The sequence below is a fragment of the Spermophilus citellus genome (assembly GCF_964194105.1).
Source record: "Spermophilus citellus genome assembly, chromosome: 9".
NCBI classification, from domain to species: domain Eukaryota; kingdom Metazoa; phylum Chordata; class Mammalia; order Rodentia; family Sciuridae; genus Spermophilus; species Spermophilus citellus.
In genome coordinates, this window is record NC_138191.1 from 82,651,942 (window position 1) to 82,940,299 (window position 288,358).

Below are 288,358 nucleotides of genomic sequence, written 5' to 3' on the forward strand. Positions count from 1 at the left end.
TATTGAAGGGCATCTAGGTTGGTTCCACAGTCTTGCTATTGTGAATTGTGCTGCTATGAACATCGATGTAGCAGTGTCCCTGTAGCATGCTCCTTTAGGTCTTTAGGGAATAGACCGAGAAGGGGAATAGCTGGGTCAAATGGTGGTTCCATTCCCAGCTTTCCAAGAAATCTCCATACTGTTTTCCAAATTGGCTGCACCAATTTGCAGTCCCACCAACAATGAACAAGTGTACCCTTTTCCCCACATCCTCGCCAGCACTTGTTGTTGTTTGACTTCGTAATGGCTGCCAATCTTACTGGAGTGAGATGGTATCTTAGGGTGGTTTTGATTTGCATTTCTCTGACTGCTAGAGATGTTGAGCATTTTTTCATGTACTTGTTGATTGATTGTATGTCCTCCTCTGAGAAGTGTCTGTTCAGGTCCTTGGCCCATTTGTTGATTGGGTTATTTGTTATCTTATTGTCTAATTTTTTGAGTTCTTTGTATATTCTGGATATTAGGGCTCTATCTGAAGTGTAAGGAGTAAAGATTTGTTCCCAGGATCTAGGATCCCTATTTACCTCTCTTATTGTTTCTTTTGCTGAGAAAAAACTTTTTAGTTTGAGTAAGTCCCATTTGTTGATTCTAGTTATTAACTCTTGCGCTATGGGTGTCCTATTGAGGAATTTGGAGCCTGACCCCACAGTATGTAGATCATAGCCAACTTTTTCTTCTATCAGATGCCGTGTCTCTGATTTGATATCAAGCTCCTTCATCCATTTTGAGTTAACTTTTGTGCATGGCGAGAGAAAGGGATTCAGTTTCATTTTGATGCAAATGGATTTCCAGTTTTCCCAGCACCATTTGTTGAAGATGCTATCCTTCCTCCATTGCATGCTTTTAGCCCCTTTATCAAATATAAGATAGTTGTAGTTTTGTGGATTGGTTTCTGTGTCCTCTATTCTATACCATTGGTCCACCCGCCTGTTTTGGTACCAGTACCATGCTGTTTTTGTTACTATTGCTCTAGTATAGTTTGAAGTCTGGTATCGCTATACCGCCTGATTCACACTTCCTGCTTAGCATTGTTTTTGCTATTCTGGGTCTTTCATTTTTCCATATGAATTTCATGATTGCTTTATCTATTTCCACAAGAAATGCTGTTGGGATTTTGATTGGCATTGCATTGAACTTAGAGAGAACTTTTGGTAATATCGCCATTTTGATGATGTTAGTTCTGCCTATCCATGAACAGGGTATATTTTTCCATCTTCTAAGATCTTCTTCTATATCTCTCTTTAGGGTTCTGTAGTTTTCATTGTATAAGTCTTTCACCTCTTTTGTTAGGTTGATTCCCAAGTATTTTATTTTTTTTGAGGATATTGTGAATGGAGTAGTTGTCCTCATTTCCATTTCAGAGGATTTGTCGCTGATATACAGGAATGCCTTTGATTTATGCGTGTTGATTTTATATCCTGCCACTTTGCTGAATTCATTTATTAGCTCTAATAGTTTCTTTGTAGACCCTTTTGGTTCTGTTAGGTATAGAATCATGTCATCTGCAAATAGTGATAATTTAAGTTCTTCTTTTTGTTCATAGTTTATTAACATCTTCTCTTCATTGTCAAATCTAATTTTCAAGATTATATATTTTATCTTAAATGCCTGAGGTTCTGTCTTCCAAGTGATCTAGTCTGTTGGTGATGCTTTCTATTGAATTTTTAATTTGGCTTATTATTTCCTTTATTTTGAGGATTTTTCCTTGTTTGTTTTGTTGTTGTTGTTGTTTTTCAGAATCTCTTCTTCTTTATCAAAGTAATCTTTCACTTCCTGTATTTTCTCTCTGATTTCACTGCTGTACTGTCCTTTACACTTTGCAGATAAGTTTAACTATGTACATTCTAAACTCTTTCTCTGACATTTATTCCACTGTGTTGTCAATAGATTCTGTTACTGGAGTATCTTGGTTTGTTTGGGGCAAATTGTTCCCTTGCTTTCTCATGTTTTTTGTGTATCTACCCATTTAGCAGTATGAATATGATCAGTAGAGTTTCTATCCTGTGAACTTATACTGTTCCTGAAGGTTTTCAGTACCTCACTGTTTAGGGGGAGACAAATAATAAAAACAACCAATGCAAACAATATACAGCATTAAACCAAAGAGTTCCTACTATGAGTTCTACAACATTAATTATCACAATACTCAGAATTGATATAATCATTTATTGCCTACAATAAAAGTAGCAAGTTTGCAAAAGGATTAATAATTTCAAATGGTGTACAGGGAGAGAACAGACATGATACAGGATGGGATGACTATGAGGGAGGAGGAGAGAAGAAGTAAAATATTAAAGGAAGAGTAAAAGAGAGAAAAATAGAGATTGGCTGTTAGCAGAAGAAAAGAGAATCCAGGGAAACAGGTATGAGAAAAAATGTGTATATACAGAAAAAAATTTAAAAATTAAAAACAAAAATAAAAGAATATAAAACAAAACTAAAATACACTAATCAAACATCCTAGTTGACAAAAAAATCTATGAAAAATAACTGTCTTCAAAAATGCTAGAAACGAGAAAAAAACCCAAATATAATTATGCATAAATGCCCATGTACCATTAAGGTCACAATTAAACAGAAAAAAATAAATTAAAAAAAATCTTGTTGAAAGTTAAAGAATTCTTTCCATTGGAGTTCAAAAGATTCTCAGTTTCTTTTCTGAGCACTTTTGGCTGGGGTTATCTGGAGTGTGATACTCCACCCTCTGGACTGCTGGAGCGAGAGAGGTAAGCCTGTAGGTGGAATTACTGGAGGGAGGTTTAGGCTTAGGTGGGCTCCAGGCACCTCACTGAATGCAATTGGGCTGGAGATTTTAAAACAACATATCTCCAGCACCTAGTACTTGCTAGTCCACACTGGAAGACTATCCAGGGATCTCCCTTGGGTTCCATTCTTGTGGTTGGGGACCCAATTTTTGGTCCCTTACATCTATACCTTCATACCCCACATTTTCTGGTCTCTGGTTCAGTCTCCATACAATCTCTCTAGCTGCCACCTTTCCAAGTTCCCAGCCAGATATGTCTCTCCTAGCAGGTTCTGCAAGCAGTTGGATTGGAGGGGGAGGAATAGAGCCTACAGGGTTTCCATGATCAGTTGTCCCTTGTGTAAACGTCTCTCCACACTTGATTTTCTCCTGGTCACTTAAACACACTCTGTGTTGTGGAGAATGTTTACTGGAACTGTACTCCAGGCCAGACTCATATTTGTCAGGAATCATCCCCCTTAGCTGCTGAACCGTCCTTTGTCCCCTGCATGCTGCATGGAGAGACGGCAGCTTCTTTCCCTGCACAGAGATATTGTGCAGCATGCCTTTCAGGTTGTCCTTGATCTCTAAATGCTCCATACCCAGACAAGCTTCGGGCCTCCCAAAAATGCAGGTTCCTTTAATTCCACTATGTTCACAGAGGGACTGCTCTGGCTAGTGCTCCTGGCCAAGCCCAGGCAGTGGCTGTGCGGCTGGGGATTTCTTTCTTATTTTATTATTCCCAACTGCTTGAGTCCCTGATCTGCTTTGGATGCCCAGTATTAAATTCCAGTTAAGTTCCCCTGCCTTTTGTTTGTTTGTTTGTTCACCCACCTTGCTGAGAAGCTGCCTGTCTGCTTTGTTGGTGTCACTCCACAGAGCAGCCAAGAGTGAGACTTCCTCTATTCTGCCATCTTGAAAACCTTCTGCTATGCTCTTAAGACAGCTTTTATCCTGAGCCTTAGTACCCCTTTCTTTATTGATTAACCTAACCTTTGCCACATTTCAAAGGCTCTGCTTTAACCAGTTCTTGAATCAATGGACCTTACAGTGTGGTCCCCAGAGCAGTAGCATCCACATCATATGCCAATTCTCAGGCTCCACCCCAGATCTGCCGTGTCAGAAGCTCTAGAGATGGGCTCAGAACTCTGTGGCTGGAAGTACTACTCTGAATCCTTCTCAACATTTGTTTGTCATATCTCACATAGAAGAGATACTCCCTCAGTTGACCTTGTTGCTGTGCTTAGCAGAACAGATTCAAGTTTACTGTTCAAATGTTTTTCTTCCTTCCTGTACTGCTAGATCCTTGAGGACAGGACAGTAGTGACCAATTCATTTTCATCGTCATATTCCCAGATGCTAGTTGGGAATATGTCACGTATTGCTGTTGTCAACAATATGTGACAACAATATTGTCACATATTGTTGTTCAACAAATATGTTGGAATACATTTAAAAACTCAGTTATGGTCAGTAAACATCACTATTCTCAGGTCTATCTCCTCTACTATGATAAGGAAGTCAATCAGTAATTGACCTTTCTACTACTTTTCAAGACTGTAGTAACAGTCAAAGTCAGTAATAAAAAGAATATTTAAAATATTCTGATAAGTTAAAATTACCACATAAGTAGAACTGTCATTATTCTTCTCTACCATACTCTGAAAAGAAATACAAAACACCGTTTTTTTTTAGAATTGAAAAAGCAACTGAATAAAATTCAGTGTCATTTAGATTGGACTTCTACCCTTTTTTGTTTTTGAAGTACTATTTTCAGTCCCCTAATCATTTGAGAAATATGTGACCTAAGAAAGAAAGAAAGAAAGAAAGAAAGAAAGAAAGAAAGAAAGAAAGAAAGAAAGAAAGAAAGAGAGAGAGAAGAAAGCTTGAAGTACAATATTTTATCTTCACAGTGAATCATCATGTAAATGCTTGGTGAAAATTGGGCAACAATCTAGTCTTCCAGATCAATTTGAGCCTGAGGGTAAGAAAGGGCGAGGATACTTAGTAGACAGAGAGAGACTCTGGAATTTTCTGCCTGATTGCAGGGAGAGAGAGGACTTCCACAATATGACCCACTGCTGTTTCCAGAGCAGGGATATCAAAGTGTTGCTCGGGCAGTTCTCCACAAATCTCCTCTCAATAGTACTGCTGTTGGTAGCACCTCTGGTGAAATGAGAGGATGTGCTGCCTTCTCTTTTTCAATTCGGTTCTCTAAGTATTGATTGAGCTCCTAAGATGTGCTCAGTCAAGTTTGACCTGACTTGAAGCAAGAGAAGCTGATTGCTTACATACTGTGCTTCAAATAGAAAAAGGAAGATTTCTGGGCCGTAAACCGCTATCTCCCCGTTCCCCTTTCCCACTACACCACCCAAAGCTCTGTTTTGTTTCCCCAGGTGTCATGCAGCATTCTCCAAGGTGTATTTTAGAAACACCCATCCCACAGATGCTTCATGAAAATCCAGTTCTGTGGCCCCCTTGGAAAAATACTGCAGGCCGTATCCCCTCATGGAGATTCTTAATATTTGTTAACAAGAAGACTCTTAAGAGTGCCTACATTAATGGAATCTTTCCAGCTTTTTGTTTGTTTGTTTGTTTAAGAAAAGTTTTACTAATGTGTTAATATTTCAGCAAAGTTATTGCAACTTTAATATAGCTTTTCAGTCTGATTTGGCCATATACCTCTTCTTTTCCCTTTAAGTTTTGGCTGCCCCTTATTTTTTAAGTAATACTCCATTATATGCACTTCAATTAGTTGGGTACAAGAAAGTTCAGTTCTGCACCCAGGCAGAACAGAATCTGCTTCCCAGCTCAGCCATTAATGTGGAACATTGGAAGTTACTCCCCTGTCAAGTCTCAACAGCCTCATCTATAAAAGCAGATAATATCAGCTGGTCCACAGAGCTGTAAAATAGACACAGTAACTGGCAAAGCACTGGCTTCTGAACAGGAATCTGACAAGGAACAGTTCTTTTCCCATTCTTTGTCCCACTGGCAGTGGTTTTACTTATTAGAGATGCATTTGAGTTAAAAGACATCCATTTCAAATATTCAAATAATTCTGTTATGGGCAAAAGGGCACCCTTATTGGAACGACCCCTGCTGCCCCATCCAGTGAGAAATATTTTCCCTTACCTATATGAATACTTTAAGGACAAACTAAAATGCTACTTTTAGGAAGCTTCAGCATCCCAAGTCCAAAGTGATTCTTTTCTTTCTTGAATTCTCTCAGCATTCCACAAATTGGATACTTAATCTGTTTAAATTTTATAGTTCTCACTACAAATGCAGCATCTCCTACATTAAATTGTGAGATTATCAAGTAAGAATTGACACATTATCTGTGTCTTACACATAATCTGCATGGTACTTGGAACAGCAACAAAAAACATTTAATAAATGATTTCAGGCTTACTTAGAACTACTTTAATTGAATTGCTTTTCTCCAATATTAAGTAACAGGGCCTTCAATCAGGGGGAGAAGGAGACTATTAAAACATTAGCCAATATTGGGATCAGGCTAGGTTCAAAACCACTCAGAATAAGTTGTTTGAAGAAAAAGTAGATAATATAACCTACCAGATATCTGAGATGCATGAAGGAGTATATCTGGGATGTGAAAGAAGAACAAAGAAGGTAGCATGTGAGAGCAATAGAGCACAAGTTACCTATTAGAACCCTTGTCCAGAAGGTAATCTTAAGCCCAGTACTCTGTTGGTGACTTTGGACATAAGGCTCAGTCTCAGCCCTTGAAGAGCTTACATTTAGGTAGGAGACAAGATTTCATAAAAACAATAATAAGAGCTGTGAAGGGTTTCAGACAGACATGAACATATGCTCTGGTATCAGACCACCTGGGTTCCAATCCACATTCTGCCATAACCTCACTGTGCAATGCTGAGTAGGTAATTTAGTCTTGCTGTTTCAATTTCCTGAATATAATTATGCTCTCTTATTGCATTCCTGCTGCTATAACAAAATACTTTAGTAACTTATAAATGATAGAAATGTATTTTTCAAAGTTCTAGAGGCTGGAAGGGCCAAGATCAAGATACAAGCAGATTTGGCATCTGGTGAGGGCTTGTTCTCTATTTCATGGCAGGAGGGCAAAACAGAGACAAACACTGCCTCAAGTCCTCCTATGAAGATATTTGTCATATTAGTAAGAGTGAGGCCCTCAAGGCTTGATTGTCTCCAAAAGGCTCTACCTTGTAATATTATCATCTTGTGGTTTAAGTTCCAACATAGGAATTTTGGGAGGACACATATATTTAAATCAGAGTTCATACCTACATTATATCTTTGTTATGAACATTGAATTAGTTGATCCATATACCATGATTAGAAAAATGCTTCCATATGGTAAGGATTCTGTGGACATTAGGTATCACTGTGTTTATATTTCTTTGTAATTGCATATTTACTAGTGTACATATGTCTCACCTGCCAATAAATTTAATTGTGTAAAAAGTATGAAAATAACTTAATCTCAATGATCTGAGACCTATTCTCTGACTAGTTGGAAATGTTAGATTTTCTAGAATCTCTCTTTCCCTAATATCCCTACCAGTAATCCCTAGGTATAAAGAGGGGTGTGATTCTGAACAGTCAAGGTTGGCACTTATGACCCCTCTGCTCACTCCTGACAAGTGGGTGCTGTGGGTGCTGTCCTTTTGCAAATCTTGTCTGTACTGCAAACCTCTGGTCATCTTCTTGACCAGCAAGCAGCACATCTCTTCTGTTTTTGGAGAGTAGCAGCTCCTTTGGCTAAGTTCTCAATGGCAGAACCGTTGAGCACCCAATCATGGTATTTATCTCATACCACCATCTTCTCCTTTACAGAACACCTAGACGCCAAGTGGAGTATTTCAAAGACCATCAACTTTACACAGCTGCCTCTAGATCTTGAAGTTCAGGGGTCATAGGAGAGAGAGATTATGGGGAGTCAAGAGCAACCCCAGTTACTTTTTCCTCATGTTATTTCTCACTATTGTCTCTCCCTCAATATGCCTGAGTCCTACTAAATATTCAGTGAGGTAATCTACAAATCATGCTTAGAAATCATGCTCAACAAGATTCATGTTGTATCTTTCAGGTCGTGGGGCCCAACGTAAGCCTAAAAAATGAATGTCTTTTTCAGTTTCTGCAAATATTCTATGGCTATTGGGAGGCTGGTCTTCCCAGAGTACACCAATGACTCTAAAGGGGAAATGGTCTACTTACAAATCTAGCTATTAAGAATTTAACCTGACCCATATGCTACAGACTTTCTCTGAACCTCTCACTATAAGATGAATTCCTCAAAGCACACTTAATGCCTACTGAGTTTATGACTTAATATCTAGCACCTTCCACAATGCCTTACATGCTGTAGGTAAGTGAATAATAAGTATATGTGAAGGAAGGATGTAAACAAAAAAATGGAAGAAGGAGACAAAATCTGTTTGGTCAGATTTGCCAAGAAATTCTTTTTGGGAGATGCAAGAATTAGGTCTGAAAGAATGATTATTTTTAAACAAACAGATTTTTAAAATTTGTTTGTTTAATTAATTAATTTTGGTGTTTTGTCTATGTCTTTGTATATCCAAAGAGTAAAAAGAATTATGTTCTTGAGATGAACAAATCTTTCATTGACATCTGTGCTTGTAGGCAATTCAGTTCTAGAGTTATCTCCCTGTGGTTTATAGCATATTAAGCTGTTCAACGCTATTTATGTCAACAATTCTTCTATAGCCTCAGATGCAATTGTGAATTCAGACATAGAGCAAAGATTGACTAAGAACCAATTTTAGTTCACAAAATGCAAACTTTGAGGATCCATCCTTTCAAAAGGTTTTATTGAACATTAGTGTAATACAAACACTAAAACAGATACTGAAATACATTAATGAAAAGATAAAAGGTCAGGGGCTAGGGCTGTGGATCAGTGGTGAGGCCCTTGGGTTAGATCTCACGCATTTTACACACACACACACACATGAATATTTGTATTTATATATGTATCTATATATGTATATATATATATATATATATATATATATATATATAAATGAATAATCACATATATAAAAAGGTCTTTAAGAAGCTTTGTTTTGTATGAAACTAGAAAACAAAAATGCTTATTTAAAGGGGGCATGAAATAGTGAAACAGAAACACAGGAAAATGAATTCTAAAATGAATTCTAATGCATTAGGGAGGTTAAAGAATTTGGCCAAAATGTCACATTCAGTAAGCAGTAAAATCAGGTCCCAAGATCTGATCACATTGGCTCCTGTTCCATGTTGGTAACTACCAGGGATTTTGTTCTCAGTGACCTGCAACAAGAGTTGTTACAATCAAATAAGGTCAAAGATGAGAAAACCTGTGAGAACATACCTCAGAACTTGACACTGAAGAGGAGTACTGTTGCAGTATGCCATATTTTAATCTGCAACACCCCCATTCCATATTCTTATGATACTCACAGGATAGTCATTGTTGTATTTATTTTCTGCTACATCAAGCATGGCATCTAGAGCAAAAGAAAAATAAATAGAAAAAAAAAGAAAGAATACATGAGGATTAAAAGTGTGACAATGGAAATAAACCTATGAGACATTTTGTAGATGGGTTGGAAGATGAAGTTGAGAAAATGCTCAATAAAAAAGATCAAAACTTCCCAGTGGCTTGGGAAGCAATTTTCAAGAATTCAGGACACTTATTTCCAGTTCAGCAGTGGTCACCCAAATGACCTATGTATCTTTTAGAATATCTGGCACAAAATGAAGGTTCTAGATGCTTACATAGAGAAAGAAACAGGAATCAGATATATGTATTCAAAAATTATTTAGCAGATTTCTATATAGCAGCACTATGGATTAGAATACAATGTAGCTTTCAAAATTCTGAGAGAAAAAAAAATACTAATCTCCAATCTGCAATTTTAAACAGAATAGGCTTTTCAATTCAGGTTGAGTTACTGAGAGATATATATTAGCTAACTTTTGTTACATAACTAACTGCAAACTTAGTGTCTTAGTACAAACCTATTATCTTTCAGTTTGTGTAAGTTAGAAGTCAGGCCTAGCTTACGTTGGTCCTCTGCTCAGCTGCAGTCAAGGTCTTGTTCAAGACTGGATTCCTGTAAGGAGGCTGGATTTTTGAGGATCCACTTCCAATCTTCCTTTTTTTTTTCAGCAGCATTTTGCTCCCCCTAGGATGTCAGGTTGAGGACCTCAGTTTTAAGTGTGCTATTGGAGAGAGTCTTCCTTCAGTTCATTGTCACATGCTTCTATGAAACAGCTGCTCACAATTTGCATCACTTTTTCTTTAAAGCCAACAAAATAGAAAAGCTTCTACTAAGTCAGATATCATAATTTGATGTAGTGTTATTATAGAAGTGGAAATCTGTCCTTCTTGTTGCATTCTGTTAGATAAGGTGAGAAGGCAGGGATTCCAGGAAGTGGAGATCATGGGGCCATATTTGATTCTATTTTCCATTGTTCACCTTCTGACCCTTAGTGATCTATGTCCCTTCCCTATGCAAAATATATTCACCCTCTCCCAAAGTCTCTAAATGTCTCTTTCTGTTACAGTATTTATTCAATGTTCAGAATTTTATCATATAACTTTAATCCAGGCATGGGTGAGCATCAGATCCAGGCATTAGATCTTCTTTATGCATTGATATGCAAAATTGAAGAGACAAGACACTTCCCTATACATTCAATCTACAACACAAAGCAAGAATAACAACTATAAATATTTCCATTAAAAGGGTGGAAGGGGGCTGGGGAAGTGGCTTAGTGGTAAAGTGCTTGCCTACAAAGCATGAGGCCCTGGGTTTAAATCCCCAAGCACCAAAAAAAAAAAAAGGAGCTGGGGTTGTGGCTCAGTGGTAGTGGGCTTGCCTAGCATGCATTACGCACTGGGTTTGAGTCTCAGAACCACATACAAATAAATAAAATAAAGGTCCATCCACTACTAATATATATATATATATATATATATATATATATATATATATATATATAAAATATACATATATATAAAAGGTGGATATATATATGTGTGTGTGTATATATATATATATATACATATATATATATATATATATTGTGGAGGGAGTCTGAAGCAAATGGGAAGTACACAGGAATCACTGGTGTGCGGCAATTCTAAAATTCAGCTGAGCAAATATTCAGAATTACTAGATTAGTTTTCAAGATATTGGAATAAGGAGAAGAAAGATAAGTAGTGCTGAGAGCCATAGCCGAGTCTGAATGACGCATGGCATTTTTGCCAGAATGGAGTGGTTGAGAGGTGACGCCAGCAAGCCATTGAGATGATAATGGTTATGTTAAGCTGTGTATATTAGACCCTTGCTGTCCACCTCGGCCTGCTACTTTAGAGTTCTCGCGGGGATTCCTGGAGAGTTCCCATTGGTTGGGGAAGTGCCGGAGGAGGGATTTCCAGTTGGTGGTTCATGGAGGAGCGCGCGTGGCGTGGCGTTCGGGAGGGTTCCCGGGGGAGCGTGTGTGGAGTGTGCTGGTGGAGTTCAGAAATAAAGTTTGTTCCTGCTTCAGTGGCTCGTGATTTGTGCCCAGCCCGACTGTGGCAAAGTAGAGTAGAAGAAAAGAGACCAAGGGAAAGGAAGAAGAGAAGGAAAGGGAAAATACTAGGAAATGATATTGGCCAAATAATATTCTTATGTCACAAGCATGTACAAATATGTAACAATGAATCCCACCATTGTGTATAATTAGAATGCACCAATAAAATTATGGGGTTAAAAGGTCTTAGAATTTCTTCACTACCTCTGGGTACATGGTTCTACCCCCTGTCATAAAAAGCAACCTGTGCTTGCTGTTAAGTAGTCATATCAGCCTGATTCCTGCTGGTAGAATTTTGTGGGCTGACAGTCTCCTTGTGCTTTACACTCTGAGTGAAGCTTTCAGTTCAAGCTGGTAGGGATTTTGCTGAAATAACTTTCTCAGAAACTTCGTACATATTCCATGTCTCATTCCTTTAGGCAAAAATCCCCATTTTTTATCTTTTTTAAAAGAGAAGTTCTCCACCTTGTGTTCCTTGTGACATGGCTGAGAGACACTACCCTTAATCATCCTAGAGTCTCTGTGGTTGGCTTGAGAGATTCCAGGAGACATTTTCTTAATCTCTTTCAAGGGCTCCTTCTGTGACTGAACATTACTTTGATCCTTTGATCTTTCTGAAGTTTTAACAAAAGATTGTATAGTCATTCCCTTGGATTTTTCTCTAGGCCATACTTTTCTTACAGTGCTCACAAGTCACCTCCTAATGTTGGTGTCTTTTGCCATCTGGAGAGGCTCTGAGATTTTCCAAAATCTTCCATTTCTGATTTCTTTCTATTTAGCTATTGTCCCTAAATGTAAGTCTTTCCTTTCACATTTTACCATAAGCATCAAGAAGAAACTAGGTCAAAACTTCAGCGCTTTACTAGGAAATCTTCTCAGTTAAGTAAGTTTATCACTTCCATGTTCTGCTTCCCTCGTATCTGCAGGTAACAATTTCCCTAAGCTTTCTTCTATTACATAATAGGGATGCTCCTTTATCCAGTTTCCAATAACATGTTACCATTACCTCTGAGTTCTCACCAGCAGTCTCACCACCAGTAACTTTAAAGTTCAAATTTCTACTAATAGTCTATCAATAGTTCTCTTTAACTCTCAAATTTCTCTCAGCCTTTATTCACTGTTCAATTCCCACAACTTCAAGTATTTTATTTTTTTTTTAAAGAGAGTGAGAGAGGAGAGAGAGAGAGAGAGAGAGAGAGAGAGAGAGAGAGAGAGAGAGAATTTTTAATATTTATTTATTTTTTTAGTTCTCGGCGGACACAACATCTTTGTTGGTATGTGGTGCTGAGGATCGAACCCGGGCCGCATGCATGCCAGGCGAGCGCGCTACCGCTTGAGCCACATCCCCAGCCCAACTTCAAGTATTTTAAAAACACTCTATTTCCAGGTACCAAAACCCATGTACATTTTATATTACTGTGTAATAATATTGCCACAAACTAAGTTGCTTACAACTGCATGCTTGTACTATCTTGTATGATCTTTGGGTCTGGAGTCTGGGTAGGACTGGATTGGTTATCTGAAAGGCAGTGGCCAGAATGACATTTTCATCTGAAGACTTGACTAGGGAAGGATCTGCTTTCAAATTTTCATGTTTGCTGGCAGCATTCAGATCCTACAGAATGTCAGAATAAGGTCCTCAGCCCCTTACCAATGTGATCCTCTCCATTGTATAGCTCATGATAAGGTAGCTTCTTTTCAGTCAGTAAGGAAGAAAGCCTTCCAGCAAGACCAACATTACAAACTTTTTTTTTAATTTTATTTTTTCTTTTTAGCTATACATGGCAGTGGAGAATATATTGACATATATACATACATGGAATATAACTTATTTTAATTAGGATCCCATTCTTGTGGTTGTACATGATGTGGAATACACTGATGGTGCATTCACATATGAACATAGGAAAGTTATGTCCGATTCATTCTACTAGCAACCTATTAGCATTAGGAAAAGCATATCCCCAATTCAATAACTAGTATACTGTAAGACTTGTTATTAGTCTGTTTTTAAATTGCATAACAAAATACCCAAGGATAGAAAATACATAGAGATAAAAAGAGGTTTATTAAGTCCACATTTTTGGAGGTTGAAAATCCAACAGCAGGAGGCCCCATCAATTTGGCTTCTGGTGAGGGGTCCCTCAGCTGCAACACATCATGGCGGATGGCATCCTGGTGGGAACACATGTGAGAAGGAGAGATCACATGGTGAAACAGAAAGCCAGAGAGCAGGGAGAAACCAGCCTTGCTTGTTTCCATGAGAACTAACTCAGAAGCTTCACAAAAACTACCTTGATACAAATGATAGGTGCAGTTAAAATTCCAAAGTCCAAAGTGAGAGACCATATTAGTAGAATTTACAAAAGAAAGCAGCTTAAAGGTGATTTTTTTAAACTTGCCATGTTTTACCCTATTTAAAAAAACCCCAAAACATAAGCAATAGAGTTGGGTAGATCATAGATTTATTTGTGATGATGTCTTGACACCTATTTGTCACAATATATCTAGCTTTCCTAGCCCATACCATTGCAACTTGTCAATTTGAGAAATCAGACAAGGCCCTAATCTCTTTGACATACCAATTGAGCATGAACCAGGAGAGATTATAATGGCCTGGAACAAAGTCAGATCAAACCTATCCAACCAAGCAACAGCAACAGCAGTTCTAATTAAAGGCCATTTGGAGAGAATAGTTATGGCTGTCTGAGAAGCATAGGAGTTATGAGAGTGTAGTGACAGGTCTGTGGGCTACCAGGATCAGCAGAGATTATACCTTAACAGAACCACATGAGTTCCTGCTTCTGACCCAAATCCACATTGGAAGGCTGTGCACTGCAATAACCTGCTGCCTTTAATAATGCTATTTCTTATGCTGCTTTTAACTCACCAGGTACAGTACCATTGCAGAGAAGCAGAGAGAACAAGAAGCTGAAAATATCCTTTTAGAACATCAGCACTGATCAAGACAGATATTTTTAGTAAGCGATTGTCTGTCAAATCTGAATCATGTGGCATGCCACTTTAATGATCTGAGAGAGTTTGCAAGTCCCTGAAAAGTGACAGCTGCAAATGAGAATTTAGGAGGTTCCACCAGGCAAGCAGAACATTGATCAAATCTATTGGCAGGAGCCATAATCAAAGCAAAGTGTCGGTGGAGATGTTGAGCTTAAAATCCTCCTACAGGTGATGAAGTACTTTCTGGCCAGGCATTTTCAGTGTTAATGTTTAAGAGCTGTTGCTATCTGAGTCTGGTTACTGTCTTCAAAAGCTGTCATGCTTTTACTGTTTACTACATTTAAAATATTTTTCTTCCTTATAAATATGTGATGGGATAACATTTCAAAAATAGATAAAATGTGAATCGCGGCACATTATGTTCTCAGTGAAATTTTAAATGGAAGTTCTTGGTTCATCTGTGCTCATCTGTCATCAACAGACTGCAGTAAGAAGAATTAAAGGAGGTGTACATTCTCGCTTGTCCTGCTCCATGCCTCAGGCCACACTGCCCATGTGACTAGTTATCTGTAAATCTGAAACTTTATAACAAGATATTTGGCTTTTCTTCATGTTTTCTATATCTGGAGGAGCATCTACAGAAAATCTGCCCAACACTGGTTCTTTTGGGGAAGAATACAGTTGAATGGATCCTTCAAGAAGGCTGCTTGAAGGAATGAATAGTTTTGAGTATAGAGTTCTGTGCTACATCTCGGTTGCCCCAAAAGGCATTAAAATGAAGCTAGAATCATAACAGCACCTTCAAAGGAATGCTCATCCTTTCATGCATTCTTTTTCAATACAATGACTGTGGGTTTTTTGCTTCGGTTTTTATTATCTTAAATCTGTTCACAACTGTGTCAATTGCTTTCAGATTTCTGACCAGCTTTGTTTTCCTCATGTCAGATAGTCTCTTGCCTTTCAGGGTTACAAACAGTTCTTCCTAGAATTCTGGTTTTCAAGCCACCCTTTTGTAACCCACTTTGCTCACTCCTCTTTGGAATCCAGTTTCCACTGGAACCCCACTACCCTGTAACTCAGATAAATATCTTAGTACTAAATCATGAATACATGCTTATCTGCTCACAACCATATCGATATGGTATATTTGCTTATAATGGAATGAATACCATATAATATTTTAATAATAAAATAATTCATGAATTGAAAGTATGCAATTGTTTTCTTGAACCAATAGGGATGGCAATCCATCTTACCATTTGCCAGAAGATCTGTTCATATATGAAATATTAGGTAAGCACTTTTAAACAAGAACTTACACTAAGAAGTATAGCAGAAAGTCTACAGAGCATGTTTGTCCATGCTCAGTATGCAGACTGCATTTAGACCTTGAGAACTCCTCACCACCCCCAGACTGCAAAGTTAGACACATGACCTGCAAATACACTTTCTAACTTAAAATTTTGAAATCTACTTTCTTGACCAGAGTTCTAGTACAAATGCTATTTTTTTCCATCTGCCAGAGTTCTAAGTAAGAAAATGTTTGCTGGGGTTCTAAATCTACTCCTGTCCTACAAAAGCCCATATACTGACTTTTCTTTGGGGACAGGAAATCCCCTCTGATCTTAACACTTTGCCTTTGTCTCAGCACTGATATTTTCTATCGCAAAGAAGAACGCTCTGATGCAATGTTTGGAGGCAGAAATTTTGCTATGGAATCACAATAGTCATCTTGTAACCAAGACATTAGTGCAACATACATCCCTGATCCTTTTCCCAATCCAGAATGTATCTCTGAGCCTTGAACCAACTTTGAGCCTTACCCCAACCTTAATTTTGTTTGAGGCTCAACATTTCCTTAAATGTTATCCATTACTCCATCCATAGTCCTTCCGTTTTCTCCCTGTAATTGATTCCATGAAAACATGGAACTGCATTTTACTTCATGAATCCATTGACTTCTTGTCCCCGCATATTTTTCTCATCCTATCTCTAAAGTTCCAGCAGCAGAATATTATCATTCCATCAGAAAATAGGAGATCTCAATTTCTTTTCCTAAATTCTCCATGAAAAGGCATCTCTGCCTGCCTCTTAGCTACGCTTTCTCTATACACCCTATTACCATCCTGGGCTTTTCTCATTACAGCCAATCAGAATGACAGGGATGACTTTTCCCTAAAAGCAACTGCCATCTCTACATCCACCTTAGTTCAACTATGGTTTTGAAGATCGACTTGAAAATCAAAATTTGATATGAGACGTTCTAAGAACCTAATGATTATACAAATGATTTGAGAAAGATAATAAGGGGAAGAAGAAAGGAAGAGCCCTTAATTAGAAAGAAACCAGCCCAGCTACTGAAGCAGTAAGGGAAAACTCCACTGCTCTGATACATGTCTATTTAATGCTGTAAATCATCCTATAACTCCTCAACTACTCTTCAACTGGTTACCCAACTATGCCAAGTGATTAAGTTTTTTAAGGATGCATTTCTCCATGGTTGTAAATATGCTATAGCCCTGACCAGAATTCTCTATTTTGCTTTCATTGCATATTTCCTTTGATGCTGACATTTTGATCAGCCACCACATCTTTAAATATTCAGTCACTGATTATTTACTTTTGATGCCAATTTAATTGCTCATTCCCAAACACATGGCATATCCCTTCCCAGTGCCTCTTGGCCTACTCTATGGACATGGCTCACTCACTTACCTCTAGAGTGAGAGCTTCCTGAGGTCACAGATGTTATCATTGCAGCTTCCAGAACAATATAGTGCAGGGAACATGGGCTCAATAAATAGACTCCAGGGAATATTTTCAGTAGCCATCAGTATGTAAACCTCCTTCATTTTTCTTTCCTCTTCTAGCAAGATGCTTGTGAGCATGTTTTAAAGGTATTGTCTTGGTCAGCTTGGGCTGCTAGGACACAATACTATAGCATAGGTGGCTAATCAACAACAGAAACTTATTTTTCATAGTTCTGAGAGCTGGGCATCGGAGATCAAAGTACCATGTGGTCAGGTTCTAGGGAAGCCTCTTTCCAGGTTTCAGATAGCTGACATTTCCTGGAGTCCTCACAAGCAACTCTTTGGTCTCTTTCAATAAGACAACTAATCTCATTCATGAGGTCTCCACCCTCATGAACTAATTACCTCCTAAAGGCCCACCTCCAGACACCATCACATTGGGCGTTGAGATTTTACCATGTGAATTTTGGGAGGGCACAGGTGTCCAATCTGTAACAGGTAGGATTTCTAATTTCATAAAAACTTGGACATTTGAGAAGAGGAATTAATCAGGGCAATAGTAGAAGTCCTGAGTCAAGCATCAGTCCAGTTAGGAAGAAGTAAAAGGAGGATCCTGTGGGTAAGTATGCTTCTTTCCTATCTGGCTATAGGAGATTCTCTTCCTCACTATGTTCTCTCTGATTTCTACTCCCTCTTTCCATTTGTCTCTCTCCTTTAACAGTAGCATTGTCTCTTCAATGCTTCTAGGTCTATCTCTGAAAGCTTTAGGGCTTTATCATGTCAATCATGTTAGCAGAAAAATAAGACAACCAATAGTTTCTTTTAAGATGAGAATATTGACAGACATTTGGATCCCAATCTGTCAGGAGCCTTGATGGTTATGTTGGTGGGTTTTGGGGACTGCTTTTGATTCAACATGTTAATTTTGAAAAGACTAAGATCTTCTAGAAACATGGCATTCAAAAAATTGCTCCAATGGCCAAATAAAGATAGAATAAGCATCAACATAAGTAAAAAGATCTTTGCCCTAGGGGTAAAAATAGGAAAACTGCAGCTGGAAGAGGAAAATGCCCAGTACAAATTCAAATTTGTTCACTCTCTTTTATGGAACAAGACAGCACTATAGGGGACCTTGCTTCTTCTTAGCAGGGCCACAGCTGCCACCTCCAGCAAAGCCTAGGGAGTCTTTGTTCTTTGTTATTAAAAAAAAAAAAGCCCATAAAAACCTAGTGTCCATCTCAAGCAAAAATTGCAATTGGTTCAAACAAAAATCATATGATTTTATTATTTATGAAACTGGTTTTACAAATAAGAATTTTCATATTGCAGAGAGGAGTTCTTTTGTTTGGCAGAGACACAAGAGGCTCAGAGGGAGCTGAAAGGATAATACTGTTCCCTGTAGGTCACAAAGGTACCAATGTCTCAACTGGGGACATTGCCCTCAACTGCTCCCATGGTATTTGCAACCTACCAGTGACAGATTTTAAATGGACTGGGTTATGGATGCAGAATTACTGGACATTCTGCTCATTGTGATAGGTCATGCAGGGTGATTTAAAAGGATGTTTCCATGACGGCAAATTTTTTTCTTGAAAAATAGGTACCTTGTAGTGATTGTTTTTTTTTTTTTACCTCCGGGATGAAAAGGAATCAATGTAGTGAGATGTGGGGAAGAAAAAGCAGCCCACAGAGGCTTGTTTTCTTTAAAGAAACAGGAACAGTTCAAAGTTTCTAAGCAATTTCTAGACTTCAAATTACGTGAAAGAATGTCAGCATATAATACTTGCACCCAATTCATACACCCAATTTATAAAATTACAAAATGAGGTAAAATTTTAGAGCCGAAGACATTTTAAAAAATTAATCCCCAAACCTTAATTTTACATATATAAACTGAGATACCATGAGGTAACATTTCCAAGGAAGTGATAATAACGTTTCAGGCTAAATGACCACATTTTTTTTTTTTTTTTGCACTATGACATTCAGTTGTAGATAATTATGTTACTTCTTAAAACCAGATAAGACAATTAAATGTATTTCAAATATAATAGTTATATTGAGATAAGAATCAAAGCTCTGATTGTAGTTGAAGGAAACAGCACATATAACACACTTGTAAAACAATCCTACACATTTAAATTCTCTATTTAGTGAACTGTGAGTGAAATATTTTGACCTCTGTATTTATTCTTTGTGATTTGTTTTCTGACTTGTTCATAAATAGATTTTTTGTTGTAGTTGATTTTTTTTTACTTGTTCACAAATAGAATGCTGTCCTTGGGGAGCATCCATAAAAAAAAAAAAAAAACCCAACCAAACAAACAAACAACAACAACAACAACAAAAAAAAAAATAATGACCAACACATAGGACCAGGCATTTTGAATTTTTATCTCTTCAGATCACTATCATCAATTATTACTGAGGATGACTGAGCATGCGCTATGGCTGATCCCTCAATTTTCATCCTCGACTTATCTGTCAATGTTTCCATCAGGGGGAGGGTGTTTCAGATGTTGTACTAGACACTGTGTATCAGCTCTGGCTTGTGTTCTCACTCCCTTTTATATACTCAGTCATTACAAGTGGGAAAACAACTTAAACCTGGCTCTCTTGCAAATGAGGTTATGTATGTAGCTGTGTTTCTGTCAACAAGACGCACTTGTTGAAGATTTGGAAGGTGAAAAGGATGTGGGGCCATTTTCCCAAAGTTTCAACAGGTGTTGGTGTTTGAGAAGGCTGGACTCCTTGCTACAGTGTCCCATCACCAGCTCCATGATGTGAGGTGGTTGTGATTGTGACTGTTGTAGCAACAGAACTCTGATGTCTGGTTTGCAGCTATAGAAGTTGGATGTTGAGATCAATAGTCTAATAGGATAACTGACTTCTCCTTCATGGCCCTTCAAATTATTTGTAAGTACCTAATTTCTTGCATCGAATCCTTTATGCACTAACCCCTAATACAGTAACCATTTCAAAGAGAAATCCTCCAGAAAAATCTTCTAAAATCCCTTTCCTCCCTCCCTCCCCACCTCTCTCCCTCCCTCCCTCCCTCCCTCCCTTCCTTTCTTCCTTCCTTCCTTTCTCCTCCTCTTCTTCTTCTTATCCTCCTCCATCTAGTCCTCTTCTTCTTCCTCTCTTTCTCTTTCCCTAAAAATAAAGCAGGAGATGGAAAATGGAGAGAAGGAGGCATTGTTTTAGGAGCCTGGCCTCTGGACAGGGTATGCAGGGTTGGGACTGAGAAAAATAGTCAACTTGTAGCCTGAAGTTAGGAAGTAATTTCTAGTTATTTATTACCTATTGATTTTTAGGATAAAGATTCAGCTCCTTAACATGGCCCATGAGAAAGGCTTTGACCCATGATTTGTGTCTTCTTTCATAGCTCTCTGTTTTGTAGCCACATTGGCGTTGTTTCAGATCTTTGAAACATCCTGCTTTCTCCCACTTCAAGAAATTAGGGAATGCCCTTCTCGTTCATTGAAATACATGCCCTACCTGTTACTCTCCTCTCTCCCACTCCAGCTTCTCTATAAAGGCCCCATTCTCTACACTGGTGCTCTTTGCCAATTTTGTTTCCCTCTTTCTCTCTCTCTTTCCTAATTTCATCGAAATTTTCACTTCCTGAAGGAAATCATTCCCCCATCCCAGGAGACCAGATGAATCTTCAGTTTCACATTTCATAGCACAGTTTGTATATGTCCTTAGAGGAGGTACTTGACTACTCCCTGGGATCCCATCAGAACCAAACCCAATGAGGACAAGAAATAAGTATGTTGAGAGGTGAATTATTAGCAACCACTGAACAGGCTTTGATGCAAAAGACTCTCAGATGCCATTGGTGGGAGTGTAAATTTGTAAATTTTCCTTAGGGAACAATTTAGAAGTATTTGTTAAAAAGCCAAACACTTGTTTATTTTAATCATGCCAGTCTACTTGTAGAAAGATATCCACAAATGGATTCAAATGTGTGCAAAGCACATGCTCCAATAGGTTCACTATATCTTTTTTGATGGTAAAATCTTGGGAAAAAATATATGGCTATCAACAGAAGATTAAATCGATAGTGGGTGATATACCTACTCAATAGATTCAATCAATGCTGAAATTCATGGTTAAATGAGAAAAACAAGTTGCAGAACACTTCCTCTTGTAAAATGTATAACACAAATGTATATGTGGTTTGTGTTTAAGCATGCTATTTCTGGGAAACTGATTAAGAAATTGGTCAGGGCTGGAGATGTGGCTCAAGCGGTAGCGCGTTCGCCTGGCATGCGTGCGGCCCAGGTTCGATCCTCAGCACCACATACAAAACAAAGATGTTGTATCAGCCAATAACTAAAAAATAAATATTAAAATTCTCTCTCTCTCACTCTCTCTTTAAAAAAAAGAAAAGAAAAGAAATTGGTCAGATTGCCAGGTGTCATGACACATACCTATAATTCCAGAGACTTGGGAGGCTGAGGCAAGAGGATTGCAGATTTTGACAATAGCCTCAGCAATTCAGTGAGATCCTGTCTCAAAATTAAAACAAACAAACAAAAAATTAAACACTTGGGGATATAGCTTAGGTAAGTAAGTCTTTTGAAAATTTGCTTTCTTCCTCCTTTCCATTCTTCCTTCTTATCCTTCAATAAATTTTTTAAAAAGTAAGCAGGAGGAAGTGGTTACATTTTTCTTAGCTACTTTGATCCCCTCCACCTGTTATTGTCAGCTTGGTTCAGAAGTGGCCCGCTGAGGAGCATTTCTTGGCTTTCCCCTTTGTAGTGATCCAGCATTAAGAGGTTAACACAAACTCCCCTGTTCTCCACCTCATCCAACCTTCTTCTTTGGCAGCACTTCATAATTTAAAAGAAATGAGGTGGAGAGAGCCTGTACCCAAACTTGCTAGATAGAGGATTATTTTAACACACCAAATCTCCACTGAAAACAGAACACCTAGGGTCCCATGCAAGTAGCATTGTGGCACTGGGTTTGCAGTGTAGTTTTTCCACTTTGACCAGATTTACAACCAGACTGGCTTCTTTTCAAGAGTGTATATTAGTCTCTTGCAGATTTATTGTTAAGTTTTAAAACCTGGCACAGATTTCTTCACAATTTTTAAAATTAGATTACCAGCAAAGCCCTCCTTAGCCATTACCTGTCATTCACTGTCTTTGTAAAAATAATTGGCCTTATAAATAATTCAGATCTGTCTATTATTTTCATGAATGAATGAGAGATCTCCACAAAGCCTATTTGTATTATTTATTTTTCAAAAAGCTAGAATGATTGCTTGGATAAGGCATAAGGGAAAGAAAAACTTCCTCATTGGATTAATTTAATGCAAAGATCCAGAACAGAAAAGAATGATAAAAGCTGTTTCCTGCTTGATTATTTTTCTTTTCATGCTGCTTGTTTCTCAATAATTAAAAAAACAAAGCATTTGAATTTGCTCTTTCCTTTTTAATGACACACAGTCTAAAGATTTTTTTCTCTTTTCTTTCCCTTTATTCTCCCCATTTAGTCATGAAAGAACTCCCAGCCTTAAAACACAAACACATTTTATTTTAATAAGACATGATTTAAATTCACTTTCAGAATTTCTTACTTCTGCAAGAAGTCTTCTTCACATACAAAATTGCCATTGAGTGTATCTTTTGCTGAGTTCTGATCTTCTAACATCCTTTATGATAGAATGATAAAATACAACCCTTAACCTATTATGTCCTGGAGTCCCATATGCAAGATACCTGTAAAACACAGAAGGTAGAGAAATAAATATACTACTTACAGTAACTCTGTTGCTCAATTTAAGTCTGTGTCCATGGAAATATGATATGTCAAGAGCTTTGTAATGTTTTGAACAACTAATAATAATAAAAAAATAAGTGTTTGTCCATGTACTATATAAAGGACACTGAGACATAATGAGCTTAATCATTCCCTGTAGTTTTTTTAATTATTTTGTGTCTAGAGAGGTGGCATATTATTGGCATAACAGATTACCTCAAACTTAGTGACATAAACCATATAAATTTATATTACCTATTAGCCAAATGTTTGACTTGGGTCTTAGAGAGTGTATTAGTCTGGATTTCTACAGAGAAACACATAAAGATTAACAACAGTGTGAGCTGAAATTAAGGTGTCAGTAAGGCTGTGCTTCTTGCAAGAAACTGTTTCCCAGTTTCTACAGACTGTCCACATTCCTTGATTTGTGGCTTTTCCCCAGTTTTAAAGCCAGCAAAAGTGGAGTCCTATATTACTTCATTTTGATCTATATTTCTTTTGGGGGAGGGATTTGGGGAATTGAACTTAGGAGCACTCAACCACTGACCCACATCCCTAACCCTATTTTGTATTTTATTTAGAGATAGTGTCTCACTGAGTTGCTTAGGGCCTCAATTTTGCTGAGGCTGGCTTTGAACTCTCAATCCTCCTGCCTCAGCCTCCCAAGCCACAGGGATTACAGGCATGGGCCACTACACCACACCTGGCATCATTATGATCTATATTTCTTCCCTCATCCACTTTTAAAGGCCTCAGCAATTCCATCTGAAAATTTAATTCCCCTTTGCCAGTAAAGTAACATATCCACAGGTATAGAGAATCAGGGTGTGTACATTTGGGGGAATTTATTCTGTCTCCCACAGGAGGTATTGTATCATGAAAAATGCATGGGATTTAAGCTCAGATGAGTTTACACCAGTATCCCAGTGTAGCCCCTTACTAAATGCATGATTTCAACCAGTTAATTTTTTTCAGTCTTAATTTTCCATTTGAAAAAATGAATTTAATCATTCCTAAATTGTAGTATTTCGTATGAGGATTAGAAGTAACATAAAATGCCTGGATTTTGCTGCAAAGTAAGTCCAGAGTGTCTGTGATCATTCTTATAAAATTTATAATGTGTTATTTTCTTTAAACTTCATCTTTTTTCCAGATTATGTATTAATCAGATGGTAAACATTTATTAAATTAACAGATTGTCAGATGTAGAGAGGAGTAAGACAGAGGTGGTAAAGAAAAATAGAAACCTATGAAATTGCCTTCCATGGGGTCATGGGGTTACATGGTGAGAGTGATGCCAGATGGAAAAAATCACCAAATTAGGAAGTGCTGCTTCCTAGAAATCTAAGCAGAAATAACAAAAACAAAGCCGATTATCAATTTGGGGGAACTCAGTTTAATAAAATGTGCCACTTCTGCCTTCACCCAATACCTCTTTAATTAAAGACATTTGGAAAGAATTCATATACTTTTATGAAATGAATCTATACAAGTTATCTCTCTAAAAAATATAGCCTATGACAAAATAAAAATGATATTTTGATAATCACATTGTATTATGCTGTATGTTCCAAGAGAGTAGGGGCCAAGCATGTCCTGTTCAGCATAAATTTCCTGAGATCTTGAAGCTCAGCACTCACCATACAACAGACACTCAAAAAATATTGGTTGAATGCAATGAAAAGATGTAGGCATGAGTCCTATATATTTTTCTGGGTTTGCCTGGACTAAATGTCTGTGAAGTAAGGTGATATCATTCAGCTGTTCAGTACATTGGCCTCTAAAGGACTTGTGCTAATATCCTGGCTCCAAATTAAGATAAGCTTCATTATCAATAACACCTACTATGTGCTGACACAGTGACATTTACTGATGACCTCTGATTAAATCTTACAGGTTTATGTGGCAGGTATTTCCACACTTGAAAGCTTGGTCACCTGTGGGTCACCTGAGAAGTAATTTAATGTAACCAAGGCCATCCACCCCTTTAATGGCAAAGCTGAGGTTAGCCCCAGCTTTTTTTTTTTTTTTTGATTCAAAAGATCTTGATGTTTGACTCCATTTTCCTGTTTCACATGAAAAATCTTTTTTTGATCACTTGTATAGTATGTCAGTCTTCTCATAAGTGCTAGGAATATAAAAATAAAAATGTAACTATAGCCTGTACTCTCAAAAGCACAAGTATAATATGATGTGATGACAGCTATATTAGCAGAATAAACAAGTACTGTGGGAAGTACAGAGAGACAGCAATTATTTAGCATTCGAGGAGTTAGGGAAATTTCCTCATCCAAATCTCTACATGTACCATTCCCTGTCTCAGAACACTCTTCCTTTTTCCTATTGCAGACCCAGCTTTGGATTTCAGTGTAAACATTAGTCCCCTAGTCATTCCTGGACATGCAAGATTAATCTAAGTATTTGTAATCAATATTCCTAAAGAGTTCTACTTTACCTGTAATTATTGCTCAAATATATTGAGTATGCAGCAGACCTAAATCTACAGACTTGACTGAGATCATTTGATCACCAAAACCATAGTAGAGATAAGAATACTGAAGTTAAAAGTTAGTCATTTCTCATAGGTGCATAGTTGGTGTGGAATGATACTCGCATTTAAACCTAGAGAGCTTTTCATCTATCATACCTGTTTGCAAAATTCATCTAGATTTAAATTGTAGACACAGTTCACACTACTATGTGGTTCATGGTTTAAATGCCTATCTTTTCTTCCAGAATAAAGGAGGGAAAAAGCCCTGAGTACATGAATACATCTTATTTTGATTGTCATTGTATTTTTAGTGCCTAAACATGTGCCAAACAAATGGTTATAAGTCATCTAGGCCTTGAAGGATTGGAAAGAATTTGCTATGGTTTGGATAGGAAGAGATTTTTAACTCTTTGGAATCAATGAAGAATTAACTGGTGTTAGAACACCTAGCAGTAAAGAAACCAATAGGAAGACTATTTACAATCACCCAGGTGATACAAAAACTAGAAGAGAGGTAAGCAAACAATGGTTTTTTTTGTAGAATGTCAGATAGCAAATATCTCAGGCTTTTCAACTACTCAGTTCTGCCACTGTAATATTAGAACAGCCACCAGCAATGGATAAGCAAATGGACATAGCTCCACTCCAATAAGCTTCACTAGGGCTGAAAATGTAGCTCAATGGTAGAGTACTTGCCTGGCAGGTGCAAGACTCTGGGTTCAATCCCCAGTACCACAAAAAGAAAAGAATAATGCATCCAATAAAGCTTTATTAACAAAATCAGTTGGTACATAGGTGACAGGTGCTTATTATCCAAACCCCTAAAATAGCATACACTAGTTAATGCAGTATAATATTAACTCTGTGTGTTGCACATGAAGCATTTCAACTGAAAGTATGGCAGGACTTGTTGACTGACTGACTAAACATATGAGAAAATGGAGTTGAAGATAATTTTGATTTCCCTGTCATTGTGAAAGGAAAGAAGATAAATTTGATTAAAAGTGAAGAACAATGACATAATTCAACACCCAAGAAACAAGTGAGTTTCACACAGAAAACAGCATCCAATAATATAAAGCCCAGAGTAAGAATGAAAACCAATATACAAAGGGATAGCTTTCCAAGGAAGTCTTATAAGTCTGTTACACAACTGTGCTATTACTCATCACGGTCCTTACACTTGGCTACTTAATTCTGCAGTCATTTTTTTTAAATGATTCATAGTTTCCCTCAGTGCTTATCAGAGGGATGCAAGCTGAACTGTTCAAGCAATGATAAGTTAGTTGAGTAGTCCAGTTCACAATTTAATCCTCTGGCAAAAAAAAAAAAATTGTTCAAGGAGCTACCTTTTGAGGTCTTTTGGGAACTTAGTGCTTAGAGGAAAAAACTTCCTTTGAATTTTCAAGTAACTTAAAAATGAAGGAGGCATGTAATGTGTACAGATGAGATCTGGTCTGTGACTGGCATCTTGGAAAAAGGCAATCTATATATTGAAAACTATCCATCAGATGAATGCCTACTGCTGCATTCAAAGGTATCTTTAGAAAGAAAAGGAAAGGTGAGTCTGGGTGAATACTCACTATTTTAAATTTAATAGCTACATCCTTTTCCATTGCATAAAGTGTCTTCAAAAAAAATTTTTTTTGCCATGAAACCTCATTCAACAATAGGAATTGGGTAGACTTTAAGGATAATATTAATGAAAAGTATATGCTACAGTTATTTTCAAGCTAATAGCCTCTATCAACATCCAGGTCCCAGAGAAATGCATTTTCTTCTCTGAATTTTAAAAAGCATTTGAAGGAAACCAGAAATTTGAGAACCTTGATCAAACAACTTCCCTTTTTGCAAGAGATAGTTTCTAAGCAAATAGAAATAGGGCTTATTAAAGTGAAGGAAGAGGCTTTGCCAATAAGTGCATCATCAGAATTTATAAACTGTCTTGGGAAGGAAGAAGTGGAACGTCAGAATCTAGCTGCTTGTCATCAGTTTTCTATCCTTGCAAAAACATGAGTCATCCTTTCACATAACTCACAAGAACTTTGGGTTGCAAGAAATTCTGAAACCCCAGAAATTTCCATAGGTAAGTAGGGGCAGAACATCAAGGCTGCAGGGTCAAACTGGGCTGTAGAGCTGTGTTCTTCTTGGACAGGAGTCCAACTCCTGCCCAAGAGATAGAACAGAGTAGACTTTTGGGAGAACTCGACCAAGATCTAGAAGAAAGGGGATCAGAAAAGAGATTTGGCAAAGTCCAGATCCTGTGTCAATCAGGATGTAGGCAACAGCTAGGTAGGGCTGAAGAAGGCCTAGAGCTCCAATCAGACTGCAAAGTCAACAGTCAATACCACAAGTATGGGCAAAAAGTGACTGGAACCTACTCTAAACACACCAGATTCTGATGCAATGGCAGATAAATTTATAGCCCTGGACACTCACCCTTTACTCAAGTAGCTAGGGCTGATGTTGTGACTAATGTTGGACCAGTTCTGATCTCTGAAGGGGCTCGAAAAGGTAAAAGCTAACACTCTCTTCTTCATTTTCACTCTTGAGTAGAGTGTCCAGTATCTCTCTAGAGTAAGATAATAGCTATCAAATATTGTTCTTACTGTATATTGCTTTGGGCACATTTTATATGCTATATAATCTCATAATTGCAGAATACTGATCATTATATCCATTTTTTTCTTTAGGAGAGTGAAGTTAAGATAAAGTTAAGTGGTTCAAAATCAGTATGTGACTGTGACCCTAGTAAAATGGATCATCCATAATAAACCACTGAATTAGCTCCATAGGGTGAGGGGAAGAAGGAACAAATGTTTTTGGAGAGGTTGAAAGGGCTTATTAAAAGAAGGAGACATTTAGTGTGAAAGGCAGAGTTAACCTCCAGCATTGGTCAGAATAGGATGCAGAACCAGTAGTTGGAGAGGTTACCATTACAGGTGTCTCTAAGAGGAAAAATAATTTAGCTAGGAAGAAAGCTGAGCCTTGGGATTGGGAGAAACTGAACTGAGCACTAAGTAGAAAGATAAAGGAGGGGTAGGAAATGGCCAACAGGTCTTGCATGAATAAATCAAGGAAGAAGAAGTGGAGCAAGAGAATTTGGATGAAACAGGAAACTAAGAGCACTGAATGAAATATCGGGTATTTTCTTTTTTGCAAAGTTGTTATTAGTAGGCTACTTACTTTACATAATGCATCTAATGTTCACTTAAAATGTTACAGTAGGCAGCACTGTTTTGAGGGTACATGTGAATTCACTTGATATGAAAAGGCAATAAGGGTATTCAAGGTACAAAGAATAATGTACAAATGTGTCCAGATAAATGTAATAGAGCATGATTAGGGAACAGTAAGTGTTTTGACACAGCTTGAATAAAGTACATTTGTGGACATGGAACTTCAGAAGGGATTTGAAAGATGGGCGTCAACTACACTATGTCAATAGGCCTTTATGATATACTATGGGACTTAAATATATTGCACATTTGCTTTGACTCACGGAATGCTACTCTGGCTTGTGTTTTAGAAGGGTTGCTGTTACCACATTGTGAGATCAGGGAAAACACAAGAGAAAGGAGAGTTAGGATTGTGTTTCAAAGTCCCATACAAGCTAGGAGTGAGTGAAGAGGAAGAAACAATAGTACTTCACTTACAAAATCTATTTAAATGCAATCATTTTATTTTCTAGAGGTGTTTTTCATTAATCATAACAACTATACTGTTAGGCAGGATTAACATCAGTGCGCAAAGTTGCACCCTTACCATGCCAAGTACCAAATCTTTGGGAGGTAATCAATCATGTTGGTTAAAAGCTTTTAACACTTACAAGTGAGACCTTGAAATGAATCTCCTTATGCCTCAGTTTTCTCAGCTATAAAATTAGAATGCCTTATGTTGTGAAGACTAAATAAGATATTATATACAAAGTATTTGGAATAATTCCTTGCATACAGTAAGCAACCTGTAAATATTATTTATTATCATCATTTTTTAAACTCCATAGTGTCTATTATTACTCTATTTGTGCCATGTTGAAGATGAGGAAATAAAACTCAAAGAGAGCGTATACAGAGCTTGTCAATGATGCAAACCTAGGCTCTTCTGACTGCTGAGCTTGCAAAGGAGAGAAGAGATGTAAGGTTTCCAGCACAACGTCCTATTTCATTATGATATGTGAGGAGCTGTGGTGAGGTGAGTGACATAGTCTAAGACATTCATTAATGGCATCTCTGAAAGGATCTTCTTTAGCCAAACCGAGAGCTTCCTCTTTATCTAATTCATTGCACTGCGACTTGGAAGCCTTTTACGGCAATTCCATCTTCCCTGACATTTAATTTGCAATCCCAGGAAACCAGAAACTTTCACATATGCAGTTGCCTAGGCTTCCAAAGCAAGGAACACTCCCTTAACTAGGCAACGGTTATTTCCGGCAGAAGCTTCAGTTAGGTAGCGTGGCAACATGCAGTGGGAGTTCAGCTCCACTTGCAGTGATTCAACCAGGTTTCTCTGCCCAGAGCTTCTTGGGGTTGATAGGACCATGTGAACAGGAAAATCAAGCATGTAGGTTGACCGCAAGTGTGAAAAAGCGGAGCCCCATACCTCATTAAAACTATTGTTAGCCCAGTGGTATTGTCTACGTGATATTTCTCATAATAAGAAAGCTAGTCTTGTCAGTTAATTTTATTTACTCTGTCATAGAAGTAAGGCTCTGAGAGGTTTGGTAATTTGTCCAAGGTCACAAAGCTATTGTGTGATTTTCCTATGGCTCTGTAACAAATTGCCATAATATTAGTGTCTAAAAAATAACATTAATTATTTTTCTTACAGTTCTCAAAGCCAGAAGTCCAAAATGGGTCTCACTGTGCTAAAAAATCAAGGACTGGGTATGGTTTCATTTCTTTCTGGGAGTTCTAGGGAAATGTCTGTTTCCTTGCCTTATTCCCCTTCTAGAGGCCATCCACATAGTCTGAATCATGGCTCTTTGTTGCATCTTTGAATTCATCAACCTACCCTGCAACTCTGTACTCATGGTTACATCTCCTCTGTCTCTGTCTCTTCTGCCCCCTTCTTCAGCTTATAAGGACCTTATGATTATGCAGATTTTTAGATTTTACCTGGATTATAACACTATAATCACCTTATTTTAATGTCAGCTGATTAGCAATAATTTCATTTGCTAACTCAATTCCCCTTTTCCAAATATTCACAGGTTTTGTTTTTAGGATACAAATATCTTTGAAGGGCCATTATTCTGCCTACCACAGCTAATAAGAGGGCAAAGCTAGTAATGGAAACCAAATACATCTCATACTAAAGGGTGCGCTCTTAATCATTCCATAATAACAAGCTAATACAAAAGTACCAGGTCTTCATTTTTTTTTAAAAGAAATAACTGATAAATGTTTTTTGTGCTTTCAACCAGGTTCAATCTCTAAATAATTTCATAATTAAAACTTTGTCTTATTATCCTGACCCAGGCACCATTGGATTCTACTGAATGCCACAGTAACAGAGTGAAATGGGTAGCATTAAGGCTATGCTTATCCCCATTTTAGGGTTAGGATCAGAGAAAATAAGTGTCCTGACCAGAGTCTCACTTAGCAAAGGACAGAGCTCTCATAAACTCTGGGATTTCTGACCTGGAGTTGTGGATATTCCTATACCAGGTGAAAGAGAATGAACTACAGTTTCAGAAAGTTGTTTATGGCTGGACTGAGTTTGCAGTTCCTCCATATTCTGGATGTGTGCCAGAAAGTCTCTCAACCTCTGAGTCTTTGTTTCTTCATTTGTAAATGGAAAATGAGAACACCCAGCCCAAAATCTTGTTAGGACAAATATCAATAATGATATAAGGAGCACGCCCGGTACTCAACAGCTACATAATAACATTACCTGTTTATTGTATGGGTTACGACTGGTTTCATATCCTCTCTACAGATTGAGTGTGATAGTCCAGGGATTTTTGGTAAATGTATTCCCAGAGCCAGCTTCCTAGGTATTTAAGAGGGACAGGATTCTCATTCAGTGACAAGGCTCTACCCCTGCAGAGATTAACAGCTTCCTTTAAGACTTCCCAGGATTCATATGGAGGTGGAATTTGACTGGGATACAGATAATCAGCAAGAGCCTTCAAAGCTCACCTAGACTGTCCAGGGACTTTCATTTTCTTGGTAGTATCTTTGTTGGGCTTTTGTTTTTGATGGATTTCTGCTTACTTATTTGTTTCTTAGGGAACTCTCCCAAGTCCAGAACTATAGTATATAAATGAAATGGCTTTATCTGGAGAACTTTTGCTTTAGAGCTTGCTCTGGTCCCTGAAGAAAGGACTCTCCAACAGGGCTAATGAGTAATGAGTAATGGAAGCAAAATGAAAGCAGCAAGGCTGTGTGAGTGTATGACCAAAGTCATACAGAGACTGCTTCCCAACTTTCCAGGCCAACAGTTAAACCTCTACCCATCAAAATCCTGTATATCCTTGCTCCCTCAGTCTCAGAAGCTCTCCATACCTTCCTCTGTAACTGATGTTCTTTCCTCTGCCCAGCACATGATTTCTCCACTTTCATTTTAGGCCTTGTATTAAAGATTGATCTATGTCTCTGTCTTTACTTTAGGGTCCTCCATCGATTCATTCATAGTTTCTGAGATCTCAAGAGCTGACACAGAAAACTTCATTAAATGTCCCATGGGGTTAACCCTTAGAAATATCCATCTTAAAGATAGTGATTATGTCAAGAGTCACATGCTAAGAAGCATGCTTTCCATTCAGCATTCATTCAAGAGTGTTTACAGAGTGCTGAGAACAGGGTCCTGTGACAGATGAAGCACACGAGAGCATTCTTTGTATGCAAGGACCAGCACTGTGAGGGAGAAGGAGACAGACAAGCAGGCTGCTACAAAACACTGCCTGAAGTGTATGGGGGTCACAGAGGTACTAGGAAGATCATGTGTCCTGGATAAAGGGATCTCCTAGGGAGAACTTTGTTTGGGTCCTAATTTTGGTTTCTTCATTTGTAAATTATTTTGAATAAGTCAGAGGATGCTATTAAGTTATATCCAGCCCACTGATATGAGATCTACCACATTGGCCCACATAGTGTATTTTATTTATTTTTTTATTTGTTTTTGTTTTCTTGAACAAGCATTAGACATATTGGCAACACAAGCCTTTTTACCTCCTGGCAATGATAGGATGAGCTTAAACATGGACACCCTATATCTGCACATGCTCTCCAGTCACCCAGGGCCCCTTCACTTGCTGTGGTCTCTTACACGGAGGCCAAGTATCAGGTGCTATTTCTCATGAGGCAGTAGGTCACCTCCTTCCCTCACTTTTAGGATTGGCCGGTATTTAATGTACCTCTCAATTTGAATAATGAAGCTTTTGCTTGTTACTTAATTCTGTGAATGACTCACTATACCAACCTCAGTGCTAGGAATTTGGGAATAGGGAGATAACTAAGAGCCAGCTCTTGCCTTTTAGACAACTAAGGAGAGACCAATTATAACAAACCATTGAAATAATGTCTTAAGTGTTAAGAAGCAGAGAGGCATGAGACAAAGAAGAGGCAAAGTTCTTTGAGAAAAAGGTTTTATAGCAGGACCTCACCAGGAAAACCGGGAGGAGGGTAGAGTTTTGTCAGTACCTTGTACATTTTGGGGTACAGGTGTAGGTTCAAAATAGTTGCTGAATAGAATGGAACTAAACTGAATTCTAAGATGATGAAGCTGCATGTGCAAAGACAGAGAGGTGAGCGATAATGATTTTCTATTCTAGGAGCTGAAATTATTTAAGCAGGGTTGTGGCATAGAATTAACATTGAAGAAGAGAGATATGTGGTTGGATAGGCAGAGAAAAAAATTCCAATAATATGGGGCTTGTACATAATGTTGATAAGGTTTAATTTATTTGGAAAATAATAGGTTATCATGGAAGAGGATTAAGCAAAGAGGCACATGAAGATATTTGCAAGAGGTTTTGAAAAAATCATGCTATCTGAGCAGTGAGTGGTCAACTGTAGGGACTCATACCATAGGTATATGAGTTGCAAAAACCATAGTTAGAGAATATGTATACATTAGGGTTTCTGTGTTGCAAACAAGATAAATTTAAAGTCAAATTCAATTAATCAATAAACTTATTGGCCCATCTAATCAAAATCAAGTGGGCTTTGAAGATGGCTTAGCACAATTTTCCCAGATCCTGTTCTTTTCTCTTTCCTAGATTTTAGTTCATCCTCTGTCTGGCTTCTCTTATGATAATCAGTGGATCCAGGTTGTAAGTCATCTCTTCAGTTTCCCCCAAATTATTTCCTCGTATCTCACTGGCAAAATAGATCATGCATCTTGATCTAATATGTCATCCACAAAAATGTGGGAACCTACTTTCACGAAGTAATTTACTGGGATAAGGAGTACCAAGTTGCCAGTAGATCAATCAGACTTACCTACCCCTGACATTGGATATTGCCCATGTCTTCAGAGGAGGAGTGTACTTAAAGAGGAAGTTATCTAGAGTTATTTTGGATAGTCTGTATATTAGCCAGATTTCCATTATTGTGACAAAATATCTTAAGATAATCATTTTAAAAAGAGGAAAGATTTATTTTGGCTTATGATTTTGGAGAGTTCAGTCTATGGTCACTTGCATAATACATCATAGAGTCAATGTGTGATGGGGACAGCCTGATTTCCTCATAGAAGCTAAGAAGCAAAGAGAGAGAGAGAGAGAGAAAAGGCTGGAGTCCCAATATCTCCTCCAAAGTCATGTCTCCAGTGACCTAACTTCCTCCAATGAGGCCCTACCTCTGAAAGGCCCCACTGCTTCTGATAGCACTGCAGTCTAGGAACCATACCTTTAATTACATGAGCCTCCACAGGACATTCTAGATCAAAACTATAGCAGCTGGAAATAACATGAATAAAAGAAATGTCAGAAAAGAAGTAAAGGAGAGGACAGAGAGATGGTAAAGAAATAGGAGAATCAGGACTTGGCCATTGATTGAATGTAGGAGGTGAAGGAAGCAAAGGAATTGAGAGGGTATTCTCAATATTTGAACATGAATAACAGATTCCCTAAAAATGAGCATAATTTGAAAAAAAGAATACGGCTTGTTCTTTGAAAATGCTGAGTCAGTCCTGAGTTTTAGCTCTTCGAGTGATGGATAGGAATCAGTAGGATGGTTGAGTTTGGATCACAAGAAAGAGGTCAGGATTAGGACCATGATGGGGTCATATTGAGAGTCTCTTGGGATAGGACTGTGTGAGAAAAGTCACTTATGTGCCTGTTACAATAAAATTGTTCTTTAGAGACATGATCTTTACAACTGAGGGCAACTCTCACCTCAGGGATTAAAAAAAAAGATTCTACTAATTTCTGAGAGCAACTTCTTCAACCTCAAAACCAAGGAGTTCTAACAGAGTGCCTGAGAGAGTTGATGAACAGCTTCATCACCTCCTCTTAGTGCTCCTTCGAGTGAGCTAAAATGTATTATAGCTGCCACTGGTATCTGCCCTCTGGGAGTTTGCAATGTCAGACAAGTGTTCAGTCTATTTAGGACATGAACTGTGTCTGAAAATAAGCCCCTCATGCAAGAGAAGCAACGCATTCCTAGCATCCAGATATGTAAGAAGGCTGGCTCCAACTTGACTCACACTTGACAATATGTGGCTTGCTCTGTCAGGATATTAAGTACGACAGAGACAGAGGTAACACATCACTGTAGATTAATGAAGTCACAAGAATCATTTAGAAAGCAATTGAGTGTCTAATTTTAATTAGAGGTTTGATTGCTCCTATTGAAATGAAACAAGAGAAATTCACTTCCCTCACCCCCTGGATGTTTTTCCCATTGGAACAACAATTAGAGTGTCAATCTTTAGTTCATTAGAGGGTCTTTTCTAAGTTTATACATCAAATGAATTCCCAAGAAAAGAGTATTTTAGGCAGGAACTATACTTCAGCATGATTTCAATCAGGAAAACTCCTAGAACCAAAAGACAAGAAAATAGATAGAAAATGCCCTATTCTGAAGATGATCCAATGCAATCAAAGGAACGTAGATGACATTAATCCTCCTCCCGGGAAAGATGATAAGATCTTCCAAGAAATAAGGTATGATTATATGGGTGCCACTGACAGTTTGGGATACTTTCATCAGATTGGTGAGGAGACAAGTAAGGGCCTCAAAATGAAAGATACTCATTTTAAAAAAGGCAACTTTAAAATGTATGTCATAAAGAAATGTAAATATATATAAATTGTCTATTAGTACATGTTTTTAGAAAGACCAGAGACCAGAAGGATCAATTGTCTAAACTTATCCTCACATGGAAAGAGAGGAAGAGAGAAAAAGAGGTGGAGTAGGAAGTACAGAAACAGAAAAAAAAAACCAGAAATAAAAAAGGTTATGTGGCAAATGCATGCTTTGCTCAAAGTGGTGTGCACTGGAATAACAGTTGTTCTCTCTGGGCCCCATATGGCCTATATTGTCCATGTCCAGTTAATTCATTTTTCTCTGATTTTATAGTATCATAAAAACATTCATATTTTAAATTTGGTTTCCCAGATATCCCAGAACATGTTAAGTATGAAAAAGTTACACAGCATGGTTTATTGCTTAAATATAAACACACTATTTATACAAATATAAGCATACTGTTCTAACAATTTTCCACAAATTATCATGTTTAAAGGAATCTTGGATAATGGTGATTCTGATCACTAAAATGTATTTTCCATTTTATATTAATAAAAATAAAATGTGTTTAAGCACATGCCTCCTTGAGTTTATTTGCCCTGAGCTACTCTCAATGAGTGGAATGGTAAAACCAAAGATTATAATGATATATTAGTTCTAAATGAATATCAAATGTGTTCTCAGGGACATAAAAACTCAGTTGTCCATCTTACGCTTTGTAACCACTTATTGCCACAAAAAAAGTGCATTATATATTTTAAAATGTCATCACGGGGCAATCCTTCAAATACTAACTGAAATTCTTTGCTGGTATTTTAATGTTTTTTTGCAAAGAAAATAAATGGTTGACTCACTTAATTTATATAATGCAAAAAAATGTAGTATATTTTGCAGACACTACTACTGCCGGTTGCCTAACCAAATTACCCTCTCTCTTCTGTTACTAAAAGAAATTCATCTGTTTGGAACAACAGTGTTCCCAGCTAACAGTAAAACAAAATAAAATACAATCCCAGCCTTCCTTGAAATTAGTTTCTGTGTCACATAGTTCTGGCCAAGGAGAGGAATGAATGAAAATATGCTAGAGTTTTTTTTTTATTTCTTTTTTACTTTTTATTTATTTCTATATTTTTATCAAAATTTTAAGTCAGGTATACACAATGTGACTTTTCATTACAGTCACCAACTGCACAGATTCACAGCAATTCACTCTGAATAGAATTAGAGGGATCGGCTCAGGGCCAGTGCAGCGCACAATCTCCAAGGGCATCAAAATCTACTGAAATAGTATATTCTGACGACTTCAACACTTCAGCTCTGGAACAGAGCTATAACAATCAAAGTCCATGGAACTAAACTGTTGTTTTGCTGTGTGCATAAATCTGCAAAATTTCATGGTTCTTTTGAAGAATTAATTGGGTTGATGTTTAAGAGAGAAGATCTATTGAATTGTCATTGAAGCCACCCTGTCAATATTCTTAAATTCCTCATCAAAGACATGCATTTAAATATTTTTTCTTGAGATGGATGCCCCTTGCTTCACATGGTTTGGCCCCTTCTTTATCTCTAGGGGTGCTGTAAACTTCAAAAATAGCACCAGAGTATATATACACAATAGAATTTTATTCAGCCATAAAGAAAAATGAAATTAGGGCATTTGCAGCTAACTGGATGGAACTAGAGAATATTATGTTAAGTGAAATAAGTCAAACTCTGAAAGTCAAGGGTTGTATGTTTTCTCTCATATACAGAGGCTAGATTCTCGAAAGGACAAAAAGGTAGGAGCAGATCCCATGAAAATCAAAGAGAGGTTTGGAAAGAGGGAGAAAATACTGGGGAGTGATATTGACCAAATTATATTGTTATATTGTATGCATGTATGAATATGTAACAACAAATTCCATCATTCTGTACAACTTTAATGCACCAATAAAAAATGTGTGTGTGGCGGGGGGGATGGCACCAGGGACAGATGGTTTGAAAGTCAATTTAGAGGGAACATTTACAGAAAAGATAAATCCCATAGTGTTATCACAATTCTAGGCCATAGATGAGCATCAAAAGATGTTCAATTCATTTCACATGACTGCATAGCATTAAAACATACTTTCTCTCCTATGGTTTTCCTCGTTGCAGTTGATGCTTATTCCATTTTATTTGCTCAGGTAGGAAATATATGGTAATTTCTGACTCTTCACATTCTATCACACTCCACCTCCAGTACCACCACAAATGATCAACTACCCATTAAAATCTCCATAGGTGTTCTTATGTCATGTTTTGCTTTTTTGGATCTCAGATAACAGCTTAAACCAGGGTTTATAGGATGACCAGAGTAAGATAGCTCTTGAATTTCCTCTCTGAATTTACCTTCTGTTTTGAGTATTCCTCTTTAATAACTTAAAAATGGGACCATGAATCCAAGGTTTGAAAAATGGGTGAAATCAGCATTTAAAGACCAGGTAAATTGCATAATAAGGAACAATTTAGCAACAAATTTAGCAACACATGGAAAAATCCCCAGTTTTATTCATCAGCCTACTATTAATACAGATAGAATCCCATAAACCCCACACCAATGCCCACAGGATTAGTGTGGGTCCTGATGCATGCAGATGGCACACATGTTTCCTGGTACCTCCACCAACCCACCCATGATAGGAGATTGTTTCCTCTGGGAATCAGTGCCAAAGCCTCTGGGAAGTCTTCTGTTGTCTTTACATAAGTTTCTCCTTCCTCTTTCTTTTTCACTTCTTTCCTGGAGCACAGATATGAGGCAATTCACTCAAGGAACACTGATCCTTAATTGGAGTACTTTTATTTTGATTTCACAGTAAAATCTAAGGCCGACATTACTGGGATAGATCATAATACATATACATCAAAAGTTGGGGTTAACACTTGAGCAATTTACTAGCTTGGATAGGTATCAATTCCTTGATTTATAAAAGTTAACTTTGTTACATGATTCAGTGGATTTAACTATTAGTAATTTATCAATCCAAAGTTTAGGATTGTTCTTTTTTATTATTCCTTTTGCATTGTGACATCCTTTTATTTATTGATTTTTCAATTGGTGCATTATAGTTATACTTACAAATAGAATTCATTGTGTAATATTCATACATGAACATATCATAGTTCGGTTAATTTCATTCTGCTGTTTCTCCCCTTTACCATTCCTCTTCTCTCTACCAATCCCCTTCTCTACTTGACTGTTCTCCCTTATATTTTCATGAGATACACACCCCCCACCTTTAAAATGTCTTATTTCTCTCTAGCATCCACATATAAAACATTCAACCCTTTACTTTCTGAGTCTGGCTTATTTCATTCAGCATGATGTTCTCTAACTCCTTCCATTGCTAACGAAAGACAAAATTTCATTCTTCCTTATGGCTTAGTTAAGCTTCGTTGTCAATATATAACACATTTTTTTATCCATTCATCTATTGAAGGCTACTTAGGCTGATTCCATAACTTGGCTATTGTGAATTGTGCTTCTATAAATATGGCATACATTTATTGCTATAGTATGCTGATTTTAGTTCTTTTGGACAAATACCAAGGAGTGGGATATTTGGGTCATATAGTGCGTTCATTCCTAGTCTTTTGGGGAATCTCTATACTCTATACTTTCTAGAGAGGTTGCATTAATTTGCAGTCCCACCAACAATGTATGTGTGTACACTTTCCCCCACATCCTAAACAGAATTTATTTTTATTTGTATTTTTGATGATTGCCATTCTAACTAGAATAATATGAAATCTCAGCATAATTTTTATTCTCCTTTCCCTGATTGCTAAGGATGTTGAATATTTGTCTATGATTCATTCTTGATCAATATAAAACATCTAATTGTGAACAACTTTTCTTTGATCTAGATATCTTCATAATCTTAAATGTGTCCCAAGAACATTCCATGTTTGTATTAAATGCAGGAGTAAGAAATCCCCAAAGTGAGGCCAGAGTTGAAAAACAGATATATATTATGGAACGCTGTCTCTCAGAAACTGATAATCAATTCAGCATCACCATGTATACCTCACTTTGTAGATTTTAAAATGCTGAGACTTTTATAGTTTAGGTTATTTAATCTAAGCTAGAGATGTAAAATGTTCAATTAATTAGAGAGAAACTTAATTATTAGAAATGAGAGTAAATAACAGAAATATTTTATATCCATCCTCATTCATTTTTTTGAAGCATTCAAGGCCAAACAGATTCAAATGTCAATTGTTTGCATACAGATTTTCTTTTTTTTCCTTTTCCTTTTCTCTCTCTTTTTTTTATATCAGTTTCCACTAGCCACAATAAAATACAAAAATGCTCCAGAATCTTGAATGTGTAATTTTAAATTGACATTCTTCCAACCTTAAAATCCGGTCTGTGTGGCACTTAGAATCTCAGCTGACCTCTCCTTCTATCATTTGGTTATAAAGACTATTGTGATGCAAAGATACAGAAAATCTCATTATTGAAACTAATATCATTGTGTAAGTTTCTCAGAACCATACTGGACTGAAAACAATCTACTTCTGTGGTATGTTGAGTGACTGTTCCTTCTTTTATTTTCGAATCTCTGAGAAGCCTAGTTCTAAGAAGGCATCTAAGGACTAAAATCATCAATGCTCACTGGTCTTAGAGTTTAAAGATGAACACATTGTGTAAAGCATCTAGTTCAGAACCTGCCTGGCTAGAAAATTTGTAGCAAGAATTGAAGTACCTTGTACAAATCACAGATTCACATTAATCAGGAACTCCATAAACCTCTTTTAATACAACCAGAGGCATGGTGTGCCATCCTACTGGAGTGAGGTAAAAATCATAGTGTAGTTTTGATTTGCATTTCTATGGTTGCTAGAGATAATAAACATCTTTTTTCATGTATTTGTTGGCCATTTGTATTTTTTCTGTTGAAAGATGCCTGTTTAGTTCATTTATCCATTTATTGATTTGTTTATTTGTGGTGGAGTTTTTTTAGTATTGTTGTGGTTGTTGTTTGATTTTTTTAATGTTGAATTTCTTGAGTTCTTTATATATTCTAGATATTGATCCCCTGTCAGAAAAGAAGCTGACAAAGATTTTCTCCCATTTTCTTAATCATTTCCTTTGATATGCAGGAGCTTTTTAATTTGATGACTTCCTGTGTATTGATTTGGGTTTTTTTTTTTCCTCCAGCTTTTGGGGTTTTGTTGAGGAAGTCAGTGAAGTTTTTTTTCTGGTTGTTTCAAAGTCTCTGGTATAAGTCTTTAATCCATTTGGATTTGACTTTTGTGCAGGGTGAGAGATAGGGATATAATTTCATTCTTCTATGTATGAATATCCAGTTTTCTCAGCACCATTTGTTAAAAAGGTTATTTTTTTCTCCATCATATATTTTTGGAACCTTTGTCAAATATCCGATGGCTGCAAATATGTGGGTTTGTCTCTGTGACTTCTATTCCATTGATCTTCGTGTCTGTTTTGATGCCGATTCCATGCTATTTGGTTATTATAGCTCTGTAGTATAATTTGAGATTGGTATGGTGATGCCTTCTGCACCCTTTTTCTTGTTCAGAATTTCTTTAGCTCTTTTGGATCTCTTATTCTTCCAAATGGGTTTAAGGGCTGTTTTTTCTAGTTCTGTGAAGAATATTATAGATATCTTGACACCAAATCTGTATATTGCTTTTGGTATGACCATTTTGAAAGTATTAATTGGAACATTGGCAGTCTTTCTGTCTTCTAAAGTCTTCTTCAGTGTTCTACAGTTTTCATCATAAAGATCTTTCACCTCCTTGATTAGCTTAATTTCCAGGCATTTTATTTTTTTTTGGGGGGGGGGTATTGTAAAAGGGTTGTTTTCCTGATTTATTCCTCAGCAGAACTGCTGTTGAGGAATAAATAAATATAGAAAAGATATTGATTTATGAGTAATGATCTTGTTTCTTGCTACTTTGCTGAAATCATTTATCAGCTCTGGTAGAGTTTTTAGGTCTTTTTGAATTTAGGATCATGTCATCAGCAGAAATAGTTTGACAATATATTTTTCTAGTTATATCTCTTTAATGTCTTTCACTTGTCTTATAACATTGACTAGTGTTTTGAGAGCTGAACCAAACAGAAGTGGCAAGAAGAGGCATCCTTTTATTTTTCCTAATTTTAGAGGAAATGTTTTAAGTTTTTCTCTGTTCAGTATGATATTGACTTTGTATTTATCATATATAGCATTTTCTTTTTTTTTTTTAATTTTTTTTATTGATTATTTATCGCATTACATAGTTCATGATATATCATCTTTCATACATTAGACTCAAATTGTGCTTTGAAACGGAGAGAGAAGGGAAAGCATATAGCATTTTCAATAGTGAGTTTAAGTTTCTTCTATTCCTAGCTTCTACAGTGTTTTTAACATGAATGGGTGCTAGATTTTATCAAAGGTCTTTTCTGTCTGTATTAAGATGGTATCATGTGATTCTTTTTCTTAATCCTATTTAAGTGGTGAATTACATTTATTGATTCACTTATGTTGGACCAACCTTGCATCCCTAGGAAGAAGCTCACTTTATCTTGATGTATTATCATCTTGGTGTGCTTTTGATTGCAGTTTGCTAATATTTGTTAAGGATTTTTTCATCTATGTTCATCAGGAATAATGGTCTCTAGTTGTCTTTCTTGGTTTTGTTTTTGTCTACTTTTTTTGTATCAAGGTTATACTGGTTTCATAGAATGCATTTCAGATTGCTATTTCAATTTTATTACTTGATATTTGTCTGTTTAGTTTTTTATATTTTTCTGGTTCAATTTGGGTAGTTCATATGTATCTAGAAATTTATCAACATCTTCTAGATTTTCCAGTTTACTGGTGTATCAATTTTCAAAATAGTTTCTAATGATCCTCTGAATTTCATATTGTCTGTGATGATATATTTTTTTCATCTCTAATTTTGTTTATTTGGGTTGCTCTCTCTCTCTCTCTCTCTCTCTCTCTATCTCTATCTCTCTCTCTCTCTCTCTCTCTCTCTCTCTCTCTCTCTCTCTCTCTCTCCCTCTCTCTTATTTTGGTTAAGGGTATATCAACCTTATTTATCTTTTTGAAGAAACAACTCTTTGTTCCATTAATCCTGTGTATTGTTTTGTAGTCTCCATTTCATTAACTTTAGTTCTGATCTTTAAGGTTTCCTGTGTTCTACTTATTTAGGGATTAGTTTGTTTTTTTCTTTCTTAAGGCCTTCAGGTGGAGCATAAGCTAATTTATTTGGGATCTCTCTATGTTTTTAATGTAAGCATTAAATTTAATGTAGGCAATAAGTTTTCCTTGTACAACTGCTTTCAAACTGTCCCATAGATTTTGATTTGTTATATCTCTGTTCCCATTTGCTTCTAAGAATTTCTTGATTTCTTCTTTCATTTCTCCTTTGATCCATTCTTCATTTAAAAGAACATTGTTTGATCTCCATGTGTTTATGTGGTTTCTATTATTATTCTTGCTGTTTATTTCTAGATTCATTCTATTTTGATCTGATAGGATACACAGGAGTATATTAACTTTTTTATATTTTTTAAAACTTACATTGTGATATAGAATATGGTCTATTTTGTAAAAGGTTTCATGAGTGAGAAGAAGGTAAATTCAATTGTTTTGTGGTGAAATATTCTGCAGATATCTATTAGATTCATTTGATTTATACTATTATTTATATTGGATATATCTTTATTGAATTTATGTTTTGATGACCTGTTCATTGGTGATAAGAGAGTAGAAGTCATCCAGTATTATTGTGTTGGAGTGTATGTGATATCTATGTCAAGTAGTATTGTTTTATGTAATTGGATGTGCTGGCATTGAAGCATATATATTTACTGTCATCATAACTTTTTGTTGGGTTGTTCCTTTGCTAGAGTGATTAATTTTTGCTTGAAATCTGCTTTTCAGATATAAAAATAGCTACTCCTGCTTGGTTTTTGATGATTTTTGCATGGAATATTTTTTCCACCCTTTTACCTTTAGCCTGTGGGTGTCTTTGCCTTAAGATCAGTCTCTTACAAACAACATATTGTTGGATCTTATTTTTTGATCCATTCTGCTAACCTATGTCTTTTAATTGGGAAGTTGAGTCCATTTATATTCACTGTTATTATGGATAAGAGTTTGTGGTTTCCTGCCATTTTGATTTTTTTGTTTTATTTAATTCTGTTTGATTTTCACTTAGTTAGTTATTCATTTATTAATCCTTATCTATTTGAAAGATTTGGAATTTGTTTTGGGGTTCCTCTGTTTGCAGTTTTTCTTTGGGTAGTCTTTGTAGTGCTGAATGGTGGTCATGAATTCTTTTAGTTTATCTTTGCCATGGGAAGTTTTCATTTCCCCATTGTATTTGAAAGAGATTTTTTCTGGATATAAGAATCTTGGCTGGCAATTATTTTCTTCTAGAGCTTGGAATATCTCAAGCCAGGCCCTCCTTGATTTTGGGGTCTGTGTTGAGAAGTCAAAGGTGAGCCTTATTGGTTTTCCTCTAAATGTGACCTGATGTTTCTCTCTTGGCGATTTTTAATATCCTTTCCTCATTTTCTGTTAGGTATTTTGATTATGATATTTCTTAGTAACTTCTTTTCATATCTAGTGTATTTGGGGTTCTGTCAATCTTCAGTATTTGGATGTATATTTCATTTCTGACATGGGTAATTTTTTATTAATATCATTAAATATGTTCTTAATGCCTTTAGCCTATATCTCCATGTTCTCTTCAATACCAATGACTCTCAGGTCTGGTCTCTTGATGTTGTCCCAGAGTTTTTGAATATTATGATCATGTTTTAACATTGTACTCCTTTAGTGCATACTGCATTCTCAAATTCATGTACCCTGTCTTCAAGGTCTGAAGTCAGAAAGGGATGTTGTGGGAAATCCTGGAAGAGCATCTCACTGAGTAATAGGTCCAGGAAGGGCTTTCCAGAGGAGGTAATGTCTACACCTTACCCTGAAGAGCAGACAGAAATTTTTAAAAATAGAGATTAAAAATCTTTAACAGGAAGAGAAAATAGAAAGCACTGAACCCCAGAGGAAATATATGGCATGGATTGTGATTGAAGCAGAACATGTGTGCACTTGCACACACATGCACACACACACATGGAGGGAGTAAGGTGGTAAGGGTAGAGGTACAGGATTAATGGGAGATGAACATAAAGGCAATCAGTTCCTAAAGGAAAGAGAGAATCACTAAGGTAAGGGAGAAACCTAAGGTAAGGGAGAATCACTGAATGTATTTTACTTAGAGAAATTATATCTTTTGTATTTGAAGACCATTCTGGTGTGGAAATTGAATTGAGTAGGGTATTAAACCTGGACTGAAGAAATCAAAATTAGGAGACTAACTCAGTTTTCTAAAGCAGATTTGAAAGTCCTAATAATATAATGGAAGGAGGGAATTGGAGATATATAAATGAAATGGGATCTATGATGATAGAGTGATTGAATAAGATTTTCCATATGAATATGATATTTTATCACCTTGTGAATTTTGTAAGGAAGCCTGTTCTTCTCTTTTCATTTTTGTGTGTACAGTTTGTCTCATCACAAAAGATTTGAACTGAGGCTGGCCTTGTTACTCAGAGTATCTGAGTTTTGTATAAAACCATTTTAAGTATTTTCAGGAAGACTCTCTGGCCCAAATAAAATTTTGTCCACTTATTTGAAACTCTGCAGTTGGAGCTCCATCCCTTGTTTAAACTTCATACTCTGCTTATATAACATCACTTATAAATAATTTACATTTCCGAGTGGATAAGTTTAGTATGTGTTTTCCCAAGGAAAAGATGGTTAGAAGGTTATAAAGCACTTTATTAGAGGACTTAGAGAATAGGAGCAGTGGAGTGGAAGTGGAATTGTGGAGGAAGTGCTTCATCACCAAAGGGCATAAAAAGAAGGAGACAGAAGGTGGTTCTCTAACCATCTCCTTTCTCCTGCCCTCACCTTACTGTATCCTATCAACAAACAGAACATACAGATGCCATGTTAGGAGTGTAGAAAAGCTAATATTATTCCTCTGCTCAAAACACCTGGATGATTTTTCATTTCATTTTGTCTGAAAACCAAAGCCCTTAGTGTGGACTCCAAGGTCCTATCTAGTGCTATCCCTGTGTCTGTCCCAATTGATTTCTTCTCTAAATCATCTGCCTCTCATTTACATACTGGCTTCTAGTTTGGGACCATAAATGGTTCCGGTATATTTTCTGCTCCAGGACACTTGCTATTTCTGTTCCTCTGTTAAAATGATGTATCCCCAGGAAGATAATTTCTATTTCCTCATTTTCTTAGAGTCTTTGTCCATATTTGACATGTTCATTGAGGGCTTTATCGGTCATCTTATTTAAAATATGATCCTTCCTCCACAACTACCTACTTCTATAATACAACCACCTAAAGTACTACATCAAATGGAATTGGTAAGAGAGGGCATCCTTGCCTTATTCCTGACCTTGCAAGGAAAAAAAATTCAGTTTTTTTTCTGATTAATTATGATGTTGACTGTGGAGTTTTCATCAATATCTCTTAACAGTCAAGGCCATTTGAATAAGCTCCTTCTGGACCTTCTGGATTCTTTTTACATATTTATACATGCATATAATATGACCTGGTCTATTTCATTCCCCTGATACATCTCCCTTCACATTCCCTCCTCTCTCCTCCTGGTCCTCTTCCTGTACTCTACTCCTATCCATTCTGTTTTCATGAGATTTCCTCCCATTTGTCTTTCCTTTTGTTCTCTCTAGCTTCCACATATGAGAGAAAACAGGACCCTGATTTTCTGAGTCTTTCTTATTTCACTTAATATACAGTTCTCAAGTTCCATCCATTTTCCTGCAAATGACATTTTTTTTCTTCTTTATGGTGGAATATAACTACATTTTGGTTGGGCACAGTGGCACTTACCTCTAATCCCAGTCTCTGAGGAGGCTAAGGCAGGAGAATCACATGATCAAGGACAGCCTTGACAACTTAGCAAGAGCTGTCTCAAAATAAATAAATGACTGAGGATGTAGCTCAGCAGTGGAGCACCCTGGGTTCAATTCCCAGTAACCCCCCACCCTTCACATAACTATCACTCCTTTGTGTGTGTGTGTGTGTGTGTGTGTGTGTGTGTGTGTGTGTGTATATACTACAGTTTCTTTATCCATCCATCTGTTGATGGACATCTAGTCTGGTTCTATAATTTGGCTACAGTGAATTCTGCTGCTATAAATGTGGGTAAGCATGTATCACTATACGATGATGACATTAATTCATTAGGATAAATACCAAGGAATGTATGTATATCTGGGCCATATGGTGGTGCCATTTCTAATCTTTTGAGAAGCCTCCATACTGACTTCCATAATGGTTGTACTATCTTATAATCCTATCAATAGTGTGTAATTGTTCTTTTGCTTATAATTTTCTTGTAATATCTTTGTCTGATTTTGGCAATCAGAATGATATTGACCTCATAAATGAGTTTGAAACTGTTCTTTCTTCTACTATTTTTTGGAAGAGTTTAAGAAGGACCAGTATTCATTTTTTTTTCTTATGAATGTTTCATAGAATTCACCTGTGAAGTCATCTGGTTGATATTGGGCTTGTCTTTATTTGTAGGGAGAATTTGGATTACCACTTAAATCTCTTATTTGTTATTGGTCTATTAAGAATTCCTATTTAGTTCCTGGATGAGAAAGACTTTATATGGTAAAGTAAAAAGTTGTAGAATATCTAAGTTGCAGATGATTTGTGGAGGGTAAATTTCAAAACTTTGGTATATAATTAAATTGGTTTTATGTAATTAGCACAGTTTATTTAATGCTTTTTCCTAAGGTCAAATATTAATGTACTAACATAAACCAAGGTTTAATCCTCTATGTGCTGAAGTAACAAAGATTTCTTAAAACATTAATCTGCTCTTATCTATGGAGATAATCTCTTATGTCTGTAAAGTCTTATTATTTAGAAAAACTAGGCTTAAAGGAATTAGGGTTTTTACAACTCTGGCTAAACAACAACTGTTGTTTTAGAGTATTATACTATACTATAGATTCTGAATTTTTCTTTAAAAGCTAATCTTGGTTAATGTAAGAACTTAAGTGTAATTGTGGTGCTGTTACTGGCTTCTTTGTATACTAGATGTATTTATATCTTCCAAGTATACAAATCTTTAAAATATAAGGTTTAGAAGAATATTTAACCAAGTTGGTGCTCTTCAAACTAAATGTTGAAACTAAGATTTGAGATTATAAAAAAAATAATTCCAAGTTATACTTAATTCAATCTTAGTAGGCTATATATTTCTAGGAATGTATCAATTCAAGATTTTACAATATGTTGGTATGTGAGAATTCATAATAGTCATGTATAATCTTTTTATATCTTAGATAGCTGTTGTATTATTTTCTTTCTATTTTTGGTTTTATTTATTTGAATCTTGTACCTTTTATTATTTTAACAAAGGTTTGTTGATTTTGTTTATATTTTCACATAATCCAACTCAGTTTTGTTTATTAACTTTTGTCCTCTGTTTGATTTTTTTTGCTTTGATATTTATTATTTATTTCCTTCTGCAATTTTTTAGTTTGTTCTCATTTTTCTATTTCCTTGAGGTATAAAATTAAGTTGTTTGAGTTCATCCTTTTTAAAATATAGATATTTATCACTCTGATCTTCAATCTTAATACTTCTTTTGCTTCATCCTATAAGTTTTCTTATGTTGTGTTTTTGTTTTCATTTGTTTCGCCATATTTCTTCAATTATTTTTTAAGCTTCCTCCTTGACCCAATGGTTGTTTAAGAGCATGTAGTTTGGTTTTCACATATTTTTAAAATGTTATTACCGTTACTAATTTCAAATTCATTCTGCTGTGATCATAAAAAATACTTACTATTACTTCAGTCTTCTAAAATTTGCAAAGACCTATTTTGTAATTAACATGTGAGCTAATCTGGAGGATGCACTGTGTATGCTTGAGTAGAATGTGTATTCTTTTAAAAATATTTTTTAGTTGTAGTTGGACATAATACCTTTATTTTATTTATGTTTATTTTTATGTGGTGCTGAGGATTGAACCCAGTGCCTCTCATGTGCAAGGTGAGCACTCTACTGATGAATCACAACCCCAGCCCTGAATGTGTATTTTTTTCTGTGAGGTGCAAAGGTCTGTGTATGTCTCTTCAGTCAATTTGGTCTACAATGTTATTCAAGCCCACTGTTTCTTTGTTGATATGGAGTTTCCATTATTGAAGTTAAAATATTAAGGTCTCCTACTATTATTGTATTACTCTCACTTTCTCTTTTCAGATATGATAAGATAAATTGCTCTATATACTAGGTTGTATGATGTTGTGTGTGCATATATTTGCAATTATTAAATCTTCTTGTTGAATTGGTACTTTTATCATTGCATAATGACTTCCTTTATTTCCAGAAACAGACCTCCATGAAAATTCCAATGACATTTTTCACAGAAATAAGGGAAAAAATTAACTCAAATGGTGCCAAAAAAGGCCTAGAGTAATAAATAAAATCTTGAAGAAGAATGAAATTGTAGGCATCAAACTTCCTCATTTCCAATTATATTTTAAAGTTATGGTAATCAAAATAGTATAGCACCAGGATATTGACTCTAGTTAGCATATTCTCTCTGCTTAATTTTATGCCATTCTTACTGTATATGTTTGCGCACGCGCGCACACACACACACACACACACACACACACACACATATACTACTTGCCTCACCACTATACCTATACATCTTACATGTAGACAAAACACCTAAAATAGTCTGTGATATATATTTTTTCTTCCACTTGATTATATTCAGATTTTAGGGCAATGACTGTTCCTATTGATTTTGGGGTCCTTAATTCTTCCTTTTATGGTTGCAATCTATGGAAGGAGATGGGTCTTTATTTCTTAGTTTATTTCACATAGTAAACAATTCAGTAAGCAACTACATATCCAAATTTATTGAAGACTCCTAACTACTCTATAATTTATCACCATCTTTTTTATTATTAATAAAAATTATACTGATATTTTTATTCCACAAATGCAAAACTTTAAATTTAAAAAGAAATTCTTGTCTAAGATGGTAATAAAGCTAAACTTTACATTCAGATCTCAGATGATGGCCATGTCAGTAATGATTATGATATTACATTTCCTGAGATCTAGTATGTTTCAGACTCTGCTAGACTATAAACACTACCTTATTTAATACTGACAATAACAGTAACCACTTATGCACATATATAATGTTAATTATGTGTAAGGTTCTATTCTAAACAATTTATATTAGTAAGTAATTGAATTCATTTAATCCCCTTGCAAACCTTATAAGATGGTGGCAGAAACTGTTCGCTGATCACCAAAGTAATTTTCTTTTCTACTTTTATATTTACAAAGGTCACATTCCCCAGCTCCTGTACTGTTAGATATGGTCATATAATTGAGTTGAAATCACTGAATTATGAATTAAGGTGATAAAAACCATTTGCAGTTTTAAATGATAAGAATTACCCACAGATCCTTTGACTTTTCTGGTTAGAGGAATGGTGATTACACTACAGATGACCTTGGAAACTGGATTGAAGATATTGAAGATGTCAAAGCTGCCATCAGTTTGAGTCTCTGGATGACCCAGTGAACTAGAAACAGTCCCCACTATGCAAATGTACACACACACACACACACACACACACACACACACCTTCATCCTATGTTGCCTAGATCTTTATTAGACAATTATCACCTACTAGGACAGGATGCTGTACTTGGGTGTATTATTTCTTACAGCAGTGAGCTTACCTTAATTCAGAGGTAGGTACTTTTCTTATGCACATTTTACAAACGATGAAACTGAGCCACTGACAAATTAGGTAACTTGCAAGCAACTATTTTCATACTTACTTTAAAAATCAGTAAAATGACCAGATGCAGTAGTGCCTGCCTATAATCCCAGGGGCTCTGGAAGCTGAGACAGCTTCCAGAGCCCCTGGGATTATAGTTCAAAGCCAGCCTCAGTAACTTAGCAAGGACTTAAACAATTTAGGGAGAACCCTGTCTTTAAATAAAAATATAAAAAGGGCTGAGGATGTGGCTCAGTGGTTGAGCTCCCCTGGGTTCAACCCCCAGTACCAAAAAAAAGACAACTTAAGTTTATTTGGTCATACCACATCAGTTAGTTTCAGTGAGCAAAACAGAAGCCACACTTAAGTTGTTTAGTAAGAATATTTGTTATGGAGAACTATTCTCTAAGGGGTTGAAGGAGATGAACTGGCCTATAAGAGACTGTGAGGCAACTCAGAGCCCTAGTGCTAATGTACAGGGAGTAGGTGGTGTTACCAAAGCCGAAGTGCTGGGTGGGATCTGTGTAAGCTAGAATCATTATTCTGCAGGAAAGGAGATGGAACTACTGCCCATGTTCTGCCTGAAACAGGGGATGCAGGAGAGAATGAATCTTGCTTTCCTCTCCTTCACCTTCAAGCCTCCTGCTTGTTCCCTATATTAGCTGATCCTATTTGAATCCAGTTGGAAAATGAGACTGTGAACTGCAGTTTGCTGAAGTCAATGCACTGTGAGATAGAATAGAGCAGACAAAGCACAAGGAATGAATCAAAGAGCAATAAGCAGTAACCCAAACATCAACCAGGGGCTCATAGCCAATAAGTGACAAACCTGTGATTGGAACTCAGGCCTGTACCTCTCATATAATATACCTGGTCTTTCTAACATGCTATGCTGCCTTTCAAGTGAACATAGCTCTTATATGTTTTTTTTTTAATTTTAAATATTTGCTTTCATTGTACATTTTCAAAACCATTTAGTTCATGGGATAGAGATATTTGCTAGAAAGGAGATGTAAAAGTGATATGGTACCTTGATGTCACTTTTGTAGATAGTTCCAGGTAAACATAAACAATGATATGGATATTGGATACATACTGGATATATATGTGGATATCATATATATGTACATACATATATATTGTCACCACAATAGCAACAAACTGCCTAGAATAATGATGGTGATCCTGACCTTTCTTGTTGAACAAATCTGCCTTGGAATATTTGTCCAATCATTGTACTGACTGCCTAACCACCGGATAAAATTATTATTTAAATTCTTTGAGTCTCAATTCCTTCAGCTATAAAATGGAGATAATAGTATCAACTGCCCATAGTTGGATCTATATTGGGGTTTATGAGGAATAAATTCAATTTTACTCACAGATCATCATCATTATCATTTCATCAAGTTCCTGACTCCCATGGTCAATCAGAAGCAGCTACTTTTCTAGCGGATGGTATAGGTGTCAGATCATTTGATACAGAAAGACAGCTGGAATTTGGATGGAATGTAATACAGTTCAGAGCATCTCACACTTTCTTCAAGGTTTTTGTGCTAGATCAAGTTTCTCAAGTGTCAAGCTACAAATCCTTGGCTTTTTAACAGATCTGAAAATTTTATTTTAGACACTAAAGCGTCAAACATTCATTTTAGTTCTCTATAGTAATAGTACTTAGGAATAATAATTTCATCATTTGTAATAAATCCTCGATAGAAAATGAATTTCAAGTGATTGCATTCTAATGGAATAGTATGGCAATTTGTATAACCATATGGAAGAGGTTGTCAAGAACTTAGGTCAATTTAAATTTATTTTATTATTTTTTCCCTTGGGACTGGAATATAATATTAGCTAAAAATTCTCACTTAAATATGAGTCCACTGCTGTGCGTTGGCAGGGGTTCTCTGATTTTTGCTCTGCATGATTTGCCATGTGTCAAATGGAAGTTTCAGGTTATAAATTTCTTAAGATAGAAAGTAGATACTTGATAATTTGTAGGAATAAATTGGCAGGTACATTTTTATTAGCTTGGTGCTGATATGGATTCAATTTGAATACGGATGAGAAGTAGTTGTTGGAAACCCCATGAAACCTCTGCATTTCAAGTCTGATTTTGAGAGTAGAGGCATCATTATTAACTACCTTCACTTTGAGACGGTTGTAATCTCCCTGTCACAATAAATTATTTTGCCTTTAAGGCATACTGTTGAACACAGTAAATAATTTTTTTTTCACATTCCACCTTTTAGTGGGTTGAGTTAAACCCATACCACTTTTGGCATGTTCACATATTGGCCAAACTATAAACTTTCTTTTTGTTCACCTCTAAACCTTGAACCTCTGCATCTATAACTCTGGGGGCAAGGATATATCATTTCAAACATGAGAAGGACATCAAAGAAGTAGCAAGAATGAGACAGCATTTCCCGACACCCAGAGTAGAGTTAGTTGAGGCTGCACAATAATAGTTTTCAAAGGTGCATCTCAAATACAGTAGGGTAACCTCTGCACCTGTATTCCTCTGTCAAACTGAGAACTTCAAAATCACCTGAGGGATCAGTACATTTGTATTTTTGGATTTTCCTCTAATTAAGCCAAATGGCTTAAAGCTGGGTCTATAGTTAACCAGGGCCATTTCTCTCTTCTCAAGGGAGGACATAAAGATATAATCAGGAAATAATCAAAGTGAATTCTTACATGTACTAATTGTTACAATAACTGGAGTGTACATTTATTTTACTCTAAATTCAGTACACCATGTAACTCTATTAACCAAAAAGAATAGAAGTTGGGTCTTTCATCAGATGCTTACGTATTATTCATTATATTTACTTAGCAACTCCTATAGGTAAGGTGTAGTTTTATATTTCAGAGATCTAGCAGTGAGAAAAACAAACTGCAGTCACTACTCTTGTTATTTATATACTGATGGGGAAAAAAGACCAACAGAAAAGAAATAATATATGAAAATGTTAAATAACAAAAACTGGAGTTAAACAGAAGCTAGTCAAAAGTATTGTAGGTGGGAAGTGTATCTAACATCTTAAGTGCCAGTATCACCTAAATCCCTGAAGTTTAAGTGAGAATTATTCTCATAATATAAGCAGTTACTTAAAAATTAAGTATCAGTGCTAACAGAAAATGTCTCTACTCATTTGAATATTAAGAGTCTGGCAGTTAATTCATAAGTATTTGCAAAAGAATATACTAGGTCATTTAATAATAGAACTCTTATGAAGACAAGGTCTTAGATCATGACCAACATGACTCCTAAGGTCATGTTGCTCCTAACAGTGATGCTGGCTCTGGCTGGACCTGCTTAACTGTGTCATGATGGATGTGATAGAATCCACTTGTGAAGAGTTGTTCTGTTCAAATGGATGCTTCATAGCTCCTGGCAGGGTATAGCTTTATCAGGGCACAGTAGCATGCCACAAGTGGTGTGTTGAATGTGTGTAACTGACAGCAACAGGGCTCTGCTTTAGAACATCTGGACTCTGTGTTGTTATTTTTTACAGCAGTTTACCATAAACATATTTTCCTTATTACAAATATCTATATTCCTAGGAACTACCCAGATATATGGCCCAAATGCTAGGGATATTAACATTATAGCCTATCTACTACAGAGACCTTTGCTGTTCTGGCTTACTAATAGCTGGTTGCTTCTCTAATTATTTGGCAAATGGATCAGAGTCGTATTTGCAAGTATGAAACACGTGCTACAAGAACCTAGATATCTAATCAATGTTTTGCTTCCTTTTTAGTTGTAGAAAACATAAGATCAAATAATTTGTTCTTTAATGTGGAGGAAATATTATGACATTCTCTAGAGCACTGAACTTGGAAAAAATTCACTGATTTTGCAGGACACTGAAACTTTCTAAGATCTACCATCTACCCTCTGGAGGACTACCTCAAATGTAGCTTCGATTTATTTCTTACATGTTAGGTAAACATCATCCATGATTTAGTGAACTAAATTGGTATTCTGTGGAATGTTCAGACAATCCAAATCCCTTTGGATTATACTATGATAGGCACAATAAGTTAGTATTGCTGTCCGGCGAAACCATAAAAGTCAAATGTTGTCCATCCCATCTGACTGCAAATCGTTTCTATTCTTTCTGCCTGATAGAAATGGAAAAGAATATATTAACCAGATCAGTGGACACATATCACATCCTGAGGCAGTGTTAATCTGCTTTAGCAAAGGCACTATATCTGGCACAATGGTTGCAATGGAATCTAGTACTTATTTATAATAGTCCGCTATTATTTTTCGGGACTTGTCTTCTTATTCAGGGAAAGAACAATGATTTACCATCCTTACAAACCTTTAAGGATTTAAGGTAGGCACTATTTGCACCATTCTCACTCAGGATGAGGTGGTTGTTATTATTTTAATTAACTTTTCTGGAGTTTGAGAGTTACAGAGCCTTCTTTCCATTCTAAAACAGTTTTTACTCCATAGGTCAAGGAACTAAAGTAGGAATTCTACAGTTACCAAATGTGTCTATTCCAATTATATATTCAGGGAAAAATGTGCTAATGTGGTAGTGCCAGACCTTGCAATGAACTTCTGTAGTCAATGAACATTATTTTAAAGCAGATTAAAAGCTTGCCTTTAGTCTTTATCTCAAACTGTTCAGAAGAACTTGACTTGTCATGGCCCATGGAACCCAAACTGAAGTTCTCTGTCACTCATTCTTGAGTAAATTCAAGTTTTTCAAAGGCCATATTTCATGGTATTGGTCCTTTGGAATGAATGTCAGCTCAGATGGTATGTTTAATAGTCCTTTGCCTTATGCATACTTACCTGGGTAAATGACTGTGGATCCCTTTGAGGAAGGATTGAGGAAATCATTACTGTATAGATATGCTTGGTATTGCAGGTTCCTTCTTTCTGAGGATTCAGTATCCCCTTTCTGGGTTTAGAAACTCACCCAGATTCAAAAACCATGAAAAGAATTTTGACTTCTATTGAGTAAGTTGCACTTACCTTCCAGATCACTTGCCTTTGATTTCTTTTGTTTGAATAAATTAAGAAATACACTGTGGACAGTCCATTCATTTGCCATTAGAGATGTCATTTTGTATTAAGTATCACTGCAGCACTTTTACATTACTCTGAATATTCATGCCTTACAATATTTTCTCATAGTCTATTTTTTGTGAGAAAGTGTCTGCACTTGGCTTCTATTATTTTGGGGTCCTGTAATCACCAATGCTATTATAGAGGCCAATTCCATAATAGCTTCTTCTGATATCAGTCTTGGCCTACCTCAGCCAGCCACCACTTAGTTTCTAGGGTAATGTTAGGCTGATGCTAGAACCCTTTTACTACACAATTCTTTCTGTTTCAGTAAGTAGGGAGAACTCTAGGACCTCCCATCCACATTGTGTGACTGGTGTGTCTTATGATTTTTATGGAACACTTACATGCATACATCTCTTACACTTCAATATCCTTTTTCTACTTTATTTAATATGATCTATTGTATATTCCAGAATTTGGAGATCCATCATTTATCTGAGTGTCCTTATCTGTAGTAAATCTATATTTTCTATGAATGTTCCTACTTTATTCAACTTAGAAGCTATAGCATTACCACTCATGGCTTCCTAAGTTTCCATGGGTATGTGTCTTTTCAAGGCAATTAGAAGTAGAAATCTCATAGAAATATTTACTAAAAACTTCCATGTTACTTTGGTTGGAATTTAGTCTAAGCACAGCTCACTATAAACAAATCTGAGAAATATAGTCTGGCTCTGTGTCTAGGAGAAAGAAAAGGATACTGAGCTCCATGAGTAGCTTGCATTCTCTGCTATAATAGCAGAGACCAATACTTCAAGATTCCTATGAACTGTACTACCCAGAGGCCAAGGCTAGGTAAATGAATGCATTATAGGATGTTGAGGACTTTGCTTCTGATATAAATATAGTCTTTTAGTGAGAAATGTAGACCTCAGAAAGTAATACTGTTCCTAAGTGATATAGACCTAGGCTTAGAACCAGATAAAAGTAGGCTTTCTAGCTCCTTTCTGTGTGAGCCCAGACTTATCCCAGAATCCATAGAATATATCCATATTCCATATATTCCAACAATGATTGCTAGAATAGGTGAGCACAAAGAAAAGCAAGAAAGGGAGGCAGGGAGGGACAGAGGCAAAAAGAAAGGAGGTTGGGAAGAGAAAGTGAGAACATTTGTGTGCTGATAGGCAACTCATCAGAGTTGTTCTCAAAATAGAGTCTATATTCTCCACCAATGGCATTGATGGAAAGAATGAAGTAAAATAGGCAATTGCTGCCAAAGGTCAAAACCCACTTTTTCAATACTGTAAAAGCATCATCCTCTGGAAATACAATTCAATAAATTATTTTTTACTTTGACACTGATTCAGTCTTCGAAACGAAGAGGGACAAATCATGAGATCTTTCAAAGGGCACAAAAGACAGGCAATATGGTGATCAATAATGGAGAATTTGCCTGCATTGTGTTCTCTTTGCTAAAAAAGAGCCCAGAAAAAATCATAGCAATTCTGGAGCACTTCCATAGCCTGTAAAAAGGAGTTTGCTTTTATGATGATCTGAAAACCCATTGCCTACAATATAAACTGTTATTATGGTTTTAAAACTATGCCCTCAAAGAAACAATTTTCAACAGTGAAAATTCAACTAGTTAATAAACATTCTAAAATGTGGAAATATACTCCCACTAGTGATCATTTAACTAATGATGATAAAATTATGGTAAAAATGCACTGTTCCCATGTTAATCCCTCCGATGATGCTACACCGATACAGAACATTTTAAAATGTATGTCTGGAGTTTCAAAAATGTTCACATTCTTCAAACTAACTTTCCTATTTATAGTCATTTATCATAAGAAAAAATATAATAAATATACTTGAAGATATACAAATTAAAATATTTATTAAAATATTTATGTTTTTATTATTGTATTAGAAGTACAAGATAAGAAGTCCATGATTATGATAATATGTGACTGAAGGAGATATGTAAAGTTATATATGGGAAATAGGATCCTCTAGAAATAATCATTGTTAACATTTACTTTCCTAATCTTCTAGATGTTTTTTAATTAATCAGAAATGTAAATGTTTGCTAAACACAAAAAATCACACATTAATATTTTCCCATTTAATAGATATTAATCATCCACAATTCTAAAATAGTATATGACATACATTTATATCATACTTTTCTATTGCATGATCATGTCAAAATGTTTCTAGACATTTAGATTGCTTACCATTTTTCATGATTACATACAAAACTGAGATGACTATCCATGCATACATATCTATGAACACCTCTTTAATTTCATCTGTAGAATAAATTCCATAAAAAAAATATTTTTTTGAAAGAACTCAATTTTTAGTCTTTCATTTATATATTGTCAAAGAAACTTGTAGGAAAATTGTAGCAATTTATAATTATTATCTGTTTGATGTACCTATTTCACTTTAGTTAAGGCAACATGAGAATTTTACTAGTCTTTAGATGCAACAGTATATGATTATTTTAATTTATATTATCTTTTTTACTAAGGTACATGAAAAGTATGAATAAATTTATAAATACATTTTCTGTGTTTCTCTTTCAGTGAATCATCTATATGCCAATTTTAGATAATTTTATCTATTATACCATTTGTTATTGATTTATAAGTACTCTTTAGATAGTTGGTTATTCTTTTTTCTAACATCTGTATGTACGTGTGTTGTATATATATATATATATATATATATATATATATATATATATATATACATATATATCTTGTATATATATAAGTACTTTTGTTATAATGCAATATTTAAATTCTCATCACCTAAATCTAACAATAATCCTATTTATGGTTTCTGCTTTTATATCTGCTTAGCAATATTTTTGTATGCCAAGATTATATAAATGTCTGCCTTTATATACATTTAGCTATTTCAGGATAGTATTTTAAATATTAAATTATTAACCCAACTATAATTTATTTAGGAATAAGAAGTGGGATTTAACTTATTCCTATTACCTATTTGTGGGGGATGTTGTTTGTAATTCCCTATTACTTTGAAATGTTACCATTATCATGTTCTAAATTAAAACATAAATGGAAATAACTTAAATATCCCACAGTAAAAGATACATAAATCAACCTGCTGAAAAGAATATAGAGTAATAATTGAATATAATGTTTGCAGTGAATTTGAATTTGCAATGTAATTAAAAATGTTTTTTATTATAAGAGAAGGAAACAATTCAATTTTATAAATTATAAGAATGAAACTAGAATTTTGTTTAAAAACTCAAAAACGTATACTTAGGGTATGAAAGACAAAAATATAGATTTTTTTGCAACGACAAATTATTTCTAAGTGTTAAAAACATAGCAGAGTATTCCTTGCTTCTTTTTTGTCTTTCTCTGCTTTCTATATGTTGTAATTTTTAAAATGAGTATATACTTTTCTTGCAATGGAAAAAATTCTTATATCTTCTTTAAAAATATTATCAGCATACCTAGTTATATTCTCTATCTATGGGGGGCGGGGAGAAAATGTGGATTTGAGACTTTGCAGTTTTTAGCAAAAGAAGAAATTCAGACATTTTGGCTGTCTCTTTCACTGCTATTACAGTTTCTGTGCTAACTTGCTATTGGGGAGGATGAATTAGTCAGCATTCTCTAGCACAGGTCAGCACCTCTAAGCCTTCTCCCCCACCCATAACCATTTATCCTAAGGGCTCCCATTTCACTTTATTATGGCAAGCTCCAATGCCTGCCCAAGGTCTAAAGGGGTCAATTTGCTGTGGAAAATCGATTAGGTACTGTTCCTACAGAGTACTTATGTTTCGAGGGAGCCTTAAATGAGACTCATATGGAATTGTTCACAAGGTGGCTTTAAAGGGGTATGTACTTGGAGAAATTGTCAGTAGTGGAACTTGTATTGATCTATGCTGAGCAACAATTCACTGAAATTGCATAAGGTACTTGTACAACTGTGAGTATGGCAAAGAAAAAGAAAAATAGAACCAGAACAGACAGAAAGTACCTCTTGAAGGGGATATAGTGTTCTGCTCTATCCAGACAATGATTATGAGGAAAAGCCCAACGAGTTGTGTGGAAGGTTGCATTGTCTGAAGCGTTCTTATTATCTCTCTTTAACATCTAATGCAGAGTGGACACTTTTTGTGAAGGAGCAGACAAGTGGACATCAAATGCCCACATTTCCTTCCGGTCCTCAAGTTCACTCATTTCTTCATGCCACTTAGAGAAGAGTAATCTCCATTTGCCCCAACCATTGGATATCCCCACCGTCAAGACTCTGACTGTGGAGAAGATGACGCTGTGGTCCCAAAATAGTTCTTTTGCTTTCTACATCAGCCATATTATCTCAATCAGGTAGCGGGGTAGATGTTTGATATATGTCTATATGTTTGATATATATATATATATATATATATATATATATATATATATAGAGAGAGAGAGAGAGAGAGAGAGAGAGAGGTCCATAATGACATAAACCCCAAATCGAATTATAACATTAAATCTATAGGAATTACCAAGAAGTGTTAGTGAAAAGTAACTATCTGTGGCTGTTAAGATTTGTACAAGTACTTATTGACTCCTGATGATGGGCCATGCATAAAGGAAAATAAATTAGACAAATTTAATAAACCCCTTGCACCTGCCATCCTTATAGTCTTGAAATAAAGAAAACAAAAACATGGCAAATCAGGTAGCCAGTGTTCAAGCTGACTACCAAATATTTGTTCAATATTTAAAATATCACCTATTCTTTTAATGCAGCCAAGAACTCTGAAATGGTGATGTACCTTATCATTTGCAATAATAAATTATTATCGCTATGTTATTGCTCAAATATACACGCTACTAAAGTGTAGAGCTGAAAAATGAAACCACAATTTTCAAATACAGATCGCATGTTGAATGTACATATTTATTTTCATCCCTTCCAAAATTCCATGGAACTGACAGTAAAGGATTTTTTATGCATAGACATAAAGAATGAGAAAATCAGGGAGAACATCAGTAACAAAATAAAAATCCAAAAGGCAAAGGGATAGGAAAAAAATAATCTAAGAGAGTCAAGAACCACATCAACTTGGGGCTGCAGATCCCCAATAGGTTCCGGAATTGACAGCATCAGTATTCTGAAACAAGGGATGAATAAGGGCTAAAATTAGGAAGATTGGTCCAATACATATTTAGAAATCACCAATAAAAATAAGACCACTCACAGCACTCCTTGCAGACAAGTGATGACTTCTTCCTTCCCTGACAAGAAACTGAAGATTCATTTCCTGGAAATGTAAAAACAGTCTTTGCAATATTGCTGGCCAAGTAGAAAAGAGTCTTAATATATTTTAAGAAAAGAAGGAAATGAACATGCATTTGGATACCAAGACCCTGAGCTCTCTACCTCTCTCAGCTCCCAAAATGCTGGCAGCCAACCCTTATTCCTGTAGTCAGGCAATTGGTAGCAATCTTCCTGGGAATCGTCTGTGCCCAAGAAGAAAGACTTAACAGTATTAACATTGATATATGATAGCTAAGTGACCCAGCCAGGCCAAGGAAGTGAAACAGTCAATAATGCTTATCAGTTATACTGACAACCTTGGGTCAGGCTTTCTAATCATAGATTATCAGATGTTGGATAGTTCACATAGTCAGAGACAATATTGTTGCATGAATTCTAATTCCCAGTGAAGCATGAATATGTATACTTGTCTGTTGCTTTTTCTCTCCTTGGGTAGGTGTGTGGGTGTGTGATGAACACTGAGAGATAGTTAATACTTTTACTGTATTTATAAAAAAATTGAAAGCCAATTCTCAATGTCCATAGTAACCAGAACAACAAAAGCAAAAATGGATTAAGAGTAACCTGGAAGAACCAGAATCTAGGCAAGTAGAAGAAAATTCAAATTAACTATACTGGCCCACTGCTGCTCCATCTCAGAACACAGCCACCTCTATCTTGGGACACTGCTGTAGCTACCACCATCACTGTCTCAAGATGCAGCAGACTTCATCTTGAGACACACCACCCAGGGCCTGGAAGTCCTGTATCAAGGTGCCTGCGGGTTTGCTGCCACCTCAGCCATTGCCAGGCAGCCACCTCCATCTTGGGATACCAGCTAGGGCCTAGAAGTCTAAAATCAAGCATGGCAGAGCCTACAGAAACTGAAATCCATATCTGTGAGTTTGCAGCTAGGTCTATGTGGGCCTGTCTGAGACTAGAAATACTGTGGAAATTCAGAAACTTGGAGCATTTCTCCCAGGGAAACACAGGTTAGAGAGGCTTGAGAGAGCTGAGCTCTTCCCAGCTCCTTGAGTCCTGAAGCACTTGGGAACAGAAAGGGCTGGCTACAGTAGGTTGGAATGTTGGAAGAGGGTGTGAGGGCATCTCGCTCTCAGCTCTCCCAGCCAGCCATTCTAGCATCCACTGGATTTCCAGGGCCCACTCAAGCCAGCACTTGCAGAGCCCAGGCACAAGTCTGGTCCCCAACTTTCTCCCCAGTCTGGTATCCACCTATCCCCTGGTCCTGCCAGGTCTGGCACCCAACAGAGCCTTTAAACTCCCCAATCTCCAGTCTCCCTGTACTTCCCTAGCCACCAAACCAGTCAAGTACTCAAAGCTATATGATCAGCACCTAGTCTTGATCTGACCTGTACACAACGGCTCTCTGTGTCAGGTACTAAGTCCTCAAGACTGCCTGGGAGAGAGGTGCCAAACTGGGAATTCAAAAGAGCAGGGGTGGGAGAGATCGAGTTTGGAGACCAAATAGAGACCAGGAATTGTGGGGTCCACAGGCAATGTAAGGGTCTAAGACCAGGCTCCTACATCACACAACTAGAACCCAAAGGAGATTCCTGGGGTGCAGCCTTCAAACATGGACTGGAAATTGCTATACCCCACATGCAAGAGTTCCGCCTACAGGACTAACCCTCCCACCTTAGTAACCCTCAACATCCTGAGGGTGGAGCAACCATCAAACTCCAAACAACACTACCTTTGGGCTGAGAAGGGAAGCTGAGAAACTTTTTAATTCTAAAGGAAACAATTGTTCAATTTTCTAACAGGAATATTTTTCTTTTTTTTTCTCTCTCACACATCTCTACCATTTTTTGAAACTAAACATTTTTTATGCATCAGTTTATTGAGGACTGGGATGTCTGAATAGTATATTACAGTTTTGTTGTGTACTTTTTTATTTTTACTTTTCTTACTTTTATTTTTTTTCTTTTCTTACTATATATATTTTCCTCTCACTTATCTGTTCCCTGGTTCTCTTTCTCTCTTTTCTCCTGCTAACAGCAACTTCTATTGATTTCTCTTTCACTCTTCCTATAATCATTTACCTAACAATATGCTGTCTTCAAGAGACTCACTTCATAGGCAAAGACATCCATAGATGGAGGGTGAAAGGATGGGAAAAAACATATCATTTATATGGATCCAGTAAACAAGCAGGAGTTTTCATCCTCATATCAGATAAAGTGGCCTTCAAGCCAAACCTACTCAGAAAGGACAAAGAAGGACATTTCATACTGCTTAAGGGAATCACACATCAATAAGACATAACAATCATGAGTATTTATGCCCTCAACAATGGAGCATCTATGTACTTCAAACAAGCCCTTCCAAATTTCATGAATCAAATAGATCACAACACAGTAATACTAGGTGACTTTAAACACCTCTCTTACTTTTAGATAGATCTTACACACAAAATGTAAACAAACTATAGAGTAATTACTACAATCAATAATTTAGAATTAGCAGACATATATAGAACATTTCATCCATCAATGAGCAAATACACTTTCTTCTCAGCAGCACATGGATCCTTTTCCAAAATAAACCATATCTTATTCCACAAAGTAACTCTTAGCAAATACAAAAAAATAGAGATAATACCCTGCATTCTATCAGATTATAATGAAATAAAATTAGAAATAAATGATAAAATAAAAATATAAGTTTCTTCAATACCTGGAGACTAAATAATACATTATTGAATGATGAATGGATAGCAGGGGAAAAAGGTATAAAATACATATACTTTGTATAATAATGTCCATCACATTCCACCATCCTTGCTAATCCCCTACACCCTCCCTTTCCCTCCCACCTCTCTGCCCTATCTAGAATTCATCTATTCCTCCCATGTTCTCCTGCCCTACCCCACTATGAGTCAACCTCCTTATATCAGATAAAACACTTGGCATTTGTTTATTGGGATTGGCTGACTTCACTTAGCATTATCTTCTCTAATGCCATCCATTTGTCTGCAAATGCCATGGTCTTATTCTTTTGTAATGCTGAGTAAAATTCCATTGTGTATATATGCTGCATTTTTTTTAACCATTCATCCACTGAAGGACATCTAGGTTGGCTCCACAGTCTAGCTATTGTGAATTGTGCTGCTATAAACATTGATGTGGCTGTGTCCCTGTAGTATGCTGTTTTTAAGTCCGAGAAGAGAAATAGCTGGGTAAAATGGTGGTTCCATACCCAGTTTCTCAAGCAATCTCCATATTGCTTTCCAAATGGAATGTGATGGACATCATTATACAAGTACATGTATGAAGACTCCAATTGGGTATTAACATACTTTATATACAAACAGATACAAAAATGGTAGTATAAATGCATATTAAGAATTTTAATGCAAAAAAACCCCCAAAGTACATGTATAAAGGCAAAATCAAAACAAAAAAGAATAGCATTACCTTAGATTAGGTAGAGGAAAAGAGAGGGGGTAGGGGATTAGCAATGGACATCATTATACAAAGTATATGTATTTTATGCCTTTTTCCCCCTGATATCCATTCATCATTCAATAAGGTATTATTTAGTCTCCAGGTATTGCAGCAACTTATATTTTTTATTTTATTATTTATTTCTAAAGGAGGGGAAAGTAGGAGATGTGGGGATAAGAAAGATAGTAGAATGAAACAAATATTCTTACTTTATGTATATATGTGACTATATGACTAATATGATTCTACATATGTATACTCAGAAAATGAGAAATTATATCCCATCTATGATGATATAGCAAAGTAATATAAGTGATTCTACTATCATGTATAACTAATTAAAACAAATAAAAATTAATTTAAAAATCTTATTTCTAAACTACAAAAAAAGGTATGAAATAAGAGGTAAATGAGAATAGTGATACAACATATTAAAACCTTTTAGATATTATGAAGCTAGTGGTAAGGGGAAAGTTCATTACATTGAGCTCTTTCATTAAAAGAATAAAAATCAACACATAAATGATCTAACATTACATCTTAAAGCCCTAGAAAAAGAAGAACAAATCAACACTGAAACAGTAGAAACAGTAAATAATTAAAATCAGGGCTGAAATCAATAAAATTGAAACAGAAGAAATGATTCAAAATATTGACAAAACAAAAAGTTGGGTTATTAAAAAAATAAATGAGGGGTGCACTCTAGCTGGAGAGCCTGATGAGGACCTGACATCCCATCACTTGTGATTGTTTCCTGAGCCTCTGTGTGATCCTCACTGCTCTCAAACTCTACCACCTCACTCTCAAACTTTTTTTTTTATTGGTTGTTCACAACATTACAAAGCTCTTGACATATCATATTTCATACATTAGATTGAAGTGGGTTATGAACCCCCAATTTTACCCCAAATGCAGATTGCAGAATCACGTCGGTTACACTCGCTCTCAAACTTGACCACCTTGTCTGGACCTTGGTGAGAGCTGCAACTTCTCCCTATGACCCTCTCCTCAACCGGTTGTCCACTCCACACCAGGAAAACCTGCCTTGGTTCCAGACCTGATCACCTCGGTCTGAGTGATGTGCATCTGCTGGACTTAAAGCCTAAGGCTTAAGACTTTTGAATTTAGCATGCAGAGGGAATGTCTGTCATTAGCCTGTCATGATTAAGTGTGTTTGCAGTGCTTAGAATTAATCTAGAATTGTTTGCTGTGAATTGATTATGTCTATTGAAGTGACTAGCATTAAGGATTGTCATTTTCTTGACTAAGAACCTATAGAATGAAACTATATTGAGTAATTTGAATGAATAAAGCATTGAAAGGGGAAAAAAATAAATGAAATTGATAAACCCTTAGCCACACTGGCAAAGAGAGAGAGAATACTCAAATTATTAAAATTCATGATGGAAATGAAACAATCAGGATAAACACTGAAATAAAGAAGATAATTAGAAACTATTTTGAAAATTTATACTCCACTGAAATAAAAAATCTTGGAGGACATCAACAAATTTCAAGAGACATATGAACTACCCAAACTGAATCAGGAGGTAATACACCATTTAAATAGAAATCAATGAAATAGAAGATGCCATCAAAAGACTCCCAATTAGGAACAGCCCAGAATCAGACAGATTCTTAGTCAAGTTCTACAACACCTTCAAAGAAGAATTAACACCAATACTCCTCAAATAAGTCATGAAATAGAAAAGGAGGTAAACCATTTCAAACTCATTGCATGAACTGTATGAGGCTAGTATCACTCTGATACCAAAACCAGACAAAGACACATCAAGGGAAGAAAACTTCAGACCAATATCCCTGATGAAAATAGATGCAAAAATTTTCAATAGAATTCTGGCAAATCACATACAAAAACATACTTAAAAAGATAGTGCAAAACCCACATAAATTTGGTTATCTTATACTAGACAAGGGTGCCAAAAACATTCACTGGAGAAAAGATAGCCTATTCAGTAAATGATGCTGGCAAAACTGGAAATTTATATGTAGCAAAATGAAATTAAACTTCTATTTATCACTCTGCACAAAAATCAACTCAAAGTGTATCAAAGACATAGGCACTAGAACAGAGACTCTGTCCTAATAGAAGAAAAAATAGGCCCAAATTTGCACCACGTAGGCCTAGAATCTGACTTCTTCCTTAACAAGACTCCTAAAGTGCAAGAAGTAAAATCAAGAATCAATAAATAGGATAGATTCAAATCAAAAAGTTTCTTCTCAGCAAAGGAAACAATAACATGAGGAGAGAGCCTACAGATATGGGGATAGAAATGATAGTAGAATGAAATAGACATTATTACTGTATGTATGTGACTACATGACCAATATGATTCTGCAACATGTACATGCAGAAAAATGAGCAATTATATCCCATCTATGTATGATATATCAAGGTAATAAATGCATTCTACTCTTATGAATAACTAGTTTAAATAAATAATTTTTTTTACAAAAGATATTGCATCATGTTCAAGTGGGATTCTTCTCAGGGAGGCAAGTTTGCTTCAATGTAAAGAAACAAATAAATTTATCACATCAATAGACTTACAGGTAAGAATTATACAATCACCTCAATAGATTCAGAAAAAGCATATGACAAAATACAGCATGTCTTCATGTTCTAAACACTAGAAAAAATAGGGATAGTAGGAACATAACATTTTAAAAGCTATATCTGCTAAGCCCGAGGCTGGCATCATTCTAAATGGAGAAAAAAATGAAACCATTCCCTTTAAAAACTGAAACAAGGCAAAGATGCTCTTTTTTACCACTTCTATTCAACATCAAGTTTGAAATTCTATCCAAAGCATTTAGACAGACAAAAGAAATTAAAGGGATATGAATAGAAAACAAAGAACTTGAACTATCACTATTTACCAATGACATGATTCTTTAAAATTGTGCTGTGAATGGATAATTATGAATGTAATGCACTCCACTATTGTCATGTATGTAAGAAATAAATTTAAAAAAAGAAAGAAGAAAAAAGATTCAAAAAAACTCCACCAGAAAACTTCCAGAAGTCATAAATGAATGCAGAAAAGTATCAGTATATAAAATCAACACCCATATATCAAAATCATTTCTATACATCAATGATAAATTCACCAAAAGAGAAATTAGGAAAACTACCCCATTCACAATAGTCTAGAGGAAAAAAAAAAAACCTTGGGAATCAATCTAACAAAAGAGGTGAAATATCTCTACAATGAAAACTATAGAACACTAAAAAAAAAAAAAACAAAGAACAAGAGACATGGCAACAAGAAGGGAGTGAGCACCCAGTGCCTTGCATCCATAGATCTCATCTAGTCAGAATGCTCCATCTATGAGAGTATTAGAGGACTCCTATACAGCTGCTCTGTGCAGAAATAACCCAGGGCTCTGGGCCTCAGCGATCAAGTAGGATGCCTGGCTTTGGAGCAAGACCCAAAGCCGGAAGTTCCAGCCCACGAAATACTCAGTGAGCACCTTAGCAGAATCACCTATCAACACATACCCAGATTGCCAAGACTTCGCCTGGCTCCCATGCAGGTCACTCAGCTGCTACCTACCACAGCACAACGCCATTGCCCGGCTCCCCCCACCTCACCAGGCTCCTCTACCTTACCAAACAACCCAGCACTGAAAGCAGACCACCCCCACCTTGGCTTAGCATTCTCGCCATATTAGGTGGGGGCAGTTTCCAGATCGGATCTCCAGGTTTCCAACCTTCCCTCCTTCCCAGTGGCAGTAACCCAATACAGTAGCTGCCCAACACACGTGTGCAATGCAACCAGGGAGCTGCCCATGGGAGCCCCAGGGTGAGAATTTCCTCAATTGGGAACTGCTAGTAGAGGGAGATGGGGCTAAAGTTTGGAGCCCAACAGAGAGACCAGGAACTGGGGAATCTCCAGGCAAGAGAGGGAGATAGTACCGGGTGCTCAAGTCATACGAGTGGTCCCAAAAAGAGACCGTGAGGTGCAGTTTTTCTGCAGGGACTGACGGGTGCCACTCCCAACCCCCAGGCTCCAGGCGCCAGAACCAGTCTCCCGACCCTGGTTACCTCCACCATCTGGAGGGCAGAGACATCAGCCTACAAAAGACAACTGAACCTATTGGATGAGAAGAGAAGCAGGAATACAAATCTCTAAAGCTAGCTACAACCCTGGCTTCTTCCTTCAAGTTTTTGATTGTTTCTTTGTTTGTTTGTTTTTTCTCATCTACCCCTCCATCCTCCAGCCCTCATATCCCCAACATACGTGAAACCAAGAACTTTGCATGAAATAGGACTTTGAGGACTGAGTCATCTGAATAATATAATATAGAGGTGTTGTATATGCCCTTTTTTGGCTTTTCTTTTTATTCTTTCCCCCTCCAAATTTTACTTCTTTAATTCTGTATTTTTCTAAATACATATGTGTGTTTTATGTACTCTACTGTCATCCCATGTACTTGCCTACCCTAAATTACTTCCTGTCTATTCTCTTGCTACTAACTCTATTCACTAGATTTCTCCTTCATACTTCCTAAGATATATTAGCTCTATATCCTCACATCCTACCTCCTCAGTGGATTGTCCTAAGCCCAACCCCCAGTTTATTGTCCACCTTCAGAAATGGTAAACCTTTTTACAAAACTACTGATTATATTTTAGATAATAATTGAATCCAACATTTCTGTACATTGAGACTAAACTGCAAATGTCTTAATAACAACAAATTGTTCACAGGTGGTATATTGTTGATATTGGGATCTGTTAACATTGTTCTTCCCCACAAAGGTGAGGTCTTGGAACCCTACAAGAGCATTACATACCTATAGGGTAAAAACAGTAACAACCTAGACCCACAGAGCTGGAAATACACGAGCAACATGAAAAGACAAAAGAAGAAAGTGCCCCCAAACAAATGAAGACATCACTTCATTAGAATCATTGGCAGCCATAGCAGAAGAAATGACAGAGAAGGAGTTTAGAATGTACATGGTTAAAATGTTCTGTGAACTGAAGGAAGATATAAAAGACCAAACACAGGCAGTGGAAGATCACTTCGACAAGGAGCTACATAAACAAATACAGGAAGCAAAAGATCATCTCAACAGGAAGATAGAGGTTCTAAAAAAAAAAAAACAAACAGAAATCTTTGAAATGAAAGATATAATAATCCAAATTAAAAGCTCAAATGAAAGCATCACAGAGTAGTAGACCACTTGGAAGATAGGACCTCAGACAATGAAGACAAAATATATAATCATGAAAAGAATATAGACCACAGAGTGATAATGGTAAGAAACCACAAGCAGAATATTCAAGAAATATGGGAAAGCATAAAAAGACCAAATTTAAGAGTTATTGTGATAGAGGAAGGCATAAAGGTCCAAACCAAAAGAATGAACAATCTATTAAATGAAATAATATCAGAAAAATTTCCAAACATAGAACCCTAAAACAGAAATAAAAAAAAATTAAAGAAGACTTTATAAGATGGGAAGATCTTCCCTGCTCTTGGATAGGGAGAATTAATATTGTCAAAATGGCCATACTACCAAAGGTATTATACAGACATTACTACCTTATATGCATATATGACTACACTACCAGTGTGATCCTACATCATGCACAACCAGAAGAATGAGAAGTTATACTCAATTTATATAATGTGTCAGAATGCATTCTACTTCCATGTATAACTAATTAGAACAAATAAAAACTAACCATACTTACTATCTTCAGGGAAATTTTAATTGTACTAATGAAGCACATTGATTTAAAAAAAGGAACACTTGTGAAATTAAAATAGCCCTTAGAAATTAAGCAAATGCAATAGTAATTTAAATTCTATAAAAAAATGGAAGATAATTTGAAGAATTTTTCTCTAAAGCAAAGCAAAATGATACATAAACTTTATTGATCACTTATTAACTTTAGATGGATTAGGTTATATAATTCTCACATTAACCTGTATTGTAGACATTTTCAACACTGATACGTGAAGAAATTGAAGTATAGAAAATTTAAATAATTTATAAATGTTCACACAGGTAATAAGTGGTAGACCAATTACTGGAAACAATTTATTTCAATTACTTGTTTGTAAACTAAAATCATATTATGTTTTCTGTTCTGCTTCTGATTTCACATTCTATTATAACATGTGTTAGGTCTTTTATAACTGTTTCAAACCTTTTTTGGATATAGATTTACTATAGAAGAATTCAGTAAGTATACTGAGCCATGCATCATACTAGCTAGACTATGAAGGTAAAAGATAAGCTACCATTATATTTAAGTTACATTCATATCTATGTCTTTTACTGTAACTTATTCTTTTTTATATCATTGTCTGGTGGGGCTTTAATATGTGTAGACATAACAACTCTAACATCACTAGAGGAGAGTAGAAATGGATCAATTTGGTATGTTTCTACATTCACTCAAAATGGTAAAACATTGATTCTAAGTAGATTATAAGAACATATATGTTATGCAGTTTCTAGAGAAATAATTTAAAAATCATTTGACTATAAATAGGTACACTCAAAATCACAGTAAACCAAAATAAAATTCTTTGTGTGTGTGTGTGTGTGTGTGTGTGTGTGTGTGTGTGTCAATAATACATGTACTTGAGGTAATGAGGTCTATCTCATTCCACCATTTTTTCTATGCTCCTACCCCCTCTCTTAGTCTCCCTCCCCTTTGCCTTATCAAAAGTTCCTCCATTTCTCCCTCCTCCCACCTGTCCCCATTATGGATCAGCTTCCACATATCAGAGAAAACATTTGGCATATGTTTTTTTGGGATTGGCTTACTTCACTTAGTATAATATTCTCTAACTCCATTCAAATCATGCAAATGCCATGATTTTATTCTCTTTTAATGCTAAGTAATATTCCATTGTGTATATATACCACAGTTTCTTTATCCATTCATCTACTGAAGGGCATCTAGGTTGGTTCTGCAATTTAGCTATTGTGAATTGTGCTGCTGCAAACATTGATGAGGCTACCCTATTGTAGTATGCTGTTTTTAAGTCCTTTGGGTATAGACTGAGGAGTGGGATAGTTGGGTCAAATGATGGTTCTATCCCAAGTTTTTCAAGGAATAGCCATACTGTTTTCCATAGTGGTTTCACCAATTTGCAGCAATGTATGAGTGTGCCTTTCTCCCCTCATCCTCACCAACACTTATTTTTGTTTGTATTCTTGCTAGCTGCCATTTTGACTGGAGTGAAACGAAATCCTAGGGTAGTTTTGATTTACATTTCTGTAGTTGCTAGAGATGTTGAACATTTTTGCATATATTTGTTGATCAATTGTATATAATCTTCTAAGAAGTGTCTGTTCAGTTCCTTGGCCCATTTATTGATTGAGTCATTTGTTTTCCTGGGGATAAGATTTTTGAGTTCTTTATATAACCTGGACAGATTACTGCTCTGTCAGATCTGCACATGGTAAAAATTTGCTTTCATTCTGTAGGCTCTCTATCCACCTCACTGATTGTTTCTTTTACAGAGAAGGAAGTTTTTTAGTTTGAACCCATCTCATTTATTAATTCTTGATTTTAATTCTTGCACCATAGGAATCTTATTAAGGAAGTCAGGGCCTAATCTGACATGAAAAGATTTGGGCCTACTTTTTCTTCTATTAGGCACAGGGTCTCTGGTTTAATTCCTAGATCCTTGATCCACATTGAGTTGAGTTTTGTGCATGGTGAGAGATAGGGGCTTAATTTCATTTTTAGCATATGAATTTCCAGTTTTCACAGCACCATTTGTTGAAGAAGCTATCCTTTCTTCAATATATGTTTTTGGTGCATTTATCTAGTATGAGATAACTGAATTTATGTGGGTATGTCTCTGTGTCTTCTATTCTCTACCATTGGTCTACCAGTCTATTTTGGTGCCAATACCATGCTGTTTTTTGTTTTGTTTTGTTTTACTATTGCTCTTTAATATAGTTTAAAGTTGGTATAATGATGCCACCAGCTTCATTCTTCTTGCTAAGGATTGCTTTAGCTATTCTGGGCCTCCCAGATGAATTTCATGACTGCTTTTTCTATATCTATGAGAAATATCATTGGGATTTTGATTGGAATTGCATTAAATCAGTATAGTGCTTTTGGTAGTAAGGTAATTTTGACAATTTTAATTCTGCCTATCCAAGAACAAGGTAAATCTTTCCATCTTGTAAGGTCTTCTTTAATTTCCTTATTTAGCATTCGGTAATTTTCATTGTAGAGGTCTTTCACTTCTTTCATTGATTCCCAAGGGTTTTTTTTAATCTTTTTTTTTTAGGCTACTGTAAATGGGTTAGTTTTCCTAGTTTCTCTTTCAGAGGATTTGTCACCACTGATGTACAGAAATGCCTTTGACTTATGAGTGTTGGTCTTATATATCTTACTACTTTGGCAAATTCATTTGTTAGTTCTAGAAGTTTTCTGGTGGAATTTTTTGGTTCTTGTAGGTATGGAATCATATTGTCAGCAAATACTGAGAGTTTGAGTACATCTCTTCCTATCAACATCCATTTAATTTCTTTTGTCTGTCTAGTTGCTCTGGCCAGTGTTTCAAGAACTGTGTTAAATAGTTGTGGTGAAAGACAGCATTCCTGTCTTGTTCCAGTTTTTAATGGGAATGCTTTCAATTTTTCTTCATTTAGAATGATGTTGGGCAGCGGCTTAGCATAGATAGCTTTTACAATGTTGAGATATGTCCTTGTTATCACTAGGTTTTCTAGCGTTTTGAACATGAAGGGGTGCTGTATTTTATCAAATGCTTTTTCTGCATCTATCAAAATGATCATATGATTCTTATCTTTGTCTATTGTTGCGATGAATTGCATTTATTGATTTCCTTATGTTAAGCCAAACTTGCATCCCTGGGATGAACCCCACTTGACTGTGGTACACTCTCTTTGTGATATTTTTTTCTTCAATTTGCCATAATTTTATTGAGAATTTTTGCATCTATATTTATTAGAGATATGTCTGAAATTTTCTTTCTTTGATATGTCTGGTTTCGGAATCAGGGTGATATTGACCTCACAGAATGAGTTTGGAAGTGTTCTCTCTTTTCTATTTCATGAAATGATTTGAGGAGTATTGGTATTAGTTCTTCTCTGAAGGTCTTGTGGTACTCAGCTATGTATCCACCGGGTCCTGAGCTCTTCTTGGTTGGTAGGCTTTTGATGGTGTCTTCTATTTCTTTACTTGAAATTGATCTGTTTAACTTGTATATGTCATCCTGATTCAATTATATTCTGTATTTCTGTAGTTTCTGTTGATACATTTCTTTTTTCATCAAGGATGTTAGTAATTTGAGTTTTTTCTCTCTTTTTCTTTGTTAGGCTAAGGGTTTATCGATTTTATTTGTTTTTTACAAAGAACCAACTTTTTGTTCTGTTAATCTTTTTGGTTTCAATTTCATCTCTGATCTTAATTATTCCCTGTCTTCTACTGCTTTTGGCGTTGATTTGTTCTTCTTTTTTGTGGGCTTTTAGATGTAATGTTAGGTCACTTATTTGTTGACTTTTTCTTCTTTTAAGGAATAAACTCCATGCAATGAACTTTCCTCTTAATAGTGCCTTCATAGTGTCCCAGAGATTTCAATATGTTGTATCAGTGTTCTCATTTACCTCTAAGAATTTGTTAATCTCCACTTTGATGTCTTTTGCAACCTATTGTTAATTCAATATCATGTTATTTAGTCTCCGGATGTTGGAGCAGCTTCTACTTTTTATCATTGATTTCTAATTTTATTCCATTATGATCTGATAGAATGCAGGGTACTATCTCTATTTTTTTTTGTATTTGCTGAGAGATACTTTATGGCATAATATATGTTCTATTTTAGATTAGGATCCATTTGCTACTGAGAAGAAAGTGTTTTCACTCATTGATGGATGAAATATTCTATATATGTCAGTTATTTCCAAGTTATTAATGGTTTTATTGAGTTCCACAGTTTCTTTTTTTAGCTTTTGTTTCGAAGATCTATCCAGCGGTGAAAGAGTTGTGTTAAAGTCACCCAGAATTATTATGTTGTGGTCTATTTGACTCTTGAATTTGAGAACAGTTTATTTGAGAACATAGATGCTCCACTGTTTTGAACATATATATTTATAATTGTTATGTCTTGTTAATGTGTGGTTCCCTTAAGCAGTATGAAATGTTCTTCATTATCCCTTCTGATTAACTTTGGCTTGAAGTCTACTTTATTTTTTATTTTTAATAACATTAGCTTTATTTTGTTACAGCATATTTTTTGCATTATAATTCTTTATACAACATTATACAATAATTTATCATATCTCTGATTATATATAAGGTATGTTGACACCAAATTCACATAAAGTCTACCTTATTTGATATGAGGATGGAAACTCCTGCTTGTTTCCTCAGTCATTGTTAGTGGTATGTTTTTTCCCAACCTTTCACCTTCAGACTGTGGATGTCTTTTCCCATGAGATGAGTCTCTTGAAGGCAGCATATTGTTAGGTCTTTTTTTTTTTTCATCCAATCTGCCAGTCTTATGTCTTTTGATTGGTGAGTTTAGGCCACTAACTTTCAGGATTATTATTGAGACATAATTTGTATTTCCAATCATATTTGTTTATTTTTGGTATTAAACTTGATTTGGTTTCTCCTTTGATTAGTATATCCTTTAGTGTAATACCTCCCTTTGCTGATTTTCATTGTTGTTTTTCATTCCTCCTCATGAAATATTTTGCCAAGGATTTCTCTAGTACAGGCTTTCTAGTTGTAAATTCTCTTAAATTTTGTTTATCATGGAAGATTCTTATTTCATTATCTAAAGCTTAATTTTGCTGATATAAGATTCTTGGTTGGCATCCATTTTCTTTCAGAGCTTGGTATATGTTGTTCTGGGATCTTCTAGCTTTCAGAGTCTGGGTTGAAAAATCTGCAGAGATCATAATTGGTTTTCTCCTATATGTAATCTGATTCCTTTATCTTGTGGCTTTTAAATTTCCTCCTTATTCTGTATAGTAGGCATTTTCATTATAATGTGCCTTAGTGTGGATCTGTTATGATTTTGTATATTTGGCATCCTGTAAGCCACTTGTATTTGATTTTCCCATTCATTCTTCATGTTTGGAAATTTTTCTGATATTATTTCATTGAATAGATTGTTTATTTCTTTGGTTTGGAACTCAATGCCTTTCTCTGCCCCAATAATTTTGAATTTTGGTCTTTTATGTTATCCCATAATTCTTGAATATCCTGCTTATGGTTTCTTACCATCTTCACTGTGTAGCCAACATTCTTTTCAAGATTAAATATTTTGTCATCATTGTCTGAGGTCCTGTCTTCCAAGTATTCTAATCTGTTGGTGATGCTTTTAAGTGAGCTTTTAATTTGGTTTATAGGTTGTTGGGTTTTTTTCATTTCAAGGATTTCTATTTATTTTTTTTTTATTTTCCAGAATGTCTATCTCCTTATTAAAGTAATCTTTTGCTTCCTGTATTTGCTTATATAGCCCTTTATCAAAATGATCTTTTGCTGCATGTATTTGCTTTCTTATATCATCCTTTAATTCACAGAACATTTTAATTATGTACATCCTGGACTCCTTCTCTCTCATTTCTTCAGTTGCGCTGGCCATGGATTCTAATAATGTATTATCCTGGTTTGTCAGGGGCACTTTCTTCCTTGTTTTTTCATGTTGTTCATGTGTCTTCCATTCTAGCACTGCAGATCCAAGGTGTTACAGTTTTTACCCTATAGGCTTATAGTGCCCCTGCACGGTTCCAATATTTCTCCTTAATATTGTTTCTAATCCCCAGCTAGTGTTCCAAGATGAGAGTTGCCCCAACTAAAGATGGTGAAGAAGATGGGACAAGATGGATGCAGCTGCTTTCAGCGATAGGGTGCTGGGTTGGGTGGGGTCGGGTGAGAGAGTTGAACTTCTTGTTCAGAGATGCAGCTCTGTGGTGTGCAGTATTGTGCTATCAGCTGTCACCGGTCCCAGTTCGGGGTTCCTAGGTGCAAGCTACCATGTGTAGGGGACTGTGGCAGTGGTTGCATTGCCCCAAGATGGAGGCGAATGGAGGAGCCCCATGTTGGTAGATGAGGGTGCACACAGGAATGGCGGCTAGAGTTCCTGAAAATGGGCTACTGCTGGGTTTTCTGTGTAGGAGAGGCAGCCAAGATTCCTCTGTGGGAGTCACATCCAGGAGTCCTGAGCAGGTGCTAATACTGGTGGTCCTACTTGAACACCCAGAGGACCTGTGTGGACAAGTTTTCAGAAGTCCTGCACCGATGCTGAGGCCTCTGTAACTTATTTTTGATGGAAATAATAATAAGTTATTTAAGCAAGTATTTCCCTCAAAAATAAAGGATCATGTAAAGCTCACAAAACAATATTTTGGATCTAGTATGTGCTCAGAAAACATGGGAATGATTATAAATCAGTTAAACATTCCACAAGGTTAAAGTCATAGATTTTAACCTAGAAAAGAGCATTCATTACATTTCCCTCCTCTTAAAACTAGGAAGCCCCTCCCCAAAGCCCCATAGTTGCTCTTCAATGCCCTGAAGAGGTCAGCTTTCGTCTCACCTTTCACATGCACTCCCACGTGGCTTTTGGAAAGAGCTGCAGTGGCCCCCTCATCTGAGGATCAGAAACAAATGTGTGCTCATTAAGTTCTGGCTCTAAGATACGCATTTCAGTCCCAGTGGGAGTCAGTACTGCATCTCTACTGGGAGATGTCTACTTTTTGGCTGTGCTCAAGGAATCCACTCATTCAGCCCCATCTCCTGGCCAAATACCACTCCTGCTTTATCAAACTTGGCAGGCAGCTATTCAGTCCCCCAAATGAAAGCTTTTGTATTTTCCCCAAATGGAGGGCCTAGAGTTACATTCTGAGTCTTTTCTTATTTTTATGGAACAATGGATGCAAAAACAAACAGGGAAGGTGGTAATTTGCTCAAAATGTAGGCTTTAAAAGGTTTATCCAACCAAAGCCCTGAGGGAGAAATCAAGAGAATTCTGCTATTCCACCACTAGGACCTAGGCCAAACTATTCACCCTCACCTGACTCAATTTCCCTTTCATTCAATGAGGTGATTGAACAAAAGACATGATTTTAAACTGAGTTCTCCAGAACCTTAGAGGGTCATTAAAGTACCTTTGTGATCAGTTGAAATAGGAGACTGAGGGAGGCTGACCAAGCAAGGCTCAGGAGCTTCCATTCTTATTTCAATGTGAGAAACCAATAGTTTATTAACTATTAGTAGAAGATTTCATTTGTTGAAGGAAAATTCTGTTACAAAAAGAAAACAGAGGTAAATAAATTAAAGGATCCCTAATATTCTTACTAACTTCTTCAGTGACTCTACAATATGTCCATAGACATAGTATTCTTGGCTTATTTTGAAAGAAAAAATTATTTAGCCTATAATGTCTTCACATTGTTCTCTCTCTCTCTCTCTCTCTCTCTCTCTCTCTCTCTCTCTCTCTCCCCCTTTCTTTTTGCATGAGCATGCATTCCCTCTCCCCTGCCCCTTTCTCTCTCTCATTAATTCTTTGTGTATAGGTGATGTATTTTAGCAATAGAATCTGTTTAAATAACATTCTTTGAATGGGTGTTTAGAATACCATTTTTTCAAATTATGATAATTATGTATCATTCCTCGCCAATACCAAAATGTATGTTTCAATTTCAGATTTTATAATGTAAACCAGAGATCATTGCAAATTATTGAACCCACTATAGAGAAGAAAAGTGAAAGGAAAGACAGAGAAGGATGTGAGATAAGTAATGAATAGAGGCATTATTGAGTCTGAATGGAAGGTAGATTTATAATAAACTTTACACAAAAGTAAACTATAGTTCAATGTGATTAAGCAAAATTTTCTAAAGTTCCACTCATATGAAATAGCAGGGCCATGAATTGAATCCAATACAGGAACACTTTTAAACACTTCGACCTTAGTTTTTACATTACCAATAAGCATCAGACTTTCTAAACCAACGTTTGACTGTGAATTTTCTAGTTACCTTACAAGAAGTTTCTAAATGGATATGCATCTGTCAATTTTCAATGCATCTGAAAATTTTCAATTTTCACATGTTCTTCCTATGCAATCATAACCAATCTCATCATTTACATACAATCTATGTTCTCTCCACTCTCATATAACTCTAGCTCAAAAACTTCTTCCAGAGATTTTAAGACATCTCTTCCTGAGGGTCTCAAGGCATATCACACTAAACAATTTCAAAATAAAACTATCTTTCTTTCCCCAAATTTCTACAAATATTCTTCTCTGTTATTTCCCAACTCAATTAACACCATTCACCAAGGTGAAAACCTCAGAATTGGCCTTGACTCTTGACCCTTGGTCTTTCTATCCAGCCTCTCTCTGTTCCTCTCCAAATGGCCTCCTCTCTTCTCTCTTCGCATCCCCACTATTTTTCCTTGACTTCATTCTCTTTCTAATGGAGGAGAACTGTGGCAGCTTCAAGTTGACTTTTCTGCCTCATATTTTTCTTCCATTTAGTTCCGTTTATTTTTAAAATAAATAACAGCAGAGTACATTGCAATTCTTATTACATGTATACAGCACAATTTTTCATATCTCTGGTTGTATATAAAGTATATTGACACCAATTCATGTCTTCATACATGTACTTTGGATGATGCTAATTCCCTGCCCTCTCCTTTTCCTTCCCGCTCCTCTGCCCTATCTAGAATTCATCAATTCCTCCCATATTCCCCCTCCCTACCCCACTATGAATCAGCCTCCTTATATCAGAGAAAACATTCGGTATTTGTTTTTTGGTGACTGGCTAACTTCACTTAGCATTATCTTCTCCAGCTCTATCCATTTACCTGCAAATGCCATGATTTTACTCTCTCTTATTGCTGAGTAAAATTACATTGTGTATATAAAATTATTTGTATCATATCTATTTAGAACTTTTTGAATTGGCCATCTTGTAGTTCTGAAATTCTCTCCTCCTTTAGTTTTCAGGTCCCATGATTTTCCTGGTTCCAACTTCTGTGGGTACCCTTTCTTATTTTATTCATGGGCTTTATTTTCTTTCTCCATTAATAGTTGTTTTCTTTTTTTTCTTTTCCAGAATGTCCCTTCTTGGAATTTTACTCTTGTCATTTCATAATCTATTTTCATGAATGCAACTATCACCAATATGTTGATGACATCTGCATCTTTATTTCTAGCCCTGACATCTCACCAAACTCTAGATCCATATTTCTACCTATTTACTGAGCTCATCATTTTCTCCATAAAACTGACTCTTCTGTATTAACATTCTCTCTGTTACATAGTAGACTTTAATTGTTGAATGAAGGATTGAATGTTCTACCTCTGAGTTCAAACTTCTCTGAAAGTTTCCTCTGATTTCTCCAGATAGAATTAGTGCAGTATTTTATACATGCCAAGTTCTTAACCAGTTGCACAGCATAAATTCATGTATGTATTTATATTATTCCCTTGATTATTAGAATACCAAGAAAAAGTGTAACTCTTGGTCTTCTTTTCTCTCAGAACCAAACACAGAGTTTGGCATGAGAGTGACTTCTGAATACATACTGGATAAAGAATACTTTCTTGAGATAGAAAAAGCTAACATTTATTGATAAGCATTGGACAATTTTCACTGATCCTAATCTTCACAGCAACCTTAAAAGCATGAAAATTATCCCCCCTCTAAAATATCTTGAGGCTTAGTGAGATTATGTAAACCAATTCCTTGCAGTCAGCAGATAGAAGAAACAGAATACAGATACCAACATACTGTATCAGAGAATCCATTCTTGACCACTTCACTACACTGTATTCTAAAAAATCAATAGTCAACAGTATGGGTCACTATATGACTCATTTTCACTGCTGCCAGCAATGATTGCACATCTAGTTAATTGAAGTTTTGATTAACATTTTAGTAACCATTCCCTTGCCTTAGTGGAGAATACAAAACACATCTGAATGCTTACATTAGAATTTACAATCTCTCAGTTTCTCAAAGACATAACATCAAATCTTAGTAATTATCATTCCACATACAGCTTCAGGAAAGCCAGAAAATATATTTGGATATTAGATAAGCAGGAGAAAGAAATAAATGCACTTAGAATAGATAGTCCAAGATGCTGTAATTCACAAGGAGTTGCTTCAAGAGCCCTGCTAACCCTAGAGGTGAGACAACTTGGGATGTTAAGCCAATCATGGCGTATCTCATCATGGATCCACTGAGCATTGCTCCCATAGGCTTCCTTTGCTCACTTGCTCACTCACTGATTCATTTCCTTGCCTTTCCCCTCATCTCCCAGCTCTCATTGCTGTCCTAGCCTGGCAGCATTCTGACATGTCTAACATAGGTTAGTCATTTTTATTTCCTCTTGAAAAATATATAATGGTGTTTTTGCCACACATATTTTAAATTTACATGGAAGTTATTTCATTTAATGGCTTGTTCTTTTGACTTAGCCCTAGGTATTTCAGGCCTATTCATATGTTCTTGTCCTAAGATACTGGTTCTACCTGTTGCATAGTTCTTTATAATGTGTGTCCATCTTATTTTATCCCCCAACTGCCATGTTATAAGCTTATGGGATAAAAATTACTGGAACACCCTTTTTATTCCTTTTCTTACAGAGCTATGTAAAACTTTCTTTGGGGCATAAATGGAAGTGATTGTCTTCAAAAAATGTACTTAGAGAGCCATCATATAGTCAGTTTTTGTTTGTCTCACTAGTGGATCCAACATCTACATAACGCATTCTAGATGATGATGCTCTATTCTGTCTCAAGTTCTCCAATATTTAATATCTAATAAATGGATGAATGAGTGAATGAGCAAATGCCCTGACTCTAAGAGCTAACATGTTAAGAATGGGAGATAGGAATAAACAAACAAATACAGACACACATACAAATAAAAATAAAAGTAATAAAGCTGAGAAGCACAGAATCAGATGATTGACTAGATGTGCCTAACATTCATATCTACAACAAATAAAAGCAAAATAACCAAATAAAATACTATCTTTTGACAAGTGTATTTGAAGGAGAGAGATGGAGTGCAGCAGAAGTGTGATGGGTGCTTTGGAGCAAGTTGAATTGGAATTATTACATAAAGAGAAGGAAAAACCCTGTTCTGTCACACTTTGGGGATTAGCTCAGAACAAGAAAGGATGTCCCCCTGCAAGTAAAAGAAATGCAAAAAGGCCCGGGGAATTCCCATTAATGTTGTGGTACTTTATTGTGGCAACCCTGACAGAGGAATAGGGCTGGCCACTATATTCTGATATGTGGAAGTCACTGGTGACTTGATAAAGACCAATGTCAATAGATGAGTGAGCATAAGATTTGACAGTGATCCATGGAAAAGGCTGAATTAGGTCCATTGGAGAGAAGGTTTCAAAGAGATAGGTTGTACTGAATTCTCAACTGTAGAATGGGCTGCCTGAAGGGAGACAGTGTGTGTATTTCATTATGTTTTCATTTTTCATCCTGAGATTCTGATTTTCTTTTTAGGACTAAAATTGTGAAAGGAAATTTTAAAATAACCCTGTTAATATTATCATTATTTGCTCTTTAATTCAACAGAAGTGACAATTGTAAAAAAGCATGTAAGAGTCTGTTGATTAAAATGTTCAGGTTGGTGGGGTTCTGGTGACTGACTTATCAATTTAATGCAAGAGAGATTTCAAAGGCATCTTATAAACAATTGAGGCAACATTATGCTGGATCAGAGAAGGTTAGTTCCCAACTCGCTTTGCAACCCAGATGCCAAGGATTCATTCTATCAAAAAAGAACCTTGCAGCTATGTAAGTTTTTATTTAAACATAGCTCAAGAGCATAGTCTATGCTGATGTATCATGAAATGATTCAGAATTGGAACAACTTTCAGTTGGTTTGTTCACTGTAATAAGCCACATTTGTCGACACCAAATTCCTTAGAAGGAGAAGAGGGAATCTGAGTTATTCTTTTGTTCTGCAAGGTTCAATTATGTGATATGCCAAGAATGCCTCAGGAGGTCTTAGAGTAATGATATTCTTCTTTCCCACAATTACCCTATTTCAGAGGACTTTTTGAGACAATCAGAGAGAAATGCTCTTTTTCTCTGAGTGGGGTCTGGTTGAAATTCCATCCTACTCTACTTTTAGACAGATATGATGATATTTAAAACAATAAAAACACACAAGAAATTATCACTTTACTTCTGCAGAGCGTTTTCACAAATATTATAAAGGAAAGAATTTAAAAAGATAAGAGTGGGCTGCCTGGGTAACAAGAGTTAAGGAACTGACGTCTGAAATTAGGAAATATTTTGAACTTGCCTAGCCCTGAATCTTCTTCTTTTGAAGCTTAGGAGAGTGCTTTTATAGCTCTCTAATAGACTGTGTCTCTGTACCTATAGATAGTGCCATCCAGTGACATCTCACATTCTCTTTCATCTTAGAGCATTTTGCAAACCTTTTATGATTAAGATATAGTTTGAGAATCTGAGCTGGAACTCTCCAGATTCAAAGTACTCTGGGTGGTGGTGGTTTTCTGGGACAGCATCTATAAATCTAAATATCATCTTTGGTAGGAAGTGTCAGTAGTACCCAGTTCCATGTGAAAATGTTTAAATTGTTCATTGGCCCATGACCTATAGGCTTACAATGTCACCCAAGAGGTTCTGAACGGGGAATGCAAGTTGAAGACCTAAGCAAGTTTCACCGTCTCTGCTACCATACCCTGATGGCAAACTGACTCCAGCATTTTGTTGTGGCATTGGATCTTTGTGGCATAGGTAAAGGCTAATATGAGAGTGGCTGATGAATATTCTTGCAATTTGGAGTGTTTAATAATATCATAAGCCTTGGGCCTGGGCTTAAGACATCACACCACATATGTGAATGATTCATGGCCTCCATAAAAATCTTCTTAATAATATTGAAGATTGCCTAGTCTCTGGAGTCCCATGAAGGTCACTGTTCAGATTGAGATGAGTAGGAGGAAAGATAATCACATGCTATTAAAGCCTCACCTTATTCCTTATTGCTCAAAACAAGAGTTGTCATTGAAACTGTTAAGGATCCTTCTGGGAGTAGCTGTCCACTTGCCCTGAAAGCGACAGAGGTGATGCTAACACAGAGGATGATACACTAAAAGCACTTTGCTTAGGGTTGTCTTGAGGGTGGAGATGCAAGGAGGCTCAATGTAGAGTTTTGGAGGAGAAACCTGAATTCTGATCCGACTCCACAAATCAACTGAATTAATTTATCTCTTCATAAAATTTTTATTTTATAATAAAGATTATAAAAGCCTCAATTTCTCTAGCTACAAAGTGAGGACAATGGTGAGACTAAATGTTTATAGAATATTGTGCAATGATGACTACTACATAATGGATGTTTGACTGCTCTTTTCCTTATTCTTTCTCTATTTAGATAACTTTTTGTGAAAAACCAATAAGAAGGAGAATAGCTACTGCTCCCAGGAGGACTGTTGGGAGCAAAGAAAAATTGGTTATAACAAATTTCATGCTCAGAAAGCCTTTGGTAGGAAGTAACTTTAAGCAGCACCTACAAATTTTTGAGTATGAAATTTGTTATAATGTTTTGTTTATTTATTTTTTGCCCCTCTCAGTCCTGGAATCTGTTGCTGTTCTTCCTTTTGTTTGGGTCTCTACACAACTTATCTAAACAGGCTAACCACAACCCCTACAGCTGATTTTTCCAAGTCTATACATTTGCAAGTATTCTTCTACCCAAAGTCATAACCCAAGCCATCTAAAGGGATTGAAATGGATGTAGCCCAGTGAAAATTGTCTAATTTTCCCTTGCTTTAATCTCATAATCATTTACTCACCTTGTATCTGACATGAGATGACATAATAATGGCAGAATTTGGCTTTTGTAAGCTACACAATAGTTTATAAATTTTTTTACTTCTGTTTTATCACAAAATATTCTTTAAAAGTCTCTGAAGTAGTAGAGACAAGTAGTATTACTATCTAGATGAATAAATGAGTTGAATTATGTCCCTCAAAATGCATGTGTTAGAAGTTCTAGATGAATAAACTCTTACTCTTACAGAGTAAACGTATTCAAACACATATAAATGTTGGAACTAGGATCCCAAACCAGTTCTACCTGTTTATCTAATTTAATCTTTCTCTACTTTGCTTAAAGTCAGTTATGTACTGTAAGTGTTTTTTCTTCACTTGAATTGCTGCTAAATTAGGTTTCCATCATTCAGAATTTGTACTTGACAATTTTAAATCTAAGTTTAACATTTAATGTATGTCCCTTCTAAATTTTATCCTGATAAATTTGAACACCATTGCAGCCTAGGAATACCTTCAATTTTTGTGTGCAAAGTATTTTTCCCATTTCAGCTTATTTTCATCTACAGATTTGACAAGCATGAGTGTTATGCCTTCATTAAAAGTGCTATAGTACAGATGCATGGAAAAAATCCTGCAGCACATATTTAAGAAATGTTTTATGTGTGACACCATCTATTAATCAACATTGTGGTATAGATTAGTTGTCAAGCCATGAACTCTGGAGTCAGACAAACCAGAGTTTATTTCCTGATCTGCCATCTATGGTATGACTTTAAGGGAGTAACTTCACTTGTCTAAATATAACTATTTTTCTAAATATTAAGGTATTTTATCTGTGTAATGGAAATATTAATAAGGTATTCTCATAAAGCTTTATTGTATAATAAATAAAATCATGTTATAGGCTACTGTGACTAGCACATAATCACGAATGTTATGTATTATTGTAACTGTCAACATTTTTATGTGTAACCTAGTTTTGAGTTCCAATGACGATACTACCTTACATGCATTTCACCCTGTATCAGGGAAGGTATGGTTAACTGGAAGATGTGTCACTGGATCCTTTCAAGGAAGGACTTGTTGCCCAGCTTCAGGGCAAACAGTCGGTAGACTACAGGCAGCTCCAACTTTCTGCTCCTCCAGGGTTTGCTTTGACTGCACAGACACTTTGCCCTGGGTCATGCACTTGCAGGCCAGCCTACATGAAACAGCTGCACAAAGGGGTTTATTAAGGCTGTCATTCAGTTTAATGTGGGACAACCTAAACAGGAAACATTTTTTTGGAGCTCCCAAAAAGAGAAGGCACTGTCATCATTGACTTGTACCCCTGCCTAGTCTTGCTTTCTCTCTTTCACATCTGTTAACTCCTTCATCTTGCATCTCAAGCTCTGTTTCACTATCTGTCCTGGAGTACTCTTTCTAAGACAGATGATACTTGATCTGTGCAGCTGGAATTAAGTTATATTGCATCTGCTCCATCGGTTCTATTTTCCCAATTAAGTCAATAAATAGGTAAAAAGAAATTAAGCAAAGAAAAATAATTTTGTTTAAATTGATTCGCATTCAGGAATCACTTTTGTTACCTGGAAGTTGCCACTTTCTAATTTAAGAACTTACAGTGCAATTGTTGAATGCTGCTCATAATCTTTCCCTCCTCTCCATTCCCCCTCTCACTGCTCAAGTTTAAATCTGAATTCATTCTTACAGTAGCGTACCAAGGCTGCCATGACAAAATATCACACACTGGGGGCTTAAATCCATATAAATTTATCTCTTCTAGAGGCCAGAAATTAGGGATCATGGTGTCAGCAAGACTGATACCATTCTGAATCTGAGGGATCTGTCCTTGGGTAGTCAACAGCTATCTTTCCTTTGTGTTCCTCTGTGCACATCTGTGTCCTCCTCTTCTTATAAGCACGCCAGCCATATTGGATAAGGGCCCACCCATATGACCTCATTTTACCTTAATTATCTATTTAGAAACCCTATCTTCAAATATAGTCACATTCTGAGGCACCAGGAATTAGGACTTCTAACACATGTATTTTGAGGGACATAATTCAACTCATAGTGATCCTTTGTGTTAGGAAACCTTTTTTAAAATATTTTTTTAGTTATCAATGGACCCTTATGTTATTTATTTATATGCAGTGCTGAGAATCAAACCCAGTGACTCACACATTCTAGGCAAACACTCTACCACTGAGTTATAACCCCAGCCCATGATAGGCAATTTTAAGATGACTTCAATGATCCCCACCTCCTGGTGCTTGTGCAATTTTCTCTTAAATATGGACTGGACCTAGTAACTTCATTCTAATGAAAATAATATGTCAAAATTGATAAAAGTTCTTTTTTCAGTTTAAGTGATAAAATAAAGCTGTAGTTTATCCTTTGGGTATTCTCAATTGCTCATTTGCTCTCAGGGGAGTTATCAGCCATGTTATGAGTTGTCCTTAAAGAAATTCACATGACAAGAATTGGATATTGTACCCACTGAAGACCTGAGAACTGCAAATAGCCATGCAAATGAACTTGGAAGTGCATTGTCTCTGAGCCAAGCCTTACAATGACTAAAGCCCAGGCCAAAAAAAAAAAAAAAAAAACAACTTGATTTCAACCTCATTAGAAACATAGGACCATGGCCACCTGGCTAAGCAAAACCAGAATTTCTGACCCATGAAAACTATAACATAATAAATGTTTGCTGATTTAGACCACTAAGTTCTATGGTAATCTGTTATCCATCACTGGTTAACTAAGGCTGTCATTCAGTTCAGTGTGGGACAACCTAAACAGGAAACATTTTTTTTTGGAGCTACTGCATAGACTCACCCTAGTACTTCCTTCCATGTAGTGTAAGAATTATTTTTGCACAGGTTATATCATTTTATTTTCCATCATAAAAACTTCAGTAAACCCTAATTGTCTTTTGATTGAAGTCCAGAAACTTAACATGGTTCTTCACAGTCTGATCTCAATATATTTTGCCAGTAATACCTTCCATTATGTCCAGCAAGCATCCTATTGTGCTCCAGCACAAAAACTACTTCTTAGAGTTTCTATTTCATGCTATATTTTAATTTAATTTTTGTTCTCCTAACAAATTTCTTATGTTTCAAGAAAATTTTTTCAATGCCATGTTCTTGACAAATGGTTCCCAATTAACTTCAATGAGAATTAATTTCCTCTTTCTTCTGTTCTTTACCTATGTATTCAATGTATCACAAGTATAACACCTGTTTTCATAGGCCTTGTGCTATAGGATAGGATTTCCCTGTGTGATGACACCCCCTACAGATTAACCCTATGTTAATCATCTTTTTATCTCCATATTCCCAATAGAATATTTTGCTCATGGTAGATGTTCACCGTAAATTAATCCAATTAATTCTAAAATTATCTTGGGAATAGATTTGCCTTCTAATTCTACTCTTTGGTATTTGGAATAAAATGTTATATTTCATAGCTCCCTCTTTTTATACCTAAATTTTAGCTCTTTGTTATCCTACTAAGATTTATTTATTTTTATTCCACCCAGCCTAGAGGATACAGAAGGTTAAATAAGGTCCCAATGGAGAGGAGAGAAATGTGCATTTGTGGGAAACCAACCTTACACATACTGAGTCACACCCCCCTGCTGGGTGCTGAGATGCTCAGTCACAGATATGTGGCAGAGCTTTCCCCACCCTTCTTGGGTTTGAGGGTCGGTGTCTCGTGCATGGATGTGTCTTGCTACAGCCCCATGGGTAAAGCTACGCTCACCTGTTCCTTTGTAATATAATCCCTTGCCCTGTTTAGGATAGAATCTTCCATGGAAGTGCCTTGTGTGTGTCCCCTTCTCTTACTGTGCCCTTGGGTGTGGCCTACCCAGGTGTCAGTCAACCTGCTGATAGCGGACATCATGAAGATACTCAGCCCCCTGAAACCTGATCCCTTGCCTCATTTGAATAGCTTCTCCTCAATAAAAGGGGCCAGCGCTTGCTCTCGCTCTCTCTCTTTCTGCGGACCCTTAAGGTCAGAGGAGCCGTCACAGTGACCCCAAAGAAAAAGGTATTTGTGTCTCTTGTGTGGTTATTTCGTGCAGCCCAGTCAGCCTAGTTTAACTGGAGTGATCCCTGAGCCTTTTAGTTGTGAGAACAGAAACCCGGCATGCATTGAAAAAGGGAAAGCAAGATAACAGAAGATTTTTTTTTTATCCAGTCTCATTTCAGCATGGTAATAGGGAAAAGTCATAAAAACAAAATAAGAGATTTAATGTAAGACAGAACTGGGTATAAATGCCAGGGTCAAACCTTCTAATTTCTGATCCTTTGGCCTCAATTCCTTCAACTTGAAAAATAAAAATATAAATAATAATACCTGCTGCGTAGGTTTTGGAAGGTGAAATGAGATAACCTGGTTAAGGCATTCCATGATGATGGATGTTCTCTTACTATACTTCTGTGAATGCTCCAGGAACTTTATTTCATTTCAGATTTCTTCAAATCCTATTCAATAGTAACCAGAGGAACTTGATAAATAAATAATAAGCAATGCATAAATGAGAAGAAGAAAGGTCATAAGGTAATGAAGGGAAGAGAGGAACCAGAGGCAAGGGGAAAAGAGGATAAAAAGATGAAATAATAAAATTTGCAGATTTGTAGGGTTATTTATTCCCTTTACTTTCTCTCTCATGGCATGGATCCTCTTCATTAATATGAAAAATTAGGGGGCTGGGGATGTGGCTCAAGCGGTAGCGCGCTCGCCTGGTATGCGTGCGGCCCGGGTTGGATCCTCAGCACCACATACCAACAAAGATGTTGTGTCCGCTGAGAACTAAAAAATAAATATTAAAAATTCCCTCTCTCTCTCCTCTCTCACTCTCTCTTTAAAAAAAAAAAAAGAAAAAAAAAGAAAAATTATCGCACATACAATTATTTGTAGAGAAGTTGTGCTAGCAAAGTAAGGAAACCAGAAAAACAAATAAACTTTGTTACAACCTATGGTAGTTTCAGAAAACAAACTGTGACTATTTTTTAAAAATCTGAAGTGGGGGCTGGGGTTGTAACTCAGTGGTAGAGCGCTTGCCTAGCATGCGTGAGGCCCTGGGTTCGATCCTCAGCACCACATATAAATAAATAAATAAAATAAAGGTATGTGTCAGCTACATCTAAAAAATATACTAAAAAAAATCTGAAGTGGTGAGTTCAATCTAACTGCTAATTTTCTTGATTTTATGGCGATATTAAACAAATGCAGAACATGTCACATCACAGCTTTTTTACTGTAATTTTCAAGGAAATGTTCCAAGCTTTTTACTCTAAGGAACCCCCAGAGAAATACTGCAAATGCATCTTCCCCACAAAGACCAATTGAATCTGTGCAGTACTCTAAAAACAAATCCTCCCTGTGTGCTGCCTGGCTTTAGGACCAGGAAGTAAGGATTGACTATAGGTATGGCTTTAGATTCTCCCAACCAGCCTATTCCGCCTTCGCTGGTGCAAGTCATGCTGTAGTATGGAATTATTGCTCTTTTTCACTCTCGCAGAAGATTTTTTTTTCCATCATAAAATAGACTATTCTGTTTAAATGGCACATTCCACTCTATCTAAAAATGGAAAGCTCAGAGAAATATGCTATTTGAGGAATCATAAAATTGACATTTAAAAAAAACCTCATTTCCCTTGCTACAAGCAAAAAAACTTCAAGATGATCATTGGAAAAAATATTCTGTCCCATAAATGAAATAGAATATTTAGTGTTTTTTTTTTAATGGGTGACAAGTGAGATTAAACAACTTATAAACCAGCAATGCATAGCTCATGGATAGCTTCAAAATGAAACTATAATTCCTAATGCTAAACCCATTATATTTCATTAAAAGATATCATAAATTGCCACTATTTTATCTCTTAAAGATGAAAAGCACCTGGCAGTTATCCTGAGCCCCTGCCTCCCAATGATTTCACCTAAACTCCTAACAGCAAGAAGAACAAGCTGAGATGGACCACTTAGAGGAAAGTCAGTGAATTCTGAGGTCCAAGAAGAAACTCCTGTAATTCATGACTTGAACTATCCTGTGACAATGGAAAGCATTAATATGTTACAGGAGGCAGTTTGCCCAGAATGAGCAGGGGTTTTTGTTGTTGTTGTTGTTGTTGTTGTTGTTTGTTTGTTTTTAAGAGAGAGAGAGAGAGAATTTTTTAATATTTCTTTTTTACTTTTCGGCGGACACAACATCTTTGTTTGTATGTGGTGCTGAGGAACAAACCCGGATGCCAGGCGAGCGCGCTACCGCTTGAGCCACATCTCCAGCCCATGAGCAGGTTTTTTTTTTTTTTAATCTATATTCAATCCATAGTCCCAAGGAACTTGGTTATATTTTATGGATTTAGGTTCTCAACAATTTTTAGTCTTAACCTATAGTCTTGATTGTATAAATTCTACAAGACAAATGCAAATTTTACAATAGGATTGATATTCAGAGGTATGTCCAATAGATGAATACCTATTATAAAAAAATGTTGAAATCCTTCTTTACTGCTTGGTGAAGAATCCCTACTCTAATTCCCCAGAGTATCTCCAACGTCACTGGCCACCATGGCCTTATGCCTAAGAACTTTTGAATCTTCCCATGTGCCAGCACCTAAAGAGTCTGGCATCACAGTGAGATGTGCCCCAGTCCTGTTTCAACACCTTTAACTGGTGTTCTTTCTAATTGGTTGGTTCATGGCTTTTATAGATAAGGGTTCTGAATACTGGCCTTGTGTAAAGAATCAGAAGAAAATGAAAATGAACCGAGTGGGTATAGTACAATAGATGGTAATGGGAGAGAGGGGAACCCAGAGAGCTCCTACATTCTAAAGAAGCAGTTGCTGTGTAGTTGTTGCCTTGAAGGCATGTAGGCTGGGGATACTAAATCTTATGATATTTCAAGAGAAGCCAGAAATCATGATTTTTATTTTTAAAAAATCAATTTCTTCCTTTCTTTTTTTATTTAAATTAATTTTTTAAAATTTATATATGACAGCAGAATGCCTTGCAATTCTTATTGCACATATAGAGCACAATTTTTCATCTCTGGTTGTATACAAAGTGTATTCACACTAATTCGTGTCTTTATACATGTACTTTGGATAATAATGTCCACCATTATGTCTAACCCCATGCCCCCTCTCTCCCCCCTCTCACCCCTCTGCCCTATGTAGAGTTTGTCTATTCTTCCCATGCTTCCCCTCCCTACCCCACTATGAATCAGCCTCCTTATATCAAAGAAAACATTCAGCTTTGGTTTTTGGGGATTGACTAACTTCACTTAGCATTATCTTCTCAAACTCTATCCATTTACCTACAAATGCCATCAAAATTAATGCTGTTATTTACACATGTTGTATGGGCCAAACCAAACTAGATATATAGTACAAGGCGCATGAGTTTACAACCTCTGCTTTAGACATCTATAGTTGACAGCCCCTTTTCACTGCCTTTCTTGAAACAAACCGGAGGAAGGAAAAATATGTTAACCTCAACTATATGAATACAAATAATACAAAATTGAAACTTTGAAACAAGTCAAAGTGATAGTTGTGTCAAACTTCTTTATTCTTGTATTCCAGGTTTTGCCAAGTATTATCAAGTATGTTATCCCAGATCTTTCTCATAGGCAGGGTATTATGTATTTTTTATAACCGAAGAAAAGGTATTAAGGAAGAGTATGAAAACAGTGTAATATCATCCAAATTTGTGCAACACTGGGTCAGAAGCTGAATACTAGTGGATTTATGCCTCCGAAACTTTAATGTATTTTACCTTCAACTTCATCAATATCACAAGCATGACTCTAGGCAGTTATAAAAGGATAATAGCCTCTTGGATTTTATTTTTCACATTTACTTGAAATGATTTCTTCATGTATCTAAATCTTGTGTTAAGACACACACACACATAAAAAATGTATTTGGAACATACTGTTATTTTAAATTCCTTAATAAAATTATACTGAAGTCTCTCACTATTTTCCCTTAAATTCTACCAGTTTTTTCTTAATAAGTTTGATAGTCTATTATATGCATAAATGCTTATAACTGTTTCTATCTTATTGCTATAGTAAATATTTCATTTATTATATATTGTCCTTCTATGTCTCCTAGGGACATTTTTAATTGAGAGTCTATTTTGCCTCCTGTCAGGATAGACATCCCTTCTCTGTTTTAGCTACTATTTGAATAGAAGAACTGTTTCCCATTGTTTCATTTAAAATTTATCGGTGTCTTTGGATCTAAAGTAAGTATGCTGTATGTGGCATAAAGTTGGATCATTTTATTCATTCTGTCCACGTCTATCTTTTGATTAGAGAGTTTAACCTATTTAAACTTAAAGTGATTGCTGATAAGTAGGGACTTAATCCCATCATTTTTGCATTTTTTTCCATATCCTTTATAATATTTTTGTCTCTAAGTTCCTGCATTACTTCTCTGCTTTTAGTTGATTTTTGTGGTGAAACATTTAAATTTCCTTTTGTAAATATTCTGTAGTTACTTTCTTTCTAGTTACCATAGAGATTATATTTTATATTCTAAAGTTATAACACTCTAATTTGCATTTATACTAGCTTAACTTTGGTATCATACAAAAACTCTGCTCCTCTTTAAATCTATCCCCACCCATTTAGGTTGTTTATATCATAAAATTACAACTTCATACATTGTATACCTCAAAACATAAATAGTTCTTTTAAATGCATTAGACTCAAATTATGTATAAAAATGCAAAGTGATGAGCAGAAGTTAAATGTTGTTAGCTTTCAGAAGAATAATCTTTTAAATGTATTATTGTCTTAAATCTTGAAAAACAGGAAAGAAGGACTTTAAAAGCACTGTTACAATACTGGCTTTTATAGTTGCCCATGTAATTTGCCTTCTACTTCAGACTATGCTCACTGTCCTTTTCTTTCACTCTCTGGGACCCCCATGAGTATTTCTTGCAGGGTAGAACTAGTGCTAACACACTCTCTCAGATTTTCTTCCTCTGGGTATGTTTTAATTTCTCCCTCAGTTTTTGAAGGACACTTTTTCTATGTATGAGATTCTTGTTGGACACATTTGTTTTCATTCCCATTTGGAGCATATCTGTCCACTGATTTTTGGCCTCCAAACTTTCTAATGAGAAGCCTCTAATATTATTAAATATTCCTAAAACATGATCCATTACTTGTCTCTTGTTTCATTCAAGATATTTTTTTCTTTGACTTTTGAAAAATGTGTCTTAGTGTGAATCTCTTTAAGGTCATCTTGAGTTTGCTGAAATTCTTGGATGTTTATATTTTCGTCTTTCATCAAATTTGTGAGGCTTGAAGCCAGGATTTCAAGTTTTTCTTTGCACCTTTCTCTTTTTTCGTTCTTGGACTGCTAAAATGTATATTTGGCCCATTTGCTGGTGTCCCACAGACACCTTAGTCTCTGTTCTCTTTCTGTCCATTTTTTAAAAATTCATTTCTCAGACTTAATAATTTCCGTTGTCCAATCTTCAAATCCGACAATTCTGTCTTTGGCCTACTAATATCTGTTTTTTAATTCCTCTATTGCATTTTTTTATTTCAGTGATTATCTTCAGAATTCCACTTTGATTTTTATAGGTTTTCTGTCTCCTTGTTATTTACACTTTGTTTATGTAAAGTTTTCTTGACTTTGTCCACATCTTCCTTTTGTTGTTTAAGCATGTTTAAGACAGTTGTTTCAAAGTCTTTGTCCAGCAGGACTGCACTTGGATCTCGTTCATGGACAGTTTCGTGTTGATTTATGTCTTTTTCATTTAACAGGCCGTATGTTTGTTTATGTCATCTTATTTTGTTGAAGAGCTACCTTTGAATCTAACAATTTGGCAATTCTGGAAATCAGATTCTTCTCCATCCCCAGTGCTTGCTGGGTTTTATTCCCATCCTTGTGGAAGGTTTTTGTTGTGGTGGTGGTGGTAGTTTGGTTTTTTTTTTTTTTTTATTTTGTTTTGTTTTTTGTATGTGTCTGTCTGTTTAAATGTTTGTAGGCTGTCTCTGTAACAAGGATCAGCCTCAAGTATAAATTTAAGGCCTTCTCATATATTTTCTCAGTCATCTCCTTTCTCTTATCCTGCCCAGGTACTTTCTAATTTTCCCTGTAAATGCTATTGCTTCTGAATGTCCTACTTTTTAATGCTTGGCTCCCAAAGGGGGAGGGGAAAAAGAAAAATAAAGTGCGGTGCAAAGGGTAGTTCTGGTCCTGTAAGTCCCCTGGAAGTCACTCTTCCTAGAGAAGTGACAGGCAACAACAAGGAGAAGCACAGCAGCCCTTTCCCCTGGGCATCCTTGTTTGTGCTCCTACAATCAGGAGTGAGCAGAAAACAGATTCCCCAATATTTGGAGGACAGGATGCTTTTGCCCACCTTAACTCTTGCAGGCCTCATGCAACCTGTTCCTAGAACACACACAGCTGTCAGCCACAGGGCCCGGGAATGAGTAGCTACTACTGTAGTAGGAGCTGAAATTAACCAAATAAAAAGCAACTCATTGTCCAAGCTTTCCCCTGAAAGTTACTAGCCTTCAGTGACTCCAGAGGTCAAAATAATTACATCAAACAAACGGTGTCAATGCCACTGTTACCTAGGTAGGAGATAGATTACTGGTGCTTCCCACTCTACCACCTTCTCATAATCCTCTCTCCTAAAAGATAACATTCTAAAGAATGCTTTAAATTAAAATAACAGCAACAAGATAAGTCCCTGGCTAATAAAATGAAAAGTGAGTTTTCAATTAATAGCTTCTTTGAAATAAATTACCAAATGAGTGATTAACATATCTCACCTATTCCGACAAGGAGAGAGCTGATCCTGGCAGCTGGAAGGGCAATATCTCTCATATTTCTCATTCTTGATCATTGATTCAAGACATGAAATTGATTTTTTAAAATTTTAAATGTCTCAAGACCCTAATTATCAGTGAACTACATGAAGCTATGGGATTTCAAGTCTAGCTTTGCATATATAGTATATTTTCGGGCTCTTGGAACATGACAGTCATTACCCTTGGTGTTCAAAATATTTATCACCTATTATGAGCTGAGAGTCACCATGGCATTCTTGATCTACCCATTTTTAAAAGGTTCAATGAGTTTAGTTGCATCCCATGATCAGAGCACAGGGAGTTTTGACTCAATATCGGTCACATAATTGAGGCACTTGTCATCAGCTTCCCAAGGAGTGAAATATGCATAATGCTTAACATTTACTGTTTATAATTTAAGTGACATGGAGCTGGAGGGTGGGATGTGCAGGCTGAAAATTAAATGCTATGCTTTTTCTAGAAACCAGTTTTGATCATATATTTCTCCCACAACCTCATTCCCCAAATTCATGCATAAATCCCTGGGATTCTCTTTCTCCCTCTCAGAACTGTCATCGTATGCAGCTTTTCATCTCCATCTCACAGTATTCCTGACACTAGATTGGTTCAGTTCCTCACCATCTCTGAGCCCATTCCAAACTGTTTTCCACATTGCTTCCAGGATTAATTTCATAAAACTTAAATATGATATAGCATTTTCATACATAAAAATATTTTGATACCTTTTATCAAATACTATCAATTCTCTAATCCATAGCTTGGCACCTATCTCCAGGATCACGAGTCTTCCACCTGTGCAGTCTCTGGGGATTCTGTTCTCAGAAGGGTCTTTTACTTGGTTTAATGTTGTGCTATTGCTGTTGTCTTTGAACTTGTGTCCTGGAACCCTAGAGAAGTGCATGAGCAGAGAAGAGGTACTCTGTATTTGTCCACAGGATTTTTGTTTTGTTGTTTGTTTTGTTTTGTTTTGCTGCTGTATCTCAAACAGGATTTGTGATGCCCCAGGAACACAGGATTCCAGTGGACTCACAGTACATAGGAGTTTAGCAAGACTCAAAGCAAGTACATGGCACGTGTGTTACTTCTAAATCTTACTAAGTGTGTTCCATAACAGTAGTGAGAGTCCACTTTTTCTGTTTGAACAAACATTTATATTGAGTATTGAAAATAAGCACTGGAATTCTAAAAGGTACAAATGATCAAGATATCCTATCATAGTTTTCCTTATTCCTGTTACTTCCATATATTAGCAAGCTATTTATACACTATTCTGATATAGAAGGAAGGGAGAGATAGGACCATCTATAGTTCTTTTTTATTTCAGTCTCTTTTACTCATCATAAACTGGAGGGCACAAGTGTTAATGTAATATGCACTTATCAAGATGTGAAATAGACACAGTTGACTTAGGTTTGTGTGGCGTTTCTATTGATAAAGTAAGAACAAATGACATGTGTGTGTTTTTCATGGAAATTCTATAATTTCACTGATTCCACATGAGGCAAATGCTCTTATATCCTCAAATAAAATGTACTTGTACCATATAGAGATAAATGGGAGAACTTGTGATAACTTACATTTTTAGATTTTCTTTACTCAGAAAGATATTAAATATTAAATAAACACAATAGCAAATTAAGACAGAGACTGTGGGAAAAAAATTTAATAGTAATTTTCCTACTTTTTTTAAACAAAGAGCTCTGCATTTGAATTTTTCTGCTAAGCCATGAAAATTATACAACCAACCCTGCATTACACTTGCTCTTTCTTCAAAATGATAAACCACAGCACATGCATTTTTCCACCTGCATTGCTCTTCTCCTTCTAAACCTGAGCACTTCTATGTGGTCTTTACAGCCCAATGCAAATGTCACCTCCTCTGAAGGTTTCCCCAAAACTGCTGGGATAAAGTTGGTCATTGCCTTCTCACTATAGCCAGGGAAGCCTTTGAAGGCAGGGTTTGAGACTATTTCAATGTTTACTACATTAGTAGGTATTCAATTAAAAACAATATTGAATGAGATAATGAGATGATGGTCAAGGAAGCTGGGTTGGAAAGGGCTTTTTTTTTTTTCCTTCTAAGCTTTGACTTAGAAAGCTGTGCTCATCTAGAGAGGACAATGCTTACGTTGGTTGGGCTTACATTGGTTGTCTAATGAAAGCTCTTGTAATTTAAAACAGTTTTCTGCTTACTGAGTCAAGACCCCTTTATCTATTCCTTTGGAGATGAGAGTCTGACTGGTACAGCTAAAGGTGATCTTATTTCCAGCCATTAAACAATGTTAATTTCATGGATTACAGAGAGAAGAAGCTTATGCAAATGAATATGATCTTGCCTGCACACAGCATATTAATATGAATAGGTTAGCAATTCATGGTCCATAGCCTTCCTCAACAGGTATGATTCAGAAGGTCAAGGTTATTTTTTTTTCCTAAAAAGAGAATCATATTAATATGCAGATAACTTCTGCGGGGTAAGCTCAGGACCACTCACATTTTAAGCAGCTTCCTCTATTATATAAAAAGTCAATGAACTGCAGAGCAAATATGAAAAGGAAATCTAAATGTCTCCGTGTAATCCCACAGAATTCAGAGCAGGCACAGGATACTACCTGCTGAACTTGATCCAATACTCTTAACTCATTCAAAAATGTGCCAGACATATCTACTCTAATGTATAACACTTCTGAGAATGGAAATATAATTTTTCACAGTGAAGGATGCTGATGGTATTTCATGTGCTCACAAGAAACCTTAATAGTTTCCATGCATCAATGGTATACATAGGTTATGGATCTTTCACGTTAGTATCTGGGTAGTACATAATATGAAATATATTCATGAAGAACAAAATGAAAGATCACTTAGCTAAAATAGGTATTTGTCATGTCTGAGCTATACTCACCTTCTTTGTTTAAAGCCATTTTATCCTGGAGAAAATACTATTAACTTGGTGGCCCTGAAATGCCAGTTTTATATTGATCTTCCAACAGTGAAGTAGAGAGGATTGTCTGTGGTCTGGTCTGGTGTCCCTTGAAATTAAACTGTAAATATGGAAGATACTAGCTAGGTTAAGGTATATTTTGAAACTATAAAATAATTTTTTAACAGATAAAAGTCTGGATTTCTAAATGGAGATTTACTTTTGATCTCAGCCTGGCCAGAACAGTACCCTGATAAGCCAGTATTGTCACTCCATACCCCAAATATGAAAGTCAGAATTATTAACCTTGGAAAAGGAAGAAAGCATAGGTTATTTAGTGCCTCTTCCCAGCCATGCTGGAAATCTCTCTCAAACAAGCATTAAGAGTATAAGGCAAAGTAAGGAAATGTGAATGAACAAACACACACTCAAGAAGTCCATATATAGCCAGGAGTGGAGCCCTAGATAGTCTCTTCTCAAAATATCTTTTATCCATTGGTCTTCTTTCCATCTGAATCACCAACGGGGTAACGAAAGTCACCTTCTTCAGGTCAAATCTCAGTTCCCTAAACACCCCCTTGACCGTTTGCCTCCAGAAAGCCTCCATTTCGGTTAGTTTCCACAGTACATGAATGATCATTTTAAATTCAGTTTTAAATAATTACTTGAAATTTTCAAATCCTTGCAATGGTTATCCATTACTATTAAAGCACAATATGCTAAACATGGCTTGAAGGGCCCCTCCTGACTCCTAGGACTGTTTCCACATCAAACCTCAGCTTCCTCTACTTTTTCTTAATATCACTTTCACCCTGTAAAGTTCAGTCATTCTGAACTCAGATCCCAACCCATCCTTCTCTTCATTGTTTTCTGGCTAACTCTTACAGAAAAGACGGGGTCTTCCTGAAAAACTCCACCTCCGACTTCCTGACCTCCAAAGTAGTTCCTCAGGATACATGTGGTGTGTCACCCAAATGCCCCTTTCACAATAATCTTCACAATTGGGAACTTTATTCTATGTCTGCATTTTCTACTTTCTTTAGAATTTACGAGGGTTGGAATATACCTGGTCTATATGACAGCACTCTGGAGCTAGTGTCAAGTAGTATCTTGCGAGCAATAAGTATTTGAAGTTTGTTCAGTTAACTGAATGATTGTAAATGCTTCTGTAAATTTACTGGAGGTCCTCGATTGCCAACCTAGAGACACTGGGCTTTATTCTCTAGGGAATAGAAAGCAAGTGAATATGTTTGAGCAAGGAAATAACAACAAAAAATCCACTGTTTGGCAACATTAATCTAACAGCTTTCAGGAAAATGGTTGTAGATAAAAGGCTACTATGATAATGCAGTTATGACTAAGTAACTTATAACATAACCATATTGAATAGTGGATGGGCATTAAGGATAAAAGAAAAATAAAGATGTCACAGTTTATCTATATGACTTTGATGTTGTCCTTATATTTCCCTATATTACTTTCATTTAAATTGTAATAATAAAGGGATCATGTCATCAACCACAGGAGCTTAGTTCTCAACATGTAAATAGTGACCAAAGTTATAGATCTTAGTGAGATCATCCCAGAAACACACATGTTAGAGTTGTTAAAACCAAACATTTCATCTTTCTTCTTGACTGACCTAATTTTTTCTAAATCCCTTATGTCCATCCATAGACATATACCTATATCCTTATGTCATTCTTATGAATATATATATATATATATATATATATATATATATTCATATTCTTCATATTCTTTTCTATCTGTATTATTTCTGGTCAGTCAATAAGCTAGCTGTCATTATACATTGTTTCCACTGGGTATTAGTCAATTTTCAGTGCTGGGTACTTGTAAAGAAAAAAAGTTTAGTTAGCTCACATCTTTGAAAACTGAAACCCCAAAGAGCATGGTGATGACTCTGATTAGCTCTAGTGAAGGCCCTAGTGGCAGATGGCATCACAACAGCACAGTACATGCAAGAGGGAGAGATCACAAGGAAAGATGGAAGCCAGACAGTGGAGAAGAGCTAGTATTTTCTTTCTTTCTTTCTTTCTTTCTTTCTTTCTTTCTTTCTTTCTTTCTTTCTTTCTTTCTTTCTTTCTTTTTATAGTACTGGGGGAATCCATATTGCTTTTTAAAAACAATTTGTTCCCATGAAAACTAACTCCATGTTCTACGAGAACTATCTTAATCCTTTACCAGGACAGTGTCCCCTGTGATCCAATTATCTGACAGTGGACTTCACCTCTTAAAGTTTCCCTCACCTCTTATTGCCATACTAGGGAGTAAGATTCTAACACATGAATTCTCAGGAGACAAACCAGATCCAAACCACAGCATGCCTCTTCTCAGAAATCAGTTATTCTCAAATATTTTCCTACACTTTCTTGACTGTCAGACCAAAATGTTCAGCTGCATACTGAGCATCTCCATGCATATGTTCCACAATCACCCCAACCCCAGAGTGTCCTAAACTGTGCTTATTACCTTTATGAGATGAGGAGAGGGTAGAGTTGTTGAAATATCAAAGTATTTGTGAAAAATAATTTGAGAAAGTTTATGAAAATTGCTTTCCTATTAACATCTAAGTTATTTTTTTTGACTATGTGCACTAATGAGAAAATAAGAAGGCAGAAGGATAACAGGATAACACTTCAAACAAAATCAGTGACAAGCACTCTACCCCCAAGAAGCAGGTTCAATGTTAAGAATATATTTTTGCAGTTGGATAGCTGCAGGAAAAGGATCAGTTTGAAATGACGGGAAATCATCTGTGGCTCCACAGATACCACAAGGCAATATTCATGGGCTGTGTAAGTGTTTGGGATGGACACACTTTCATGCCTTATGGAAATAGGGGATTTAGCTAAATACAATAGAGGTTCAAGCTTGGAATCATTCTGAACCATTTTTTCCCCAAATATCTTTCATGGTGCCCCTTTGAGTTCTCTTTTGCCTATTTTTTTTTTCCTGCAAGACTTACAGCCCTCATTTGCCCTGTCTGTCCTGTGGAACTTTTCTGAGCCTTTCCTGTCAAAACTGTTCTACCGAGAGGGCTCATATCATCACGATGATGGCACTGATGTTTTTCCATCTGAGCTCAAATTCATCATCTTCTCTATGGTTATGGTCAGGTGAGAGAGTTCCAGTGTTAAGTGTCTTCTCCCAGATAACTGTCTTCTTATATTCTGATTTTAATTAATAATACTCTTTTCACTAAATCCAGAAACCTATGAGACATCTTAGGCATGCCCAATCTTCAGTCTTAGCCCATCCATCTGCCTGCAAAATCATGTTAAATCTATTTGCTAAGTAATTTCCCATTGCCTTTATTCCACTCAAAGATACCATTATATCTCAACTGAATAAAGCTTAATAGTCTTCTAAATGTTCTTCCTGCCTTAGGTTTCATTCTCTTTCTAACCCCATCTCTTCTCATTGTATTGTTATTAACTTTGACATCAAAGAGATCTTTATAAAATTCAAACTTACCATATCACTTAATTACTAAAACTCCTTCAGAAACACCATGAGAATATTTTAAATCTTGTTTACAAAAGTGCTTGTAGTCTTACTCCAGTACAGATCCTCTCTAGTCTCATGGTCCAACACTATTTTGTCTATACTCTACATTCCAGGTAAACCAGGGACTGTGTTTTGGAAGCCCTGTATATTTTATTCTTATTAATGAACATTATCAACCAACCATTGAACCTATAGTAAAAGAGCCTTAAAATAAAATGAAATGTTCTATAAGCTAAACTCCAACCAAACATCTATATCAACAGAACCACAGAAGTCAAGAAAGCAAAATGGAATGTGTGTGCACAAGCATGATTTTGTATATTTTTAAGTGGAAAAGTTGAGAAGATTTAAAGTGGGACAGATAAAGATGGCACCAGAAATTTTGACACATTCTATCACCAATTCGATTTCAATTTTTGACTTCAAATGGAAGACAAAAGTTATTACAAAGTAAAAACAGAATTAGTATTGGCTCTAAAACACCAACCGAAAATAAAATGCTAACATTCCTTTTGAACTGAATTTAGAAAAGGTGATAGTTAAAAAGCCTAAAAGCATTCCCTAAAATAAATCCATTTTTTAGTGTAATTTTAAAAGCCTACATTATTCTTAAGTAGAGTGCAAATGGAAGCCTCCATTTTCTTCATTTATTAATGAATTCAAAATACTCAAAGTGGCTTTTTATGCTATTGAAAGGCACTAGATAGTCAGATGCTGATCCGTGGTTAATTAAAATTTTGAAAAAGAAAAAGAAATTGTTTGCTTTTCATAAAAGGGTTGGAACTCTGAAGGAGAAACATTATTTTTCAAGGATTTGGTCACAAGTGACTGCATTTCTCAGAGTTGTTCTACCAAATGGTGGAGTACCTATATCTATGTAGATGTTTTTAAGTGGAAAAGTTGAGAATATTTGTTTCTCCATTTTAGAAAGCCTCATCTCCTTGCATACAATATCCATATCTTTTTGATGCTATATAACTTCCACAAAGCTCATACAATGTAATTAATACCTACGACCACTGCAATCTGGCTTCCACATGGCAATTAGACACTCCATGCATGCTTGTCAACTAGATGAAATACTCCATGTTAACTGCTGCCCTTAAGACATCAGTTGAGTCCTTACAACAAGCCATTAACCTGTGTTTAGTCTTTGAAATATTTACCTTTATTTCTATCTGCCATGTTGCTAGCTACCTGTATGTAGATATGTCTGGAAAAATTCATACTGCATACTCCTTTCTGGTTTTGCATATGGTACTTCTGTTGCCTGGAATTTTCCTGAACAACAGCTCTATAAAAACTAATCCAGCATCAAACTGTCACTCTAAACACTGTCACTTACCTAAAACCCGTTCCTGTTCACTAAAGCTGATGGATGGCATTTTCTCCTTCCTTCAAACATGTTTCATTTGCATCTTTCACATATGGTACTTTTATCCTTCCACCATGCATTCCAAGTTTTTGCAGCTTGTCATTCCTTGTAGAATATACACTCCTTAAAGACATGATCATATCTGAGGCCTTTTTCCTTCATAAGCATCTTGTACAGTGATTTTTATCTAAAGATATATCTTTCACTGGTGCTTTCTAACTATAGAAGAATGTCTTGGATTGTCAATACAGTCTTTCAACTTATAATTTATATGCAACTTTGAAAGCTTGATATGAAGAAACAAGAAATCAGAAAATGTAAAAAAAAAGCAAAGGCAAATCTCCCTAAGCTGCGGCTTACTGGGGTCATCTATCTGGGAAAAATAATCCCCATGTACCTGAGGATGTTACTATGATGCAATTCAGAGGTCTAATTGATGTGCATAAAATAAACTCTGAATCTTCAATAAACACTATAATGTGTTATTTATTATGCAGTTATAATGATTCATTAAATTCACAAGGAAATTTAACTTTTAATTTAATAAATTATTAATAACTATTATAATACCTTATTCACTATTCATTCATAATAATTTAATGAAATTTCAGGGAGACTTAATATTGACAAGTCATATATAAAGCTAGTGTAGCAATCTTCATGCTAATGTTAAAAGATAGATGATAGACAGATGCCAAATCTATCAGATCTTAAAAATAAAAGTCAGTGAGTCAAGGAAGACAGCCCAAGGTTTCACAACTAAATGCAGGAAAATCAGGGTTAACTCTTAGTGTTCTAACTGCATCCTCACTTACTGCCTGATGGGGTACTGAAATGGAGTAAACAAAAATAAACAAAAAAAATAAGATGTATGTGTTTTGATGGAGTGAAGATGAGCACAGAACAGACCCTTTGAGATAAAGTGATTGGGGAAGCTATCATGGAAAGGTTATTTTTAATCTGAGGACTGGAGCATTAAAAAAAAGAAAAAATCCAGACATCAAACAAAAACAGTGAAAGCACATTCTAGTCATAGAAACAGGCTTGTGCCAAGGCCTTAAAATAAGAAATTTCAGGCTCTTTACTCCAGCATAAATTATCCTTCATAAAGGGACCTCTAAGTACTGTGCACAGCCGACTACCCTCACTCCTTCCACCCTTCAAGCTCACACACACCCTGGACATCTGCCCTGCTTATCCCTTAATATGCTGTTTCCTTTCTCTGAAATACTCTTTCCAGACATCTCTCTGTAGAAAGCAGATATTTATGCTAGTAACCATGAGTCTCTCTTGGATTCTTCAACTATATCACCTCAGACATGTCTAGGTAAGTCTCTCCTATATATTTTTAAATCTCTATCATTTAAAAAAAAAGTTTAGTGCATTATAGATGTACATAGTATAGGGCTTTAGTTGCAAAGGAGATAGTACTGAGAATTGAAATGGAGAAAACCATGTTATATGCATTTATTATTCTTATTTATACCTTGAATGAAGAGTAATTTATATCACATAAAATCGCCTGTATTAAGTATACAAGTCAATTTTTTTTAGAATATGTAATTTTACAATCATAATCTAATGTGAGAACATGTCCATAATTCAAGAAAGAAGTGCCCTGTTTACAGTCCCTCCCTGCTTCCTACCTCCAGGTCTAGTCAACTACTGATATACTTTGTTTCCATAATATTTGCCTTTTCTGAACACTTTATATAAATGGAATCATACATACAATATGTATGAGATAGACTCATTAGTGTCTTATTTCAATGAGCAAATGTTTCTGAAGTTTATCTAAGTTATAGTATGTTTTAATACTTCATTCATTTTGTAGAATAGTATCCCATTGCCTAACTATAGCATATTTTGTTTATCTAGTCAGTTGATATGTATTTTGCTCTATCCAATTTTTATCTCTTGAGAATAATGCTGCTATGAACATTCAGGAGCAATTCCTTACGAGGAAATATGCTTTCATTTCCCCTTGATAGATACCTAGGAGTGGAATTGCTGGGTCACTGGATTTTTCACTTTTCTATTCCTTCTGTACCATTTGCACACCTTTCTATTAGCAGATGTCTTAGTCAGCTTTTGTTTGTTTGTTTGTTTTTGTGGCTGAGACCAAAAAATCTGACAAGAACAACTTTAGAGGAGAAAAAGGTTATTTGGGGTTCACGATTTCAGGGGTCTCAGTCCATACACAGCTGAATTCCTTACTCTGAGCCTCAGGTGAGACAGAAAACCACAGTGAAGGATAAAAAACAGTTCAGAGCATGGCACCAGAAAGCAGAGAGAAAGAGCTGCATTCATCAGGAACAAAATATAAACCCCAAGAGCACATCCCCAGAGCCATCTTTTCCAGCCACTTGCTACCAGCCTTCAGCTACCACCTAGCTAGCTAATCCATTCAAGTAGATTAATCCACTAGATTAAGTTAAGGCTCTCATATCCCATCATTTTACCTCTGAACATTCTTGGGTTACACATGACCTATCTAAACACCAAGCACGTGCGCGCACATGCACACACACACACACAAACACACACACACACACACACCACTTTTGGTTGATGCAATTTATTTATTTTTCTTTTTGTTTTTACACATCTGTCTCCCCTGTTGGACTGTGAGCATGGTTGCATGCATAGCATGGCTCAATGTCCTTAGCCTCAAAAATAACTGTTACTGAGTTGGTGCACATACATTTTCGGAACTCTGATCCTGATTCTCCTTTTTTAAGATTCTCATTCCCACAGTAGCAAAAAAACTGCTTGCTAAGGCTCCCAGATGAGTCCTTCCCCAAGAATTCCCTCTTCAGGGATATTGGTTTGCACAAGGTAGGCTCCTTCTTAGAGGCATCCTGAATCTAAGGACTCATCTCTGTGAGCATACCAAGACCTGGGCTCCTGCCTCCACTCAGGGCATCTCTTAAGGATATTCTAGCATCTGTGTATTTAAAATAAATGAATGAATGAATGAATGAATGAATATTCTAGCATCACATCACCCTGTGGGATCCCCTGAGGCCCTGTAACAGCTGCATCCCAGCTCACATTCTCTCTCTATACATCCCCGTTTTCCTTGTCGGTACCTCACTGTGTTATTGCTGACAGCATGACCCAGTAAGCCTTGTACAAACCTCAGTCTCAGCATGTTTTCTGGGGAACCTAGCCTGCTTGTGACATTTAGTAGCATTCTCCCCACCTTATGTGACAAGTTCAAACAAGGTAGCAGTCACAGAGAAGAAATCTGCCATGCCCCTTCTTTCATCACAGTTACTACAGTTCATTGTAATACAGCTATTAACTACCTCAGTTTAACCTCCTTTCTTCCTTCTCTTCCTCTATCACTTCCTTCCTTTCTCTTCCTTTTCTCCCTTTCCTCTTTCTCCTTCCATGCATTCAATCCTTCCTATCTGCTAGTTCTAGAAGTTCTGCAGTTATTTGTTGACCTTTACTATGTCAACATTTTTTTTTTTATCTACTCGTCTGCTGAAGGGCACCTAGGTTGGTTCCAATGTTTAGCTATTATGAGTTGAGCTGCTATAAATATTGATGTGTCTGTGTCACTGTAGTATGCTGATTTTAAGTCCTTTGGGTATAAACGGAGGAGTGGGATAGTTGGGTCAAAGTTGGTTCCATTCCAAGTTTTCTAAGGAATCTCCATACCGCTTTCCATATTGGCTGCACCAATTTGCAGTCCTAACAGCAATGTATCAGTGTACCTTTGTTCCCACTCCTCACCAACATTTATTGTTACTTGTATTATTGATAATTGCCACTCAAACTGCAGGGAGAAAAAAATCTCAGTGTAGTTTTAATTAGTATTTTTCTAATTGCTAGAGATGTTAACCATTTTTTTCTTTTTTTTTCCTTAATAAACTTTTTTTGTAACTCTTCAGTATGTTTTTTTTTAAATTGGTTGTTCAAAACATTACAGAGCTCTTGACATATCTTATTTCATACTTTAGATTCAAGTGGGTTATGAACTCCCATTTTTACACCAAATACAGATTGCAGAATCACATCGGTTACACATCCACATTTTTACATGATGCCATATTAGTGACTGTTGTATTCTGCTACCTTTCCTATCCTCTACTATCCCCCCTCCCCTCCCCTCCCATCTTCTCTCTCTACCCCATCTACTGTAATTCATTTCTCTCCTTGTTTCTTTTCCATTCCCCTCACAACCTCTTATATGTAATTTTGTATAACAATGAGGGTCTCCTTCCATTTCCATGCAATTTCCCTTTTCTCTCCCTTTCCCTCCCACCTCATGTCTCTGTATAATGTTAATCTTTTCCTCCTGCTCTTCCTCCCTGCTCTGTTCTTAGTTGCTCTCCTTATATCAAAGAAGATATTTGGCATTTGTTTTTTTAGGGATTGGCTAGCTTCACTTAGCATAATCTGCTCTAATGCCATCCATTTCCCTGCAAATTCCATGATTTTATCATTTTTTAGTGCTGCGTAATACTCCATTGTGTATAAATGCCACATTTTTTTTATCCATTCATCTATTGAAGGGCATCTGGGTTGGTTCCAAATTTGTTAACCGGTAGTATTTCTTCTTCTGTGAACTGTCTGTTCAGTTCCTTGGCCCATTTATTGATTGGATTATTTGTGGGCTTTTGTATTATTTTTTGAGTTTTTTTCATATATCCTGGAGATTAATGCTCTGAGGTGCAAGTAGCAAAGATTTTCTCCCATTCTATGGGCTCTTTATTCATGTTATTTATAGAAAAAAGCAACCTTATTTGAAAAATAAGAGACCCAGTATAGCCAAAGCAATCCTTAGCAGAAGGATTGAAGCAGGAAGCATCACAATATTAGACCTTAAACTATATTATAAAGCCATAGTAACAAAAACAGCATGGTACTGGAAGCAAAACAGACATGTAAACCAATGATACAGAATAGAAGACACAGAGACAAACCTTTAAAGCACTCTCTCTCTAAAAACTGGAACAAGACAGGAATGCCCTTTTCACCAGTTTTTATAACATAGTTCTTAAAATACTGGCCAGAGCATTTAGACACATGAAAGAAATTAAAGGGATACAGAGAGGAAAATAAGAACTCAAATTAGCACTATTTGCTGACAATATGATTCTATATCTAGAAGACCTGAAAAATTCCACCAGAAAACTACTAGAACTAGTAAATGAATTCAGCAAAGTAGCAGGATACAAAATCAACACCCATAAATCAAAGGCATTTCTGTATATCAGTGACAAATCTTCTGAAAGGGAAATTTCAGTTGGAAAGATCTACCTTTCTCTTGGATAGGCAGAATTAATATTATCAAAATGACCATACTTCCAAATGCACTATACAGATTTAATGCAATTCCAATCAAAATCCCAATGGCATTCCTCATAGAAATAGAAAAAGCAATCATGAAATTCATAAGAGACCCAGAATAGCTAAAGCAATCCTTAGCAGGAAGAGTGAAGCAAGTGGCATCACTACACCAGATCTTAAACTATACTACAGAGCAATCGTAGCAAAAATATCATGTACTAGCACCAAAACAGACTGGTAGACCAATGGTACAGAATAGAGAACCCAGAGACTAACCCACATAATTACAGTTATCTTATAGTAAACAAAGGCACCAAAAACATATATTGGAGAAATCATAGCCTTTTCAATAAATGGTGCTGGGAAAACTGGAAATTCATATGTAACAAAATGAAATTAAACCTCCTATCTCTTACCATACACAAACTCAAGCAAAGAGGATCAAAGACCTAGGAATTAAAAGAATTAATAGAAACTGTGTCTATTTAAGAAAAAGTAGGCCCGAATCTCTATCATGATGGATTAGGCCCCTATTTCCTTAATAAGACACTGATATTGCAAGAATTAAAATAAAGAATCAATAAATGGGATGGATTCAAACTCAAAAGCTTCTTCTCAGCAAAAGAAACGATCAGTGTGGTGAATAGAGAACCTACATAATGAGAGCAATTTTTTTACCACTTGCACATCAAATAGAGCACTAATCTCTATGGTATATAAAGAACTCAAAAAGCTAAACACCAAAACCACAAATAGCCCAATCAATAAATGGGCCAAGGAACTTAACAGCCACCTCTCAGAAGATGATATACAATCAATCAACATATGTATGAAAAAATGTTCAACATCTCCAGCAATTAAATAAATGCAAATCAAAACTACTCCAAGATGTCATCTCACTCCAGACAGAATGGCAGATATTAAGATCACAAACAATAATAAGTGTTGGTGAGGATGTGGCAGAAACACTCATGCATTGCTGGGACTGCAAATTTGTGCAGCCAAAATGGAAACCAATATGGAGATTTCTTGGAAAGCCTGGAATGGAACCAGCATTTGTCCCAGCTATCCTATTCCTTGGTCCATACCCAAAAGGCTGAAAAGCAACATACTATAGGGTCACAGCCACATCAATGATTATAGCAGCACAATTTATAATAGCTAAAGTGTGGAACCAACCTAGATGCCCTTCAGTAGGTGAATGGATAAAGAAAATGTGGTATATATACATAATGCAATATTATTCCACATTGAAAGAGAATAAAATCATGAAAATTGCAGGTAAATGGAAGGAGTTGGAGAATATAATACTAAGTGAAGTTAGCCAATTCCAAAAAACCAAATGCTAAATGTTTTCTGATCTAAGTATGCTGATTCATAATGTGTGGGAGCAGGTATGGGAGGATTAGATGAACTCCAGATAGGGGAAAATAGGAAGAAGGGAAAAGGAGGGGGCATGAGGGTAGGAAAGATGGCGGAATGAGATGGTCATCATTACCCTAAATACATGTATGAAGACCCAAATGATGTAACTCTGTATAACCAGAGATTTGAAAAATTGTGCTCTATATGTGATATGGATTGTAATGCATTCTACTGTCATATGTAACAAATTAAAATTTTTAAAAATAAAAAACAATCAATAAATTGAAAAGATTCCAACTAAAAAGCTTCTTCTCACCAGCAACTCTTAATGCTGAGCATCTCAAGCCACACTAAGTAGCAGCCATACGTTCAGGGCCTCACATACTTACTTTCTTGTTGTGAGCCTGTGTGTTCTGCATCCTCTGATGTCATGCCCTTTAGACTGGACCCTGGCACTTGACCTGGTTATTTCTATTCACCCCTTTGATTTCCTCTTAGCACTAATGCAGGAAAACCTTGCCTGACTGTCCCCCAAGATCAACACTACTTACTTCTTCTGACCCACATCCATATTGGCATGAGAAAGCTGGAGACATAGCAGCGATCATTTCTGGCCTTGTGCCTAAGCCACACATGAAAACCTTTCCTCTGAGGCATTGGACACAACCACAGAAATCTATTCCTTTATGTTCTTCTAGTTGTAGAATACACTTGAGTGATCCCTAAAGCAAACAACTGCTCTCTCAATAATTAGGAAAATGTAAAATGAAGGCCCAATATCTCATACTTGCTACTCTGGAGGAAACAGACACCATCGGGATTTCTCTCCATCTTTTAATCTTTTTTTCCCATTACCCCTTCATTCAGTGCTCAATTATTAGCTCCCCAACCTCCCTACATAAAAATGTTCTCCTTTCAGAGAGTCTCACAGTCTTTCAGTTGGTCATGGTACTGGTTTCCTATGTTGTTAATGTAACAAATTGTCACTTAATAACTGAAACAACATACGCTTTCTCTTATACTCACAGAGGTCAAAATCTATAATGAGCCTCTTTGAGCTAAAATGCAGGGCTGTGTTCATTTTGGAGGCCCTGGGGGAGAATTATTTCTTTATCTTTTGTACTTATAGAGGCTGCCTGCACTCCCTGGCTCATGGCCTCTTCCTCTGTCTGCACAGCCAGCTGCACAGCTCCAAATATCTCTTACTAGGGTCCTTATGCTTATGTTGGGCTGACCACGACAGTTCAAAGTCTGTTTTCATTTTAACCACATCTGATGATTGACTTGCATTATATGAGATATCATATTCATGTTTGCTGGGGATTTGGACACAAACATCTTTGAAGATCATTATTCTGTCTGTCACAGCCATAAATGTTTTTCTCTAGAGCCACTAGAGACCCTCTTTCTATTTTGTACCTCTAAAACTACTCTATTCTGCTTCCCTATTGTATTGGGCAACAATGAAAATGGTCTAGGCATGATCTTAGTGAGTTGGCTTGAGTTTTTTTTTGTTTCTGATTGTTTTTTTCCCCTTGCCTTATTATCCTGGATGCTATTATCATTGGGTATTTCCCACTGCCACCCCCACAAAGAGGACTGGCCTCAGGTCACCATGAGTCTTGCCATAGCTAGTATGGGGGTGAGGGAACCACTCTCTGTCAGTGTCAAGACAGAGATTCCTTGTTCTATCAGCCTCTGACAGCACTACCAGTGTTGCCATGATTTCATTCTCCATTTGCCATCTAAGGGTCAGGCTTCATTTTTAATCCTCGAAATTCCATGAATGTGTTGTGTGACTTCTGGGAAGTAGACTATCTTTTCTGTGCCTTAGTGCTCCTCATCTGTAAACTGGGAATAATAATATCCAACTTGTAGATTTCTTGTAAAAATCAATTGAGATAACAGTTGGAATGTCCTTTGCAGGGTCCATGGTAAAGACTAAAGGAATTATTGTTGCTATACTGATCAACAGAACACATACAGAAGAAAAATGCAAGGGATCATATGGAAAAGTGAAATGAAACAAGATTGGAAAACAATTTGAATAATCAGGTAGAGAGGTAATGAGGAAGACGAAATCCAACTTTGAGCCTTTCTTCAGGGAACCCGCAGCTAATCCCAAGAACATTGTCTTGAAGAACCTTTTTCTTTCTTTGCCTCAAAATGTTTTTAAAATCCCATTTTATATTGGAAGTTCTCAGTGAACATTTGGAAAATCAGCCAATACTGTTAAAAACACAATTCCCATGTGTCTCCATTCTCCTTCTCTCAGTAACATCTCCAGGATCCTCTGAAGTTTTATTCCTTCCCTGAGTAATATCAGTTTGACCAAAGTAGGTCTTTGGTTTTCTGGCCAACTTATAGCTCCTAGCCCTACAGAAGTCCTCTTATCTTGAACAAAAAGACAATAAAATGTACATTCAGGTACTAGCTAAGTATTTACTTAAGTATTTATTCACTGGTGTTGCCAACAAAATGTTAACTACAAAAGAATTGTACAAGCTATACAACGATCCTATCCCTTCCTCGCACAAGCTCCATTTCCAAAGGCTTAAAAATTAGAACAATAAATCCAGGAATTTTCAAAGGACATTGGCTTCTCATATTTGTGCCTCCCTCATAGCTTTGACCTCAAATATAATCAGTTTGCAAGTCAAAACAAGATTTCAGCAACTGCCAACTCATCCTGGCATCTGAAAAATCAAGCTGTGTTCTGATGTTTGCTTCATAAATTAGAACCAACAATAAAGGTTCTGGAATCAGGGCTTAAGTGGCAATTTTGTTGATGATGCATGACGCAGAACAGAATGTATTTTTTTTTTCCGGTCACTCTGTGTTGCCTTGGCAAAGCTGGCAGCAGTAGGGTGTTTTCTATGTGGGATGTTAGCTAAGGTTTGTAAAAGGCCACCAATTATATACCTTCAGAACCAAAGAGATGTTTTTCTTAGCTATTTATACGCTTCAGTCCTAAATGGCCAAAATTCTAGGAGTTATTAAGAACAACATGATCTTAAACAAAAGTAACAATTTCTTTCCACTTCCAAATTACACAGATAACTTTCATAGGACCAAACCAGAGGCAATTACTCACATACACTTTGGTATAAGGACTTAATTTGTCATTGCAGAGGGAGTAATCTCAGAGATTACTTCTGTGAACTTCCTAAAGCCACACAGAACTGAGATTGAGTCTTGACCCATTCCTTCTTTTCCACCTAGTTGGTCCTGCTTCCATAGCTAATCATTCATTTTCTAAGAGCTTTAACTTGAAATTGCATCCATGTTCAAAAAGACCACACTTTGCCAGACTTCCCCTAGGAAAACCATATTCATATCTCTAGTTCTTTATCCCTTTGTCAAGTCTTATAATCTGATTTCCATAGTTTCCACCTTTACTAAAATTAGCCTCTGAAGGCTTCCAAATCACTCCTTTTCTGACAACTAAAACATATGTGTCATCTCTGTAATCCAGAATTAAGAACCAGAGAAATGGGACTTACTGTCAGTTTTTTTTTTTACTCAAAAAATGTGTATTATTCTCTAGAAACCTCTCTTTATTATTATTTTTGATGACTATTACTCTTATCCCTGTTCAAAACAAATAAACAGCAAATAATAGAAAGCCATGGACAAAAGATAGAACTTAATCTAGGATTAACTTGATTTTGGAAGAATTAGGAAATTTGCATGGTCATTCTACTTCCTCTAACCTCAATACTACCACACCCTAATGTACAATTTCCAGTGGCAGAAAACAACCCTTACTACCAGCCCTAATTTGGTAACCCAAAACTGAAATCAGCAGCTACATCAACATCCTTCCAACAATATATTCCCTCCCCACTCTACCACTGAAATTGACTCTTATCCTGTGCTTTCCCCACCCATCATGTTTCTGAGAACACTGTCATCTGTGAATTTGTTAAATGCTTTTAAGACACAGCACTGCCTCTAAATAGAAGACATCATTTCACAAAGTGAGGAGACACTAGATTAATGTCCTTTTGCAATCATTGGAATTACTGGTAGCCTAACATCTAAAAACACAACTGGCTTTACTAAATGGCAGAAAGACTTATTTGAAACTATGCTGATTGCAGCTAGAAAACCAAACCTATGAGTTGCTGTGTAATTTTAAAGGTTCATGTCTTGAACCAGTAACCCATACATGGTACTCTTTTCCTCCATTGCCAAATTAAAGTCTAAGGATTGATCACTATCAAATTATGATTCCCATTCCAGTTAACTTTGAACTGTAGGGTTCTGTTGATTTTGGAACCCAAGAGAATGATGTATCCAATCATGCACATTAATGCTTAGACTAAACTGTGGTTGACCCTTCCATTTGAACACTTTTGGAAATAGTCCCAGTATCAGCCAAACTATTATCACTAATAAAGAGATAATTGGCATTTACTATATTCTGTGGGAAATATAGGGAGACTCCTGAGCTTGGAGGCTTAGGAGCAACTCTGTATCACCGCATATCCAAAAGAGAAGGTTCATGAAAAATGAGATCAATTTTATGTTGGGAAGAATACTAAAGATTCAGACTCAAGAGAATGAAGATAAAAGCACCTGAGAAAATTCTCTGTCAAGTCGAGGTGTTGTCTAAAGGCTGAAGTAATATAGGATATGTGGCAATGAAATACAGTGGCCCCCATTTATTTCATTTTACACACTAGAATAATTATTGTACTCAGTACTAGTTTAATAATCTCTTATTCCAAGCTTCTATACTGGTAGTTATCATTACCACTTAGATTACAAGCTGTGAAACTATGAGGACCAAAAGCTAGATGGGACTACAGTAGGACTAAAAGTTAGCATCCCCTGGAGTTTGTGGATGATGGAGACAAAGACTTTAGAGGCACTTCATGATATCATAATAACTGAGTACAGTGGATTTATATTATTTTTAGTTCCTTAGTATGGGTAAGGTAAATGCTTTAAAGTTACATATAAGTTGATAACATCTCTAGAACTATTAGGAAGTAAGGCAATTCAGAATATTTTTAGCCACCTAATTTGTACACAGTGTATTTCGATTCTCCCTAGGCAGCCTACATGATTCAACCAAATTAAACAACATTTTTTAAAAAATGTGTTACACTGATTATTTATTGAGTATAGTGAGAAAAGGCAAGGGGAATTAAAGGTTGGCTGTTACTCTTTTCTTAATCCCCTGTCCTTGGTTCTGAGATATGGTATTATTGATCAGAGTGCAACCTGCAAAGATTGATGGCAATAACTCCTCTAGAACCAAGCTTTGACTATTGTTTGGACCCTATTATTAGTTTGCTATTCTTACAAAAACAGAAAAGTGAAGAGGTTTTAGTTGGGTCTTAAGCATCCTTTCAAGGTGTGTCTTGCAGCAACCAGAACTTGCTGTGGTTCAGTCTTTGCTGAATATGCTCCTCCCTGCTCAGCTACTGACCATTAAAACAAAGATAACTTCTCATTGCTCTCTTAACCCAGAAGTGGAAGGCTTCCTAAAAATTGGCTCAGGTTCTTTATCTTAATATAACAACATTCCTCAAGTAGACCCTGGACACAGAGGCTAATTGCTTTTACCATTTTTTCCCTCTATCCTAGGTTAGCTGATTTCATGACTTTAAGTAACTTTTCCACATTTCCCTTTTGCTGTGACTGCACTGCCCAACCTTTCTGCTCATCAAAGCAAGTATGGTCTCTGTACTTCAGAGTGGCCAAAGCAAAAGACATGCAATCTGTAGGCAATCTGTAGGCTGATTAGAAAATGCTTTCATAACCCTGCTCTCAGAGATGAGTTGAGGACCCTCAGTGTCCATTTATTGGACATAGAACTGGAAGAGTAAGAATAATTTGCAGAGTGGGAGCAAAGAATCACCAGCAGGTATTTGGAGAATAGCAGAGTCCTAAAACAACTGAACAGTAGGACAAAGAGCCACAGACTTCTGCGGTTAATGTCACACAACTCACACACCAAACAACCCTGATTTAGATTAAAAAAAAAAAAAAAAACAGCACAGTGAGTCCCCTAATCATTAGAATCTGGTTATTTATTTTCCAGATTTTTCATGTTCCTCATCCATGTGTGCCTTTATTTGAGACAATCTTGAACTGATTGACCATCTAGTCTACACAATACATAAGCCTAAGTACCTAGGCATTTAAAAGAATTCAGTCCATCTTAAGCCATATTTATCAAGAAGTTGCTGGGTTCCAGCTATGTCCTAGATTTTGCAGATACAATGATGAATCTGTCAGTGAAAGCTTGTTTCCAAGTATTTCACTATCTAGTACAAAAGAGAGAACATTTCTACATTATATTATATTTTGTTTTCTGGGTACTGTGCTGGATATGTCCAGTACATTTGTTAATTTTATTATCACATACATTCTGTAAACAAATTTTATTCTCACTTAACACATTGGGAAAAGAAGTTCTCAGGGGTTAATTAACTTGACTAAGATCACAAACTATAGCAATCAGAGAGAAAATCTGTGCTTAGTTGTCCTCATTTCAAATTTAAGTCACTACCAGTACTCTGTGCTCCCTCCCTTACAGTACCAAGCATTTAGTATGTACATTTTATATATATGAACTACATATACTAATTGTCTACATACTAGACATTTTATGTATGTGACTTCATTTTATCCTCTTGGAAATCTTGCAAAGTATTGCCATTCACTCCCATTTTGCAGATTAGAAAATAAAACTCAATATTACAGAGGCCACATGAACAACTGTTCAAACTACATCTATTTGAACAGCTGTGAAACCATGGAAGGAAAGGATAAAAAGGCACCACAGTTATCCAGTTTCTCCTCTTGAAATAATTTGCCTGTGTTCTCTGGTACCTAATGTAATTGCAAATTGAAGATGGGCTCTCTGAATCTTCAACATCTTAGGTATCCTCAAGCAGTTATCAAAAAGAGTTGTAACTAAGAATAAACAGAAGCATTATCCTAGAAAGGATATCCTGGCATCCTTATCCTAGGAAGAAGTCTATTTTCCAAGTGTCCTAGGAGAGTACTTCAACTTCTCATTGACTTGATCATAAGTGATTGTTTAGGGAAGAGATGGAAACACAAGCATTTTGATGAGCTTATTTGGTAACCACTTCTTGCTTCATGTATCTTAAAGTGAAGAAGGAGTGAGTAAAACTTGGATTTGAAAGCTAATGAAAAAAAGAAGGTAATCAAAGAAGGCATAAGCAAGACCACCTACAATCTACGTATCTACTTATAAATTCAACCTGTGATTCTTGAGCAATAGCTATTCTTATGATTTGGATGTGAGGTGTTTCCCAAAAGCTCACAGGTGAGATAATGCAAAAAGGCTCAGAGAAGAAATGATTGAGTTACAAGGACCTAAACCCAACCAATGAATTAATCACCTGATGGGACTGAGTGGTAACTAGAGGCTGGTAACTAGAGTATACCTTGAGTGTGGCTTTGGGATATATATTTTGCATCTAGCAGGTGGGGGTCAATATCTCTCTATCTCTCTCTCTCTCTCTCTCTCTCTCTCTCTCTCTCTTTCTCTCTCTCTTCTCTCTTCTCTCTTCTCTCTTCTCTCTCTCTCTCTCTCCTTTCTGATCATCATGTGAGCTGGTTCCCTCTGCCACACTCTTCTGCCATGATGTTCTGCCTCACCTCGAGCCCCAAGGAATGGAGCCTGCTGTCTATGAATTGAGACTTCTGAAACTGTGAGCCCCCAAATAAACTGTTCCTCCTCTCCAGTAGTTCTGCTTGGATCCTATAATCACAGCAATAAAAAAATCTGACTAAAACAAAAAATATAAACCAGCATATCAATGAATTTCCTGCTTCCCCAAAGCATATAAGAGCAATCTAGAACCCATTATTTTAATGACAACTTTCTCCATTTATCCCATAGTTAAAAGAACTTTGTCTACCAAATTATATTTAATAATGTTGTTTCTCACTATTAGAATTGATACCATATATAATTCTCAAATGAAGCTGCTGATTAGCATGAGGTACCCAGAGAGATTAACTTAGTTGATATAATTAAAATTAAAGGCTAAGAAACTTGACATTTTAGTTAGCCTCAGAAGCACTTCAGTGGGAGATCTTGTGATTTTCACTTAAGCCTCTTGAAATATAGAAGATAATTCATGGATTTCCAACTTGTCCTTTCTTAGAAGTTCCAAGGAATCATGGGTAAAACACTGAGCCTGACAGAGCCTAGTGTTTCATCCTTCTCTCCCTTTGCACATGGTACCCTCTCTGTTCAGAAAGTCTTCCTTTTCTTCCTTCTTCCCTTGCTGGTGACTAATTGTGCTCCACAATTCAGTTTCTGCCTCAGCTATTCTGGGGAGAATATACCTACACCCCCATCCACCTATGTCCCATCCCTCCACATATATCAGGCGGAGTACAGTCTTCTGGGATCTTATCATAAAGAATTAACAGAATAATTGTGGAACTTATTGTGCTGTATGGTAATTGTTTTCCCTCCCCTAATTAGACTAGGAACTCTTTAAAGTTATGACTGGTTCTTTTATCTATTTCTCCACATCAGGAAAATGCCTACCACTAGTGAGTACTCAATAACTACTTGTTAATTAAATGAGAGAGGATAAGAATTTCCAAGGTCATGCAGATAGTGACAGACTCAAATTTGAACTTAAAAAGTTTTTGTCATGAATGTGTCATTTCTCACTGTGATGTATTTTTAAGATAAATTAAAATATTCTCATTGTATAAACAAGCATAGTATAGGCTCTGGCAGGTGCATTTCAAGGTGGCATCTTTTTTTTTTTTTTTAAAGAGAGAGTGAAAGAGGAGAGAGAGAGAGAGAGAGAGAGAGAGAGAGAATTTTTAATATTTATTATTTTTTAGTTCTCGGCGGACACAACATCTTTGTTGGTATGTGGTGCTGAGGATCGAACCCGGGCCGCACGCATGCGAGGCGAGCGCGCTACCGCTTGAGCCACATCCCCAGCCCCAAGGTGGCATCTTTCAAAGGTATTCTTTATGCTTTATTTTTTTATTTGTTGTTTTTAGAAATGCATGACAGTAGGATGTATTTTGACATGTATACATGGGATGCATTAATTTTGATCCCATTCTTGTGGTGCAACATTATGTGGAGTTACATTGGTCGTGTATTCATATATAAATTTAGGAAAGTTATGTCTAATTTTTTCTACTGTTTTTCTTATTCCCATCCCCTCCTTTCCCTTCACTCCCATTTGTCTAATCCAATGTACTTCTATGCTTCCCCTCCCTACCGACCCTTGTTATAGGTTAACATCCACTTATCAGAGAGAACATTGAACGTTTGGTTTCTTGGAACTGGCTTATTTCACTTAGCATGATAGTCTGCAGTTCCATCCATTTACCTGCAAATGCCATATTTCATTCTTCTTTAAAGTGGAGTAATATTCCATTGTGTATGTACACCACATTTTCATCTGTTAAAGGGTACTTAGGTTGGTTCCTTTGTTTATCTATTGTGAGTTGAGGTGCTATAAAGGTTTATGTGGCCACATCACTGTAGTATGCTGATTTTAGGTCCTTTAGGTATAAATCTAGGATTGAGATAACTAGGTCATATGATTCATTCCAAGTTTCTTGAGGAATCTCCACACTACTTTCCATAGTGGTTGTACCAATCTGCAGCTCCACCAGCAATATATAAGTGTACCTTTTGCCCCACATCTTTGTCAACATTTATTGTTACTGTATTATTGATAATTGCCACTCTGACTGAAGGGAGATGAAATCAGTGTAGTTTTGATTTGCATTTCTCTAAATGCTAGATATGTTAAACAATTTTTTTATATATTTGTTGACCGGTTGTATTTCTTCTGTGAAGTGTCTGTTCATTTCCTTAGCCCATTTTTTGATTGAGTTATTTATTTTTTTGGTGTTAAGTTTTTTGAGTTGTTTATATATCCTGGAGATTAGTGCTCTATCTGAAGTGCAGGTGGCAAAGATTTTTCTCCCTTTCTGTAGGCTCCTGTTAATATTCTTGATTGTTTTCTTTGCTGTGAATAAGCTTTTTAAAAGAAGAAGCTTTTTTAAATGGGATGATCCCATCCCATTTACCAATTCTTGATTTTACTTCTTGAGCTTTAGGAGTCTCCTTAAGGAAATCAGTTCCTAAGCCGATATGGTGAAAATTTGGGCCTACATTTTCTTCTATTAGGCACAGGGTCTCTGTTCTGTGTTTAAGTCTTTGACCCACTTTAAGTTGATTTTTATGCAGGTTGAGAGATAGGGGTTTAATTTCACTTTGCTACATATCGATTTACAGTTTTTAGCTCCATTTGTTGAAGAGGTTATCTTTTCTCCAATATATGTTTTGGGGGTCTTTGTCTATTATGGGATAACTGTTTTTATGTGGGTTTGTCTCTCTGTCTTCTATTCCGTACCATTGGTCTATGTGTCTGTTATGGTGCCAATACCATGCTGCTTTTGTTATATGGCTCTGTAGTATAATTTAAGGTCTGGTATTGGGATGCCTCCTGCTTTACTTTTCTTGCTAAGGATTGTTTTGGCTATTCTGGTCTCGTACTTCTAATTTGCATTTCTCTATTTGCTAGACATGCTGAACATTTTCTTATATATTTTTTGATCATTTGTTATTCTTCTTCTGTGAAGTGCCTGTTCAGTTCCTTTGCCCATTTATTGATTGGCACAGAAAAAAAATAAAGACCAATGAAGCAGAATAGAAGACGCAGAGACATACTCACACAAATACAGTTATCTCATACTAGTCAAAGACGCCATAAACATATATTGCAGAAAAGATAGCCTCCTCAAAAAAAATGATACCAGGAAAACTGGTAATAGATTGAAATTGAACTTCAATTTCTCACCCTGCAGAAAACTCAACTCAAAGTGGATCAAGGACCTTGGCATTACACCACAGACCCTGCACCTACTAGAAGAAAAAGTAGGCCCAACTGTCTCATATTTATGCAGGAACAGACTTCCTCAATAAGACTCACAAAGTACAAGAAGTAAAATCTAAAAAGCTTCTTTACAGCAAAGGAAATAATCAAGGACATAGAAAGTCTACAGAATAAGAGAAAAATCGTCACCACCTGCACCTCAGATAGAGTATTAATCTCCAGGATATACAAAGAACTCAAAAAAACTTAACACCAAAACTCAAATAATTCAATCAATAAATATACTTTCTTTTAAGCAAAAAAAAAAAAAAAAAAAAAAAAAGAGCCACATAGATATTAGAAGTTCAGTTGGCAGACAAAATGATTCCAAGCAGTAGTCACTAATGTAGTTTTACATGAGGAGTACTTTTTGAGACAAAAAAATTTTGAAAGCTTAGTGCATGAAAATGCTTGTGCTTTTAGTGTACATTGTTTGGGAAACATTCCCCCGCCTCAGCCCCCCACAAACACACACAGATTACTCTTTACAATAATCCCACCTTTTTAAAAGATTTGGAAACCACATGCTGGGAGTCACAAATTTGTTGAAAGATTCTAAACTGAAAGCAGAGAAACTTAGTTTCTGGTTCAATGCTACTACTGCCTTAGTTAGGGACTTGGCTTCTCTGAGCCACACAGTTCTTCAAACTGTAAATGAGACATTGGACTGAAAGCCTGTATGCCAGGCTTTGCACAGCAGGGCTACACCACCCCAGGAGTGACATTCAAATCAATTACAATGCAAATGATGCCCTTTGGAGCTTCACAAGGCAATGACCTTGCTTAAGAAACTTTCAGCTTTAATAGGCCTGACTCTAGATAGGCCCTGTTCTAAGTGGACAACAGGAAAAGATTTCAGTCACTTCATCCTAAAAGTGTCAACCATCCTCATTATCCTCCTATAGTCTTTCATAGCCAGGACAGCCTTCTAGATCTGATCAGACATTGATACCATTTATATGAACTTCACTGACACTTTGCTTATACTCATTTTTATTGCTTCCTTTCTCATCTCTTGTCTTCCAAAACACTCTTCATGGGCAAAATGACACAAACCAGTTCTTTTGGAGGCCCCTGGGAATCTCCCTAAGGTTAATCAGGCAGCATTTTTAAGGGATTGCTAAAAAGCTCTGAGGCCTTTTTCCAAAGCCAAATGCACACTTTCTTTCTGAATCACATCTGGCCCTTGTGTCAGATCAAAAAAAAAAAAAAAAAAGATTGCAAATATTAGAAGCAGTAATGACACATGAGCTCTTCTCTTCCATTCCCCTGGCAGTGCTCTGGAGAAACAATGACATTGGAAAGGAACTCCTGCCCTCTTACTCCTCTTTATGGCTCTACCATTAAACTCTCTGGAACATGTATATCTCATTTCCCTTTAAAAAATATTCCTAAAATATAATGCTGAACTTTTATAAAAGTACTCTTGGAAGGAAAGAGCATGGAAAGAAGGGAAAAGGAAATAATGAGAAGGGAGAGAGGAAATGCAGCATGTGAGGTGTTTTTGTGAGGAACAGTCTCATTTCATTATATTTAATCCTTTTAATTATCTTGCAACTTATATATTGCAATTTCCCCTTGCAATGCAATAAGTAATGCTCAGAAAAGTTGAAATATGTACATAAAGTTTCTCAGGTCTGACATCACATTTCATATTGGTTCCATGCTCTGCTTGCTAAAATGAGGTCTTAATAAAGAGAGAAGGAAGGGAAGTAGCAAGCACACTGATTATAACAATCTTATAGTTTTTGTAAAACATGCATATTTATTTCTTTGTATTTCTCTAACCAAACCCCATCATTTTGCATGACAAAAATGAGGCACAAAAAACTTTAGGCAAGTGCCTAAGATCACAGAGTGATTCATTGACAGGAAAGCAGGAGCATGACAAGAATTGCCTCAAAGTACCAATACCTGATTTTATGCAGAGCAAAGGATAGTCTTTGGAATAAAAAGTAACCAAATTCTTGCATCAGTGTTTAACAAGTGCTTAATCTTGAAAAGTGGTTTGACTTTTCTCTGTGAGTCCTTGTTAACCAGGAACAATAAGAAACCTGGCCACACTTACCAAGTTTGCAGGGATAAATTGAAGACTAGAGACATTATAAGTACTATCTCCAGAATGTAGAATATATTTCAGTTTGAGCTTTTGGGCCACATGAAACAGAAATGACATGAACGGACTGTAAAGATGACATTGTCACGCCCACACACACCAAAGAGTAGGAAACAAAATATTATGGCCTCATCAGCTCTGGGACTGAAGGGTCAGCTACTAAGTATCTCATCTCCATCTGTCAGAGGATTATTGCAAACATCTCATTCTTCACTCTCTGTTAAATAGATTCCTCCATTTATATACTCATATACCTGTTCATACTTGGTTGCTCTATCATGGTTTTTAGTTCCAGTGCCAATCACTAACCCATCACAGTATCTATGTTTTTCTTTATTGGAATTAAAAGATTGACAGTCAACTTAAGTCCAAGCTAGTCGTCCAACTACAGGTGGCCAGTGTGGGAGATCCAAGAGGCAATATATATCATGGTAGGAAAACTCAGATTCCGTGATCAGAACAGTCTGGGCTGGAATCTAGATTCATTTGCTTATTTATTGTGTGAGACCTCAATATCCATGAGCCTCTACTTCACCTTAAAAAGAGAACAACAGTAGTTTCTTCATCAGGTTACTACAAGAAAGATATAACATGAGTATAAATTGCGGAACATTCACTATCTACTCAAAACCACTGACTTAGTATTACTATTAAGAAGAATTGCACTTCCAACCCTGTGAGAAAGAAGCTTATCTCCTTTATCTTCCCCTGTTCACGTAATTCTTATTTATCTTTCACTTCTCAGCTCAACTATTATTCCCTATGGAATACATCACCTAATAACTACAAGGTACTTTTGAATGTCCCTCCTTCCCACTCTGATTCCTTAACTTTATCAAATATATATATCACAATGTTCTAAAAATCACCTGATTATCATCGATCTTCACAATTGATATATGAGTTGCCTTAGATCAGGAAATGTGTCCTTGTCATTATTATAACATCAGAATAGAGGACATTGCTGTATGTATACTCCCTAATAACTAACTTCTTTAATAATGAATGAATAGACACACTTCCTAAAACAGCATCTCATCTCAGAGGAGAGGTATTTTGGGAAATAGAGCTTCGTAAGCAAGACAGAAGCAAACTCCATTTTAATGTCACTAATTGCACGTTGAAATTAAAAGCTCTGTTTTCTGTTCAGGAATGTTTCTGATTAACTGTGACTTGAAGCCAGACATTCTGAAGCAGAAAAGCAACACTAAAAGTAGATTTTGAAACCTGGTCTAAGAGATAACCAAATTATTTTCTTTGTGAAATTATTTCCAAGAGTAGACAAGAGGAACAGATCTTGGGAATCTCTATCTCATTTTTGTAAGCAGCCTCCACACCCCCATCCCCCTACCTCCCACCACCCCCATCAGGGCTCTGTGAGTTCACTGTCAATGCTCTTTCTCTGATGAAGACAGCTGTGCATCTATTATTGCTTCTACTTTGTTGGGTTTGAAGTTAATCAAGCCCCACTCCTGGACTTTGGCTGAACACACAAGAATCCCCAAAGGCAACAGATTCACTTTCCTAAGAACTTTTCCTCCATTTCTAGGAATTCCACTTTTGAAAACCAGAAAAGAATCTACATTTTTGGAGTGGTGGTATCATTTAAATATTCAATACCATATTTTTCCAATGAGAAATCTATGAAATTTTTTTGTTATTGGTGTAGAATGGCATTTATGGCTTCTACTGGACCTCAGGCTTTTCCTCAACAAATTTACCTCAAATTTACCTCAGGCTAAAATAACTTGCAAAATAACCAATAATAAGGGAGAGAATATTAAAACAAAGACCATAAAGAGCTTAGATTTTTCCTAAATCAAACATGCACTAGAGATATAACATGCCATAAAGGTGGACCATAATTAAATGCACCCACCACTGATGTTAATTGTAGAGAAATATCTTCCCTTTAAGGTTAGTGGGTAATGGTAACCTTACCACAAGGTCTGACTTTCTTAAGCATGTGCAAAGTACAGTTTAAACTGAGCTGACTTGTATTTTCATCATTCCTTTTGGAAAATATCATCTCAAAGCAGTTTATTTGACCTTGTCACCCCATAACCTATCAAAAATATTTCCTAGATTGGCTATGCAATTTACCTATACATTAGATTAAGATATATGCAAAGTCCTTCAGAGTTATTTCACCAATATTCACTATTGGTGTTTTTGAAAGTCTTTCCTGCAGAATTCAGACCACATTGCAAGTATTGCCTAATTTCACAACTTGCAGATATGCAGAGACATATCAGGTAAATAACATACCTTTCTGTTTCACTTCAAGAGAAACTGAGGCATGGAATATTGCTTGAAATATACCTGAGTCAGTAGTACAAAAAAAAAAAAAAAAAGAAGAAGGAAAAAAAACCTAAACTATAAAAACCCTGGAACCTATAGAGTTCAATAAGAATTTCTCAGGTAAAATTGTGTTCAGCCTCCTAACTGAACATTATAACATTACAGTACAGAGCTCACATCATGTTCAAACCATAGAAATGCAGCACCATTATTTGGTAAATAGGAAAGGTTCTTATAACTCTTCTAAGTAGGTTGAGAACTCCCTCTTAGGCTAAAGCAGTGCCTCAGGGAACAGTAATGAAGTAAAGCAGTGCTTTTCAGAGTGTGTTCTGACAAAACAAATCTCAAATGATACTCTATGAGGAAAGGTCAAATAAATATGAGGGTTGCCACATATATATTCCACCTCTTTTTGAATGTTTACACTAGCATACAAAGAACTTCAGAGATTTTGTAGTATAAAAATACACTAAAAAGACAATGTGTGTTTTGGATTCTCTGATTCTAAGCAGATGAAACAGGCTCTGGTTAATGTAACCAAAAAAGAATCTTTGGGAACAGTACTGGATTGAGAGTTCCTAGACTCTATCTGGGATTCCCGGGGCCAATCAAGGTTGATTCGAGCATTTTCACAAGAATGCATGGATTTCCTTTAGGCCACCTCTATCAGATACATTGTCTGCAGATTTCTGCCCCTATCCTTTCCTGTGTTTATGTTTTACTTGAACAGTGAGTTCGGTTTCCTTAGGAGCTAGAAATGAGGTCTGCCTAGAATGTGCCACTGAATTATATCTTGACTTCCAGCACATCACTAATGAACTGGTAACTAAACAAAATGGACAGATTCATTTCAGTGATTGTTTACAGCTCTAATATTGTCATCCAAATATAATTTGAAGCATTTTAGATGAGTTCTTGGAGTTCTCAAGAAACCTCCTAGATGTTTCTTTGGTTATGTTTAAAACTGCTGTACTGTGAGGATCAAGACATTTCAATTTTACTTTCCTCTGTAATGTTTTTCTTTGTGAAATCTGAAATGTGGTCAGAATAAAGCAAAGACAGACTTAACCTCTAAAATGGAAACATTGATTCCTGAAGATGGCGGCGAAGGGAGTGCATCACCCCAGTGTGCCGCATCACTGTGCGGGAGAAAGACGAGGAGAAACAGCTGAAGGCTATCTTGTTGGGAATTTCCAGTGAAATTGAGGTACTCCAAAATCTAGTGGACGAATTTCCATCGCGCGAGGTTCGGCTGCGGGGGCTCGGTCGCGGGCGATTTCTCCGCATGGAGGGTCGCATTGCCTGATCTGCGGACCGCCCCGCAGCTGGAGTCTGTGGCACCGCTGGGAAGCGGCGAGGTGCCGGAGCGGGAGTGCAGCGATGCGGATTCTGGGGGCTCCTGCCAGTGGTGCAATGGCCGTGCTTAGTGCTGAGTTCCAGCTTTGAGACAGAGGAGAGAAGCGGTCCAGTTCGATTCTCGACACCGGTCGGACCACGGAGGAGGACAGCAGCCGCCATCTTGGAGAGCTGATGTAATCATCCCTGTTTTCTACTGATCTCAGCTCATTCAGCTACGGAACAGGTGATTTCAGGCTGGTATTTGCCTGCGTCTCGCAGACAGATAGCTCAGGCTCGGGGCTGGAGAACCTGTGGAGAATACTCCTTGGGGCTTGCTCCTGGCAAGGCGTGCGCCGGGCTCTGAGCGGCCGGATTCTGGTTCCCCGGGCTGCTTTGGCCCAGGGCTAGGGAACCCACGGGGTCGCTCCTTGGAGTCTGCTCCTAGCGGAGTGTGGCCAGGATCGGAGAGGCCGGGTTCTGGCTCCTGAAGCTGCTTTGGCCCAGGGCTGGGGAACCTGCGGTGTCTGCTTCTCGGTCCGGGTCCTGCTGGGTTCTGCGGGGGCCAGGGGGGCAGAGTGGAGCTGCCGCCTGCACCCAGAGCAGGCCAAGTGACCCACCGGCATGGTATCACGACACCCCAACTGCAGCTGGGGCCGAAGAGAGCAGCTGCCCACGCCTGGAACAGGACCAGCGACCCGACTGCGCGGTAGCCAAGTCACCCCATTTGGAGTAGGGGCTGTGCAGAGCCGCCATCTGAGCCTGCAAGGTAGGCAGACCTGCAACCCACTGGCAGGACAGGCCCGGTATCCTGCCAGCGTGGTGGACAAGTAGCACCAAGGCAGTCATGTCACACTGGTTGGAGTGGGGGTGGAGCAGAGCCGCCTCCCGTGTCCGGAAAAGGCCCAGTGACCCGTTGGAGAGGCAGTCAGGTACCCCCACTGGGAGTGGGAGCTGAGCAGAACTGCCGCCCGAGCTCACAAGGTAGGCAGACCTGCGACCCACCGGCGGAACAGGCCTAGAGGCCTGCCAATGTGGTAGACACGTCACACCAATTGGAGTAGGGGCTGAGCAGAGCCGCTGCCCACATCCAGATCAGGACCAACGACCCGAGGGCGTGGTAGTTACGTCACCACAATTGGAGTGGGGGCAGAGCAGAGCCGCCACCTGCGCCCGCAGGGTGGGCAAACCTGCAACCGACCAGCGTGGTACACAGATCACCCTAATTAGAGGAGGAGCACAGCCACTACCCAACCTGCAAGGGAGATTTCCCAACTATACAAGAGCAATATAAATAAATAGGGGGAAAACTTCAAAAACACAACAGTTTCACCAAGCAGAAAGAAACGCGAGCAGTATGAAAAGACAAGGAAAGAAAGGACCACAAGCAATGCAGGTCAACTCAACTTTAGAAGAGGTAATAGCTGCAACAGATGGAATGTCAGATAAAGAGTTCAGGATATACATGCTTCAGATGATCTGGAGTCTCAAGGAAGACATGAGACAGCAAAATCAGACAATGAAAGATGACTTTGACAAGGAACTACATGAACAAATCCAGGAAGTAAAAGATCAATTTCACAGGGAGATAGAGGTAATAAAAAACAAACAAATAGAAATCCTAGAAATGCAGGAAGCAATAAACCAACTTAAAACCTCAATTGAGAATACTACCAGCAGAGTAGATCACTTAGAAGATAGAACATCAGACAATGAAGACAAAGTATTTCAACTTGAAAAGAACATAGACAGCTCAGCAAGACTGTAAAGAAACCATGAGCAGAACATCCAAGAAATATGGGATAACATTAAAAGACCAAACTTAAGAGTCATTGGGATACAGGAAGGCACAGAGCTCCAAACCAAAGGAATAAACAATCTATTCAATGAAATAATATGAGAAAATTTCCCAGACTTGAAGAATGAAACAGAATCCCAAATCCTAGAAGCCTACAGGACGCCGAATGTGCAAAATCATAAGAGATCCGCACCTAGACACATTATAATGAAGATGTCCAACATACAGAATAAGGAGAGAATTTTAAAAGCTACAAGAGAAAGGAAGCAGATTACATTTAGGGGTAAACCAATCAGGATAACAGCTGATCTCTCAACACAGACTCTGAAAGCTAGAAGATCCTGGAATAACATATTTCAAACACTGAAAGAAAATGGGTTCCAACCAAGAATCGTGTATCCGGTGAAATTAAGCTTCAGGATGGAAGATGATATTAAAACCTTCCATGATAAACAAAAGTTAAAAGAATTCGCAGCTAGAAAACCATCTCTTCAAAAAATCCTTGGCAAAACATTACAGGAAGAGGAAATGGAAAATAACATTGAAAACCAACAGTGGGAGGTAGGACAGTAAAGAGGGGAAAGCAATCAAAGAGGAAAACAAATCAGGTTTAGTAACATTAATAAACAAATATGGCTGGAAGAACAAACCATATCTCAATAATAACCCTAAATATTAATGGCTTAAACTCACCAATTAAGAGACACAGGCTAGTTGAATGGATCACAAAACAAGACCCAACAATATGCTGCCTACAGGAGACACATTTGATAGGAAAAGATATACAGAGACTGAAGGTGAAAGGTTGGGAAAAATCATACCACTCATATGGACTGCGGAAACAAGCAGGAGTGTCCATACTCATATCTAATAAAATAGATTTCAAGCCAAAGTTAATCAAAAGGGATAAAGAGGGAAACTACATACTGCTCAAGGGAACCATACACCAACAAGACATAACAATCATAAATATATATGCCCCAAACAATGGTGCAGCTATGTTCATCAAGCAAACTCTTCTCAAGTTCAAGAGTCTAATAGACCACCATACAATAAACATGGGAGACTTCAACACACCTCTCTCACCACTGGACAGATCTTCGAAACAAAAGTTAAATAAGGAAACTATAGAACTCAATAACACAATTAACAACCTAGACTTAATTGACATATATAGAATATACCACCCAACATCAAGCAGTTACACTTTTTTCTCAGCAGCACATGGATCCTTCTCAAAAATAGATCATATATTATGTCACAGGGCAACTCTTAGACAATATAAAGGAGTAGAGATAATACCATGCATCTTATCTGACCATAATGAAATGAAACTGAAAATCAACGATAAAAGAAGGAAGGAAAAATCATGCATCACTTGGAGAATGAACAATAGGCTACTGAATGATCAATGGGTTATAGAAGACATTAAGGAGGAAATTAAAAAATTCTTAGAGATAAATGAAAACACAGACACAACATATCGGAATCTATGGGACACACTGAAAGCAGTTCTAAGAGGAAAATTCATTGCATGGAGTTCATTCCTTAAAAAAAGAAAAAAACAACAAATAAATAATCTCATACTTCATCTCAAAATCCTAGAAAAAGAAGAGCAAAATAACAGCAAAAGAAGTAGAAGGCAAGAAATAATTAAAATCAGAGCTGAAATTAATGAAATTGAAACAAAAGAAACAATTGAAAAAATTGACAAAACCAAAAGTTGGTTCTTTGAAAAAATAAATAAGATCGACAGACCCTTAGCCATGCTAATGAAGAGAAGAAGAGAGAGAACCCAAATTACTAGAATGAAAAAGGCAATATCACAACAGACACTTCAGAAATACAGAAGATAATCAGAAATTATTTTGAATCCTTATACTCCAATAAAATAGAAGATAGTGAAGGCATAGATAAATTTCTTAAATCATATGATCTGCCCAGACTGAGTCAGGAGGATATAGACAACCTAAACAGACCAATAACAATAGAGGAAATAGAAGACACCATCAAAAGACTACCAACTAAGAAAAGCCCAGGACCGGATGGGTATACAGCAGAGTTTTACAACACCTTTAAAGAGGAACTAACACCAATACTTTTCAAGCTATTTCAGGAAATAGAAAAAGAGGGAGAACTTCCAAATACATTCTACGAGGCCAACATCACCCTGATGCCTAAACCAGACAAAGACACTTCAAAGAAAGAAAACTACAGACCAATATCTCTAATGAACCTAGATGCAAAAATCCTCAACAAAATTCTGGCGAATCGGATTCAAAAACATATCAAAAAATTTATACACCATGATCAAGTAGGATTCATCACTGGGATGCAAGGCTGGTTCAATATACGTAAATCAACAAATGTTATCCACCACATCAATAGACTTAAAAATAAGAACCATATGATCATCTCTATAGATGCAGAAAAAGCATTCGACAAAGTACAGCATCCCTTTATGTTCAAAACTCCAGAAAAATTAGGGATAACAGGATCATACCTCAACATTGTAAAAGCAATCTATGATAAGCCACAGGCCAGCATCATTCTGAATGGAGAAAAATTGAAGGCATTCCCTCTAAGATCTGGTACAAGACAGGGATGCCCTCTCTCACCACTTCTGTTCAACATAGATCTCGAAACACTGGCCAGAGCAATTAGACAGACGAAAGAAATTAAAGGCATAAAAATAGGAAAAGAAGAACTTAAATTATCACTATTTGCAGATGACATGATTCTATACCTAGCAGACACAAAAGGGTCTACAAAGAAACTATTAGAGCTAATAAATGAATTCAGCAAAGTGGCAGGATATAAAATCAACACGCATAAATCAAAGGCATTCCTGTATATCAGCGACAAATCCTCTGAAACGGAAATGAGGACAACTACTCCATTCACAATATCCCCCCAAAAAATAAAATACTTGGGAATCAACCTAACAAAAGAGGTGAAAGACTTATACAATGAAAACTACAGAACCCTAAAGAGAGTTATAGAAGACCTCAGAAGATGGAAAAATATACCCTGTTCATGGATAGGCAGAACTAACATCATCAAAATGGCGATATTACCAACAGCATTTCTTGTAGAAATAGATAAAACAATCATGAAATTCATATGGAATAATAAAAGACCCAGAATAGCAAAAACAATGCTAAGCAGGAAGTGTGAATCAGGCGGTATAGCGATACCAGACTTCAAACTATACTACAGAGCAATAGTAACAAAAACAGCATGGTACTGGTACCAAAACAGGCAGGTGGACCAATGGTACAGAATAGAAGACACAGTAACCAATCCACAAAACTACAACTATTTTATAGTTGATAAAGGGGCTAAAAGCATGCAATGGAGGAAGGATAGCATCTTCAAGAAATGGTGCTGGGAAAACTGGAAATCCATTTGCATCAAAATGAAACTGAATCCCTTTCTCTCACCATGCACAAAAGTCAACTCAAATGGATCAAGGAGCTTGATATTAAATCAGAGACACAGTGTCTGATAGAAGAAAAAATTGGCTATGATCTACATACTGTGGGGTCGGGCTCCAAATTCCTCAATAGGACACCCATAGCGCAAGAGTTAACAACTAGAATCAACAAATGGGACTTACTCAAACTAAAAAGTTTTTTCTCAGCAAAAGAAACAATAAGAGAGGTAAACAGGGAGCCTACATCCTGGGTACAAATCTTTACTCCTTACACTTCAGATAGAGCCCTAATATCCAGAGTATACAAAGAACTCAAAAAATTAGACAATAAGATAACAAATAACCCAATCAACAAATGGGCCAAGGACCTGAACAGACACTTCTCAGAGGAGGACATACAATCAATCAATAAGTACATGAAAAAATGCTCACGATTGCTAGCAGTCAGAGAAATGCAAATCAAAACCACACTAAGATACCATCTCACTCCAGTAAGACTGGCAGCCATTATGAAGTCCAACAACAACAAGTGCTGGAGAGGATGCGGGGAAAAGGGTACACTTGTTCATTGTTGGTGGGACTGCAAATTGGTGCAGCCAATTTGGAAAACAGTATGGAGATTTCTTGGAAAGCTGGGAATGGAACCACCATTTGACCCAGCTATTCCCCTTCTCGGTCTATTCCCTAAAGACCTAATAAGAGCATGCTACAGGGACACTGCTACATCGATGTTCATAGCAGCACAATTCACGATAGCAAGACTGTGGAACCAACCTAGATGCCCTTCAATAGATGAATGGATAAAAAAATGTGGCATTTATACACAATGGAGTATTACTCTGCATTAAAAAATGACAAAATCATAGAATTTGGAGGGAAATGGATGGCATTAGTGCAGATTGTGCTAAGTGAAGCTAGCCAATCCTTAAAAAACAAATGCCAAATGACTTCTTTGATAAAAGGGGAGTAACCAAGGACAGGGTAGGGATGAAGAACTTGAGAAGAAGATTAACATTAAACAGGGACGAGAGGTGGGAGGGAAAGGGATTGAGAAGGGAAATCGCATGGAAATGGAAGGTGATCCTCAGGGTTATACAAAATTACATATAAGAGTAAAGGAGGGGTAAGACGAATAATATAAGTGGAATAAATGATTTACAGTAGAGGGGGTAGAGAGAGAAAAGGGAAGGCTTTATCTTAAAAAATGCTTTAAAATTAATTTTGCATTAATTATAATTTATTAATTTTCCTACAGTTAAGCAAGTCATTTTTAAGCTAACTTTGAGTTTCCAGGTCATTTCTAAGGGGAGGGAAGGGGAGGGGAGGGGAGGGGGGATAGTAGGGTATAGGATAGACAGCAGAATACAACAGACATGAGTATGTCAATATGTAAATCGGTGGAAGTGTAACTGATGTGACTCTGCAATCTGTATACGGGGTAAAAATGGGAGTTCATTACCCACTTGAATCAAACTGTGAAATATGATATATTAAGAACTATGTAATGTTTTGAACGACCAACAATAAAAAAAATAAAAATAAAAATAAAAATAAAGAATAATAAAAAAAAGAACTATGTAATGTTTTGAATGACCAACAATAAAAAAAAATGGAAACATTTCACTGGAAAATTCCTCTTAGTATAAATACCAATAATAACTTTTAAAAAAGTAGGTGGAAAAAAAGAAGGTGAAATTTTATTTTGCATTTGGATTCTAAGTCCTGACTCTATATGGTTCCATCTGTTGCCTGTGACCCAACGTCTGCATGGTATCACACGCAATAAAAGGATTAATTGTTCTTTGAGTTAGATCAGGCTTAATCTTTCCTATAAAAGCTAATAAGAAATATACAAGGAAGAAAGCAGGGAGAGCTCTCTCCAAGCTCCAAGGAAAATGGATATGTATTCATTAGAATCCAAGTCACCAGTTGGAGGCACTTACAAATATGATAGACTACTGTGCATTAAAATATAAAATAAATGATTATGTTTCTTTTCTTTTTCCCTTCCCATCCATATGAACATTGCAAAAAAAAAATAGCATGTTTTCTTATCCCAAGGAAATATGGCAGGACTATAGCATTTTCTTTTTCTTGCATCCCTTTTGCAGATTATAAGCTTTTCTTAGCTGTCATACATGTTCTCTCTCTCTCCTCTTTCCCTGCATCTAAAGACAAAATAAGACTATGGGCATATTTCCACTTAGGACAGATCAAGTGATATAAATAAGATATTAGAAGAGATGATGGCAATAAGCAAGCGCCAGGAAAATTACCTACTCAGCAGAGTTTAAAAGATTTCTACTCGGAGAACGAGGTTCAGTCCACTAATGAGAGTTTGTTTTCCTTGCTATCACTCTTATTTGTAGATTCATTTCTTCAATAATGCTAATTAATAAGGAACACTAATGTAAGCTATGGGATATAATAGTGTAAAAAAAACCCAATTCAACCTTGGAGTGTTGGTAATTCTATGGAAGATACAAAAATCAACCCTCTATAGAAAGGTGATACTTTGAAAAACAAGTTTGGGGGTTTTTTTCTCAGTATTATCCCTGTTGCTCAGGAAAGGGTAAATCAACTTAGAAAAAAACTTGAATTTCTAACTATATTTTTTTAATGAACTGTAATTTTTAATGAGCTTTTAAAGAGCTTATGATAGGTAAAATGTTCTCATTTGTTGGAAACCAATGAGAAGATGCTTAAAAGCTTGACTCTGAACAGCAAGGGGAAAAAATTAAGGAGGTAGTTGCAGTATTTATCCATAACTTTATATTAGAAAATCAACAAATTAAGAACCTCCCCAACTTCAGTAGTGGGAGAGAGCAAGAGAATAAGCATGTGGTTTGTATGGATTACTAGGGAAGGATTCCTTGGCTCTTCCTCCTACAAAGACAAAGCCACTGATGAGCTGAGCCGGAGCAAAGCCTTATCACCTGCTCCTTGCTAGGAAATAAGCAGGGCTTGCAGGGAAGCTCTAACCCACTCTCTAGTGCCACAGCCTCATGGCAGCCTTGGCTGAGTGAGGTATCTAGGCAGATCTGCCTGAAGCCAGGCTGAGTGCAGCAGAGGGCATTGTCTTAGTCCGTCCTGTCTGCTGTAACAAAATACCATAGCTTGGGCAGCTTACAAACAACAAAAATGTATTTCTCACCATCCTAGAAGCTGAAAAGTCCAAGATTAAGGCGGATTCCATGTCTAGTGAAGGTCCACTTCCTGGTTCACAGACGGTGCTTTCCTCTTGATTTTATTAGTATATTAGAGTTATATAAACATTCAGAATCTAGCAATATACCAAGTATAGAAAACCTACTGAATTTGAAAGCAACCTACCCTGCCATCACCCTTACCATTGCTCCTGCCAACCAAGGGAAAACTAAGTCCTAAAAATAAGCCAGCAGATCTCTGGCAGGATTGGGATGAGACCGAGGGCATAGATGTGACAATCAAAGATCACTGCAGCTTCCAGAATAGCAGCAAGAAATGCCAGCATAGGCAGGAGCAAAGGTGAACAGAGAACCCTCATGAACAAGGATATCCCATGCGACCTGAGGTTCAGGAACTCATAACCTCCTGAGAAATGAGAAGGAGATGGAGGGACGTCTTGAATGTAAAGAATAGTACTTATCTGAAAGAGACTAAAAAAAAAATCTGAAAATGACTTATAGCAAGATTTAGTTGTGTCCCCAATGGAAATGAAGTCCCAGAAGCTAAATCCTGTTGGATAGATATGAAAGAAATTAATCTTTGCACACATTTGTACTTTGTGACTTTGAAACTTCATACTAGCACAATTTGTAATTACAATCTGTGAAAGTTATTATAAGAAAAAGTATGAGGTGTCAGGCAAGTATACAATAGGTCCAGCCGAGGGTCTGTGAAATGGTTTCCCTATGGAATTGACATTTATGATGAGACTTTAAGGATGTTCAGGTAAGCAGAAAAAAAGAAGAAGGAGAAAGAGAAGAAGGATAAAGAGGGAGGAGGAAAAAGAATGAGGAAGACCAGAGAGGACAGGGAAGAGAAGAAAATTTCATTCACATGGAAATCAAAGTGCAAAGTCCCCATGACAAGAAGGAGCATAGAATATCCACAGAAAAGGAAGTCAGCCAAGGAAGCTGCATTATGGAGAGTGTGCTGAAGTCCAAGGTTAGACTGAGGGAGAGGATGAGCAGATGCAGGACCCTGTAGGAACTTGTAAACTGTATTTTACATCTTGCTCTTCATGCTAATGAAGACAAACCCTTTGAAGTATTCTAAGTATGAGAGTGATTCAATCAGATTTATGTCTTACAGTAATTCTCTATCGAAATACAGATGAGCAAGAGCAAGGACATGGAGACCAGGTGGCAGTGCAGTGGGGTAAGAATGAGGTTGTAGGGAAACAATTGGCATTGAGGTGGAAACACAGACAAAAATTGAGAAGAATTAAATGTTAAAAATCAAAAGGATGGATAGCTATGGACTGCAAATGGGGGTGGAAAGACAGAGGAATTCAGTCATTGACATTGACTTTGGCATTTTTATGCAAAATTAATTTTAAAGCATTTAAAATTAATTTTGCATAAAAATGTTAACATTTGATTTTTGAATGTTAACATTTTGCCATAATTCTTGAATTTTAAAAAAAAAATTAAATACTTTAATTAGAAGCATTTAACACGTAACATGAAATGGGTTTGATTATGTCTAGTCTACTTATGCTGGGGAATGCCTACAATCCTTAGTATTAAAACTACCAAATTTATATTATTCCCTTCCATATGTATGACAATGGTCTTGAACACACTGGAAAGAATATCATGAATCATACTTTATATGTCCTTCTAAAGGCAATGGTTTATAGTATGAATTTTCAAAAGCAGCTTTATCTTAAAAAATGCTTTAAAATTAATTTTGCATTAATTATAATTTATTAATTTTCCTACAGTTAAGCAAGTCATTTTTAAGCTAACTTTGAGTTTCCAGGTCATTTCTAAGATGTAAAATGATACTTTCATTTCAATTTTCTACTCTGTTAAGAATACAATAACCCACAAATACGAACACAAACCTCCAAACACGTAGACTCATTACTTTTCATTGTTTTTTTTTTCCCCTTCTCTGTGATTTTACTCAACCCTCTTATTTGTTTACCCAAACTTTAAATTATAAATATGCTCAAGTGGAGTATAATACTATACTTCTTGTCAATGTCCAGGACATAGACTGGTATACTGTCAGAAGTTCTTTCTTTGCAGTGGGAAAATAAACACACTGTGGGATAACAAAGGCATACATTAAAAATTCTATGCTTGTCTAGACATAATCAGACTCATTTCACGTTAGGTGTTAAATGTTTCTAATTAAAATATTTAAGAAATTTTAAAAAATTCAAGACTTAACGGCAAAATGTTAATATTCAAAAATCAAAATTCTTATTTTCCCCCAGGCTCCACTTTGGTCCCTGTAGTAACCTGAGTACCTAACTGGCCCAATTCTCTCTGCTAATTGACTCTCTATATATCTACATGCATAGATATATAAGTAAATATGTAAATGATAAATAGATATGTATGAATTAGTGAAACATTAACGGAGGGTTCAGGTCTTCCTTCAGATAGTATGATGTGTAACCTATTCTTCTCTATGCTTCCTTCTTCTCTATGCTTCCTTCTCTTCTTTCTTATAGCTTCCAAACCAAAAAGATCAATCTTTCCCAGGTAGCTTTGACATTTCCAAGGGATGCTTCAGTAGGCATGATCGACTAGAAAAAGAAAGCACACTGCTTCTCACAAACTGGGTAGGCCACCAAATTTGTCATATTATTATGTCACTTGCCAAAAGGGGATAAATTGCATGACTGCCCTCTCATTAGACAGAGTAGACACCCTCTCTTTTATATGAACTAAAATTATAGCCACCTGAAGGAGTTTAGTTTAAGACAGTAGTGCACAGAAATGTGAAGACAACTCCAAAGAAGAGACTGTCTGCTTTATTCATGGAGGCTAGTTCAGAATTTGAGATTAATCTATTTGCAAGAGGCTTTCCCAATTTGCCCCCCCCCTTTTTTTTTCTTACTGGTACAGATGTGTCTCAGTTCAATTTATTTTCACGGTTATACAAAAGGCATACCCTTTTAGGTTCTCCTCAACTTTGTTTTTCTTGATCTAAAACCAGGAAAAAAAAAACATGAATGATTATCTTGCCAGTGTTTTGTTTAGATAGAAACCACTGTAGAAAAAGGAAAAAAAAAAAAAGAAACAAAGAAAGATTCAGGAGAATTACGAGAGAAAAAATAAAAGAAGCAGAGGTGAAATGAAAGGAAAAGGTTGAGGCAACATTGTGTGGAATTTTAATATACCTTGTGGACTCTTCATTCCAAGGCTCTGGTGAATTTCCAAAACTGTCCTACATAGTTGCCTTTTACCATCATCTTAGAGGGTTAAATGCAGTGCTATCAAAGGAGATGATGACTCAGGAGATGAGTTTGTTTCTATAGTTGTTCATGAAAGGAAGCTTCTGGGGAGGCAAAAAGTTTATTTTCATATGAACTCCAGGGCATTTCACTAGTCCCAGCGGCATCATAGAAACTTTTGATAGCAATTCATAAGGTGTAAAGGAAGCAGCCACATCCCTTCACAATTTTGTACAAATCTGAGCCAGGACTTTGGTTTTTACTGTTTGGAGATTTGCTATCCAAATTCATTAACTGTGAAAGAATTCCACCTTTCTTTCATTTGTTAGGCTATGCTAGATTATTGTGTTATAAAAACTAACCCCATGTGGGGAAAAAAGGTACATATCAGACTCTGCTGGTGGGACTGCAAATTGGTGCAGCCAATATGGAAAGCAGTATGAAGATTTCTTGGAAATTTGGAAATGGAACCATCATTTGACCCAGTTATCACTCTCCTCGTTCAATACCCAAAGGACTTAAAAACAGCATACTACAGGGACACAGCCACATCAATGTTTATAGCAGCACAATTCACAATAGCTAAACTGTGGAACCAACCTAGGTGCTCTTCAGTAGATGAATGGATTTTAAAAATGTGGCATATACACACAATGGAATATTACTCAGCAATAAAAGAGAATAAAATCATGGCATTTGCAGGTAAATGAATGGAGTTAGAGAAGATAATGCTAGGTGAAGTTAGCCAATCCCAAAAAAACAAATGCCGAATGTTTTCTCTGATATAAGAAGGCTGATTAATAGTGGGGTAGGGATATAAAAAATTGTGCTCTATATGTGTAATAAGAATTGTAATGCATTCCACTGTCACATATAAATTTAAAAACTAATTTAAAAATATGACAAATGGGAAATGATAGTGATTCCTTATCTTAAAACAATGCATGTAAAATATTTTATATCTTCCTTTGCAGTGTGTGACTTGATTAAAAAAAAAAAAACCAGCACATCATGGTACCATGGTAAAGAGAGCTGTAAGGAATTGCCAGGCATGTATAGAAGAGGCAGGGATGGGATTCTGAAATGATCCCTGGGGTAGGGTCATCAAGTGGTGAACCTGCCATCTGGCCCTGCCCACTGTCCTCAGAAGTGCATCTGCCCTCTCATAGGGTACACTTGCAAATCAACAACTTCTTTCCATGGAAAGTCCTCGCTCCTGGAAACTAAGGCTTTTCTGTTGGTGCCTCTCTCCTAAAGGTGAATTTTTGCCTGGTTTACCTGGGACCCTCCTAATTCCAGCATCTACTCATGCCATGTGGGTTGGTTCACAATAAAATGTCTTATTTAAACAAACCAACCAACCCCAAAACATCTGTGATTTAAAATATCACAGGCTTTTTTTCTTATTCATATTACATATTTAGTGTGCATTGGAAAGTGGGTCTTATGATAGGTATTCTAGAATCCAGGTTGATAGAGTTGGTTGAGTTTTAAGATACTGCCAATGCAGCAAGAAATATGGGAGTTTGCCCTGGCAGGGTAACAGAGAGCCACAGAATTGAGCACCAGCATTAAACTATTCATCCTGAATGAGCTACTGGACACCTTTGCTCACATTTCATTTTCTTTAAAGAGAAAAAGAAGCACAATCATTCATGTACCTGAAAGCAAAAGAAATCTGAAAACTGACAAATAGTGGTAATGTCTAATCCATCCTTTCTTCCCCAGGATAATCAACTTGGTCTTGTAGCTTGTGGGAGGAAGATCCTATAGTAGATTCCTATAATACCTGTGCACTGATGTTCTTACTTTTTATAACCCCTCAGCCTGGAGTTTGAGCTGGGCTTGTGTATTAGTCTGCTAGGGCTGCCATAACAAAGTACCAAAGACAAGGTGGCTTTAAAAATAGGATTTTACTTTCTCATAGTTACAAAGCCTAGAAATCCAAGATGAAACAGGGGTTGGCAGAGTCAACTTCTTCCAAGACCTCTCTCCTTGGGTTATTCATGCCTATTTTCTCCCTCATTTGTATAAGATCATTCCTCTGTGCATTGTTGTATTCTAATCTCTTCTTATAGGACATGAGGGCAGCCAACTGCCAGCAAACTATTGTGGCCCTCAGTCATATCACTGCAAGGAAGTTAACAAACTGAGCAAGCTTATAGATGGAACCTACACTTGCCTGATCTCTGGAAGAGAATAGTACAGCCAACACTTGTATTATAACCTTGTAAGATCCTGAGCACCAGCTAAACAGCATCCAGACTTTTGATCCATGGAAACTGTGAGACAATAAATTTGTGGCACATTAATCACTAAATCTGATAATTTGTTACTCAGCAATGGAAACAAACTCACAACTATGGTGACTTTGTTCTTCTTTGAGGTGTGGCAATTTGGCAATTTGGAAATGTGATTTCAGACAATGATTGTCTCCTTAAAGAATATTTAGGAAGATGCATGTGTGTGTGTGTCTGTGTGTGTGTGTGTGTATGTGTGTGTGTGTGTGTGTGAGAGAGAGAGAGAGAGAGAGAGAGAGAGAGAGAGAGAGAGAGGGAACTCTTCATTCTTGTGATATCTTTATCATTGTTTTCTCTTTACCTCATTTCCCCTGTTTATTATTGTGTGTGTTTATGTGTGTGTGTGTGTGTGTGTCTCTCTGTGTGTATGTGAGTGTGCACATATGCACACCCTTGTTTCAGACAAGGCAGAGAGTATCTTCTTAAATAGATTCCATCCATAATCACTATGTGCCTTTAGATAAGTAACTTGATTGCAACTCTCTGTCTCCCTATATTTCTGTACAACTTAGTAGAAGACGCCAAACAAGGTTAGTTGAGCTTTTGGAAAGCACTGCTTCCAGAAATTTCATCTTGTAATGGAGAAGAGGGAACCCTTCCACATCGGGAATGTAAATTAGTATAGCCATTATGGAAAACAGTGTGGAGGTTCCTCAAAAAATTAAAATAGAATTACCCTATGATTCAGCAATCCTGGGTATACATCCAAAGGAAATGAAATCAGTATGTTAAATATATAGCTGTACTCCCACGTTGATTGCAGCATTATTTATAATAACCAAGTATGAAATTAATCAGTATGCATCAGTAGATGAATAGATAAAGAAAGTGTGGAAAATGTGTACCATGTAGTACTATTCAAACACAGAAAAAGGAAACAATGTCATTTATGGCAACGTGGATGAGCCTGGAAGACATTAGGTACTGAAATAAGCCAGGCACAGAAAGACAGACATCATATGATTTCACATGTAAAAAAATGTAAAGTGAGAAAAAATGTGAATCTCATGGAAGGACAGAGGAAATTTTTGGTTACCAGGAGCTGAGGTGGGCTTGGCAGGGTGGTTAGGGGAGCATTAGGCAAAGGATATAAAATTTCAATTGGATAGAAGGATTAAGTTCAAGACATCTAGTGTACAACATTGTGACTACAATTAATAATATGGTGTGCTCTTGAAAAATGCTCAGAGTAGCTGTACCACAAAAATGCCACCTATATGAAGAAATACACATGTTAACTATATTTAGTCATTCTTCAATGTTTATACACTTCATGATAAACATATTTTTTCTGTCAATCAAAAAGCAAATTTTTTAAAAAGAAAGAAATTCCATCTTACTACTCTAACAGATATTTCAAATATGAATAAAATTCTGCATCCATTGGAGAGCAAGAAAGGCTAGAAGTCCAAGCAAGGGGCTCCATGTTGCAATAATGAAATCATATCACAATTGATACTTTGTAAAAGTACAGATCTGGAAGATTTACAATGCACTATTACTTGATTTAACAAAAGCATTCAAACTCTTTTAAGACAGTATCTGGTATAATAGGTGGCCAAACATTTTTGTAAAATAAATGGACAGGTTTTAAACATAATTCTATAAAATAACCATTTACAAATTCAGTAAAAACTTTAGATGTCTACTATATACCCTGAGCTGTATGCTGAGGGAAAGAAAAAAAAAAGAGTAAGAAGTGGCATGAAAGAAAGAAGAAAACAATTGAGTAAGTCCACAAAGGAAATTGGAAAATTTAAAGAAGTATACATACGAACTTGGTTTCAAAGAACGAAAATGAAGTTGTCAATTAGAATTGAGTTTAGGAATTGGACTGGAAAGAAGGAAATGTAATTAGATGCAGGGGACGACACCACAAGAGCAAAAACCAGGACATATGTAAGTGCCATGTTGATTCTGAGATTGGGAGTAATCTGCTCCATTGGCAGAAATGTCTCCAAGAAGAAACCAGAAACTGGAAGCTTTTCAGATTGAATTTTATTTCTAAATGTGTTACATTTTACTTTACAATGACTGTTAAAATTCTAAATCACTTAATGTCCTTCTATTTTAGCACAATATCACAGACTAGGTAATTGATAAATAATAGAAACTTATTTCTCACGGTTCTGTTTGTCACAATGATGAGAAGCTGACTAACACAGAAAACTGATACTGAAAAGTGGGGTCTTCCTATGACAACACTTCACCATGTGGGTCAAAAGCTGGGAAGTCCAAGACCAATGTGCAGGCAGGCTTGATGTGTGGTAAGGCTCCTTTCCTTATAAATGGGAACTTCTTTCTGTGTCTTCAGAAGTCATAGGGCAACAAGGGACTAACTGAATCCCTCAAATCCTTTATTAGGTGACTAATCCCATCCATCAGAAATCTACTCTCATGACCTAATCACCTCTTAAGTTCCTACTCTTAATACTGATGCATTGGGGATTAAGTTTCCACATAGACTTTAGAAGGACACAAACACAGCAGCTGGTCACGTTGAAAGAGCTTAGAATAATGCATAGCTCATAATACATGTTAAAAGCATGTTGGCTCTTAATATAAATAATACTACAGATATAACTCTACATATAAAACTCTAGATTATCAGCTTCTTAAAGATCAGATATAAGAAAATGTTATGTTCTAGATCTGAAATGTTCCCTCCAAATTTCATGTGTTGAAGGCTTGACCTCAAATGCAGCAAAATGCAAAGGTGGACCTTTTGGGACACAAATGTATCATGAGGCCATGAGCCCATCCGTGGATTAATCGGCTGAATGAACTACTGGGAGTTGGTGGAAAACAGTAAACACTGAGGTTTGTTTGGAGGAAGCAGATCACCAGGGATGATGGTGGAGTGGTATTTCTTATCCATAGTTCCCTCGTTTCTTCCTCTGTTTCCTGGCTACCATAAGCTGAGCAGCTATGCTGTGCTACGTCCTTTTCGGATGATGTTTTTCTCAGATATCTGTCACAACAATGAGAAGCTGACTAACACAGAAAACTGATAATGAAAAGTGAGGTCTTCCCTATGACCACACTTCACCATGTGGTTCAAAAGACTTTGAAACTAGGTTGTGGAAGAAATTTAGAAAAGTTTGGCAAGTCAGGATAGAAAAATTTATTATACTTAAGAGTATTATAAATGGAGCTTAATAGATGGTTCCAATAAGAGCTCAGAAGTCCAGATTGTCAATAAGAATATGAACAGTAATGACTATGTTCATGAGGTTTCAGACAGAAAGAAAAATGCTTTTGGAATCTAGATTTGGGGACATTCATGACATATTCTGGATTATCAACATTTTGTCCATGCCCTGAGATTTTATATGAGGATGAAGATGATAGATTTGGGGGCTTGGCTTGTGGCTCAGTGGTTGAACACTTCCCTAACACACGTGAGGCACTGGGTTTGATCCCCAGCACCACATAAAAATAAATAAAATAAAGGAATTATGTCCACAAGTAAAACAATAAGTATAAGTAAATAATAATTGTAAGTAAAAAAAAATAAAGATCATAATTAATCTGACAGAAGACATTTCAAGGCAGCACAGATTTCAAACAGTGGCATAGGTATTGATAGCAGCATTTAGACACATTTACATGAGAATTGCGTGCAAAAGGCAAAGCAAAAAGACTTGAAAAACTTTCAATTTGATCATAAAAGCATGTTTAGAGCAGGATTAAAGGTGACAAGGAGGGTGTGGTTGTTGTAGAGATTAATATCACTAAAAAGAAGTCAGGTGCTTTGCCCTGAGGCAATAGGAAAGAGGCCTCAAGAGTATCTCTGAAACTAACAAGTAACCACCCATTGCAGGGTGTAAAAATAAAAATGCTTTAAGAAGAGATCATTGGCATACTCTGATTGCACAAGACCACCTAGAAAGTTATTTACCCATAAATAATTTCATCATTTTCAGTCATTTGTATGCACAGAGGCCTTTGCAGCCATGCACCAAGTGGAATTGGCTCCCGTTCCTGCTGGCAGCAGACCTTGGCCTCATCCAGGTGACACTGGTTTTACAGTCATGAGAAATGCTAAGAGTTATGGGACCATGGAGCTTTCACCTAGACTTCAAAGGAAAGCCTAGGAGGCCAGGCAGTGTATCTTATTGTTGAAATTCCTGCAGCAGCCCCTGAAACAGTGATGCATGAGCTTTAAGACTGAAACTTAAGCTACAATAGAAACCCCAGGAAGTTAGAGATGCCAGGATGAAACATCTTCCCAGAAAAGTAGCAAGCAGGGAGCCAGTCCAGGAGAGAGGTGATGTGGGCTGTGATTGGCAAGGCCACATATGCTAAGGTGCCCCAGCTCTTTGAAGCCTACATCTTGCCACCATGTGCCTGGATGGTGAACAAGGAGGTACAGGATTTAATGTTTGCCCAGATGGGTCTATGAATTGCTTTATTCTCATCCCCTTTTTTAATAACCTTATTCCTTCCTTTTGAAATAAGAATATTTATGTGCCATTGTATGTTAGAAGTATGTAACTTGATTTCTTATTTTTATAGGCATTCAAAGCTAAGAGTTTGCCTTGAGTCTCAGAGGAACTTGGATTGAACTTGGATTTTTGAACAATGTCAGAATTGCTGAGATTTTTGAGACTCTTGGAAATGATGTATTTTGCTTTGTGAGATGAACATAAACTTTGGGAGCTGGGGTAAAATGCCATGGTTGGCATCTGGAAGGTTCCACCAAATCTCATGTGTTGAAGGCTTGGTTTCTAATGCAACAATGTTCAGAGGTGGGGATTTTAGAAAGTCATTAAATTATTACAGTTCTGAACTCCTCAGTGATTAATCTATTGATAACTGAATGAACAACTTGGATACTGTAAAAACTATAGGAACTATGGCATGCGTAGAGGTCACTGAGGGCATTTCTTGGAAGGATACGTATTGTCCTTGGTCCCTTCCTCTCTTCTTCTATCAGTTTCCTTGCTGTCAGGAACTGAGCAGCTTTCCTGCACTATTCCTTGTCACCATGATGGTCGGATTCACCTCAGACCCAAAGTAATGGAGCCATCTGACCATGGACTGAAACCATGACTGAAAACAAACCTTTCCTCCTCTAAATCATTTTTCTCAGGTTTCGTTACAATGATGAAAAGCTGACTGAAACAGAGCTACAGAAGCAATCTACTGGAGTGGCTTTTTCAGAGAGTGCATTCTACTTCACAATCACTGGGCCTCTGTGCACCATTCCTTAGCCACACTCCAATTCAGGTCAAACATTTACACTATTTATTTGATCCCTGTAGGCTTCTGAGTTTTCCAATCCTGGTGAAGCAGTCAAGTTCAGGGGCTATGATTAACAGATCATGTTCATGTATACCAAACTGAGAAGCTAGGACATTTTTATAAAGACAATAGAGTATCATAAATTAATTTGAAGCCAAGGAATGACATAGTTGTATTTATATTACATGAAGGTGAACTATATAAATTATCTTTTATTTTTGCCAGTTAGTAATAGTCAAATATCAGCAATTTCCTTTGGATCCCAGGGCCTGACACATGCTAGGCGAGTGTTCTACCACTGAGCCACAACCCCAGCCCACTGAGCTTTAGGATTCTTATGAGGAAGTCATTGCCTTTGCCTATATGTTAGTGTTCACCCTACATTTTCTTCTAGCAGTTGGAAAGTTGAGATACATCCTTTTTGACTATATAGCTTACACACTCAATAGAATAAATTATAATGAACTAGGATACTTTTAGAAACCAAATTTTACATGCTTAGCTTCTCCTCCATGTGATGCATACTTTAAGAAAGCTTGCCTCACAACTAAGAATTCCTTTAGGTTCAAATCAGAGTTACTCATGAAAATGAGTGCTCCCTGTCAGTATTGGCACAGAGAAATGTTGAGAACTGTCAATTCAGGGGTTAATCAAATATGGAGTTCAGTGAAGTGCCACAGGTAATGGGTAAAGGGGTTTTAGTTTTGGTCACTAGGCAAACGATCTTCCAGAAAGTTTCTCATTGAGTTATATACCCAATCAAGAATCTGATAAAAGATTTCACCCTCAATCAAAAGAGCACATATTTACAATTTTGAGAAATGATTTCAAGAAGTTCATAGACCTTGAAGTCTTCCATCAAAATCTTAGGAAATAAGAATGCCTAGGGCTGTGGAAAGAAGAATCCCTGAAGAATATAGGCTCTACTGCCTCTGGTCAGGAAGAGCATCATGAATCACATTATGTATTTTATTAAATGTATTGAATTACTCTTTAGTGTGAATATTCATTGTCATGATGTCAAAACAGGAGAAGAAGGAAAGCCTTAGAAAGCTTACCCTTACCCACTGAGTCACATTGTCAAGTTCAGGAATAGGAAGGACCACACCTGTTTCCCTCCTTGGTTTGCATAGAAACTGAAATCTGAGAAAATAATACAGTGGGATTTCTGACTCAATTGAATTCTTAAAGAGGCAACACTTGTACTTTTCTAGAGCAAGAAGAGTATGGGGCCTTCCCTTGATTACTAATGATGAAAGTGAAGAAGGGTGGTCTTATTTCAAATGTAGCACTCTCTTCTGTCAAGTGGCATTCTATGGAGAGACAGACCTACTCCAATCATGATAAATTGCTGTTGACTTGATATAGCCACCTTAAAATAAGAAACTATACCATAATCTTATAAGAATCCTCATTGGCCAATCTTCATTCTCTGATGATTTTTAGAAATGTCCTACAGAGCAATGGTATACTTACTATTTGTTTGCATATCTACCTCACTGCCTAGCTGTAGGAAATCTGCACGCTGTCACATATCACAGTCATTGCTACACACTCCAATATTGTTGTGGAGATGCTGATGCTGAATGTCTTAATATCCAAAATGCTCTTATCATATCTATATAATTATATATTTTTTTAAAAAACAACTTATGTTTTAATGCTTTCTAGTAAGGACAAACTCATCACAACTTAGGTCAATGAATATTCAAATGATATCAGCATATATAAATATTTGTTTCATACATGAAACTGTGCTATGCACCAAAAGGGACACAAATGTGCATAAAATATTATTTCTATCCCTGAGAAGCTAACTTTACAAAAAGCATGCTGAAATTTGAATCCAAATCAATCTATCCAACAAATTTCCATTTATTGGAATTTTTATCATGTTTCAATTGTGCATATTAATGGGGTTTATTGTGATATTTTTAATGGATTTTTTGGCCATGAAAAACTATATAGAATTTATATATATAATCTCTATATATTTATATATAGACTTTATATTTATTTATATATATGAGATATATTATATATATATATATATACACACATACATATACATATGTATACATAGCCTCTAAGGAAGGACTTGGCTTTTGGAAATATAATAATTTCAGGATGATGATATCTGGCAAGGCATAAAGAACTATCTTCATCCACAGCTACTGAATGTTGTGTCAGGAAGTTCTTGGTTGCTGCATTATAACATCTACAAAAACAAAACACTTTTTTAAAGTAAGTATTTTTTAAATGTAAGTATGCATATATAATTTCAAATGAAAAGGAAAAAGGAGGCTACATTTCTCCTTATAATATACATTACTATTTATGGATTGTATTATACATAAAAATACACATGCTCTAATAACATCCGTGGTAATTTTCTGAGTCCTACTGAGAAGTGAGTGCTTTGAGAGCTTGACAAAGGGAGAAGAAGGGAGTTTGGCAAAAAAAGTTAACAGAAGTCACACCTCGTCAGTGGGAGTCAAAATAATACAATTTACATGATTCTGGGAAATAGGGTTTCTGAGCAGCCACCAATAACACTACATATATTAGTCAGCCTGCCAGCCCCCTGGTGAACTATCAGTTTGTGGATGAAAGAAAGCACTGCCTTAAAGTAATTTAAAATTGCTGTGTGGGAAGGTGGTGAATGATCACCACAGAGTCCTGCCCCCACACCTCTTAAAAGGGCTTCAGAAAATGCAACTCTGCATACAACCATGCCTTACTTAAACATTCCCAGATACAGGGAAGTCTTCATCCTCATGCAACACAGATACTATATGCTGCCTCTGAAGGCACAAAGTTTGAGGCAAAATTCACCAGCACATCAAAGAGATTAAATGTATTAGCACAGGAACTGGTAAGGATCAGAGAACCTCCTGTTGGCTAAAATGGGTATAATCTGAGAAATGGGTTTAGGTGTCACTTGAGCAGCTGTGTCTGCTTAAGGCACTAGCCTGGTCATCCTTCATTCAGACCATAATATGTGGCAGTCACCTAAGAGGGCACCTAGGACAAAGCACGGGTGAGACAGAAGTGATTTCTTCATAGTAGTAGATCCTCCAGGAACTGAAAACCCAAGTTCTTTGATAGCAGAAACATAAATTCACAGGAGACCCTGAAGGACAAAAGTTGAACTTGGAACAAAGAGAATGAGTAAACATTAGAAAAATGAGGAGATGGTGAGAGAAAATGTGGAAGGAGAGACTGTTTCAGAGAAAGGAAACCACGTGTGCAAAGGCCAAGGGGTAAGAAAGCTTGGTGCAGTCAAAGAACCTTCAGGAAATCTTCAGCATAACTGGATCAGGTATTGTCGGTTTCCAGGAAGGAACAGGCAGGGAAAGAGGTTGGAGTCACACACACAGCCATACAGGATCCATGTATGAAGGGTCTTAGACAACATATATTCAATTGGGATGCTTTTCAGTGGAAAAACACTTAAAGGCAATTAACAGGAGGGTGGCATAATTCCCCACAGGGTAGCATTAGTGCAGGGCTTGCGCCCACACACTGTGGAATCTGGTGTCTGGGGTTCAACTTCCACCTTTTGGCACTTTCTAACTATGAGTCCTGGAAAGAGTTGTTTAACCTCTGGCCCTGAGTAATCACTATATAATCCTCAGAAATAGGATTAGCATATTTTATTATTATCTGGGTCAAAACAAGCAGTAATTTTTGCTTAGTTCTTAAAATCTTTCCGTTTCATTAATTCGGATAATTTAATGATATGATATATGAAAAATTGCTTCCACCACTTTCTTAAAGAGTCAATTTGACATGACCTTATTATTGTCATGTTTTTTTTAAACTTCTTATATTTTAGAGATATCAAATTATGTCTAAATGAAATGTCACATGGATTGCCTTCAAAATATCAAAAATAGTAAGAGGGATTATAGGTTACTTGAAGTTTTTCATAATAAACAACAAACTCCTCTAAAATAAAAATACACATTTAAAAATTGTCGAAAACTCATCAATTCAAAATGCACCAGATCAATACCACTCAAAATTCAATGTTTTTCCTCAAGAACTCTTGTGAATCAAAGGGAACTGCTAATAATTTACAATTATATATATGGACTTTCAGATATATGAACAGTGGGAATTAAATGGGTAAAGGCAAGGGCAGTATCCTCACCATCTGGGTGCTTGTTGGGGACACAGACTCTCAGGCCTCACCTGGGACCTACTACATCTGGATGTGCATCTTAACAACCTTTCAGGTGACAGATGTGCACAGTAAACTTTACCATTGAGTGGCAGGAGGTCAGAGAGGATTCCCTAGTGCTGCTTTAAACTAAAGCCTCAGTAGAAAGGTAAATGAAGTGACAAAAATGAACTTATGTAAAAACTGTAAAATTAACATAACAGATGCTAATTCATTTATCCATTCCATGTGTTTATTGAGAACATGTTGGGTTCAGGGTGCTGTTTTACATGCTATAGATAATGCAGTACAGAAAGCAAACACAAATCCCCAAATTTATGGAATTTAGAGTCTAATAGCCAACACTCACTGAGTATTAAGAGCTGTTTTAAGCCTTCATATTCACAGTTCACAAGACAAAAGGAGATTAGCAGCTAAAGAAAATGCTCAAAAATCATCAGGTTAAAGCATAAAGTTAAACATTGAACAGGTCAATCTAACCTTATGAACAGAGTAGCATTTCTAATCTATTACACCCTACCACTGTTTTCTTAATCTTGGCATTGTTTTCCAACACTTATGATGTTCTAGTCCTCCCGGCTGACCTGATTCCTAGAATCCTCACTGTGGTCCAGTTTCACTTGGAGATACACAGAAATTGAGCCAAGGTAGGAGGTCTATTCTGTGCTACATACTGTATAAAAAGCACTCATTTAGACTCTCAGAACAACACCATGAAGCGAATCTCTCTCATACATTTCACTTAAAAAATTATAATTTAGAGAAATTAAATAACTTGTATAGAGTCCCAAAGTTTTCAAGGATTTGGCTCCTCTGAACTCCAATTCCAGTGTTTCTTAAACTTGTCAGATATTCAACATCACCTGGAGGGCTTGACAAAACACACACACCCAGGATACACTACACCCCCCCCATTTCTGATTCTATAAGTTTGGGCTGGGATCTGAGAATTTGCAATATTTTGCAAGCACCCAGGCAATAGCATGGTTACTTCTTGCACTCTGAGAACCCCTGTCTTAGTGTATATTTGACTTGTTTCACAGAGTAAGTTGGCTCCTTCTGCCATACAATCATCCTTCAAACATACTATAATAGCTATTTTGTTGGTAAGCGTAACAATAACAGGTATCGCAAATATACCCACAAACATAGATGACTCAAACACAATAAAGGTTTATTTCTCACTCATGTGGCAGTCCAAAACAGCAAGTTAGCAAAACCAAAAACTCAGCTCTTCTCCAGATGAACTCTCAAAGACCTAGGCTAAAGGAGCCTCCAAAACTTCAACATGTGTCTTTCAAGGTTACTTTGGCCATCTCCATTTCAGCTAGCCAGACAAAAGTAAAAACAGAGAAACATGAGCAGGATCTCCAAATAAGTGAGGCCGGGAAGGGCACACAGCATCCATTCCTTTGACTAAACACATCTAGCTACATATACCCTAGGCTTGTGCACCAAAGGAAGAATGTAAGGATTGGGGAGTGGATCTTTTAGTCTTTGTCACCATAAATCTGTTTATTTCCCTGCTGCTCTTCTCTATTCTTCTTACCTGCAGTTAAATAGCCTAGATTCATTGAACAACAAATATTTATTAGTATACATGTTGCCAGGCACTGTGCCATGCCCTAGGAATTCCTGCATTGGTAAATGCAACCTGATTTCTTAAAGCTTACATTAAATAAATATTATAAGAGCAAAGAGGAAATAATAAAGATTGAAATTGGGGCTCTAACATCATCAGGGCCAAGAGTCAGGGCAGATTTGGTACAGAGAAGGTGTCCCTGAGAAAGAGTCATTTGAGGAGATGATGAGGGAAGAAGAGGCTCTTGTAGGATGAAGATTTGAGTAGGAGGAGGCCATGAAAATATTCTGCTCCAAAAATTGGGAATAGGGCTGGGGATGTGGCTCAAGTGGTAGCGCGCTCGCCTGGCATGCGCGGGGTCTTGGGTTCGATCCTCAACACCACATAAAAATAAAACAAAGATGTTGTGTCCACCAAAAACTAAAAAATAAATCTTACAAAATTCTCTCTCTCTTTCTCTCTTAAAAAAAAAGAGTGGGGAATAGCATGTAACAAAGTCCCAAAGAGACAAAAAAACATGAAACTTTTGAGGGACAAAGAAAATGTCAATTTGACTGTAAGAGTGAGGGTGAAAAGTAGGATGGCTCACAGCTGGGCTGATGAAAAGGACTGTAAACAGCAGGAAAAGGACAGGAAAAGGCAGGCAAGACACAGTTGATTGACATTCAGAAACATTCACTTGTTTATGTTTCCAGTTAAATGATAGAAACACAGAAGTGTAAAACACAACCATGGTCCCCAAGGAGAGGACTTCATGTTCTTTATGGAGATTTTGGTTTAGGACTTAACAAATAATTACCTATAAAATTAAATCATGTAATTTATCTTATTGTCCACAGATTAGGACATGGTGATTTGAGTGCATTCTCATGTTTGATTGACAAAAGTCTGAAGTTTTAAGAAAGGCTTTCCTGAGTAGTTGATCATAAGCTTAGATATAAGAATGATTATTACATTTATGGGGGCAGAGATGTTGTTGTCCTTGCTTTATACACAAGAGAAAAAAATGTAGTGCATGGGTAGTTCATGATAGAGCAATCATTTGACCTATGCCTGACTCTTGGTCCTCTGCTCTCTCCATTATGCCAGGACTAGAAGTAGGCTCTAGAAGAGAAAATAACGTGCATGTTCTATTCTAAAAAGTTGGGGGGGGGGTCATAAAACTAATGCATATGAAACAAACAAAAGGCCTAAGGTTATGTTTTAATTCTTTTATGATTACAGATTAAAATAGCAATTTTGGCTCTTGGGAGGAAATATAATATGAGTTATGCCTCAGTAGACCCAGAAAGACTGAGAAGAATGAATGTACTCTGGGAGCAGCAGCTCCCCTGGGTAGGTGTTTCTGAGCAACCCTTCATCTTGCTACTCTTCAACCCACTGAATGCTACTTTTCTGCAGCCAATGTTTCCCCATCTGGTCCATCGGCCCATCATAAGTATCTGTCAAATGGCTTGCTGAAAAGTAGATAAATGTCAGGAGAGTGTGCACATTTTCCTTCATTTGAATTTGCTTTACTATATTTCCAGCAGTATGGGAACCCTATGGAGAACCGTTAAGATTAAACAAATGAGCAAACAAAGACATGTTATTCCAAAGCTAACTGCTTGTCAAAAGTGTTGTTAAAATACTGCCTTGGTGGGTGGAAGGGGGGGGTTGCTGGGGTTGTGGCCCAGCAGTACAGCGCTTGCATAGCATGTGCGAGACCCCGGGTCTAATCCTCAGCACCATATAAAAATAAATAAAATTAAGGTATTGTTCCAACTACAACTAATATGTATTAGTTGTAGTTGGACACAATATGTATGTGTGTGTGTGTATGTATATGTGTGTGTGTGTGTGTGTGTGTGTATATATATATATATATAAAATGCTTCCATGTCACAACTAGCCACTTGTGGAAACAAAATTCATGTGAGGCTGGATGAAAGGGTACTTTGGATTCCCATATGAGGTCTGTCTCTACAACACAGCCTCTCATGGATTCACACCTCTCATCAACACTGAGCTGGTCTGAGGTCAATCAGTACATTCCATTTGTCCAATCAGCCAACATCACTGGGCCCATACAGTCAGGCACTGGTGGTTACTGAGGCTACAGAGTGAAATAAGTCAATGAGTTCCCTCTTGAGGGATTCATTCTAGCAAGAGACACTCACACAAAATAGACACCTGTTTAGAAAATGTCAGATCTAGAAACAAAGGAGAAAATCATTATTCCTGCACATAGGAGTCAGAAAAGCTTCCACATGGGGGATAATGCTTAATGAGGTCTTTATCAAGGAGACTGAGTCTGAAAGGAGGTGGAAGGTGCATAGAAGGCTGGGAGAACATTCCAGACAGAGTAAACAATGTGCAAAGGTATGCAAGCCTACAAGGTAATGTCTGCACTCAAGGAAGACTTTTCAGTAAGAATCTTCAAAAGCAAAAAAAGAGTGAGCAGATTAAGGTATGAATGTCCCACTCTAAATCCATAAAAATTGGTGTCAGGGAAATGGACCAAGAAGATCCAGCTTCTGCCTCCCAGGAGGGGCTCATTTGTCAAGTGGCAGTATAATGCAGTGGTGAAGGGCACATAGGGCATGGTGGTTAAGGACACTGCTCTGGAATTAGACAGAACTGGCTTTGAGTTCTTGCTTTTTTGTAAATTCATGATCAGGGGCTGGTTATTTAACTTTTTATTCAGTTTCAGTTTCTTCATTTAGAAGAGAAATAATACTTTTCAGAGATGTGTAAAAATTCAATAAAATGGAAGAGGTAAAAATGTCCAGAATAGTACTGAATACCCAATAGGTATTTCCTATTTATTGCATATTCCTGATCTCCTCTGACTACCTGGATCAGATTTAACTAAAAAGTATGCAAGTCTCCATTTCACAAGCCACTCTTAAGACACAACTTAATAGTTTGAAAGTATTATTTATGAAAGAGAAATATAACGTGAGTTATCCATTGTTTCCCTCTTGAATTATTTATGAAGTGTTTGGCAATAGCAATTCAGATCAGTCAGAATAAAAGCTATGAGTTGTTTGTTGTGCTATGCTTAAAAAAAATGGAGTAGCTTGAGAAAACATTATTTCACAAATTGTGTTCTTGCTTAATGATTTAATCACTAAGGATACGTGTTAACAATAACTCTAAATAAACTCTTGAAAGAAAAATATACTGCTTCTCACCACCCACCCAACAATCTGTAGCTTAGAATTTTGGAATAAAATGGTCACTTAGAGGAAAAAAATTCAACTTGAGACAAAGGCCTAAGGAAGACCTATTCTTTTACTGGAAAAGCCTCATGTAATGAACTGAAATTAGGGATCAAAACCCAGAGAGGATGCTTCTTCCTATGTCTGTAACCTCCTCAGGACAAAACACTACATGCCATAGAAACATGAGCAGATTCATTTCCGATTCTGCAATTATTGTAGAATTTTATCATTTTGTTGCCAGCCTCATTACATAGAAGGTAATTAAGGCCAAGAAATATCAAACACCTTACTTTGGGTCACACAGCTAAAAATGGTGAAGAGGGAATTCTGAACAAACCCCAGCTACACTCTTTCTATTGCATGCTGCTGCTTTTATCAGGTTTATGAAGAAGCTGGCATTTAGCACCACTTTTATCCTAACTGGGAAAGGAAATTTTAAGCAAGAAAAACCCTACCTATCAATACATAGTTCCCATAAATTCTACCAGTTCACTTAAAGAATTTCCCCAGATTCCCATCTCCCTGTTAAAGGACAGCTACTATTGGTTGGCTGTGGAAGGTCCATCCAACCTTACCAACAAAGTCCTGATTTTGTTCAAAGGTTGAGTGTCAAACACAGTGACACTAATGAAGCTTCACGTTCAGGTCCTTCTTGCAGGGCTGCTTCCTAGGCCTTCAGAGGGCCCTAACAAGTTGGCATTTGGAGTTCTTTATTCTTTTACTTGAAGAACCTTCAGGATTTACAAAAACCTGGTACATTTTGTTGTCAGGGATGGCAGGATAGCTTGCATTATTTATGAAATAAAAATGTAACATGAGTTATCCATCATTTTCCTTTTGAACTATTTATGAAGTATTTAGTAATAAGAAGTTAGATCAGTCAGAATAAAAGCTATGAGTTAAAGTATTATGATTAATATAAGCCAATCGGAGAAGTACTATTTTCTTTACTTGCAGCTTGCTCCAGAGAGTGATAAAAATAAAGAAAGACTCACATCAGGAAAAAGATTTTTTTCATCATTCACCCCAGCTCTACTATCTCCCTGGCTGTAGAGTTTATTGTATGATGTCTTGAACTTTCATAAGAAAATACAAGAGAAACACGAAAGTTAACTATTCGTCCTCATATAACTGAGTTGCTAAAACTACTCTGGGACTTCTTATTGCCAAATTCCATGTTTTAAATAAATGGATACAGCTTTTCCTTATGAACGTTAGCACAATTTGCTTGTGGTCCATTCACCATTTGATGGGTGTTTTCCAGGTCACGTTTTTATGAATAAAACAAGGATGAAAAGGATGAACAAGTTTGTGTGCAGACAAAAGTATAAGTCTCTGCTGGATAAATACTTTGGAGTAGAATCCACAGGCCCAATGGTACACATATGTATAAAAATAGCCAAACTATTTTCCAACTTTTATGGACCATTTTGCATTCCAACAAAAGTGTATGAGCTTCCTTTGCTCCATATCCTTGCCAATACTGTCAATCATTTTTTATTTTGGCCGTTCTATATTGAAATGGCGATATCACTCATGATAGGTTTTTGTTGTTGTTGAGGTTTTGTGGGGTTTTATTTGTTTTTTGTTTTTTGTTTCCTTTTTGGTACCAGGGGTGCTTAACCACTGAGCCACATCTCCAGCCTTTTGATTTTTTCAATTTGAGATAAGGTCTCACTAAGCTGCTTAGGGCCTTGCTTAATTTCTGAAGCTATATTTTAATTTGCAATCCTCCTGCCTCAGCTTCCTGAGCCACTGAGATTACAGACAGGTGTGAGCCACCATGACTGGCTCATGGTAGTTTTAATTAACATTCCCCTAATAACTAATGTGCTGAACATTTTTCCAGAGCTTACTTGCCCTTCCTGTATCTCTAGTTGTGAAAGGTCCAAATATGCAGGTCCTATTTACAGTCATAAAAGTTGTTTACATATTATGATTATAAAAACTTTATCACATAAACATTTCAAAATGTTTCCATCAGTATATGTTTGTCTTTGCATATTTTATCAGTATGTTTGGAGAGTAAAATTTTAATTTTAAAGGAATTCATTATACGATTATTTCCTTTTACACTTTGTAGTTTAGTATCCTGCTTAAGAAATCTTTGCTTAATCCAAGGACACAATCTATTTTCTCCTGTAGCTTCTTCTATCGTTTTAAAAGTATTTTCCCTTACATTTATGTTTATAAATCCATTTCAAGTTAATTTTTATTAGTATGAATACAGAGATGAAGTTCATACGTTTGCACATGAAATTCCAATTGTTCTGGTACCATTTGTTGAGTCTTCTCAATAAGCCTATGAATAACCTTGTCACTTTTGTACAAATTCTATCGACTTTAAGTGTATTATCTGTTTCCAGACTTTGTAGTTTATTCTACTGACCTATATGTCCACCTTTCCCAATATCACACTGCCCCCATTTGCCATAGCTTTATAATTAATTAGGAAATCAATTAGCACAGGTCCTCCAACTTTCAGTTTTCTTTTACAAAGTATTTTTTTCCTGCAATTCTAATTCTTTTGCATTTCCACATTAATTTTAAACTCAGTTTGTAAAGTATCACAAAGAAAGCCTGTCAAGATATTGATTGATACTAAATAGGATTTATAGATTACTTAAGGTATAATTGATATCTTAACCATATTATGTACTCTGATACATGAACACGATGTGTCTAGTTCATCTTGAATTTCTCACAGGAATTCTCCATGGTTTCTAATGAAGATGACATATATATATATATATATATATATATATATATATATATATATAGAGAGAGAGAGAGAGAGAGAGAGAGATACATATACATATACATATACACACACATATACTTATATATGTATATATGTGTGTTTGTATAATGTATATATATACATATATATGTATGTATATATACATATATATACATATATATGTATGTATATATACATATATGTGTCATAAATTACATATATGTATTCATTAAATTTATCCCAACATATATTGTTTAGTGCCATAGAAAATCGTCTTTTCACTTTAATTACCAATTGTTTGTGGTTATTGTATAAAAACAAAATTGATCTTTGAATATTCATTTTATAGCCTATAGATGTGCAAAGCATAATTATTAGTTCTAGTAGCATTTTTGTAGATTCTTTCATATTTGGGGAAAAACCATTTATCATTTGCAAATAAAGATTGTCTTGCCAGGTATAGTGACACATGTCTGTAATCCCAGCAGCTCGTGAGGCTGTGGCAGGAGGATTGAAGTTCAAAGTCAGCTTCAGTGATTTAGTGAGACCCAAGAAAATTAGTGAGACCCTGTCTCTAAATAAAATATAAAAAAGGGCTCAGGATGTGGTCCGTGGTTAAGGGCCCTTGGGTTGAATCCCTGGTACCAAAAAACAAAACAAAGAAAAGATCGTCTCATTTATTTTGCAATCTAGATGACACTTATTTCTTGTATTTCCTTAATACACTAGTTAGAAGCACCAATACAATATTAAATACAAATGAGAAAACAGGATATCATTGTTTGACAGGGGAAAGAATTTCATCTTTCATTATGATATTGGCTACATGATTTTTAGATTCTCATCTTCAATTTGAAGAGGTACCTTTCTAAACCTAGTTTTCTGAAGGCTGTCATCATGAGTTGTGCTGAATCTTTTGTTTTCTTGCATCTATTGAGATGATCCTATAGATTTTCCTTTTCTGTCAGTTCAGTGAGTTACAGTGGTTAATGTTATTTATTTTTATTATAATTATTAGTACATATTAATTGTACAAAATAATGGGCTTCATTGTTATGATTTCATACACAAATATACATGAATATAACATACTAGAGAGAGTGAATATGACCAAAGTAATGATTAACGTGTTTGGTTTTGTTGTTGTTGTTGCTGTTGTTGTTTTTTGTTTTTTGAGATCAGGCCTTGATAAGTTGCTGAGATAGGCCTTGAACTTTCAATCCTCCCTTCCTTGGCCTCCTGAGTTTTTTCCCCATCATACCCAGCAAAATGGTTGATTTTTGAGGATTGAACCAACCTTATATTTTTCTATTTGGTCATTAAGTATTGTCCTTCTGTAAATGTGTAAATTATATTTGCTAATATTTTGTTCAAGTATTGAATCTTTATTCACTACTGTTATCTGCTGTTGCAACGTTTTTGGTTCTATTCAGTGTAACATTGGCTTCAAAGAATGAGGTGGAATCTATTCTTTCATGAATTTTCCAGAAGAGTTTTTCTATAATCTATATTATGTTTTTCTAAATGTCTGATAGAAATTACCACTGGAAAAAAATCTACTAAAATTTAAAGTAACACATTTTACATTAATATAAAAATCTATACATTCTTACATTGTCAATTTCTGGCTTAATTTCACTGTGATGATATACTTTTCTTTGTTGGCAAATTGCATTAAAAATTTAATTTTTAATACATATCCAGGCTGTTCAGCTGCTTATTTCTTCCTTAGCAAGATTTGATAGATTGTATAATTTCACGGAATTTGTCTATTTTCTTATTTATTGACGTTAATTTTTTAGAACATTCTTTATTATCCTTTTGATAATTCTAAAATACCTAATGGGATCACCTTTCCTATTCATCACATTGGTGATTTTTGTCTTCTTCTTCTTCTTCTTCTTCTTTTTGTCTGTGGGGGGGAGTACCAGAGAATGAACTCAGGGACACTCAACTACTGAGCCACATCCCCAGCCCTATTTTGCATTTATTTAGAGACAGAGTCTCATTGAGTTGCTTAGCAACCTCACTATTACTGAGGTTAGCTTGGAACTCACAATCCTTCTGCTTCAACCTCCTAAGCCACTGGGATTATAGGCATGCACCACCACACCCTGCTTGTCTTCTCTTCTATTCTTGATAATCTGTCTAAGATATTATCAGTTTTATTGATCTCAAATAACTTTTAGTTTTATTAATTTTTTTCTACTGATTTTTGTTCATTTTTATTTCACTGAAATCTGCTCTGATACTTTGTGGTTTCTTTCACCCGTTTGGTATGGGTTTCAGTTGCTTTTCTATTTAGTTTCTTAAAGTAGAACCCAAGATCTTTGATTTGAGAACTTTCTTCCATTATACCATAGACATTTACTAGTATAAATTTTTCTCTAAATTCTGCTATTCTAGCATCCACAAATTTTGATATATATTTTTCTTTCATGTTTATGTAGATCAAGATATTTTCTAATTTTATGTTCATGAAATATTTAGAAGTATATTATTTAATTTCCAACTCTTTGGGGAGTTTGTAGATATGTTTATATTATGGACTCCTGGTTTAATTTCACTATAGTCATAGAACATATTTTGTATAAATTGAATCATTTTTTTAAATTTATAGAGACTTATTTATGACTGAGAACATGATCTATATTGGCAAACATACCCAATGAGAACATGTATTCTACTGTTTTTTTGAATGGAGTGTTAATAAATGTTAATTGGTTCAAGTTAATAACATTGTTGAAATTTTATATATTGTTATTGATTTTTGTATATTCTATCAATTATTGAAGAGTGGATATTGAAATATTCACATATCACTGCAGATTTGTCTATTTATCTTTTAAGTTATACTAGTTTTGGTCCATATACTTAAGAGTCTAAGATTATTCTATAAACTTTTAGAACTATTATGAACTATTAGAACTATTATGTGATGAATTGATTCCTTCATTATTATGAATTGCCTTCTTTCTCCCTGGTAATGTACTGTGCTTTCAAATCTATTTTGATATTAATACAGCCATATTAACCTTTGTAATTTATAACAGGATCCTTCTGCCTTTCTAACTCTCAGCAAAATGCCTAATATGTATGTGTATGAGGATATAATAACATAGCAAAGTTTTATACTAAAGGTCAGCTATTCCAAAGAGTCAGAGTGATCCCAATCTTCAATGAACTTGGAATACAGTGTGTGTTTGACAATCCAAGAATACCTTATTTATTCCAGAATGGGAATAAAAATAATAAGAAGTCAAATTATACCTCAGAAAATTACCAGAAATTAATTAATCATTTTTCCACAAATACCTGTTTTGAGAATACCTTAAATTTCATCCGTGTAGCATATTATGAAACAGAATCTGTATCTTGTTTTAGAATTTTCCCATAATACTCCAAAATCTTTGAATCTGATTCCCTATTCTTTGTTCAAACTTTCTTATATAAACATACACACACACACACACACACACACACACACACACACACACACACACGCACCATCCATAAAATGGGTGCTTGTAGAAATGAAGAGTGGAAATAGGGAGATTATGACCACAGATAAATAAAACTCAGTAAGGTAAAAATAACTAGACATATGCTTAGAATAGCCCTATGATGCTATTTTTTTTAAAGGCAGCAAAAAAATAATATTTTTTGCAAATGTTACAAATAGATGAGGAGGAGTTCTGTTATTGTTAAAGAAAGGAATAACTCAATCACTAGGAGCTACCAGTAGTGGTAAAGGGTCTATCTTATTTTTTTTTCTATCTTATTTTTTACAGTTCTAGAAATGGGGTGTCCATGATCAAGGGAATAAATCTTGTCAGGGTCTTGCTATATCATAACTGACAGAAGCCATCACGTGGCAGGAGTCACTGAGAGCAAGAGCTCAAACATGGAATCTTTTGTCATCAGGTTCAACCATCTCATGATGGTAGAAACTTCCTGACCTAAACACCTCCAGTTAGACCCCCACCTCTCAACATTGTTGCACTGGAGATTAAGTTTCCAATAAAAGGACACATTTAAAATATAAACAGGTAAAGAGTATTTTTAAGACATTGAGATTTTGCCCTAAGGTAGTAGAAATTTTGAAAGGATAAAACCCATCAGGATTCACAGTGAATCTTGAAATATCCTCTATCTGCACAGCAACAATGTGGATTAAAAAAATTAAATTCCAGACAAAGCATCAAAGATTTATTAAATTCTATGATATCACACAACAGGAAGAATTGGTTACTTTTGCCAGTGAATTCATTCAGTATAAGTAAAAATCTTATAAAACCCATGATTTTATGGCTAAAACCCATGATTTTTTTTTTACCTTGAGTAGACACAAATACATACATCCTATGATTTTTAAAAAGTAATAATGGTAATTCAGAGAAATCATCATATATAATAATTTAGGAAATTTCCTTACAGGAAAACAGAATTGGTGCCAGGAGACTGGAATGGCAAGGTAAATATCATGTTGTTACAATGACAGTGAGAGGGAGAGAGAGAGAGAAACATGCTGGAGAGAATCAACTCTGACTGGCTCCATCCTGAAGCTGTCATCTTTTGGCAACATTGCAAAGATGTCTTTTCACTACAATGTGTAGCAGAAAAGTTAAGAGTTGTCTGTGAATCACCGTGGTGACACTGATATAATCAAACACATTGAAGCAGCAGCTTGCAGGAAAAAAACAACAACAACAAAAAAAACCCCACATTTGACTAAAAAAATAGAAACTGTATCTTCCTTTGTTATTAAGTAGATAAAACATGCACAGAACAGCATAGCCAATTAACTTCTCTTAATAAACGAAAGCTTTTTGAGTAGTTATGGGAAGACAATGTCAGATAAAACAGAACCAGATGAAAAACAAACAAAAAAGTCTTTGCAATGTAATTTCTGCCCTGAACATTTTGTACAGCCACAGGTCATTTAGGGCTCTCAGGGTTCTGTAACAAGTACATCCTCACCAGGACAGCCTATAATCCCTCTGCTGTTTCTTGAGGATTACAAACCATTGTCACTACTGTTTACCAAGAAGTTGCCAGACATAGAAGTACCATCAAAGATTAAAGGAGGAGGCTCTTCAAGGGCTTGGGAGTCACTGTGACTCTGAGGACATGCTTCCAGTCACCAAGGATCTGAGAAAGAACCACACACAATACAGGCCCCACTCAGCACTACTCAAGCCCACTACTCATTGCTCTCCATGACCTGTTTCAGATCTGCCACATCACCAACCTGTCCCTAAATATATTGTAGATAGGCTTTCATGCTTCTTTGCTATCACAGCTACTATTCTCTTCCTCAAAAGCACTTCTCCTTTGCCTGACCCTTGAGGATTAAGCTCATGTGTTGGATCCTCTCTGAAGATGCCATCCTTCTCCCACTCCCACCACTCAACTCTTGCTTGGCACTTTGCACTAAACTCTCGTGGAAATCTGTATTGCAATTCCTTGCTTTAGTAACAAGTGTTTCCCTTTTAAAGTGATTCTTTTTTTTTATTTTATTGTTGGTTGTTCAAAACATTACATAGTTCTTAATATACCATATTTCACAGATTGATTCAAGTGGGTTATGAACTCTCATTTTTACCCCATATACAGATTGCTGTGTCACATCAGTTACATTTCCATTGATTTACAAATTGCCTTTCTAGTGACTGATATATTCTGCTGTCTATCCCATTCTCCACTATCCACCCTCCCCTCCCCTCCCCTCCTCTTCTTTCTCTCCACCCCCTCTACTATAAATCGTTTCTTCCACTTATATAATTTTTCTCCTACCCCTCCTTTCCTCTTATATGTAATTGTGTATAACCCTGATGCTCACCTTCCAATTCCATGCAATTTCCCTTCTCTCTCCCTTTCCCTCCCGCCTATCATCCCTGTTTAATGTTAATCTTCTTCTCAAGCTCTTCCTCTCTACCCTGTCCTTGGTTACTCCCCTTATATCAAAGAAGACATTTGGCATTTGTTTTTTAAGGATTGGCTAGCTTCGCTTAGCATAATCTGCTCTAATGCCATCCATTTCCCTCCAAATTCTATGATTTTGTCATTTCTTATTGCAGAGTAATACTCCATTGTGTATAAATGCCACATTTTTTAATCCATTCATATATTGAAGGGCTTCTAGGTTGGTTCCACAATCTTGCTATCGTGAATTGTGCTGCTATGAACATCGATATAGCACTGTCCCTGTAGCATGCTCTTATTAGGTCTTTAGGGAATAGACCGAGAAGAGGAATAGCTGGGTCAAATGGTGGTTCCATTCCCAGCTTTCCAAGAAATCTCCATACTGCTTTCCAAATTGGCTGCACCAATTTGCAGTCCCACCAACAATGAACAAGTGTACCCATTTCCCCGCATCCTCGCCAGCACTTGTTGTTGTTGGACTTCATAATGGCTGCCAATCTTACTGGAGTGAGATGGTATCTTAGGGTGGTTTTGATTTGCATTTCTCTGACTGCTAGCAATGTTGAGCATTTTTTCATGTACTTGTTAGTTGATTGTATGTCCTCCTCTGAGAAGTGTCTGTTCAGGTCCTTGGCCCATTTGTTGATTGGGTTATTTGTTATCTTATTATCTAATTTTCTGAGTTCTTTGTATACTCTGGATATTAGGGCTCTATCTGAAGTGTGTGGAGTAAAGATTTGTTCCCAGGATGTAGGCTCCCTGTTTATCTCTCTTATTGTTTCTTTTGTTGAGACAAAACGTTTTAGTTTGAGTAAGTCCCATTTGTTGATTCTAGTTGTTAACTCTTGCGCTATGGGTGTCCTATTGAGGAATTTGGAACCCGACCCCACAGTATGTAGATCATAACCGACTTTTTCTTCTATCAGACGCCATGTCGCTGATTTAATATCGAGCTCCTTGATTCATTTTGAGTTAACTTTTGTGCATGGCGAGAGAAAGGGATTCAGTTTCATTTTGATGCAAATGGATTTCCAGTTTTCCCAGCACCATTTGTTGAAGATGCTATCCTTCCTCCATTGCATGCTTTTAGCCCCTTTATCAAATATAAGATAGTTGTAGTTTTGTGGATTGGTTACTGTGTCTTCTATTCTGTACCATTGGTCCACTCGCCTGTTTTGGTACCAGTACCATACTGTTTTTGTTACTATTGCTCTGTAGTATAGTTTGAAGTCTGGTATCGCTATACCGCCTGATTCACACTTCCTGCTTAGCATTGGTTTTGCTATTCTGGGTCTTTTATTATTCCATATGAATTTCCTGATTGTTTTATCTATTTCTACAAGAAATGCTGTTGGGATTTTGATTGGGATAGCATTGAACTTATAGAGAACTTTTGGTAATATCGCCATTTTGATGATGTTAGTACTGCCTATCCATGAACAGGGTATATTTTTCCATCTTCTGAGGTCTTCTTCTATATCTCTCTTTAGGGTTCTGTAGTTTTCATTGTATAGGTCTTTCACCTCTTTTGTTAGGTTGATTCCCAAGTATTTTATTTTTGGGGGGGATATTGTGAATGGAGTAGTTGTCCTCATTTCCGTTTCAGAGGATTTGTCACTGATATACAGGAATGCATTTGATTTATGCATGTTGATTTTATATCCTGCCACTTTGCTGAATTCATTTATTAACTCTAATAGTTTCTTTGTAGACCATTTTGGGTCTGTTAGGTATAGAATCATATCATCTGCAAATAGTGATAATTTAAGTTCTTCTTTTCCTATTTTTATGCCTTTAATTTCTTTTGTCTGTCTAATTGCTCTGGCCAGTGTTTCGAGGACTATGTTGAACAGAAGTGGTGAGAGAGGGCATCCCTGTCTTGTACCAGATCTTAGAGGGAATGCCTTCAATTTTTCTCCATTCAGAATGATGCTGGCCTGTGGCTTATCATAGATTGCTTTTACAATGTTGAGGTATGATCCTATTATCCCTAATTTTTCTGGAGTTTTGAACATAAAGGGATGCGGTACTTTGTCAAATGCTTTTTCTGCATCTATCGAGATGATCATATGGTTCTTATTTTTAAGTCTATTGATGTGGTGAATAACATTTATTGATTTCCGTATATTGAACCAGCCTTGCATCCCAGGGATGAATCCTACTTGATCATGGTGTATAATTTTTTTGATATGATTTTGAATCCGATTCGCCAGAATTTTATTGAGGATTTTTGCATCTAGGTTCATTAGAGATATTGGTCTGTAGTTTTCTTTCTTTGAAGTGTCTTTGTCTGGTTTAGGCATCAGGGTGATGTTGGCCTCGTAGAATGTCTTTGGAAGTTCTCCCTCTTTTTCTATTTCCTGAAATAGCTTGAAAAGTATTGGTGTTAGTTCCTCTTTAAAGGTTTTGTAAAACTCTGCTGTATACCCGTCCGGTCCTGGGCTTTTCTTAGTTGGTAGTCTTTTGATGGTGTCTTCTATTTCCTCTATTGTTATTGGTCTGTTTAGGCTGTCTGTATCTTCCTGACTCAATCTGGGCAGATCATATGACTTAAGAAATTTATTGATGCCTTCACTATCTTCTATTTTATTGGAGTATAAGGATTCAAAGTAATTTCTGATTATCTTCTGTATTTCTGAAGTGTCTGTTGTGATATTGCCTTTTTCATCCCGTATGCTAGTAATTTGGGTTCTCTCTCTTCTTCTCTTCGTTAGCATGGCTAAGGGTCTGTCGATTTTATTTATTGTTTCAAAGAACCAACTTTGGGTTTTGTCAATTTTTTCAATTGTTTCTTTTGTTTCGATTTCATTAATTTCAGCTCTGATTTTAATTATTTCTTGCCTTCTACTTCTTTTGCTGTTATTTTGCTCTTCTTTTTCTAGGATTTTGAGATGATATATGAGATCGTTTATTTGTTGGTTTTTTCTTTTTTTAAGGAATGCGCTCCAAGCAATGAATTTTTCTCTTAAAACTGCTTTCAATGTTGCCCATAGATTCCGATATGTTGTGTCTGTGTTTTCATTTAACTCTAAGAATTTTTTAATTTCCTCTTTAATGTCTTCTATAACCCATTGATCATTCAGTAACCTGTTGTTCATTCTCCAAGTGATGCATGATTTTTCCTTCCTTCTTTTATCGTTGATTTTCAGTTTCATTCCATTATGATCAGATAAGATGCATGGTATTATTTCTACTCCTTTATATTGTCTAAGAGTTGCCCTGTGACATAATATATGATCTATTTTTGTGAAGGATCCATGTGCTGCTGAGAAAAAAGTGTAACTACTTGATGTTGGGTGGTATATTCTATATATGTCAATTAAGTCTAGGTTGTTAATTGTGTTGTTGAGTTCTATAGTTTCCTTATTTAACTTTTGTTTGAAAGATCTGTCCAATGGTGAGAGAGGTGTGTTGAAGTCTCCCATGATTATTGTATGGTGGTCTATTAGACTCTTGTACTTGAGAAGAGTTTGCTTGATGAACATAGCTGCACCATTGTTTGGGGCATATATATTTATGATTGTTATGTCTTGTTGGTGTATGGTTCCCTTGAGCAGTATGCAGTGTCCCTCTTTATCCTTTTTGATTAACTTTGGCTTGAAATCTATTTTGTTTGATATGAGTATGGACACTCCTGCTTGTTTCCGCAGTCCATATGAGTGGAATGATTTTTCCCAGCCTTTCACCTTCAGTCTATGTATATCTTTTCCTATCAAATGTGTCTCCTGTAGGCAACATATTGTTGGATCTTGTTTTGTGATCCATTCGACTAGCCTGTGTCTCTTAATTGGTGAGTTTAAGCCATTAACATTTAGGGTTATTATTGAGATTTGGTTTGTTCCTCCAGTCATATTTGTTTATTTATGTTACTAAACCTGATTAGTTTTCCTCTTTGGTTACTTTCCCCCCTTTACTGTCCTACCTCCCACTGATGGTTTTCAATGTTATTTTCAGTTTCCTCTTCCTGTAATGTTTTGCCAAGGATTTTTTGAAGAGATGGTTTTCTAGCTGCGAATTCTTTTAACTTTTGTTTATCGTGAAAGGTTTTAATTTCATCTTCCATCCTGAAGCTTAATTTCACCGGATACACGATTCTTGGTTGGAACCCATTTTCTTTCAGTGTTTGAAAAATGTTATTCCAGGATCTTCTAGCTTTCAGAGTCTGTGTTGAGAGATCAGCTGTTATCCTGATTGGTTTGCCCCTAAATGTAATCTGCTTCCTTTCTCTTGTAGCTTTTAAAATTCTCTCCTTATTCTGTGTGTTGGGCATCTTCATTATAATGTGTCTAGGTGTGGATCTCTTATGATTTTGCACTTTTGGCGTCCTGTAGGCTTCTAGGATATGGGATTCTGTTTCATTCTTCAAGTCTGGGAAGTTTTCTCGTATTATTTCATTGAATAGATTGTTTATTCCTTTGGTTTGGAGCTCTGTGCCTTCCTGTATCCCAATGACTCTTAAGTTTGGTCTTTTAATGTTATCCCATAATTCTTGAATGTTCTGTTCATGGTTTCTTAGCAGTCTTGCTGAGCTGTCTATGTTCTTTTCAAGTTGAAATACTTTGTCTTCGTTGTCTGATGTTCTATCTTCTAAGTGATCTATTCTGCTGGTAGTATTGTCAATTGAGGTTTTAAGTTGGTTTATTGCTTCCTGCATTTCTAGGATTTCTATTTGTTTGTTTTTTATTACTTCTAACTCCCTGTGAAATTGATCTTTTACTTCCTGGATTTGTTTCTGTAGTTCCTTGTCAATGTGATCTTTCATTGTCTGATTTTGCTGTCTCATGTCTTCCTTGAGACTCCAGATCATCTGAAGCATCTATATCCTGAACTCTTTATCTGACATTCCATCTGTTGCAGCTATTACCTCTTCTAGAGTTGAGTTGACCCGCATTGCTTGTGGTCCTTTCTTTCCTTGTCTTTTCATATTGCTTGCGTTTCTTTCTGCTTGGTGAAACTGTTGTGTTTTTGAAATTTTCCCCCTATTTATTTATATTGCTCTTGTATAGTTGGGAGATCTCTCTTGTAGGGCGGGTAGTGCCTGTGCTCCTCCTCTAATTAGGGTGATCTATGTACCACGCTGGTTGGTCGTAGGTCTGCCCACCCTGCGGGCGCGGGTGGCTGCTCTACTCTGCCCCCACTCCAATTGTGGTGACGTACCTACCACGTCCTCGGATCGTTGGTCCTGATCCGGATGTGGGCGGCAGCTCTGCTCCACCCCTACTCCAATTGGTGTGATGTGTCTACCATGCTGGTTGGCCTCTAAGCCTGTTCCGCCGGTGGGTCTCAGATCTGCCTACCTTGCGGGCTTGGGCGGCAGTTCTGCTCAGCCCCTACTCCCAGTGGGGGTACCTAACTGCCTCTCCAACGGGTCGCTGGGCCTTTTCCGGACACTGGCGGCGGCTCTGTTCAACCCCCACTCCAACCAGTGTGACGTGAGTGCCTCGATGCTACTTGTCCACCACACTGGCAGGCTGCCGAGCCTGTCCTGCCATTGGGACGCAGGTCTGCCTACCTTGCAGGATCAGACGGCGGCTCTTCACGGCCTCCACTTCAAATGGGGTGACTTGGCTACCCTGCCGTCGGGTCGCTGGTCCTGTTCCAGGCGTGGGCGGCTACTCTCCTCGGCCCCAGCTGCAGTTGGGGTGTCGTGATACCACACCGGCGGGTCCCTTAGCCTGCTCTGGGCGCAGGTGGCAGCTCCACTCTGTCCCCCAGGCCCCCGCAGCACCCAGCAGGACCCGGACCACGAAGCAGTCCCTGTAGGATCCCCAACCCTGGGCCAAAGCAGCTTCGGGAGCCAGGAGCCGGCCTCTCTGATCCCAGCCACGTTCTTCTAGGAGCAGGCTCCACAGAGCAACCGCCGCGGGTTCCCCAACCCCAGGCCAAAGCAGCCCCGGGAGCCCAAGCCTGGCCGCACCAGACTTTCCCTGCTCGGTGCACGCTCCGCTAGGAGCAGAGTCAAAGACGCAGTTCCCGCGGGCTCCCCAGCCCCGGGCCAAAACTGTTCCGGGAGTCAGAGCCCCGCTGCCCCTCGGCACACATTTCACTTGTAGCTGGCCTCAGCTCGCGGTCCCCGCAGGTTCCCCGGCCCTGGGCTCAAGCAGCTACGGGAGCCAGAACCCAGCCTCTCCGATCCCTGCCACACTCTGCTAGGAGCAGGCTCCACAGAGGTACCCCAGCCTCAGGCCCAAGCAGCCCTGGGAGCCCGAGCCTGGCTGCTCCAAACTCTCCCAGCTCAGTGTACGCTCCACCAGGGGCAGGCTCAAAGACGCAGTCCCCGCGGGCTCCCCAGCCCCGGGCCAAAACTGTTCCGGGAGTCAGAGCCCAGCCGCCCCTCAGCGCACAATCCACTTGTAACTGGCCTCAGCCCGGAGTCCCCAAAGGATCCCCCGCCCTGGGCCAAAGAAACCCGGGGAGCTAGAATCTGGCCGCTCAAAGTCCGGCGCCCGCCTTGCCAGGGGAGAGCCCCGAAGAGTATTCTCCTCAGGTTCTCCAGTCCCGAGCCTGAGCGATCTGTCTGCAGACGCAGGCAAATACCAGCCTGGAATCACCTGTTCCATAGTTGAATGAGCTGAGATCAGTAGAAAACAGGGATGATTGCATCAGCTCTCCAAGATGGCGGCTGCTGTCCTCCTCCGTGTTCCGACCGGTGTCGGGAATCGAACTGGACCGGTTCTCTCCTCTGTCTCAAAGCCGGAACTCAGCACTCAGCGCGGCCAGTGCGCCGCTGGCAGGAGCCTCCAGAATCCGCTTCGCTGTAATCCCGCTCTGGTACCTCGCCGCTAACTAACTAGCGCGCGCCCCAGACTCCATCTGCGGGGCGGTCCGCCGACCAGGTACTGCTACCCTCCGTGCGGAGAAATCGCCCGCGACCGAGCCCCCGCAGCCGAATCCCGCGCGCTAGAAATCTGTCCTCTAGATTCTGGAGCACCTCAATTTCACTGTAAATTCCCAACAAGGTAGCCTTCAGCCGTTTCACCTCGTCTTTCTCCCGCACAGTGACGTGGCACACTGGGGTGCTGCACTCCCATCGCCGCCATCTTCTCTAGGTACCATTATTAATTCCACTTTACAGATGAGGAAACCGCCTCCCAAGGATTGTCCCGTTTGCAGCTGGTCCAGCCCAGGCGCTAAAGTGATTCTTATTTTATGTATTTCTCTGGAGTGCATGCCTACATCTTCCTACAAAGATCTTGAGGTAGCATATAATAAAAGTCACTAAAATCAAATGTTTAAATGGAAATAGAAAACCAGTACCAAGGAAAAAAAGAATATAGAAATGTCAAACATACAGAAAAACAAAGTTTCCCTACTGAGGCTTCAAATATTTCTTTGAGCTTCTTGGAATCTGCTCTAAATAGATTCTCACCAGAAAAAAAAGGAAAATATTATTTTACTTGTTCTTCAAGGGGAAAAATTATTCTTAGCAGGAAAATAAAATTCCTTGTATGAGACTTTATCTAGAAGACCCTAATCCATATAAAGGGCAATGTTCATTCTGAGCATAAATGGAGCTCATAATATTAAAATGCAATTTGATGTTGGTGATTCTACAGTAGTCTGAATCAAGATCAGCTAAGCAAGTAACCTTCTGGTAATTCAGTTTGCTACAAGGATAGAATCCCTATAGCTTATATTTTAAAAAAAGTTTTCCTAAGGATTTTCTTCAGATCTCTTAATAATAGAAGCTAGTTTTCACTAAACTAGAATTGCCAACTCTCTGTGGGTATTTCCTTAAAAAAAGTGTGAAGGGAAGTTTGGAAAACAATTTGGGAAGCAAAATTTTAAACAAAATTAAGCAGACTCCTTTTCTGTAGTAATTCTCAAAGAATTGAATCTACTAATATGCATAAGTCCTCAAACAGAGGTTACAATTTATCCCAGTTCTCATATTTATACATCTCACAATGACACAAATGTGTATGACACTAAAAGAATCATTTTTTTCCCCTCACAAACTCTGTTCACACCTTTGTGGAACACATTCCGATAAATGAACATTGAACTAAGTTATACTCACATCAAAGAAGAAAGTTACCAAGATTTTATGTATCTGCCTGACTATCATGGTAACTAGTACCTCAAACAATAAAACCACTCAAGATCACACAGCCATGATCTGGGAAGCTGTTATTTATCTCAATTATTCCAAAGAATATGTTCTTAATTACTATACTAGAAGATTTTTAAAGAAAAATTCTGGACCAAATGACAGAATAAGTTGGCTTTAAAGATCAGAGCTGTGAAGACCACAAGAGAGCCAAAGGACAATGTCAAGCAGGTAAAGGAAGTTCATGTGCAGTTCATGTTGCCATCAACTAAAGAGATGGGTCATAGGCAGGATTTGACACCATGTAGCTAGCATTAGCACGTTTTGGAAGATTAAACCCTTTATGGCAGCAGATACTGGGGTTGAAATCCTGTTCTGACATTCAGTAGCTAAGAGGAGCTTGAATGAGCCTCAGTCACTTCTTATACAAGATGGTGATAAAATAGTGTATTTTGGAGAATTATTTCAAGGTTAGAAAAAGGTATGAAGCACTGTATTTATTTAATTTTTGTCTTGAAAAAAGAAGCACTCATTGGAGCATGGGTACCATCAGTCAACCCTGTGGGATGAGCATTCTTGCCTCCATTTTAAAGATGAGGAAAGTGTGAACTCACACATGTGATATAACTTGACCAAGGTCATATAAGGTGAGTAGAAGAAAACAGATCATGTCCTGCTTACCAAACTTCAAATGAAATACCATTAGCTCTCTGAACAACAAAACAAAATGATACTAAAGTTTGTGGTCCACTTGCTGCTATAACCTGAAATATAGTATCATAGTAAAGGAAAAACTGAAGAAAAAAACATATTAAGGAGACATGGACATTCTGAGAGAGAGAGAGAGAGAGAGAAAGAAATATAAAGGAAGAGAGAGGTGAAGAAACAGTGGTTCATAGGCAAAAGAGAAGAATCTAGAGCCGATAGAGATTTCATGGTGATGGTGAAGATTTGCAGGAGTCCCCCCAAAAAGCCTTGTTAGGGTTCAGGGAGAATTCTGATGTGAAGTATGGTTTCTCTGCTCCTGATGTGGGTGTGTTTTTACACATGTACATACACATTGATGCTCAGATTCAGAGCCATTTTTTTATGTAAAATTATTGTAGTTCACTTCATGGACTTTAGAATAAAACTTTATGTAGCAATAGACTAGAAGTAGTCAAATGATTCTCTTCGCAGGAATTCATTACTCAGTTTCAACAACATTGTTACAGTTTAAGGAAGATTCAGAGACTTTTTCAATTGACCCAGGGTTTCAAAAGTAGCTGAGGATTTTTCCGCGTGCCACAGAAAGTGTTAATTTAAAAAGAAATACTTTTGAATCTGACATAACTTTCCTATGTAAAGGAACATCCACATCATGTACAAAAAAAAAAAAAAAAAAAGACTAGGCTCCTAATTAGAATAAGATATACTCCATGTTTGTATAAATATGTCAGAATGTACTCCACTGTCATTTGTAACTAAAAAGAACAAATTTTAAAAAACATTAAAAAATACTTTTTAATTCAGCTGGAAAGACAGCTGTTTCCCCTGAGCCACACATCTCTAAATTGTCAACTTGCTGTCCTAGTTCAATAAGCTAAGAATTCACTAGAATGTAGAATTGTTACTGTGGCATGTGTTTCTTTAGGCTAGAAATATGTACGTGGCAATGCACTATACTTTGAAAAATCTCTGGAGAACTTGGAAGGTCCCTGAAGAATTCAACTGTGGGACTATTTTATACATTTCCAGGAAAACATTCATAGAAAAAGGGAAGAAAAGACTGACAATTACAATTAAAATGCCTAAACCGGCCGACCAATATTTAAAAGGAATCTGACAGTTGAAATCAAATAAATTAGAATTAACAGATATCTTTGGTTTCATTTTCCAGAGCAGCAAGGAAAGAGAAATTCTTAGCTATAAAAATGCATAAATCATCTTTTGATTTTATGATGATAATAGAATATTTATAGATCCTAAGCAATTAAACCATATTTTTATCATTTCAGTAATGCTGGTCATAAAATAACCTAGGCTTCAGTTATCTGTGTGTAATATAAATGATGGATGATAAGAGGAAGGTGGCCCTTCAATTCTATAATCTCTCATTCAATACCAACCATGAGACAAAAAAGAACCTCTATACAATTAACTGGTACCTGAAAGAACACACAAAATAAAACCTAGAAAGAAAAATTATAAACCATTTATTGAAACTTTAGTCAAATCAAAATATCATTCATATTTTTTTCATGAAACTTGGTTTCCACATATAAAAGTATTTTTTATTAATATTCAACTCAACCAAAAAACATGCCAATGAAAATTAAATTCATTGTATTTTGCTAAGTAAGATATATAATTTTGTTTTTAGAAACAAATTTTCACAGTTGGGATTAATTTTTCCTTGGCACTTTTATATGATTCCATCTGTGAATACAAAAAAACAAAGAAATCAGTTTAAAAAGAAAACCATGTTTATCAAAGTACATACAGATTGTTAATATTAAGACAATCCAATCAATGCCTGCGATGTAAACGCCAATGACATCATCTGTTTCATAAAGCAGTCCTGTTAAAATGGTATACTCTTCTTGAGTTTCCTGAGTGAAGGCAGAAGCAACTTCAACTCTCAGAAAACTCTAGGATAAAAAGTGACAAGAATGAGGATATTCATACCAGTTATTTCATTTATAGCACACCTTGAGAAAAATCTGTCATCCTTCCCTCTTTTTTGTTTGGAGTCCATTGTATAAAATGGGAAGAGAAAAAGGCACATGAGACTGAGTTGTAGACACCACTATATGAAAACCTTCACCCTAGGCATGAGTTAATATATCTGAGGGGCAGTTTCCAAAGCTCTGCTTTTTCCCCTGGCTCATATGGGGAAAAAGACACTCCCTGACACAAATCTCCATAATGGAGAGTTATCTCCAAACCCTAAGCAATTTTTGCACACAAAAATTGAACAGCTAGCTCCCCAGAGTTCTTTCCTGCAATACATAGTCTTGTTATGGTTAATAGAAGTAAGAATACAGACTTCAAGTCAGACTTCTAGCCTCCGAATTCCAGCTTTGACACATTTGTTATAACTTCCCTCTTTAAGCTTGACTTTGACAAACGGGAAGAATTGCACAGAGAGGGGGCAAAATCAAAAGAAGTGCTCCAAGTACTTTACATATTTTCTGCTACATGAAACCTCTGTAGAATATTGGTTACTATTGCATGATTAACATTTGTATGGAAATCCTACATCCTATTTTACAAAAAAAAAAAAAACTATAGCTGTTAACAATGCTTGCAACATCTTCATGAAAGACATTTTGTAGTCAAATCTCATTTCACAAATAAGGAATTAAATACTCAGAGGTTATCTAAATTTTTAAAAATTAATTTAAAATTTTAAAAAGCTAACAGGCTAACAGGTGACAGAGTCAGTATCAAAATCCAGCCCATACTTCACAATTTTTAGTTTCAAAGAAGGTATAAGTTACCTTGAATTTGATAAATTAATTGCATAGAAAACCCTTCTCAGATATACAATTTTTGTCTTTGATTGTCTTTGAGCAATTTACAGCTCTGAAAATTGTGATAGTGATTAATAATAGAGATGATTTTTTTTTTTTTTTTGGTACTAGGGATTGAACCCAGGGTTGCTCTACCACTAAGCAATAGACTTTGTTGCTTAGGGCCTCACTAAGTTGCTATGGCTGACCTTACACTTGCCATTCCCCTGCTTCAGCCTCCTGAGTCGCTCGGATTACAGGAACGTACCCCCATACCAGCCCAGATTATTCTTATCCATACATATGTAGACTGATTTTGATTAGTATAAGAACACTGATTTTTCTTCCCTCACTATCAAAAAGAGTTTTGCAAGCATTAAGCAAATTCATGCAAGTTTCCTAATTGCCTATTAACAGGTCTGTTCTTTGGATTCTCCTTTGAACTAGTTGTAACATCGTACTGGTTTCCACACTAATTAATGCATTAAATAAAATCACTGATATGTGTTCATTTTACATTTGTGAAAGAGAAAAAGTCATGATTTTATTGTTTGTTTGTTTTTAATTACCCCTTAACACAGGAGATTTAGACCAGCTCTCATATCCCCTTAGGAACACAAGGGGAAACTCCCTGGGGAGTCCTCAGCCTGCAAATTTTGGTGGCAGAAAAATGAAGTGCTATATTAAATATTGAGGCTGATTTTCAAAATGTGTAAGCTGCTCTCTGTTAGTCACTTTCAGGAAACTCTATTAACTCTTATAGGTCCTAGGATGTTATGAAACAAAACTGCCTTTTATTCCACAGGTTCAGAGATATAGCAACAAGGGGATCAGAACAACTTGATGATGTCCACGGGTCCACTCTCTTCCTCTCCTTCTTTCAATTCCAACAACATTTACATAAAACAGAACAGTCACTGTGTCAGCATTCTTCTCTGCCATGATGCTTAATGGAGAACTGTGCTCTTCCCCCACAGAGCCTGCTCACAGCCATCACTCAGAATCATCTTTTCCAAAGTCTAGCGGCCTGGATGCCAACAAAATAGAGCTCCCTCCACGAATGGGCTGTTCCCTTGCAAACCCAGGATAGAAAACGCTGAACTCTTGGAACACAGCACTTCTCTTTTCAACCTTGCTAGAGGAAGAGAAGCCCCTCCCCCTGCCTGTCCCATGTTCTCCAAGCTACATGCTGTCCACATTCCAGGAGGAGTATGAAGCCCTTGTACTCATTTATGAGGTAAGGAAACAGATGGGCTAGCTTAATTTGCGAAGACAACTAGTTATCTTATAAGTACAGATGGAGTAAGTAGCACAATTATTACCAAAGAACTGGGCTCTGAGTGTGCCAGATGGTTTGGTTAAAAAAAAAAAAAAAAATTCAAGGCTGCCTGCCAGATTCACAGCAGGGATTGTCCTTCTCCCCAGGGTATGGAAAACCATAAGAATTAAATCACCCTGCTACTTGTCTAGTATTCTGCTCCTCCACAAATATCAACCTTTTCTGTGGCTGCAGAGGGAACAGAAAGAAGACTGGGGCAATGGGTTGGTCAGAATAGCATGTTAGTAAGGTTTCCAAAGCTGAAGAAAGAGAGAGGGTTGCTTGCTCATCATGTATCTGGTGTCAGAAATCTCCTTTTTCAAAATAAGAGCTAAGCTTTAAAAGGGGCACAACAGTGCAGAGCAAAGAGATGTTATTCTTTGTTTGGGTTTGGTTGGTTTTGTTTATTTCCCAAGTCCAATGTTGGCATTCAGAACTCTCCTTTCTTGGCAGTCTCCCTAAGGAGATGAGATCTTACTGGCTGACTTCACTAAGGCTTAACTTTCATAGCTGTATCATTGGTACCTCAGGGTTAAGTTCCCTCAAAGTATACATTCATTAGCTTGAAAAAGTAAAGAAATATTTCAGAAGAGAAATTCAGTCTGTACAAACTCTGGATGGTTGATTGAGCAAGCCAAAATGTGTGGTTAAGTTTACCATTTCTAGGGAGGGCAGGCTTCTTCATCTTATACCAGTTCTTCAGTGGATCACATTCTTCATGGTGAACAAGGAGGGAGATATCCAAACACCAACCCTGCAAATTAATGATCCTCAGGACTTTCCCTCAAAATTGCAGGTGCCGTTGCTTTTCTTCAGCATCTTGCCCAAAAGGGTTAGCTGTGCTTACATTAGAGTCTGCAACAATATAGCTGTCTTGTGGGCACAAGCCATGGAAACCAGAATCTATGACCATTTTCCTGTGAGACTCCAGTCTGGAGGTTCTTATGATGTGCCAGGGCAGGAATTTGATAGAGGTGTTACAGAATAATTGCCCACAATGTTTTACATGACCCTAAGACTTTCATTCTTGTCTCTTATCTTTGTAGTTTCATTTAGGAAAAGGATTATAAATTTACTGAATAAGCAACTATGTCCTTCTCCCAGACCTCTACATACTGACTTATGTCATCATTCACACTCAACAAGTGTTTAACAAATCTTCTCCCTGTTCCAGGGACCTCTGCCATGATGGAAATACAGTGTCATTAATACAATGTTGATGCTCAAAGCAAAGACCTGGATCTGATTTCCTTCTCTCCTCTTATTTGAGAAGAAATACAAAAGTTAGTTTATAGCTCTAGGCTTAAGTTTCTTCAGCTATTAAATGAGGATTATAATGTTACCCATTAATCAGGTCTATATTACATTTTCAAAGCCAAGATATATAAATATAGTTACAAAATACCTAGTATGCAGATGTCACTTGGTCAAAAAAAGAAAAGAAAAGAAAAAAGACACTTGTATAAACATTCCATTCCTTTTCTGAACTCCATCCTGCCTCCTTCCGTCTTTCTCACTTCAAACAATTACAAAGCAGATGTCTTCAGGGTCTACCCAGCCCAGTAATTTCAAAAGTTGTCTATAGGTCATTGTTAGACCAACAGAATATGCTTACCAGTAGTTGTCCCAGCAGGAGACATAATGTCGATATTTGAGGCAACTATTGTGGTGTTGTCATGTGACCTTTTCAGGAAGCATATATGCAGAAACACATTTCTTTATAATTACCTTTTTCTACATTTATCCTTTATGTTTATTATATTTGTTAGGATAATATATTGATTTTATAATAATGTATGAAATTAAGTTAAATCATCTAAATTTCATTTAAGGATAAAAGAGAACAGTAAATATACTTATTATAAAGAGGCTGCAATGGGCCTGGTGGTATTGAAAACAGTAGAACTCTATGTTTCATAGTGAAACCCATTCAATCATTCCTACTTTGACATATATGTCCATGTTTACTAATGCTCTGAATACATGGCAGTCTTATTATTCAGAAACCATGATGTTTGAGGGAATTACTTTGATTCATCCCATTCAAATTGGAGGACTTTGGCATTCTTTATGGAGTCTTAAAACAATCTCACCCTGCCTCACATCCAAGCCATTTGTGATCACAGCACAGACTACTAGGCTCCACCTCCCAGGACTCTACTCCAGGATGTTTGTGCCTTTTCCCCATTGGTCCGTCTTCCCTCTGCTAGCCACATACCTAAATTTTTCCATATTATACACTTCAAAATAGTAAGAAATCTTTTTCTATGTTTTTTTTCTTTATAAGAGGTCTCTCCCTTGCTCACTTCCTTGCCCGCCTTTTCGCCTCACACCACACAATTCATCAGTAGCATGGACATTCCTTCCCTCCTTGGTGGTAATCTTACCCCATCAAAACTCCCTTCTCCTTTGGAGTTGATGTTGCTCCAGTAGAACACCTTAACTCCTCTTGATCACTCTCCCCTAATGCCTCCCCTGGCGTACTCTCCCACATTCTTTGTAGCAGGAAAATTACCTTCTTCATTCCCCCCTTTTTTCTATACTACTTATGGCTTTTTAAATAGTTTCTACAAAGAAAACAAATATAGGCTAAATGAAGAAGTCAACTGAAATGTCTAAAATGATTTTTATAAATTTATAAAAGTAAAGAAAGCTGTAAAAGTGTCAGCTTTTCTGGCCAGGCTTTTAGGAAAGAAAAAATGTTATTTAATTCTAAAAGCTTTCTTTAAATATGAAAAGCCATATCCTAGTCAAGGTAGGACATTTCAGCATAAAGCACATGCTCTAGACAAGAACTCTAACTTGAAGACAATAAGGAGAAGGGGGCATCTTAAGCATATACACTGTGAAAGGAAAGAACAGGCATATACAGAATAATAGAACTCTAATCTAGATTTGAGGGGTCAGTAAGCTTCTTAGAGAAAGTGATCTGAGATGGAAAAGATACCAGGAAAATTTTATAAATCATTCTAAGAAAAAAATCTGCAATGGCCTAAGGCATAAGCAGAATTGACACAAGAAGTCAATCAATAATTGAGAGGGATGTGTGATTTGAGATGTCAGTGGGAGTTTGAAACCATTTATGCATTAACTCAACAAATATTAAGTGAATTCTGTATGCCATGTACTGTCCTATGTACTGAAGATTCAGCACTGGATAAAACATAAAAATCCATCCTCTGGTTGAGTCCATGCTTTAGTGTTGAGAGACAGCCAATACACAATATAAATTAGCAGATTATATGGAATATAATGCTAAGGAGAGAAATGGATTAGGGGAGAAACACAAGGAGTATGGGACATAGTATTAAATAGCATGGCTAGAGGCAGCCTTGTTGAGAAAGAGCACTTTGACAAAGACCTAAAGAAGATGTAGGAGTTAATAAGGGAAATGTGAAGAAAGTTATCCAGGAAGGAGAAACAACTAATGCTTAGATTGCAAAGTAGGAGGGGATCATTGGTGTCCTAGGAAGCAAAAAAGCTAGAGAGAAGGTGCACAAGTCAGAGAGGAGCTGAAGTTAAGGAAGGAATGGGAGACAGATCATACAAATCCCCGTAGACCACTGTAAGAATGTTGTTGTTTTTTAGTGAAGTGGAAAGTCACTGAAGATCTCTGAACATAGAAATGAAATGATCTGACTTACTTTTTTAAAAAAAAATGTAGTTTGGTCTCTGAGTTGAGAAAATGAGTTGTAGCTACAAACAGAGAGACCAGTTAAAAGACGATTGCAATAATTCAGGTGAGAAATTGATGGCGACTTGGATACGTAGTAGTAAAAAGGGTTGATTTAAAAAAAGACATATTTTAAAATATGGATTTCAGATAAAGTGAATGTGTATTATGAAGGACAGAGAAAGTTGATAATTATCTCAAGATGGCTTTGTTCTCCCTAAACAAATGGAGGTTGCCACTTGAATAGAACTGCAGTCCATTGAGTTGGAGGTTACTTAAGTTAGAAGTAGTTCAAGAAGGAAGATCAGTATTAGGTATTTTCAAGTTTAATAAGACAAGTAAGCACTCAATGAGGATGATGGGATGGCAGTTAATAAAGTACTGAAGAATTGACACTCAGATCTCTAAGGAAGTGAAGGTACACCCAGAGAAGGGCTTGATCCTAGGGACATTCCAAGAGAGCCCCAAAAGGCAAAGTAAGGCAAACCAGTTGATAAGAGAAGAAATAGGAAATGTGTTGCACTAGAAGCAAACATAGAGGTAGTAAAGACCTTTTCAGTTGTTTCAAATTAGTCAAGTAAGATGAAGACTGAGAGCCAATCATATTCAGCAACATGGAGATGATGCTTTACCACAGAAGAATAATTTTGTTAACGGTGGAAGCAAAAATATGAATGAGGTAATGAGGCAAACATCATAAATAATGGAAGGAGAATTACAGACAGAAAGTTTAAAGATCTCTTTCAAGAAGTAGTCTTATGAATATGGATCTGTAGTTAGGGAGAAAAATGGAGACAAAAACAACACTTTGTGATGAACCAGTCAAAGAAAAGAAACTGATTAGCTAGAGAAACAGCTAAGAACTGATAGAGTAAAGTCCTTAAATGCAAGGTTTGGTAAGCCAGTGGAGGTTGAATCCCAGGATGGTCATCTATAGAAAAACGAGTTGCAGCATGTAGGTAAGGATACATCAATTGTACAGGTGGGAACTAGAGAAGAGCTTATCCTGTGTTTTTAGGACAATGTGTCTATTTCCCAAGAACAGGATCAGTATGAGTTCATCTACATTCTGCCAAACATTCCACATAATAGCACCTTACCTAATTGTTACTAAGAATAAGTAGTATGATTTTTATCTCTCTCTCTTTTTCCTCTCTACAGTTTTCATCATCTTCCCAAAGCTTCAGTGAAGAGCAATATTCTAAACACCCTGTGAATGCTAAACATCAAGCTCAAGTACATAAAACTCTTAAGTTGCACAGTCTTCTCCCTAAATCCTCATATTTTAATTACCCACTTGAGACTTTAAGCTTACATCTTACACCAAGTCATCTTTATTTATGAAATGGGCTTTGCTAAATAAACTCAGTATCCTGCCATACATATTATTACCTCTATGTTGTTTTAAAGTGACCAAAACTGAGTTCAAATTCCAAATACTCATTTATTTAACATTGCATTGTCTCTTGTCAGTTGAAAACTGATTGGATAGTTTTTTTCTTTTTTAATTCCTTGACCAACCAAGTAAGTAAATTAAATTAAACATACTGACTCAATCTATTTGGGGAAAAATCTAATTTTCCAAGTGAATAAATTAACTTATGTTTCTGGAAATTTGGCAACTGGATATTGTGACTGGCCCTCTGTAAGGAACTGAAAATGCTGGATGAAACGTATTTTAAATCTTTTAATGTATCAATGAGCTAGCAAATAAGAAATATTCAGAAGTAAATAACCAAAGAGTAAAAACAGTCAAACTGAGCTAGCGAACTTGAGCTTTGCTTTTCATGGACATGCAAATTGAAAGACAAAACTTGGGACTAATCTATACTGACAAATCTGCAAAAGAACACCCTAGATAGACCAGAGATACTCATGTGAACACAGAAAAGGAAACTAGAAATTACCCCCTCTCCAGCTCCTGATATTATAAAGAAAATGTTTTTCTTGAATTTTGGCACTGAATGGATGAGGTATAAATCCTCCTTTGATAGTGTGAAACTAGTGAAGACTATCAAACTAGTCTTCCCTTCATTTCATGGGTAGAGATCACACTATGAATGATCTAAAAAACTTTAAGCTGAAAAGTTATTTGTAAGTGAAGTCTCACATTTTGGGGCATCTTCAGGTACCTGAAATAAGCAATTACACATCTTCTTTAGAAGAGCACTTTTCTGTCACAGACAGAAACACTAGGAAGAATAAGGTTCCAAGAACTGTGCTTATTGTCTAAAATCACCAGACATGAAATAAGACAGATAGGAGGAGCCAACAAATACAAAGACAACAAAATCAGACCCCCAAAAAAAATCTAAATTGGTTCTATTAAACATAGACCATAAGATATATCTTTAAAATGAAGAGTTCTACAAATACAAAACAATACTATGTGCATAAAATACAACTTTTATGCACTCCAGATATGCAGAAATTAAGGAAAATTCCCAAGTAAAAACACTGTCCCCCAAAACGTGTTACAACAGGAGTAATGAGTAATAAACACACAGACAATACAGAATAACCACGAGGATGACTGCTAGCTATTAAACAGTAACCTTTGAGATAGAAGCAGGTTGATGGATCTGACCCTGAATCATAAGAATTGTGGACAATGGAGGGAAGCAAAGAAGTTCAAGACAGAAGGTCCCTGTTATTGAATGAAGCAAATATTAAACCTCTGAAAATGAGTAATAATTAATTATAGCTCTTCAAATATAAAAATGACATAAAAGGTGATAGCTGAAAAAGTAACAATTATCAAATTTAGATCTTAGGCACACATATTTAATAAATATATTTGAGATATTTAAAGAAAGAAAGGGTAGAATAAAAACAATGCATAGACAATAAGAGACTATCCCAAATAACTATATAGATTTAAAAGGCAACAACCAGAACTTACAGAAGAGAAAAATACATAGTTGATAATTTCTTAAGTATAATGGATGGTAAGGAAGAGCATGTTATCTACAACTGAATTAAAAATCAGAAGCAGTACAACTTAAAGAATGCAACATGAATAGGTGGTAGAAAGCATTAAAGAGAGAATAAGACACATGGAAGATAAAAGAAAAGGTCTAATAAGAAGCTAACTATAGTCCTTAAAAGAAAGACTAGAGAAAAGGATATATTGAGAGTTAATGACTTAGAAACTTCCAGAAATTTCAGGGAGGTGGCACCGAGACTCAAGAGGCTGAGGCACAAGGATTACAAATTCAAGACCAGTCTTATCAACTTAGCAAGGCCCTTTATCAAAAACTCAAAAAAGACTGGAGATATAGTAACAGTGATTAAGCATCCCTTGGTCCAATCTCCAGTACCAAAAGTAAAAATTAAGAAAGAACTTTCTAGAACTTACAAAAGGTTTGAATTCATGATACATGAAGCATGATTTATACTATGAAGAATAAAGACAAATCCATACCTGGACACATTAATCTGAAACTGCAGAAAATCCAAAACCAAAGAAAATATATTAAAAGGAGTAAGTAAAGAAAATGCAGTTTACCTGGAATGGAAGAAAATTAGATTGACCATGTTTCCCAATACCAACATGGTAATCAAAAAATAGCAAACTAAAATTGCTGAGAAAACAGCTGTTAAAGCTTACCTGTGTACCTACAAAATCATAATTTTAAAAATGAGGACAAAATAAATCCAACAGATGGTTAAAAAGCAATGCATTTTTAAGCAGCACTCATAGGCTATAAGAATTCTAAAGGATGCATTTCACAAGAAAACAAAATTATGCTTAAAAGAAAATATGAGATTCAAGAAGGAATGGCAACCAAAACCATTTAGAAACTTGTATATAAATCTCTGACATAATAAGTAGTTGGGAAAGGGACCCTTGGATTATTGGGGTGGGGGGAGCTAAGATACTAATTTATGAGTCCGTGAGATAAAGCATGCACAGAGAAGTTTCAAGGATAACCACTGAACAGTGATGATGAGGTATATGATTCCACACTAGTAGGAGAGGGAGAAATGGACTGGGAAAACAAGCTACTGATGATGACAAAACTCCATTAATGAATTGAAAGAAAAATGGACAAATCCATCATCAAAACGGAAACTTCAATATAGCAAACACAACAGTTCAATTGAAAAACAGCAAAAATATTAGTAAAGATGTAAAGTAGTTGAACACAACTAGTAATTCATTTTCTTGGACATAAAATCCTTTACAGAAATTTCTGAGTAGATCTGAATATTTTAAAAAGCTGATCACTTACCAGGGGGCATAAGCAAGTATCAAAGAGTAGTATGACACAAATTTCTTGGAGAGCAAAAGTGTACATTAACTTTAAAATTCTATAATTCTTCTATGTTGAAATTTAAAATCATACTTTCAAATAGTTTATCAATTAGAGAAGACATGATTAAGAAAATTTAAATGCATTAAAAACTGAGCAAAAATGAAAGCATGACACTGAATTTAAAGGCAAATAATGTATTACTGAGAAATGTGTAGACTTAGATACTTACATAAGAAAATAGAAGGGATGAAAGAACAGGAAGATGAAATAAGTCTGGGTTTTTGAGTTGTTGATAAAGGATATTAGACCAAAAGTAAATAAATAAAGAAAGATGATATTACATAATTTATAAATTTTATCTATTATGCAGAAGAATTGAGCCAAAGGCATTTAGCACATTTGGCATAAACACATTCTTTAATTAGTCAAAAATCAGGTTAATCTTAATTAACAACCAATCTATGCATGATGATAATGTTAAAGGTAAGCAGCTGTTTTAGTCAGCTTTTTCACTGCTATAACCAAAGGACTTGACATGAACTATTTTAAGATGAAAAGTTTATTTGGAGGCTCATGATTTCAGAGGTCTCAATCCATAGACAGATGGCTCCATTCCTTGAGGTTTCAGATGAGGCAGAACATCATAGCAGAAGTATGTGGCCAAGGATAGTGGTTCAGTACACGGCCATTAAGAAACAGAAAAAGATATACTTTATTCACCATTGATAAAATATATACCCCAAAGGTATACCCGCCATGACCCACCTTTTCCAGGCACACCCTACTTGCCTACCCTCACCAAACTACTATCAGGGAATTAATGCACTGTGTAGGTTAAGGCTCTCATAATCCAATAATTTCACCTCTAAACCTTCGTGCATTGTCTCACACATGAGCTTTTGAGGGACACCTAATATTTAAATTATAACAGCAGCCATACATAACAAAATCAATTTCATAACGTATGAGAACTTATGGGCTTGAATAAATATTGTTTGCTACAAAATACTCTTACCTAATATAAAGAATAATGAAATACAGTAATTGCTTTAAGAAATAATGCTACAGATTTCAGCTTTTGGAAATAGTTGAATAGACCCTAACAAACCAAACTTCCTGCCAATAACAATAATAAATCCTGGGCAAAATATATTACAACGAAGCCAGCTACCCAGAAGTATTTGGTTCCATCAGCTTAAATGGAGATGTTAAAAAAAATAAAAATAACAAAATAGTCTTACACAATGAACCAAGAATGTGATGTCTACAGTTCAGTACACAGAGAGTACTCAAATCTGCAAAATTTATTAGACATTTTTAAAGGCTATTGTGCAGATGGAAAAATATACAAAATAGAATTGATTCAGGAAATAATATCAAAGACCACCACACATTAGTATTGTGGAAAAATAGTAAATTAAATGTTATACTGTGCCTGCCCTCAAATAGCTTATGGCTAGATATTTAGCAGATAACTAACCAGTCCTAGCCATAAGACACAGATAAAATTCTATGAGCTGCCAATTAATGGGATCAAGCAAGAGTTGGACAGAAAAACATTTGAGGTTGGTCTTAAGAAAGAGAAGTTTGGAATTTTGCAGAGAAAAGGAGAGGGAAGGGCCTTGTGGAAAGAAAGACCAGTATAGAAAAAAAGTGAAAAAGACAGAAAGCAATTGGGAGATTGATAACAGTGCATAGTAGGATAGATTAGCTGGAGGAGAGTATTAGTGGATGTCAGCAGCAGGAAATTGTCTTAAGTGGTGATCTGAGACCACATCACAAACAGCTTATAGATGTCAACAAAAACAAAATGTCCTGTCCTTGAAAACCCAGGACATGCCATCAAGAAACAGGAGAAGATATAAAGACTAAATTCACCAAGGATAAAACATATACCCCAAGGCACACCCTCAATGTCCCACTTTTTCCAGCCACACATTACCTGCCTACTGTCACCAAATTCCTATTCTTGAAAACCTAGCATGTTTAAAAAATTAATAGCTAGAGGAGAATCTTTAATTAATAACATTTTCAAGGAACTCTGACTCTCTAACTAGAAAAGGTAATAAAGTAGCAATGATTTAAATAAGGATATAAAAGAGAGTGTGAGTCCTTAGATTGAGACCATACAAAATGTGCAGTCTAGTGATGAGTGAGATTAGGAAAAAAGGAGCTCTATAAATAAAGAGGAAAATGAAAGAAAGATAATAAATAGTAGGTATTAACTAGAGGACACACACCTCTTCCAGAATGTTTACCAGAAACATCAGACAAAAGAAAAATACTGTCCATTTACTCCTGAGTGCAAATATCTGGGAATGAATGATAGGATTATTTAACATATGCTTTACATCTATTAAAAGTAAGTCTGGGAAAAGAGGAAAGAAAGCAGGAGAGAAATATTCCAGTGTGCTAGGAAGTAAATTATTCCTCAGAAAATAATCCAATAGAGGGGAAAAATCTCTTTCAGGAGGCTTACAAAGTATGTAACTGAGGTCAACCAAACATCCAAATCATTGACACCAGTGTCAATCATTTTATTTCAGATATGATCTCTGAATTTAAAAGTCTATGATACTGTTGTGTGGGTGGTGTGGGGTGGGTATATATTTTCATTTCTGACCATTCCATCTCTTTTCTATTCCTATTCCATTGGGAAGGTATCTCTTCTATAAGGCATCCCAATCAGTTACATTTTTCACACATACCTATTATTCTGGGGACAGAACTGCTACTGAACAGGAGAGTAATGACAAGCAAAACACACACTATCTAATGGGATTACCTCAGGGGAGGTGGAGGGTAATCTAATGAAACTGCCTGTTAAACACAGTCCAGGCACCTTCATGTTGGCATGATGCCCAGTTTCTTCATTACCAGAAAGCAATGATTCTTAGGTGGCAGAGGAAAGAGGAGATCTGGTTAGCAAGGCTGATCTTCTCCTACGTCAAGTGCCTTCCCTTTAACATAGGTATTTCTTAACTTTCAGGATGCTATTCAGGGATAACAAATATGAATCGTCCAGAGAAACTGTGATTGCCTTTCCTGAAGATTAAGCCAAATGGAAGGAAATGAGCAAGACGTGTAGTCTGTGCATCTGTGAGTAACCCAAAGCTCTCCACTTAAAGAAGTCTTGTGGTGATGGGTCTTGTGTTCCCTTGCTACCTAGTTTTTACATTGTCCTTTTTAATATTTAGTTTGGAAATACCTTCTTAGCTTGAAAGACAGCTCAAGCCCCGCTCCTTTATTAAGCCATCCTGAAGCTTTCTGCTGGAAGCAGATATTTCATGCCTCCCAATCTGTACCCTTCATAGAGTAACCAACTTTCTTAATGTCAGTTGCCTATCTCCCTCCTTGGCTGAGTATTATCCACATGTTAACAACATGAAACAAATATATATAATAGAAAGCCTCAGATATTGTGGAACAGATATAAACAGGACAGTGCTTGAATTTCTTCATTTGCTTTGTTCCTATATCAGAGCAAATAGTGCTGGTAAATTTGACCCTCATTCAACAAATATTTGTTGACTGCATGTAGGCCAGATGTAGTCCTATGAAGGTGTTAGCAACAGATATTGGCCAGTGAATGTAGCACAATGTCTCCCCTAAGTAACCTTAATGGATAATGGAAGGTTATAAGACAAAGAGAGAGGTGGCACCATAAGTGCCAGGATTTTTTATTATTTAGTTAGTTTGCTTATACATTCCTGAAACCTAGAATAATGTCTGTATATCCTAGGTGAATAAGTGAGTGACTTAATAAATGAGGAAGGGTAAGAGGCTATGACAGTGCATTAGAGCAGTAGCATTAAACTGTTCACTACCACTATTCCTTCAGAATGTCACTTAGCCCTCTGGATTGACCTGGCTTTTTTACCTGAGACCAGGATCCCCTTACCTTGCCTCACATCCCAGCTTTCAAGAATTTTAGATATCTGCTCCATTTTCTTTGGCCCTCAACAGGAAACTCATATGCATTTAATATTCCTGAAAGTAATTACCATGATAATATAAAAGCTTACTGAGAAAAATCTGATAACTAAACATCAGCCTGAAAATCATTTCTTTTCAACTACCCCTTCTTATATACCAGGCCTGAGTCATAACCCAATGTTTCAATGGCAGAGAAGTAGGACACTGTGTCACCTCTGCCTATGGGCTCTGTACATAGTTTTAGACACTCAGGAATGCATTTTCATCTGGAGTTGTAGATTATAAAAGGGAACAATTTCCTCCTTTATCAAAATTCTTGCTACCCTACCAAATAGGAAATATTGAGAAGTACCTGCTATTATCCATAGCTACTTTACTTAATTTTTCCATAGGAAGATACCACACAGAGACACTGGGAAAAGGATGCAAGTGAAGTAAAGCCTTTGTTCCAGCAGGGCAGAATGCTGGCCCAGGGAAGCTAGAACATGGTAATGAGCATAGACCCCAGTCACACAGAGCCTACCATGCTGGCACAAAAGTGTGCACACTGACCAGGGCCAAGGCAAGTTAGGGTGGGCTGATCTGTCCCACCAGTGATGATCCATCCCAGACCTGGTGCAGAGGGCCCCTTCCCATTACAACACAGTCCAGAAACCCTCACAATCCCACAACCTCAACCTCCCACTTCCAGAAGAGTAGTAAGAAAACAGAAGGTGGGGGCAAAAGCAAATGGATTTCAGGACTAACCAATAGCATTGGTATTTTGTCAAACCATGATTAGCATAAATTTGGACCAATAACCTTGATCCAAGTGTTGAATAAACACCTAAACTGAAGCTGCAACCGGCTATTAGGTCCCCTCTTGCCCTATGGGAGTTCTGTTTCAATTCACATTTGCATGAATGCTCACTTGCATGAATGCTCCTGTTATATTCACTCATCCTCATCTGTGGATTTCATTCTTCAAATCTGCAAGATAAGAACCCAGAAAGAAGAAATTAGCAATGAGCTGCTGGATTCAATTGCAATACTGGAAACACAGCCCACCATAAAGAGTTGCAATACGTAATTCAACACTAGTGGAGAAAAAAAAAACTGGCTTTCTCAGCTGCAGAGGCCTGCAGCTCATGCAGATTGCACCCTCCAGAAGAAACAGAAACTGCGGCTTCACAAGTGTGCATAGCTCAGTCTCTTTGTTGACTCTTTTTGGACTTAACCTGTCCCTAAGACATAGATATCCTTATCTCTGCCAAGTGAAATGGTTGCTACGGTTGGGGAGGTTTGATTTCTGAAGGACAGGATTAAAGTTATCTTTACCCTGCAATTATGTAGGTTAGTAACTTACCATAAAATCCTATGAATAGATTCCAACATGGTGGCGGGCGCAGAGAGATCAAGTCTCTGACCTCTTCAGCTGTGCAGGCATAGGGAGTCGTAAACAACCTAAATCTGTTTGCTCAGGATCACCAGGCAATGCTGAGCTGACATGGATCTGGGGCGAACAGTCTGGGCCTCTCAGAACACACTCTGAGCCCGGATCGGCTGAATTCAAGCTCCCGTTCGCCTGCTTCCCGCAGACAAACAGCTGTGACTCAGCATCAATCCATTCGGCTGAAACAACTGGTCAGCCCTTCTCATCCTACGGAGGTAAATGCCTACCGAGCCTTCATAGGTAGTGGCCACAGGTTTGAAACGGGGCTTGGGAGAGACAGTAAGGACCCACCCGTTGCATTGGTCACCCAGCAAAGGGAAACGAACTGTCGCCATTTGCAAGAGATACCACCATGGAAGAGAACTGACGTCATCAGACTGTGGCGGAGGAGATAACTTCATTGAAACCTGCGACTACAGGTGTGTAATTCCCTAGCCTTCCCTCTCCACACAACGGGGAAACCTTAAGGGCCCCTCCCAGCTCTCCCGTGAGCACGATAGCCAGACCCAGGGAATCAGAGGTGGCGCAGGACCCGTGGCGCAGAACTACTGCTCCCACCAGTGCTGACAGCTGAGGTCTCTTGCACCAGCTACCTGGGGAGTGGCTACCGGAGGGCAAGTAAAATTCGCTGAGGATTCTCAGCCCCAAGCTCTCCAAACTTAGGGTCTGAGGGAATGGCAAACTGGAAGAGTGTGCCCAGTCGTTCATGAAAACAGGGCTCCCGGGAGCAGCAGACCTGGCATGTAGCCAGTATTGTGGTGACGACACTCGTGAGAGGGGCCTGGCTAGAGGAAAAGTGGGAAGTGACTAGACACAAGAAGAGGCCCTAGGCACTCAGGATTGGAGACTCGCCCAGTCTGGGAGGAGCTGCTGCACAGTGATTGGTTCCCGTGTATTGACAGGAGAAACTTGGCCGGGTGGGCACAGCGCCACCTACTGGAAGAGAAGTTAATCAAACTCTAAGACTGCATTTATTAGTTTTTTTTTCTTTTTTTCTTTTCTCTTTTTTTTTTTTGATTTGGGTTTTTCTTTCATTTTCATTTTTCTTTCTTGTTGTTTTTTTAATTTTTTTACAAATTTTTTTTTAAATTTTTTTCTTCTAATTTTAATTTTAATTTTTTTTATTATTTTTTAAAATTTTTTTTTCCTTTTTTATTTCCTTTTTTTCTTCTTTTCCCTTTTCATTTCTTTTCAATTATCTTATCCCCCCTTCCTTGAATTCTACCTGCTTACTCTCATTCTCTTTAGTGACTTCTTCCCTTCCCTTCTAATACCTTTCCTCCCAAGCATCTAATAAATTTATAGGAATAAACAGTAACTCATCAGTCAAACAGAACAAGAAATAACATGAGCAACTTCAAAAAGCAAGGAAGAAAAGGAGTACAAACAATGCAGGACAGCCTAAATATTCAGGAGGACCTAGAGTCATCAGAAAAATGGTCATATAAAGAACTCAAGGAACACCTTAGACAGATGGAATGGAACCTTAAAGAGGATACAAGACAGCAAATTCAAGCAGCGAAAGAACACATTGAGAATGAATTACATAAACAGATAAAAGAAGAAGTTAAGCATCTTTATCAGGAGATAGAGATTATAAAAATAATCAAACAATAATTCTAGAAATGAAGGAAATGATAAACTAAATTAAAAACTCAATTGAGAGTATCACTAACAGAGTGGAGGAAGTAGAAGCCAGAACATCAGATAATGAAGACAAAATATATCATCTTGAAAACAGTCTAGCCAACTCAGAAAGGCTGGTAAGAAATCACGAGGAAAACATCCAAGAGTTATGGGATAACATGAAGAAACCAAACTTACAAGTCATCGGGATAGAAGAAGGTACAGAGATTCAAACCAAGGGAATGAGTAACCTGCTGAATGAAATAATTACAGAAAACTTTCCAGAAATAAAAAAGGAAACAGATATACAAATTGAAGATGCATACAGGACACCGAGCACACAAAATCACAGTAGACCAACGCCAAGACACATTGTTATGAAGATATCCAATATACAGAACAAAGAGAAAATATTAAAAGCTACAAGAGAAAGGAAACAGATTACATTCAGGGGTAAACCAATAAGGTTAACAACAGATTTTTAATCACAGACACTGAAAGCAAGAAGGTCATGGAACAATGTATTTCCAACACTGAAAGACAATGGATGCCAACCAAGAATTCTGTATCCAGCAAAATTAAGCTTCAGGTATGACAACGAAATAAAAATCTTTCATGATAAACAAAAGTTAAAAGAATTTGCAGCCAGAAAACCAGCATTGCAAAGCATTTTGAGCAAAACACTACACGAGGAAGAAATGAAAAACAATAACCAAAACCATCAGTAGGAAGTGCCTCGGTAAAGACAGAGGGTGAGGGGAAAGATAATCATGGATTAACAAACTAAATTTTTTTTAAAAAAAGGATAAATAATCAAACATGGATGGAAGTACAAACCATATATCAATAGTAACTCTGAATGTTAATGGCTTAAACTCTCCAATAAAGCGACATAGGCTGGTATCATGGATTAAAAAAACAAATCCAACAATATGCTGCCTCCAGGAGACACATCTGATTGGAAAAGACATGCACAGGCTGAAGGTGAAAGGATGGGAAAAAATATACCATGCACACGGTCCTCGTAAGCAAGTAGGGGTGGCCATCCTCATATCAAATAAAATCGACTTCAACACTAAGTTAATCAAAAGGGATAAAGAAGGACATTATATACTGTTAAAAGGAACCATTCACCAACAAGACATAACAATTATCAATATTTATGCACCAAATAATGGTGCTGCAACATTCACAAAACAAATTCTCCTCAAGTTCAAGAATCAAATAGACCACAACACAATAATTATGGGTGACTTCAACACACCTCTCTCACCATTGGACAGATCCTCCAAACAAAAGTTGAATAAAGAAACTATAGAACTCAATATCACAATCAATAACCTAGACTTAACTGACATATATAGAATATATCAACCATCATCAAATGGATATACTTTTTTCTCAGCAGCACATGGATCCTTCTCAAAAATAGACCATATATTATGCCATAGGGCAACCCTCAGTAAATATAAAGGGGTGGAGATAATACCTTGCATTTTATCTGATCATAATGGAATGAAACTGGAAATCAATGATAAAAGAAGGAAGGAAAAATCCTACATCACATGGAAAATGAACAATATGTTACTGAATGATCAATGGGTTACAGAAGACATAAAGGAGGAAATCAAAAAATTCTCAGAGATAAATGAATATACAGACACAACATATTGGAATCTATGGGACACAATGAAAGCAGTTTTAAGAGGAAAATTCATCGCCTGGTGGTCATTCCTCAAAAAAAGAAAAAACCAACAAATAAATGAGGTCACACTTCATCTCAAAGCCCTAAAAAAGGAAGAGCAAAACAACAGCAAATGTAGCAGAAGGCAAGAAATAATTAAAATCAGAGCGGAAATCAATGAAATTGAAACAAAAGAAACTATTGAAAAAATTAACAAAACTAAAAGTTGGTTCTTTGAAAAAATAAATAAGATCGACAGACCTTTAGCCATGCTAACGAAGAGAAGAAGAGAGAACTCAAATTACTAGCATACGAGATGAAAAAGGCAATATCACAACAGATGCTACAGAAATACAGAAGACAATTAGAAATTATTTTGAAAACCTATATTCCAATAAAATAGAAGATAGTGAAGACATCGATAAATTTCTTAAGTCATATGATTTGCCCAGACTGAGTCATGAGGATACACACAATATGAACAGACCAATATCAATGGATGAAATTGAAGAAGCCATCAAAAGACTACCAACCAAGAAAAGCCCAGGACCGGATGGGTATACAGCGGAGTTTTACAAAACCTTTAAAGATGAATTAATACCAATACTTTTCAAGTTATTTCAGGAAATAGAAAAAGAGGGAGCTCTTCCAAATTCATTCTATGAGGCCAACATCACCCTGATACCAAAAACAGACAAAGACACCTCTAAAAAGAAAACTACAGACCAATATCTCTAATGAACCTAGATGCAAAAATCCTCAATAAAATTCTGGCGAATCGAATACAAAAACACATCAAAAAAATTGTGCACCATGATCAAGTAGGATTCATCCCTGGGATGCAAGGATGGTTCAATATACGGAAATCAATAAATGTTATTCACCACATCAATAGACTTAAAGATAAGAACCATATGATCATCTCGATAGACGCAGAGAAAGCATTCGACAAAGTACAGCATCCCTTTATGTTCAAAACATTAGAAAAACTAGGGATAACAGGAACTTCCCTTGACATTGTAAAAGCTATCTATGCTAAGCCTCAGACTAGCATCATTCTGAATGCACAAAAGTTAAAGGCTTTCCCTCTAAAATCTGGAACAAGACAGGGATGCCCTCTATCGCCACTTCTATTCAATATAGTTCTCGAAACACTGGCCAGAGCAATTAGACAGACGAAAGAAATTAAAGGCATAAAAATTGGAAAAGAAGAACTTAAATTATCACTATTTGCAGATGACATGATTCTATACCTAGAAGACCCAAAAGGGTCTACAAAGAAACTACTAGAACTAATAAATGAATTCAGCAAAGTGGCAGGATATAAAATTAACACGCATAAATCAAAGGCATTTCTGTATATCAGCGATAAAACTTCTGAAACGGAAATGAGGAAAAACACTCCATTCACAATATCCTCAAAAAAAATAAAATACTTGGAATCAACCTAACAAAAGAGGTGAAAGATTTATACAATGAAAACTACAAAACCCTAAAGAGAGAAGTAGAAGAAGATCTTAGAAGATGGAAAAATATACCCTGTTCATGGATAGGCAGAACTAACATCATCAAAATTGCGATATTACCAAAAGTTCTCTATAGGTTTAATGCAATGCCAATCAAAATCCCAACGGCATTTCTTGTAGAAGTAGATAAAGCAATCATGAAATTCATATGGAAAAATAAAAGACCCAGAATAGCAAAAGCAATTCTAAACAGGAAGTGTGAATCAGGAAGTATAGCGATACCAGATTTCAAACTATATTACAGAGCAATAGTGACAAAAACAGCATGGTACTGGTACCAAAACAGGCGGGTGGACCAATGGTATAGAATAGAGGACACAGAGACTAATCTACAAAGTTACAACTATCTTATATTTGATAAAGGGGCTAAATGCATGCAATGGAGGAAGGATAGCATCTTCAACAAATGGTGTTGGGAAAACTGGAAATCCATATGCAACAAAATGAAACTGAATCCCTTTCTCTCACCATGCACAAAAGTTAACTCAAAATGGATCAAGGAGCTTGATATCAAATTAGAGACTCTGCGTCTGATAGAAGAAAAGGTTGGCTCCGATCTACAGATTGTGGGGTCGGGCTCCAAATTCCTCAATAGGACACCCATAGCACAAGAGTTAATAACAAGAATCAACAAATGGGACTTACTTAAACTAAAAAGTTTTTTCTCAGCAAGAGAAACAATAAGAGAGGTAAATAGGGAGCCTAAATCCTGGGAACAAATTTTTACTCCTCACACTTCAGATGGAGCCCTAATATCCAGAGTATACAAGGAACTCAAAAAATTAGACAATAAGATAACAAATAACCCAATCAACAAATGGGCCAAGGACCTGAACAGACACTTCTCAGAGGAGGATATACAATCAATCAACAAGTACATGAAAAAATGCTCACCATCTCTAGCAGTCAGAGAAATGCACATCAAAACCACCCTAAGATACCATCTTACTCCAGTAAGATTGGCAGCCACTATGAAGTCAAACAACAACAAGTGTTGGTGAGGATGTGGAGAAAAGGGTACACTTGTACATTGCTGGTGGGACTGCAAATTGGTGCGGCCAATTTGGAAAGCAGTTTGGAGATTCCTTGGAAAGATGGAAATGGAACCACCATTTGACCCTGCTATTGCCCTTCTCGGACAATTCCCTGAAGACCTTAAAAGAGCATGCTACAGGGATACTGCCACATCGATTTTCATGGCAGCACAATTCACAATAGCTAGACTGTGGAACCAACCCAGATGCCCTTCAATAGATGAATGGATAAAAAAAAATGTGGCATCTATACACAATGGAGTACTATGCAGCAATAAAAAATGACAAAATCATAGAATTTGCAGGGAAATGGATGGCACTAGAGCAGATTATGCTTAGTGAAGCTAGCCAATCCCTAAAAAACAAATACCAAATGTCTTCTTTGATATAATGAGAGCAACTATGAACAGAGCAGGGAGGAAGAGCAGGAAGAAAAGATTAACATTAAATAGAGACATGAGATGGGAGGGAAAGGGAGAGAAAAGGGAAATTGCATGGAAATGAAGGGAGACCCTCATTGCTATACAAAATTACATATAAGAGGTTGTGAGGGGAATGGGAAAATAAACAAGGAGAGAAATGAATTACAGTAGATGGGGTAGAGAGAGAAGATGGGAGGGGAGGGGAGGGGGATAGTAGGGGATAGGAAAGGTAGCAGAATACAACAATTACTAATAGGGCATTATGTAAAATTGTAGATGTGTAACCGACGTGATTCTGCAATCTGCATTTGGGGTAAAATTGGGGGTTCATAACCCATCTAATGTATGAAATATGATATATCAAGAGCTTTGTAATGTTGTGAACAACCAATAAAAAAAGATTACAAAAAAAATCCTATGAATATTACTGCAAATTTCATTGTCCTTTTTTTTATTTTTTAAGAAATTGACATATCCACCCCAACCTTCAGCAACTATCCCCCTAATCAGTCAGCAGCCATCAACTAGGAGGCAGGACCCCCCCCCCAGCAAAAAGATAACAACTTGATAAAAGTTCATATAATCATTAGGATTTTTTTAACAATAAAGTATTTTTTATTTAAGGTATATGCATTTTTAGATATAACACTCTTGCATTTAATAGTCTACAGAATCATATTAATATGACTTTTACATGTACTGGGAAATCAAAAAGATATTTCTTTTATTGCAGTGGTCTGTAACTGAACTTACAATATCTCTGAGGTAAGCATGTATAATGAGTTGGCTTCCTTAGGAATCCAGTGCTGGTGGAAAGAGAACTAATATTATCTGAGTACTTATTGCATACAAGTGGTCTCAATGCTCGGCAAGCACCATACTTGCATACTTAATGTTAGGTAAGCATTATATATTTATGTAAAAAATAACTAAATGTATGTGTATATATGATAATTTAATATTCATACCATTTTACATTTGCAAAAATTAAGAGAGGAATTACAAGTCCAAAATCATATGAAAGATCTGGGACAAGTGTGTATGAATGCTGAACCTGAATTCACTCCAATCATACCATTCTGGCTCTTTTTCCAATGTGCTAAAAGTACCACTTGCCATTATCAGTTAGCTTAAGAGGCTGGGGGCAGAAAGGGAAGGAATAAAACACTATATGAGAATTATATTTAATTTGAATTTGTAGGCAAGAGATTACTTGTCAAATCATGACCTTGTCAAGCACAATAGAGCTTGAAATTTTTGATTGGATTTTATAAAGTAAAAAGTATAATTAATTGTAGAAAAATGGTAATATGTAATAAAATGCATATGGATAATCATAAATCATGATCATATTTACTTAAAATGTCTTGTAAGAAATGCCATGTCTTTGGAGACATAGTGTCTTTATCCTAGTTTGGATCGCTAGCTGCTATGCTAACTCAGAAGAGCTTGCTCAGTAGGGTGACAAAAGTAAACTAGTATGAAAAGGCTCAAGTATACGGCACATATGCATCTACAGAAATGCATTAATTCTTGGGTTCAGCTGGTAGATGTCTGTGTAAGTATTATCATTACAAAGTTGCATGTAAATAAAGAGTAACCAAGTGAAGAGCAACCCATGACCTGGCTTAACTCCACTTTAGCTAAGGAAAGTTTTGGAGTAGTTTAAGAAAGAATAAGATCACAAGATCAATGTAGCTCGAAATGAAAGCAATTCTGTCAGCCTACACACTTGAAAACTTCCTAAGCCCTGTACATGCTGGTCATTTTTCTTGTTTATTTTAAATTACTAAAAACAAGTTTGATGATCTGCAGAATCAAGTTTCATCACTTTCCCAAATGGCTGGTGTGGCTATGTGGAAGGTGCTCACCATTGCAGGATATAGACCTGAATAAATTATCAGGATATTACAGCCATTTTTAGCAGGTTTTTGCTTATATTTTGCTCCCTCTGCTCTAAGAAATGATGAAATTCACTCCTAGTCATTACAAGGTAATATAGAAAATCTCTGAAATTTATCTATATAGTCTTTCCTTATGCAAAAAAACCCTTTGAAATAATCTTTCTTTAAGTTGATAATAAAATTTCACCAAACAGCTTATAAGAATACAAAATGTTCACAATTGAATTTTCTAAAATAAAAATATATAATTGCATCCTGGCATTTATGTTACCTCCATATCATACTCACTTTCTTCCTGAATAAGTATTCAAGGGAATGCTGTGCTGTAATAACCATAATACAGGGCATCATTTCAAGCAATAGCAGAACAAATTAAGTTTGTTTCCACACAACTCTACTCTCCAGCAGAATTTAATTTAGTAGTTTCAAATGTATTAGCATGGATAAAATATATTTAATTATACGTATGTTTAATTTTTATGTCTTTACCTATGTCAGAATTTGTGGACTCCAATAGCGTATCACTAAATGCATACAATATTTTAATCACAATATCATAGAATATTATATTTTATATACATTCATAGGTGCACTCTCAACAGTAAATTGAGTGTGTTGGCTAACAATTACTGTGAAAATACTTCATAACAAAGTATCCCCCAAATCAGTGGATTATAATAAACAATAAGGACTAGGAATGTAGCTCAGTGGTAAATCACTTGCCTAGCACATATAAGGCTCTGAATTCCATCCCCAGCACTGCAAAAAAGAAGGAAGGAGGTGAGGGGTCAGGGGGAAAAGGGGGAGGAGGAAGTAAGGGAGAAGAAGGAGAAAGAATTTCTTGTTGTTCAAATGTCTCTGTGCTAGTTGGAGATCAGCTGAGGAGCTGGGATTTGGGGAGTGGCTCTGCTGGTATTTGGGGCTCACTAATACGTCTATAAATTGTCTGGTTGGCTAGTAGAAGTAGAGTTCCAGGTCTCCAAGTACCCACAATGACAGCAGCCAGCTCTTGTCTCCTCCATTTGTTCATAATCTTTTCTGGAACACCAGGCTGGTCAAGGCTTGTACCACCCATGGCAAAAGCACCAAAGGGGAAGAAGGAAAAATAGAAGGTTAGATCTCATCTCCAACCTGACTCCATGTCGTTTCTTTCTCGACCTATTGACAGAAACAAGTCATGAGGCCAAACTCAAAGTGAAAGGGTGGGTAAATAATCTCCTCTCCACTCCCAGGGACAACTGCACAGTCACATGCCAAAAAGTACAGATGCATAGAGGAGAGTGGCCCGTGATGCAGCCACATCTGCTTCGGGTCTTGATGAGGACTTAAGGCTTCCTGCCATTGGTGTTGCCACTCATCTACTCAACAAGTTTATGAGCATATTTAGCACTTACTGTACAGCCATGTACAGCTCCAGGTTCTGGACATACACTATGGAATGAGACAGACCCACTCTCTACTCTCATGAAACTTACATTTTAATTAAGAAAAGAAAAGAGAATCCTATTAACAGAAGGAGAGGTGGGGGTGGGCAGGATTGAGAGAAATAGGTTGGAGTAAAAGGAATAGAACAAAAATAAATTGTTTGAGTCCAAGAATTCAGGACAGGAGCCTTAAGCATCCCTTGCCATGTTACAGTATTATTCCACTGCTTCTTTGGACCACTGGTTCCCAGGCCGATTCTCATTTCTACTACTTACCAGCCACGTGAACTTGAAAAAAATATTGCTTATTTCAGGATACAATTTCTGCAAAGGGAAAGTTTTTAAAATAACAATGTCTCATTTACCAGGTTGCAGATTGTCTGAGGTGGATGGTAAAGTAATTCACAAGGCTTGAAGCTTTGGAGTTGTACTTCCTTTTGCAACCTATTTGAGGGAGTTGCGGGGATACCAGAAGCTGACCCTTCTATGCGACCATGTCCCATATTGTTAAATGGGACTAAGAATGCTCCCAGCCAATAAAAATGGAAAACAGAAGTTGACTGTCCAGTGTGACTACTAATAATTCTGTCCTTGTTGTGGTTAGATTTCAGATATTTAGAGAAGGACAATAAAGCTGAGTATTAACTGTTGTATACAATCAGGCTTGCAAGTCACAGTAAAAACCTCATGAGTTAAAAATAAATAATTGAAGAGCTTGCTTAATAGCTCATTTTAGTAACTGTTTTCATTATTTCTGGTAGCCCAGTAAACAGAAGAACTTTAATAAAGAGGTCAAATGACTCCACAGAATGGCAACTGAAAGATCATCTTTGTGAATTTAAAGAAGAGATCGAGACAAAGGGGTCCCCTGGTTCCAGGTCCAGTTCTCAGTTCTGCCACGTACCAGCTGCATCGCATCAACTAATTTTTTGACCCACTCTTCTATTTACTCAATTTCTGTAAATAGAAATAATAAAAGCAAAATGAAGTTATTGTAAGGATTAGGTAGGAGCAAAATATGTAATGTTTAGCACATTGCTTGGCACATAAATATTCACAACATATTATCCATTTATATTTACGGTGCTGCCTAAATCCTGGGGGAAAACTGGCAACAGTTCAGGTAGAGAATAATAACAATAATGGCCAATGTTTATTGAAGCCGCTTGGATGCCACATGCTATGCTCAGCAATTTATAAAGATTATCTCAGTAAATCTTTGAAATAGCCTCACAGGAATGCTGTGTGTTGAATTTTGTAAGCATGTCTTAGAGAGCTTTACTAACTTGCCAGTTTGGGGCACCAACTCCACAGCACCTGGCCTCTGAGTCCTTACTCCTGCCACCATGGCACACATATTACCCAGTATTTCCTTCTAAAATGGAGTGAGTGACACAGATCAGCAAAGAAGAGTGGTTAAGATGATAAGGAACTATTTTTAGATAGGCATTTACTCAGTTAATTACTCATTCCAAAACCTGTTTGTGTGTGTGTAATTTTTTAAAATTTAAGTATTGTTGTGTATTGAAATGCAAAGGCGACCAGAATTTAATTTCCACCTTTGAGGCATTCACATTTTAGGGATTGTCAACTATTTCAGGCTAGTTGGCACAAAATATAGCGGAGGACTTCACTGGCAAAATAATACGATACATGGCACATAAATAGGATTTTCTACTTAGAGACGGGCTAGTACTTTTGATTATCTGAAATGATCATCATCAAGCACCAGAGAAGACACCCATAGCAAGTTGACTGTCTAATCTGGTCAGCTGCAGAGCTGTAAGCAGAAAACTTATGCCCCAGTTCTTGGCCTTGCTCTAAACATTAGATCAGAATAAGTAGCATCTGTGATGTGTGGTCCTTGGTTTTTAGCATTTCCATTGACACAGCCATTCTAAATCTCAGCCTTAGGATCTAAATTGGAAGTTGATAATACAAGACTTAAATTTCACATAGCTTTGTTTATATCTAGGGTAAAATACATGATGAGTCAAATCATTTCAGATAACTTTTCCTTATTGGAGATTTTTTTAGAAAATAAATTATTTGAATGGGCTATAATTTAATGAGCAAATTAATTCATTCACTCCATAAATATTTATTGAGTTGCTACTATGTGCAAGTCAGAAACCTAGTGCCAAGGATATAACTAAGCCAGATGTAATATCTACCCACAAGGAGCTTAAAGTCTGTATTGGAATACAGGTCCATAGTCAAGAAAGCACAATTCGCTGTGAGGGGCACAGTGATAGGGAAAAAACAGGGAATGCAGAAGGAGAGCTGTGTCCCAAAACAAGGGGCTGAAGGCAGCTAAAGGATGACTGTGAATTAGGCAGGCAGATTGTGTTTGGCTTCAGAGTCCTATAATGAAAATGACAAGATCGATATTCATATTTTTATAATAATAAGAGCAGGCACATCTTTTACTATTCACCAACCATTGTCCTTGTGACTTTAATGTTGCATTAGTCTGAGTGTATGTAAAGAGATATATTATAAGGAATTGGCTCACGCAGTTGTGGAGGCTGAAAAGTCCAAATCTGCAGTGTGGACTGGCAAGTTCAAGACTGAAGAGAGCCAAGGTGCAATTGCAGACTGAAGGCCAGCAGGAGTAGATCCAGGAAAGCCAATGCTACACACGAAGTCTGAAGGCCGTCTCCTGGAGAAATTTTTATTATTCAAGGGAGCATCAGTCTTTAGTTTTATTAAGACCTTCAACTGTTTGGATGAGGCCCACTCACTTTATGAAGGATGAGCTGCTCTATTGATTAAAATGCTAATCTAATCTAATGTTAAAGCCTACCAATTTAAATGTTAATATCATTCAAAACTACCCTCACAGAAACACCCAAAATAATGTTTGAGGAACTATCCAGGCATCTTTTGGTCTAGTCATGTTGGCAGATAAAATTAATCATCAAAGGCATATAAATTAATATAACCATCACAACAACCCTTGAAGTTGGTAAAATTATTAGCACCTTTCGTTACAAAGCCATGCATAAATAAATGGAGATGGAGATTACAAACTGGAGGAGAACAATTAGCAAAGATACAGAGGTCAAAATGGTCAACAAGAATGACCAAAATATAATCCCAATGTGGGGAGGTGAACATGTGAGGAGCAAAGGCAAAGCACAGAGGACCTGTGAGGAGAGAGGCTCCCTGTCCACCCCACCCACCAGCTCCAGTTCCTCTCCTGAGCAGAGTCCCAGTCTCCCAGAGTCTCTCGCTCCCAGGCATCCACCTGAGCAGAGTCTCTGTCTTTGCCTGCTTCAAGCCTCTGTTCACAGCTTTTCTTGGGCAGCACAGATGCCTGATTTAAACTGGACATTGTCTATGTTTCTTATCTCCATTCCTATTTATTTTTCTTCACATTTATTACCAGTTAATAAACTATACAGTTTGCTTATTTATATGGCTTGTTGACTACCTCTCCTTATCAGACTCTAAGCTCCCCATGCAGAGGGATTTCTATCTTTCATCTTCTGCATCCCCAGCACCTAGAACTAAGCCCAGACAGAGGAAGAACTTTTTAAGTAATGCTGAAGGAGACCCTTCATTTTATCTCCATTTTATAAATGTGGAAACTGATGCACAGAAGTTAGTAACTTGCCCAAATTCATATGGTTGGTAAGTGGCAAAGTTCAAGATCAAAATTCACACTCAGGCAGTCTACTTTGGATTTTGTGTTCTGCTTATTTTTTTTTACAGATTTTACTAAAATTTTAAGAGTCATAACAATCCACTGAGATTTTTGTTAAATCCAATTAAGAGATGAAATATCAAGGCATTTCATTGTTTCAAGTTATTCTTTTTTGAGAATATGTTAAATAGTAAATAAAACACCATTGCAAGTCTAGAAAGAGACCTCAGAAAAAAAAGAAAATGCCCTATGTTTTAGTACTCTTTTTTATATATAACTTTATATTTATAATTATTAGTACATATTACTTGAACAAATTAACAGGTTTCATTTTTTTATATTGCTACACATGAATATAACATGTTCCTATTTCCCTGTCCAAACCCCCATCTTTCCTTTTCCAAATAGGCCCTTTTCTATTTTTATGTTATCTTTTTAAAATTTTTATTTTAATTCCACATGAGAGAAAACATGCAATATTTGAAGAATTCTATATTCTTAATCACTCTAATGTACCTCTTCCTGAAGCACTCGTTTACTTAGAGAAATGGGAAATAAACAAGTGGATATAGATTATAATGTCAGGTACATCCTTAAATAAAGCAAGGAAGGAAATTACAAAATTAGAAAGTGGGTGGGAGTGTAGACATGTCATTTTTTGTTCCAAGTCAGGGTAGTCCTTCCTGAAGAGCTAGAAAGAATATTCATACTTGATACTTTCCTTCCTCTCTCTTCTTTTCAAGGTCACACATGAGTTCTAGAAGCGTAAACTGGATGTCATGCTCCTGAAACTTAATTTTTTCCACTGTTCACGGCTCTGCCTTATACCTATCTGTAGCCTACAGTGTACCAGGCTCAGCATTTGAGGTCATGGCAAGAAAAAGGAAGTCAGCACCACTCTGCTACCCAAGGGGTTGAGAGGTATGGGTAACTCGGCTTCACCTGTAGAAATCCGGCCAGCTGGCCTATATGCATGCATCCAGGAACAAGATGGAATTGTGACAGATGAGGAAGATGGTGAGAGCACTGAACAGACAAACTCTGCTGGTCTAAGTCCTCTGCGAGCAGAGGCTCTCTGTGTCCCCATGACAACACTCCAAGCAAGGTCCCATTGTCATCTTTGTTTTTCAACTGAAGACAATGAAGCAATCAACAAGACAAACCTGGCAGCCAGGCTTCATTTCTAATGGCCAGGAGGAGTCTGGAGAACAGAATAGTTAAGTTCAGATGGATCTAGCAATTTCCATCCTGACACCTATGCTTGATGGATTCAAGTTGGGCTTTGAAACACAGAATATAAGGTAGCATATCATTATTGAGGATGCTGTGTGAACCTCCAGTCCATCTTCTATCACCATAAACTCCAGGCAGCGTATAATTGCCAATATTCAAATATAGGGACATCAGCAAGAGTCATAAACTTCCCTCAAAGTCCACCCCACGCTCCCATCCCCACATAAAACACATTAATATGTGACTTGCTCTCAGACCTACCTGAAAGTAGAAAAACACATGAATCTATTTGCTGCTAAAGCATGTGGATATTGAAGCTTGCTGACATTCAGGCAGTTAACCCTCCTGTTAAAAGCCCTCACCACTACAACAGCCTGAGGCAGAGTCAGAGAAAATGTCAATGATATCCAGAATGCTCAAGCGAATAAATGGGCTTCTCTCCAAGGCCCCAGGAAAGAGCAAACTGAGCTTAGTAAAAACACAGCAGGAATCTTGCAGTATTTGCCCTATCCATTGCAGGGACATCCATATCATGTTTTAAGAGAGGGAGATCTTTGAGTAGTCATTCTTGTGCCCTTCTAAATATTAACAGAAAACTACTAAATGAAGCAGGAATGAAAAAAAAAATTGTGGAGATGGAATTTTGCTTCCAATGTTAACAGTTTATTGTTAAGACTGCTAGTAATTTCTCTCTCTCTCTCTCTCTCTCTCTCTCTCTCTCTCTCTCTCTCTCTCACACACACACACACACACACACGTATGCAGATGAACAGTGACCCTTTTTTAAATAATCACCCAGTGATGCAGATAAAATTGACTGCTTGATGGAACTACTAACTAAAAAGCCAAACTAAAAAGCAAACTCGATTTTACTAGAACCTATATGTAAGGATACTTTAATATTCGTGTCTTCACTGGAAGGTCAGCTGGTTGGGGCTCCCTGGTGCAAGATCTCTGTCTAAAATCTGCTAATGAGGTGCAAAGCAGTTGGTCTTGCAGGCCTGTTTCACAGGCATTTTAGAAATCAAATTCTGTGAGTCTTATTTTAAAATGTCTACAGTCTTTGTAGATTTGGCAAGGTTTTTGTCCTCCATAAAACAGTTACTGAAAAACACAAATATTTATCTGATGCGCAATTCAGCAATATCATGTTTCTTTAAAAATTTGATAAACAGATTTGCCATCAATATATGTATTTTCAACTACACATACAGGAATGTGTTCTATTCAGTATATTTACAGTTTTTCTGGGAAAAAGAAACATCTAGCATGGTATCAAGAATGTATCAATACATAAAATAAAAATATAGACGTGGACAAAATAAAAATCCACATCAATTCTGACTTACATAGATAACGGATGCATTAAAGCAATTCCACAATCTGGTCTGGTAGAAGGCAGTCCCCTTAGCCTGCATTGGTGCCAACTCAATTCAAAATAGAATATATAGTACCAGTTTTTTTTTAAAGCAACATTGAATAAATTAAACTACTTCTTTTTAAGAAAACCAAAAAGCCGAAAGTGTAATTGAACCTTTAAGACAGTTTTACACTTTCTGGAGAGTCTCAGCTATTTTGGACCATGATAGGCAGCTGGCATAGGAAGCATGCAAAGCATGTTTCAGCTCAGTTTTCTGTTGCTCTTTCCTTTTGGAGGGTGAGCTGCCAAGAACAATTCAAGGTGCTTTAATAGAAAGCCTTTGCTCTCACATTATCTGTAGACCATTTCTGTAGCGAGAGCAGCTTAAGCAAAGCCATAAGCAGTTCACAGATTTGCACTTAATAAAAATAAAGCCATAACACTCTCAGGACAGAGTATCAAATCCTTAAAGTCATTTTTCTATTTAATTTGTAAATGACTTTTTTTGATCAATGCTTACTAAAATATGGTGGAAGGAATTAGCAGGAACCATTGTCCTCCCTGTTTTCTTTAGCCATCTTGGCTCTAGAGCAAGATGCATCTAGAGCCTGTCTCTGCCACTTGACTGATGTGAGAATGTGGACAAGTTCCTTAACATCTTTTTGTCTCAGTTCTCATGTTTTAAAGGGTACAGTTATAGTACCCATGCATTGAGCTTCTATGAGAACTAAATAGGTTGATATTTGTAAGACACTTAAAACTGTGCACCATATGGTAAGTATTTAATATGCATTAGTTTATACTACTAATATTATTCACACAGGCTAAATATATACTTACATACTCTTATACTTTCCTAAGGCTTAAAATATCAGCAATATTCACAAGAACAAACCTCTAGACCTTCAGTGCCTTTATATTTCTTGGGCTCTGGATCTGCTTATGATTTGTCTGTCTCCATCCTTGATCTTCTCTGACAAGTGTCCACTTCCTTCTGTTTCTGGTTCTGGCTAATGTTGTCATCACCAATCATCCAGGCAAAATTCTTTATAATCAGAAATATTTATTACACTTCCTACATAGTTAACTCACTCTGTTGAGATCAGGCTAATCAGTGGAAAGCAACACAGATTTTATCTGACATTATGGAATTTGCAGTTCTGTAGGGAAAATGGATATGGTACCATTATCAAATAACAACTATGACTAACGATTTGAAGAATGAGATGAAGGTGTACAGTGAGAACATAAAATGGAAATTCCTAAACTAACTATCTGCCCCTGAATTTTGAGTTTAAATAAACTTATTTACTTAAAAGATATTTTTCAGGCACTCTTCCAGGTGTTAAGGATACAGGAAAGAGCAACAAAACTTTTTGCCCTTGGAAAGCCTGTGGTATAGGGAGATAAGCTGTAAAGAAATAAATACATAATAGGTTGGACAGCAGTAAATGCTAGGAAGAAACTACAAAGTTAAATACAGAAGTTGGACATGAGAGGTATATATATCAAAGAAATTACCACTCTGATAGGGTCACATTTGGTCAGAGAACTGAGGAAAGTAATGCAGATATGAGAAGTAAGAACCTTCTAGAAGGCGAAACAAATGCAAAGGCCCAGAGTCAGAAGAATGCTTGATATTTTGAGGATTAGGAAGATGCAGCAGATCTGGTCAAGGTAGGACTAAATGGATAGAGATGAAGAGAGGCAGCCGGGAAGCACAGAGGTTGGGGCTGACTTCTGAGTAAAACAGGGAGCTTCCATGGGTGGAATCATCTAACTTACATTTTTAAAGATTGCTCTGTGAAGATTTGGGCATTAATTGAGGGGCAGGAAGGGTGAAGCAAAGTGGAGCTTGGATAGCTAATGCAATGATCTCCAGGTGTAGACAAGGGTAGCAGTGGAGATGCGAGGAATGAGTAGATTTTCAATATATCTTGAGAGCAGGACTTATTGGATTTAATCAATAAATTGGTAAAGACAGGAGAGAAATGATGAGGATGACTTCAAAGGTTTTGGTGTTGGCACAGGAAGAAGATAATACGAAGGATTTCACCATGAACCTTATCTCTATGTTATTTTGGTATCTAGACAAATATGTGATAGGGAAGACGGACTAGGGCGGGAAACACAACTTTGTTTTTCTACATGTTAAGGGAAATCTCTTAGACATTTAAACTTTGCAATATGAAGAGCCATTCAAACTATTGCCTTGAGGGTGAGTAATATTTAGATGGGGGACAGGAAAATTGGTGGGAGATGGCAGTGTGGTCTGGATGATCTGAAGAAGAGTGTTCCCAACAGGCGGAATAATATACACTTGAGTGAGAGGAAGAGATGTGAGCTTGAACTTCTATACTTCTTAGCTATGCAATCTGGGTCAACTGACCTAAACAGAGATAACAATGCTTGTCCCATGTGGTTGTTATAAGGATTGTATGAGTTATTGTTTAAAATCTAGTTTAATGAAAAAGAGCTATTAAACTACATTTTAAACCTCCATGTTCAGCTAAAGTCCCCCACTGTACCTAGGCATGGGCAACTACTCTCTGAGACCCATTGCACCAATGGTACTAGAAAAAGGATCTAGAAAAACACAAGGATACCTACAAGACCACAGCACTCCCCGTGTGGCCATGGAGGGCTGACAAAGCAAAGCCTGATAATGTTTTCACTGAGCCACTTCCTCAGGAGGCAGGACCAGTCCTGAGTTCACAGGGATTCTTCGGGGATGGTAACCTTAGACACTCACAGAAGACTGAAATGTCCCAGAGATGGCATAAGGCTAAGTTGGCACAGTGTCTAACCTTGTGTCAAATAGTCTGTTCCTTAGTCCCCACAAGTACACTGTTGGTTGTAAAACTACATGCTTATGGGGCTAAATTTTTTAAGATCTTTAGGCAAAATGGAGCACTGTTTCCAATTAGAAGTTTCTCCCTAAAAATATCAGATTGGTGATAGTTACCTGCCCTTGAATTTTGGTGCTCCATTTCCCAGACCCTTGGCCTTCACATAAGCAACGGCTCCACTAGCACATTGGTCAAGTACGTACAAGTGCTTTGTATGTGTCAGCGTAGATGGACATCAGAAATTCAGTTATAAGTGAAACACAATTTCTGTCACCATGGGATTTTTAATCCCATGATAGGAAATAAAGAGGAAAAAAATAAACAAAACATGTAATGAGCAACACAAGCCCTGAAAAGAGTCACCTGGCAATTAACGTAAATGAGGGTTATGGGAAGAAGTGACCTGTGGGCTGAGATTAGAATGGTAATAAGGGAGGAGGCAGAAGGAAAAAAAATGAAATATGGTTTTTCAGGCAGAAGAATGGTTTATACAAAGGCTCAGATGTTACACAAAATAAGTTAAGGGGAGAAATATAATATGGTTTCCCTCCTCTTCTTCCTCCCCTTCCTCTTCTTCATGAAGTTCTGGGGATGAAACTGAAGGCCTTGCACTTTCCAGGCAAGTGCTCTACCACTGAGCTACATCCCCAACCCTAAGATTGAATTTTTTCCTTAGAGATTGCAAGCCCAGAAAGATTTAAAGCAGGAGATGACATAATTTTTATTTTATAACAAACATTCTCCTAATATAAATAAAGTACTCGATTCTGAAAAAAGAAGCTTAAGATATTCATAAGAAAAGTGATCTAACATTTTCAGTGTGGGCAAGGGGTGCACCTGGTATGATGTGCGATGAGGAGGCAGGGATAAAAGCAGTAGGAATCAGAATCCTTGTATTAGAAAGACAGAGGGGGCAAAATGGTAGGATGTGGTGACTAAAGTGGATGGCAAGGCAGAGGGAGCATGAGGTTACCATGCATCAATCTTTGGCAAATTAAGCCAAAAATAACAGCATTTACCAAGATGGAGAACAAAGGATAAGGGGAGGGTTTAGGACCCCATTAGAGTTTTTGAACTTCTCAGGGTTCTTCCCAGTGATAGCCTTGCATATAAGCAATTCCATATTCACATTCACCACTTTACCATATTCACAATCACCCTTTAAGTCCTGAATGATGTCCCTCAAAACAAACAAAAAAAAAAAAAAAAAAAACTTACAATGAATCCCTAACCCCTAGTACCTCAGGATGTAACTGTATTTGGAGAGAGAAGCTTTAAAGAGGTGACCAAGTTAAAATGATTAAAGTTAAAAGGATTCCCTCTAATCCAATTTGACTGGTGTCCTTAGAAGAGGAAGATTGGATACACCAATACCAACAGATGTGTGCAAAGACCACGTGAAGACTCAGCGAGAAGGCAGCCACCTACTAGCTTAAGGAGGGAGTCTCAGAAGAAACTAAATTTGCTGGTATCTTATCTTGGGCCTCTAGCCTCCAAAATTGTTAGAAAATACATTTAAGATGTTTAAGGCACAGTCTGTGGTATTTCATTGTTGCAGCCCTGATGAATGAATGTACCCTCTGAACCATTGCTTCTCAAATTCTAGTGTGCATAAGTATCACATTAGAATCTTGTTGGAATGAAAAGTCTGATTTGGAAGGTTGAGAATAAGACCTGAGATTCTGTAATTAAATCAACACCCAGCATTGACCATGTTGATGGTCAGGACCACACTTTGAGTAGCAAAACTATAAACGAATATTTCTCCGAATGCATTCCAGGGACATCTTGTAGCCAAAATATCTTAGTCCCTTCGTAAGCAGACAGGTTCTGGAGTTTGGTCTTTCTAAATCAAAAACTCTAGCTCAGAAGGTGAGTCTCAAGCTCATGAGGCAATTTTATGTACATCAAAATTTGAGAATTACTTCTCCAAAGGATCTTTGTCATTTTTCCCTTGACAGTTGTAATGTGCTTTGAGGACATTGGCCACTTCAGCAACACCAACTCAGCCAGCACCTTCTTGTGGAGAAATACTGCCTTTAATTTTCTGGAGGAAACCTTGTCAGGAACTGACACTGGGGATCACAGTTAAAAGCAGCTCACATATGCAAAAGTAATTTAGAAAGAACCTCCCAGGCTTTTAAGCAGCTGCTTTTGCATATGAAAGGTGAAAGTTGAGGCAATAAAATCTAGAAAGAAAAAAAAAGAAAAAGAAATGATAACTTTGAAGCTTCTTCTGAGGAATGCAAGTGGCTTCATTAACTGAGTCTGCACACACCCCACCAGAAGCTTAAAATTAAGGGTATCACCCCCAGACCTTGACAACTCTGCACACATAGTAAGTTGGTACAGTTTGCCTGTCAACTGGATTCCCATTGCCATACTCTTTTAACAGTCATGTACCCACTCCTACATATCTCTTTCTCTTTTCCAAAGTTCACCTCCCTATGCTCAAGTATCCCTCCCCCACCCAGAATTCACTGCTTCTAGCACAACCTCTTGACTAGGGAGGGACCTGAGATAGTATAGGAAGGCTGGTCTCCCTGTTCTGAGACAACTCCTGGCCCTCCCTTTCTTCAGACTCTGGGACTTCTCCAGTGAGTCTGTTCATCTCTCTGGCCCTCGATGTTCTCCTGTGTGAAGAACCCTCAGTCAATAAAATACTTTGGTTTTACAAATGAATCAAAAAAGAACCTTTGGGTATGTTTGCCAAAATAATTTTTCACTTGTTTCCCATGTAAGACTGAAAAATTCAACCCTCTTTGCCTCGATGTTTTATCAGTCATATGGGGCTAGCCATTTTCTGGCAAACTGCCCTATCTATCCTACCGCGTCCTGACCAGGGTTTGCTTCCAAGTTCAACATTAGCCCATTCATGCCTGAAGACTGCATGCTCTCCACACATTTTACCTTGTGATGTGGAAAAATAAGGGACCACAAATCCATTTCCTTTGTAATCTCCCCTCAGCTGAAATGGCAGTTAAAGGGCAGAGGCCTGTTATAAAGCCGAGGCAACTGCAGAGGACCCACTCTTCACCAGTTGTTGTGAAATGCCAGAAATTTTTCAGACAATTTACTCAGAGTATCAGGCATGAGTTTATTAGAAGGGATAGGAAAGTAGAAAGGGGGACACTCAAAGGAGAGAGTAGATCCTCTCAGAGAGAAGGATGGCAGACCTCTCCTGCCCTCCGGTTTTACTGGGGGTCCCAGGGATGTTTTCAGAGTCCTTCCCAGGTCCACCTCTTGACTTTTGACTGACAGCATAGGAACTTCATGGACCACCTGGAAGAGAGCAGGGAGTTTTTAAGGAAATTGAATCCCCTATTTTTGCCTCAATTTCCTGCCCCCTAACTGAGTTGTTACCTTTTGAACATCCCTCAGCACACTTTCTTTGTAAGGGTCTTGATGTTTGAGTTGCCAGGGTAATTGTGGTCCCTGACATAGTTTTGGTCATAAGAGTTAGTCCAGGCCACTTGGTAGGGTGTGACATAATCTTAAAACAATAGTTTTTGTCAAGGGGGTGTAATTATGGCTGGGGGAAAGTCTTTCAGGTGCTTGCTTATTAGATAAGGTGCCCTGTGATTTTTAGTTGCATTTCATCCTCAATCCCCCCACTCCAGACTCCCCCCACCCCAAGCTCACCCATTCAGGGCTGACTAGTTCTCTAACACCAAGACCTCATAAACGCAAATGAAATAAAGCAGAGTTGTGGTCACTTAGTGCAGGTGAAAATTCCTGGTACCAGTATTGGGATGATGGAAGGGAGCACAGGTTCTGGACTAGGACACACAGAATCTCCCCTCAGCTGAAATGGCAGTTACTATAGACTTGTTTCTTAAAGAAGAGTTGGGCAATAGCAATCAAATGCTTTGATATTACCATGTCCACACCCTATATCTTAACTCAGTGGTGAGGTCCAAGGTTTAGAGTTAGAACTTGGTTCAAATTCAATCTCTTTTACTCACTTGGTCATGTATCTGACAACTCTGAATCTCTGTTTCTTCATTTATAAAATGGAGTGATCCTCTTTTGGAATCATCAAGAGAATTACATGAAAGCCTATACTCAAATCACCAGCAGTATAAGGAGAAAATAATGTTATATAAGTAGTAAATATATATATTTTCACTCATGATGATTAATAATAATAATAATAATAATAATAATAAAAAGAGACTACACTAAACTCCTTGTTCCAAAATGTCAGATTCCTCAGAGAGTGTTGACCTAAGCATAATGACTATTTCCAACAAGGAAGCATCTTAACACTTCAAAGAACAACCCTGATCCAAAGTGCAAGCTCTGCCAAATGGAAGGTACACCTAAAACCCTGATGTGGACATTCTGCAGTTGGCTTGTGCGTCTTTAAGAGAGCAGTACTTCTCCTTTAATGAGCTCTTCCACAGTCTGAGGACACTGGGGGACCATTAGAATTTTCCTCTGCAGAGTGAACAAGGCTTGCGGTTCCATAGTAACCAAAGCTAAATAATTCAATCTGAGAAGCTTACAAAATGGCAATTTACCTAAGGATGTTTTTTATAGCCCCTTACGCTATAATCCTAATGAAAGGGCTTCTTATCAAGGCTGTTATTGTTCCAGGAAAAAACACACACTCATATATACACACAAATACACACACATACACACCTTATTTTCAGTAGTTTCTCAGTGGAGTACTCCAAAAAAAAAGGAAAATATTTGTAAGAGAGTGATGTTACCTTCCCTTCCGATACTTGAAATGGAGCTTCATTTTGAACTACAGCACATCTGGGGCATCACTAGAAAGAGAACATCTGCAATCAGCAAAATTACTGATTACACCTGGAATGACTGTCAGAAATGTACCTGTGGGCTAAAAGGATTCATATTCTTCGCACAAACACACACAGACACTTTCCACATGCTTTCTGCTAGTATTCGAAAGCATATCCCTGGACCTCATGCACCAGAATCACCTGGAGATTTTTTAAATTATAGATTTGAGTGTTTTACCTCTGGAATTCCTTTTTCTATGTACTGGAGACAGAAACTAAGATGCAGTATTTGTTAAAAGCCTCTCTTGCATGATGTACAATAACATTCGGCAGTTGCTGCTTTCCTAATCAGGTTATGTATTGCACTGCCTGAACTAGGAATGACTTCCAGGTTAGGAAAAATTTGCTCTGAATCTACAGTGTCTACCATTAAAATATGTAGCTGAAGCATGATGGAGGAAATGATGTATCCACACATCAACAGTTTTCACTTGAAATGCTAAGATCCTCTCAAAGTCAATGCTTAGAATTTTCAATATCCAGAACTAAATTTTCTGCATTACTTGATGAATCAGAATTCATTTCTTTAAGAAAAAGATGATACAGAACATTAAAAATACAAACATGTAAAAATTCCATTGTAAAGAAATTAACTTCTGAGTTGGACTCTAGGAGTCATGCCATTCCCTTTCAGCTCCTAGCAAGTGGGATTATTAATTCATTAGCATTTTGGCCTTAGGGCATTATAGGAGCCCAATTTTTCAAACCAGTGTTCAGTTACATTCACCCCACCGGGCTAATTGTTAGATTTGAAATGTTAATACTCTTCAGATCTTCTATAATACCCAACATCAGGAATGAATCTTCTTTACCCAGTTCCCTTTAGAATGTTTAAAAGATGAAATGCATAGACCAGTGACAGATTAATCAAAACATCAGTCCGTACAAACAACTGAAGTCCTCTCTACCACCTCAAAAAATAAAGGATGTGTGTGGTTCATTGGTAATAAAATAGGGTAATTACAAGGGAGATTCTGTATATATTTTGATATGGAAGTTCTTTCTGTGGCTAATTGGCCATGACAACATAGGATCCTGAACTAGGAGCACAGGGAAAGGTAATGAATTTGACCTTGAAGGTCACCTGTAAGTAATCTATACCCCGTAGGTCTGAGGTCAGGTCCTACAACACTTACTTAGGGAAGTGAAGAGAACATAGATCACATTGTTGGCAACATAATTAGAACAAAGGGTTTTCTAGTGAATTGTTAATTATCCATAATAGCCAAAGTAAGTCTGTTGGGCACTTTACCCCTCTCACTTTAGTCACACAGCATTATGAAATAGCTGTTTTTATCTCTGTTTTACAGATTTAAAAAACTGAGGCTTGGCCAGCATTAACTTTCCCATAGTCAAAACACAGTACACATAACATGCAGATATGGAGTTACAACATTTGTTTCAGTTGCTCAAACATCTTAATCTTTCTAGATGGATTTTGGTTTCTTCTGTATCTGTTGGCAAAATGTGATCATAGTTTCATTGTGACTGCTTATTCAATGATTTTCTTCCTTTACTAATCCATGGGTGTCACAGAAACAGGAATCTTGTCCTTTTTATTCTCCATTATTTACTTGGGACCCATCACAGTATCTATACTATAGTATGTTCCCAATAAACATATACTTCATGAATTAGTAAAGGCCTAACTATTCCAAAAGTCAACCATGCCCCCTGAAATTCCATTCTCTTTCAAATGATTTCTACCATATGAACTCCAAATTACCCATCCAGTCTCAATATGAGTGCAGTTTTATGACCCACAAGACCTAGAAAAATATTCATATTTGCTTTTCAATTTTCACTTGATTTTTTTGTATTGTGTAAACAAATCTCCATGGCAATATGCAGAACAAGATAGTGTCTAACTTTTCATAACAAGATGCAGAACTGTGGAAGACTTGTAGAGCACTACTTCAGACAATATGTACCAAGAAGCTGACCACATGACCCTAGTTGAGACAAAGCAATACTCCAGCATCTAAACCCTTCAGTCTCTCCCTCAGTACTTCCTCCAGAGTTCATGCCTTTAACTGCCCTCCTTTCCCTCATGGAGGTAAGCTTGCTCAAAGCATGCCAGCCTACAGACTGCTTCTAATTTTTCTCCATCTCTTTCTCCTTTTTCACTATTCACACGGAAGGTACTTTTTCTTCCTTTTTAGGGCTTCTGAAGATCCTTCCAAGCAGCAGCTAAGGAGTCTGCACAGCACAGCTCTTGTACTTGCTCATTTCAGCGTGAGCTCCTCCCCTCTACTGCAGCATTTCTGTTGTCTTCATGAAAATGTTATCTGGGTTCTTATTCAGGTCTCCTACTTCCCTGGTGCATGGTTTGCACCTTTGTACTTCAGTTCACTGTACAGACTTTGTACATTTTATATCTCCCACTCCACCCCATATGAATCAATGAACAAAAATGTATGTGGGCATCTTGTTTCTTTTTGTGGTTGATTACAATCAGAATAGCCAGTCAGTCCATCTGCATTGGCTTTGAAGATTTTGGCATTCATTAAATAATAGAAATCTGTGTATGAACAGTACAGCATCTAGAGATTTGACTGAACTATTCTTCTTAACATTTATATGATATACAGACCCAGCTCATCTGAAATCCTTTTGTTTCCTTAGAAGTTTTGAGATGCTAATTTTTACCTTTCTGTTTTTAAATCACATATGTTCATATTTTCAAATGCATTCTCTCAAGTTGGTTGCATAATTGAATGTTCTAATACGTGTTTGTGTAAAACATATTCACAATTTAAAAGGGCATTGGATGTGCAGAACAGTTGCTTATATTCGGACACAACAATGCAAATCAACAAAGTATAGCTTGAACCAGAATAGTATTCATTTTATATAATATTTAATGGGAAATTTAAAGCTCTGATAATCTTGGGAGAGGACATTGAAAAAAGATACATTTAAGAATCTTTATGTAGGGTCTGCTATATGCCAGGTGCTAGGGACACAAAAATGAAAAAGAGCAAGACTCCATCCTTGAAGGACTTACAATGTTGTGCAGAAAGATAGAAACTGACACTGCTCATTGAGGTATAGTCTAGTACAAGGTATGATTAAGATACCAAAAATTATAGAAAACCTCACATTTGCCTGAAATTAGGTGTCTGCAAAATTAAAAGTATTCCAAATCTAAGATATTCCTCCAGTGATATTATTTTTCATTCTTTAACCAAATATTTTCCTGGGGAGAAAGTATTGGGTAGCAAAATGATTGCGTAAGGGGAACATGTCTTAACCGACTTTCTCTATTTTATAGTTGTATCGAACGATCAATAAATGCCCATCAGGACCAATTCATGGCAAGGGAGTGGGAATAAATAAAATTACAGTAAAGAAAACAAATGTTGTGGATTTTAAAATCTTAAACTGGGAAGGTATTAAGCATCAGAAAGTGAGAACTTCAAGTAGTTCCAAACCTCACAATAAAGAAAAGCATCCACACAGATGCCACAGTTGATATGTATTTACAGGGATTGTGACAAGGTAGGAAAACTGCACAAAATCAAAGGTGTATATATAGAAAAGGAAGACTGCTGAGGGGGCGAGAAAGAAGGGGGACTGCAGTGTCCTCGGAGGATAAGGTTTGCATTAGACAATATGCAAGTCAACAAGAATAGAACTAAGAGAAAACAATACTTATTCTGTCATGAGAGTGCTAAAAAAAAGCCCAGGCATGGAAAAAGTGAAAAACAAGAATATCCACGACAGTGCTGGACTAAGATGGGAAAGAATCCGAGGGAGTGAGGTAGAGAAAAGCTTCCCATTGTCCCAGAAGTAGTATCATGCTTCCATTAAGGTATAACTTTATTGGAACAAACTTTTATCTTTGAGTTCATATTATTTGTTGAACTCTCTGCCTGTGACTGTGAGAGGAGGGGGCAATGGGAGGATTGAGGGACAGTTACAAAGAAATATTCCCTTCGCTGGATGCACCATCATTAGCAAAGTAGGCTGCACTGCAATTGAGATGATTGGCTAGTGCAAGCTCTGAAGTCTGCAGAAGGTTTATAGCTCTGCACTTGTAATTCACTCTCACAGCACTCTCAGCAACCCCCGTATTTCACAGCCCAGCTTCTCTGATTTGACCTGGAGCCCAGGCATAAATGCAATTATGGTGGCTGTTTAACTTGCTGCTCATTTTTTCCCATCCTCCCCAGTCCAGAGCAACCTCTGGGTTCAAATCCCTCTCTGGCTACTAAGGAAATTGCCATCATGATGTTAATCTAGAAAAGCAAAGGACTGCAGGAGGAGGGAAGCAAGTGACAGTGCGGAATTTTAGAAAAGTTCAGCAGTCTTTCAACTGTCAACCTCCTTCACAGAAAATCAAAAATGACAATCAATTCCCGAGAAAGGGTATAATTTCTCAAACCGGATAAAAAGACAATGCCAAACTGAGAACTGCAGAGAAGTCTCAGGAGAGTTCCTCTCTCTGCTCTCTCTCCCTCTCTCTCCTTCCTCACTTTCTCTTCTCTCCCCTCTCACTCTTCTCTGCCAAGAGTCTTCTCTCATTAAGCTGCTGCCCTGGATTTAAAGTGAATGAGAATGGAAAAAACACCTTCTGATTGAAAGGGGAAGTTAAAACATGTTTCATTTGTTTTTCTTTGTCCCCACCATGTCTCTTGTTTCAATGCTGCTGGTCTGTAAGGCCCAATGTGACTGTCGGTCACTCAGGAGCTATCTTTGGTAACATCACTGCATTCCCTATCTGTGAACATTTCTATGGTACTGCATCATAAGATTGTTTTATTGGTCCATCTCCCATAAAGACTTTGAGCCAGGGAAGATCAAGAATATTTTTTGTGTCTCCAACTTCTGCTCTTAGTGTATGGCTTGGCCTAAACTGGTTATTAAAAAATTATTAGATGAATGAATGAATGAATGCATATTATATTCTTTGTTTTCTCTTTGGAAGGTAATTAAGGATCATGTTTTAATAATGGTCTTAGATTCAGGAAATATTATCCAAATTCTCACTTTTGCATTCATTCTAGATGAAACGGTATTAGGAAACAATTTGGAAAATAATAAAAAAAAGAATGATTTTTTTGGTCAATAAAACATGAGCTCTTGGCCAAGATTCATCAATTATGAATTAGGTAACTCTGGGCAAGTTGTAGGATCTCTCAGATTCTGAGTTTCCTCATCTGAAAAATGTGGAAGATGGTCATTGTGATATGACTAATGTGAGGATTGAATGCATAATGTATATAAAGCATTGAAGATGCAATAGCTAGAACACAGTAAAGACTATATAAATGCTACTTATTATCAAAATGCCCAGAACACTGCCTGGCATGTAGGAGGAGCTAGATAAACAGTGGTTTCCTCCCCCAGAGTTTCACTTGTATGCAGGCATAGAGACCAAAGTTATTTTAAAAATATACATCATAGTAGGGAAAATATGTTATCTCCTCAATAAATTAAATGCAAGTTGGTGCCGAATGCTATGATAGTTCACAGTGGTCCAGGAGACCTATTCCGTCACTGGACCCCAGTAAGTTCAGATTTAATATGATGCATGGAAAGGAATTTTTTTATAACTTGCTTTGAGGTATTTTAGACAAAGATTTAGTACAAACCTTAACTCCACTTGTGCCTGTAGAGATTTATATTCTGCTTCTAAAGTCAAATCATTTGGAATCAACTCCATTGCATATATTAGGAAATAAATATGCCATAAATACACTCTTACATCTATGCCTCTCCCCGGAAGCTGGAAATAGCCATGAATTTTTGTTGTGTCTTTCATTTTTCAAAAATGGCACATATAATAAATAAATAAATACTTGAAAGGCAAATCAATACAATATAACCTTGTTATAAGAGACTCTTTCTTGCCCATTTTAAATAGGCTGTCATAAATATGGGATCACCTTTTCCTTCCGCATACCAATGTTAACTGCAACGTGATCTATCCCATGGATTTAAATTCTTAACACAAAAATCAACAAGAAGCCTGATGATACATTAATTTCACTTTTTAACAACCTCCATTTTAAATGAAACATATTACATTTTCAATTTAGTGGCTCCATAAGATGTATAAAAGGTTTATAAGTACATCTCCATGCTGATAACATAGAAAATGATTAGAATTTATCCAGTGCACAAACAGATTTTATGACCATTATTGGTGACACCATTTGTTAAACAGTAATACTAACCATGATAGGTGTTTTTTATGAGTACCTCTGAGATACCAGTCTCTGGCTGTTGGACCATGTAATCCATGAGGGAGAGTGGGTTCTAATGCTATGTTACATCTTTGGCCATGTAATATTTCTTACACCTGGCTATCTTAGAAATTTCTCCTGGATCACCTGTAAATCACAGAATGGCATTATTGTGCCTATGTGACTTGTAAATACCCATAAATTGCTCTTCAAGTGATTTGCTTCCCATTTTTATATTTTTCACACATATAATTGTAGAAGGTTTAAAGCACTTTTTCCCTACGTGACCTCAGTCCCTTCCTACCACTATTCCTATTCTCATCACCTATCTCAGTGATGCTCTGGTTCCACTGGGCCCTTACTTGAGTGCACATGGTTAACATATAAATAGGTCCTCAATCTTTGTTTCTACCTCTATACCCTCTTTGTTCCATGATGTTCTTTCCATAATTTTACAGAGAAAAACCCAGGCTGTCCTATGTCAATTCCATTCACCACACTCCTTTGACAACTCTCTTAGCCCCTCTCTTCCATTACACTCCTACTTTTCTGATCTGTCCTTCTTTTCTCCTTCTCAGGCTTTGTTCTCTCATCATCTAAAAATAAGTGTTCCCCAAGGCTCTGTCCTTGACTTTGTTTTCTCCTCTGTTTGCATTCTGTCCCTTGGCAATCTTGCCCACTGAAATAGTTTCAACTCTGCTCTATACCATGAAATATCATTTATGAAAGTTAGAAAAAGCTGGGCTACTTCTTTATTGTGACTCTTTGTCATCAAATGTGAGGTGTTCAAGTATGTTGGGCACAGTGAAATGAGGAAGGACATCTTGCTGAAACTTAAAAAAAAAGGAAAGCAATAACATTAAGAATCCCAAGAAGAAGAGTTCAACAGAGGAAGCACAAGGTGAGGGAGACATGGGCACAGATGGAAAATAAGTTAATATACATTCCAACCAAATTATTTCTGTATTTATAATGTATATTTAAGATAACAGACATTTATGAGCCCAGATTCCTCTCAACATTTACATTTTTAACCATCCCATGTATCTAATGATGTGAACCTTTTACTATTAGTACAGATTGGAGCTAGAGACATTAAGAGGTTAGCAGGATTTGAGTCAACCTTTTTAAGCCAAAATTGCATGGTCAACTCACTTAAAAACTATTGGTAACTATATCTGTTTCTGGCAAAAAAAAGCCTCCCAAATTGTATTGTCCAAAACAAAAATTTTAATAAAGTTAGAGATAATTAGAGTAATGAAAGGAAAATCTCAGGTAGGAAAACATTCAGATATATTACAAAAATAAAAATAATAGAAATAACAATGCTGTATATATTAATATGATTAATCAGATTATAATTACTTGAAATATTACATATGTATCCAATTTACATACTACATGTAATTTTCACTGATCATATACCTAATACATAACAAGAAGCATATTTTTTAAATAATTTACTCATGTTATTTACAGTATATATTACATGTAATGAATACTTATTATTTCTAAAAGTAGTAACTTATTATTTCTAAAAGTAGGAAGTTTTACTCTCATAGATAAGAACAACAAAGCATAATAGTTCATATTGCAAACAAGTACTAGAGCTAAAATTCAATCAAGATTTCCTTGTCTCCAGAGCTCTTTCCATTATGACATAACTACTTAAATACAAATTTGAAAGTCAGAGAGAACTCATCTTTTGTACTTTAAAGAAAGTCCAGAAAGAACTGAAAATATTAAATAAAGAAAAATGTGGATTGGACAAATTGCTTATTCTGTCATGGGTTTCAGACTCTCTGAGTTTCAGAGCAACCTCCCATTGTTCTTCTATTCTTACATACTTAAGAAACATATGATGAAGGCAGATACTTGCTTACCAACATAGGAAATATAAGGAAATTTAGGACACAAGTTCTGAAAAATGATTCAGAACATAATATAACAACTGATTCATCAGTAGTTTTAACTCTTTCAGGCAAAGGCAATAAAGTAGCCAGATTTAACTACATCCTATTTGAACATTTGTTAATTTAAGAAATATTTAGGCAGAAAGAATATTATATTGACCAAGTCATATTAGGTGCCTACCCTCATGAGACTTATGTCTTGCTTATATTCCTTAAGCATCACAATTTCAAAAATTGTTCTCTAAAGCCATGTGTATTAGCCCCAAACAAGGTGGGTACATATGCTTTCTGATGTTGCAATGTTCTATGAAAAGTTTTTTCACCATTTTTTCCATATATTGTGCATATGTGACCTCTTCTCCCTACTAGCCTGTGATTAATTTAAAGTTAGGACCTGCAACTTGTTAAATTCTACATCCATTCCAAGTTCTATTCACACTGACTTGCACATAAGAGGAGAACAATAAATCCAAAGTAAGGCAGGAATCTAGGGAGATAAGATGATTGTTGAAAATAGCTTTTATTGAGAGAATCTACAAAACCAGGAAAAGTAAGCCATGTTTTTTAGTTTTCTGAAGCTTGAGACCTAGGAATTAAAAGTCTAGGGTCCATTCTATATAGAGATCCTAATAGAAAGTCACTCTACTTATAAGAGGCAATCCCCAAAGGGCAACACTTTAATGTCCCCACTCCTGAGTTTTACAGAAAATAACTGATCATCTCAAAATTTCATGTTATTAAAGATAAAACTGTTTTCCTTGAGAAATTCTAACCAAGAAGTTAGACCTCCTAATGTTTGCAGAGTGAGTTCATACTACATTGGTTATCAGAGAAGCCTCAAGCTAAGAATTTGTTGGAAAGTAGACTCAGTCTGGTAAGACCTCCAGACACCTGGCAGAAACAAATGCCAATTCCATTAGAAGCAACCCACTTTTACCCATTTTTCTAGAGAAAAAATGTAATTGATAATAAAGAGCTGGTAAATACCCCAGGGCACAAGTATTGCAAGGCAGAGCTGAACAGAATTGGAGTCACACAGAATTTAAATACTGAAGTTATTAGACACAATATATTCACCACTTATATTTAATGCATCTAAAGAATTAAAATAGAAATTTGGTACAATGGCTAAAGAGCAAAATAATTTGAAAAGGGATAATAAAAACTTACAGATGTTAAAATGTTACAAAAAATAAATACTAAATGGATATGTGTCCAAGTAGATTATATACAGGTGAAGTGAAAATCATTTAACTGAATGATAGTATTGAAGAAATTGATCAGAAATCCACATAGAGGGTTAAATAGATTTCAAGATACATAAATGAAAAAATGATAATATTAATATTAATAGAGTTCTAATAGAAGAGGTGAGAGATGTGACACAGACCATATTTAAATAGATAATGTTTGGTGACTTTCCAGAACTAAACGAAAGTACTTATAAATTTAAGAACCCCAAAATTCCCAAGAAAGAGGAATGTTGAGACTTCAGAATGATATGATGTTATGAAACAAAATATCTTAAAATCATTTCAAGAGGGAATAAAAAAAACACAAAACAGAATGCCTTCTAAGGTGCCTCAGTGAGACTGACAGCTAATTTATCTTTAATTAATAATGGATGCAAAATACTGGATCATATTTTCATTGCAAAGAGAGAAAATCATTCTCATCATAGATTCTTATAGAAAAGAACTTTCTTGAATGAATGCATATAAAAACTTTTCAGGAGAATTAAAAATTTAAGATTTTGTATCAACAAATTTTCACTAGAAGAAAATATGGTTAACACAATTCAGACGTGAAATGTTTTATCAAAGCACAGGTCTAAATTTCAAGTTTAAATGAATGACAAAGTAAGTGTAAAATGTCTTAAAAATTCTAAATATATCTTGACATACAAAATACATAATGTTTTAAATAATAACATTAAAACATGGCAAAAATAGATGTAAACAAAACTTTTGACAGAATTCAACCCTCTTTAATATTTGAAAGTTTTTATACTCTCCACAATTTGGCATAGAAATAATGTATCTCAACACAATAAAAGCAAGATATGACAAACTCACAGCTAACATCATAAATAACATTAAGGTGTTGACAGCTTTTCCTGTAAGATCAGGAACAAGACAAGGATTCCCAATCTCACTACTTCTATTCAACATAGTGCTAGAAGTATAAACCAGATCAAATTGCCAAGGGAAAGAAATCAAAAGCATCAAAATTGGAAAGGAAGAATTTAAAGTGTTCCTGTTTCAGATAACATGATCTTATCGAGGGAAAATCCTAAGAATCCCACCAAAAAGAAAACTATTAGAACTAATGAACAAGTTTAGCATAGTTATAGGATATAAAATCAACAAATTAAAATTAGTAAAAGTCAATAGCAGTTTTATGAACTAAAAATAAATTATTAAAAACAGAAACCAAGAAAACAATTTTACTTATAATACCTACAAAAATACTAACATACTTGGAAATTAATGTAACCAAAGAAATGAAAGATTTGTACACTGAAAACTATGAAAAATTGATGAAAGAAATTGAAGAAGACATGAATCAATGGAAAACATTATGTTTTTTGTGTCATAATGATTGTATTGACATACATGTATGTCCAGGTTCATGGATGAAAGGATTAATATTGTTAAAATAACCTCACTATCCAAAGTGATCTACAGACTCATTGCAATTTATAGTAAAATGACATTTTTCACAGAAAAAAAATCCTGAATCCCATTTAGAATTACACCAAAAAAAAAATCAATAGCCAAAATAAATTTGAGCAAAGATAACAAAATTAGAAGCACCACACTAAGTAACTTCAACATATACTACAAACCTATAGTAATCAAAATAGCATGGTATTGGCATACAAACAGATACACCAACCAGTGAAGGAAAACAGAGAGCTCAAAAATACGTCCACACAATCTATGTTTAATTGATTTCTGACAAATGCCCCAAGAACACACAGTAGAAAGAAAAGTCTATTCAGTAAACTGTTTAGGGAAAGCTGACTATCCACACGTAGAAGAATGAAATAAGACACTACTTCAAACCATACTCAAAAATTAACTGCAGATGGAGTAAAGATTTAAATGTAAGACTTTAAGCTACAGAACTACAAGAAGGAAGTATGGGGGGGGGGAAATCTGTGACATTGGTCTGGGAAATGACTTTTTGAATATGAACCTGAAAACACGGAAGCAGGAGCAAAATAAACAAAACTACAGTAAGCTGAAAAACTTCTGTATAGTCAAGCAAAAAAAAAAAAAAAAAAAAACCAGAACGAAGAGACAACAAAGAGTAGGAGAAAATACATGCAAGACATGAACTTTATATGGGATTAACATTCAAAAAATATATATATAAAACTAAAACATTCAAGAAACTTAATAGTGAAATATAAAGAAATAAATAATAAAATTTAAATAAATTTCAAATTAAAAAATGGCAAAGTATACAAACAGATATTTCTCAAAAGAAGATATACAATGACCAATAGTTATATGGAAAAAATGCTCAAAATCACTAATTATCAGAGAAATGCAAAATGAAACCACAATAAATAAAACCTCACAGCTATAAAATGGCTATTATAAAAAGAGGAAATATAAGAAGCATTGGATAGGATGTGGGGAATAAAGCAGAATCATTACACATTATCCGTAGGAATGTAAATTAGTGTACCCGTTATAAAAACAGTATGGAGATGCCTCAAAAGTTAAAAATAGAACTACCATATAATCCACAAATCCCATAACTGGGACTATATCTAAAGGACATGAAACCAGTTTATTGAAGAGATATCTGCACTTCCGTTTCATTAGGCCCTGATATAGAATCAACCTAAGAGTCCATCAATGAATTAGTAGATTATTTTAAACATAGTATATATACATACATATACATACATATACACATAGGGAAGTTAAAAATGCATGCCATTTGTCTGTAAATATACACACATTCATATGCAAATGTGTAAATACATATCAAATATATTGTGAATATATATGGGTTAATCATGCAAGGAGGAATTTAAATTAGAGCCTAATACATACACACAAAAATCAATTCCAAATAAATTAAATTTCTAGAAAAGATATTGTTGTTTACCCCTATTCATAAACATTCTTTGTTTCCCTCAAAAAAAAAAAAACCCAGGTATATCCTGTCAACCTGCATTCATTCTTGGCTCTGCTTGTATTTTTATTCATTAATTTTCTTATTTGTTTTCAATTCATTCTACATGTCTTTCTGTAGCTCTGATGGTCACATAATATGTGTCAGATAGGCTTATAGATTCTTTTGATTCAAGTAGGTGGACACAGAATATAATATAAGTTATAAATAAATTGATTTTATAATATGTTAGATGATGATAAATGCTATGGGAAAAAGCAGAGTTGGAAAAGGGTTGAGAACTGGGCATCAGTTCTATAAGTCTATGAAGGTCACCTTGGGTATGGAAAGGCATAGTGTTTGTCCTTAGCATTTGGCAGTGATGGTAAAAATCAGTCACATGACAAGTTTTAGTCTCATTATTGAGGTTTATCAAAATTTCAACCATTTGTCCACTTGGTCCCAAAAAAATGAATTGTGTTTCAGTGATTAAGTAAGTCCTTTAAAGTTATGAATACTTTAATTTTTCATTTCCAAAATTTACTAGTCCTTTATCCCTAGGACAGTTTCTTAACTCTTACCCATTTCATTTACACATCTGTTAAAAAAAAAAAAAAAAAAAAAAAAAGAGTGTATTATGGTTTGTATTTGGAATGTTCTCCAAAGGCTCATGTGTTGAAGACTTGATCCTCAATGTAACAATGTTGGGAAAGTGATGGATCATGACGGCTCTAATCTCCTCAGTGGATTACTCCACTGATGTATTTATCACTGAATGGACTATTAGGAGGTGGTAGAAACTGTAGAAGTTGGAACCAGACCCAGTGGAAGAGAGTGGGACCTTGGAGGCCTGCCCTTGGAAATTCTTTTTCCCCTGCCTCCTTATGCTTAGTCTGTCTCCTCCCTTCTACCCACAGCTTCCAAAAGGTGAGTAGCTTTCCTTGCCATGTCCTTCTGCTATGATGTTTCTGCCTTGGAGCCAATCAACCATGGACTGAAACTACTGAAACCATAAGCCCAAAGATGTCCTTCCTCCTCTAAGTTGTTTTTCTTAGGTATTTTGTCACAACACAAAACTGACTAACACAGAGTATCATAAATCCCTTTGAATATTATTGGGATTGTTAATTAGCTTTCTGTGATATTAAGTAGATATATAATGCATATATTTTTCCTGAAGGTATTTCATTTTTCCTAAAGATGATTAAGAATGGCAAATATGATCATAGTCCATGAGTAAATTTACAGGTGAAAAAAATAAGTGAAACTATATTGACAGCCTACTTAAATAGAGTAAAAGAAAAGTCTGCCTTATTATTGTATTCAATTAGATTATTAAGTGTCTACTGTCAGTTCCAAATTCTGGAAATTCAACAACTAATTAAAATTTCTCCTTTCTTACATTATTATGAATTTATGAAAGAGACAGAACCATAGTCAATTATAATGTAATGTGATAAATGCAGTAATGGAGTAATAATGGATGGACAATGTGAATACTGACAACTCCTAAAACTGCCTGACAGAGTTTGGAGAATGTTTCAAACAGGAAAATTTTTTAGCTGTGATTTGAAGCATAGCTATGAGTTCAGCAGACTAGCACTCAGAAATATACGTTTAAGACAGAGAGAGAGAGAGAGAGAGAGAGAGAGAGAGAGAGAAGGTGCAATGGAATCAAAGCCTAAGAAAGCATATTTTTTTTCAAGTGACACCAAACAGCCTTCTCTGACAGGAGTAAAGGGTCAAAATGAGGATCAATAAATGGAGATCAGCAAGCTAGAACCACATCCTGGGCACTATTTGAATCAGTGAGCAGTGTAAGGAATATACAGGGTCATTTTTGCAATGAGATTCTACCACTCTGATTACCATTTAGAGAATATGACTCGAAACAGAGAGAGATAAGAGTCTATTGCTAATAGGACAAGTGAGAATTTATGAAGGCCTCAATGAACAGAGAAGCAGAGTTAACTCTAATCGAGGTATAGAAAGAAAAGGTAGTTGAGAGATTGAATCAATGAGTCAAGAATGACTCTCAGGTCCTTGAATAAATTTAGCTTAAGACATGCAAAAGCATTCTTTTAGATAATGTAGGACAAAGACCTAAAGATATAATCATGATGGATGTCAGTATTAAGAAAGAAGAGAGAAAAAGCTGAAGAGAATCTGAATTAATATGAATATTTCAAGCAATACGAGTGGATAGTGATAACATAAAAGACAAAAGAAAAGAAATTTTCTGGGCTGGGTATGTGACTCACTGGTAGAGCACTCATCTGGTTTGTATGAGGCCCTGTGTTTGATCCCCAGCACTTGAAAAAGAGGAAAAATAAAGAAAAGAAAAATAAATATTCAAGAAAAAAGAAAGTTTAAATCAGTGCAAATTTTTTAAAAGCCAAGGAAAATAAATACCAAAAAGTACTCACATAATTTGATAGTTAAAAATATGTGTTGATGAGGTTGTAGGTGACAAAATCCCAAAGTAGATGGATAAAAGCCAAGCTGGTATAATCACATGGAAATAGTGCTGGAAATTAAAAAGATAATAATCAACGTTGTGACTCTTTTCATCTCTTATTCCATTTTTCTTTATGTTAATTTAATCTCTTGTCTATTAAAAAAACTATTATCTTTTCCCTCTCTTGTATCCAAGTATGTTCAGGCTTACATTCTGTGAATTCCAAGTCCCTTGTGAAGAAAATTTCTTTTTACCAACAATTTCTTCAAATACCCTGTAATTGAGTCTTGTATCATTGGATATTGGCTTGGTTTTTATTCATAAGCTGAAGCATCCAGTTATCAATGAGACATTATTTGATTGACCAAACTATGGTGACACGTCTTCTGTGAGCTGATTGGCCCATTTAAACCTAAGATCCATTAGGGAAGGGCATCTAAACAGAGATTCTAGCATGATACCTGGCAGATAATGAGTGCTCAGTACATATTATCTTGTATCAGATCAACTCAAACACCAAGGTATGAAGACTAGAGAAAATTGAATTGAATATTTAATTTTTCACACACACACACACACACACACACACACACACACACACACACACCTGAGAGTTTCTAATAGATTTCATTGGCTAAGGTCCCATATAGGAGAAACAGGCAAAGAGGTAAAACATATATTTAGCACTGTTTTTCTTTACTTATTGGCCAAATCACAAGTAGAAGTCAAGAGGCTAAGAAACTTAGGTAAACTTTTAGAAATTTACAGAGTAGGAAGACAAATGTTAGAGTTCAGATTATATAAGGGAAAGAAATCCAGTATAAAACCCAGACTTTCAGCTAACGCACCTAAAAAGCTGCATTGTAAAATAATTATATAATGAAAAAATACCAAAAATTTGTTCAATTTAAGCTTGATCATGTGAAGAGTTTAGAAATTGTCACTACTCTAATTTAAACTAATTGATATTTATAAAATATTCTATTCAACCCTAGCCAAATAGATTTTATTTCAAATATATTTTGTTATTTGAGCAGTTTTAGATTTATAGCAAAATTGAGGTCAAAGTACAGAGATTTCCCATATACTCCCAGCTATCACCCACCCCAACACACACACACACACACACACACACACACACACACACACACACACACACCTCTTCCCCAATTTGATGTACCCCAACAGAAATTGTACAGTTATTACAGGTGATGAACATACATTGACATATAATTTTCCTTCCATGTCCACAGTGTATATTAGGGCTCACTCTTGCTGTTATACCTTATTATGGTTTAGCATATCCCCCCCAAAAGCTCATGTGTTAGGCAATGCAGTAATGTTCAGGGGTGACATGATTGGATTGTGAGTGCTACAACCTCATCAGTGGGTTTATATATTTAAATGCATTATTTAAGTGGTAACTGTAGGCAAGTAGGGTATGCAGAAGGAAGCAGATCACTGGGGCCATGTTCTTTGCACCTATATCTATCCCTGGCCCCTTCCTGTCTGTTTGACTCTGACTACTTCCTGACTGTCATGAACTGAGAAACTTTCCTCCTGTACCATTCTGCCGGGATACTCTGCCTCACCTCAAGCCAAAAGCAAAGGATATGGCCAACCATGTATTGAAACCCAAATGACTTTTCCTTCCTCGAAGGTTTGTGTCAGGCATTTTGGTCACAGTGATCAAAAGCTAGCTAACACATGCCTTCAATGAATTTGGGTAAATCTGCAATAATATGTATCTACCATTAAAGAATCATACAAACAAATTTCACTACCCCCAAATAATCTGTATACTGCCTATTTATCCCTCCGTTTCCTTAATCCTGGCAACTACTAATTTCCATAGTTTTGCCTTTTCCAGAATGTCAGATAGTTAAAATCATCCAGTGTGCAGCTTTTTAAGACCAATTTATTTCACTTGGTGATATAAAATAAAATTTTCTCTGTGTCCTTTTTTAGTATTATAGTTGACTTATTTTGATTCCTGAATAATCTTCATTGTCTGAATACAAACCCCAATTTATTTATAAATCCATCTACTGATCTTGGTTGCTTCCAATTTAGGGAAATTAGAAATAAAACTGCTATAACTATCCATGTGCCAGTTTGGTGGTAACATAATTCTTTAAATCCTTTGGGTAAATACCAAGGAGCTGGATTGTATGGTAAAATTGTGTTTAGTTTGTTGAGAAACTGCCAAACTGCCTTCCCAAGTGACTGTACCAATTTGCATTCTCACCAAAAATGAAGGAGAGTTCTTGTAACCCCACATCCTTACCAGTATTCTGTTGCCAGTGATGTTGCCAGTATTCTCAATTTTGGCCATTCTGATTGGTGCATAGTGATATCTCACTGTTGCTTTAACTTGTATTACTCTGATGACATAGGACATTGAACATCTTTTTTTAGTATTTGCTGTGTTCAAGTTCTTGGGTGAGGCTGAAGTATCTGTTAAATACGTTGACACCTATTTTAGTCAGTTTCTTTGTTTTCATATAATATATGCTTTTCAAGTATCCAGAAAACATATGCCATTGTAGGTTATATCCTAGACCATAAAATAAACCTCAACAAATTTGAAAGAATTGAAATCATATAGAGAGTGGTGTTTCCTCACAAAAGAATCAAATGATAAATCAAATATAAAAAGATATAAAAAACCTCCAAATACCTGGTAACTAAGCAACACACTTCTACAGTAAATAATCCATGAGTCAAAGAGGAAAGATCAAGGGAAAAAATTAATGCATTGAAATAAATGAAAATACAACATAAAAATTACAAAATACAACTAAAGCACTAAATTCCATCAATTATAACACAATGTGTTCAATGCTATAATCATGTAGGCAATTTATAGCACTGAATGCTTATATTAGAAAAAAAGGAAAAATTCCAATATCTAAGCTTCCATCTTGAGAAATTATAAAAAGAGCAAAATAAACCCAAAGCAAACAGAAGGAAGCAAATAATAAAAAGCAATAAAATTACAAATAGGAAAACAGGGAAAAATCAATGAAACAAAAAAACAGTTCTTTGAAAAGATCAATTGACAAGTTTATTTGAGACTGACAAAGAAAGAAGACACAAAATACCAATAACAGGAATTAAACAGTGAAGATCACTACTAGTCCTAGAGATATCAAAATTTGGATAGGAGAGTACCACAATTTCATATCTGTAAGTTAGACAAGAAATGAATGGATCCATTTCTCAAAAAACATAAACAACCACCCAAGGAAAAATCAATAATTTGAATAGCCATCTAACTATTAAGAAAAACAAATTCATAATTTAATATCTACAATGAAATAAGAAAGAAATAAAATAGTTTCATTTGAAAATTATTCCAAATTCTTAAAAATTAATTAACCTTAATTGATAATAATGTTGAACATTTTTTCATATATTTGTTGGCCATTTGTCTTTCTTCTTTGAGTATCTGTTGAGCTCACTTGCCCATTTATTTATAGGGTTGATTTTGTTTTGGTTTTTGTTTATTGGGTGTTAAATATATGAGTTCTTTTTATATTCTGAATGTTAATCCTCTGTCAGAACATCAGATAACAAAGATTTTCTCTCTTCACATTCTTAATTGTTCCTTTGTTGTACAAAAGATAATATGATGCTATCCCAATTATTAACCTTTGGTATTATTTCTTTAGCTTTAAAAGTCTCATTGAGAAAGTCATTGCCTATTTTTATATGTTGGAGTGTTGACCCTACATTTTCTTCTCAGAGTTGCATAGTTTCTGGTTTGATTCATAGGTCTTTGACCCATTCTGAGTTGATTTTTGGGCGCGGTGAGAGATAGAGTCTAGTCTCATTACTCTTCATATAGCACCATTTGTTTAAAAGGCTGAATTTTCTCCAATGTATGTTTTTCACATATTTGTCAAAGATCCATGACTTTATTTGTGTGGTTTTGTCTCTGTGTGGTTTATGTATCTGTTTTATGTCAACATCTCACAGTTTTTGGTACTACAGTTCTGTACTATAATTTGAAGTCAGGTATTGTGATGCCTCCAGCATTTCTTTTCTTTCTTTCTTTCTTTCCCTCTTTCTTCCCTCCCTCCCTCCTTCCTTCCTCCCTCCCTCCCTCCCTCCCTCTCTCTCTCTCTCTCTCCCTCCCTCCCTCCCTCCCTCTCTCTTCCTTTTTCTTTTTAACTTAAAATTGCTTTGGCTATTCTTCGTATTTATTTTCTAAATGAAATTTTGAATTTTTTCCTAGTTCTGTGAAGAATGTTATTGGCATTGATGGAAATTGCATTAAATCTGTGTATTGTTTCTGGTACATGTCCATCTTAACAATATTATTCTGTCTGAACCTAAAAAACATTCTGCCTCCCATGAATGTGGGAGATCTTTTCAACTTCTTAGGTCTTCTTCAATTTCGTTCTTCAATGTTCTACCTTTTATTGTAGGTCTTTCACCTACTTGGTTAGATTTATTCATAGGTATTTTTTGAGGTTACTGGGTATGGCCTTTGTGAGGCTATAGATTTTTTATAATCATTTTTTAGCTTGCTACTTTGCTGAATTTATTTATTGGATATAGTAGTCTTCTTTTGGAATTTCTAAGTATAGGATCATATTATCTACAAACAGTGATAATTTGATATTTTCCTTCCCTGTTTTTATCCCTTTTTTGGTAATGCAGTTTTTAATATTATTTTTATTACTACATTATAGTTGTACATACTAGTTGAGTTCAATATGACAATACATACATGTATGAAATCTGATTTATACCAGTTCAGTCAGCATTTCCCCTCTCATTCCTCATTTTATTCCCCCTCCTATACTCAATTTTTGTATTTGTTATTTTTAGATGTACATGACAATAGAGTGTATTTTGACATGTGATACATACTTGGAATATAACTTTCCATTCTTGTGGTTGTACATGATGTGGTCTTTACACTGGTTGTAAATTCATGTATGAACATAGGAGAATTGTGTCCAATTCATTCTACTATCTTTCCTATTTGCATTACCCATCCTTTTCCTTTATTCCCATTTGTTTAGTCTAATGAACTTCTATTTTTCCCTCCCCCATCTTATCATGGGTTAGAAACTTCAAATGAGAGAGAACATTTGGCCTTTGGATTTTTTTATATTGGCTTATTTCACTTAGCATGACAGTCTCCAGATCCATTCATTTACCAGCAAATGCCATAATTTCATTATTCTTTATGACTAATATTCCATTGTGTTTCTGTACCACATCTTCTTTATCCATTCATCTGTTGAAGGGCACCTAGGTTGGTTCCATAGCTTGGCTCTTGTGAATTGAGCTGCTTTAAACACTAATGTAACCAATCACTATAGTTTGCTTATTTTAAGTGTTTTTGGTATATGCCAAGGAGTGGGGTAACTAAGCCAAATGGTGGTTCCATTCCATATTTTCTGAGGAATCTCCATTTGGCTTTCTATAATGGTTGCATTAATTTGCAATCATACCAGCAATGTATAAGTGTATCTTTTTTCCTAAATCCTCATCAACATTTATTGTTGCTTGTATTCTTGATAACTTCCTTTTTGATGGAAGTGAAATGTAATCTCAGTGTAGTTTTGATTTGCATGTCCCTAATTGCTAGAGATGTTGTACATTTTTTCATATATTTGTTGATCAATTGTATTTTTTTTCTGTGAATTGCCTGTTTAGTTCCTTAACCAATTATTGATTGGGTTACTTGGGTTTTTTTGTCATTGTTGTTTGTTTATTTGTTTTGGTGTTAAGTTTTTTGAGTTTTTTTTATATATCCTGGAGATTAATATTCTATCTGAGGTACATGTAGTAAAGATTTTCTCACATTCTGTAGGCTCTCTGTTCACATGCCTGATTGTTTCCTTTACTGTGAAGAAGCTCTTCAGTTTGATACCATCCTATTTATTGATTCTTAATTTTATTTCTTGTGCTATAGGATTCTTGTTGAGGAATTTGGTTTCTAAGCTGACATATGGAGAATTGGGCCGACTTTTCCTTCTAGTCACTACAGGGTCTCAGGTCTAATGCTTAGGTTCTTTTTTTTCTTTGTTTTTTTTTTATTGATTTTTTAAAAAAATAAACGACAGCAGAATGCATTACAATTCTTATTACATGTATACAGCACTATTTTCATATATCCGGTTGTATATAAAGTATGTTAACACCAATTTGTGTCTTCATACATGTATTTTGGATAATGATGACCATCACATTCCACCATCATTGCTAGTCCCCTGCCCCCTCCTTTTCCCTCCCACCCCTCTGCCCTATCTAGAATTCATCTATTCCTGCCATGCTCCCCCTCCCTATCCCACAATGAGTCAGCCTCCTTATTTTGTTTTTTTGGGGGGATTGGCTAACTTCACTTAGCATTATCTTGTCCAGCACCATCCATTTACCTGCAAATGCCATGATTTTGTTCTCTTTTATTTTTGCTGAGTAAAATTCCATTGGGTATATATATGCCACATTTTTTTATCCATTCACCAACTGAAGGGCATCTAGGTTGGCTCCACAGTTTAGCTATTGTGAATTGTGCTGCTACAAACATTGATGTGGCTGTGTCCCTGCAGTATGCTGTTTTTAAGTCCTTTGGGTATAGACCAAGAGAGGGATAGCTGGGTCAAATGATAGTTCCATTCCCAGATTTCCAAGGAATCTCCATACTGCTTTCCATATTGGCTGCACCAGTTTGCAGTCCCACCAACAGTGTGTGAGTTTACCTTTTCCCCCACATCCTTGCCAACATTTATTGTTGTTTGTCTTCATAATAGCTGCCATTCTGACTGGAGTGAGATGATATCTTGGAGTAGTTTTGATTTGCATTTCTCTAACTGCTAGAGATAATGAACAATTTTTCATATATTTGTTGATTGATTGTATATCCTCTTCTGAGAAGTATCTATTCAGTTCCTTGTCCCATTTTTTGATTGGGTTATTAGTTTTTTTGGTGCTTAGCTTTTTGAGTTCTTTATATACCCTAGAGATCCTAGGTTCTTAATCCACTTTGACTTGAGTTTTGTGCAGAGTGAGAGATAAGGGTTTAATTTCATTCTGCTACATATGGATTACCACTTTTCTCAGCACCATTTGTTAAAGAGGCTATATTTTCTCCAATGTATGTTTTGGTACATTTGTCTAGAATGAGATAACTGTATTTATGTGGGTTCGTTATTCTGTATCATTGGTCTTCATATCTATTTTGATGCTAATACCATGCCACTGTTTTTGTTATTGCTCTGTAGTATAGTTTAAGGTTTGTTATTGTGATGTTTCCTGCTGTACTTTTCTCACTGAGAATTGCTTTGGCTATTCTGGGCCTCTTATTTTTACACATAAGCTTCATGACTGCTTTTTCTATAAACATAATCAGTACCTTATTAATAACTGCATTAAATCTGTATAGTGTTTTTGGTAGTATGGCCATTTTGACATATTAATTCTGCCTATCCAAGAGCATGGGAGATCGTTCCATCTTCTAAAGTCTTCATCAATTTCATTCTTTAGTGTTCTATAGTTTTCATTGCAGATTTTATTTTCATTTGTCAAATTTATTTCCAAGTGTTTTTTTCTTTTCTTTTTTTTTTTTTTTGAGGTTATTGTGAATGGGAAATTTTCCATGATTTCTCTTTTAGTTGTTTGACACTGGTATATAGGAATGCAACTGATTTCTGGGTGTTAATTTTATACCCTGCTACTTTGCTGAATTCAGTTATGAGTTTTAGAAGTTTTCTGGTGGAGCTTTTTTGGGTCTTCTAAATATAGAACCATGTCCTCAGCAAATATAAATAGTTTGAGTTATTCTTTTCCTATGTGCATCTCTTCAATTTCTTTCTTTTGTCCTATTGCTCTGGCTAGAGTGTTTGAATAGAAGTGATGAAAGGGTTCATCCCTGTCTTGTTCAAGTTTTTGGAGGGAATACTTTCAACTTTTCTCCAGTTTGAATGACATTAGCCTTGAGTTTAATATATATATATATATATATATATATATATATATATATATATATATATATATATATCTTTTACAATGTTGAGGTATTTCCTGCAATCCCTAGTTTTTCTAGTGTTTTGAACATGAATGCTGTATTATGTCAAATGCTTTTTCTGCATTTATTGAGATAATTATAAGATTCTTGTCTTTAAGTCTATTGATGTGATGAATTATATTTATTAATTTCCATATGTTGAGCATATGCATCCTTGGGATGAACTCCACTTGATCATGGTGTACTGTCTTTTTAATATGCTTTTGTATGTGATTTTTCAGTATTTTATTATGAATATTTGCATCTATATTCATCAGGGATATTGGTCTTAATTCTCTTTACTTGACATGTCTCTCTCTAGTTTTGGTAACAAGGTGATATTAGCCTCAGAGAATGAGTTTGGACGGATTCCCTCCTTTTCTATTTCATGGAATTATTTGAGGAGGATTGGTGTGAGCTCTTCTTTGAAGGTCTGCTAGGACTCAGATGAGAGTATGTAAAGTCCTTGGCTTTTCTTTGTTGGTAGGCTTTTGATGGTATGTTCAATATCATTGCTTGAAATTTATCTGTTTAAATTTTTTATGTCCTCATGATTTAATTTGGGTAAGTCATATGTTTTTAGGAATTTGTTAAGGTCTTCAATATTTTTATTGAGTTAGAGTATAAATTTTTTAAATAGTTTCTGATTATCATCTGAATTTCAATACTGTCCATTATGACATTTCCTTTTGCATCATGCATTTTAGTAATTTTTAGTAATTTTTCTTTCTCTTTTTCTTCATTACCTTGGCTAAGAGTTTGTCAACTTTATATTTCAAATAACCCAATTTTTGTTTCATCAATTTTTTGAATATTTTGTTTTTTTAATTGATTTCAGCTCTGATTTTAATTATTTCTTGTCTTCTACTGGTTTTGGTGTTGATTTTTCCTTATTTTTCTAGGGCTTTCAGATTTAATGCTAGGTTGCATTTTTGTTGACTTCCTATTCTTTTAATGAATATGCTCAATACAGTGAACTTGCCTCTTAGAACTGTCTTCATGGTGTCCCAGAGATTTTGATATGCTGTGTCACTATTCTCACTTATCTCTAAATTTTTTTTCTTCATCCTTGATTTCTTCTGTTATACATTGGTCATTCAATAACGTATTATTTAGTCCCTAGTTGTTAAAGTAGCTTTTATTTTTAAAATTTTATCATAGATTTCTAATTTCATTATGATCTGATACAGTGCAAGGTATTATCTCTATTTTTTGCTGAGAGTTGCTTTGTGGTCAAAGACATGGTTTATTTTAGAGAAGAATCTCTGTGCTGCTGAGAAGAAAGTATATTCAGTCATTGATGGATGAAATGTTCAATATAAGTCTTTTATTTCTAAATTACTAATTCTATTATTTAATTTTATAGCTTTTTATTAATTATGTTTGGAGGATCTACTCAGTGGTGAGAGATATGTTAAAATCACCTGGTATAATTGTGATGTGATCTATTTGATTCTTTTTTTTTTTTTAAAGAGAGAGTGTGAGAGAGAGAGAGAGAGAGAGAGAGAGAGAGAGAGAGAGAGAGAATTTTTTTAATATTTATTTATTTATTTATTTTTAGTTCTCGGCGGACACAACATCTTTGTTGGTATGTGGTGCTGAGGATCGAACCCGGGCCGCACGCATGCCAGGCGAGCGCGCTACCGCTTGAGCCACATCCCCAGCCCCTCTATTTGATTCTTTTTTTTTTCAGGTTTAATGCAATATTTATTTGTTAAACATATATGTGATCACTACATTAAATGCTATCCTAAGTATAGTCCTTTGTCTTCAGAGCAAATACATTGGAAACAGCAATAATAGGAAATAGGTTACATTAAAAATTATCTACAGTGAACTGAATTAACTCACTGATTGGGTTAAGACTCTTACAACACAATCATTTCTCCTCTGAATCTTCTTTCATTGTCTCACACATGAGCTTTTGGGGGACATCATATCTAAACCATAACAGACATGGATTGCAGCAAGCATTTAAAAAAGATAGGTGGGCTCTTGGAGAGAAAGAAAAAGAGATCCTTACTAGATGGAGGCCCAGATATATGAGCATAACCAGACATGCTTGTCTGGTTAGATGAACAATTCTTCAGTGTATGCTTGTACCAGATCAACTAGAACAAAAACATAATAATTTACATGTTGAAGTTGAAAACGGTTTGTTTGATGTACATAGATGTCTCATTTTTTGGAGCATAAGTATTGATGGTTGTTATGACTTATTGATGTTTAACTCCCTTAAGCTATATGAAATGTCCTTCTTTGTCCCTTATAATTAACTTTGGCTTGAAGTCTACTTGATCTGATATGAGACTACAAACCCCTGCTTGTTTACGAGACCCATGTGAATGATATGTTTGTCTTATCCTTTTACCTTCAGTCTGTGGATGTCTTTGCCCATGAGGTGATTCTCTTGGAGACAGCATATTGTTGGGTCTTATTTTTTAAGGCAATCTACCAGTCTATCACCTTTGATTTATGAGTTTAGGCCATTTATATTTAATGCTGTTATTGAGAAATGATTTTTATTTTCTGTCATTTTGATTTATTTCTGGTTTTTAATTTGAATTAGTTTTTCCTTTGAGTGACTATTCTTCTAGCATAGTTTCTCCCATTACTGGTTTTCACTTTTATTTTTCATTTCTTCTTCATGAAATATTTTATTGAATGTTTTGTAGTGCAGGCTTTCTAGTTGAGAATTCTTTTCATTTTTGCTTATCATAGGAGATTTTTATTTCTTTGTCATTTCTGAAGCTTAGTTTTGCTGGGTATAGTATTCTTGGCTAGCATTCATTTTCATTCAGAGCTTGGTGTATATTATCCCAAGACCTCCAAGCATTGGTGGATTGGTTTGAGAAATCAGATGAGATCTGGATTGATTACCTTCTAAAAGTGACCTGTCAATTTTGATGGCAGATTTTAAAATTCTGTACTTTTTCTCTATGTAAAGCATTTTCATAATAATTTGCCTTGGTGTGGGTCTGTTGTAGTATGGAATATTTGGGGTCATGAAAACCTCCTGTATTTGATTTTTCCATTTAATTCTATAGGTTTGGGAAATTTTCTGGAGTATTTCTTTGAAAAGATGGAGTATTCAATTGGTTTCAATCCAAGCCTTCACCTATCCCAGTAAATCTTTTCATGTTATTCTATATTCTATATTTCTTGGAAGTTCTGTTCATGTTCTCTTAACATCTTTTATCCATGGTCAGCTTTATTTTCAAGATTATATATTTAGTCTTCATTGCCTGAAACTGTTGTCTTTCAAGTGGTCTAGTCTGTTACTGAAACTTTTCATTGAATTTTTAATTTGATTTTAATTTAATTCTTAATTTTAATTTGATTTATTGATTACTTCATTTTTATTTTTTTGGCAGATTTCCATGACCAGTAGACCCTGTGTAAACTCTTTCTATATTTATATTCTCCTGGTCACTTAGACACGATTTATGTCATTCAGTGTGGGTTTGCAGGCCTACATTTTGGGCCAAACTCAGGTTTGACAGGAATCAGCTCCCCCAACTGCCAGCCCCCACACCCTGAAGGCAAAATGGGTCCTTCCTCCACAGGAAGCCATGAGAGATGTAGTTTTTGTTGTTGTTATTGTTGTTGTTATGTTTTTGTTTTTATTTTTGTTTTCCACACAAAAATATTGTGCAATATGCCTTTTAGTTTAGTCAGGTAGTGTCTTTGATTTCTAACTGTCCATATCCAGACACACCTCAGGCCTCCTAAAATTTCAGAATACTTTAATTCCCTTATCCTTTCACTTTGCTCATGGAAAGACCACTCTGGCTGGTCATGGCAGCAGTTCTGGAACTGGGAATTTCTTCCTTTTTTATTATATCCAATCTCTTGAGTCCCTGATCTGCTTTGAATGTCAATGTGCTTTGAATGTCCACTATTAAATTTCAGTAAAGTCCTTCCACCTTTATTTTGTTGTTGTTGTTGCTCGCCCATCGTGCTGAGAAGCTGCCTATCTGCTTTCTTTGTTTCATACCATGGAGCATTCAGTAAAGTGACCTTCTCTGTTCTGTCATCTTGAAATCCCCTTTTATCCCTTTTATTACTTTCTCTTGCCTAATTACTCTGGCTAGTATTTCCAGTAGTATACTGAACAGGACTGGTAAGAGTGGACATCCTTGTCTTATTTCAGATTTTGAAAGGAATACTTTTAGTTTTGAAAGCATTCACTGTGATGCTTATTTTAGGTTTACTGTATATAGCCTTTATGATATTGTGGGTAGGTTCTTCTTATTCCTAGTTTCTTTAGTGATTTTTATCATGAATGGGTGCTAAATTTTTTAGGCCTTCTCTGCCTCTTTTGAGATGACTAAAAGTAATTTTTATTCTTCATTCTATGTATGTGGTAAATTACACTTATTGATATGCTTATGTTAAGCCACCCTTCCACCCTAGTCTAAAACCAAGTTGGTCCTGATGTACAGTCTTCTTAATACATCGTTGAATATGACTTGCTAACATTTTATTAAGGATTTTTGCATCTAAATTCACCAGATATATTAGTCTGTAGTTTTCTTCCCTTGATATGTCCTTATTTAGTTTTGATATGAGAGTGATACTGGCTGTATAGAATAAATTTGGAAATGTTTCATCCTTTTTCTATTGCATAGAATAACTTGAGGAATATTGGCATTAGTTCTTCTTTAGCAATTATGGAAAAGAAAATCAAAACTACACTGAAATTTCAACTCACAGACTCTCATCCATCAAGAATACAAATAATAATAAATGCTGGAGAGAATGTGGAGAAAAAGGAATGTTTTACACTGTTGGTTGGGTTGTAAATTAGTACAACCACTGTGGAAATCAGTATGGAGGTTTCTCAAAAGACTAGTAATGGAACTACCACATGACCCAGTGGTGTCAAATGCTCCTTGGTATTTATTCTAAAGAATTAAAGTCATCATATTATACTGATATATGCATTCCCATTCACAAGAGCCAAACTATAGAACAAGCCCAGGGGTCTGTCAGTGGATGAATAAATAAAGAAAATGTGACATATATACAAAAAGGAGTTTTATCCAGCCATAAAGAAGAATTAAAGTACGTCATTTGCAGGAAAATGGATGGAATTTGAGAATACCATATTAAGAGAAATAAGTCAAACTCAGAAAGTCAAGGGCTGCCGCAGTCTGGCTGGGCACAATTCAGGAGCCACTTGTCAAAAGAAACGAACTTTATTTTTAGAACCACACAGGCCAAACAAAACAGCTCCTCAGGAAAAACCCTCAGAGCCCAACTGCCACCACCGGCTTCCCACAAGCCACTCACACACCCACACAAGCCTCTCCCACACCCACCATCCTCCTGCTCTTGAGGCCAATTGGCTGGGTCGCATGGGCGGAGCCAAAGAAGTCCCCCAATGAGCAGCTCCGTGGTCTGAAAGGGCAGGGAAACAGCCCAATGAGCATCACTGCAGAGGAGCCAATCAGCTAGATGTTGCTGGGGCTGCTGTGAGCCAATCATCAGCCGGCAGCTGGAAGTTTGCTGGCAGCTGGAAGTTTGCTGGGGCCCCTTCGGCTGTGGCTCTCAACAAAGGGCCATACATTTTCTCTCATATAGTTGAAGCTAGAGAGAAAAATTAAAAAGAAAGGCAACAGGGTGAGATGTGGATCTCATGAAAATTGAAGGGAAATCAGTAGTATAGAGGAAAAGGCCTAGGAGAAGGTAACAAGGGAGGAAAGGGGGAAAATACCTTTGAGTGATACTGGCCAAATTATATTGCTATATTTTATGCATTTGTGAATATGTAAAAACAAATCCTATCATAACATACAACTATAATACACCAACAAACATATGGGGGGGACCTTCAATTCCAAACTATATACTAATGAAGATACAAATGAATTGACAGCCTATGTTCATGCCTTGGAAGATTCAATATAGTAAAGATAACAATTATCTCTAAATTGATACACAGGTTAACATAACTCCTGTCAGAATTCCAGCAAGATTTTTTGTAGATGTACACAACTTTATTCCAAAATCAAGGTAGCCAGCAAAAGAACTAGAGGGGCTAAGGCAATTTTTAAAAGAAAAATAAGGCAAAAGAACCCATCTAGCTGATTTAAATATACAATATAGCTACTGTAATCAAGACCATGTGGTGTTGGTAAGAGGATAGACAGTAAGAAATGGAACTGAATACAGAACACAGAAATAGACCTATGCAGCCCAACTTTTTTCTTGTGTGTGTGATGCTGGAATTTTAACACAGGGTCTTGTGACTGCTGAGCAAGTGTTTTATCACTCCAACCCCTGCCCAACTAATTTGTGATAAATGTGCAGAAACAATTCAAGGAAGGGAAGATAGCTTTTTAATAAAATGGTTCTGGAACAATTGGACATTCATACAAATGAAAGCAATCTTGGCCTAAGTCTCACAAATTATATAAAAATCATTTCAAAATAGATCATTGAATTAAATGTAAAATCATAAGACTTAAAGGAAAAAAACTAAAATAAAATATTTAGGATCCATGACTAAGCAAAGAATTCATAGACTTGACACCCACATCATAGTCATAAAAGGAAAAAAAATACATTGGACCTTATCAAGATAAAATATTTGCTCTGAGAAATAAACATTTTGTTAAAAGGATAAAAGGGCAAGTTATAGCTTAGGAGAAAATATTTCCAAAGCATATATACTCCCCCCTCAAAAAAAAACTAGGTCCCAGAAATAACCCAAAATCCCAAAATAAAAATAAATAAGTAAATATTTAATTATAAAATTGGTGAAAAACATGAACACATGTCAATTAGGGCATGAGAAAAAGCTCAACATCATTAGTCATTTAGAGAAGTGTAAATTAAAAACACAGTGAGATATCACTACAAACCTATCAGAAAGACTAAAACAAAAAATAATGGCCATTTCAAATGCTAGTGAGGATGTGGACAAATTGGACAACTAACAATTGCTGCTTATAGCATAAAATTGTACAGCTACTCCCGAAAACAATTCAACTGTTTCTTTAAAAACTAAATATGCATATACTATACTGACGGGGAATTGTACTCTTGAGCATTTATCTGAGAAATGAAAATTTATGTTCACACATGAACTGTACAATATTTGTAATGGCTTTATTTGTAATAATCCCAAATTAGAAACAACCCAGATGTCCTTTTGTCAGTGGCTAGTTAAAAAACTGTAGTTCATCAATGTTATGGAATAGTATACAGAAAATATAAAAGAGCAAACCATTATACAAACAATAATCTAGATAAATCTCCAGAGAATTATGTGGAGTAAAAAAGGATGATCTCAAAAGGTTACATTCTGAATGATTCCATTTATATAGCTTCCTTGCAATGACATTATAGAATAGTATAGGTATAGGGAACATACCAGTGGCTGCCAGAAATTAAGAAAGGGGTGAAGGTGGGAAGGAAGCAGGTATTGTCATAAAAATGAAACATAAAACATACTTGAGGTATTGGAAATTCTATGCCTCTTGACTGTATCAATAGCAATAGCCTGGTTGTTACATTGTATGATTTTGTAAAACGCTACCTTTGGGGGTAAATGGGTAAAGGGCTTATGGGATCTCTCAGGGTCATTTCTTATAACTTTATATAAATCTATAATTATATCAAAATAAAAGTTTAATTTAAAATAAGCTATTACTGAAGTAGTAATCAGAGTGAATTCATTACTTCCAAATGTCTTGCAGTAAGAATTAAGGAAAGATGATTCTCCCTATCCCCAAATTAAGATGGCAGTAAAAAAGGAAGAATGAATACTATATGCAAACCAGAGTTCCTGACACAGAAGAACATAATCAAATTTTATGTACTTGAGTTACTAGGTCTTGTTTCATACACACATTATTCATTAATTATGTAAGATTTAGAAAAGATTATGATTTGGCTTTCTTCTGTCAATTACAATCCTGAAAATACTAACTCTGACACAATTCTTAATTACACTTGAAAACAAGACAAAAATGCATGACTACAGTGAAGAAGAGCATATTTCTTGAAGATAGGAAATAAAATAAATAGATAGATTTACAAATAGCATCTTCCTACAGGCCTCTTTTTTAGAGAGTTGCACAAAATATTTGAAGCCAAACCATTGTTACAGAGTAACCAAGTTACATAGTAGTTATCATTGCAACACTTAAGTTTCTTTTTTTGAAGATGCCCTGCCTCTGTATTCCCTGTTTTCAAATTGCATTCTGCTAAGCATAAGGAAGAAAGCATAAGAGGAAGTTGCCTTCTCTGCACACGCCCAAAAGACCTGGCTAGACGATTGAGTAGGAAAGTCTACAGTGGAAGATCTCTCTTGTACTCACCCAAGGCATTTTAATTGCCTTTGCACGTGAAAAAGTCACTACCCCAGACCGTTGGGGGATGTAGCTTGCTTTGAGTTGTTCAGAATTATAATTGAATATGTCACATCACACTACGATAGTACCACATCCAAGGATCCGTTGCAAGGAATAAACAAGACTACCTAACAAAACATTATGCAAGACCTATTGGGAAAATGACCTGTAAGGAGCCTTCCTAATTTAAGATTCCACAGTTCTGTAAATGATATTAAACGTTGTTTTTTTTGAGAGTGAGAGAGGAGAGAGAGAGAGAGAGAGAGAGAGAGAGAGAGAGAGAGAGAGAGAGAGAGAGAGAGAGAGAGAGAGAGAATTTTTTTTTAATATTTATTTTTTAGTTCTCGGCAGACACAACATCTTTGTTGGTATGTGGTGCTGAGGATCCAACCCGGGCCGCACGCATGCCAGGCGAGCGCGCTACCGCCTGAGCCACATCCCCAGCCCCGATATTAAACGTTTTTAATGAGAACTCACATGTGTGTTGTGCTTTATGGTTCACAGGGCACTTTTATTTCCATGATTACAATTTATTCTTACAGATGACTCTATGAGGTAGTTATTCCTTTCATTTAGTATATGAGACAAATATACTATCTTTATATTTTTACAAATATAAATCTCAGATTTATATTTGATTTCAAAAAGTGATGTGACTACTGAAAGTAATACAGTCAGTGAGGGGTAGCAAATAGAATACAAGTGTATACAAATCTCTGGCTCTCTCTTCAGAGACTATAGCCTAGTAATAATGCTTCTGATATCAGAGGAGCAACAAAAAATCAAATACTTTCAGAAAAATAAAATTGGCTCTAAGTAAGTTCTCTTATCCACAATACAATTACCTTAGAAACTGGCTTAGTTTCAAATTTGAGAACTGGATAGACTTGAGATGGTAGTCAGAAGACCTCCATTCATTCAGTTGTTGGCATTGGTATTACTTTTCTTTGTTTTTTATGGATATGCAGCATATACTTTTATAGATGTCAGGCATATTTACACAGCATATTAATAAAAGAAAATGCCTGACACCAAGGCTTACAAACTCAGCATGGAAAAGAAGAGCAAACAGAGGGAATATTTACTCACAAATACAACACACACACACACACACACACACACACACACACACACACATACACACACACACACACACACTTCTACATGCTAGCATATTAAGGAAAAGAAGCAAAGTCCTAACACTAAAACCAAAGTACAATGGTAAGTAGGTAAATTGCTGTTTTCCTAGGAAGTATCTTGAAAAGTGTATGGTGGGTTGGTCTTCCAAGTTCTGCAATTGATTTTAAATTTAGGATTGTGTTCCACATAAGGTTCTGCATATATATATATATATATATATATATATATATATATACATATAAAATACAAAATGCATATATATTATTATATATATTATACAAAATGATTAATAGCTTTTTTCAAGCATGATTTTCTATTACCAACATTTGGCATATGGTACTAAACTAGGGGAAATTTATTTACTTTATGCCTACTTATCACAAAAATACTAAAGGATAAGTTTTTCATCCACATTTAATATAAGGTAATTGAATAGAAGTTTGTTTGAAGAGGCTAAAATTACATGACCACGATGTTATAAGTGTAACTGGGACTCAGCCAGTCCAAGCATAATGGACTATAAAATTCACTCTCCTCTACTACACCATAGCATCCTACTTTGACTTTTATGGATGGGATCATAACTCTTTTCTATCTGTTATCACAGGTAAGTGGCAAGCATTAGAGTTAGGAAAGACAGAGATTCTGTTATAACCCCCACTTCTGCCAGTGGATAATGAGAAGAAAGGCTCCCCTCCTTGGAGGAAATGCTCAGGAGAACATAACACATATAAGAAAAGCTTCACCTACATAATGTGGTAATGGCACAGGAATAAACTCACAGACCCATGAAGCAGAATTGAGAAATTAGCAATAATCCCATACACCTATGGCCAATCAACTTAGAACAGGGCAACAAATCCACTAATAGGGAACAATCAACAAATTATGTTGGCACAACTATATAATTGTATGCAAGGCAATGGATCTGGACCTCTACTTCATATCAAGTACAAATATTGTCCCAAAATAAATAAGATCTAAATGTAAAAGTCAAAGCAAGAAAACTATTACAACAAAACAAAACAAAACATAGGAGTAAGTCTTCATGGCTTTGGATTTTGGCAATTGATTCAGAGAATTGACATCAAAAGCAGGAGCAATAAATAGGTATGTTGGCCTTAAAATAACAACTTATGTACTATTATGATTTGGAAAGGAGGTATTCCCCAAAAGCTTATGTGTAAGACAACGAAAGAAAGTTTAGAGGTGAAATAATTGGGATATAAGAGTACTGACCTAATGTTCACATTGATCCACTTGACTGAATTAACTGGGTTATAATTATAGGCAGGTAGGGTATAGCTGGAGGAGGGAGATCACTGGGGGTGTGACTTTGGAGTGTATGTGTTGTCCCTGGTTAGCCAAGTTCAGTGTGTCGGTCTGTCTCTCTCTCCTTCTCCTTCTCCTTCTCCTTCTCCTACTTCTTCTTCCTGGTAACCTTGACATAAGTTGCTCTCCTTCACTGTACCCTTTCACCATGATATTCTGCCTCACCACAGGCATAGAGCAATGGAGTTGGCTATGTATAAACTAAGACCTCTGATACTGTATGCAAGGCAATGGAGCCTCAAATGAACATTTCCTCTTCTAAAATTGTTCTTCTCAGGTGTTTTGGTCATGGCAACAGAAACAAAAACAAAACAAACAAACAAACAAATAAGGCTGCATAAAACACATATATTAAAAGATACTATTCAGAAGTTGAAAGGACAACCTAGGAGTGGGAGGAAATATTTGCAAATTATATTTTAGAAAAGGATTTATATACATCCAGAATATATGAAGAATGCTTAAACTCTTTAAGTAATGAAAAAATAAATTGAGTAGATATTTCTCTAAAGAATACATACAAATGGCTGGAAAGCATTTGAGAAAATATTCAACATTATTAAAATCATTAAAGTGCAAGTCAAAATCAAAATGACATCCCACTTCATATCCATTATCATGGTTATATAAAAGAAAGAGGAGGAGAAAGGCATGGTAAGGATGGGAGAAGAAGAGGGAGGAGAAGAAAATAAAAAATAATGAGGATGTAGAGAAATTGTAACATTTATATATTCCCAGTGGGAATGTAAGATGGCCACTGTGGACAACAGTTTGATCATTTCTCAAAATGTTAAACATAAGACTGTAAAAGAATCAGAAATTTCATTCCTAGGTATATACTACATAGAACTTAAAATAGGCTGTTGAATAAATACTGTTCTATTTCTTCATAGTAATGTGATTTATAATAAACAAAAGGTGGAAATAACACAAATGTTTATCCATAGTTGAGTGGATAAGCAACTAGTAACAATACGTAAAATGTGATATTATTCTGTCATAAGAAGCAATGAAGCACAGAAATGTCACTTAGATAAACCTCAAAACATTATGTATGCTAAGTGAAAGGAGCATGACACAAAAGGTCACATTTTATGATTTCTTTTATGTGAACTATCAAGAATTGGCAAACCATGGAGACAGAAAGCAATTAGCTCTTGCCAGGAGATGGGTATAGGGAAAAATAAAGAGTGATTGCTTAAAGAGTATGGAGTAGGTATATTCTAAGGTGATTTTTTTTTTAAAAAAATGAAACTAGAGGAAGATAAGGATTCACAATTCTGAGAAAGTACTAAATACTGCTAAATTGTACAAGAAAGGCTAATTGTATGTTATGTAAATTCCATCCCAATTTTTTAAAATGAATCGCTCTAAGATGAGTTATGAGCTCAAACACCTCTGCTACTTTATTCCCCGGAAAAAGTTGGCAAAGCTCTGATCTCTGGGTTTATTGTCATATTTCCAGTCTGAATTCCTTGCTCAGATGCATCTCTTTGCTCACAATAGCTAGGACTCAAGGAGATCAAACTCACCACTTCATTGAGCTCCTGTCTGTTTAAGCAATGTCCAAAAGACACACTCTTACCTGATAAAATGTCCTTATATTCTCAGCCTTTTAATTTAACATATGTTTCCAAAGTTTGAAAATTTTTCCTAAGTATCATGAGAAAAGCTTTGCTAATCAAATCTCTTTTGATTTCATCAGAGCACTGAGAAAATGACCAATCTCGAGGAGACAAATATCAATATCAAATTGATTTTGTTAGCATCCAAACTATACCACGGGAAAAACTAAGAAAACTTAATTTTGATTTGACCAAAACTTTTTACAGCTGTAAGTAAGATAAAAGTGTACAATAAAGACAATTGGAAAAATTTAGAAGTATTTATCACAATAGAACACAGCAGAGTTATTCCACTGTTAGCATTTAGGCTTTAACATCCACTAAGGATTACATCACTCTCATGGTCTGGCAGGTCTAGGGCAGAGCTAAATTTGGCCTATGTTACCTGTAACATATGAGGTCATGTATGTGAAAGGGTTCTATGACGATTTTAAAAAAAACTAACATATAAAATAATATCATTTAGTTATTTCAGAAAAGCTAAAATGAACAGTTAAAGGTACTGGATTATGTAATGAGATTCATAATAATTATGTTCATTCATTCAACATTTATTAGACTTTTAATATGGAAAGTACCATCACAGGCTTGGCAGATGAGGAGATAAATGAGGAAAAGCTCAACCTCAATATGGCAAATGCTTACAACTTAAAGACAGGGTGCAGTTAGAGGGCTCCTGGAAGATGATGAATATGAAGAAAGGGAGTCACAGGTCAAAGAACACTTCCCACTGGACATTATTCAAAACCTCACCCCAGTCCTGAGAAGGAGCATAGGTAGGTTAGGCAAATCAACAAAAGCCATAGCTAAACCTCTCACTAAGAGTGTACCAGGCAAAAGAAGAAAGTCAACATACACCATGTTACATAGGGAAAAATTCTAGAGTTAAATGGAACAAAGAATAGAAGGAAGAGTTTTATGAGTTTAAGCTACAGCGTTAAGCCAAGATCTAATCAGGACGGAGAGTAGGTGCCCCCTTAAGGAATATGCCTTTTATCTTGAAGACATTTGAGAAGAACCAAATGTTTTGAACATGTGATGACTTGTTAACATAAGTTGAATTAAGTATGTACCTTGGATTTCAGTATGACAGGTAAGTTGGAGAGACTTCTGTTTCTAGCAGTGTGGTAGACTAAATGTACAATACAAATCCTTCTGGTCCAAAGTAAACCTATTGAGTTACATTTTCAACAATTACTATTGAAACTTGTTTTAAACAATGAGTGAATTGGCAATAAAAGAGAAACTGAAGCCTAAAAAGTCAAAAGAGCAAGGTGCCAAAATATAAGTGAGCTTCTTGGCAATTGTTTTCTGAGACTTGGGACATTTTCCAATCCTGAGTGCTTAGGAGCCCCTCACACCTATCTAGCCCAACAGAAAAGAATTGCTGCCCAATTAGGGCAGGAGGTTAGACCAGCAACCCCCAATGAAACAAACCATGCCCCCTCCCCAAAGGGAGGCATGACCAGGCCAATTAAAAAACAGAGATTAAAAGCTAAGTAAATTTCTACTCGGTGTTAGCCTTTGGATAAAGAGAAGGAAAAATTCTGCCCTAAAATTCAGAGTTTTTTGCTGGAACTCATACTGCCTGAGGTATCCCTATCTCCAAAAGGCAAAAAGCATAGTTCTGCAGTGGCCCTTGTTTGTCATGCAACCATTACCAGGCCAAATAGATATATTTGTGTATATGTACACAGGCACCTATGACATAATGCACTTTTTTTTTTTTTTTTGGATACCAGGGATTGAACCAAAGGGCACTTACCCACTAAGCCACATCCCCAATCCTTTTTATTTTTTATTTTGAGAAAGGGTCTGGCCAAAGTGCTTAGAGCAATGCTAAGTTGCTGAGGCTGACCTCAAACCTGTGATCCTCCTGCCTCCTGAGCCACTGGGATTACAGGTGTGCACCACCATGCCCAGACAGACTTAATTCACTTTTACAACCAAGCTCAAGGAATTACCACAAATGGAATTTCAAGGAAATTTTGAAATAAAAGAGAAAATAAAAAACTTCCCCAAGAATTAATTTAGAAAAGAATTATTCAGAACAAGAAACTAAAGAATCATATCTAAAAAATCTAAAGACAGAATTATCAGACACAAAACGTAAAATATGTTTCAAAAAATATGAGACTACTAAAAGTATGAAAAAAGAAAGACTTGTCAAACATGACCCAGACATATTGTAAAAAGGACTAAAAACCCTGAAAAATAACAATTATATTGATTGGAATGTACATATTGATTGAAAGTAAATACTCAATAGATAAACTAAGCAGTTAAAGACATAATGCATGAAATAAATTATGATTTTAAACAATAGACTTCAACACAGAGAGTTAACAATTTGATACATATAATAATGATGTTAAGATACAGAGGACAAATTGAGAGTGTTCAATTATCTATAATTGGAATTCTAGAAAGAAATATCAGATAGGATGAGGAAGGGATTATATTAGAAAAAGTATTGGTGAGGGTTTTTCCTCTGCCTATAATAAAAAAGATTTTCTTATACCAATCCACTGCTAAGAAGAACTATAGCACTGGTTAAACAAAACAGCTGTTTAAAACCATTAGCAAGCAACCAAAGCATCTAGGACATTATGCCAAGGTCCTGAAGCAAAGAAGAATCTCAATAAAAGTGAGCTTGGCACCCTCTCCAACCAATTTCTTCTAAAGTGACATTTGCAGATTTGTAAACATCTACTGGTCAAAATAAGCTATGGCTCAAACCAGAGATTTTTACTTCTAGAAGATAAGGTAACATAATGGATAAGGTAACATGACTTCGTTGCCCTTCCCTTTGATAGAAACAGAAAAAAAATAAGAAAAGGGCTTTCAGGAGATTGTATTTTGGGCAACAAAGAACCACAATCGCTGAGAGATGTGAAATGGATGAGACAACATCTACAATTACTCCAGCTTACTTTACTGGAGGAATTTCCAGGCTGTAGCTCAGGAAGGTTAACCCCAGCAGAGTTTATAAACTCTTACCAATTTGATAGCTGAGAATTGTGATTATAATTTCTATTTTCTTTCTTGTGGGTGGGATTAAACATCATTTGCCAAATTTAAGGACCATTTCAATATATTGTTACTTGACTATTCATGTCTTCTTTCTACAAGGTCTTTTTCTTCTTGATTTGGGAGAGTTCTGTATAAATTAGGAGTTGTTCTCTTTTACCTGAGATACATGTTGCAAACACATTATTTTTCATTCCATTATTTCAGTTTAATTTGTCATACTAACTTTTTTATTTGTATATAGTTGAATGTAGTAATTGTTTTATTAAATATGGAATTTGAGGTATAGGTAGAAATTTATTCACTTATAGTATGGTTTTATTATTTTACATTACATATCTTCTTCATTTGGAGTTATTTGTTATATAATTTGGAGATACTTTTTCCCCCCATATGTCTATCCAACAATTCCAAAAGCATTTAGTAAGAAGAACATTTTTGCCCAATAATTTGAGATCTCAGCTACATCAAAAGTCAAATTTCCATTATTTTGGTTGACTTCTAGATTTCCTGTTTCATTCCATTGGCCTGTCTACTCATTGATGGACCAGTAAGCATACTTAAAACAAAAGAAGCTTGTGGTATATTTTACTATCTGTCAGGACACTTGTAATTATTTTTAGTGTTTTCTTGAATATTCTAACATATTCATTTTTCAATATTAATTTCTTTCTCAACTTGACTATTTTTAAATGCCATTTTTATTGGGACTGTTTTAAACTTATAAATTCATTTTAAGGAGAACTATCTATTTTATTGTTGTTATTGGAAAATAAGAATTATTTTCATTAGTTTAAGCCTACTTTTGTGTCTTTTGGGATGTTATAATTTTTCTCACATAGGTTTAGCATATACCTTTTTAAGTTTACTTCTAATACTTTATCTTTTTTGTTTCTATTGTAAATAGGAGACTATTATATAACCCCTGCCTGTTGTCTGTAGAGAGGGGTAATTGATTTCTGTATGTTAAACTACTTTACTGAATTTTTGTTTTTAAGTTTTATCACTGGCTGACTAATATTTACCAAGCATACTGTTATATCATCTGCAATAGAAATAGTTGTACTTCTTGTCCAATTCTTGTAAACTAGTTAGTTTATCTTGTCTAATTTCATTTGCTAAACCTCTGGCATAATGCTAAATATTAGTGAATAGAATCAGCATCTTTGCCTTGATGACCAGATCTTCAAGAGGCTATGTCTCTAATATTTTCTCACTAAAAATATACTAAATTAACTTTAAAATCATTAAATATTAATATTATCTTTATCTAGAATGCCATATATATGTGCATATATCCATATAATAGACATAAATATCTATTTGTGTTAAGGAAGTATTTATCAATGCTACTTTCTCGTTAGACTAATTAATGTGGTATATTGTACTTGTACAATTTGAACTATTAAACGAACCATGCATTCCTGGAATAAATCCTACAGGTCATGAAATTTTATTTTTGTTTTACAGTGTTCTATTCTTACTATTAATATTTTATTTATCATTTCTGCATTAATGTTTACATATTACATTGATCAACAATTTTATTTTTTTTACTATTTTCACCAGATTTAGGTAGTAATGGTATATTTGCTTCATAAAGAGATTTGAACATTTCTCTATGCTCAAAAACAATTTATGGAACATTGAGACCCTGTAGACCTGAAACATTTGCTAGACTTGCTTTGTGAGATTGTTTCTTGGTAACTTCTGGTGTTTTATGTAAAAATTAGTTTGTTTAAACTTTCTATCTCTAATGGGTTCATCAAAAAGTAAACTGTATTCCTTCAGAAAATCACACATTTCATCTAGGTCAGATATTTTCATAGAGGTTAACAGCACAGTCTCTTTTAATAGTTTCTAAAGTTTTTTGTTTGTTTGCTTGTTTTGTTTTGTTTTGTTTGAACCCAGAGATACTTAACTACTGAGCCACATCCTGGGCCCTTTTTTAATATAATTTATTTAGAGACAGGGTCTCGCTAAGTTGCTAAGTGCCCTCCTAAGTTGCTGAGGCTGGCTTTGAACTTGAAATCCTCCTTGTCTCAGCCTCTCAGAGCCACTGGATTACAGGCACGTGCCAACACTCAGCTCAAAAATTTTGATTTCCTTGTCATTTCTTATTTTGCCAAAATTTCCTTGTCATTTCTTATTTTGCCTATTCATGAAGTTAGCTAGCAGTTTGCTCTGTTAACTTTGCCTAAAATGTCAGTATTCAATTTGTTAATTAAATAGACTGACTTTCAAATCTCTACCTTATTAATTTGTTTTTGTCATTATCATTTTCTGTCTCAAGCTTTTAAGCTTCAATTTGTTTTATTATGTCATTTTGAATATGTTATTTTGTGTTGAGAATTAAAGATTTTATTTATTTATTTATTTACTTTGAAGGAGTGTCTTGCTACACTGTCATGCAAAATGTGATCCTCCTACTTCAGTTTTCCTAATAGCTGGGACCACAAGTTTCATTCATTAATTTTTCTAAATACTCAAGGCTTTAAGATTTTTCTTAGCTTGCCCTTTTTTATTTAACCCAGTTTTCATATGTAGCATTTTCATCACACAATTTTTAAAGTTTTGTAACTTGCTTTCATTTCCCTTCTTCCCTAAGAGAAAGTTTGTTAGAACTTTTTTAATATTTAGATGAAAGGATATTTTTATTTAGTTATTGATTTTTAATTCATTTCATTACCAGTGAGTGTTATTTGTCATATTAATTTAATGCAGAGCTGATATTTGTAAATACCCAACGTGCATTTAAGAGGTTGGATTCTCTGGTATCAGTACCAATACATACATTTCCCTAAGATCTAATTAATTGTTTACCAATTAATTACTTAGCTCTTCTACATATTACTTATTTTTGTTCTTCCTCTGTCTCTGGCTACAATTTGGTGTCTTAAAATCTGACCCCATTAGTGCATGTTTATCTATGTCTGATTATTCTTCTTTTTAGAAAAGTAGTTGCTGCATTCTTTCTACATATTATGTCCACAACTATTGTATCTTTATTATGATGTGTGGGTTTTGGAATTAATAACTATCCTTCCTTTTCATTTTCAATACTTTTCTTCCTTTGAATTTAATTTTATTGACAATAAAATCACAATCTGGTTGTTTTCATTGCTTCTGGACATCCTCAGTCCTTCTGACTTGCTTGCTGCTCAAAGAGTCATTTTACTGTAAGTTGTCTCTTTAAAGCACATAATTGGGTCTGCTTTCTAAGCAAAATTTAAAATCTCTTGGTGGCTTTTTAAGCACATTTACATTTATTGACTGATAAATCTTAACTGTATAAATAATATCTGTAGAATTTATTTTCCATGTTTTATCTGTCATTTTTTTAGCTTTAGTTTTTATTTTGGACCTTTAGAAAGGTTTATGCTTTGCTTTGATTCCATGGCTATCTTTACACCCATATAATTGTTAGATAACCTTACACTCTCGTTTCCATTAATCTTTTAGTTTGCTTTTAATGGTACTCTGACCTCTATATATTGCTCAAAAAATAATCAGTGAGCTTATTCTACTCTCTCATAATCACTTCTTTTTCTAAATATTAGTCACTTTTTAATACTGAGAATGTATAATGTTTACATAGTATTTTTCAGATATATGAGTGTGTGTGTGTGTGTGTGTGTATGTGTGTAATTAAACAATGCCTTTGTTAAGATTTCTCTTGTTGTTTCTTGACTGGATGATGTACATTCTCTTGAAGTTGCCCAGAAAAGACTCAAGAGTACAATATTCCTTTAATAATTACTCATTTAAAATTATTTTTACAAAGTCATGATACTTAAAGAACAATTTGGATATATATAAAATATTTGCCTCACATTTTCTTTCCCTAAAAATGATGCTTCTTTCACGTGTTGATCTACATTGTGATTTTCCCAAGGCCCTGAGAATTTTTTTCTATATCTGGCACTAATAGTTAGACAAATATATATCAGAATTGATACTTCTAGGACAATCTTACCTGTTACCTGGTTGGTCCTATTAAAATGTAAATATGAATCTCATTTTATTTCAGTATTTTAAACATTAGTTGTTTTTCAATGTTGAATATTCATCTTGAGAGATTCCAATTATAATTATGTTGGATCTTCCCTGAATGCATTAATTTTTTAAAATTTTTCTCAGATCCTTTTTTTGAAACCCTGTTTTCTGGATTTATTTAGAGGACCTTGTTTAGTTTTTAAATGAACCAGTTCTTTCTGGGCAGATATTGTAATTTAGTTTTTATTTCTGATAGGATGTTGTCATTTTCCCCTACTTTTTCCTGAATTCATTTTATTTTCAATTTATTACTTCTTTTTATATGTGTTAACTTCTATACTTAGTTTTTAAATCTGATGTTTCCTTCTGTGTTTGATAAAGCCTGTGTCAATGTGGAATCATGTGTTAGAATTATATTGTTTCTTCTGGTTCATTCAGAATGGAGAATGTAGAATTGTCTTTATCTAAAATACATGTGTTTGTATGTTCCCTTTTTTTTCTCTTATGCTAGCTTTTATATATAAAGCTACCTGTACTCCCACATTTCTGTGAGCAGATTGACAGTTTGGGCAGTGTTAAAGATGCCACTTTTATGTGTCTACTTAATAGATGGCTCTTTTAAGGGAAGGGAGATGAAGGGTTATATCCTTCAGTTATTTTAAATTCTCTTTTGTCTTACAGGATCATAAATTTCTCCCTTGCTCTTCTTTTCTTCAGCATGTAGTTTCCAAAAGGACCCTCTTTCTCTCTTGCTCTCTTCTTCCCAGAGCTGCCTTCCCAATACTGCCTCCTACAGGTCCCCCACACTTTTGCCTTTCTTGTAGTCAATGCTCAAAATTATCAGGACTTTTTTTTCAGTATTTCCTCACATAAATTGACTTTCTCTTTCCACAGTTGATTTTATTTCATTGTAGGCCCTTAATGTCCCTTTCCTCTCCCAAAGGTTTTCTGGACCCACTTTGCAAAGCTTATGTTAAATATTTGAAAATTAGGTCCTCTGAAAATTGATGGGTTTTTTTCCACTTAATAAATATTTTGAAGCATGTAAATTCTCTAACTTATAATTGCACTAAAGGAAAGAGATCTATGTATTTATATTTGTTCTCATACTTTAGGGATCAGCAAACTATGATAGCCAGGCCAAACCTGGCTCATTGCTTGTTTTTGTTTGTTTGTTTGTTTGTTTGTTTGTTGTTGTGGTTCTAATCAGTTATACATGACAGCGGAATTGTACTCAAATGGATCACAACTTTTCATTTCTTTGGTTGTACACAATGTAGTGTTGCACCATTTGTGCAATCATACGTGTACCTAGGGTAATGATGGGGTTTTTATGTTGTTGTTGTTGTTCCACCATCTTGCCTACCCCCATGCCCACTCCCTCCCCTCCCTTTCCTTTGCCCAATCCAAAGTTTCTCCATTCTTCCCATGCCTCCTCCCCCCATTATGGATCATGTCAGAGAGAACATTTGGCCTTTGGGTTTAGGGGATTGGCTTACGTTACACTTACCATGATATTCTCTAACTCCATCCATTTACCTGCAAATGCCATAATTTTATTCTTTTTTAATGCTGAATAATATTCCATTGTGTATATATACCACAGTTTCTTTATCCATTCATCTATTGAAGAGTATCTAGGTTGCTTCCATAGTTTAGGTATTGTGAATTGAGCTGCTATAAACATTAATGTGGCTGCATTACTACAGTATACTGATTTTAAGTCCTTTGGATATAAACTGAGGAGTGGGATAACTGGGTCAAATGGTGGTTCCATTCCAAGTTTTCTAAGGAATCTCCATACTGCTCTCCAGATGGGTTGCACCAATTTGCAGTGGCCACCAGCAATGCATGAGTGTACCTTTTTCTCCACATCCTCACCAACACTTATTGTTATTTGCATTCTTGATAATTGCCATTCTGTCTGGAGTGAGGTGAAAACTTAGAGTAATTTTGATTTGCATTTCTCTAATTACTATAGATGTTTCATATATTTGTTGATTGATTGTATATATTCTTCTGAGAAGTGTCTGTTCAGTTCTTTAGCCCTTTTGTTGATTGGGTTGTTCAGTTTTTTGGTGTTAAGTTTTTTGAGTTCTTTATATACCCTGGAAATTAGTGCTCTATCTGATATGCATGTAGTAAAGATGTTCTCCCACTCTGGGGGCCCTCTTTTCATGTTATTGATCATTTCCTTTGCTGAGAAGAAGCTTTTTAGTTTGAATCCATCTCATTTATTGATTCTTGATTTTATTTCTTGCACTATAGGAGTCTGGTTAAGGAAGTCAGATCCTAAGCCAACATGATAAAGATTTAGACCTACTTTTTCTTCTAGGCTCAGGTTCTGTGATCTAATTCCTAGGTCCTTGGTGCACTTTGAGTTGAGTTTTGTGCATGGTGAGAGACAGTGATTTAATTTCACTTTGCTGCATATGGATTTCCAGTTTTCCTAGCTCCATTTGTTGAAGAAGCTATTTTTCTCCAATGTATGTTTTCAGAGCCTTTGTTTAGTACAAGATAACAGTATTTATGTTGGTTTGTCTCTGTGTCTTCTACTCTGTACTACTGTTCTACATGTTTATTTTGGTGTCAATACCATGCCATTTTTATTACTGTAGCTCTCATTGCCTGTTTTTTGGAATAAAGTTTTTATTGGAACACAGTCATGCTTAGTTTTTCCTGCATTTTTTAGAACTTATTTAACACTATTATAACCATGTTAATTAGTTGTGATCCAGATTCTATGGCTTACAATCCTAAAATTCAATCTGTCTCTTTACAGGAAAAAAAGAATGGTCTCCACGTTTTTGAAAGATGTGTTAAAAATTCAAATTTAGGTGTACACCATTAAATGGATCATTCAGACATACTCCTAGAAAATTGAACTTTAAGAATTTAATTTCCCTAAACTGGGCATAGTTTTAAAATCCCTTAGCCTTACTGAAACAAATCAATAGCACACATAATCCTATTTTTCTAGCAAAATAATAAAAATGTAAATAATATTTTTAAATGCCTATTGTAACATAGGTACTTGGAATTCTGCATGCACTATAAAATTCCTTACAAAAACTTAAGGAAATATTCATCAATAGTTCTCTTTCCACAGATAAGGATGATGATCCTCAGAAAGTTTGCCTACTTAGTTCAAAATCTTTTTACTGATAAATAGAAGAATTTGTATTCTCACTCAGGCTTTTCTGGTCCCAAATCTTGTGTTCTTCCAAATCTTGTCTGCTAATTCATGAATGTGAATTAGGCAAATTATGTGGCTAGTTTGGGTAAGTCTCAAGAATACTATATGCCCTTCAAGAATATTAACCCCTCCTTTCTGTTTGAACTTATCCCTGATTAACTTGAATCATTTAATTCCACACCGTACACGCTGAACCTGTTTCTTTATTCCTGTGCCCAACTTTCATGAAAGATGACTGTTACATGAAGAAACACCAAGCCAAGTATTCCCATAAAACATAGTCAACCACATAAGGAAAATTGTACATTGAGGACAAATCCATCTTTTCAACAGAGAAGTACCAAATTCAAACTTCTGCTTTGGTCTAAGCAAGGATAAGATCTTGGAAACCACAATGATTATGTGTTGAAGTCTTTTTGTGTCACGTTTCACCGAGCCTCACAAATCATGAAGAGTAAAAATGGAATGTACGCACACTCGCACACACGATATACAAACAGGCCAGAGCAAAATGTGGTTGTTCTCTGCTCAGAGGCTGCTAGAATTGAGACAAGAGAAAGTTTGGACTGTACTTCCTAACAAGACAGTCTGAAGCAAAACTTGCATGTGGGGCACCCTGAGGGATTGCCTCATGTTCTTTGTTATATCATGTGTTTCAAAATAATCATATAATTTCAAATGGGAGATAATTTGGCATAGGGGAAAAAAACTAATCTTGACAACAATTGACAACTACACATTCAAGAACTCTGAGTAGACAGGGTTCCTCTGATTAAAAACTGTGATTTTTAAATGTTGCTTTGGAGACTCAAGGGATTTGTGTAAGGTCATGCTTCCTTGATTTCTCCAAAATTATTTTTCTACGGTGCTCATTCCATAGATACTATTTTAGGCAGATGCTGCTTAGAATACATTTTGGTTAAAATGGAAAGCAAAGAGACAGAACAGTCTTGCAGTTTTAGAATGACAATTTATTTTAGCAAGATACATGACAACAAACTGGATAATTTTCATATTTGAAAATGCTGTTTGATTTTGGAGGTCTCACAGGTGACACAATATGCCCCAAAGAGCTTGTAGGGGAACTATTACATACATACAGGAGAGAGAAACGCACTAAGAATTTAAATAATATCTTTCTAGATCTTTTTCACTACAACATTTATAAGCCCAATAAGCATATCATATTTTTTTCTAAATTTAAGATTATGTTTATACTAATTCAAGGAACCATACTACTCTTTTCAAAAGACAACTCTGATGTGCGCAGAGAAATACATTTGAGATTGAATGAGTAACATCTCTACCCTTCAGGTGGCTGAAGGGGATGTGTATTTGAATAGCATATTGAAACTGACAGTACCTCGTCCTTTTACATACACTAGTCCCTGGTTGAAAGTTAAATACTTCCAAAACAGCTCACAAACTTTCAGGCCTCTGCTACTGACTGGGGGGAAAAAACTTCACATGAAATATTAAGCTGTCAGGTCTAGAAGAAGGGTTGTAGCTCTCATATGGATATAACTTTCAATTAGAGGACGGTTTATACATTCAAACTATGCTTGGCTAGGAATGCAAAGAGGGAAGTATTGATCAAAGGGGTAATCTATGGGAGAAGAAAGGAAGTCAACAAGTTAGCCGCATTGAGCATAGTTCTTTTTCAGAAATCCGTGAAAGGGGACAGTCACTTTATAGGAACAACATTTGAAATATGCACATAGTTGGAGCTGGGGTTGTGGCTCAGCGCTTGCCTGAGGTCAGTCTCACTCCAAAGTTCATGCTCTAACCCCCAAAACAGACTTGGGGCCATTACAACAGTGAAACAAGTAGAACTAAAGAGTCCTGAGTAATACAGTTTTTCTCCAGAAAAATTGAAAGTTATGCTAAAGACTCGCATGTGTGAGGCACTGGGTTCAATTCTCAGCACCGCATATAAATAAATGAATAAAATAAATGTCCATCAAAGTCTAAAAATTTTTTTAAATGAATGCAATTAAAATTAGAAATAAAATGTGAAAGGACCTTACAAGGCCAAGTAGACACAACCATGAAAAAAGTATGTATTCCTGTTAAAGAAGGCAGCCATTGAAAGAAATAATATGACATGTAAGAAAAAGAAAAAAAAAATAAATTTTAGCCTGACTGCTTGAGAATGCTTCAGGCCACTGCTGACATTTTGTTTCTCCTACCACTGGTCAGAGACAGGATTAATAATAAATCAAATAATTACTGATTACATGCTGTTTCACCTGAGCTAGTCTCAACTTTGCTGCTTGGATCGAAATCCTAGAAATTAGGAATTCAGGACTTTCAGATTATTAATGATTTGAATAAAGTTCAACACAATGCCTTTGCAGCTTGAATTACACTAAGAACTGTCATAGAAATTGTTTTGTACTTGATAATGTAAATTCTCTTAGCTCTTCAAATGCAAGAACAATACTTTATTCCCCCCCCCCCTCATTTTGTATAATTCCTATGGCAGTCCTAAACCAGTGATAGAGGGGAAAAAAGTTGAGGAACATTTTGACTGACAGTCTCAACTCTTTTTGAAATGAGTGATGTGATATCTTTTTAAAATTGAGAAAAAGAGGGATTAAGAAAAGAGATGCATATTTGCAAAACTCAGTGAGGCAGTGGGAGATGGAGTGAACCAAAGACAAGGGGTTGAAAGTTATGCTAAAGACTCAACTTGAGAGAGCATAAATATGCATCAGTGTAAATCAGCTTGAGAACTGAAGGTGAGAAAGGAGAGGCAAAATTAGTCTGGGTTATGTTTTACCAGAAGAGAGCAAGAATTTGATGGGTATAATAATATAGAATGGACAATCTGAAAAATATGAAATAGATGTCAATAAGAGACGGTTAGAATAGAGTTACTGAGAGCATTTCACATATGGTCCATAATTGGAAAGGAGGTAGGAAAAGAGCTAGGTAGGGGACTAGATCAGCAACCATGGCAGAGAATTAAAATGGCTACTGGAATTAATTGCTGAGGAGGAGAAATTTCAACTGATGAAAAATTCAGGAGTTATTCCTCTGAGAAGCCACCTCTGTAAAGGTAAAGGTTAAAATAGTGTAGAAGAATTTCCTCTCCAGCTCTGACATATAAAAAGATTTTAACAGCCTGTGTGATTATATTGGGTCAACCTGGGTAATTTAGAATCTTCCCATCTCTAAAATCCTTAACTTCATCACTTTGTTGAAGTTCTTAGTGCCACAGAAGTAAGGTAATTTACAGGTTCTGGGGATTAGGGTGTGAGCGTCTTTTACAGGTCATTAATACCACATGCTACATCAAGTCTTTGGAGGGGCAAGGCTTAAAGGAGTGTGTTGATAGTCTCCAAGTTTTCCACTTATTAGTCTGGTTTGGGCAAAAGCATATGAGATTTACTAATTCTTCCCAAAGGGGAATTAAAGTGACTGAGAGAAAGTAAGGTGACTGGAAGAGGCTCAAGAAAATGATGAAGAGCCAGCTCAGTGCATATGGTACATGGTCAAAGACCATGGAAAGACAACAGACATAGGCAATTGATAAGTCAAAGCGAGAGACCATTGTGTGATGTCCAGTCTAAATGACTTATAGTTCAATGGATGTCATCAATGGACAGAGGAGAGCCACAGGTAAAACTGCCTTCCCCTGACACCTAATAATGTCTAGCTCACCCACCCCCAGAATTAAGATCTCATTGTTATGTCAATATACAAATTCTTATTTGAGTTTATATTGTGAAATGACTCAGCTTATATGGAAGTGATCACACAAAGTTATTTTCCACTAGACAGATTCTGGAAAGCAAATAAACTTATCAGAAGTTATGTGTTTTCTAACTTAAGTGAGATTATTACAAAATTTGTTTTCACTTTGCAAATATTAAAGTCAGAAATCTGAGATTAAAATCTCAGCTCTACATGTTCTAACTGTGTAACTTTAATGCGGTACTTCTAACCCTGTGTTTCCATATATGGAAAAATAACTTTGGAAGCTATTTAGTAGAAAAATTAGACTAGTATCCTGGACAGGCAGAGCCAGGGAAAGGAAACAGCTAACACAATTGCTTTGCTAAAGGAAAATAAGAATCAGGATTTAGAAATTAGAACAAAAGAATGAAGATGAAAAATGTAAACAATGAAATTTTGTGGTAAGAGGCTCAGGTCTCACTCTGAGACTTTTAAAATCAGGAATAACTAATACTGAATTTTAAAATGTGTTACCATAATGAAAATCCTTCCATATTCTTAACACCTTAAAGAAAGTCTTACACATAAATGCCTTTGTGTGAATACTTTCTGTGATATTAGCTTAATTAACTTAGTTAATGCAGGATGGGACAAAGAAAAGACAAGTAGGAAAGCAAAATAACCCTAAGCTGAACTAAATCAGTGAAAACAGTTGGAAGCCACAAAGAAGTATAAGAATACAAGCTCCTAGCAATAGGTGCAAATTTTAGAAAGGGTTTATATTTCTTCAGGGTATAGAATATAGGGTTGTGAAATCACTTCAAAATAATAATCACCATATCCAATCATTTTCATTTTTCTTTAAAGCAACACTACATCCCTTGTTATTATATTTTTGTGTTATATGCCATGACAACAGTTCTTATTTACTATTGCATTGTGTAGATGATAACAGTACCTGGAACATATTAAAGCTACTGGAATGGCTACTGGAATCAATTGCTGAAAAAAATGAAGTATTGAATTACTGAAGGAACAATTGTAGACTGAAATCTTAAGCTTTAAAAAGACAACGACTAACCTTTGAAATTGCACATGTAAATAATTATAAAACAGCACACTATGGGGCTGGGGATGTGGCTCAAGCGGTAGCGTGCTCGCCTGGCATGCGTGCGGCCCGGGTTCGATCCTCAGCACCACATACCAACAAAGATGCTGTGTCTGCCAAGAACTAAAAAATAAATATTAAAAATTCTCTCTCTCTCTCTCTCTCTCTCTCTCTCTCTCTCTCTCTCTCTTCTCTCCCCTCCCCCACTCTCTCTTTAAAAAAAAAAAAAAAAACAGCACACTATTGCTAACTGCTAACACGGAAAGATTGAGTTAGGGGCTTATGAAAGGGAAGAAAGACTAGAAAAGAAGCTATAACATGGGAAATTCCACTGGAAAAGACGACTGTGGATTGGTAGTGGGATGGACATTCTTCTTTGGGAAATGAATCTCTATTTGAATGGTTGTGTCGGTCAACTACTGTCAATATAACACTGCATAAAAATTTACCCCCAAATGGAGTTGCAAACAATACTTAATATTCCTGGGACCAGTGGATCATCTAATTCAGGTTTTTTGAAAAGAGGGTAAAAGCTAAAAAAAGTATATCATAATCATACAATACTCTTAAGGCCTAGACTTAACACCAGCACATTGTTTTTTTCTGTGAAGCAAATCAAATGGCCAAGCCCAAGTTCAGTGATGCAGGGAAGTATATACTCCTATTGTGGAAGTAAAGAGAAGGTGGGAGAAAGGTTGTGAGTATTTGCTACTCAGTAATCTAATCTTCAATAGTGCGAGAGCTGATAATAAACAAACCCAGGAACCTCAATGTCTTACTCTGACTCACATCACAGTTCAGGTTTAGGTCGTTTCCCCGCAGTCCTTCATTGAACCATGCCTTTCCAGTAGAGATTTGTTCCAATATCTCAACTTCATTCTACAGAAATTCACTAACCAGTAGAATAGCCATTGACCATATGTAACCACTGAACCCTTCACATGTGGATATAGTCTGGATTGAGATGTGCTATGCTAGTTTTGATTTTAAATGGCCCCCCAAAGTCCATGTGGAAAAAGCTTAGTCCCCAGTGTGATGTTAATGAGAGGTGGAGTCTACTGGGAAACGTGTAGGTCATTGATGGTGTGCCCCTGAAGGGAACTGTGGAGGCACAGTCCCTTCTTCTTCTTCTTTTTTTTTAAGCCAAAATGAATCTTTCTTCTTTATAAGTTGATTATCTTGAGTATTTGTTATAGTGAAAGAAATCTGATTCATAGATACTAAGTATAAAATAAACATTAGATTGTAAAGCATGGTGTTGAAAAGATTATAAACTATACTACAAATAATTTAAGATTTACTACATTTTGAAGTGATAATATATTATGTTCGATAAATACATCATTGGAATTAGTTTTACCAGCTTCTTTTTATTATTTTTAATGTAGTTAGGGGATGATTCAAAAGTATAAATGTGCTCATTTTATTTTTGCACTGGAAAACTTTGCTCTGGAGCTAGCCACCAGACCACAGAGGTAAAAATGATAGAGAAGGATCTTCATCAAAGATTTTAGGAATCAGCCTGGAGATGGTACTCAACACTCTGCTTGTATTTCAGTGGCCAGAACTATCACCTAGTTGTAAGAGGCTGGGAATGTAGTAGATGGATACTGGAAGAAGAGAAGAATACAAATATTGTCAAAGACTAATTACTCACTTGTTATCTTATCTCCAGCATCTTAAAATGAATTCTTTTTTCATAAATCTAGAAAAAGTACATAAGGCTTTGGACATGGGCCAATAATTTGTATCACAGAAGAGGGAAGAACACGAATAGAGATCATAATGGAAAGCCCATCATAATTGGGGAGAAGACAGACCATTAAATAAAAAGTAATGAAAGTATCCATCAGAACTGAATAATGAAGAAGGCACATAGGATAACCCAAATGTTAAAGACTCAGATCTCTGGCTGAAAACTATGGTTCTCTCCCTTAGATTTTTCCTTCCAATCCCTCAGTTAATTGGATAAACACTATATGAGAACAGGAATGTTTTGAAATCTTTGCTACTTGCCGGTAATCTCCAGATTCAATTTTTTATTATGTAAGTACATAAAATATACCATTTCATTCTGTATCTGTTAAACTTTTCCCCACAATTTTATACTAAAAATGTTGTAAGAGGATTTGGCTGTGACCTATGTCAGTTTTCTACAGCATCAGAGTTTTAGGATCAGGTAGTAGGTGAGCAAACACAATAATCTTGAATTTGTTATTTGGTGGACTCGTGGGAGGAGAACGCCTGACATTAGCGCTTACATAACCACTTGGGGACACCGTTTCAGTATCCTCAAATATCTATGCTCAGTCTGAAACTTTTTCCTGTTAATGTAACTTCTGTGGAGTTTTCTCATCTTCAAAGAAATATAATTCTGCAATATCTATTTCAGCAAAGCATATACTGCAAAGAAACCCTGTGTTTGGAAAATCTGCTAGTTCATCTTTCCCCTATTCTGTGTTACTGTCTTGCTGAGTTTTGAAGAAGATATTGTCAAAGCATTTTAAGGGTGTAAGATGGTCACCAGCAAACCAATGATTATTCCCCAATTAATCTCTTCTCACCATTTTTTTTTGAGAAAGGGACAGCATCTTTTTTTTCTTCAGTTTTTGCAGCTATATTGATACAAAAATAAAACTGATCATGAAATATAAACTTTCCTTTATCTTATTGTTCAATCCATTTTGGAAAAAAATAATGTTTTTAGCAAATAATATTAGCATATTCCCAAACAGGCTTATTCCCTGAGCCTTCCCTGTATGCTATGCAGTACATTTCAGGAGTCTTACTGCTTACTTTCACTCTTTTGGGTAATGGAACATTGCCATATCAAGACAGACAGAAAGACAGACAGATAGATAGGTAGATAGGCAAACAGTTACTCACATATATATTTATATATACACACATACATATTCTTATAGCCCCGCAAGCATGAAATGGTTTTCATAAGTCAGAACAATTTGTTCAAAAGACTCAGTTAAGTAGAATACATTAACTCCTCTAGCAAATATTTTGGTAACAAGAGTGTGTCCAAAATTTTGATGGGCATGCAAGACATATCAGTAAACAATAAAAATACATCCTTGCCTTTATGGAGCTTACAGTCCATCAGAAAAACATCAAAAAAATAAAAAAGTAATCGGGATCAGGTGTTACAATAGGGTTTAAGGCAGGCTGTTTCCCAAGGAAGAAACATGACTAAGAAATTTTAAAAAATGAGGAGATGGTATAGTAAGGGGCAAAGGATCGTATCATAAGTCAGAAAAGCAACATGTATAGAGGCTCAGAGATAAGAGAACATGCCATACGGAAGGAATTACATGAATCATATAGAGGAGCCAAGAGACAGAAGTGTCATAAATGGTGCTCCGAGGAGGGAATAGTGAACCCTACTTGGGGACAGAGAACAAGGCATGATAGTTTCACAGGAGTTAATTTTGGTGCACAAACTGACCTAAATATAAGTCATTTTTCAGGTAAAAAAAAATAGTAGCAAGAAGAAAGTTACATGGATATTAGCTGGCAAGGAACTTACCCAAAAGCACCTAACTTGTATGTGACCACCCCAGGTCAGTCTCACTCCAAAGTTCATGCTCTAACCCCCAAAACAGACTTGGGGCCGTTACAGCAGTGAAACAAGTAGAACTAAAGAGTCCTGAGTAATACAGTTTTTCTCCAGAAAAATAGAACCAACGTAAGATGTATTAATGTATATAAGCAGGTTTATTATGAGGGACTGATTGGCTGATGTAATTATGGAGGCTGAGAAGGCCCATAATCAGCTATTTGAAAGTGGGATGCCCAAAAAAGTCAGTGGTACAGTTCCAGTCCAAGTCTGAAGACCTGCAAACAAGAGGAGGCAATTGTCTGAGTCAGCTTTTGTGATGCTGTGACCAAAAGATCTGATAAGAACAATTTAAAGGAGGAATAGTTTATTTTTGGCTCATAGCTTTAGAGATCTCAATTCATAGAGAGCCAACTTTACTGACCCCTGGGCTTGAGGTGAGGCAGAACATCATGACAGTAGGATATGGCAGAAGAAAATGGCTCATGACACTGGCAACAAAAAAGCAGAGAGAGCTCTGCTCCCTAGGAACAAAATATACCCCCAAGTCACACCCCCAGTGACCTAAGTCCTTCAGCCACATCTTACCTGCAAACAGTTTATATCCAGTTAATCTATATCAATTTTTATTTTATATTTTATTTATGTAAAATTAAAAAATTTGCTCAGGATGTGGTCAGGTGTTCCTGGGTTCAATCCCTGGTACCAATAAATGAAAAAATAAATAATAGGTTGGAAATCATAATCCAGACTGTGTGTGTGTATCAATCCAGTGATTGAGTCAAACCTCTCATAATCTAATAATTTCACCTCTAAAAATTCTTGGATTTGAGAAAATTACTTGAGCTTTCTATTTTTCAGTTTCTCCCCATGTAAAATGAAGATAATAACAGTGTCTACCTCATCAGGTGAAGATTAGATGAGATAATACAAATAAAACAACATAATGCACAACACAATTTAAGCTATTATTATTCTTTGTCAAATATTTATTGGGGATTCAATAGGCACCACTGACTCTAAGCTTAAAGCATACAGAAATGCATCAAAGAACACTGGACTGCTAAATCATCTGCCAATAATTTTTCCAAGACAGTGTTTAGAGCAAAAATAACATCTGCATTCAGGATTTCATGACTTGTAAGCTAATTATGAATTCTGCCAAATTTCTCAACTGTTGAGAATAAGGATGATTTGATGTTGAAAGGGCAAGTGAAAGAACAGCCTTAAATTAGACCTTTTCAAGGAGAAGAATTAGTCTCATTGTTCTTATTAAAAATATAAAGCAATCTCTCCTGCCACTCATAAAGAAATCTTTCACGACTGGTAGCTTCTAGCACCTGGAAAATTATTGGTTTAGAGTTTAGACTGTTCAAGCAAGACTAGTCCTTGGAAAGATGTATTTGAGCAAAGAACAGGAAACCACCTTGAAGTACAAAATACAATTGCCTTAAGTGCCTCTATGCAGCATGGTTCTTCCCGTAGAAACAAATGTTAATGTGAAGAACTAAAAGATTCTCCCTTAGTGGAAAGCAAAACAAAACCCAAGTGTGAAAGATGCTAAACCTATATTTATGTCTTTGTCTGCATGGAGGATGTTCTCTGTTCTCTGTTTTCATTTATACAACATCACTGGAAAGGCACATAAAACACAAGACAAACACAAGAAAACAAACCAAACCTATAATAGGCCTCAGCACATATATAAGAAATATTAAAGTGGGATGTTATATCAATGTCAGAAAAGAACTCAGATATCTTCTGACATATATTTTGCTTATCCACCCCATCAGACTATCCTAAAACTATTGAGAAAAATCTTTAGCAAAAGATTCAGTATTTTTTCATACCCCCAGGTATCCTCACAAATAGACATAGACCGTTACTGCGTCGTGAGTGTTTATGAAATGAGCATAAAAATAAATACCTAACCTTAATGCCACATGTTAGCTAGAGGCACTTTGCTCCACCTTTTGTATGTATTAGCTTATTGAATTCCTGCCACTGTTCTGTGAGCCATGCTCTATAATTAGCCACACTTTGCAGGTGCGAAACAGACATAGAAGGAGTAAGTACTTTTCCCAAGACAGTAAATTCGACTTCAATTTCTTCATTTGTAGGTAATAATGATAACAAGCATACTAATGGTGTTTGACATTTACAAATGTAGTCTTGAGTGTGTTTTTCTGTCTTAACCCACTACCTCCCAAATTTTCAATTCTGGGTATATTTCTTTTTTTTAACTTTTGATATGGAAATATTTATTACAGACATATATTGCTATCAATTTATACAGAAGGTAGTCATTCATCATGGGGGGAATAATGTGATTAGAAACATGTATTGCATTTTTGTTTTATGTTTATGGAAAATATTTTTTATTTGTTTTAATTAGTTACACATGACAGTACATGATCTTGACATATCAAGATGACATTTGAATCAGATGGTATATAATTTCTCAATTTTCTGAGTGTACAGGTTGCAGAATTACATTGATCATGCAGTCACATATATACCCACAGCAATAATAATGTCTATTTTATTCTGCTGTCCTTCCATTTCCCCCTTCCCCTGCCCTCCCCTCCCATCACTTCTCTCTATCTAATCTAATGTGACACACTTCTCTTTTTTTCCCCTCACATCGTCATACCTGTATACTGTATAATGATGAGGGTCTCCTTCCATCTTCCATGCAATTCCCCTTCTCTCTCCCTTTCCCTCCCATCTCTCTTCCCTATCTAGAGGTAATTTTCTTCTCATGCTCTTCCTCCCTACTCCATTTTGAGTCACCTCTCTTATATCAGAGAAGACATTCTGCATTTGTTGTTTTTGGGATTGGCTAACTTCACTTACCATAATCTGCTCTAATGCCATCCATTTCCCTGAAAATGCCATGATCTTGTTATTTTTTAGTGCTGAGTAATATTCCATTGTGTATAAATGCCACATTTTTTTATCCATTCATCCATTGAAGGACATCTAGTTTGGTTCCACAGTCTAGCTATTGTGAATTGTACTGCTATAAAAATTGATGTGGCTGTGTCCCTATAGTATGCCATTTTTAGGTCTTTTGGGACTAGTCCGAGAAGAGGAATAGCTGGGTCAAATGATGGTTCCATTCCCAGTTTTCCAAGGAATCTCCATACTGCTTTCCAAATTGGCTGCACCAATTTGCAGTCCCACCAGCAATGTATGAGTGGACCTTTTTCCCTGAATCCTCGCCAGCACTTGTTGTTGTTTGACTTCATAATGGCTGCCATTTTTACTGGAGTGAGATGGTATCTTAGAGTAGTTTTGATTTTCATTTCTCTGATTGCTAGAGATGATGAGCATTTTTTCATGTATTTGTTGGCTGATTCTATATCCTCTTCTGAGAAGTGTCTGTTCAGGTCCTTGGCCCATTTGTTGATTGGGTTATTTTTTGTTGTTGTTGTTTAATGTTTTGAGTTCTTTGTATACCCTAGAGATTAGAGCTCTATCTGATGTATGAGAGGTAAAAATTTGTTCCCAGGATGTAGACTCCCTATTCACTTCACATATTATTTCTCTTGCTGATAAAAAGAAAAACTTTTTAGTTTGAATTAGTCCCATTTGTTGATTCTTGGTTTTAATTCTTTGTGCTATAGGCATCCTATTAAGGAACTTGGGGCCTAACCCCACGTGATGGAGATTAGGGCCTACTTTTCCTTCTACTAGACGCTGAGTCTCTGGTTTGATTCCTAGATCCTTGATCCATTTTGAGTTAACTTTTGTGCATGGTGAGAGATAGGGATTCCATTTCATTTTGTTGCATATGGATTTCCAGTTCTCCCAGCACCACTTGTTGAAGATGCTATCCTTTCTCCATTGCATGCTTTTAGCACCTTTGTCTAACATAAGGTAGTTGTAATTTTGTGGGTTTGTCTCTGTGTCCTCTATTCTGTACCATTGGTCTACCAGCCTGTTTTAGTGCCAGTACCACGCTGTTTTTTTACTATTGCTCTGTAGTATAGTTTAAGATCTGGTATAGTGATACCACCTGTTTCACTCTTCCTGCTTAGAATTGCTTTAGCTATTCTGGGTCTCTTATTTTTCCAGATGAACTTCATAATTGCTTTTTCTATTTCTGTGAGGAATGCCATTGGTATTTTGATCGGAATCGCATTGAATCTGTAGAGTGCTTTTGGTAATATGGCCATTTTAATAATATTAATTCTGCCTATCCATGAACAAGGTATATCTTTTCATATTCTGAGGTCTTCTTCTATTTCTCTCTTTAGGGTTCTATAGTTTTCATTGTATAGATCTTTCATCTCTTTTGTTGATTCCCAAGTTTTTTTTTTTTTTAGTATATTGTGAATGGGGTAGTTTTCCTCATTTCCATTTCAGAGGATTTGTCATTGATATACAAGAATGCCTTGATTTATGGGTGTTGATTTTATATCCTGCCACTTTGATGAATTCATTTACTAGTTCTAGAAGTTTCTTGGTAGAACTTTTTGGGTCTGCTAGGTACAGGATCATATAATCAGCAAATAGTGCTAGTTTAAGTTCTTTTCCTATATTTATGCCTTTAATTAAACAAACAACATGAATATAGAATACATCAATGTAATACATACATACTATAGAAAACTGCTAAGATGTGAATGCAAAACCCAAACAAAACAAACCGTATGTACGGAACACCTAGCTCCCAGTGCAGCTTAAATAAAATGAAGAAAAAGTTAGTTTTGGGGGAAAATAACGTTCTTCATGGAAAATGCAAAAAGCATGATTTGGCAATAGATTTACCCTAACTCTCATCAATCTTTTTTATTTGTGCATTATAGTCATAAGTACATTTTGACGTATTATAAATGCATATAACATAATTTGCTGCATTTAATTTCCCAGCACTTTCCCCTTTCCCTTCCCTCCTCCCTTCTCTGCACCCCTTCTTATTCTCTACTGATCTTCCTTCTATTTACCATTTTTTAATTGGTGCTTTATAGTTATACACAAAGGTGGAATTTATTGTGATGTGTTCATACATTTACATTGATTAATTTGGTCAATTTGGAAAGTGTGTCACTTATATTGCATATCAATATTTGGATCAACAAAGAAAAATAAGAGGTTAAATATGTCTAATGTCTTTTACATGGAAACAAATTCTTTTAAACATCTGATTACTAAAGAATTTAATGAAATATTAATTCCTAAATAATTCCTATATAAAACATTATTAAATATCGCATTATTTCTGGAGAAGATCAGTACTTTATATCTACAACAGTGACGAAAATATAATATACTACATGTCAAAAAAAAAACATGAAAACTCAGTCTATTCCTTCCCTCTGAAGAAAAGAATATAGAAGTATATGCCTTCTCTTCCTCTTTGGGAGTTTATAGCAGAGAATCTTGATAAATACAAGATCTATTAAGAACAAAAATAAAGGCAGGGTGGAGAACACTGAACACCATTAGCAAGCATTACATTAATTACTCATTTTGTTGTTAGTATTAATTGTGCTGCCAGATAAATGTATTTGGATAAGAAAACTACAATGTATGTAGAAAAAAATTCAAATGATCCTGAGACAAACAAAATCACACCTGGACATGGAAACCCACTATAAAGGGGGGAAAAGCTTATAGAAGAAACTTCTCTGTTGGAAGGCAAATAATCTGCCAGTCTTTTGTGCCAAAAGACTTTTTTTTTCCATGTCATAAATGTTCAAGAAGCAACTGCCATTATGCTAGGTGCATAGCAATGTGAAAAAATAAGACATATTCCTTGGCAGGTTCACATTCATTGAAAAAATAAACATATAAAGAGATAATTGCAATATCTTATTCTAAGCATAATAATAGAGACCAGTTTCTCGTATGGAAACGTGGAATTAGTGGGAAGCAAATAACCCTCTGGAGAAACTGGGGAAGACATAAATGAAGACGTGACAGTAGGCCATATTGATGCTTCAGTGGAAAATGACTGTATGGAAAGGAAGAGGGCAAGGAAATTAGACTCCAGAATCACATCAGACTTTTCTCGTCAAAAGGAGAAAATTTGATTATAGAATAAGTGAACAAAACAGGTGAGATTTTCTCTTCAAGAAGAAAAGTGCTTCCTGTAAGGGTAGATAAATTCTGGCTAATAGGTTGAAACAGCTCTGCATTAGCAAAATCATGTATCCACCTCTCAGGAATCTTCATATTAGTCAAAAATCTAGTCTGCAAAAAAAATGAAAAAGATTAAAATGCTACTGGTAAAATCCACAGATGGGTTGATATTTGGAAAACTTAACAATTTTAAAGTACTGACTCTTTGCTAGAAATTCTCTGCCACAACTATGTTTAATGCTGTTTTATTGTGATGCAAGTCACAACCTTATCCTCACTGCAAGGACTACTGTGTTTGGACCAGTCAGAAACTCATTTTTTTTTTTTTGATCAATGAGGACAACAACCCTCAGGATTGTAGATTTCCTAACAAGGGAATGCAGAAGTCTTTCTGAAGCAGAGACCTGCATGCTTAATCAAAATGACTCAAACTCTTCAAAAGCAAAAGAGGAGGGCAAGTGACCCCAGAAAGCAGCAAATATTGAGGAAAGGACAAGACTGCAATTCCTTGTGGTTAACCCCTCAGCTACATGATGTGCAGATCCCCTGGGGGGCACCATGAATGCATTGGGCATTCTTCCATCAAACATATATTAATGAGTCCTACAAATGTTCTCAAACTCTAAGCATTAGTCCCTGGAGCAAATCTGTCTGGGCAGTTGATGTCACATAGCATATTTATTAAGCCCATTTCTAACTGACCAGATGGTGTTACTGTTGCCAAAAGCAAATGACCCAGTGATTTAATAGCACATAAGATATATAGTTGCTTTTTTTTCTTTTTCTTCCTAACTACCCCCAGAATCCTGCTTAGCAGAATAAGATAAACAAGGACAAACAATTTAAGCAATACTTTCTGTGGTTTCACAAGCTACTCAAGAAGAGAGGTCTGAGAGACAGATGACAAGGTGACATCCATTACTTTAAAAAATGAAGAAAAATTCCCAGGAAACTATATTTTAACTTTAAAGCTTTAAATGGCAAATGCCCTTCAGGAATAATTTAGTTGAGGAATAGGTGTTGTTTCCTAATTTCATCATTCTTCTTTTATTACAATGAAAATCACAATGTACCCTTAATTTGGGGGGCAGTGGTCCATTTGGATATTAATTTTCTATAATATAGAATATGGTAAGACTCAAGTTTATAGCAGCACAATTCACAATAGCCAAGTTATGAAACTAACCTAGGTGTCTGTCAACAAGTGAATGGATAAAGAGAATGTGGTATATATGCACAGGGGAGTTTCACTTAGTTGTAAAGTAGAACAAAATCATGGTATTTGTTGGAAAATTGATGGAACTGGAAAATATTATGCTAGGTGATAAATCAGACTTAGATCATCAAGGGTCCTATGTTTTCTCTTAATACAGAAGATGGAGAGGAAAAAGGGCAAAGAAAGGAGACCTCCTGAAAATAGAACTGAGACCAGTAAAGAATGGAAATGGGGAAGGAAGAAGGGAAAGCAGAGGTATAAGGGGATGAATAGATCAATTTATGATGTACACATATGAATATATCACAATGGATACCACTATTGTGTGTAATTATAATTCACAAATAAAATATTTTTAAAAAGAGAATATGGTAAATCTTTTCTGAATATATTTCACCTTTCCTGTCCAGACCCTCAGACTGACAGCAGAAATGAAGGACAACTTTCCTTAAAGTGACCTTTTCCAAACTCACCCTATTAGAGAGAGAATAGAAATTATCAGTCCTGTTTCAGCTTGACCTACATGCTTTTGAAAATTGAAAATAAAAAATGCCATTGTTAAAGTTGTAGAAGTTTTTCTCTACATAGTCTTCCATCTCTAAGGAAAAACCTGCATCTTTGCTTCAGAATAAGACAATTAAACAGATAATTTTGTTCGATAAAATAAAGAATCCATAATGTCACGGAGACATGACAAGTGCTCCCTATGGGATGTCAGAGTTTATGTATTCATTACACACGACATTACAAATATCCAGAACTTATTTCTTCTTTAGGATGCCTTTTTTTTCCCTAAGAGCCTGAAAAATCGGGCCTGTAGTTTAAGCAGGAAGTGGCAGGACCACTTCAAGACACTTCAATTGAGAGGTAGGTCAGTCTCTACCAGATGGCAGTAGGAAACTTCTTGTGGAGAGTTTTGATATATACTTGAGCCTGTGAAGTACTATATATAGTGTAGTAGTTTTAAATTAGTTTTCTTCAATGTTGCTCCAGTTGTTATGACTATATAACATATTGACCCAAAAGTTAGTGGTATCAAGAAACTATATTTTGCTTTTGAGTTTTGTGGGTTTAGAATTCTCACATGATAAACATCAGTGGTTTGTTTCTACTTACTGATGTCTGGGATCTCAGATGGAAGACAAAAAGATAAGAAACTGAAATCTTCTAAAAGAGCATTTGCATGTAAGGCAAATCCTGCCATTGGTTAGGAGCCTCTTCTCTCCCAACGGGCCATTCTAACATGGTGCTACAAGGCCTAGACCTCCTTCACAGCAGTTTCTGATTCCAAAGGCACGTGTCCTGAGAAAGAGATAAGGAGTGATAAAAAGAGATAGCCAGGAGAGGTGAAAAAAGAAAAAGAGATCACATCACCTTCTTGACCCCCCTTCAGTAGTTCTCAGCATCACTTGTCCCATATTCCACAGAATGAAAGCTAGTCACAGAGGACTCTTTCAAGGGGAAGACACACAATTGGGAAGTCTCTTGATGGGATATTATGTTAACGTAACTCAAGAAGACAAACTCCAAGATGATCCCAATGAGACACACTCTGTTAATGCTTACCTTGAGAATAGAACTTGAAACTTCTTTGTAATCAATAAAATATGGCAAAAGTGGTAGAATATCACCTATTATGTAATAGGGGAAAGATGGAGTCAAAATTCTCCCTTGTTTAGACTATGTGTTGGAGAATGAATGTTTACATTCCCTCAAAATTCATGTTTAAGCCCTAACCCTAAATGTGATGGTATTTGGAGATGGGACTTTTGGAAAGCAATTAGATTATGATGGTGTGAACTTCATGATGAGACTAATGATTTCATTCTTACAATCATATAGAATAATAAGAAATCTTAAGAGTCATAATCCTACTGCTCATCCAAGGAGTCTTTTATGAGTCCTTTATTGAAGAAATGGGCTAGAAGAAACCTATAAGAATGTCAGAGGATAAAGGAGAGAACAGATGAAGAAACAAGGTATAGATGTGATTTCAAGAGTATTCCAGTCTCAGCCTAAAACTCTGGGGAGTTCTTAGATCACAGAGTTGGTCTCAGCAGCAAGGGTACTGAGATCTTAGGCCTGCAACCTGGGGTTTGGAGGAAAGGTGAAGGGAGTAAGTGAGGTTTTAACCTTCCTGACATCTCCATGCACAGTGTTCCTCATAAACGTAGAGAGCTTCAGAAAAAAAGATGCAGGTGCATGCCATTAGCAGCCCACACCTGTGGCAGCCAGAGACTGATACAAGGTCTGCTAGAGGAGATCTGGGCAGGGCTCCAACAGCATCTGACACATCTGCCAAGTATTTAGCCAATCCCTGCTTGACTATCTCCAAGTGAGAAAGAAAAAAAAAAAAACTCCCTCTTCCACCTAACAAGGCATCCCATTACAATCCTTGGACAGCTTACATAGAAAAGTCTCCCATTTTTTGGATGTGAGATATTGAAAGGAAGCCATTCCTGGACAGCATATGCAAAGTCAGAGTGGAAGTGAGCATGATGGTATGTGTCGTTGCTGTAGCTAATATTGTACATTGTACTATGATTTATTGTAGTTAGAGCTAAGTTATGGAAGTAGAAAGTGAAAATGATGAGTCCAGGAAGACAATCAGGATTCAGAGATAAACTACATGCCTCTCTAAAGAATTACAATGATGTCACAGGTACCACTAAATGTATTTTGGCAGAAGAGGGACAGGATGGTCTCTTTTAGAAAGCCCATTCTGGCAGCAATGCATGAAGCAATTCTGTCTCGCTGTTAATGTTATGAGCTCTTGCAGCTGTGTTTGCTCTGGACTCTCAGCTCTTCAAGGATGAGAACCTTGCCTTATTGATCTTTGTGAATGCCTAAGCAATAAATGACTATGAAATGAAGTGAACCTATCATAAGAGAAACCATTACAACAATTCTGTGAAGGATGTTAAAGGTCTCAATTGGGAGATAGAAAAAATAGCTCACAGGCTTCACCTAGGACCCTACCTGCTTTTTCAAATCAAGAGTTATTGGTACACAGCCACTACAATTTGTTTACTATGGTCAGAACCATAATATAACAGCACAGTCAAGGTGCAACAGAGACCATCTGGCCTACAAAGTCTAAAGCATTTAGTGTCTGACCTTTACAGAAAGGTCTGCCAACTCCCGGACAAACTGAAAAGTAATCATATAAACGAATAGGTAAGATGGATGGAAATGACATTAGGAAACAACACCATTTCCCCTACTTTTATCTGTGGTTGCTGTGTACACATTGGAGATCAACATTTTAAATAGGTACAAAAAAGTTTTCCAAGGCATCTTTAACAACTTCTATCTACTCCGTCACACTTAAACTACACTATCATTTCCATGAAGACCCTTACACTGTGAAGAACACACAGTGGAGTCTACTCACCACACAAGCTTCTAGATCCAAAGTAGAACCCATACCTCATTTGATCCACTTAGAAAAAAGTCCTTCAGTAAAGAGACAGTATCAGCCCCAAGGGCCCTTATATAAATCTGCTAAAATTCTCCCAACCTCTAAATTATTGTCATGCTCCCTGTTTTCACTGCAGGTCTTCAGAGATGGCCTAAATCTTTTCACCTCATTAAACTGCTCTACACCAAAGTCCTCTAAAAACTTTTCATCTGAAAAGTCTCCATAAGGCCTGAAACTTCTTTTCCCTTCTCTATGTGGCCGGAACATAAAAGATTGCAATTCAAAGAAAAAGTAAAGAACTGTCATGGTCCTTTTTGTTGGTGTTAATCTCTGAACAGCAGATTTAGGGCGACTATTTTTTTTCAGTTCCTGGTTCTCTACTTCCTGTTTGAATATACACTACAAAGTGTAGGTGAAATGTATTTATAGGACCCAGTGAGCCAGTTGCTAGGTCTTTTGTATAGGACTTGAAAGATAAAGGCAAGCTCCTTTCTCAAAAAAAAAAAAAAAAAAAAAAAAAGAAAGGAATCTGCAGCCATAGAAACATCTAATCTTAGTCATAGCACCAACACCCCCAGATAGGCCAAAAATACAATTTAAAGTAAAAGTTGCTTATAAAAATTGAATTTTTAAAAAAATCACACCTTGAATAACAAACCAATAGGGAAAAAAATTTCCTACCTTTCAGGGGATAAATATAAGAAAATAAAACAACAAATAATTCATTGGCACTTTTATATTTGAAGATGATTTGCCTCAAATATTTAGATACTACTATTTTGAAGAAAATAATATTGAACTCTACCATATACTATACACCAAAATAATTTTCAAATCAATGAAACATTCAAATGGAAAGATAAACACAAATATGTGGAACTAGCAGAAAATATAAGAAAATAGCTCTCTGATTTTAGAGTAGAAAAAGATTCTTTATGAATAAACAGAATCTATGAAAGACAAAGTGACAGATTTGAACATATAAAATTTCAAAATTTCTGAATATCTTATAACAGAATATTCAAAATTTTTTAAAAAAAATTAGCATCCAACATGGAAAATATTTTGATACATGTGACTGCACGTCTCTTGCTTTTTATTCAACACAGGAAGATACAATTAAAACCTGAGCATAGAATATGAGGATATTCATAAGAAAGAATACAGATGGCCATTAAGTATGTGAAAAAAATGTAAGCCTTATATATAATTAAACAAATATAAAATAGCTTTTTTGCCTGCATATTAACAAAGATGTTTTATTTGTAAAAGTACATAAGCATATTAGTTCAAATGCTTTGGGTTGCAAATAATAAAACTGATTTTACATAACTTCATGAAAAATTGGTGTACTCTCAAATTTTTTTTTCCTTTTTTTTATTGGTTGTTCACAACATTACAAAGCTCGTGACATATCATATTTCATACATTAGATTGAAGTGGGTTATGAACTCCCAATTTTACCCCAAATGCAGATTGCAGAATCACAGCGGTTACACATCCACAATTTTACATAATGCCCTATTAGTAATTGTTGTATTCTGCTACCTTCCTATACCCTACTATCCCCCCCTCCCTTCCCCTCCGATCTTCTCTCTCTACCCCATCTACTGTAATTCATTTCTCTCCTTGTTTATTTTCCCATTCCCCTCACAACCTCTTATATGTAATTTTGTATAGCAATGAGGGTCTCCCTTCATTTCCATGCAATTTCCCTTTTCTCTCCCTTTCCCTCCCATCTCATGTCTCTGTTTAATGTTAATCTTTTCTTCCTGCTCTTCCTCCCTGCTCTGTTCATAGTTACTCTCATTATATCAAAGAAGACATTTGGTATTTGTTTTTTAGGGATTGGCTAGCTTCACTAAGCATAATCTGCTCTAGTGCCATCCATTTCCCTGCAAATTCTATGATTTTGTCATTTTTTATTGCTGCATAGTACTCCATTGTGTATAGATGCCACATTTTTTTATCCATTCATCTATTGAAGGGCATCTGGGTTGGTTCCACAGTCTAGCTATTGTGAATTGTGTTGCCATGAAAATCGATGTGGCAGTATCCCTGTAGCATGCTCTTTTAAGGTCTTCAGGGAATAGTCCGAGAAGGGCAATAGCAGGGTCAAATGGTGGTTCCATTCCCAGCTTTCCCAGGAATCTCCAAACTGCTTTCCAAATTGGCCGCACCAATTTGCAGTCCCACCAGCAATGTACAAGAGTACCCTTTTCTCCACATCCTCGCCAGCACTTGTTGTTGTTTGACTTCATAGTGGCTGCCAATCTTACTGGAGGAAGATGGTATATCAGAGTGGTTTTGATTTGCATTTCTCTGACTGCTAGAGATGGTGAGCATTTTTTCATGTACTTGTTGATTGATTGTATATCCTCCTCTGAGAAGTGTCTGTTCAGGTCCTTGGCCCATTTGTTTATTGGGATATTTGTTATCTTATTGTCTAATTTTTTGAGTTCTTTGTATACTCTAGATATTAGGGCTCTATCTGAAGTGTAAGGAGTAAAAATTTGTTCCCAGGATGTAGGCACCCTATTTACCTCTCTTATTGTTTCTCTTGCTGAGAAAAAACTTTTTAGTTTAAGTAAGTCCCATTTGTTGATTCTTGTTATTAACTCTTGTGCTATGGGTGTCCTGTTAAGGAATTTGGAGCCCGACCCCACAATATGTAGATCGGAGCCAACTTTTTCTTCTATCAGACGCAGAGTCTCTGATTTGATATCAAGCTCCTTGATCCATTTTGAGTTAACTTTTGTGCATGGCGAGAGAAAGGGATTCAGTTTCATTTTGTTGCATATGGATTTCCAGTTTTCCCAACACCATTTGTTGAAGATGCTATCCTTCCTCCATTGCATGCTTTTAGCCCCTTTATCAAATATAAGATAGTTGTAACTTTGTGGATTAGTCTCTGTGTCCTCTATTCTATACCATTGGTCCACCCGCCTGTTTTGGTACCGGTACCATGCTGTTTTTGTCGCTATTGCTCTGTAATATAGTTTGAAATCTGGTATCGCTATACCGCCTGATTCACACTTCCTGCTTAGAATTGCTTTTGCTATTCTGGGTCTTATATTTTTCCATATGAATTTCACGATTGCTTTATCTATTTCTACAAGAAATGCCGTTGGGATTTTGATTGGCATTGCATTAAACCTATAGAGAACTTTTGGTAATATCGCCATTTTGATAATGTTAGTTCTGCCTATCCATGAACAGGGTATATTTTTCCATTTTCTAAGATCTTCTTCTACTTCTCTCTTTAGGGTTCTGTAGTTTTCATTGTATAAATCTTTCACCTCTTTTGTTAGGTTGATTCCCAAGTATTTTATTTTTTTTTTTGAGGATATTGTGAATGGAGTGTTTTTCCTCATTTCCGTTTCAGAAGTTTTGTCGCTGATATACAGAAATGCCTTTGATTTATGCGTGTTGATTTTATATCCTGCCACTTTGCTGAATTCATTTATTAGTTCTAGTAGTTTCTTTGTAGACCCTTTTGGGTCTTCTAGGTATGGAATCATGTCTTCGCAAATAGTGATAATTTAAGTTCTTCTTTTCCTATTTTTATGCCTTTAATTTCTTTCGTCTGTCTAATTGCTCTGGCCAGTGTTTCGAGAACTATATTGAATAGAAGTGGTGATAGAGGGCATCCCTGTCTTGTTCCAGATTTTAGAGGGAATGCCTTTAACTTTTGTGCATTCAGAATGATGCTAGCCTGAGGCTTAGCATAGATAGCTTTTACAATGTCGAGGTAAGTTCCTGTTATCCCTAGTTTTTCTAATGTTTTGAACATAAAGGGATGCTGTACTTTGTCGAATGCTTTCTCTGCGTCTATCGAGATGATCATATGGTTCTTATCTTTAAGTCTATTGATGTGGTGAATAACATTTATTGATTTCCGTATATTGAACCATCCTTGCATCCCAGGCATGAATCCTACTTGATCATGGTGCACAATTTTTTTGATGTGTTTTTGTATTCGATTCGCCAGAATTTTATTGAGGATTTTTGCATCTAGGTTCATTAGAGATATTGGTCTGTAGTTTTCTTTCTTTGAGGTGTCTTTGGTTTCGGAATCAGGGTGATGTTGGCCTCATAGAATGAATTTGGAAGAGCTCCCTCTTTTTCTATTTCCTAAAATAACTTGAAAAGTATTGGTATTAATTCATCTTTAAAGGTTTTGTAAAACTCCGCTGTATACCCATCCGGTCCTGGGCTTTTCTTGGTTGGTAGTCTTTTGATGGCTTCTTCAATTTCATCCATTGATATTGGTCTGTTCAAATTGTGTGTATCCTCCTGACTCAGTCTGGGCAAATCATATGACTTAAGAAATTTATCGATGTCTTCACTATCTTCTATTTTATTGGAATATAGGTTTTCAAAATAATTTCTAATTGTCTTCTGTATTTCTGTAGCATCTGTTGTGATATTGCCTTTTTCATCTCGTATGCTAGTAATTTGAGTTCTCTCTTCTTCTCTTCGTTAGCATGGCTAAAGGTCTGTCGATCTTATTTATTTTTTCAAAGAACCAACTTTTAGTTTTGTTAATTTTTTCAATAGTTTCTTTTGTTTCAATTTCATTGATTTCCGCTCTGATTTTAATTATTTCTTGCCTTCTGCTACATTTGCTGTTGTTTTGCTCTTCCTTTTCTAGGGCTTTGAGATGAAGTGTGAGCTCATTTGTTTGTTGTTTTTTTCTTTTTTTGAGGAATGACCACCAGGCGATGAATTTTCCTCTTAAAACTGCTTTCATTGTGTCCATAGATTCCAATATGTTGTGTCTGTATTTTCATTTATCTCTAAGAATTTTTTGGTTTCCTCCTTTATGTCTTCTGTAACCCATTGATCATTCAGTAACATATTGTTCATTTTCCATGTGATGTAGGATTTTTCCTTCCTTCTTTTATCATTGATTTCCAGTTTCATTCCATTATGATCAGATAAAATGCATGGTATTATCTCCACCCCTTTATATTTACTGAGGGTTGCCCTATGGCATAATATATGGTCTATTTTTGAGAAGGAACCATGTGCTGCTGAGAAAAAAGTATATCCATTTGATGATGGTTGATATATTCTATATATGTCAGTTAAGTCTAGGTTAATGATTGTGGTATTGAGTTCTATAGTTTCTTTAGTCAACTTTTGTTTGGAGGATCTGTCCAATGGTGAGAGAGGTGTGTTGAAGTCACCCATAATTATTGTGTTGTGGTCTATTTGATTCTTGAACTTGAGGAGAATTTGTTTATGAATATCGCAGCACCATTATTCGGTGCATAAATATTGATAATTGTTATGTCTTGTTGGTGAATGGTTCCTTTTAACAGTATATAATGTCCTTCTTTATCCCTTTTGATTAACTTAGTCTTGAAGTCAATTTTATTCGATATGAGGATGGCCACCCCTGCTTGCTTACGAGGACCGTGTGCGTGGTATATTTTTTCCCATCCTTTCACCTTCAGCCTGTGTATGACTTTTCCAATCAGATGTGTCTCCTGGAGGCAGCATATTGTTGGATTTGTTTTTTTAATCCATGATACCAGCCTATGCCACTTTATTGGAGAGTTTAAGCCATTAAGATTCAGAGTTACTATTGATATATGGTTTGTACTTCCATCCAAGTTTGATTATTTATCCTTTTTTTAAAAAAAATTAGTTTGTTTCTCCATGATTATCTTTCCCCTTGCCCTCTGTCTTTACTGAGGCACTTCCCACTGATGGTTTTGGTTATTGTTTTTCATTTCTTCCTCGTGTAGTGTTTTGCTCAAAATGCTTTGCAATGCTGGTTTTCTGGCCTCAAATTCTTTTAACTTTTGTTTATCATGAAAGATTTTTATTTCGTTGTCATACCTGAAGCTTAATTTTGCTGGATACAGAATTCTTGGTTGGCATCCATTGTCTTTCAGTGTTTGAAATACATTGTTCCATGACCTTCTTGCTTTCAGTGTCTGTGATTAAAAATCTGTTGTTAACCTTATTGGTTTACCCCTGAATGTAATCTGTCTCCTATCTCTTGTAGCTTTCAATATTTTCTCTTTGTTCTGTATATTGGATATCTTCATAACAATGTGTCTTGGCGTTGGTCTACTGTGATTTTGTGTGCTCGGTGTCCTGTATGCATCTTCAATTTGTATATCTGTTTCCTTTTTTATTTCTGGAAAGTTTTCTGTAATTATTTCATTCAGCAGGTTACTCATTCCCTTGGTTTGAATCTCTGTACCTTCTTCTATCCCGATGACTTGTAAGTTTGGTTTCTTCATGTTATCCCATAACTCTTGGATGTTTTTCTCGTGATTTTTTATCAGCCTATCTGAGTTGGCTAGACTCTTTTCAAGATGATATATTTTGTCTTCATTATCTGATGTTCTGGCTTCTACTTGCTCCACTCTGTTAGTGATACTCTCAATTGAGTTTTTAATTTGGTTTATCGTTTCCTTCATTTCTAGAATTATTGTTTGATTATTTTTTATAATCTCTATCTCCTGATAAAGATGCTTAACTTCTTCTTTTATCTGTTTATGTAATTCATTCTCAATGTGTTCTTTCGCTGCTTGAATTTGCTGTCTTGTATCCTCTTTAAGGTTCCATTCCATCTGTCTAAGGTGTTCCTTGAGTTTTTTATATGACCATTTTTCTGATGACTCTAGGTCCTCCTGAATATTTAGGCTGTCCTGCATTGTTTGTACTCTTTTTCTGCCTTGCTTTTTGAAGCTGCTCATGTTACTTCTTGTTCTGTTTGACTGCTGAGTTACTGTTTACTCCTATAAATTTATTTGATGCTTGGGAGGAAAGGTATTAGAAGGGAAGGGAAGAAGTCACTAAAGAGAATGAGAGTAAGCAGGTAGAATTCAAGGAAGGGGGGATAAGATAATTGAAAAGAAATGAAAAGACAAAAAAAGAAAAAAATCGGAAATAAAAAAAGAAAAAAAAATTTAAATAATAAAAAATTAAAATTAAAATTAGAAGAAAAAAAATTTTAAAAAATTGTAAAAAAAATTAAAAAAACAACAAGAAAGAAAAATGAAAATGAAAGAAAAACCTAAATCAAAAAAAAAAGAAAAGAAAAAAAAAACTAATAAATGCAGTCTTAGAGTTTGATTAACTTCTCTTCCAGTAGGTGGCGCTGTGCCCACCAGGCCAAGTTTCTCCTGTCAATACGCGGGAACCAATCACTGTGCAGAAGCTCCTCCCAGACTGGGCGAGTCTCCAATCCTGAGTGCCTAGGGCCTCCTCTTGTGTCTAGTCACTTCCCACTTTTCCTCTAGCCAGGCCCCTCTCACGGGTGCTGCTCACCACAATACTGGCTACACGCCAGGTCTGCTGCTCCCGGGAGCCCTGTTTTTATGAACAACTGGGCACACTCTCCCAGTTTGCCATTCCCTCAGACCCTAAGTTTGTAGAGCTTGGGGCTGAGAATCCTCAGCGAATTTTACTTGCACTCCGGTAGCCACGCCCCCGGTAGCTGGTGCAAGAGACCTCAGCTGTCAGCACTGGTGGGAGCGGTAGTTCCGCGCCGCGGGTCCCGCGCCACCTCTGATTCCCTCGGTCTGGCTATCGCGCTCATGGGAGAGCTGGGAGGGGCCCTTACGGGAGAGCTAGGAGGGGCCCTTAAGGTTTCCCCGATGTGTGGAGAGGGAAGGCTAGGGAATTACACACCTGTATCCGCAGGTTTCAATGAAGTTATCTCCTCCGCCGCAGTCTGATGACGTCAGTTCTCTTCCATGGTGGTATCTCTTGCAAATGGCGACAGTTCGTTTCCCTTTGCCGGGTGACCAATGCAATGGGTGGGTCCTTACTGTCTCTCCCAAACCCCGTTTCAAACCTGTGGCCACTACCTATGAAGGCTCGGTTGGCATTTACCTCTGTAGGATCAGAAGGGCTGACCAGTTGTTTCAGCCGGATGGATTAGTGCTGATTCACAGCTGTTTGTCTGCGGGAAGCAGGTGAACGGGAGCTTGAATTCAGCCGATCTGGGCTCAGTGTGTGTTCTGAGAGGCCCAGACTGTTCGCCCCAGATCCACGTCAGCTCAGCATTGCCTAGTGATCCTGAGCAAACAGATTTAGGTTGTTTATGACTCCCTATGCCTGCACAGCTGAAGAGGTCAGAGACTTGATCTCTCCGCGCCCGCCGCCATGTTGGAATCTGAAATTTTTAAGTTTCAGAGATAGGTCTGTTTTCAGGCATGACTTAATCAATGATCAAGCATCAATTATGTCTTCTCCTATTTCTCAGCCTTGTGCTAAAGCTGGCTGCCCTTGTGAAAGAGTGTGACTGCAATAATGCTGAAAGAAGTGTTCCTACCTCACATTCAGAAAAAAAAGAGGTCTCCTCTCAACCAGCACCATCTCTTGACATTTACTACTACTGGATAAATTCAGGTCAGGTGACAAGTCCTTAACTAATCACTACATCCAGTAGAATGACACCTTCTCCTTGGATTAGGCCTGTCTTAAAGGCTTATACTTGAGAACAAACCACTGTGTAAGGAAAGTAACCCATTCAATAAGTGACTTAAAGCATTTAGGACCCATCCTTGACACCAAGGTAAATTGTTTTTAAGTTATAGAAATTATTGGAAAGAGATAGAAAGCTGCATAGTTAGGTATTGTGGCTAAAACTGTAATTTGTTTGAAATGAATGGAAAAATTGGACTATAAATATCAAAGCTTTGAAAATATATGCATTACATTTTTCCCAAAAAAATACCAGATCTTGAAATTTATACTAAAGGAATAATCATGACTCATGTCAAAGATATCTCTTTATTAAGATAATTTAGGGTTAGCCAAAAATCAGTCTCCAACAATGAAATCCTGGTTTAATAAATTAAGACATATGAGCATATTAATAGTATATTATGCAGCTTTTAAATAATATATAGAAAAGCTGGGTGCCATGGCTTACAACTGTAATTCCAGCAGTTCAGGAGACTGAGACAGGAGGATGGTGAGTTCAAAGCCAGCCTCAGTGGAAGTGAGATAATAAGCAACTCAGTAAGACTTTGTCTCTAAATAAAATACAAAATAGGGTTGGGGATGTGGTTCAGTGGTTGAGTGACCCTGAATTAAATTCTTGGTACCATCTAACCCCAAAAAAAATATTGAAGAAAAACTTGGCACAAAAGTATTCAAGATATGTTAAGTCATTAAAACCAGGTTATATGAGATTATCCTATTTTCATAAAAATAATAAATAGACATGAAGTCATTTAAAAGTCTTAAATATATCAAAATATACACATTATCTCTAAATAGAGAAATTATGAGTAATTTTTATTTCTTTTTATGACTAGAAAGTCACATGTATTTTGTCAGATTTTGTTAATTTTCTTCAAGCTGATGAAAATTCTAATAATAAAGAAATTCATGTTTAATTTCAAAGAAATATAAAACCCCACATTTTAAAATAACTTAGTAGATTCTGACTTTAAGAATGTGTTGGGCTAGAGTTGTGGCTCAGTGGTAGAGCACTTGTCCAGAATGTGTGAGGCCCTGAGTTCAATCCTCAGCACCACATTTAATACATAAATTAATTAATTAAAAAATCCATTGACAACTAAAATAAATATTTTTTAAAAAAGAATGTGTTGATGAAGAATTCCACAAGTCATCAATTGCAAGTTGAGAGGAAGCTCACGTAAACAGAGCTTTAGTAATGGGACCTATAGGTAACTCCTGTCATCCCTGGAGGAGCATCAGCATTCACACCAACCTTTAGTCAAGCAGCATTAGCCCCCTTGAGTCCCAAGGTGTCAGCTTTATCCATAATGAGTTTTCTACCCTCTGGGAAAGGACTTTGGGTAACCAAAGAAATAGCAAATTTCCCAAGAGGACTTTCCAAATCCCTGGGATCTCCCTTTTGAGAATAAGCACAAATACTCATATTTACATATCTAAGCAAGTGATGGCTAACAGCCGCAAATTGCCCTATGTGTAGCTCCAGCTGCACTGTGTGTAGCTTTGACTTCCATGTAATTGATCCAAAGAGCAAAAGTTGGTCTGGCCTACTTGAATATGTGAACTCTGAGCAAGAGAACCAATCACCTCCATTTTGAGATAGTGTTGTTTTGTGTGTATGTGGAGGGGGGTACCAGGGATTGAACTCAGAGGCACTCAATGATTAAGCCACATATCCAGCCCTATTTTGTATTTTATTTAGAGACAGGGTCTCACTGAGTTGCTTAGCATCTCGGCTTTGCTGAAGATTTGAACTTGCAATCTTCCTACCTCAGACTCCCAAGCCCCTGGGATTACAGGCATGTGCCATGACGCCCAATGAGATTAATATTTTAAAAGTCAGTTAAAATCTAACACATTTGTTGGTTTCATTTATTGATGTACGTTAGATAGGCAACACTGAAAATAAATATGCATCACTTAAAAGAAAACTGCAAGGTTTAACTATATATGGCTCTAGATGATGTGTGAAGATTCCACATGGATGTGCAGTCTGCACATAGCTGAGCCTAGCTCTGTTGTGTAGAATGAACCCTTTACCTCAGATACCATGGGCCAAAATCACTGCAGCCAGTGAAGAAAAGGAGAGAGGATAGCAAGGGCAGAGATACAAAATTCTATAAGATAGGGCTGAGAACAAAATTCAATGCATTTATTTATTCAAAATCTACCTAGTGTTTGTTCAGCATATGGAATGCATTAAATGAATAAAATTCCTAGTCATTATGCAATATATACAGGAATATATATAAAAAGTCAATAAGCTTCTTTTCCCTTCTGTTTTAATATTTAGGGAGACTATTTGGATCTTAAATGTCCCCTGAAGTCCATATGGTGAAGGCTTGTTGTTCAGCCTGTGGAGCTATTGAAAAGTGGTGGAACTTCAGGAGGTGGGTCCTAGTGCAAGGAGGTTAGGTTATTGGGAGTATGCTCTATAAAGGGATATTGGGACTCTGGCCCTTTGTTCTTTCTCTTGGCTTGTGGACCATAATGAAGTAGGCAGTTCTGTTCTACCATGTACTCTCTGCCATAATGTTCTGTCTCACTACAGGCCAAAAGCAATGGGGCCATAACTGAAACCTCTAAAACCATGAGCCAAAATAAATCTTTCCTCTTTATAAGTAGATTTTCTCAGATATTTTTGTCACAGCGATAAAAATATAAAACTGGTATATTCAGCTAAGAGAAAAGCCAAAGACCCTAGGAAAAAAGAGAAAGGGCAAATCTGTTGTCAAGTCTAAGCAGAAATTCCTTTGGTGCTCCCTTCTACCTTTCTATCATGAACCTCACCTAATTATTATATCTTCTATTTCCTGCTCCTACATGATGACAAT